This window comes from Podarcis gaigeae, assembly GCF_964106915.1.
Source record: "Podarcis gaigeae genome assembly, chromosome: 5".
Lineage (NCBI taxonomy): Eukaryota > Metazoa > Chordata > Lepidosauria > Squamata > Lacertidae > Podarcis > Podarcis gaigeae.
The window spans coordinates 5,433,059-5,721,416 of NC_139681.1; the positions used below are offsets into that span (position 1 = coordinate 5,433,059).

Consider the following 288,358-nt stretch of genomic DNA (forward strand, 5'->3'; position numbering starts at 1 on the left):
AGGGCATCCTGATCAAATTTGCAGATGACACCAAACTGGGAGGGGTGGCTAACACCCCAGAGGACAGGATCACACTTCAAAACGACCTTGACAGATTAGAGAACTGGGCCAAAACAAACAAGATGAATTTTAATAGGGAGAAATGTAAAGTATTGCACCTGGGCAAAAAAAAAATGAGAGGCACAAATACAAGATGGGTGACACCTGGCTTGAGAGCAGTACATGTGAAAAGGATCTAGGAGTCTTGGTTGACCACAAACTTGACATGAGCCAACAGTGTGACGCGGCAGCTAAAAAAGCCAATGCAATTCTGGGCTGCATCAATAGGAGTATTGCATCTAGATCAAGCGAAGTAATAGTGCCACTGTATTCTGCTCTGGTCAGACCTCACCTGGAGTACTGTGTCCAGTTCTGGGCACCACAGTTCAAGAAGGACACTGACAAACTGGAATGTGTCCAGAGGAGGGCAACCAAAATGGTCAAAGGCCTGGAAACGATGCCTTATGAAGAACGGCTAAGGGAGCTGGGCATGTTTAGCCTGGAGAAGAGGAGGTTAAGGGGTGATATGATAGCCATGTTCAAATATATCAAAGGATGTCACATAGAGGAGGGAGAAAGGTTGTTTTCTGCTGCTCCAGAGAAGCGGACACGGAGCAATGGATCCAAACTACAAGAAAGAAGATTGCACCTAAACATTAGGAAGAACTTCCTGACAGTAAGAGCTGTTTGACAGTGGAATTTGCTGCCAAGGAGTGTGGTGGAGTCTCCTTCTTTGGAGGTCTTTAAGCAGAGGCTTGACAACCATATGTCAGGAGTGCTCTGATGGTGTTTCCTGCTTGGCAGGGGGTTGGACTCGATGGCCCTTGTGGTCTCTTCCAACTCTATGATTCTATGATTCTATGATTCTATAAAGGCATAGGTTTCATCCTTACTAAGCAGAGCAATTTAGGAACTAGAGAAGGAAACAAATCTCTTCAGGTTCCCAACATCCCTTTGCCTTTTCCCCTTTCCATCTTGAACTGCCACTCTTCTAATTCCTTTCCCCTTCCTTTTCAATCTTCATGCTCCATCCAGTGTTGTGGGTTTTTGGGGGTTTTTGTTTTTTTAAAAATTGCATCAGTAAAAATTATGCTGCACCAGACCTGTTGCTTAGCATTCAGGAGACAGGTAATATATATATATATTATGACATGTTTCAGTAAGTTAGATGTTAGTTTTCTAAAACTTGGCTGCAAATTGCAGAAACATTACTGCCTTCTTTCTTGTTTGTTACTAAATTGAATTCATGCGACACATGAGAGGGAGAGAGAGAGGGAGAGGGAGAGGGAGAGGGAGAGGGAGAGGGAGAGAACACAGCATTATTTGAAGTGTATTTGCTTGGAAGCAAGTGCCAGTGGTGCAGTGGGCAGACAAGGCAGGGAAGCATAGAACCAGGATACCCAACCCATGAGCAAGAGTGATGATGTAATCTTTCAGAGTGCCGGGGAAACTGTCAAAGCCTCCTGGCTCTGGCAAGTGAGCATTGTGACAATAAATCTTGCTGCACCAGAGAGGTTTACAAAATTATGATGGAGGAGATCAGGGAATGAGAACAGTAGCCAAGCAGAGGCTAGGTACTCCTTTCTTTTTTCTTTGATGGGGTTCCATGCTGGCACCTTAAATGGTTAAAAATGTAAAGGACCCCTGACAGTTAAGTCCAGTTGGATAGCTAAGGTCTAATCCAGGGGTAGGCAACCTAAGGCCCGTGGGCCGGATGCTGCCCAATCGCCTTCTCAATCCGGCCGTGGATGGTCTGGGAATCAGCATGTTTTTACATGAGTAGAATGTGTCCTTTTATTTAAAGTGCATCTGTGGGTTATTTGTGGGGCCTGCCTGGTGTTTTTACATGAGTAGAATGTGTGCTTTTATTTAAAATGCACCTCTCAGTTATTTATGGGGCACAGGAATTTGTTCATCCCCCCCCCATATAGTGCGGCCCACCACATGGTCTGAGGGACGGTGGACTGGCCCATGGCTGAAAAAGGTTGCTGACCCCTGGTCTAATCCACTCATTAGTCTGGTCTTTTCATTTTCAGAGATCTAATCCTTCAAGCACATTGAGAAATAATCCATTGTGGTGGAAGGACTGGTGGTGTCACGGGAGAAACATAACCTTTTTCTGGTCTGCAGTTCTGGTCTGGTCCATTTTGTGGTGTGCAGTTGTACTTCTGCATCAATACAGAGCACAAACATCCTGAACTTTTGCAGGAATTCACACAGCGACCGTGGCTGAGTGATGAACAAGCCTGGAGGGCAAGATGCTTCTGCAAAGCAAGAACTTAATGTGTGTCTTCCTGACTCTTCTGTTGCTCTAGGGCAATTGGTGGAAATGGAAAGCTCTTTGTGCTAGAACTTTTCTGGCAGGCATGAGGCCGCTGAAGAAGGAAGTTGCTTTTATCTATTGTTTCCACTGTTATCAGGTGCAACTTGCCTGGTGGAGCAGAGTTGCAGTCACAGCCTCCTGGAAGCATCACTGGGACTGAACGGACGCACACCCTTGTGCAAATTAATTGAAACAAACAATGTAGTTTATTGTACAAAACTCACATATATGTACCGGTACATTAGTGATGGATATGACTTCTGCTATTTTCAAGCAGCATTTGAACACAGTTTGGCATGGAGTCTACTAGTTTCGAACAGTCACTGTTGATTTCCGGATCCCTGTACCAGACTTGAATCAGTGCCTGAATGAGCTTCTCCATAGTCGTACAGTGGTGCCTCGCAAGACGAAAAGAATCTGTTCTGAGAGTTTCTTCGTCTAGCGGTTTTTTCGTCTTGCGAAGCAAGCCCATTAGCGGCTTAGCGGATTAGCGCTATTAGCGGCTTAGCGGCTTTTAGCGGCTTAGCGGATAAGCGGCTTAGCGGCTTAGAAAAAGGGGGGGAAGGGGAAAAAAGTCGGGAAAACTCGCAAGACATTTTCGTCTTGCAAAGCAAGCCCATAGGGAAATTCGTCTTGTGAAGCACCTCCAAAACGGAAAACCCTTTCGTCTAGCGGGTTTTTCGTCTTGCGAGGCATTCGTCTTGCGGGGCACCACTGTACAGTCTAAAGCACGGAGGCAACTTTGCCTATAGCCCACAAATTCTCAATGGGGTTTAAATCCAGGGAATTCCCTGGCCAATCAAGTACCTGTATTTCCTGCTTTGTCATGAATTTCTTCACCACTTTCGATGCGTGACAGGGGGCTAGGTTGTGCTGCAATATCCCAGTACTGTCAGGATACCTCTTTTCCAGCTCTGGAATAACTTTTCCATAGAACCTCAATATCGGGCATAGGCAACCTCGGCCCTCCAGATGTTTTGGGACTACAATTCCCATCATCCCTGACCACTGGTCCTGTTAGCTAAGGACCATGGGAGTTGTAGTCCCAAAACATCTGGAAGGCCGAGCTTGCTTATGCCTGCTCAACATATTGCAGTGAGCGCATCATTCCTTCTATTTGCTGCAGGCTTCCAACACCATAATGATGCACTGACTTTTCGTGTTTGTTTTGAGTATAGGATTACGAGTAAGATAGAAAACATGCTTTGTTTCAATTAATTTGCACAAGGGTGTAGCAGCGAGACCACCAGATTGGCTCCACCAGTGTCCCCACACAGTCCCCTGGCCACCACCTGTCTCAGCCCCTGCAGCCCCAACCTCAGCTTCCCCTTCTCCTCCTGGATGCTGCAGTGCTGGTGTTCCTGTAGTTGCACCTCGCTGGGTGAGTTGCTTGTTTTATTTTCTACACTTGATTCATTGACTATTTAGGTGTTTGATCGTTTTTGTTTTTAAGGATTGTGTTGTTTTCTTTTTCTTTTATGATTTTTGGAAATGCCCCCAGCCATGGGATGAAATAATAAAGGAAGAGCTTCAGAGTACAGAAAGGGTTTGCCAAGTTGTTCAATTGGTTTTATTATAACACTTGAAAAATAACTGGAAACTGAATTGCTTTTTTCAGAAAACTAATTTGGGAATAGTAAAGGCAAAGGTAAAGGGACCCCTGACCATTAGGTCCAGTCGTGACCGACTCTGGGGTTGCGGCGCTCATCTCACTTTATTGGCCGAGGGAGCCGGCGTACAGCTTCCGAGTCATGTGGCCAGCATGACTAAGCCGCTTCTGGCGAACCAGAGCAGCGCACGGAAATGCTGTTTACCTTCCCGCTGGAGTGGTACCTATTTGTCTACTTGCACTTCGACGTGCTTTCGAACTACTAGGTTGGCAGGAGCAGGGACCGAGCAACGGGAGCTCACCCCGTCACGGGGATTCGAACCACTGACCTTCTGATCGGCAAGTCCTAGGCTCTGTGGTTTAATCCACAGCGCCACCCACGTCCCTTGGGAATAAGCAGCTTAAAGATAGCAAATCCTCCTGGTACATGGAAGGCTAAAGGACTGGCCCATCTCTGTCTTGTCCTCCCTAAGTGTGACTGCACACCGAGGAGCACTTGGCAGGGGCCGCAAAAGATCACTCTCTGCCTTCCTGGCTAGCCACCACTTCTCCCAATCTCTCTAATGGTGAGCTTTTGGGGAGTGAGGCTCATCATTTAGCAATGGCAATACAATGGTACCTCTAGTTACAAACTTAATTCATCCTGGAGGGCCATTCTTAACCTGAAACTGTTCTTAACTAGAGGCGTGCTTTCACTAGTGGGGCCTCTTGCTGCTGCTGCGCCGCCGGCACACGATTTCCATTTTCATCCTGGGGCAAAGTTCTCAACTCAAGGTAACTCTTCCAGGTTAGCGGAGTTTGTAGCCTGAAGCATTTGTAACCTGAGGTGTTTGTAACTTGAGGTACCACTGTAGTACAGCTCCTTTTCCCCCCAGATCCCCCCCCTTGTTATTGTGCAAGTGGCAGCAGTAGAAAATGTGCCCCAGAGCTGGTGTCAAATGGCCACTACAAAAATAAAATAAAAAGATAGCAATTATTCAGAGAAAAATATACCAAGTGGCTTTCTTTTCCAGAAGAATGAGGTAAAAAAATACTCTTTGTCTTCTGGGGCGGGGGGAGATCATCCTCATGTTGAGGACACTTTCCTCAACATGTCCAGTTGGATGAAAATTTATGGGAGGATGTGCAACAGTGTCTGTTAGCCTATTATCCGAACAGAATGTCAGTCCATGGGTTTCATGACGAGTCCACACACAATAAAAGGAAATGGAGAATTCTGACCATTTACTTCACATTTAATTAGCCTATAACAAAGAGAAGCAGGTATTAGACAGGAATGGTATTCAACATCTACATGGACTTCCATTTTATTTCAGTAAAAGTGTCTTAATTGGCAAACCCACATTGGCAGACTCTTTTTATTCCACACAGCCTGTTAGTCCATCGGATGAGTCTCTCTCAAAAGAGCAGAGATGTTGCTTGCCTAGAGCGTTCGCCATAATGCCTGCTCCACACCAGGTGGCCAGCCTCGTGGCTGTAGCGGTGAGCCAACGACACCAGAACCAATCTCACGGAACACCTGGCAGGATTGTCAAAATTGGTCTTCTGTAAAATGGGCAAAGCAACCCTAACCCCAGCTGGACAGCAGTAGGAGGGTGATGAAGTGCCATAGCCAGGGCCACATCTGCAATGTCACTGCTCATGCCAGCCAGGATGGAAGGCGGGTGGTGGGAGGAAAGTCTTAGCTCGGTCCAATGATGTCTAGTGATGGGTGGTGAGCTCAGGAACCTAGGCTGGCTCAGTCCCTCCCTGCAATGGGAATGATCCACTGGGGGGGGGGGTTCTTTCTGTGGGCTGCCACCCACACTTCCACCTGCCTGCACTTTCCATAGGGAGGGTGTTGAGGTCTGCATGAGAGGAGGGACACCACTCCAGCAATGAAGGTCAGAGCAGCTGTTTTGGACCTGCTGGAGGGAGACTAAATATTTGGAATGCAGCCTTAGAAAGACGGATCTTGCAGTGGGACTCCATTTATTAGCTAAGCCCCCACGCCAAGGTACAGCTTTCAGCCTGCATCTACTGTAAACGGTAAAGGTAAAGGGACCCCTGACCATTAGGTCCAGTCGTGAACGACTCTGGGGTTGCAGCGCTCATCTCACTTTATTGGCCGAGGGAGCCAGCGTACAGCTTCCGGGTCATGTGGCCAGCATGACTAAGCCGCTTCTGGCGAACCAGAGCAGCGCATGGAAATGCTGTTTACCTTCCCGCTGGAGTGGTACCTATTTGTCTACTTGCACTTTGACGTGCTTTCGAACTGCTAGGTTGGCAGGAGCAGGGACCGAGCAACAGGAGCTCACCCCGTCGTGGGGATTCGAACCGCCGACCTTCTGATCGGCAAGTCCTAGGCTCTGTGCTTTAATCCACAGCGCCACCCGCATCCCTTGGGAATAAGCAGCTTAAAGATAGCAAATCCTCCTGGTACATGGAAGGCTAAAGGACTGGCCCATCTCCGTCTTGTCCTCCCTAAGTGCGACTGCACACAGAGGAGAACTTGGCAGGGGCCTCAAAAGATCACACTCTGCATTCCTGGCTAGCCACCACTTCCCCAAATCTCTGTAATTGTGAGCTTTTGGGGAGTGAGGCTCATCATTTAGCAATGGCAATACAATGGTACCTCTAGAGATGAACTTAATTCGTTCTGGAGGTCCATTCTTAACCTGAAACTGTTCTTAACGAGAGGCGTGCTTTTGCTAATGGGGCCTCTTGCTGCTGCTGTGCTACTGGCACACGATTTCCATTCTCATCCTGGGGCATTAGGTCCAGTCATGGCTGACTCTGGGGTTGCAGCGCTCATCTCTCTTTACTGGCCGAGGGAGCCAGCGTACAGCTTCCGGGTCATGTGGCCAGCATGACTAAGCCGCTTCTGGCGAACCAGAGCAGCGCACGGAAATGCCGTTTACCTTCCCGCCAGAGTGGTACCTATTTATCTACTTGCACTTTGAGGTGCTTTCAAACTGCTAGGTTGGCAGGAGCAGGGACGGAGCAACGGGAGCTCACCCTGTCGGCATCTACTGTACCCGTCAGAAAATGTGCCTGCTTAGGACTGTCTCGGTGTATGAATAAGAAGATTAATTTAGAGCACTAGTGGACTTAAAAGGACTAATTATCCTGGAGTTACCTTGGAGGAAAGGATACTGCAAGTTTAAACAGCAGTTGGGGCAAATGAAAGCCGAATGGTGAGGGCAAAACCGATTTGGGATAGAAAATGACATCAAGAACATCTGAAACAATGTGAACATGTAGTTTTCGAGTGTCAACTGGAAATTGTCGAAAAAGAAAATAGAGAATATGAACCTTTCTATAGTTTTCCTGCAGTGCTAATAACCTTTTGCTTCATATTGAAATTTAGAATCTATATACTGCACAGAGCGGAATGTAGTGCTGTTTCATTGCCACAAGAGGGAGATTGCATTAGCTTTTGAGAGAGGATGCTTTGTTCCTTTGGTAGGTGGTTATACCGACCTCCCAGAGAGAGAGAGAGAAAACATCTGGCATAATCAAATGGTACTAATTGGCTGCAGTTCAGATGCAAATGGAATCAATCAGTCAAATGTAGGAATAAGTAGCAATTTTCTTCAGGCTTTTAACAATATTGATGGGCACCCTGTTCATCATTTCCAAATTAAGAAAATGCATTAGTGTGAGGTGGAGTGCCAAAACGAACCTGATTGTATTTGTGCCGCATCTTATGTGCCTAAGTGTGATCCAGGCTGAGTCCCCTGGATCAGAGAAAAAAGATGCAAGCCCTGTGCTGATGGGAGGCGGATTATGGCAAGCAAATCCTTTGTGGAAAGAAGCAAGGGGTGGAGGAAATGGATTCTTGTGTTAATCTGAATGTAATTTTAGTAAATTTGGAAAATTCCAAATTGGACGTGCTGGGCACACAGCACTTGGAACCTAAGAGGCCTTGGTCCATCCAGATCAGTACTGTTCACACTGATTGGCAGCAACCTTCTAGGATTTCAGAGAGGGAATGTCTCTTCCAACCCTCCCTGGAAATCAAACCGGGGACCTTCTGTGTTCAAAGCAGGTGCTGCACCTCTGAGTGGTGGCCCTTTGTCCTAGAAATACAATTCTTCCTGGTAAGTTATTCTCCCCAAAGCAGGACACTGGAGTCAGCCTTCAGAATTATTGGTAAACGGGACACAGAAATTGAACAAAGATATTTTGGGCACAGCTACAATTAGTCATGATTAACTGCCCTTGGCATCAAGTGGGACTTGAGTTAGCCACAACCAATTCCATTGCTTTCAATGAGATTGCTTGCTTTTGCTATATTGTACTCAGTGTCTCTCCCCCCCCCCACTTTATTTGTTTTTAGTCCTTTTATTTATGACCCATCATCATTTCTGTTCGCAGCCGTGGCTACTGTCACATACTCAAAATGGATTTCTGCAGCAATGAGCCCTAGAAACTGCTCTTCAGAAATGAAACCTGGAACCCGTGGGACACAGGGTATACGCCACGTGGAAAATTTGCAAGATGTTTGTGAAATCAAAACAAAACCATACATTGTTGCTTTGTGATGCTTTAGCATTTGTGTTCACTTAAATACCCCCAACAACACACTAGAATATACAGTACAAACATGGTCCATGCTTGATTAATTGGACTAAATGTTGAATACGATGATTGTCAGATTGTCCTTAAATGGAAAACTCATTGTGGAATGATTTAAGTAGACCAAAGAATTAAGCAGATTTGCTTTTTTAAAAATGCATCTAAACAGACATGAAGTGTATAACTTACTAAAAACACATTTCCCCCCCATTTCCAGTCTCAACGTTTCATATATATATATAAACCTGTATTCGTCACTAAATCCAAGAAGGATTTCCCTTTCCTTAGGTCCAAAAAAAAAAAAAAGCAAGCTTCCTTGAATCCGTGGAATTTCTTTTTCCCATCAAGAGTCAGCAGTGTGCCTGGGAACACGGTAATGGTCAGGTTTGGTGCGTGCCTTCTTCTCTTGCGGATTGGCATACTTCCACTTGGACGGAGACATCTTCAGCTTTTTCCTCTTCTTGTCCGTGCACCACACTTTCTCACAATACTCCTCCACTCTCTGGAAGTTGCTGTAGCCTATTAGCTGCAGGAACTCCTTGTACCAAGGCCTGGAGCCCTGGGCTATGCTGCTCTGTGCCGGGCAGGGCATTTTGTGTGATGCATCCTCCTCATAGTCTTTGTTGAACATGTCGTCCACACGCTCTTCTTCCACAACTTCTAGTGTGATTTTCCTTACTGTGTGAACAATGCTGTGTTCCACCGTCTGGCAGAAATACGTCCCAGCATCCATCCTGTGCAGCCTTAAGAACAAGAGGCCAAAGTCCACTTTGAGTACCCTTTCATCAGTCTTCACCTGAGGGTGGGCAACAAGGAAATGGTGTTATTCAGTGGAAATAAAGCAGTACAGTAATATCACATGGGTGTGTTTTTTAAAATAATATAATAATAATCAGGAGAAAGGAGGTAAAAAAGTATAAGGGGAATTAGAAACACTATGACAGGATAACAGAATTGTGGAGTTTCATTGGATTTCTGGGAAGGGTTTAGAAAGCTTATCAGGAGCAACTTGAGTGCAGAAGTTGGAGCAAACGGAAGCATAATTTGTGTGTGTTCATTTCAAACATCTTTGGGTTCAATGCAGTCAAAAACTAATCACCTTAAGGTACCACTCATTTTAATAAGAGAGATCAACTCTTTAACTGAAATCAATGATATTTGGGGTGGAAGTTGATGTGCTCGTGGGGGATCCATGTGTCAGAATAATTATCTATAAAAATATTATCTATAAAAACTGCAAGAGGTGCTTGATAACACAGCATGAATGGGTGAGATGCAGATCTTGGGTTTTCCTGGTGGATTACTAGGAAGAGTGCACAAGCTCATGGCTTGCTCCTCTGACCATGATGTGCATGGCCTGCCTACCCATGTCATGTGTGAACTGGTCCACAGAGGAGGGATTACATATCAAAGAAAACTGCATCATTCCCAAGTACCCTTCCCCATAATCTAAATAAACTGGTTATTTAAAGGCAGTATAAATATTTACAGAGCAACCTTTCCTTTTAATTTAAAAAGAAGAAGAAGAGTTTGGATTTGATATGCCGCTTTATCTCTACCCGAAGGAGTCTCAAAGCGGCTAACATTCTCCTTTCCCTTCCTCCCCCACAACAAACACTCTGAGGTGAGTGGGGATGAGAGACTTCAGAGAAGTGTGACTAGCCCAAGGTCACCCAGCAGCTGCATGTGGAGGGGCAGGGAAGCGAACCCGGTTCACCAGATTACGGGTCCACTGCTCTTAACCACTACACCACACTGGCTGCAGTAAGCGCAACAGAACGTTTCACAATATTGCACAATATTGTGATGATAAGGATGTGATGATGACTTCAAAATGCCATTAATACTGGAGGATGTGAAGTAGACTAGGGGGCCCCTGCAAGAGAGGTTACCCCCTTCCATTCAGTGAAAAAGTACCTCTTCCTTCCGTGCTTCGTGTGCTCTCTGTACAAACCAGATCACTTTGGCCTGCAAGGTCCTTGGTATACATTCAAGGAGAGTGCTGTTGTATTCTATTCCGTATACTAGTCGCTCTTCGGTCTTATCCAGGATGTCTCCTATAAAGAAAGAAAACACACACAAAAACCTGGTATGGTCCTTCACAAATACTCATTTGTCTTCACCAGGGCCAGCCCAAGCCATTTTGCCATCTGAGATGATAAAGATGGGCACCACCGCATCCCACAGGGCTGACAGCTGCTGCCCACTGCTGGCAGCAGAGAGAAAGGGCTTCAGCTCTTGTGAGGCTTCACCAAATCTCCTGGTCAGGCAGCTACTAGCAATGGAAGCTCAAGGGGCATGGCAGTGCCTGGCAAGGGACCCACTCTTTCTGGGAGACCTGCAGGGGCCTGGGTGGGCAGCAAGAGGCACTCTGTCTGCTGTCTCTCCCAATCTGCCGTCTGAGGCAGGTGGCTCAGGCTGGCACATGATAGGACTGGCCTTCACACTGAGCCCCCTCCAGACTTCTAGGAAAAACTTTAGCCTTCACTTTTCAATCACAAAATAACAAATAACTTCCATTATAGCGACTGGTGGCAATTAATTTATCAACATACGCCTTCCTTGATAAATTTATGATTGTACTGGTTCCCAAGATCATAGAAAGTGACCTTTTGTTTTAAAGAAAATGTTTGCAAATGGCTTTCCAATTAGAAGCAGCCTCTGCTGCTGAGCTTTTGATAAAAGTGCTAACAAAGCAGTGTCTAAAGCAGGGCTACTTTAGACAATATGTTTTTTATATAAGCATTGCATATGTCCGTATGACGTGAATGGCACTGCCTCTTTCCTGAAGGAAATGAGTAGTTCTGTGTCTGAGATACAGGATTTTACAGAATGTGCATGCCTAGCAGTACTGGCTTTTGCTTTTAGCCCCTCAAAGTGCTCCACAGAGCTACAATACCAGACTGAAATAAAGCACGACATTTGCATCAACAGGGCAGCGGGGCCAGGCCAAGCATGCAAATTTCATCCACTTCTGTCAAAAGGGGGAAAGGTTATTATCATTTCCCATGAAAGGAGATGCTCTATCTAGTAGAACAGAGATTCTTCAGTAGTCTATACTCATACCCCTTGATCCAGCTAAATGCTTGTAAACTGGACATTGCTTTCACATTCAGGAGTTAAATTAAGTCTGAATGGACCACTACTTAACAGCTTGGTGGGATCAAGTTTTCAGTGGCTGCTGCTGAGCAAATGATTTTGTTGTCCTGAGGCCAGAAATTAGTCATCTGCTGATCTTTATAAGTTGCATAAACTTGCCAAGAGAACTTGCAGCCCTTTGCAAAACACATGCCATGCTGAATAGAAGGCTCTTTGTGGACACAGTCCTCCTGTAGGCTGCATTTAGTGCCAGAACCATGAATGCCCACTCAATGTGCTTCTTGAAGAATAAGAGGCCAAAGCAATGTCTTTTGTCTCTATTTTATAATTTGCCTTTCTTCCATGATAAAAACTTCAGTTTTTCTTAGAATCATGAATCTGCCACATTGTAATCTGAAATTCTCTTGAGTATCTTACAACCCTATCTAAAATTCCAATGCATGGTTTTTTTACAGTTAGATATGACAGTGTGCTATATATTCTACTGCCAAATGTTCAGCAGCAAACTCTTCAGAGAATTGCATCAAAACCCTAAACAGTATGGAATTTCCTCACATCACTAGACAAATCTGAAAAATATTTGCGTTGTGAAATATTTCCCTTCCAAATTCTAATCTGCCCTACATGGAGTCATGATTCCATCAAAGCCTTCTCTGGCAAGGTATTTAGCAGGAGAAGGGAGGGTCAAGCTCTTTGGGTCTGGTCCACAAAGATGCCTGCTATCTAAATGGTGCACTTGGGAAAGGAATTAAAGAGGTCGGTAATTGAGAGTTCTATGCAGGTTCAAGGATATGAATGCATTATGCTTCTGGCCCATGCTAGCATTTGTTACTCTCCAGATTTATAGCTGCTTCATTGCAAATTCTCTTTGGAAACTTCATGTTAGGTCCTAGTACTCAAGATTAACAGAGGCAGAACCACTGGAGGCAAGGGCCAAGTCCAGTAGAAGATGGCTGCTACATAGAGGACAACCGGTAGCAAAGCTGACCAAACAGACAGATGTGAAAACTGGCAGCTAGAGAGAGCACCAGGTGCTTAGGGAGACTAGGCAGGTAGAGATTCTGAAACAGAGCGGCAGGCACCTGTTAGGCTTGACCTGGAAGGATTTATTGCCAGGCCAAGTTAGGAAGAACTAATGAGTTTATTTGTCTCTCATTTGCACTGAATGCTAAGCCAAAATTTGGCTTACTGAGAATGAGTAAAAGTGATTCTGGAGAGGAAATTGCAGCTGTTATGCTGCTCCCCAGTTCCTTTCTTGGTGTGCAGTGCTGAACTAAGCAATGATTTGGCTTAGGGCAGGGGCCACCAACGTCCGGCCCAAGACCCTCGTTTATCTGGTCCGTGGCGACCACTGCCCTCCTGCCCCCGCCACTGCCCGCTCTTACCAGTGCGCTGCGGCGCGGCGCAGGGACCCACTTCTGGGTCGGAGGAACACCAGAAATAGTTTGTACGCATGCGCAGGGCCCTCCTACACGTGCGCAAAAGCTATTTCTGGTGCTTCTCCACCCAGAAGTGCACCGGAAGTAGCGTGTGCACACATGTATGGGACATGCTCCCCGCCCTCCGGCCTGCCGCACGATCGTAACTGGAGACACCAGCCCGAGGCAAGAAAAGCTTGTCGACCCCTGGCTTAGTGTGTTGTCCAAACCTATGTTCATGGTTAAGCTTCCCCAGATAAATCACAAGACAAACCATTCTGGGAGCCCATGTCTACTCCTTCATGCTAAGCAAGTCATGGATTGAGTTAGCATTTTAACGCACACACAAAATGGCTGGTGAGCACTTAACATTAAGTCATCTCCAGGAGTTGATTTGCTCATTTGCATTAAACCATGCTTTCAGTGCAAATGAAGGCAATGACAGTCAGATTAACGCACTGGTTCCTCCTAACTTGGCTGGGCTAGAAATCTAGGGCTGCTATGCATCCCGGACATTACCAGGATTTCACATGCGGAATTGACGTCCTGGATCTTAACCAAGTCAATCGAAAAACCGATCTTTCTAAAATTGGGATCTTTCTAAAATAAGCTTTTGGGATGTCCTGGTTTTTACTTTTTGAAATATGGCAACCCTACAAAAACCATCCCAGTCTATAAATCCTACCATTGGCCAGGTGTCCATGTTCATGTTCCAGTAGCTCCTGACACAAACTTGCATAATTCATCAAGTCTAGCACTCAAAAGGTTTTTTATTGACAATTTAAGAATGTTTTCTTGGACCACTGAAAAAGCTACCTAAAGGCTTCATGTATCAAAGACCTTTGCCTAAGCAATAACCCAAACCAGATCTCCTTGGTTTATACATTTATATACAAACTTGTATTGGCAGATAGTCAGGTTGATGTACCTAAATTAATGAAATCATTGATTTAAGTTCTCTTAGGGTTCTTCTTGTAAAAGTATGCATTGCTAAGTTCCCTGTATTTCAAAGGTGGGGAATCTGTGGTCCCCATGCTGTTTCTGAACAACAAATCCCTTTGTCCCTGGCCATTGGCCATGCTAACTGTGCCAATGGGAGCTGGAGTCTAACAGCCTCCGGAGAGCCACAGGTCATCCATCCCTGATGCGCTGACTCACTAAAGCATTCTAACGCACAGCATGAGAATTACCAAGAAATTGCTGGCCAAAGCACTGCTGAGCTGCATTTCCATGACGGACATCTTGTCTGCGGAAACGTCTAGGGAAAAGTAAAAAAAAAAAAAAATATTGAAAAAAATACAACTTGTGAACAACCCTCAGAAGCCTTCCCCAATTCCTGTGGGAAATTCATATGTTTGTGTCATCTTGAGATCCTTTAACTGAAAACGCTCTTCTAGGGTCTGGAAGGAAAATGTCTAGTATTTTAGGGAAACCCGTAAGAGGTGCTTACGGAAATTTCATTTCCAGAATCCAGAGTGGCTACAAAAGGTCTCTAATCTCTGCTATGATTAAAGGACCACTCACCCAATCTTTGAGATCGGAGATCCAAACAGCATATAAATAAACAGGAAACTAGAATATTGGGAGAAGCCTAGGCCAGAACCTTTCTCCCTGACATCTAGTGTTATTTGTAGATAAATTAATTATCTATTATTAGGTGTGGAAGAAAATTTCATCATGCGAACACCCCTACCCCACAGCCTGAATGGTACAGCCTAGACATAGGTATATCATTGGGTTGAGAACTTGGCTTTAGGCTGCTTTGCCTCATGGGGGGGACCATCGCTCTCATGTTCAATGGGCTGCAGGCCCAGGAGTAGTGCCCCTCCTGTTTGCAGAGTGCCTGATATAGGTGTGCAGATTAAGGTCGTTTCCTTCTTAGTGGCTATTTGGTATGCAATATATCCTGCAGGAGCTAATGACCTCTAGGCGAACAGTGCTATCTAAGGGGTGCATCTCGCAGTTAGAGAAGCTTCTTGCATTTGTGGACTGCATCAAAGCTAATAGACTGAAAATGGCAATTGTAGGGTCTCCAGTCCCTACTGAAATTAAGGCTGAGTACATGTAACTCAGCTGGAGGCATTTTCTTCCTGTTACATTTCTTTCCGCCTTCTTCCCCTCTGTCTGTTGCCTACCTTCCCCCTGTGCTGCTAGACAGAAAGTTCAATTAGCAGTATATATGATTGCACCACACACACAGGCCTAATTTGCAATAAACATTGCTATCCAATCAAGGTGCACATGGTAGGGAACGATTCTTCATATTCCCCAGTCCAGATGGGGCAATGCACCCCCATCACTTCCATGTGGGACAGCCAAATTCTACTTGATTTAAGCACATGAAAAATCTAAAGTTATTCTGTTGGGAATATTTTCCTGAGTGATGTTCAGGAAACGGGACGACAAAGGCAGAACAGTTTTGGAGATTCCCACTTTGTCTTCTACATTTAAACAAAATAATGTGCCACTATTGGAAAAGAATATTTCTAAACTTTGTTCTGGCCAAAATATGAGCGTAATCAAAGTTTTCCTTCATGTCTTTTCATATCTCTACATAATAGTGAAAAACTCTCTGGAAGGGATTTTGTGGGTGGGTCAATCATGTGTTGTTATAATGATGTCATTTGATTGACAGGTGGCCAACCCCACCTTCTTTCTTTCTTCCTCTTTTTTGCTGTTGTTTCCATTGGTCTGAAGTGGAAAAGGAGTAGCAGAAAGGGTGTTTAAAGGGTGTTTTAGAGGGTTTTCCCCAGTTAGAAATTTTTGCTTATGCACATGGGGGCCTGAAATGTAACCCCCTGCATAAGTAGATATCTCCATGACTACACAGAAGATACATAGTGCTAGTTTGGTAACAGATGCCTTGAAGTCTGTCCCAAGGATTTGGGAATCATGTATTTTGTAGAAATGGAAATACAATTTATGCTTTTAGGAGGGTAACCAACCATCATGCTGGACTTGTGAGCTTCACAAGGGCATCTGCTTTGATGGCCTCAGTCTAGGAAGCGGTTTATCGATTTGAAAAACACAACACAAATTGGGTGTGCATGTGACCAATTATACATTGGTGTGCATTTTTGTGTGAACTGAAAACAACAGTGAATACCAATTGCTCTCTTTGGATTGATTTCCGTTCTTCACATGGGACCAATAGGCAAATATTGGACATTTCCTTTTCCATTGAAATTCCCAGACATTCTTATTGGCTTGGCACCATTGCTCTTGAGAAATGGGTTTATCTCCCTCCCCAGTTTTCCAGGCCTGTTTCAATCCTATCCACCTTCCCCCTTCTCCCATCAACTGCTTTTAAGTGGAGGTGGGGGTGTAAGAAAAAATAGGGAGGTCTGATCATGCTTCACACATCTATGACTCTTCAGATTTGAAAGTAGACTCAGATTTCTCTGAATCTGCTCTGAGCAGTCTCTTCCTAATATGTCTGCACCCAATCCATGAAGAATATCTGACTGTAAGTTTCTTTCTTCTACAGCCAGACGTACCTCATGGTTCAATGCCTGCAACTGTTGAAATGAATCAATGCACATTGTTGTTCTTTCTTTCTTTCTTTCTTTCTTTCTTTCTTTCTTTCTTTCTTTCTTTCTCACCCTTTAAACATTTATTATTCACTATTTTGTATCTCCTGAAATACATTCTAAAAACAAGTGAAAAGAAGTGCAGGGCATCTGACTGTAGAATAACAATCAAAATCAAATATCATTCTGCACATCACTGTACACTGATAAATTAATTTACATCTCTAAACACTATGGTAATAAACAACTGCCTGCGATGAGTTAATTCGGTTTCCTTGTACAATAAAGCCCCATCTGCACTATAAATTTAAAAGCAGTATCATACCATTGTAAGCAGCAATGGCTTCTCCCAAAGAATCCTGGGAACTGTAATTTGTTACGGGTGTTGAGAGTTGTTAGGAGACGCCTACTTCCTTCACAGGGCTGCAGTTCTAAGAGTGTACTGTACTGTAAAGTCGGTCCCTCTTCCCAGGTAACTATGAGAATTGTAAGGAAGCCATGGCTGTTTAAAGTGGTACGATTCTGTTTTAAATCTATAGTGCAGACAGGGTGGAGAGGGTAAATTTCAGGCTCATAGTACCGGAGGGACCTTGTAGGGCATCTACTCCGACCCCTTGCCTGATGCTGGGAATCGAGAGCTGGTGTATTTTTTAATGGATGGCTGCCCAAACTCTGCTAGAAGACCTTCAACAAGAGAGAGAACTGTCAAAGGCACTTCCTCATTCTGGAAGAAATGGAACCATCTCAGCCTGGTATGGAGAACCTATTGCAGAATGTGAATCTGCATGCAACAAAGAAGTCCCACCTCTTTGCCTGCGTTCCTGTTGGGTAGTATCTAGAACAAGAGATCCCATCCCAAGCACAGTAAGGATCCCTTGCGAGGCAGCAGTCAGCGCAGGCTGTTCCATACATGTCACACTGGTGGAACTTCAGTTGTGCAACGGCGGACTCAGACCCAACATAAATTTGTTGCTGTAAGGAAAGCACCAATATTAGGAGAATGATGGAAGGCTCCTTCTGTTGAGCCATAACAGCCAGTCCCCAGAGTTCTATAGCATGGTGGAAAAGGACCAAGAAACAAAGTCTGTTTAGGGGACCTGTTCTCCTTGAAGGAGCAACGACACCCTCAAAGTGTAACTTAGCTTTGGTGTGGGGAAACAATACAGTGCCTGCATACCCTCCAACATTTTTAAGGAAAGGCAGGACATTCTGGGATCAAATCAGAAGCTAGGATGGCTTCTGTAAATCCAGGACCATCCCTGGAAAATAGGAGCACTTGGAGGGTCTGGTGCCTGTGTTTCCCTAACTTAGGAGCTGGCTTTGGCCTCTCTCTAGGGCAGGGTGGGGCAGTTCAGGCTGACAGAACGGTGTCTTGCCTAAGCTCATCTTGGTCACCTGCACATCAGCATATCATCTTCAGACCCCCCCAGAGAGACTTCCATTTTGTGGCCATGCTAGAGTATGCTGGAACCACGAAATGCTTTGATACGATGCCATGATATATATATTAAGGGAGATAGACTACAGAGTCTGACCATTTTGCCTTAAAGCACTTAAACCCTCAGGTTTCTTCAGTGAGCCGTGCTACATTTATCAGTCTCTGTATTTTCATCAAGTTCCCATTTCTCTCATGAATCAGGATGGCTGCTTGCTAACTTTGCAGCTGATGTGGGACACAATATTTAAAACAGCTTAAGACAAGTGGGGGGTGGGGGGATACATATGAATATTTCATAGGGAAACAGTGCATGAGAATGTCTTGATATTCAAAATTCCAGCATCACTCCATGGAAACTCATTTTATATGGCATATTAAGTCACACCATGGTAGCAATGACATTTTATTATCAACACAGAGGCATCCTCCCTCTTTCTGAAGTGAGGGGAAAGGCGGCAACAGCAGCTGTAATGATCAATGCCAGTAAAAATATGATGCTGTGATCCTAATTTTATTTAATGAAATTATGCTGGCTTTTAAAATGTTTACATTTAGGATTGCCTCCTTAAGTACATTTTGGTTGGCCTAATAAAGATATTGCCCTAATATGGATTATTATTATTATTATTATTCATTGTGTTGTGGGCCAACATTGCGACCCTAACTTTTTATGTACCCCAACAATGCGGTGTGTTTATCTTCTGCATCCACACTTTGGAGATTCTCAACTTCTGTAGAGACATGGGTTTCTCCTGAGCATGCCAGCCTAGCACAAAGGCTGCTAAGGCGTTAAAATGAGACCAGAGCAGGGAATATTGAACTAATACTGCAATACAGACAATGAGGAGACGAGTACACACACAACTCCTTGCATCTCAGTCTGGGATTCTGAGTCTTTCTCTCCAGCTCTTTTCCAGACTGTTACCTCAATCTTGTGACAGGTAAACTTGTCTGGCTTACTGGTAATTTGTCCCATCTTTATCAGTTTTCTTCAACAGGTTTGCCGCCTCAATGAGAATGGGGCTATAGAGATCTCTGAAACATCTATAAGATAATAATCTTGCTTATCTAAGTTATTTTTGCTTCCAACGTCCTTTTACTTCCTTCAAAAATTCTTTTAGTCATTTCGCCAGAGCATGACTCTCAAATTTGCTCTGAATTTGCTCTGTATGAAACTCAGTGGGAATTCTAATTTATACATGGTATACATGATCACAGTCCTGAGTCATGTAGTCTTATATACAGAGCAACACTCACCCTTTTGGAAGAAATCTCCATGGATATAACAGGAGCTGGCACCTGAAAGTAAAGAATTTTCTTTGATTTAGGAAACAGACCACCTCTGTAGATAAAACACACACACACACACACACACACACACACACACACACACACAGTGATGTTGAGATAGATAGATAGAATGATTAACAAAATGTTTATTATTTATCTATTTATGAAGCTTCTGCATTCATCAGTAGCTCTGATAAAAATGAAAGGGTGCTGTTGCCAAGGCAGCAGTTACTGAGCTTCGAGGATGGAAAGGCTTCATTTGCTAAAGATAAGTGATGGTGGTACTGTTCTCCATTTGGCGTCAAATGTGTCCAGTGTGTACATTCAGAAGTCATCCCTCTTTGCTTACATCGTAGGACCAGTTGGCATCTCTGTTGCAGTTATTGGTAAGTCTGACAGGCTGTGGTTCTCAGAACTGAGGTTTTTGGCAACTGGTTGCTCCCTGTTTTTTGGACAAAATGGCAGATTTCTGGTTTCTGAAATGTGTGTGTAGGTCAGCAGTAGTCTTACCTACATAGTGGACATCACAGTAACATATATATTGCTTTAGTGATTAACCAATTCTGATGCATTTGTAACTACATTTTGACAGAGAATGAAAAGCACTCAAGTTATATACAGGTGCTCTACCAATGTTGCTGAATATTCTGTTCCGCAAAGTATAATAATAACCTGGACATCATCATCTCATTGTCTGGGAGACAGGGATTATGACGCATGGTGTAGAGACATGGATTTCTGAAGAAAGAAAACCAGAAGAGGAGAGCAACAAAACATTCAAAGGAGTGGTGAGGGTTGCCCTTGGGATTATTATCACCTGGTGAGAAACAAGGAGGCACAGGAACATGGAGGCCGTGCCATTGACAGCTTTCTCAGACTACCAGTGTCTTTCGCAGAATCAAAATTCTAATGATCTCAAGTAGGAGATGTGTTTGGCTAGTTACATGGCAGTTTTGTGTTGGAGCTCAGGCAGATACCATAATCAAAACCATATATTACAACAATACACTGCAGCTTGGTGTGCTTTTTCATCATCATCATCATCATCATCATCATCACAGAAGAAGAAGAAGAGTTTGGATTTGATATCCCGCTTTATCACTACCCGAAGGAGTCTCAAAGCGGCTAACATTCTCCTTTCCCTTCCTCCCCCACAACAAACACTCTGAGGTGAGTGGGGATGAGAGACTTCAGAGAAGTGTGACTGGCCCAAGGTCACCCAGCAGCTGCAGGTGGAGGAGCGGAGACGCGAACCCGGTTCCCCAGATTACGAGACTACCGCTCTTAACCACTACACCACACTGGCTCTCTATTATTATTATTAATATTATTATTATTACCGCCACCACCACCATCATCTCCAAGACAGTTGTTAAAGGCAATCCTAGAAGCTGCACTGGCTTTCCCCAATTCTTCCCCATACCCCCCAAACATTGCAAAATTCAGCAGTTTTCATAGTCACAGTCCATACACTCTACTAGGGAAAATGTCTTGGTTGGAATGATTTTCAGTTTTATACCGAAACACAGTCCAGTACAATGTTACCAGTGCAGATGATACAAAGGCTAATTTATAGGCTTTATGGCTGAAATTCTGTGCTCATTCAGGGCGCTTAAAACTTATTTACCCCAATGAGCTTTAAGTAGCCTCGTGTATGTGCAGGACTGCGGTCTCTGCGGTTTGGTGGATATGAAGTCAGACCGAAAATAATACCTTACTTTGAACACTTGCAGCTCTTCAAGAATCACTTCTTCCATCGATTCTGTGTCCTGGTTGTAAATTGTAATGACTTTCAGTACAATCCCATTATCTGCAGTTGAGTTTCAGAGAGAGAGAGAGAGAGAGAGAGAGAGAGAGAGAGAGAGAGATTGAGAACTCAGGACTGGTAACCATATTTATTTGTACACCAGTAAAGTACAAAATGCTTCCAAACAAATATGACCAAAAAAATTCTGAAGGGAAATAGAATATGATTTTTCACCCACTCTAAAATATGAAAATACAAATGGCCAGAGACACATGAAAAAGGCAAAGTTTTCTTCCTCCCATCTGTGAAGTAGATTTGGCTGAGAGAGAGAGGCCTAATATGACCCCAAAGGCTTCTGGCTGAGTGGAAATGGGACTTTCTCTTCCTACCCCAGCTCAGAAAAATCATTTGACAGCGCTGTAAGGTAGGTGAGTCATGAATATCCTACAAAAACAGACCCTCCAAGTGTCCCTATTTTCCAGGGACATCCCCGATTTACAGAAGCCATTCCATTTTCTGATTTGATCCCAGAATGTCCCACTTTTCCTTAGGACATCCCTCTTTTCACTGGAGAAATATTGGGGGTATGGAGGTATCCAACTCCCGAGCCATCTGAAGGGAAGTTTTTTAATGTTTAATGTTTTATTATGTTTTGTATATGTTGGAAGCCACCCAGAGTGGCAACCCAGTCAAATGGGTGGGGTATAAATAGTAAAGTTTCTCCTCCTCTTCTTCTTCTTCTTCTTCTTCTTCTTCTTCTTCTTCTTCTGGAATAGGTTGTTCCTATTATCATCAGAAAAATGTTGGAGGGTATGCAAAATGTGAGGTGGCAACTCTGCTACAGCCATGCAACTGAATTTGTGGCGAAACTGTGATGTGAACTGGTGACCTCCCTGACTGACCAGTAGCATTGATGGTAACAAAATGGCAATAGCATATAACAGGCTTGTATTATTATTATTATTATTATTATTATTATTATTATTATTATTATTATTATACTGACCTATACCCGGAGGTCTCAAGGTGCTTCACAGAATAAAATCAAAATATACAACCACAAAATACATAATCAAAATTGTAGGCCCGGCTCCAGGATTTTTTGACACAGGCAATTATCCCAAAAGTCTTAGGAACAATGTCACCAGAGTGGTTTGAAGATCACAGCTAAGGTCCCTTTACAAGAAAGGAGTTGTGGAAGACAGCAGAGTTCACCGCTTCTAAAAAACTTTTAGTTAGAAAACACAGCAATAAATCTTCAAACTGAGAAAATGGCCCCATTTAGAAGTCTCCTGCGGAAGGAGAGGCCTGAGGAGAAAAGAATTCTACCCCAGCAAAGAGAGGGCTGAGTTTTAAAGTAATTGGACACTAAAGTGATCTGACAAGCATTTAAACTATGTTACTCCCTCACAACTCACAGCATGCAAGTACTCAATAAATCGGAATCATGCCCAGAATTCATACTGCTCAACTTCCAACAATTTGTTCAAGTGCAGAGTGGAGAAGCCACATCTCAGCTAAATCGAGACCTCCAGAACATCTGGCATGAGGGACCCCAGGAGCCAAGGCTGGAGGAGGGCAGTGAAATGAGAAGCCAATTGCCCAATGGCCATGATGACGGAAGTGTGGCCCTGCCCGTCACAAGGAATGATATCTGAAGAATACTAGCCTAATTGCCGGGCAACGGACATGCATGCCCTAGTACAGGGGTGGTGAACATGTGGACCTCCTAAGTTGTGGGACTCAAATGGCCACTATCCCAAGGCAGCATGGCCAATGGCCAGGTAACACAGGAGTTATAGTACTACAAAATCTGGAGGGCCACAGGTTTGTGATTTTAAATCTCTCACCCAAGAGTACTTGCCCCCAACCTGGATCTTAGGCATCCAGGGAATTCTCTCTCTCTCTCTTTTTAAATATATCATATCTTTACCTTTAGCCAAAATACAAAAAAACCCAAGAAGTGAACATTGACTAGGGAGAAAGCATAGCGTGAGCATCAGCTGGGAGCCAGAAATTCAGGCCTGTAGGTAGCCAGGCCAAGGAAGACTGCTCAGAGTTCACCTAAGTTCATGGAAGCTGAGTTGGGGAAGAAAAGAAGGGGAAGTGGGTGCTTTTAACCCCTCCTCTTTCTTTTTCATTTACCTGTCCCAATAAATAAGACATCGTATTGCCCGTCTTCTGCTTCCACTCTGTCTACGACGATTTGTTTGAGGTTGTATTTCCCATCCGTCTTCACAAGAACTGGTCTCTTATGAACAGGCCTAACCGACTGATACATCAGTGGGTGACTCCTAGCAAAACGGATTGCTTCATCTGGATAGTCTTTGGTACTCATGTACAGACCTCCATTCACTTTGCTGGCACACTAGGAAACACAAAGTAGATTATAGTTATGATGCTGATAGCCATCCATGGAAAAACATGGAGCTAGTAAAAGGTGGATCCTGCGTTATTTTGTAAGATTAAGGCTGCCCCCGTATACACATTTACTAAGGTACAAGCATCACTGGTCAGATTGGGACTCACATGCACTGCACAGCATCCAGATTCTGGCTAGGATCAAATTATATCTTTTGCAATAAGCATTGCGGTTTGAGAAAAGACATGGAATAGATTCGATTTCTAGGTTTTTAAAAAAGGAGCAGATAGAAAGTTGCAGCTGTGAACTTGTGATCACTTTGGAAGTTGGATAATGCCAAAGCTGGGGGAAAAATGTAGAAAACAAAGCAGCTGCAGAACTTGAAGATTGAGGGATTTGTTCTGACCTGTGGAGAGCAGTGATGCATTTCAATGACTTTCCCTTGAAATGTAACTTCTCTAGCAGTCTGTCTCTCAAATGGCTTTCTAAACATCTCTTCTCCAAGAAGAGTACAATAGTTGATGGGACAGATTCAAAATAATATTGTTAAGAGTTGTGGTGCCAGGGTTTGTGGGTGCAAGGCTCCCTTAAATCCCTGGGCCTCATAGGTGTTAGAATTTAATGAATGCTTGGAGAGTTAAACTGGAGGTCAGACTCTGAATAGCTGGACTCAGCTACGTGTGTTCAGGAGATCGCCTGAGGGATGGGCCATTAACAAAGTAGAGATGGGTCATTGGCAAACTAAAGACACTGTGCCAGCTGGCAAATGGGTTGAACCCCTCCCTGAGCTCTGAGATGGTTCACAGAGACAAAGCAGAGTGGAGAGTTTAGGATTGCCATTGGGGATGATGTGGGCTGGAGGAAAATAGTTGCAGTCTGTAAAAATGTGGCAAGCTGGAGAGAGGCTGAGCCACATCTGGAGTCTTTTTGAATCCAAGGCTGCTGTGGCCATGGCAGAAGTGAGACACTCTTGGAGTTTAATGCTGGGAACCCCTCTATCCTAGGCTCAGGTATGTGTGCAAATAAACCATATATCATAAAGGCACCACAGTCTCCTCAGTGCCTCATTTCCAAAGGAACCTGAATCCTTAATAAGTGCTTGGAATCTCGCAGAGCTCGGAGATTGGGGTGCTGTGCAACAATAAATAATATCGGTCTGATAGGGGAAAAAAGTTAAGTGTTCCATTTCTTCAAACATGCAAATGCTGTTTTTTTTAAGAAAAAGAATCGGTCAGCAATATTTGATTCCAATCCCTAGCTTAATTTCCTTTGATTTACACCCATAGCTTTGCAAAAGACAGATGTGCTGAGTGAGCACCCCTCAGAGCTATAGCATATGCCAGTGTTTATATCCTCACCCTAAACATCTTATAAAATACAACCAGGGGGTAGGATTCAGCCCCAGCCATGCATGCCGACATTTTCTCCTGCAAGAGAGGGGTACTGCTATGGAACTCCTTTCTGCACATCAGGAAAGTAGAAGATTATATATCAGCAATTTGATGTTTGCTTCTAGAGCAGAGGAAGCTGTCGACCCACAGACACTGTTGGACTCCCATCTCCCATCAGCACCAGCCAGCAGGCTCAAGAGTTAGGGGCAAAAGGAGTTGCTGTCACAAGTTTAAGTTCATTAACTGTACTAAAATAGACATGTTTTTATCCTGAAAAGGAAGCTTTAAATTAGTCGATAGAAGTAGCTCCTTATAGAGTCTTCTGTTCAAAAGTTACCTTGTGCCCTTTAATTAGAGCCATTTAAGGTTTTTGCTAGAAATATTTCAGTAATCATTTATTTCCTACATGGCTGTTGAAAACAGTGTGGTTTTAAGAGATGGTTCAAGCCCAGCCACAGTAGCAAGCTCTCCCTATTTAAATTGGATTTTCAATCAATAAAGTGAAATAAAATACTCTTTATGTTTACTGGAAACATTCAGTCTCAACTTGCAGCAGGGGCTATAATTGACTCTAATGAACTCCTGCACTTGTCAAATGGGGCAGTGTTTATTTTCTTTTCCCTGGGTCTTGGCTATGCCCTGACGTATTTGCTCAGCCTCGGTTTTGAAGTGCATTTTCTAATCAGCCAGCAGTGGGATTTTCATCATAAAAGGCGTCGCATGTGGCTTTCAAGCAGGAGCTCGGACGTCTAGTTTCCCACATGCAGCTGCAAGCCAATGAAACAGAAATGCCAAATCCTGTCGAAAAGTTCCAGCTTGAGCAAGATTTGAGAATGTATTATTTAGATGGATTTAAAACAAAATGTTTGAAAAAAATATGTGCAAATCGCTTCAAGGCTAACTTAGGCCATCGGCACATTTTGGGCTGGGGTTTTATTATTCTTTGGGGTTGCTTTGTAGTGCTGTGTTTGAAGGCACCATGCTGGGCATTAAGCAATTAAGCCGACTGTTTAGAGAGACGCCAACAGCAACAGGAGAGGCTCTGCGAAGCTCTAGCAGGGATTTGCCTTAGAATGAATCAATGTTTAAGATCCAGTGCAGTGGTGTGCAGTTAGTGGACTAAGGGGGAACAGGCTAGTCCCCTAAATGTTCCCAGTAAATTATAGTATTAAAGTATCAAAGCCTGGTGCCTCCTTTGCAAAGCCCAGGAAGCTTCTGCCTGGCTTAGGGAAGCAGGCGCGAGGCTCCGGTGGGGTTCAAGAGCCCTCCCACCACCTCCCCAAAGCACCCCTGTCTTTGGGAAGGAGGCAGCAGGGATCCAGCATTCTGCAAGAAGCCTGCACCCTCCTCCCCAAAGCCTGGGAAGCTTCTGCCCGGTTTAGGGAAGGAGGCGCAATGCCCACACACATGATGTTGCTCCCCCACATCACCCTCACATCCTGGCACCTCCGGCCCTAACTGTTCCCCTACAAAAAAAATTATTGCACGCCACTGATCCAGTGGCACAAATACCATTTTTCCCTCTTCATTTGCACCAAGTCTCTGCTTACTCAAAGGAGAGGTGTTCTGACTGAGAGGCAGTTGCTGCAGTGGAATTTTAACTGCCAGAGGAACGCGGCCAAAATAAGTAAGTGAAGGAGTGTGCAGTCATCCTTTCCTAAGTCAAAGTATTTTATGTCCTGATCCCACTTCCAGGTTTGCAGCCAAGAATTCCCTTAACTACACCCAGTGTCATGATAGAAAGGGAGAGAGTCCCATGTAGATGTCCCCCACCCAGCCAAGCCCTAGTCACCCACAACATCTAGGAGATCTGACAGGCCCCTCCAAATGCCAGGTTAGAACAGAGGCATGGAAGAGTGTGGAGAGACCTCTGTTCTAGCTACATGCAGAGAAACTGGCTTCTGCTTATGGACCTTCCTTTCTGGGCCAGGGAAAGGGCATATCTCACCTAGGATCTCTGCCAGCGGGAGTCCCACTGATATGGAGCAGGTTTTGCCCCCTCCAGATGCAAGCTCCAAGTGCAATGAATGGCAGCCCTTTGTTCATATGGGGGAAAGCAAAGAGGGATGACTCACCTTGCAGCCAGTCATCTGGAGAGACTGGGGAATTATGTTAGAATGTTGTTTATTGATTATAGCTCGGTTTTTAATGCCATACTTCTGGACATTCTTATCAAAAAGCTGATGGAACTAGACCTTTCTTCTACCATCTGTGACAGGATTAAAGACTTTCTGAGGGATCGGACACAAACAGTGAGGATTGGGCCTGTTACATCTACCTCCCTGAAGCTCAGCACTGGCACCCCACAGGGATGTGTGCTGAGTCCCTACGTGTACTCATTGTATACATATGACTGTATTTCATCTGATCCATCCACTGAAATTATTAAGTTTGTAGATGATTCTACCACAATGGGTCTAAATACAGGTGGAGATGAATCAGCATACAGGGAGGAGCATCTACATGGTGCTTAGAGAATAACTTGCACCTAAATATTAGCAAGACAAAGGAGAAGGTGTCGGACTTTTGGAGGAAGAGAGGGGAACTAGCCCATTGTATATCGGGGGGTGGTGGTGGTTGTGTGGAGTTTCTTCCTTTAAATACCTGGGAATTTACCTCACTTGGAAAAACAATAGAACTCAGATGGTTAGGAAGGCCCAACAGAGACTCCATTTTCTTGCAAAAGAACAATGTTAAACAACAATTGATGACCTCCTTCTACTGGTCCACAATAGAAAGTGTCCTCTCATATTGTATCACAGTATGGTACATTGGCTTGACAGCCACGGACCGAAAGTCTTTACAGAGGGTGATGAACACAGCACATTATATAATGGGCTGTGCCCTGAGCCCGCTAGATGACATAGCAAGGGATCGTTGCCTTAGGAGAGCGAGAAAAATTCTCAGGGACAATTCACACCTTGGCCAGCACCTCTTTAATCTTCTACCCTCAGGCAGGAGATATAGAAGTATAATCAGTCGTACCAACAGGCTAAAAAACAGTTTCTATCTGTGGGCTGTTAGGCTGCTGAACGGAAAATAATATAGTGCAACTGACTTTCGGGGTTGGTGTGTTGTGCGACAAGCACACAGAGTGCAATGAGATTTAATGTTTTGGGGGGAGGGAGGCTCGGTTAATTTCATTGTACACAGGTTGTACATTGACAATAAAGGTATTATTATTATTGAAGTCAGAGGTATGTTTATGGGCCCTAAACCGACCAACTGCCCCGGCAACTCCAGTTCTTATCTACAAGATTTATCTGGTTTTTTTGTTTCAACGGTACTCTATTTTATGACATTTGGGGGATGGAGGGGAACCTCTCTCACTTACTGATCCAGGCCTTGGGTATGGCACTTTCCCTTCATACACAGACCAGTGGTATTCAGGTCCCTCTTTATGGGCATATGGTCCATTGAAAGCTGCCCGGATGCTAGCCATGTGATAGACACATATAGCATATCCTCGGAATATGTTGCTGCAAAACAAAAATCAAGAAAGACTCTGGTCACCTCATGTTCAGATTACTGCAATGCACTTTACATAGGACTTTCCTTGATGGCAGTGCAGTGTGTCACTAGAGGGCTGTGCAGGGTGTACCAACCATAACACTCCAATTGTCCAAGAATGTCATGGGCTGCTGATATGCTTCTGGACCCATTTATATGCTGACATATAAAGGTCTGAACAAATACTTGAAGTGGCGCCTCTTCCAGTATTTGTCAGCCTGGATGTTAAGTTCTGCAACAATCTCTCCAATTAGTGCTATCTCTTGGGACCTTCTCTGTGGCCGAGTCCCTTTCCCTGAAGATGCACCCAACATTTCAATGTTGAGTTTTCATTGCCAACTTGAGAGGTACTTATTCACCCAGGCCATTGGGATACTCTTGCACTTGGGCCTAGGTATTACTCTTGATTTGGTCTGCTGCTATCATGGTATTATGGGTAAAAAACCTGAAAAAAACGGGTTCTTGAATTGTATCGTATGTTACAAATGCAATCACAATGGTTGCATTTTTGTGCTTGTTTAATTGAAATATTGTGGTCCACCCTGTGATCAGTTGATGGACAGTGGATAAATAAATACTTTCTATTCTATGTCCAAGTCCCAGTCCACTATGTCGTTTGACACCTCAGAAAATATATCTAACCAGACCCTTTCATTTGCTAATATGGCATATGGTGTTTTCACATTCACCATAAAGCAGGTTCCTCAAAATGTATCCGTCTTCCATCTAGGGTAGCTACCTCATGATTGCTTACCTTGTAGTGTTGAAGAGTCCGAATATCACGGGGTTTTTGTTATCCCGAGTGTGGAGCAAAAAGACGTCCTCTGCAAAATGGAGGCATGATTCTGGTTAAGTAGGAATAAACCATTTATGGAAGAAAGTAGTCTTAGTGACTGCTTATGCAACCTAGCAAATGAATAGGTTTACATTCTTACTTCTGTCTCATCACCACTGACACACAGGGCCATTATGGATGTCATGGCAAATCACAATTGAACACAACCAGAACAAGGTTGTGCCATTTGTTTTCCCTCTTCTCTCCCGATATGAATGTGAGGACAAGTTGAGAAGGTTTCGCTTCTGTTTGTGCTCATCCACAGTTTAGCGCTACACCTGTTGTAGCAGGGCAACTTTACGATTGATGGTTTCAAACAAGCTGTAGTTAAGATTAGCCACAATTTCCTGGGTTTGGATGAAACGTCAAGGTGCACACTATGGCCAGGGTTCAAATCCCCACTCAGCCATGAAGCTCACTGGGTGACCTTGGGCCAGTCAACATCCCTCAGTCAGGCTGACGTACCTCACAGAGAGAAGTGCCAGTCACAGCACCTTGAGGAAAAGGTGGCATATAAGTGTAATATATAAATGTAATAAACCAAGTTATTTTTTAAAAAAAAAATAGAAGGAAAGAATCTGTTTTCCTCATGGCTGTGCCAGAGGAGGAAAGGGTTGGTGTGAAGAATAAAAGGCCAATGCAAATCTTGACTCATTCTTAACACAATAAACCATGTTTCATCATGATGCTCAAACTACTTCATAGGAACTTAGCATAAGCTTAGTGATACCAGTCACTTACGCACAGCTGTGAATCTGCATGAGTTTACAATGGGCTGTGCCTTCCACCTACGCAGAAGCAGGAAGCTCACCTAGCTCATCAAAATGTGTGTCGATTCCATTCATTCCTGGCACAGAGCAGATCAACCTGGTTTTGAGGAAAGTGGTCCATTTATTCACCAGCATCCGTTGTCCACCCATGTCATTCTGGAGAGGACGGAACAAGAGAAGACAAACACAGGGACAGGTTAGATGTGTTGTGTTCTCCTGCTATTGGAGGGGAAATTTTGGATCACAACTTTGCTGCTACGAGTAGATTTGACACTTCCAGTGTGTATGAAGACTTCATGGCTTTAACACCATGCCAGCATTTTTTCTTCCCTCACTTGCTTTGCATGTATCCAACATGATGAAGAGTTCTGGAGAATCTCAAAACCTGCTCAGTATTTTGTGATTTTTTGGTTGGTCCTAATAAAGATCTTTCCCTATAGCAGATTCCCCCCCTTTTTTTCTTATGTCCTACAGTGACCTCCTTTGCTTTTTATATAGCTTACATTATTACTCCAGAGTCTACATTTTATCTAAACTATCAAAGCACTCATTAAAAGCTATAGTTTGGTAAGAATTTTTCAATGAAAATCATGCCAATAACAAGTTTTAACTGCCTAGATATTATTAATCCCTTTCTGATTACTCAATTTTGGCACATCCGTGAAGCAAATATGCTAGCCAGTTATTAATCACCCTTAGCATTAGTTCAGTGAGATTAAGAAATAATGACCCTCACATTTGTTTATTTCAGACTCGAGTTACTTCATGGAACTCATTCTGAGGCAGATGGTCAGGGTGCTGTAATCCTAAAGTAAAAAATCTTGTATATAATGACTACAGTTACTAATTACCCTCCTTTCCTAAGGGTGCAAAGAAACATTTCCCTCTCTCCCCAGGGCTGAGCTATAAAATCATGCCTGTTCTGCAAATCTGCATTAAAAGCTGGCTATGAATGGCGCTGACTTGCCCTATTCTGTGACATGTCTTGTGATTTTTTTAATTTTAATTTTTAACGTTAATATAGTGTTGAATGAATGGTTGAGCTTCTAGACTGGCTATTTATTGAGCGTCCATGTTGATATGCTGACACAAAACCTGTGGGGAAGTTATTCACCCCCATCATCCAGCCTGGACACTGAGGTCCAGCGCCGAGGGCCTTCTGGTGGTTCCCTCACTGTGAGAAGTGAGGTTACAGGGAACCAGGCAGAGGGCCTTCTCGGTAGTGGCGCCTGCCCTGTGGAATGCCCTCCCAGCAGATGTCAAGGCAATAAACAACTATTTTACTTTTAAAAGACAACTGAAGGCGGCCCTGTTTAGGGAGGTTTTAAATGTCTAATGCTGTATTGTTTTTAATATTCAGTTGGAAGCCGCCCAGAGTGGCTGGAGAAACCCAGCCAGATGGGCAGGGTATAAATATATTATTATTATTATTATTATTATTATTATTATTATTATTATTCTGCTTATTGAATGTTCCCAATATGTTCATGCAGAGATTATACGACATTCCAACTAGTGGTTCGTATGCCAAACTTTCTGAGGGAATTTTCCCTCCTTGTTCTTATCTTTTTTTTTTTTTTTTGCAGTTAGAAAAATGACATTTATGAGATTCTGTGCATATTTACAAAGAGGTATTTCCCACTGTTTAACCAAACCTTCTTTTGCAATCCTACGGACATTCATTGAGAAGGAAGTATCATTCATTTGCAGTGGCACTTGCATTTGAGTAAACATGCGCAGGACAAGGCTGGGAAGCTGCAACCCCAAGCACATTTATGTAAAAGCAAGTTGCGCTGAAATAAATTGGACTCTCCACTAAGAAAACATGATTAAGATCAGGCGTGGTGGCGGGATCTCCAAAGCATGCAAAGCTCTTTTGGTTTCTTCTATTGGGCTTAATGCTGAGCTTTTGTAATTTTATTTTCCCTCAACAGAAGCTCTGAGTTAAATTTAGGAAAACACACACAAACACAAGATAAGGAGCAGACCAAAATTTTGCATGCGGCCTGCCACTCAAGTGACTGTTTTCTTTCCATACCCGTTTCTCTTGATCCCTTTTATGTTTCTCCTCAAGTTTTACTTTATGCCACTCAGTAGGGAATGAACTCTACAGATGCAGCTCATGGCTGAGCTATGCCAGAACCACAGTTAGGTGGGTGGTCACAACCATCTCCCACCCTGTCTGTGGACAAGGGGCTCTTTAATATGGAGCCAGGAAGAAAGTCAGAATTCAGTCTTGGATGTTCTTGTTTTTTTAAATACATATATTTTTTACTTTTAGCTTTCCCAAACCCAAAGCATCTAAACTCCAGGGCAAAAAGAAGGAACACACTGTAAGCAGAAGTTTTATCATAAAAGGTTTCTTACGGCACACATTCTTCCGACTCTGGAGTAGATGGCGTGAGCACCTGTCTCAGCCTCTAATGCTTTCTCAGTAAAGAAGAAGTACACCTTGTTATCTTCCCGGTCTTCATTGTCAGGAATCATGAAGGAGCTTACAAATTTTGGTTCTTTAAAAAAACCAAAGAAAAAGGGGGGGGGGAGAGAGAAGAGATACCAAAAAAGCAAAAGGAAAAAGGGATGAATCAAATTTATTTTAGAAAAACACTGGTAATCATGCATATATAAAAACATGTATAAGTAGAACCAGATAGCACACTTTTTATTCCAGATATTATGGACTGGCCCAAGGCAGACACGAGCACTGAGCTATCTATGGCTTGAGTTTTGGATTTGATATCCCACTTTATCATTACCTGAAGGAGTCTCAAAGCGGCTAGCATTCTCCTTTCCCTTCCTCCCCCACAACAAACACTCTGTGAGGTGAGTAGGGCTGAGAGACTTCAAAGAAGTGTGACTGGCCCAAGGTCACCCAGCAGCTGCATGTGGAGGAGCGGGGAATCGAACCCGGTTCCCCAGATTACGAGTCCACCACTTTTAACCACTACACCACACTGGCTCGCTTGGGGAGGGGGGGTTATAGGTCACAATCCAGGAACATTTTGAGATCCCGAAAACCAGAGTGCCTTCATTTCTAGTCTCTTGATGTGTATCATTAGGAACTAAATGGACAGACTCCGGATCACAGTTGGGAAAGGGAACAGGAAGTCTTCCCATTCAAGCTGACAGACCTGAGTTCGCACACTTGGAACTGAGCGAATTCAGGCACACGTCAGCAAGTCTTATTCAACATCTTTATCAACATCTTTATCAATGACTTGGGTGATGGACTCAAGGGCATCCTGATCAAATTTGCAGATGACACCAAACTGGGAGGGGTGGCTAACACCCCAGAGGACAGGATCACACTTCAAAATGACCTTGAAGATTAGAGAACTGGGCCAAAACAAACAAGATGAATTTTAACAGGGAGAAATGTAAAGTATTGCACTTGGGCAAAAAAAATGAGAGGCACAAATACAAGATGGGGGACACCTGGCTTGAGAGCAGTACATGTGAAAAGGATCTAGGAGTCTTGGTTGACCACAAACTTGACATGAGCCAACAGTGTGACGCGGCAGCTAAAAAAGCCAATGCAATTCTGGGCTGCATCAATAGGAGTATAGCATCTAGATCAAGGGAAGTAATAGTGCCACTGTATTCTGCTCTGGTCAGACCTCACCTGGAGTACTGTGTCCAGTTCTGGGCACCACAGTTCAAGAAGGACACTGACAAACTGGAACGTGTCCAGAGGAGGGCAACCAAAATGGTCAAAGGCCTGGAAACGATGCCTTATGAGGAACGGCTAAGGGAGCTGGGCATGTTTAGCCTGTAGAAGAGGAGGTTAAGGGGTGATATGATAGCCATGTTCAAATATATAAAAGGATGTCACATAGAGGAGGGAGAAAGGTTGTTTTCTGCTGCTCCAGAGAAGCGGACACGGAGCAATGGATCCAAACTACAAGAAAGAAGATTGCACCTAAACATTAGGAAGAACTTCCTGACAGTAAGAGCTGTTTGACAGTGGAATTTGCTGCCAAGGAGTGTGGTGGAGTCTCCTTCTTTGGAGGTCTTTAAGCAGAGGCTTGACAACCATATGTCAGGAGTGCTCTGATGGTGTTTCCTGCTTGGCAGGGGGTTGGACTCGATGGCCCTTGTGGTCTCTTCCAACTCTATGATTCTATGATTCTATGATTCTAAGTGTTTTATCTCAATGAAATAACAGGACTGCAGATCTAAGCTTGCCAAACTGCTGCAGGGCAACGCAGTCATTGCGCCGTCAACTGCGGTGATGAATTTGCAAGGGCTGCTTGAGGTTAATAATTTTAGAAGGAGTACAAATGATGTGGACTGGCCATAATGTGGCCTATACATCATACACAGGATGCTGGCACATTAGCATTGACCGTGCAGCTCATGATAGATTGCTATGGGGGGCCTTAAGTGGTGAGCAGGTAAGCCCACAAAGAGATTCTCTCTGCTTTTTGGAGCGAGATAAAGGCACCAGAAAGAGGGAAGCATTTACCAGCATCTTCCAAATTCCTGCTTAAATGTGGCCACAAAGTGGGGCACTGGGAGGTACTTCAAAAATGCACAAAGACACAAGTTTTAGTAATATTTGCATCTCCAAATGTATATGAAGAGAAAGAAATTAAAAACTTCGAGGGCAGGCCAAACAATTTCCCACTCAAATCACTCCAGACAAATTGTCAATTTCCACCCTACTCTAAATCACCCCAAATCTGTTCCTCTTCAATTCATTTACCCCCAGTTAATTTCCCAGTATATCCTGCTCTAAATCAATTAATTTCCCCTTCACTTACACCCATTCCATAACCCCCAAATCATCTGTAAAAGTAGTCTTACATTAATTCATTTCCTAAAATTAATATCCTATACACACCAAATTCAATTTATTACAAATTCATGAATGACCCAGAAGCACGTGGGACACTTCAGGAAATATTTTGGGGTCTCTACCTCATGGGTTTACTCTAGCAATACCTCTTGGTTCAGATCCTGGCTCACAGAGAGGGGAAGCCAAATTTCCTCTCCAATATACTGCTCTAATATTTGGAATGTGCCTTAGTCCTGAGGAAGATAGCCTTAAGTACAAACATACTTTTGCAATAGATATTTCTAGTAAATATGAATGGAACTGCAAAGCAATAACAACCAAGATCTCAAGGGGGACCAAAAGACAAACTTAAAAACTGTTTCATGCAAGTGAATGAACATATGGAGAATATCAGCTTTGAAAATATTTGTGTAGCTCCAACTTACATATCAATATTTTTTTTCTTACACACATACACAAAAAAAACCCCTAAGATCCTTTTCCAATCTTACTCTCTGGGGTTCATTTATTTTAATTTATATTAGCCTGAAACTTGGCATGCATTTGATACAACCATCTGTGGCTGTATACAAAACAGGAATCAGAGCTGTTGAGGCAGACTGATTTGCCACTGGGGGTGGGGGTGGGGAGAGCAAGACACTGTGTGAGAGGGATGTGCAGATTTGAAAGCATTTCGCCTCTTTTGTTGTCAAATTGGAACCATGTGACTTGGCCACGAGAAACCAAACACTGACGTTTACCCTTGGGATAGATCAGAATAACTCAACTCATCAAGGCTCTGTAGGGATGGTCCTTTGACAGTCATCATGGCCCTCAATCTACATGACGCTCACAACTCAAGCAAAAATTAAGAAACCCAAGGGTGTGAGTCTTCCAGAGCGCACATTCAACATAGCTTGGGGCAACAAGAGAGTCAAACAGCGACGCAGTTCACACACTCAGGTGCATGAGGACCTAAGTATGCATGGTAGGTGAGCTGTTTTGCCCGTCTTACTTCTCCCAAACCTGACGTGAGCAAAATCGAGTGTGGCGTTATGCACATCCATATACTAGATGTCTGACTTCCCCATCCCTTTTCGCGGGGGAAGGATCCAACAAATCATGTCTACAAATGTGCATCTCAAAGGTCCAGGGGGATGGGACATGCTGATTCTTTCTCTGTCTATGGAGTCCTCATCAGCTGACTGAGTGTGCAAATTCTGTTTCCTTTCTCTGTAGAATTAGCAGGGAACAATTTGGGTCTCTATGAACAATTGGTATTGCACAATTGGCCAAACACATGATATTTATGCTAACCTAAAGGACCCAATACTTTGGCCACCTCATGAGAAGAGAAGACTCCCTGGAAAAGACCCTGATGTTGGGAAAGTTTCAGGGCACAAGGAGAAGGGGACGACAAAGGACGAGATGGTTGGACAGTGTTCTTGAAGCTACAAACATGAGTCTGACCAAACTGCGGGAGGCAGTGGAAGACAGAAGTGCCTGGTGTGCTCTGGTCCATGGTGTCACGAAGAGTCGGACATGACTAAATGACTAAACAACAACAAAGGACCCAATGCACAACTTATAGCTGGACTCCCCAGTGCCCTCCCCAGTCTGGACTCTCAAGCAAAAGTACTGTTCCCCTGAGATCTTTTCAAGGGATCATAACTGATACTGCAAATTTTGACTGCTAAGGGGATTAGCAATGATTTGGAGAGAACCTTGCAGGGAGGATAAGGCTAGAACCTTGTGTTGCTGAAGCATCTGGGCAAAACACTATTGTTTATTTTTATGATTACTATTATTAAGCAATGAAGATTTCTTACGGACCCCTTGTACCTTTCAGCAGGCGCTCATCGTCTGGCTCAGTCCGGATGTGTGCCGCACGGCCCATTGTGCGGAAGATGGCAGCATCTCGCCCCCAGTAGTCACTGTAGAGCCCAGCGAACAACTCACCACCTGAAGGTCAGATGCATCCATGGTAAGTGGAGAGAGGGTTGCCACACTCACACGACATACATGTTACATCACAGGTGAGGCGTTTGACCAGTCCTGTGGACACAGATTTTCCTGGATCGTACCACATCAGGGTGCAGGTGAAGAGTTGCGTACTTCAGTGCTTCTCTACAGCCCTTCTAGAGGAGGTCTGGGGTAGAAGCAGGGCAGGGACAGGAGGGGAACATGACAAAATATAGCAGGGAGGTTTCAATCTAGACTTCTCCCTGGCATTCTGTTTTTCCATGTGCAGGGATGTTGATGTTGTTGTCAACGCCCAACTTGTAGACCCAAGCGTTACAGGAAAAGCTGTGCCCACGCAAATATGAAGCTGTCGTAAAAGCTTAAGGCAATTTACAGTAGCAGGGATAAAAGTCCCAATGTGTTTTATACATGATACAAACAGACATCAACAAGAAGTCAATGGATAACCTACACTTAAAGAAGTTGAGGTATTCCATCTTTTATCACTGATGTATCTTTTAAAAAAAACATTTTAAAACATGAATACAGTAAGTCTGCACTTTCCTTTCTCCCAAATCTCCTTGCCCCCACCATGCTGAGTGAGACCAGAATTTTTCCCCCTGCATTAAATTACTTGTATTCTACACTACGAGATCAAGATTCCACTCCAGAGTGAACTGCAAGGCACTGGCTGCCCAATGACATTTTCTGCCTCGCTTGTCTTTTTAAAAGGGGATTTCATAAGGTACTTGGCTTAACCCCTTTCTCAATGTGTCTTACATTTATTTGCCACAGGATGGCACCCAAGTACCACAAAAGAAGCAGGAGGAAGCCATCCTTTCAGAACTGGAAGAAAATTAGCCCTTTGACAGTCTAAATTAAACTGTGCAGATATTTTACTGCCCTCTGACAAAAAACTGATTACTTTCAACCTTTTTTTTTAAGCTATAAGCAAGCATATTTGACTAACTTTATTGTTACTGTTATGCTTTTTAATTATTGTCATTATCACTATTACTACTTTCCCTTTCTCTCAAGGATTTGCAATCTTTTAATTGCTGTCTGCAAATAAGTGTGGATCTGATTTCAGTGCAACTGATGCATTTGGAAGTAATGATGCTGCCATTCTTAATACTGTAATGACCCTAAATATTCTGCGGAAGTACAGCAGATACGGCAAACCCAGAAATCTTTCACTGGTGCTAGCCAACCCACGCGGAGATCAGCTTCGCACAGGAACAACACCTTACCAAGTAAAGTAAATAAGTCACAGCAGTTCTTGAGAAAAAGGAATCCTTACGTATTTGAGATGGCATGAAAACTGAAGTCTCCAAACACCTGAATAATCACTCCCAACTCCACAAGGTGCCTGGGCTTATGTAGCCAAAACAGTATGACAGCTCACCCTTGCAAAAGGGTGTTTGTGTGTGTGTGTCTGTGTGTCTCTGTGTGTGTTATCAGCATCCTTGGAAGAAGCATTTGTGTGTGTTTTTGTAAGCCTGCATGTTTGCGCTGAGGCTGCAGTTCAGCTTAGCATTACATGCAAACCAGTGGCGTAGCGTGGGGGGTGCAGGGGGGCCGGCCGCACTGGGCGCAACATCTGGGGGGGCGCGCTCACCGCCTCCGGAGTCGCCGAAGAGCCTCGGGCGCAGGCTGTAGCAGAGCCCCATGTCTCGCGGAACCGACGAGCTGTGTGCGCGTCCGGGCTGAAGGCGTCCGGCAGGCAGTGGCTCTCAGCGCTTGCCGCGGTCCCCGTGTGTCAGGGCCGCAGAGGGCGTGCCAGGCAGCCCCTCCTCACAGCCCCGCCGCTGCCGCTGCTGCAGCTGCTGGGCCATGTTGCATTTTCCTCGCCTCTCTGCCCTCCTCCTCCTCCGGGCAAGCGGCGTCGTTTGGGTGGCAGCGCCAGCGGCAAGTCGCCTCAGATCACCTGACACGGACCCGCCGCCGCCGCTGTGGCTACCTTACCGTAAATACCCCAGCCCAGGCAGCAGCAAGAAGAAGCTGGCAGCGGCGGCAGGTTAGGGGTTAGGGGGCGCAAATTACTTGCCTTGCCCCGGGTGCTGACAACCCACGCTACGCCGCTGATGCAAACTGTGTAGTGTACAACTTCCACAAGGAAATTTTCTACACATGTGTGATTTCCAGCCTTTCTCAGACTACAGACATCCTTGGCAGAATGAAGGTCATGCATGACTTACAAAGCAAATTCTTAAACTAAGTTTTAAATTCGTGAGGTAACTTTGATTTCCCAGAGGAAGTGCGTGTTGGTCGAGAGCCAAGGGCTTTACAGTTCATTACATGGAGGGTCTTCCCACTCTGCCCTGAGATAAGGGAAATTTGAGCATTCTTAGAGGCATTGTCACTTTGCACACTGGTGTTTATTTTCTTACTGGAGAGAACCTAAAGCCCTAGGATGGCTGCTTTGGGGCTTCCAGCACTGATTGCAGTCACATGCGAGAGAGAGCCTGTAGACCCACTTCAGTGTCAGATGCTGTTGCTAGATGCCGAAAAGACTCAGTTTAGGCATTTCACTACATAGCGTGTTCTTCTTCATGGAGAGCACGTGTTGCGGTGGGGTCTGCTGAGCCACCCCTCTGTTACCAGGCAGGGTCTCTAAAGATGGCCTGGGGCAGTGATTGGTTCATTGGGTTGCTGGGGTAAAAGTTATGTTGCAATATTGGTGGGAGGGGTAAAATGTTTAAATACTCTGCACGCAGCCTGGAGCTTTCTCTTTGCTGCGTGCAACGGATCACCCGCCCACCCGCCCTTGAGTAAGGGGTTGTTGCATTGACCTTGCTATGCCTGTCATAGGGTCATCTGCCATTGGGGCAGGGGCCTGGTAGGAATTTTGTCCATCTGGCTGATTGGCTGGGCCATTTGGTTTTTGCCTACTGCGTAGCAAATCGTCACAACTTGTAAGGTTGCGCTTAGGCATTGGTTATAAATTGGTGGAGGAGGGGTTAGGATAGGCTGGGCCTGCCCCTCCATGGTTGCTGTGGAAAGGGAATTCTGTTAAAGGAATCCTGGGGCTTGCCATCTTTTCGTCCAATCCCTGGAATGGGACTAGGGCCGGCAAGCCTTCGGGGAGCATGCGGATGAGAATTGAGGGTCTGTGACTCAGCTCCATTTCTCCCCGACTTGCTTTCCCCCGCACTGTCTTTCGGTGGTGCCCGGAAGTCAGTTCTGTCCCCAGGCAGGGGGACAGATAGTCTTAACCAATGCCTAAACAACCACTCACGGTTTTGTATTTAAATAAAGTTGTGGCCAAAATTATGCCAAAAACCTTAAACAAAAATTAAGTGTGCGTTGTGAGTTATTTGGGGGGTGGCTTGGGGACCTCGACACGCAAACATCTTGTCAGAAGCAAAGGGAGCAATCAAGCTAAAGTTAAGCACTTCAAATTCCCCACCAATTTCAGTGGGAGGTGCTGAAGCAAGCATTCTTATTCTTCTGCCGGAATCATAAATCTGGTGGGATCAAGTCCACAAAGCACTGCAATTTAATAAAAATTAAAAGGGGATATTGGTAGCATTTCAATTCCACAAATATACTTTGGATTGTATCTAACGTGTTCTTCCATTCATGGAATAGTTTTTTGACCCAGTGATGGTTTGAACAAGAATAGAGTTTGCAGTCAAATGTTAGATGTGCTATGTAAAAATAGATGTCGTTTCATAATTGCAAACTAAACTATCTGGATCTAAAACTGTAGAACAGGTAAGTCTTCTTTGTTAATAAACATGTGCAGAGGGGAATGGTCGCAGCTCAGTAATGGAGCATCTTTTTCGCTGCTGCATCTGCAGATACAGCTGGGGAAATTCCCTGTATGAAAACCTAGAAAGTGGCTGCCAGTCAGTGTAGGAAACAATAATGAACCAGGCAGAACAACACGTCCTATGTTATTGTGCATACAAAGCATGTTATTCATATCGTTCTTACTTATTTAAAATATTTATATCCTACCTTCTAGTCTAAATCCCTAAGTCAGGAAAATATACATATGGAAAGGGCACCTAAATGGGTATATTATTTTTAATATATAACTAATGACAAATAGAAGGATGGGGAAAACCACAGAACAAAACCAATGGAAATCATGCTTCAGTGTGAGGTAAAAGCTCTCTGGAGTTATTCCCCGCCCCCTCACAAAAATGTCCTGAAGAGTAAGGAAGTTTCACGTTGTTCAGGGCACTTATGTTGATTCTACATATCGGAAATGTGGCATCTGAATGTTATTGTGTGGTTATTGTGGCCTTTCAATTCTTGCAACTACTCTTCACCTGACCCATCACCAATGATGAAATACAAATGAATTGATTTTGTATTGTTATATACTGTCCGGGGTGGGGTGTGTGTATGTGTGTGTGCTTGTGTTTACTGGAGAATTTTATGGCCTGTACATACATAGAAATATAAAGAATGGTCCTCTCATTAGATCTCTGAATTGATCTAGCTGGGAGAGTTGACATCCCTGGTTTCACAGGGCCCTTCTCTGAACTGGTGCTACTCAGAGACATGGCACAAGCTGAGACCAAAGAAACCTAGGGGGTTCCTGGGATAAGGTGAGGTACAAGAGTTGTCCTGTTGCACGAGTTTGAACAGAATGAGAAGCTTCAGCATAAAGGTTATGCTCAGGGCTGCTTCACCAGCAGCGTGTGACATGTGCTGGCTCTGTCTCCTCCACCTAAGCATGGACCATTATCCAACACCAATATTTCCTTCTGCTGCTACTTGAGATCCTTTAGCTGGAACTGTCGGGGGTTGATCTGGGCACTTCTGCATAAAAAGCATTTGCACTGCTACCCAGTCATGGGGATAAGTCACATCTCAGTCTCAGCAGCAGAAAAGATCTGGGCTAGAAAAGAGGCAGATAACAGGGCTGCTACTACTGTGTGCTACATATCAAAAGCCACGCGCCTGAAGAAAATTATCCTTTCAAGAACTTCTGTGGTCTCTGTCAACCTGCCAATGAGATCTATTACCAAGTAGAGCTTTGCTTTATTGGAAACAGACAGGAGAATTCATTTGCTTTGGGTACTTAGGTCCAAAAGATTCTTTATGGAATTTATCTAACCATTTAACATTTTTATGTAGCATTATCTGCGGTTGAAGGTCTGTTCTGTTTCCTGATTGTAATTTACAACTTACTCTGAGTTTATTCAGAAATGAAATTGTTCCTTGCTGCCTCTTTCCTTAGTACCAGGTCAAGAGAAAGTAAGTTTTGAAGGTAATTTAAGAAAAAAACCCCTAAACAATGGGAAAAGGAGGAACTGAAATCCAACGCAAATTAATCACTTCACAGTTCAATCCTACGTGTGTATTCAAAAGGAAATCTCACTAAACCAAATGGGGCTTACTCCCAGGTAACAGTGCCACCTTGAAATCTTGTCTATTTCAACAGAAAAGGTAAGCAGCTTCCTCGGGTCTTAGGCATGCTTAGTTTTGGCTAGATTGTCCCTAGTATTTTTAACTAATGAACTGAAAATCACCAAAAATGGAGTATCGGGGATTGTCCTCTGCCATGTATCAATCTCTGTTGAAGTCATGATAAACAAACAGGATTTTAAGAACATAAAAACTGTATGTGATATTTTAAAATGCCAACATGTTATCACATCATTTTGGGGGGAAGGTGTGCCAAGAGGGTAAAGCTATAGTCCTGTCTACGTTTAACCCAATCCAGGTAGGAATAGGCTTCTGTTCTTAAATCACTTTTTGGTGTCTAGTCCATGTGCCCAAACAGTTATGGAGCTCTTTGCCCACTGAGATTAAGCTGGCACTGCCTGTCATATCTTTTAGGAGACCAGCTTGAAACTTGGTTCCTCCAGAAAGCCTTCATGGAGATGACCCACCCATATTACATAGCTGTGACTTTCTGTGAACATGCTGTTTCATTATGCTGTGTTGATTTGTTTGTTTGTTTTTGTATTGTATTAAAGTTTGTATTTTGTACACTTCATAGATATATACAGCATAAAAACTGAACAACCAAACAATAAAGTTTGCTAGCGCCTGGGGTGCCTGAACAGCACTTGGACAGTGATCATCAGCAAATCTATCCCATCATTTCCCAACAGGTAATTAACAAAGGCAAAACTGTCATCATGAACCATCAGTATTTCACTGAGCAAGATGGTAGTGCGCTGAAAATTCAGGCATGGGCTACTGATCTGCAAGATGATCTCTGGAATCAGGCCCAGGGTCAACAGGCTTATTGTGGATCTATGTCCCTACTCAAAATCAACACCTGTGCAAACCTTTCCTACCCGATTTTGTCCACTACAGCTGCCATAATCCTGGGCCATTGGCCGTGATGGCTGGAGCAGATCTGATTGCAGTCCTGATCTGTGATGGCATATATGGAGGGCATTATTTATTTATATGAATCTAATATACAGTGAATCAGAACTCAGTGGGCGGTATTGCTTTGAAGTTAAATTACTGTGCCTGAAAAGTTCCCTAATATTATGCAACCATTGCATGTCTACCTTTCAAACTGGCAAAAGAAAACAGAAGAACATTGGCTATATGGTTGATCTAGTGAAACAAAGAGAATTAAATGCAACATAAACGTAGGCACAGGTAGAACAGACACATAAAAGGCATGTAAAAGAATAGTGACAACACCTTAAAAGAGTTGGGAAAGAAAACTCAGAATGACATTTTATAACATACAACAAGCCATTACCAAATAAAGTGGAGATGAAGGAGGAATTGGGGTCAAATGGGCACCGTCCACGTCCCCTCTCCAGTCTGTGTGCTTCTAGATAAAACAGATGATCCTTTGAAAAGAAGAAGTACAGAAAGCATTATATAAAGTTCTGGTTTATACAAACTAAGCTGCAGCTACCTATGTACCAGTGCTACGGCTTAGGAACAACTAAATCACGAGCCCTTGTTCAAACACTTAGATGGCTGATGATACACTAGCCGCATGTTGAAATTGTACATCCAGGTACTTTTTCATACTGTGCTCATTATGAGAATTTCCCCCTGTATATTTGATTCATCTGATTGAATTGATTTATCCATGTGGAAACACAACTTTGGTACCCCCTCCCCATGTGAAAAGTGCTATAGAAATACTTTTATAAAATACCGGTAAGTAATACAGAAACTCATTCAAACAAGACTCAACGTAGGATACTTGTGAATGTAAGACACTCTCTTATTAATGTATGTCCACCTCTAGCACCATGAGTACCACAATCGTGGGTGCCTGGGGCCGTGGGTGCCATGTGGCATGCATGGCCCTAGCTCTGAAATTTGTGGGTGCTCAGCCCCTTCATGGGGAATTTTGTGGGTGATCGGGCATCCAGGGGTCCCAGGGAATTGGCACCTATGTCTAGCACAGTAGTGCATTCAACACAGTTATGCCTTGGACAATGATAGACCACTCCTTTATGCCAGCTTTTCTTCCTCCTCCTCCTTTTGGCCATCGTAAGTAAGTTATTAGGATACACGTGGCACTGTGGTCTAAACCACAGAGCCTAGGACTTGCCAATCAGAAGGTTGGCGATTTGAATCCCTGCGATGGGGTGAGCTCCTGTTGCTCGGTCCCAGCTCTTGCCAACCTAGCAGTTCAAAAGCATGTCAAAGTGCAAGTAGATAAATAGGTACCACTCCAGCGGGAAGGTAAATGGCGTTTCCGTGCGCTGCTCTGGTTCACCAGAAGCGACTTAGTCATGCTGGCCACATGACCTGGAAGCTGTCTGCAGACAAAATGTTGGCTCCCTTGGCCTATAGAGCAAAATGAGTGTTGCAACCCCAGAGTCATCCGCGATCGGACCTAACGGTCAGGGGTACCTTTACCTTTACCTTAAGTAAGATAATATTTTGTATCATGATTTATAAGCTGCTGTACATTCAGAAAATATACTTGAGCAGTGTTCAGAAATAGATTATAAAGCATAATCCAGCCAACAGAAAATCCACAGAAATAAAAAAGGCTGAGTGGTGAATGGTCAAGGATGATGGAAGTTCCCAGTCCAGCAAAATCTTCAGGTCTGCCCACCTCAGTCCAAAATACCATGCTTAGAAGCAAAGAATACTTATCCATCTTTTTTCAAACCTGGGTCTCCAGCTGTTGTTGGACTACAACTCCCATCATTCCTGACCACTGGTCCTGCTAGGGATGATGGAAGTTGTAGTCCAACAACAACTGGAGACCCAGGTTTGAGAAACACTAGCTTAACTGGATGGTGACAGGCTTGCCCCATGTTTGCCCATCGCTGGTAACGCAAGTGTCATAGTTGTCCATTTCTGAAACAGTACTTTGCGGATGTTTAACAGCCGTCAGCATCTGCATCCTGGTGATAGCGCACTTGTTCAAAGGAGAAAAACAACAACAGAAGACAAGTCCCTGTCCTGAGAAGCTTACAATCTAAACCGCCACAGAGAAGTAGATAAAAGAGGAAATGAAATGAAAAGCAGGGCTAAGTATGTACAAATGAAGCTATATATACACTCAGGTTCTGTTCTATGCAGTTCTATGCATGTTTACCTCAGTGCAGTAGGGGTTGGTGAGGAGGAGGAGTGCAATCCTGCACTCCTGCTAGTGCATTTGCACCATGCTGACCTTGTCTCCATCTTGCCCCTCCTTCTCCCACTAAGCCCTAGCAGTGCCTGTGACGAAAGGTCAGGTAAGAGCTGCTGCCTTGCCAATTACAACTGTATCAGAGTCAGTCCCCCACTGAGCTAAAGGAGACTTACATATTGAGTATATCTGCATAGGATTATTCTGTAGAGGGTCAAGCCAAAGCAGCAGTGGATCTTGGGGTCGGAAATTTCAGTGGCACCCTGTGAGACGCCAAAATCCGGCACCCCCTGCCTCTCACACTCCATTCTAAATCATAGCTGCATCTCTCCCAGTGTGGTGTAGTGGTTAAGAGCGGTAGACTTGTAATCTGGGGAACCGGGTTCGCTTCCCCGCTCCTCCACATGCAGCTGCTGTGTGACCTTGGGCTAGTCACACTTCTTTGAAGTCTCTCAGCCCCACTCACCTCACAGAGTGCTTGTTGTGGGGGAGGAAGGAAAAGGAGATTGTTAGCCACTTTGAGACTTCTTGGGAATATCAAATCCAAACTCTTCTTCTTCTTCCCAAGGTCCTGCGCCCAGAGCGACTGAACCAGTTGTGCTCCCCTAAACCCAACTCTGGCCAAAGTCTCATAGAAGAGGTGAATCTTGAAAAGCCATTTCAGGAAACGCTAGGTATATTTTTAAGCAAGATGACAACTAGGTGAAACTTTAAGTTGTGCCTTTTTCTTTTAATCTGCCATCACTCAACTCTCAGAACTAATACTGTATGCCCACAACTTTTGCACATTTAACCTGTGCGCATTCAGGTTTATGTACTTGGCAAAATATAAATAAATTTAAAAGGGGGTGACAAGTTTGGGGGACAGAGCAACCGGAGCTCACCCCGTTGTGGGGATTTGAACTGCTGACCTTATGATCGGCAAGCCCAAGAGGCTCAATGGTTTAGACCACAGCGCCACCCATATCCCATGACCCACCATTGCACGCAATGTGTTTTGGCTATACGGGATTTTAGCTTTAGGCACCATCCCCAGAATGTAACCCCATGTAAGTGGTCGGGTTACTGTGGTTCTATAGCTTTAGCAGTAGCTGTTTTATGTACAGTGTGCCTTAGTTGGATGCTGGTGGGGTTTTTTTACGGGGACAGCCCCCACAAATTATATATGGAAATATTGTTTATGTAAACTATAATTCCTTGAAATTATTAGCTGCTCAGGTATTACTCCATTAAAAGGAACAGCTTTAATCAATCTGGGAAGCAACCACTGGAAAAGAAAGAGTATTGATATCATATTATTTTTCTCTTTATGACAGCATGAAATTTTAAACCAGCAGACTTTAAGAGAATTAAGTGAAAATTAGTAGTTAGAAATGAAAAATGAATTTTATAGGGTGAAGACTGGGAATATTATACTTTTGTATTATTATACTGGAAATACATTTTGCAGAAAATAATCAATGGAAGACTAGCTGAATTATTTGAACCTTCTCCTGTTTGCTGAGAGTGTACACAAGCCCAAAATATCAGTCTCATAAATCAAAGCTATCCCAAGATGTGTGCTGGGGGGGGGGAGGGAGGGGGAACCTGGTTCTAATAACATCTCAGAATAAATCAAGGCAACATCTAAATCCAAGCTCAAACTTGCAAATCAATAAGCTGAATGGAAGAGCTAACAAAAACCAACAATGTATCCAAATGGAAAGACCTGTTGATGGCAATTTACACTCGTTGAAGCAACTACAACTACGCCAGAAGATTCTGCAGGAATATCCTGCAGCAGGAATGAAGCTAGATCGTGTTTGTTGCAAGAGCAAAGGCCCAGGTACATCCCTGCTTCTTCTCTCTTAACAACAGAAATGAACTGCTGGTCCTCGTCACCAGCACCTGTACAATACCTTTCAAGAGCAATTCAGGGAGCACCACACCCTGTCAAATCAGCAGCAAACTATGTACCTTTCTATACCTCCAGGGACGTGTCCAGAGGAGGGCAACCAAAATGGTCAAAGGCCTGGAAACGATGCCTTATGAGGAACGGCTAAGGGAGCTGGGCATGTTTAGCCTGGAGAAGAGGAGGTCAAGGGGTGATATGATAGCCATGTTCAAATATATCAAAGGATGTCACATAGAGGAGGGAGAAAGGTTGTTTTCTGCTGCTCCAGAGAAGCGGACACGGAGCAATGGTTCCAAACTACAAGAAAGAAGATTCCACCTAAACATTAGGAAGAACTTCCTGACAGTAAGAGCTGTTTGACAGTGGAATTTGCTGCCAAGGAGTGTGGTGGAGTCTCCTTCTTTGGAGGTCTTTAAGCAGAGGCTTGACAACCATATGTCAGGAGTGCTCTGATGGTGTTTCCTGCTTGGCAGGGGGTTGGACTCGATGGCCCTTGTGGTCTCTTCCAACTCTATGATTCTATGAATAGGGCAGTATAGAAATTCCATAATAATAAAACAACACAAAACTAGGAGGGTGCACTAATGAGCTTGTACTGGAGTGCCCTCCCTCACAACAGATCTTGGTATTTTGAGAAGCATTGATTCTCAGACTTCATCTGGATAGCTCAGTTGGTTAGGTCATGATGATGACAAACACCAAGGTTGCAGGTTCAATCCTCATATGGGACAGCTGGTTGTTTGAACACTTACTTTTAACTTGGCAATTAAGTTGTGCTATTTCTAAATTGCCGCTGGTTTTAAACATCACATTCTGCCTTCATCGTTTACAACAGTTCTGCTTAAGACTAAAAATTTGGGTTGATGAAACTGTTTTGAACAATTTTCACCGACATTAGGTTTTTACTCTTACCAAACTAAATCTTCTCCATTTATACGATAAACGAAAATTCTCTCTTGTGCGAAATGCTCGGTGTATTGGCTTAAGCCTAACAAGTAAATTAGACGGTGCTCGTACTGTCTTTTGTTATCTATGTTTGCACAGCTGCAGTTTCTGATTGAATAATGTGGTTTACATTCTTCAAGGTACCCTTCCACGTTAAGGTGGACCACAATTTATATTCCACTGAAACAGAGAGATGTGTTTTTTCAGTAAATCTTACCCGATTTGACAGAAACCAAAGCATATTCTTCATAAATGTTTGCAGATGCGCAGGATCGCTGGGGAAATGGTCTGCAAAATTTCAACGCTGACTTTTTTATTTTCCTGTAGAGTTTTTCCATCTCAACCTTTCAGGACATTGTGGCCTACAATGCTAGCTGCTCTGAAGTATCCAGCGCTAGTGTTTTTCATCCTGAATCGAGTGATTTGTGTGTGTCAAGTTCCACATGATGCTAATTTCAAAGGAAAACGGTTCCCTATTAATATTGGTTTCAAGGACCAGCACTGTAATTTTAGCCACTCTTTGCCATTTGTGAGAACAGTGCTGTAAAAGAAATGTCAGGAGAAAAACTGACACGCTACAGGATATGAGGTAGCACTTTCTTGCCATTAGTCATGTCTCTGTCTCTTTCCAATGACTAGGATAGAGTCATAGAGGAAAACACAGAAGAGGAACTAGAGATTATTCTGTCTCAGTGTAGCTGGGAAGGAAAAGATTTGATTTATGGCACCTATGACTTAAGAAACCTGAGAAGTATTCATTGGGCATTAACATTGCCATTTTAAAAATAAAATAAAATCACTACACTATTTGTTTCGTGAAGTCTTAGCTACTCTGTAACATAGCAACAGGGTATGACTCAATGACATCCAAAGGCAGCACTTGCCAAAAGATGATATACGATAAAGAGAAACCACGTCCCATTCAATGAGCTCTCATCTTAGGGCCAATGACATTATTTTGTTGTACGTAAGATTTTAAAGCTAATCCTTTCTATCGCATAAATGAGACAAATACATGTTTTCGATTTCTGACACACCCTTTGCCATAAGATCCCAGGACAGGTTACAATAGAAAAACACGATATTAAAATCAGTTAAAATGTATATCAGACAGGCATGAGCGTATGAGACTCAGGCTTTAACATCCAGCTCCTTTAATGCATTCGGACCAAGCATCTGCACCCACAATAACTTGGTTCGCGCCCTAATTTCCACAGATGTGAAAATGCATATAAATCAGTTTTGAAATAATCCTATAAACTCAACCCTTATGACAGGAACAACTCAGGGGGCTCCCCATAGCATAAGCTTCACTCTCCAAAGTTCTCTGAAACCCCAGAGATTCTTAAGGTTTTGAGCGGCTGATTCCCCCCGCCCCCAATTGATTTATAATGCATTCTTCTACTATTTACATACTTTACCATACTGTGATGGCTGCTTTAAGAAAAGCAGACAAGAAATAAAAAAGGCTCACTGGTCCAACCCAATAAGTGTGTTGTTACTTTCTTAACCGTATGTTTTTCCTTAGATCAATTGTGTTCATACAGTACATCTCCCCATCCTTTTATGAAGAGCTGGAACGTTCAGCTTAGTGAGGTCACCAAGTTAAGAGTTCAGTTTGGAGCCTGTGCTTGGATTTAAACAAAACACTAAATTTTCTGCTGATTTACTGACATGTCCTGTGGTTTTTCAGGTTTAAAAATACCGTGTACAAGTCAGAGTTCAACTGATATAGCCAACCTCAATAAAGCTTCTGTAGCTTGTATTTAATATCATTACTGCAGATGGAGGGGAAAGCTGGTAACTTTAGTTTCCCCCCTATACTTCAGAATATACAGTATTTACAACAGCATTCAAAAACATGGATGTATTTGTAAGCAATCTATGTTAAATAGTATATTGCCCTTTAATAGCAAAGCTTGAAAACACACATCAAGACAACGTGTATCTATTTCTTTGTAGTTTGTGAGAGAAGGAGGTCAGGACTGAATGTCAATTCCTTATCATGCAAAACCCCACTCCATTTCTCGTTACAGGTTTCACATCTGGTGAAATAAGCAATGTTAATATTAATGAGGAAATTATTATCCTAAGCTGGTCTTGATAGCTCTTCAAACACAGAAATACCCTCTGGCCCTGATCCTGCTCTGCATCCAGCTAGCTATTCTCTATCCACTCGGTCTGTGTCCATGCAAACTTCATTCTGTTTGCATTTCCCCTCTGCTCTTTTGAGACAACGGCCTTCATATTACAGCTAAAGACAATTTAGCAATGGCAAATAAGAGAAATAGTGGGGGCTCCGTGGAATTAGGAGTGTTGACACTGATCCACAATAGGGATGCTTCCAGTCACCTCCATGAAAATTGGAATATGCATTATTGATGTAGCTATAAATGAGAAAAGGGGGTGTTTCAAATCCCCCCCTCCCATATGAATGCTGCTGAGAAGCTCTTCTGTGTGCAAATTTTCCTGGCTGCATGGCTATCTCTCATTCCACCATCTTTTCCCCCCCACTGCGCTTGAGGCACTAGTGCAATGAAGAAGTATTTCTCACTTCTAACTTCTGCTAACTACAGCTCATGATGTACAGAGGCCACTTGCAAGGGACCCAGAAATTTACTGCACTAACTGTGGGATGTATCTGGACAAAGACATATGGAAAGAAGCTTTAAGAGAACTTCTGTGTGGAGTATGATCATGAGAAGAAATATATTGGGTGGTGTTCTTGTGTGAGCCGGCACTTGGGATTAAATATAACAAGCACAGCTGACCATAGATGTAAAAACTCGAGCAATGCACCTTCCTGTACCTCACACCACTTCAAGCGCAACTCACTTATACTTCACATCTCCTGCATCTAAGTAATGTTGATGTACTGTACCAGGTCAGCAGTTCAAAGTAATGCTACCCGATTGCCAAACCATAGACTGGTAACCCCACAAATTTATATACTCCCTGCCCACCCACCTCCTGCCCCCAGCTTGCTGCGCTCTTTCCCCTCTGTTCTCCACTGAAAGTTAACAATAGGGCAGTCTTTGTTTGTGAGTTCAAAAAGGCTCACATGCAAGTTTAAAGCAATACCAAATATCAAATATCCAGGCATCCTGTCCCCCCCCCCACTTATGTGGGGGTTACATTCTGGGGCCCTGTGTGCATAAGTGGAATTGCGTAAAGTGGGGAGCACCCCACTTTATAGGGAGAGCCCATGGGGGAAGGAGAGACAGAGGGGAAGAGAGACATGCAGCCTGGAAATTGCTTAGGGCCACTGCTTAGCCTGTCTTGAGCCTGCCTGCCTGTGGGGAGCCAGTGTGTGTGGTGGCAGCTGGCCACAGAGCGCGAGGGCTGAGAAGGGCAGAACTGGTGCCAGAATGGGGGAGCAGATGCAAGGTGGGGCAGTGGAGACTGGTCAATTGAGGGCCAATCTATTTATTTATTTCACAGCGACCTTCATAAGTGTGGGTGGGTGTGCCTGAATTAATAGAGAAACAGTTGCAAGAAGCATGAACCAACAGATGAAATAACCTTCAGCAAAATGTTAAATGTCTGGGCAAATGGGAAGGGTTATGCCTGGTGTCTGAAAGAAAACAATGTTGGTGCAACATAAGCCTCCTTGGGGAGTGTGCTCCATAGCCAACAAAGTTCTCTCTTGCTGTGCCCCACTTCAGACAAAGGTGGCACTAAGAGAAGGGCATTAATGCATGAATACAGAAAACAAGGAGGTTGATATGAACCGTGTTATGTCAAAGCTGGGTAATTAAGGCCAAAGGTATCAATGGAAAGTATGTGTAAATCTGGGCTGGACTGAATATTCAGTGACTTAAGAAACTGAAATTTCTGAAATTTCTAATCCAGAACCCGAAGTATCTGCAACAGACCTTGTATCTGGGTAAATACCGGACAGGAAATTTGTTTTTGTCCTACATTTTCACATTATGCTTTTAAAGAACTTTTGAAGGACTGATATTTCACATTATTAACATGCTTCATTGTATTATATCTGTTGTAAGTCACTTTGTGAACTTTTAATGTGAAGTGATGTAAATCAGATTAATCAAATCAAATATAAAATGGTCAGACTATTACACCATACATAGAAAGTTCTCAGTGAAATATTTGCTGAAAGAATATTCCTTATGCTATTGATTATGTGTGGACTTTCAAACAGGTGAGCATAGGGAGATCTCTGTGGTGTTTAGACACATTAAAAACTTTACTACTGATGGCATATTGTACCAAAGGGACACTGAACTTGAATTGTTTCAAACACACTGAAAATTTAAAATCAGTTAATATAAAGCTACATAGAATCATCTGTTCCTTTTCTAAAGAGCATGTTGAAAGTTAATACATTGCAGCCATTTCCTCTAAGATCTGTTTTTAATCTTCTTTACTATTGAAATTTATTGAATAACAATAGTGCTAGGTCATGAAATCTTTATTATTAAAGATAAACAGCAAAAGAGAGATAATAAATCATAACCTAAAGTATGATTTTGCAGTCTATATTTTTGTTACACATAAATGATATAGACAATATATGGAACTGTAAAGTAAAAACATACTGGAAAATCTGGAGTGAAGTCGGGTTTCTCCTTCTTGTTGTAAGTTTAAAAATTTGGGATTCCTATCAAAATAGCCACCCTGATTGCTGTGATCAAGAAATGCCAGTTTGATTTAATGCATACTGAGCCCACAAATCCATGCATGTATCAGTTCTCTCCCTCCCCTCTCTTTTCTCCCAGTTGTACTTTTCTCCGCTTATTTGTCCGTTTTGTAACACAAGAAATCTTTAATAAAACCTAATTTTTGAAAAAATGCATTGGTTAGCTTACTGCTTGGAGAGCCAACTGCACAGTTAGGGATTCAAAATGGTAACCATGTCAACAAAACAGCGATTGAAAATTGCCCAAACTTTTCTTTGCATGGGTGTATAGTTCACTTTAATGATGGTAATGACGATGCTGTGAGCCACAGCAGTAGCTGACTTCTCATGCTCCATTCTAATTCATAGTTCTGGCATCCCCTGTGGTGTCCCCAAGTCTCAGCGCCTAGTGTGACCAAACCAGTTGCGCGCTCCTAAATCTGCCTCTGGCCATGGATAACTAACCTGTGGCTCCCAAGACGTTTCTGGACTACAGCTCTCATCATTCCTGACCACTGGCCATGCAGGGCAAGGCTGATAGGCTTTGGAGAACCACAGCTTTCCCACCCTTGCTGTAAGACCTATTTTTCTTGCTTTTGTTGAACACCAGGAGCTCCCCCATCCCCTGTTCCATCACCACTTTGTGAAGATACCACAGTTCAAAATGCACTCTGCCTAGCTAAACCATACATTGCAAATGAAAACAATGAAGACTCATGTAGCACCGTAAAGATTAAACAATGTATTACAGCATAAGCTCTGCGGAATAGAAACTTAAAAGCTAGTTTGTTCCTTGCTTCTGCCAGGTTCCACCAGGCCAGACTTCTAACATAATCCACCAGCTTCTACCCTCCCAGATTCTGTCCTGCTAGAATCTGCAAGCATGAGCTTAGAGATTCTTCCAGGCTCAACCCCTGATTCAGTTTGACCCCACCCAGATTGCCTATCTTTGGAAAAGAAAGACTTGCCACCTGCAGTTTCATGGAAGATGCAAACACTTGCTTAGTACAGCAGGAAAGCAAGAAAAGAAAACAAGATTTGGTTACTGGAAATTGTAGAGCTTATCAGAAGAACAAACAAGCAAAAAACCCCAAAAAACTAATGGAAAGTATAGCAATTTTTCAAGCCTATGAATATTTAAGATGTAATTAGCATTCTAGATGAATGACTGAGTGAAAATGAGGAGAATGAAAAGATGGCACACCGAGGGGGATGACCTTTTTGAGATAGGGAAAAAGGAGAAGTGAAGAGTCTCTTGATAAAAACCATTAATTAATTTGGGATACTTCCGGAACAATTCTCAAATATTATTAAATACAGATTATTTAGTGTTTATTCCGGTTACCTAGTACTTTACAGCACAGCCAGCTCATGAATATCAGCAGGAGTCATCACAAGCTGAAAGATTAATTGTCAAATGGAGCTAGCAGAATGAAACCCGAAGACAGGTCCAAAATCAACTTATTTACTTATTTTCTCACATTTGCAGCAATTTGTCAGTCACTGGAAGAATATGAAGGATCACTTGAAGATGTCAAATTACATTTGGACTGCTTTTTTTTTTTAAGACATCATCATTAACCTGAAGCTCAAAGTGCCATGTTAATGAATCTAGAAAAAATATTTGTCGGTCAACAAATATTCATTTGTCCCGCAGAACTTCCATGCATCTTGACAAAGAGAAGCAAAAGTGGGGAGAGCGCTGTTTGTCTTTAAGGAGTGGAGGATCACAGACATTCAATAAATGAGTAGCCAGGCCCAGGGGACGGACATGAAAATGAGCAAGGGGCCTGGGCAAAGGAAGCTTTCCTTCTGGAGGCTTATTTCCATTTTTCAACTTTGAGCAACTCTCCTATCAGTGTTTTGTCCACTTGCAACCTTCTGCACTGCAGAATTCAAAGGAATAGAAGTGTTCCATCCCATCTCATCAGCAATGTGTTCAAAGAAATGACTCCATTCAAAGAACTTGCAAAAGTGGAAGAACGTGGACAGCTGCCTCATGGTTTGTGCCCTATGCAGAATTACCAGGAAATAACTCCCAATGATCCCAGTGGGTCTTATTTCTGAGTCAACACAGTTGGGATCAGGCTATAACGGTGCCTACACATGTCACAATCACTCTTGAATCGAGCTGCTGCCAAACGTTTGAAGCAGGCCCTACCAATGGAGACATTTTCTTATTGGGTTGTTTTATCCTGCTTTCTCCTCAGAGGCTCAAGCACTCTGTGCAGCAGTTCAGAGCTTCTTCCAAGTACACTTGGCTGTCAGGTTGCAACAGTTCAGGGTTAGCAGGGTTTCACTATGAAGCAAATCCCAGGCTTTGTGAGTGAACCATTTTAAGAATGAGCTGTAGAAGAAACACACGGAACACGGTGATTCTGAATGTAGGCAAAGCCTAGGGAACCAACCCTTGTTGTAAAAGACATCAATTTAGGTGTAAAGGACATCAATTTAGGTGGGAATGATGAAGGTTTGCTTATGATATTTCTCCACATTCTTTCCTAATGGCCTGTCGTGAATACCCACCCAAACCTCATTGATTCACTTGAGAGCCGTGATTGTACAAATATTTATTTTTGTTATTCGAAGCTATCTTTTTTGACCTATCATATTGCAATCCAAACCAAGGCAGCTCAGTGCAATTATTTCTCCTGGATCCGTTTCCTTATGACCTCACCTCCGCGGCCCAACGTGCAGGGGCTTAGGGAGGCAGAACATCTGGTTTTGCTGATCAAACAGGAGTCAGCCCTTCACTAGATGAAGAGTGTGACAAATTCTTACCCTGAGCGTATTGAGCCAGACACACTGCTTATGTGTGCCAGAGTATGTCATTGTCTGGTCAAGAAGCCAACCATCCAGAAAGCCACCAATTAGGGCTGTTTATCAAGCAAATCCAGTTATATAATCAAATATGCAGTGCTAGTTACTATTGAAATTGTTTGCTTGCTGTGCTCTGCCCTTCAATCCACTGTTTATGTGAACTCATTTAGGAAGCTTTGAAATTATGGCATGATTTCATGCACTTAACGTGGTTCTGCATGAAGCGGCCTTGCAAGAACAGTAATTTGTAAACTGCACTCCTGTACCAAAACACCACGAGGAAAAGGGCTTGCCATCCTAAATCTGGGAGGAATCCCAATGAATGCAATAGACTTCTGAGTGGGCAAGTTTAGGATTGTGCCGCAAATAAAGCAAATCAATTAAACAGGCAAAGTCCAAAGTATCTTTGCACACATTCTTGCCCTGCCCACACTTCTTGTCAATCAGCCTGCCCTGGGGCAGAATCTATGCAGTGGGTGTGATTTGTCATTCACAGTCACCTGATGCAAAGATGTAGCAGGACTTCTTGCTGCTCTGGGCTAGCCTTCATCCAGCAGACACTGTTAACAGGAGTTATTGTGAAAACCCCTAAATTCCTCCATTTTAGTATGGTTTCAGTGCAAACAGCTTCATGCCCATGGATCAAGACATGCTCCCACCACCCATCAGCTGATAGGCAGTAGAAGCATGCCTTGCACCAGCAAGCCATGTGTTGCCACACCAGGTAAAGGTAAAAGACCCCTGGGTGGTTAAGTCCAGTCAAATGTGACTATGGGGTCATAGGCTGAGGGAGCCGATGTTTGTCCACAGACAGTTTTCTGGGTCATGTGGCCAGCTTGACTAAACTGCTACTGGCACATGGAGGACCGCGAGGAGTGCCAGAGCGCACGGAAACACCATTTATGTTCCCCACACAGTGGTACCTATTCATCTACTTGCACTTTTTGGTGTCCTTTTGAACTGCTCGGTTGGCAGGAGCTGGGACAGAGCAACGGGAGCTCACCCCGTCATGAGAATTTGAACCGCCGACCTTCCGATCAGCAAGCCCAAGAGGCTCAGTGGTTTAGACCACAGCGCCACCTGTGTCCCATGTTGCCACATCAGCAGATGACCCATATCATCATATAGGTAAAGTGTTGGGCAGGTGGGCATGGTATTTGAGGAATAGCTCGCATACCATATGAGCTGAATATGACTTGTGGGCCAGAAACCCCTCTCCACCCTAATGCCTATGTTTCAACATGACCAGAAATCTCACCTTAAGGGTTCTAGAAGCAGGCTGCCACTGCCCCAAAGGAACAAGCAATCCTTGATTTTTCAACCTAATAAAATATGTCTATCCATTCTTTCCCGTGACGCCCCCAGACTTAGGTGGAATAACCTGAGGATGGCTAAAGGGTACCTACGTGATTTGCTAAATATCCCTTTTTTCCAGATAGATCTTATATCTGTAGTACCCCTAAATGCCACGCCCTGGCCAAGGAAATTTATGCTCTCCTTCCAGTCTGCAAGGGTCCCACATCTTCTTGCAAGACAAAAAGACCAGCTGGCAGCCTGGGAGATTGTAACAACAAGAGTCTTTAAGGACACGAGTGTCAAACCTCTTTTTGCCAACTTCTTAACCGACAATGAATGCTCGTTACCTCCTTCTGTTCCAATAATAAAGGAAAAAACACCTAGCCGGGTACCCCCTGTTCCACCTGCGACCCCAAGTGCCCATCTAGTTACGCTGAGGGATGATCCAATTGCAAGCGGAGATTGGAATATCCCTGAAGAGAGAAATCTTATCTCCTCTTATGGAAAACTCCCTTCAGAAGAACAGCAGGCTATTCTCGACAGATTGGATCTACTCAAACAAAGACTCCTATCGCTAGGGGACCCCTTTATGCCGACGAGAGAGGAGAGCAGGCGCTCCACGTCCCACAAGGCGTCTCCATCAAATGCCTTGATAAGCTTTCAACCTGCTACTTTGTTACCCCCTACTGATCTGAATCAGCAGTCACCTGTTGACCAACAGCACCATTCTACCGTGGAGGAAGTCGATAAACTCAACACTCCCGTCTCTGACCTTATGTCCAATCAAAATATGGAAGTTGAAGAATCCTTTGCTTCAATGCCAGAGCTAGAATCTACCCTGTCTGAAGATCACCAGGAAATGATTATGCATGCACCATCCCCACGCTCACGTCCTTCTATACATCTGCGTGATAATTCTTCTCCTTCTGCGCAACAACTACAAGTGATGGCTGGAACACCTCTTAGCGCTACCCTGGTTAAGACTGACAACTCTGATGGATCTACTAGTATAGCCCATCAAAGACCTACTACTACTCACCTCAATGAACAGCATTCGACCTCACCAACTTTGCCTAATTCTTCCTCCCCGGCAAAGCCCTCCCTGCCTGTTAATGTTACCAAATCATGGATTCGACCAACACAGAAGAAGACCTTATCCGCACAAACTAAAATTACTGATTTCTTTATGGGTCCTCCTCCTATCTCCAAGAACCTATTAAACAACTCAAAGTGACAATTACCGGGACAGCACAAGGATCTGACATTATCAATACTTAGCTGGAACATTGCTGGTTGGAGAACCAAGAAATCAGATCCCGAATTCAGGAAGTATATAAATTCATTTAATATCATTCTATTCCAAGAAACATGGGATGAGGAAGAGATTACCATAGACGGCTTTGATCTTCTAACACTTCCGGCCTCCCCTTCCTTGAAAGGTGGTCGCCCCAAAGGGGGTCTTTTGATTGGGATCTCACTCCAACTTCACGCCAAATTCACTCTGGTACGGGCTTCCCCGCCTTTTGCTCTATCTGGACTGATCGCAGAAGGGAAGTCCTCATTACTAATTACTAATGCCTATCTCCCCCCTGAAGGCTCTGCACCTGATCTTGATTGGAGATGGGAATCATTTGAAAATCACCTATTGTCATGTCATACCAAATGCCCTAACTCGTACTCCTTAATTGGGGGAGACTTTAATGCTCGTATTGCCACAAACTGGGACCTACTAACCAAGTCCAAACGGTGGACTCCCCCATGCTTGGACAACTTTGACTTGGAACATGCCAGAATTAGAACTTCAAAGGACAACAGAGTAAACAAAGCAGGAGTGACCCTTTACCAAATGGCCATTCGCCTGAATCTAGTCTTCTTGAACGGCACCTTCCCCCCCGACATACCGGGGGAGTTCACTCACCTGGGACTAGCATCTAACAGTGTTATCGATTACTTCTTGATCTCTGCAAATTTGGCCGTTAATGTACTTTCCTTCCAAGTTGAAAACCAACATTTCAGTGATCACCTTCCAATAGTGACCACTTTGTCATTGTTCCGGTGCCAGAAGGACTATAAACACTCAGTCCTTCTGGAAACCGCATCATCGACCAAAATAAGAGGGATCAAATGGTCGGAGGCTGTGGCCCAAAAATACCAGGAATTTTTTCATAGGGAAATCATTGCCTATCTACCTCAAGTAACTACTGATTTACAAGACTTCAATTCGGTTTTGAAACTTTTTAACCTTCTTATAACAAACCTTACCACTTTTTTTACATCACCTCCTCAAAAGGCGAAAGTGGCGCATTGCAGTACTGGGGCCCCTTGGTTTAACACCTCTTGCAAACAAGCAAGATCCCTTCTTCATTCTATTTATAATGAATACAAAAACTCTAATGCCCAGGCTCTACCACCCTCCTATTTACAAGCCAAAAGAGCATACAAACAGACTTTAAAGCTGGCCAAACGCGAATGGTACCAAAAGCGTTGGCGAGCCTTGATTGCGGCCTCTAGATCCCGCAGACCACAGGAATTTTGGGCTCTGATAAACAAAAGAGGAAGGAAGTACCCACTGGCGATTATCCCTGCGCCCACATGGGAACAATTCTTGAGTAAATATTTCTCTTTGGCAGAGGAATCCAATTCATCCACGGAATTCCGAGCCGACCATCTACCTTTGTGGCCCTCTACCGACCCAGAGCTGATAATGGACTTGATACTAGATCTGAAAACGGGCAAAGCCCCTGGGCCGGATCTAGTCCCTGCTGAGGCTATTGTTGCGCAACCGAGGTGGTGGGCTGAAATTCTGGCCAAAGTCTTTGATGCAATTAATTCTACGGGGCTTATCCCTAGGTCATGGAAGGAGGCCGTGATCGTACCAGTCCATAAAAAGGGTCCCCCTGCTGACCCAGAGAACTACCGGAACATCAGCCTTTTGTCTATCATCGGGAAAATCTATGCAAAATTTTTGCTGTCTAAGCTGTCCCATTGGGCATACGACTCAAATTTGATTGGCCATGAGCAAGCGGGCTTTAGGAACAATTATTCGACCACGGACCATATGGTAATTATGTATCATCTTGCCAGAAAATATTCTGCCCCGAGTCGGGGGCGCCTATGTGTCGCTTTCATAGACTTAAAGGCCGCCTTCGACAGTATCCCAAGAAACTGTCTATGGAAGAAATTAGAGAGATGGGGCATAGATAGAAGGCTGTTATGGCTTATAACCCAATTACACCACGGGTCGTCGGCTAGAGTGAGACTCACACCGGCGGGAAACCTATCCAATGAGGTCCCAATAAATAGAGGAGTGCGCCAAGGCTGCATTTTGGCCCCACTCCTCTTCAACTTGTTTATTAGCGACATGAAGCTCTTTCTGAGTGAGTCTCAAGCCAACATTCATGCCCCCCGCCTAGCTGATTTTCGCTGCCCTCTGCTCCTATATGCTGACGATGCAGCGATCCTTTCCTACACTAGAGTCGGTTTATGCAGAGCTCTAAAGATTTTTGCGGCTTATTGCAAACTCAACCATCTGACAATTAATCATGGAAAATCTAAAGTACTGGTCTTTACCAGGTCTCGGAAAACTTACAGCTGGAAGTTAGATGGAGTCCAATTAGAACAGGTTTTCAAATTTAAATACCTGGGAGTCTTTTTTCACTACAACCTAAGCTGGAAGCCACAGATACAGTATTTACTGAACAAAGGGAAAACAATACTTTACACTCTACTCCAATTTTTTGCGGTCGATGGAGCCTCCCACATCCCTTCTGCATTGAAGGTGTACCACGCAAAAGTGGTTTCCACCCTCTGTTATGCTGCCCCACTCTGGGCCCCAGGGTCCAATTTAACATCGCTGGGGACATTGCAGAATCAGTTTCTCCGTCGCCTCCTGAAACTCCCTATGTGTGTGAGCAATGCAGCCATACATCTGGAGCTAAGGACTGCATCATTGGAGACTGTCATCTGGAAGCGAGTCTTTGGCTACTGGCTGTCCAGCTGGCATAGGCTTCCCGACCATTACCTCTTTCAGTGCCTCTGGCGGGATGACTTTGTTAATCCGTGGGTTGGAAAAATCCATGCCAAACTTCTGAGCATCGGAATTTCCCCAGCAGACTCCTTAAAGATGAACCTACGCTCAGCCAAAAGCCTTATCGAGCAAAGATTAGCAGACATTGAAAATCAACACAACCTCTCCAGGGGTGGGGGTGTCTGCTCCCCCAGGTATCATGGAATAACCCCACCACTTGGCCTTCCATCATATATGTCATCTCTTTCATCTGTACCACACCGACTTGCATTTATTCGTGCAAGGTTCAATGTTTTTCCATCGAACCTGCTGAGCCACAGATTTTCCAAGGGTTTGGTGTCTCCGCTATGCGAGTGTGACGGGAAAACAGTTGAATCTCTTCCACATATAATGTTCAACTGTCCCTTACATAGCATAGCCAGGACTAAATTCCTGGGTCCTGCTTTACTGCGCTTGGTTGGCAGGCCTGTTGAGTCACATGCTGCACTGCTTTTGCAGGATACAGATCCTTCTGTAACTCTGCAGGTGGCGAGATTCCTGAATGCGGTTATCTCACACACAAAAACCACCAAAAAACAACATCAACAACAAAAACTAATCGGACAGTTATGATGAGAGTGCATGACGGATCTCGTCTCCAGTTCTCCTTTTTCTGTGAACCGTCCCTTGGATTTTTCCGGGCCCCAAGCTGTTATTTGTCACTGCTCAATGACCCACCCTTGCATCGTGGTGTTCCCCTTCTGTTGTTAGATGTATTGGTTTTTATGTTTCTGTGCTTTTAGGTTTGTACATATTTTATGGGCTAATAGCCGTAAATAAATAAATTTGAATTTGAATGCCTATGTTTGAAACACAGAGACATGAAGGCAGCAGTGGGGTTCCTCTGATTAACCCTTCCTGAATTTGCCAGGGACTGAACCCAGTATCTTTCGCACGCTAAGCATATGCTCTGCCACAAAGGGAAGAAAAGTATCTCAGCTATTAGAAGACACAGAGCCTATAATGATAAGGTAGCACCGTGACAATGATATGCAGTGACATTTAGGTCAGACCGATGGATTATGCATCAGCCACCAATTCAAAATGAAATTTTAATTTACCTTTTCCCAATTCAGGAAGAAGGCAGGGACCATAACAGCACGGATCCACTCAAGTATTCTGTTAAATTTGGAGTACATTATTTATCTTTTCATTTTGACAGAAGCATCAGATCTCTATGCTGTAACACTATGCAGTAAATCCCAGAATGGATTTGAGGTCCTGATGATCAAGAACAGCAGCAGAGCACATGCTCAGCGAAAGGACTTTGCATGCTGACTGTTCCAGGTTCAGTCTCTGGCGGCTCTTGCTGATAAGGTTCTGGAAGTAGGTAATCGTAAGAGCTTCTACCAGACAGAGTAGATGACACTATGCCAGACAAATAGTCTGACCCTTATACAATATGAAAATTTGAATTCTGAGGTTGCGTTGAAACTTGCCCATTGTTCCTTTGGCTCTCTTATGAATCAGCGAGGCCACAGAATGTAGGTGTGATCAGGCAGAAAATAATTTATTGCTCATGAGGACAATCTTACATCAAGAGTACTGAAGAACAGAGTGGGTGATTAACAACCACAATGTGCACCTCTTACCGAGCATCACGTCACGTGGCTCTGGGCTTATGATGGAACTCAAAACAATCCATATGCAGGGAGGCTTCCCTTGTGCAAATCTTGCACCTTTTTTTTGCCTTGGTGCTTGAATCACACGTGCAGATGTATATACATAGACTTCAGGTCCCTTTCTACTTGTGTTGTGCACAAGAGTAGAGCAGAAAGAAAATGCATGAACCTAAATCTTATCCCCCCTCCTCACGGCAAGCTGGGGTTAAGTGTGGACCACAAACTATAAGCCCACTCTGCTTCTTCTGGTTTTGGTGTAGTTAGATAAAGGTCTAAATGCTCTTTGGACGATGTACCTAAAGGCTGAGTGATTTCACACATCTGGCGTGACCACCTGAGGGAAAGAACAGGCAGTGGGTCATATGGTACCAGGAAAGGCTGTGACTAGACTTTTCAAAAAAAACCCCAATAATGCATTTTTACCCCCAGTTCTCATTTCACACTGGCAGGATGTGCACAGAGAAGTGTATAACAAGACAAAGCCATGGCTTCTCCAGCTATCCACACATCCTATGTCTCATACAAAGACTCCTTCAAAACAATGAGACCTGACTTTCTCTGCAGTAGTTTGCTCAAGAAGTATTAATAAGTGCCTTCATTACAAAGGTCAACTACTCTAGTTTTAAAGAACCAGCTGAGTCAATAGTTCTCTTTTTCTTTACTTATTGCTACAGTTTTGATAATACAGCTTTTGTCAAAAGGGCCTCAATCTCCATTGTCAGAAGAAGCAAATCAAGCACAGGGTAGGAATAAGGAGAGAAATTTGGTTCAATTTGCATTTATGAAGCCATGGAATTGGAGTTCACAGATGAACTTGACCTGGGTCAAATTCAGCTCTGCAACATGGACTTCAGAATCCTGGGAGTGGGAAATGAATGAATGCAATAGCCCTTCTTTAGGTGTTCCCTTCAACCACAGAACTTCCTAATCTGCTCTTTACCAGTGGCTGCTGGTCACTCACTACTTTGTTTTGCAAGGACAGGCGGAGACCCCCCAAACCCCAGGCGACCCCTGGGAGGAATAATGACACCTGACAACGTGTTATGGGATTAAAATTGGCCACAACTTTATTAAATTCTCAGATGTAGGAAGACCTTGGCTTAGGCATTGGGCATTTATCCCTCCCAGTCCCCAGCCGGGGATCTGGGAAACATCAGGGTTATCCAAAGTATGTGGGGATTGGGCTGACTCTGGAGAATATCTGTTCAAGCAGAGAGTCTGCCCCCCCCCCATTTCACCGCATCGTGGGAGAGAGCACTGACAACCCATTGGCGTATGGCCAGCGCCTCCCCTCAAAGCAACCCCTTTAACGAGTAACCCTGGGTTCGCCGCTGCAGGGGGGGGCATGGGTCACCACTTCATGCCCCCCCCCCAATTGAGGGAAGATAGACTAAAGGATTCCTCCCAAGGCCTACAAACCACCAAAGTTGTGACGTTTTGCTACGGGGAAGAAGAAACCTGCCAATGCAGGGGAATTCCTTCCCGGTCCCTCAACGGCGACCATCTAGGACCGCAACAGCACCTGCATAGCTGTAAAGAAGGTTAAACTGCAAAAGAAGGCATAAACTGAGGGAGGGCAGGGTGAGGGAAGTTCAGGAGCAACAGGACCAACAGGTAAATTACACCCTCTATTGTGCGTGTGGGCGGTCCTAACTCTTCCTGGCCAGCTCCCTTGGCAATGCCCCCCCCCCCCGCCAGGATTGGCTAATTGACGAGGCCAGGTGGGAACCTATAGGTATCCAACTCGGGGGGCAGCGAAGCCAGCTACCTTGCCGGGGGTCTAGTAGTCTCCGGGGGGCTGCGCGCGACCACGCAAAAGCCGCGCCACAGTTAATGCGGGGAGTGGTCATTATACTGTATTATTTAACCACTTTACCTCATCAGTTAAAAAAAACAACAACCCTTCTCTCATTACACCAATTTAGGTAAATACTTCATGCCTTGGGTGAAGTCTGCCTCATATAAGCTCACGCCCCAGAACATTTGTTCATCTTTGAAGGTGCCACAGGACTTAGAAACGGCTCTCCTTTTCTTTCAGCTGGTGGATTCACGCAAGCGTTTTATAACTTACCATGAGGTGAAACACATTTTTCAATACTTTTGTCACATGGCCTCACGGTTGACTAATATCACTAATCCTATATAACAGATGTCTTATTAATATAACAATATCCATTTATCCACATTTCCTTTACTTGTCAGATGTGCGGAGTGGGGAGCCATAACATAAATTTTGGTTATGGAGACTATTAATAAAAAGCATTTCAACTTGTCAGTTTTAAATGCCTGGTGTTTTTTTTTTTTTAATAAAAAAACACAACACCAATACATGCATGTCCAGGGACATTCCATAGGCCACATTTAGATCCTGTGACAGCTGTATAAGTTTATATCCCAGTTCCCTTGTGATAGGTGTAGCGCTTTTCCTAGGTGCCTATAACTACTGAAAGAATTAAGGGAATCTATTTGCAGGCTGCATGAGAAGGACAAAGAGCAGAAACAATGAACTGAAATCTGTGAATTCAAACAATGCACTGGAGCTCAACAGATAATAAATGGCAGGTAAAAAAAGTGCAGTTGGAAATGCTGGGCTCAGGTAGATTTACACCCTAATCCTAACCTTGTTTGTGTCAAATTAAGAGCTAAAACAGGTGAGCAGAAGCCCCTTATTGTTTCATGGCAGCGGAAAAATCAAATACAAAACAAACGAGTCAGAGAAAGGGTTCTAGATTAGCATGCACCCCAGAATGCTATTTTGGGGGAAGGGGGAGGATCAAAATGTTTGTGCATTTCTTTTCATCATGCGGGGCTCAAACTCATCCACTACAGCTCTAAGGCTTTAGTCCTAAGGACAGTTACTTATGAGCAAGCTACTCTGAAATCAATGAGATGTACTGTGCATTCCTAACCACAGCCACTCAAAATCAAGTCCTATTGAATTCCTTGTGGCGTACTGCCTACTGATATCAGTGGGATGCACGTTCAAGTCTACATAGGGAGAATTGCAGCTTTAGCATTCTGTTTGTTTTTTTAAAAAAACAAATGAAGAAAAAGCCCAGTGGCTTGAAAGGCTAGGGATACGGTGGGAATCAAACATCCCAGTACAATCCAGACAGAATTAACAACCACAGCAATCAGAACAACCATTGCCTTCCGTGGAGCACTTCTGAGTCTTCAAAATGCTTCACGGACATGAGCTTGCTATAATCCTTACACAACAGCTACCTAGGTTAGTATAACCTATAGTATATATAGGTTAGTGAGCATAACTCCCATGTATGTACAGTGGTACCTCAGGTTAAGTACTTAATTCGTTCCAGAGGTCCGTTCTTAACCTGAAACTGTTCTTAACCTGAAGCACCACTTTAGCTAATGGGGCCTCCTGTTGCTGCCGCGCCGCTGGAGCACAATTACTGTTCTCATCCCAAAGCAAAGTTCTTAACCTGAAGCACTATTTCTGGGTTAGCGGAGTCTGTAACCTGAAGCGTATGTAACCTGAAGCGTATGTAACCTGAGGTACCACTGTACTGGGGAATGAGGCTGTGTGTCTGAGTTCATGAGTTCGTGGAGGAGGTGAAATTTGAACTGCTGTCTTCCCGATTCTGAGCTCAGCCTCTTAGCTACATCCCTCCTCATTTTATGCATTTTTCATTTTAATTGATTGATTGATGAGGAAATACATGGAAGCTCACAAAACAGCTAACAGAACCAAGAATGAGAAACAGGCCTGCAAGAATTCACTGAGTAATTAATTACAGAGCATTTAGTCAATGCTGAAGCGGAACAAACCATTGGCAGCCTTTTCTACTGGACGCATTATTTATTTCGAAAATCATTTATAGGCTGCCTCTAGGGGACGTAACCCACCCAAGGCAACTCACAATATCATAGAAGTAGAGTGACTACAAATAATTAAAAACAAAAAAACACCAATCAATCAATCTGACGTTTTGTTTGGTTGCAACCTTTCCAAAGTTAAAACCATGCTCAGGCGGCTTACAACATATAAGAGATTGCATATTTACAAACATAAAAAGTAGTCATAAACAATAAAATCATCAAAAAGTGCACAACCAAATCAAACAATTTCCACGTAAACTAACAAAAATGATAAAGTGAATAGGCAGCACACTAACATAACAACTAACATTTTTAGATAGATTGTAAAATAGCTCTCTGTGGGTGGGAACCTATTTAACAAATGGCAATCCAAGAAAAGGGGTGTGTGTGCAAAGCGTGTTCTCCATTAAATGAGAGCGCGTGCTGCGGTGTGGGCCGCCAGGCCAGCCCTGTGTTGCCAGGCAGGTTAATGGCTATTGACTGGTGCATCGAGTGGCTGAGCGGGTTGCTGTGGCAAATTGCATGTAGCAAATTGGTGGGTGGGACCATAGTCTTTAAATACCGGGGCACTCTGGGTTTTGCTTTCTCTTTTGCAGGGTGCATTGGATCACCCACCCACCCGCCCTGGTGTTGACCTTGCTTTGCCTGTCATGGGGTCGCCTGCCTTGGTGCAGGGGCCTAGTAGGAATTTTGCCATTTGGCTGATTGGCTGGTGCCACTTGGTTTTTGCCTACTACTTAGCAATTTGTCACAACTTGTAAGGTTGCGGTTAGGCATTGGTTATAAAAAGCTGGTGGTGGAGGGGTCAGGATAGGCTGTGCCTCCCCTTCCAATGGCACTGGAGGGAATTCCGTTAAAGGAATCCTGGGGCTTGCCACGATTTCGTCCAATCCCTGTCATGGGACCAGGGCCGGCAAGCTTTGGGGAGCTGGTTGGGTGAGCGGTGAGGGACCGACGCTCAGCTCAACTGATCCCCAACATTGACTTTCCCTTCTACTGGCTTCCGATTGGCGTTCGGAATGTCAGTTCTGTCCCAGGCATGGGGACAGATAGTCAGAACCAATGTCTAAACAACCACTCACAGATTTTGTATTTTAATAAAGTTGTGGCAAAAATAGTGCCTTAAACTAAAATTACGTGTGATGTGTGAATTATTTTGAGGGGTGGCTTGGGGACCTACACACACAATGGCTGGTTTGAAATGGGTGGGTGGTGGGGAGGCAGATTCTAGTTATTTTTTATTATCTATATAGTTCATCTGAACAGGGTTGGAGGAAGAGGGACTATTTAGCTACGTATCTAGGCTCTTGGCTCTTGATAGATGTATCTTGAAGCAACAACAAAGGCCACATACGCTGATATACATATCAGCAAAACAAAAAATGCAGCCTAAGAATACAAATATACAAAGTGCATTGCTGTACTAGGGTGATTGTGAACATTCCTTCACAAAACCAATAGTATATCCATTGACATGTATGGTCTTCAGAGGTTTTTGCTTCCCTATAGCCTGTTTGACAAACAAGACTAAGGTAACAGCTCCAGCTGGCAGGCCTTAAATTGAGAATGCAAGGTATATTACTGCTATAGCGAGAACATTTACTCAGGCTGAGCATGCATAAACATGGATGTCATTCCTATAGTAATGTCTCTGACTGAAACCACACTTTCAAAACAAGTGTAACATTTGATGAAAAATATATGTGATTTGTATACAGTATTTTTACACCAATGTAAATATCGCTCACGAATTCTGCTCCAAGCAATTAGGAGGAGATTTTCAATATCCTAGGAAACAGCAGATCCTATTCAATTCATCCAAATCTTTCCCTAGGAAATCATTCAGCAATACTTTTTTCTGTTGGGAATTATGGCTAGAATTTATATGTACACACTCTTTGATTGATAGTTTATAATAAAATGCAAACTATTCTGGCAAACATTCTGATATGTTTGGATAAAAACTGTAAATGGAAAGGACAGTCTTTGTAACTGCATATATTTTCTAAGCTTCTTTGCTGTGTCTGTAGGGATGTCAGTTGCTGTTTACCCCTAAGCTGCTAGGCTCTCTCTGCTCCAGCTGAAAGTTCATGCAATAAAAATACATTAAATCAAATCTAATGCTGCTTTCTGAACATTATACCCTTTTCTATTTTCTTATTGGGAGAGTATGAATGATACAACACAACTAATCACACTCATGTAAGAATCATGGTGGTCTTGTGACCATCACACTTGGCTCTGGAATTAGAAAGGCAGCTTAGAGAGCCAATAGGTCTGGCTGTCTTGGTCTTCACAACTAGCTTTCCTTCTCCACAGACGCATTCTGACCAGAATGCAGGGCTCCTTAGTAATAATGGTCCTATCTCTCTTTGGTACCACGTTGGCTGTCATAGTATGTATCACTTTCCCCAAAGGCTTCGTCAATGAAGCAATTCAATGAAGCTGGGAGCTTAGGAGCTGTAGACCTTTCAAGGCTCATGGCCTTGTCTTCCTCTCCTTCTAAGCAGCTTCACCTACAACTAGCTGGGTCCTTCAGCAGTGGCTCTGAAGCTCCTGTCTAGCTCACCATCTGTGGTTCTGCAGCCTTCGGGGAAAGGGTGGTTTCCGAGAGCCGATAAAGAATCCATGCAGCTGGTGTGGGGACCTTCAGTCCCAAGACAGCAGCCACAGAGACCCGAAGGAAGATTGTACAAAGTTTCCCCACTCCCATACTCACAGAGGACTTCTTTGGGCTAATTGTGCAGAGTGTTTCTTACCTCTGACTGATGGCCAACTCGGATAAAGGCACAGACGGGATCAAAAGCTCCTGTCCCACAGGCCAGCAGGTGTGTTCGGTTGAATCGGTGCAGGGCACGGATGTAATTTGCGCACTCTTCCTAAGAGGAGAGATAAGAACTGCAATTAAGTAGGCCTCGTTTAAAAGCAATCCTTCTGTCTCTTGAGGTGACATCATGAAGACTGCACTTTGAACAAATTTCTTCTATCCATCTGGCATACGGATGTGCTTTCCAAATCTAAATGGAAGTTCCCTTTCCACAGAGAAGGGTGAGTTGGCAGGACTCTGGAGCCTCAGACTCAGGGAATCCGGAAGAGGAGCCTGCGAGAGGAGGGGGGCAGCCAAATTGGGAGGTGATGGAGGCAGGGAAGAACATCTGGTGCATCAGAGGCAGAGTCTGATGGATGTGAGAGAAGAACTAATAGTAAGAAATCACATTCCTTTCAACAAGCCAAGCAGAAAAGGGGCCTAGGCCTTCTTTCCATATTCTAATGCTAATATTATATACTGCTTCTTGGAAACTCCGAGAACGAAGGTGACAACACATGACTATACTCAGTCCTACTCAAAAGCATGTCCCTTTGGGGCTTACTTCTAGAAGATAACTGTGTATAAGATCACAGCCTAAACCCCCCAAACATCAGGCCAAACCTGGAGGCCTAGCAACTTTTAAATAGGACAAGACACCCTTGCAAAACCCCCCCTTTCTAACCTATTGTAAGGGGTCTCATTTTTCTTTGCAAAGGTGTTGTGGCCGGCCAGGTATCTGACTGCCTCTAGGTTTTGCAGTTCCAAGCAGACTCCAAAACCAAGTCCTGGTGGGAGAGTCCTCAAAGCTGAGCTATGTTTGGCTTGACAGCTCACAAGTTGTCCAGGCCTGCTATCAAAGGATGCAGTAGTGCTAAATCACTACTAAACAAGTGATTTAGAAAAGCGCGAAAACGTCTGCTAAATGTCAGGACTGAAGCAAGTTATAAGCAAGGTGCATCGAAATCAACATGTTTTGAGTTATGCATTTTGAAAATTTTTTGAAGGGGATGTTTTTATTTTTTCTGAAACAGATATGAGATAAAAAGCTTAGGAAGTCAAAAGAAGAAGTTATTTTAAATGGCAGAGAGAAAGTGACTTCAGTATTTAATATTTTTATAAGCTATCCATGGTAAAATCTTACGCTCTTGAAAACTATAACCTTAAAGATGGTTTCATGTGCAGCCTTCTGAACTGATGGGCCTCAATGTCACATTAAAATAACAGAAGAACTCTTTACATACACCTAGGAGACTCCCTCAGTCAGTGCTATAACCTTTATGGAATATGCTGTTGGGCTAATCTGTGATCTGATCAGCTGTTACACCAGGTATCAAAGAGCTGTCCCGGGTGAGGTGCTGGCTGCTTATCTCTTGTACCCACCAGGGCTGCTAGAACAATGTGGCCTATGTTGCAGGTGGTCAGCTTTTTTTATAACATGCGGATAACAGGAATACACCTGTGTGCCTCTCCTGCTCTAAGAGCTGTTCGACAGTGGAATTTGCTGCCAAGGAGTGTGGTGGAGTCTCCTTCTTTGGAGGTCTTTAAGCAGAGGCTTGACAACCATATGTCAGGAGTGCTCTGATGGTGTTTCCTGCTTGGCAGGGGGTTGGACTCGATGGCCCTTGTGGTCTCTTCCAACTCTATGATTCTATGATTCTAAGGTGGTCAGTTCAGGGCTTAAGCCTCATTTCTATGATCTCGAAGGAAAGGAATAACATATAAACCAGAATGAAGGCAGGGTCAAGCGCTCCCTCTCCCCTCCAACATTTCTCTGATGAAAATAAGGACATCCCATTCCATAATGATAATATTACTATTTATACCCCACACATTTTACTGGGTTGCCCAGTGGCTTCCAACATACATAAAAACATAATTAAACATTTTAAAAAACCCTTCACTATTCAGGATTGCCTTCAGGCAGCTCAGGGGTCAGATAACTCCATACCCTCCAACATTTCTCCAATGAAGATAGGGTCGTCCTTCAGAAAAGCGGGACATTCAGATATCAAATCAGAAACAGGAACGGCTTCTCTAAATCAGGGACATCCCTGGAAAATAGGGGCACTTGGAGGGTCTGCAACTGGGGGCTGTGCCCTCATGTTCATGTAAAGGTAAAGGTAAAGGTACCCCTGCCCGTATGGGCCAATCTTGACAGACTCTGGGGTTGTGCGCCCATCTCACTCAAGAGGCCAGGGGCCAGCGCTGTCCGGAGACACTTCTGGGTCACGTGGCCAGCGTGACATTGCTGCTCTGGCGAGCCAGAGCCGCACACGGAAACGCCGTTTACCTTCCCGCTGGTAAGCGGTCCCTATTTATCTACTTGCACCCGGAGGTGCTTTCGAACTGCTAGGTTGGCAGGCGCTGGGACCGAGCAGCGGGAGCGCACCCCGCCGCAGGGATTCGAACCGCCGACCTTTCGATCGGCAAGTCCTAGGCGCTGAGGCTTTAACCCACAGCGCCGCCTGCGTCCCTAATGTTCATGAGTGGATGCCAAAGGAGGCAAACATCTTCAACCCTGTTTGAGTGCCATGTAAAATGGGGGCCCTGTGCATGTGGGGGAGAGAGGGGTCTTGCATAAAGAGGGGTTCCCTCCCTTCAGTAAATAGGAATATTCCAGTTAATACATACAGCATATCTTCCTTTGATTGTGCATTCCTCCACCTGCAGGGATGTAGTAGGCCAATGAATCTGTAATAAAATGAGTTATTTAATAATCTGGATAAAGGAGCTGTAATTCTTATCTTTCCTTGTATGGAGCAGCCTCAACAACAACAACAACAACAACAACAAATCTTTATTATAGTCGTGGACCAGCATAAGGAGGGAGGGCTACAATAATTTAAAATCATTTAAAATCTTTTTTAAAAACCACTTGTTTTTTAAAAAACTAAACTAAACTAAAAGGTGTTAAAACAGAATATATACATAAGAATCCATAAGAATCCAAAAGAGGCTAAGAAAGTCTAAAAGAAGGGTTAGGAACATCAGACAAGGGTGAAAGAATGCAAAAGGATAGTATATATAAGACCACAGCTATCAGTCTACAGAGCACTCCAGTATGAGTGCTCATCACATCCAGCCTGTGGCACAGGTTATCATCTGACAAATATTGAATGCTGCTGTGCAGAATCTGGCAATGTTGTATGATGTAGCAGGATTGGTATCTGAAACCAGCAGGGAGGTATAGAATTGTCCTGTGAGCGCTGGGAATTTATGCAGTGATGGTAAAATGAAGCTATAATTCTCAGTTTATACTAATCCAACCTCTTGCTCATCTTTCCTTGTATGGAGCAGCCTCTGTTCTTGACTAAGCAGAATGAAAGTGAAAATTTATCGGAAGAAACTGAGGTTATGTGAAAGGCAGTACGAATTCAGACATTTACAGAAGTTCATGGATACTTGAGGAAGAAATGATTTTGGATGGGTTGGCCTACACAATAGGCAAAATGAGGCTTAAATTTTTTTAAAAGATTTTTCAAAATGCAATAAAAAACAAATCTAAGCCTAAAAATAATTAAAAAAGCAAAAAAGGAGGAGGAGACAGGACAGGTCTTCTCTCACAAGTATATCTCAACTTTTGTCCCAAACATAAAAAGGTGAGTCCTATCAGCAGGTAACAAAGAGATACGAAACAGAGAAAGATAAGAAGAAAAAAGAAATAGGAATAGATGGAAAGAAATAAAAATACACAGAACTTCCAGCTATCTGTCTGTCAATTGTATATATGTGCAGGATTTCTTCAAAATATTTAAAATGTTCACTCCAAAATAATATCCAGTTGTTCTTCCTTCTGCTAGATGTTGTTTTTCCCATCTTCAGTTTTTGAGGAGGAGGGCGTTATATTATTTTGCCAGCTGGTATTTTTTGTTTATTGTTTTTATGATACTTAAGCCTCCTCAAAAATGGTCTTTGATGGGGTGGGAATCAATATATCATGTAAATAGACACATAAACAGATAAATAATCTAGCCTCCATACAATTGTCCAGTAAGTCAATTCATTCCAGGGCATTCCCAATGGACAGCCAAAATCCAAACCATTATCTATTTCTGACTGAGTTTTAAACAGTTTATGTTTGAAAAGCAGGATGAAGTTCAAGAACGTGGAAACTTGCAACTTCTCACCAGCAGATTATGGAGCCAACTAAAGGGTATTATCATGCATAAATCCATCTTTCACCCGAATAAAGTAACTTGGCCAACATCCTTTTTGCACATATGCACAGACAGCACATGAGTGGATTTATAGCCTTTGCACAATGCATTGTCTCTCCTTGATTGCAAGTGTTTAATTGCTGAATATTTTCCACACAGATAATGTAAGCTATGTTTGCACAGTACATAAAGCCAAAAACTAATTGATTGTAAATGGTGGCCTTTAGCCCTCCATGTGTGATTTTCCTAGGTATTATATACTGTTGGAGAATTCCTCATGATGACTACATCCTTAACTTGGTATTGGGTGCTTGCCAAGATGACAACCTTTTGGCAAACTGGCAATCCCTATCGCTCAGTGATTACTCCAGAGCATTTGAGCTGGAATGATATTATACTAGCACACATTTTGTTGGCCTTTGTGTGTGACTTTTTTTGTTCAAACAGAGTTATTCAATAACTGTCATGACCATGAGTCAGCGTCTGAAGCATTTTGTAAATTTCAACACGAGCAATTTTTCTTTATCCATCACATTTATTTCACCTTTGAAATACACAAAGCATGCAAGGAATTTATGCTGGAGGGGGAAGCTGAAATGATAGCAGGAAGTAGCTTTGAAACATGTCTTCTGTTAGACGAGGCATAGGCAACCTCGGCCCTCCAGATGTTTTGGGACTACAATACCCATGATCCCTAGCTAACAGGACCAGTGATCAGGGGTGATGGGAATTGTAGTCCCAAAACATCTGGAGGGCCGAGGTTGCCTATGCCTATGTTAGACCATACACTGGAGATCAGTACTAGAAATGAGTGACCTAAAATTATCCCACTTATTTTTTTTAAGGTGTACACTACTGACAGAGGTGTGGTGGCTATCCAGTGCTTTGCATAGTCATCTGTGTTTATTCAGTGCCATAAATCACTGGCCCTTGGGGAATGGCTCCATTCCCCCTGAGGCCTAGAGTAGCTAAGAATTGCAGAGAATTTGGTGGACAAGGCTTTTTGTGGATGGGACAGCTGTGTCCTGCTCCTTGGGAGACATTTCCCCTGCTGTCATAGAGAATGGGGTTCTTGGATAAGGATGATCCCCACAAGTTGGGGGATAAGCAGTTATCCTCTTGGGTCAAAGACAGACCTCTAGAGGTGGGAGAATTTTGATAGTGGGCAATTTGAAAGTTAGGGATGTAGTTGGGTGTGTGATGGGCAGGCAGACCATATGGTCACTTACCTGCCTGGCACAAAGATTGTGGATGTGTCTAGAAAGTATGGCGAATAGTGTTGGGGAGGAGTGAGTGGCCATGGTGCGTGTTGGCACCAATGACATGAGAAAATGTAGTCAGGCATGCTATGATTTAAGAGAGAACGTAATGAAGATGCAGTATAGATGGTACCTGACCCCAGTCAGATTGGCCAAAATGTATAAAAACTGTAGTGATGTTTGCTGGAGATGCAATAACGGGGCAGGCACCTTCTTACACATATGGTGGGAGTGCAAAGAGATAGTAGGATTTTGGGATAATATTTATAACAAACTGAAAAAGATGTTTAGATTTTCATTTGAAAAAAAGCCTTTCTTTTGGGGATCATGACAGAAGAAATTAAAAAACAAAACAAAACAGTCAGACCAATATTTATGTATGTGACCATGGCAGCAAGGATACTATTCACCAAAAAATTGAAAAGTAGCAGTGTCCCCACAAAAACAGACTGGTTATCTAAAATGAGGGAATACTTTCATATTGCTAACGGGGAGAATTAGAGGAAAGATGGTACAAAAAGTTAATAAGGAATGGACTATCTTTAAGAAATACCTTAAAATCTATGTGGAGAAAGTAGAACTCCTGACAGATATTGATTGAATCCAGAAAAAGAATAGAATGAAATTAGAGTGGAGATGGAGGAAGAGATTAAAGAAATAAGGAAATGTGTTTAAGCTAAAAGGAAAAATAAACTAGTGCAATGAGAATGGTTGGAAGTCAAGTCACTACGTGGGTGTTCATGCGGGGTAGGTTTATAGGTATGTATAGTATAGTTTTGTGTAGGTACGTTTTATGTTTAGGAGAGTAAGTTATTGTATTGTATAGTGTCGTATTGTATTGTGTGTGTCTTATAGTAGATCTCAATAAATAAATAATAATGATTAAAAAAAGAAAATGTAGTCAGGTTCCATGTCCTGCTCTTGAATATATCAGATAGTACAGTGCAAAAAGAAAATGTGGGGTAATTAATAAAATAATTTACTGAATCCCTAGATCCAAAGTGAGGGGCTAAACACACTCCCCGGCAAGAGAGCCCCCAGCAGAGTTTAAAATCACTGAATAATGCAGCACAGTGAAGCATGGGATTAGTAGGCTGTTAGACCTTTTCAATATCCTGTTCTAGTCTCAGTTACAGATAGGTAGCCGTGTTGGTCTGCCATAGTCAAAACAAAAAAAATTTCCTTCCAGTAGCACCTTAAAGACTAAGTTAGTTCTTGGTATGAGCTTTCGTGTGCATGCACACTTCTTCAGATCCTTCCAGTAGCACCTTAAAGACCAACTAAGTTAGTTCTTGGTATGAGCTTTTGTGTGCATGCACACTTCTTCAGATCCTTCCAGTAGCACCTTAAAGACCAACTAAGTTAGTTCTTGGTATGAGCCATTTTTCACCTATTCTTATCTCATTATACATGACAAAGCCATTTTTCACCTATTCTTATCTCATTATACATGTCAAAGCCATTTTTCACCTTCCCACCCCTTGCTTTTTCCTGTAAGACCTATTGCAGTCGTTAAGAGTCGTCAACAGGCTCATCACAGCTATCTGCCAATCACCCATTCCCACCACCCTTCTGAGTAATACCCCTCCCCACCTTCTCACTATATAGAAGGGTCTGGAAACTTCTGTTTCAGTGTATCTGAAGAAGTGTGCATGCACACGAAAGCTCATACCAAGAACTAACTTGGTCTTTAAGGTGCTACTGGAAGGAATTTTTTTTTGTTCTGTTCTAGTCTGTTTTCAGCACTTCCCCTCTCTACCTCTCTTGCAAAGAACAGACCACACCATTAGTAAGTTTACATGCTTTACTTACAAACTCCAAAGATCAGATTCATATGTTATTCCATGCAGCATCAAAAGCACAGGCAGAAATATTGGGATACAATAGTCCTATCTTGTAGTAAGCAAGCTCAGGCACATCTTATCTCAATGAGCTTACATGGTGATAGATCGTGAAATAGAAGGAAACTTAAATTCGTTTCAGGGGAGTCTAGGAATACAGTTCTATGATCTTAATCCCTTCATGCATTAACTAGCCCTAAGTTTGGTAGTTATATTTGACTGCAATTTTCCACAAAAACCTACTGGGGATGCAGTTTTTCCCAGTGTGTTATCTGGGACTCAGCTACACAGCTGCAAATAAAGCGTTTTAAATGTGTTGAAAAGTGCAATATACAAATGTGACACTAGATGGAGACAGTGAGCTATGCAAAACTTTTTTTAAAAAAAAGGATAAATATCTATATCCCATTTCAGATATATGTACTTAATATAACAAGGGACGTGGGTGGCGCTGTGGTCTAAACCACTGAGCCTCATGGGCTTGCTGATCGGAAGGTCGGCAGTTCGAATCCCTGTGACGGGGTGAGCTCCCATTGCTCGGTCCCTGCTCCTGCCAACCTAGCAGTTTGAAAGCACATCAAAGTGCAAGTAGATAAGTACTGCTCCGGCGGGAAGGTAAACGGCGTTTCCGTGCGCTGCTCTGGTTCGCCAGAAGCGGCTTAGTCATGCTGGCACATGACCCGGAAGCTGTACGCCGGCTCCCTCGGCCAATAAAGTGAGATGAGTGCCGCAACCCCAGAGTCAGTCACGACTGGACCTAATTGTCAGGGGTCCCTTTACCTTTACCTTTACTTAATATAACATAAATGTAACCAGGTTGAGCATAAAAAAAGAACAGCTATGCAAATGAGACATATACAGTAGTACAAAATCCCACCTAGCCTCTCTGTAGCCTCAGAAGAAGCCCTCATCTTATTTGAAAGGAATATTATTTGAACCCCTGACAGCTTGGCATATTGTAGGTAGCTGATTGAGCGGTGAAGTGAATGGAGTCTCGTACAACCCAGCTTAAATGTGATAGCTCCTGAATCTTCCTGAGCTCCTTAGATGATAGAGAGGGGAAAATATGGGGATTAATAGTAGAACTTTTTTGTACATGTGTTTTTTTTAACACACACATGGACCCGGACACACAAACAAGCAACTCACAAGTGCGAATCTATTTTGTTGTTGTTGTTTAGTCGTGTCCAACTCTTCGTGACCCCATGGAACAGAGCACGCCAGGCACTCCTGTCTTCCACTGCCTCCTGCAGTTTGGTCAGACTCATGTTTGTAGCTTCGAGAACACTGTCCAACCATCTTGTCCTCTGTCGTCCCCTTCACCTTGTGCCCTAAATCTTTCCCAACATCAGGGTCTTTTCCAGGGAGTCTTCTCTTCTCATGAGGTGGCCAAAGTATTGGAGCCTCAGCTTCAGGATCTGTCCTTCCAGTGAGCACTCAGGGCTGATTTCCTTCAGAATGGATGCATTTGATCTTCTTGCAGTCCATGGGACTCTCAAGAGTCTCCTCCAGCACCATAATTCAAAAGCATCAATTCTTCGGCGATCAGCCTTCTTTATGGTCCAGCTCTCAATTCCATACATCACCACTGGGAAAACCATGGCTTTAACTATATGGACCTTTGTTGGCAAGGTGATGTCTCTGCTTTTTAAGATGCTGTCTAGGTTTGCCATCGCCTTTCTCCCAAGGAGCAGGCGTCTTTTAATTTCGTGACTGCTGTCACCATCTGCAGTGATCATGGAGCCCAAGAAAGTAAGATCTCTCACTGCCTCCATTTCTTCCCCTTCTATTTGCCAGGAGGTGATGGGCCCAGTGGCCATGATCTTCGTTTTTTTGATGTTGAGCTTCAGCCCATATTTTGCGCTCTTCTCTTTCACCCTCATTAATAGGTTAATAATAGGTTCTTTAATTCCTCCTCACTTTCTGCCATCAAGGTTGTGTCGTCTGCATATCTGAGGTTGTTGATATTTCTTCCAGCGATCTTAATTCCAGCTTGGGATTCATCCAGCCCCGCCTTTCGCATGATGAATTCTGCATATAAGTTAAATAAGCAGGGAGACAATATACAGCCTTGCCGTACTCCTTTCCCAATTTTGAACCAGTCAGTTGTTCCATATCCAGTTCTAACTGTAGCTTCTTGTCCCACATAGAGATTTCTCAGGAGACAGATGAGGTGATCAGGCACTCCCATTTCTTTAAGAACTTGCCATAGTTTGCTGTGATCGACACAGAAAATCTACTTAATTTATTTTAAATGTGTTTCTTGAACCAAGTGACCTTTGGGGACCTGAAGAAATAGCCATAAAGTAAAGAGCCCAGAGAGAGTGACCACCTTACATTCTTTGCCCATTAAGTTATTTTCAAGTTATGGCCTCATAAAAATCCAAGTGCATTTTACATCCACCCAAGTTTTTATTGCTTCATCCTTGGAGATTCCTAAACCATTCCTTCTTGCTGAAATTTCTAAGATATCATTCAATTGTTTAATGAGAGAGCGAACACATCTGTGATGAACATGTTTCCTTTCTGTTTTTGAAAAAATATTTGTTAATCAGACTCACCCATCAGGTTGAAGCCAAGCCGGTTAAATAAAACCTCGGTTCATAGCCACTCTTGCAGAGCACAGCACAGCAATCTGACCAAATCCAATACAATCCCTTTTCATGGGACTGAAGATAAAAAGAGATTTATTCAGACTGTGCACCATTACAGTAATTAAAGTATTTCTGTTAGTTTTGCTGACTTTAGTCTTTAGAGGGGGAAAGTAGACAGGATTATTTACCTGTTCTCATACATTATTATTCCTCACTATAAAGGTAAAGGTAAAGGTACCCCTGCCCGTACGGGCCAGTCTTGCCAGACTCTGGGGTTGTGCGCCCATCTCACTCAAGAGGCCAGGGGCCAGCGCTGTCCGAAGACACTTCCGGGTCACGTGGCCAGCGTGACATCGCTGCTCTGGCGAGCCAGAGCTGCACACGGAAATGCCGTTTACCTTCCCGCTAGAAAGCGGTCCCTATTTATCTACTTGCACCTGACGGTGCTTTCGAACTGCTAGGTTGGCAGGCGCTGGGACTGAGCAACGGGAGCGCACCCCGCCGTGGGGATTCGAACCGCCGACCTTTCGATCGGCAAGCCCTAGGCGCTGAGGCATTTACCCACAGCGCCACCCGCGTCCCATTCCTCACTATATCAGATTGTAATTGTGGGTTACATCCAAAACTATTTCTACTCAGAGTAGACACACTGGAATTAATGACCATTATTTACTTGGGTCCATTAATTTCAATAGGTCTACTCTGTGTGTAATTTAGTTGGAGTCAACCCATTGTTCCCATTCTTCTGCCTTTAATAATAAGAAAACAAATCATGGCAGAAACATTACAATGAATAAGCTGGGCCCCACTTCCCAAAATTGACTATTTTCCTGGAAAATAGTCACAGAAATGCCATTCAATTTTTCTGCTGAAGACTGGGACTGAACATTTTAGGAGGACTCCAACTCAGCCCTAATTTTTTAATCTTAGTACTTCTTTCTTTCTGTAATTGGGAATGAAAGAGAAAATATAAAAAATGGCATTTCCTTCCAATAACAAGTGATAGTTTTTGTTCATGAAACTGCAAGTTGTTTGACACACAAAAAGGCAGCTGTGGTGAATTTGCTGCAAACTGAAAAGCTGCTATTTGGACGGGTTTAATCAAGATTTCAGTTAAGAGGCAGATGACCAATCAACTAATCAGAACACAACCCCTAGTGGGAATCTGAGAATTAAGGTAGAATTATTACATGCAAACATTTCATGTACATACTGTAAACTGCTCTGTGATTATCCTATGCTATAGGTCTCAGGTCTGCTGCAGAGCCTGTCCAACACATCGCTCATTCATAATATGACCTATTTTCTTTCTTTTGCACATTGGATAACTCAGGAGAGAAATTTAAAAAGAGATAAATAAGGAATGCAACACCTCTGCCCCACCCTTTCAACTGCTAATGTTTAAATAATTATTTAGGGGACATGGGCTCAGCAAGAAAGATCTGGCTATGTTTAGAATGATGCTGCATAATGTTCCCTGATACCAAGATGAAGGATTCCTTTGGAATGCAGATAGAGATAATTGATAAGAATAATGATCTGTTGCGAGCTTGACGGAAGTGTACAATAGATGAGCCTTCCCGCTTTGGCTCATCTTCCTTTTTCTTTTTCTTTTTCTTTTTCTTTTTTTTCTATTTTTCTTTTTTCTTTTCTTTTTTCTTTTCCTTAGTTGCTTATGTTCTGTGTCATGTACTTTGATATTTTTTTGTAGTTTTTAAAGTTTTTTCTCTCATTACTATTAAGGAATTTTCCTTTGTAATTTTGGTTGTAATTTTGGTTGTACCTGTAATTTATATGTACCTGTTTAAAGCAAAATCAAAGTTTTAGAAAAACACCTGCTAATGGTCTGCTTGCTTCCACTGTGGTTCATGTGTGCATTTGTAAATAAAACATTTTTTAAGATACTGTAAGACTCCAGTTGTCTCTCATCCCAAGGAAACTAAAACTTGCAATGCTGCTTCTCGACAGCATAATACAGTAATATAGACTATTTTCCTCTAAACATCTCCCTCCTTTCACATTTTTTTTTTGCATAGTGTTTCACAAATACTTATTATTTGGCTGTCTTGCACTGAAGCCTCTAGGCAAAACAATGAGCTATGCAGGAAGTGAAGCAATAGTTATGAATCTGAAGAATCTGTTCAAACGGAATAAATATTCCTCCTGCAAACAGACATTGAATAGTCAATGTGTCATTTCATAGGATACAGACTGGGTCTTAATAGCTGAAAAACACATTACTTTCTAAATGCCTTTGCATCCTCTTGCAATCCAGGATCCGTATGCTATCAGTGAACATAATCAGATGGAAATAATAGCTTGCCTTACAGTAAATCTTCCCTATTCTTGTCTGGAGGATTTCTGATGGTACTTCTTATAGAGATTGCTTTCCTATTGAGATAAACGTATATGGACACCTCTTGAGGGTTTGCGCTCCCTGCTTATCACCCTGAAATTACCATATTTTTCACTCTATAACACGCACCCGACCATAACATGCACGTAGTTTTTAGAGGAGGAAAATCCGCAGGCATGCCACCCGTAGGCATTCCCTCCATAACACGCACAGACATTTCCCCTTACTTTTTAGGAGGAAAAAAGTGAGTGTTATGGTGCAAAAAATACGGTATATACCATGGTAATCAGATAAAACTGCTTCTTTAGATGTGCTGTAGATGCTTTGAATTGTTGCAGATGAAAGTGGTCAGGCTTTAAAAAAAGATAATTCACAAAATAGGTGGATTCCCCACTGCTGGCATGTAAGTGGTGTAACATTTGTCATTTCCCAAGCTGAGCTAAAAGTCACAGGCAAGAGATGGCAGTAGAGCTTCTGAAGTCTCCAACAAGCTGGAAGATGCCCATCCAATTTTCAAGTGGTGGTAGAAAGGTGAAAGATGTCAAATGAAAGCAAAACCTCAGATCTTTGAGGTTTCATGTCAAATGGCATGTAACTTTTGTTATTTTTGTTACATCTCTACCAATCTCTAGGTAAGGTAAAGGGACCCCTGACCATTAGGTCCAGTCGTGACTGACTCTGGGGTTGCGACGCTCATCTCGCTTTTTTGGCCGAGGGAGCCGGCGTACAGCTTCCAGGTCATGTGGCCAGCATGACTAAGCCACTTCTGGCGAACCAGAGCAGCACACAGAAACACCGTTTACCTTCTTGCCGGAGTGGTACCTATTTATCTACTTGCACTTTGATGTGCTTTTGAACTGCTAGGTTGGCAGGAGCAGGGACCGAGCAACAGGAGCTCACCCCGTTGCGGGGATTTTAACCGCTGACCTTCTGATCGGCAAGTCCTAGGCTCTGTGGTTTGACCCACAGCGCCACCCACGTCCCACTCTCTACCTGCAGCACAAAGCAATCCTTCCTTCCTTAAGCTTGCACAAACATTTGTGGCTTAAAACGCAGGCAGGTCATTCTTTCTCTTAGTTTTGATTGAAGCTGGCTTGGGGCGGATATGTATCAAAACATGGCAGGATAGATAGAGGATAGATACAGATAGTGGCCAACATCATACATAACTGCTTTATAAATCAGCAGTGGGAACCACGAATGCAGAGTGAATGGGAGCATGTACACAACTGAATTTAGTGGCAACTTTATCTACTAAGAGACAGAGCAACAGAGAGGCAAGAGACTGCACAAATGAACCCACGAGAAACTGTGCACTCAAAGTAAATGCAAGAAGTGAATGCCAAAAAAAGAGAAAAATTACGTACAGTCCCTTTCAGTTACCCCACTTATGTGTTACATTCAAGGTAAGATCTCGGCACATGAGGAAATTAATAATAATAATAATAATAATAATAATTTTTAAATTTATACCCCTTCCTTCCCCATTCAAAAACTGGGCTCAGGGTGGCTAACAACAAATTTAAAATACTTTAAAACACTTAATTATAAAAGCAGCATAAAATACGGTATAAAAACACGAATAACAATAAAATTCAAAAATCAAAAATCAGTTAGATAATCCCCAGGGCTAGCTGGTTGAATTGGTCCGACTTGGGCCAGTGAGGAGGCCAGTGGAGAATTAGCTATGGGATCTCAGAGCGGGTGCTGTTCATAAAAGGGGAGGGGGAGGGAAGAGAAGGGAAATAAAAGATCAGGCTGAATTCAAATTAAAGGCCAGGCGGAATAGCTCTGTCTTACAGGCCCGGCGGAAGGAGGTTAAATCCTAAAGGGCCCTAGTCTCATGGGACAGAGCATTCCACCTACTGAAAAGGCCCTGGCCCTGGTGGAGGATAGTCTGACTTCCTTAGGGCCTGGGACCTCTAAACTATGGTTATTCATGGACCTTAATGTCCTCTGTGGGGCATACCAGGAGAGGCAGTCCCGTAGATACGAGGACCCTAAGCCACAAAGGGCTTTAAAGTGAAGGAGTGAGGACCAAGGGTCCACCTGGGTCCACTTTGGAGAGCCAGACTGAAGCCATTTTATAAGGAGCAAGCTAAAAGCTAAAAGCTAAAAACTACTTCTCTCCTCTGCTTGCACAAAGCATTTTTGTAAACGCAGCAAGTGTGGTCAGAGCACTTCACTCCTGCAAAGCTAGCTGTGGACCCAATTCCAGTAAAAGGAAGCTCTAGCCCACCACAAAGTTCTAAAAGCAGACTTAAGCCGAGCAACTGCTAAAACCACAAACACAGGTGGGGGTCAAGTGGTTTTTAGGAGGAATTGTGAGTAGCTATCTTTACATGCATGCGGTCAATGTGGTTTTCCTAGGAATTAGTAAGAAGATCAAATAGTTTATAAGCTCGCAGCACCACCTAGTGGAGAGTGCAGCTTGGAACCGAAAAGCCACCATCAATTTTTTAATTGGTTGAGCTTCAATGAATATACATAAAGGGGAATGTTTAAGGGGCTGAATTTTTGCTTTGCCTAAGGGTATAAAAACTGTCTGCCCCTGGTGTTCGGGGGCATTCTCTCATTTTGGCTGAATGCACCCCTTTGCTTTGCTTGTCTGACAAATAAACCAAAGTCAATAAAACTTCTTTTAAAGATATTGCTGCCTGGATTTTTCCATTCTGGTCTGGATTCTGAAGTCTCTAACAAAAGGTCTGGACCACAAAGGGCTTTAAAGGTCAATTATCCAGCATAAGGCCTCATTGAAGTGGACATTTTGGAATGAGCTTGCTCAAATGGTGCTCCCAGAGTATTGTGCTCCTTGTATTCCATTTGGTAAGCCAGCCTCCACAAAAGAAAGAAAGAGAGAGAGACATTATATAAGACATTATAAAGAATGTCTTGCTATTACTGTAGCATATATAGTTACTGTACCTCTCTGTAATTTTCACTGACTCGGTCTAAGCTGAGAGAATATACCAGGTTCTTTCCTCCCACAAAGAGCCGGTCTTGATATTCATCCAGAAGCATTACATGAAGGCCGAGGTATCCAGATGGACTATGGAAGACTGATGTTCTGTTCAAATCCCAGAGCTCTGAAACACAACCAAAGTGTACATTATAAGTGCTGAAAAGCCTTACACTCATATTCCCTTGGGAAATTAGGAAAATGGTTCCGGGACAGTCAGATCTTCCTAAGCTTTTAACTTTATGGAATACCTGGGGTTTCATTTTTGAATTCCCTGAACCTTAAAGGAAGGCTGAGTGAAGAGCTTTCCAATTCAATATTGCTTCTCAATACATCACTCGTACACTCACACAATAAGGAGAGTCTTCTTTTTTCAAGAAAGATATCTTTAGAAAAAACCAGAAAGGTTAGCTTAAATCAATTGAAAGTCCTCTTTCATCCTTCTACTTGCCAGAGATATACAACTGTATTGTCCTGACATAAATCGTCTAATGCCTAACAAGTTTATACCCGGATAGCTAGATTTTGTACACAATTATATGCTGACACTTACTACAGGACTAACAATATAGATTTGTAGATTATATATCCTAAATTAAATTCTTCTCAAAAAACACACACCCTACAACCACCAAAGATGCCATAATAAAGGTATTACAAGATACTGCAAGCCATGCCCATGTCTCCAAGAGGTGTAACCATTGCTGTGATATCTTTGGTGACTATTATTCAAAAATATGCATTCTAGTCTTATGGTTATGTCTTGAACGTGTCAACCTCATGTTGGCAAGGATGAAAAAGCAAGGCCATTTTTTTTGCAGCCTTAGAAAATGATCAAAACAATTTCTACCTCAGAACCATTGCCATAAACATGTAGACTGCTTCTGCTGTTTGATATTGTTTTGATTGATGTATTTTATGCATAGTACTTTCATTTGATATTTATTTTGCATTAGCCTTTGGGCCAAAAGGTATATAAATATATGTGGTGACTAAAAATACACTACCACACCATCAAGTCTGATGTCTGATGGAGCAAAGGTTGGAGCTTAGAAGCACACAATTTCAAATATAGAAAGAAAGATCTCAAGTGATGGGTGATGGTGTAGATAATGTCATTATACAGTTTGGTCACTAAGAGGTACTAAACTTTAGCTATACCTGGGTTCTGTCATAGATGTACTATTGCTGTTCTTAGTTAAGAGAAACCCTGGCCTGCTTCCTAACGTGTGTGTTTTTGAAGCCTTCCAAGTCAGTGACACTTGGCCCAGCTCAACCTAACATAAGATTGTTTTCCAGTCTACTCTTACCTCTCGAGTAAGCTTACACTTGTGCACTAGGGACAGGAGAACATTAGCTGGAGGTGAGAAAAGCTTGCAGGAGAAAGGAGACGCTTCATCAGCCTCATCTTTAAGATATGAATGTTCTGGAAATACTCAAGAGTTAAGGATTTTAGTTTCCTTCTGAATATCTTTGGGGAAAGAACTAAGATCTCAGGTGAGAAACCTTCTAGAAGGAAGGGAGAAAGCTAGTTTCCACAGGACCCATCTTGAGGCTTACCCCCCATTCAAAAATTTGAACCAAGTGGCTTTTGAACTTTGGCTAAAAGAATAATACTAGATAAAATAAAAAGGAGAATTACTGGATTCCTGGGTTCAGGTTTGTGGTAAGTACTGTTGGGTGAGAGAGCCCTAGCAGAGACTTTTCAGTCCTGTTCTCATGCGACCAGACACAATATGCCGTGCATAAATATTTACAATATTCAGCTTTCCTTAGTACATTTTTTACGGAATCTTAGTACATTTTGATGTTCATTTTTCAATAGCACCAATTCATCACAAGCAAAAAGGATCTCATGGCCAATACTTTGCACTGAAAGTAAAACAGGTTCTCAACTGAAACACATGAGGGGAAAACAATTTTTTTCTCCCAGTTTGATTCGATGTGTATCTAAGCAGATACAGGTTACTCTTACTCTTGCAAGTAAGTGTGAAAACTGACAACATATTTCATTTTAATAATGAGCACTCACACTATACATTGTATAGTGCGGGATCGCTCATGGTGCTACAGTTTCCAGGGAGCTTACTGGCAACAGAGGCTGGCTTGCCTCTCAGTGTTAGTTTCAGAGTTTCACGCCCAGCCTCATTAATCAAGTTTCTTGCTGGGAGGTGGGGCCAGCCCCATTTATAAATAGGGGGTGGAGCTGACAATAGTCAGGCAGTTGGCTCTGGAGATTTACCCTCCCTCCCCTCCCTTTGTTTAATGTTTTATTGTTTGCAGGTTAACTTTTCTCTTCCTGTTTAGTGGGCGCTGCTACGGTCTTTGACTGGTTGCTGTTGAAGGACTGGGAAGACATTTTCCTGCATTGGCAGGTTTTGTCTTCCCCATAGCAATTCGTCACAACTTGGGCGGTTATGGCCTTGGGTGGAATCCTTTAGTTTTTTTCTTCCCTATATGGCGGGGGGGGCGTGAACTGGTGACTCACCCCCCTGTGGCGGCGATTCCAGGGTCCCCCTCTTAAAGCGGTTATATATATGGGTGTCACTGGCCATACACTGAAAGACTGTCAGTCAACTACCCTGCGTGTGGGGATATGGGCTGGGCTGCCTGCTACACCTACGTCTCGCAAAGCACCCCCACATCCCATTTACCCTGATGAGCCCCAGTTCCCCCCGGCTGGGGGGCTGGGAGGGATACACGCCCAAGGCCTAAGCCAAGGTCTTCCTACATTCAGAAGTTCAATAAAGTTGTGGCCTAATTTTAATTCCATATAATGTTGTCAGAGTCTTTATTCCTTCCTTATGATCCCTGGGGACTGGAGCTGTCGCCGCCTGGTCACGCAATGGGAAGCTTTATAGAAAGGTGACTGAAGTTAGCACCAAAATGAAAAAAAAAAATTCTCTTAGAACAGTGAATCATATGACCCCCGATAGTTTTTCAGCGGAAGGCACCTCAGTCATTATCTATTGTACACCTAGTTGATATTCCGGTCAGAGCTGTGAAGATATTTCTGACAGACAGGTGAAATATTTTACAGAGTATATCGTTTGCACAAGCAGACCTACTTCTCACATTCTCTAACCTATTGTAAAATCTTCCTCAATCTCAAGTAATTATATGGAGCATTCTTCAAGAAAGATGCCTTCCAGATGTGGGGTACAGGTGAGTGGCATTTTGAACTCATCAATATGCAAGAGACCCCTTTCATGATTTCTTTATGGAGCAACGGTCCACGTTACCATATGTCCCAAGCAATAATATCCCAGACTGTATAATGTAATAATCTACAAAGTTCATGTAATGTGAGCAGACCATCTAACGGGCATCTCGTGTCTTCAACTATCAATTTAGGAAAGGGCTGTCAAATGGATTTCCTGCCATTCTTAAACCTGGGAATATTTGTCAGGATGTTGGCAGGCTACCAAGACATTTAATTTGTCTACGTTTCTTGGTACCTGCTGGAGTAGAGAATGCAAAAAAACGCCTTTTAAAAAAATGATAGACATAGTCAGGTGTGGGGGGAAGACAGAAAGACTTCTTGTTTGGAGGGGGAGCAAAATTAGATGACAACCCAACCCCCTGGCCAGTGGTTGCAAGGCCTGATGGATAACTGCTGTCTACACAGCCCTGCTGCTCATGCCACCCAGGGGGGTGGGGCGGGGTGTATGTGGAAGGGACAGTACAATGTCTCTTTGTAGATTTTACCAAAAAGTGGAAATGGACCAGATACCTCAAGCAATCTCGTCCGCGGGCATGCAGAATTGTTCAAAGTTGTGCTTTATTTTAAAGCATTCCCATGCCATAAACTGGAGGTGCAAAAGCGAATTGTAATTCATAAAGACAAGTCAACATCTGAAGTTAAATAGAGTGATTATTGTTCTTAGAGCAGGTTAAGTGTTTCATGAAGTCCAGAAATTTATCCTCACACTTTAAAAAAGAAAAGAAAAGATTGGACACTTTTTTTTTTTTTACTGGAGCCATCCTGAAGACAAGCAAGACAGAGTGGTTTACATTTCCCCTTCTCAGTTGGATCTGGTTGCTATTACTGCACAGAACCCAAAAGGCTGTAAAAACTCGAGACACATCTACACTGTAAAATTGGTTACAGCCTGTCTAGATTTTTAAGCGGCTCTGTATGACTGAAATTATTTTCCTAATTTTTCCTCTGTCATCTCCTATAAGAACTTGGTTTATGCTCTTTTGTGAACACATATCAAATTCAGCTAGTGTCATTGAAACTGATCTGTTTTTAGATCTTAACAATGGAAATATAAAACATAACAAACCTGCCAAGATCTATGGCAGGAGTCTTTTTATAATCCTACTGAAACCAAAGTTCATGATCACAAAGAATTATGGTGTTTGCTTCCCCTCCCAGGTTTCCACTGGGAGATTGGAGTTTCCATCAAAGGGGGTGGGGCAGAAACTCCACATATGAACATTAAGCAACTTGTATAGCTTCAGATTTTACAATTTAGCCTTAGGAACAGGTTCCTCTCCAAACAAATAAATGAGCACCCTTTCAAATAAACTAATTCAATAACAAACTGGTAATTATAATCTAATAAAATCCCTAATCTAATACTGAAACAAACAAGTTCTCTAGTATCCTTTTTCAATCGTCCTTCAGATTTTTTTGGAAGAGAACAGCATTAAAATGTTAACCATTTTATTGGTGGTCTCTTCTCAAAAAACAAACTTGAAAGAGACATTTAAAAAAAAGGGAGTGAGGGTGGGCATAAAGTTTACTGTTTGGGAGGGTTCTTTTGCATTTTAGAATATCTATATCTATCTCTATCTATCTATCTATCTATCTATCTATCTATCTATCTATCTATCTATCTATCTATATCTATCTATCTATCTATCTAATCTATCATCTATCTATCTATCTATCTATCTATCTATCTATCTATCATCTATCTATCATCTATCATCTATCTATCTATCTATCTATCTATCTATCTATCTATCATCTATCTATCTATCTATCTATCTATCTATCTATCTATCATCTATCTATCTATCTATCTATCTATCTATCTATCTATCTATCTATCTATCTATCTCTATCTATCATCTATCTATCTATCTATCTATCTATCTATCTATCTATCTATCTATCATCTATCTATCTATCTATCTATCTATCTATCTAATCTATCATCTATCTATCATCTATCTATCATCTATCATCTATATACCAGAGGCTTACAACTCATAATCTCCACACAGATGAAAGGTTGAAGATTTTGAGACTAGATAATAGAGATTCCCATTGTTCTGCCAAATCAAAATTCCTATTGACATCAATATGTGATAGACAATCTCACTGTCAGCAACGTACTTGATGTCAACTGTACAACTGGGTCAGATTTATGGGGGTTAGACTGTGTCACACTAATAATTCAGAGAAGCAAATTTCCAAGAATTGTCTAAACTGGAACATGTGATGTTCCCTTACGCCAAGTCAGACAGGTGACCCCCCACCCAGATCCAGTATTATTTCCTCTAACTGGGAGTAGCTCTTCAGGGTCTTGGGCTGAGGAACCTCCTAGCCCTGCTATCTAAGATCCTTTAAATTAAGGTGAAAAGTGAGCCTGAGACCTTCCTCATTGCAAAGTCACATGCTGTGCCACTGAGTTATAGCCTCCCCACCGAGGGATCACAACATTATGGAGAAGGGGATATGATATACCTGTAAAACCAGCCAGCAACACTGCCACACTAATCTTGGAAATGATTAAGAGAACACTTCTTTGTACACTATCTCAGTGGCGTAGCGTGGGGGGTGCAGGGGGGGCCGGCCGCACCGGGCGCAACATGGGCGGGGGGCGCGCTCGCACTAGCAGCTCTCTGCCCCTACTAAAATCCACGGTTCCAGTTCATCACAGCTATCTGCCAATCACCCATTCCCACCACCCTTCTGAGTAATACCCCTCCCCACCTTCTCACTATATAGAAGGGTCTGGTGACTTCTGTTTCAGTGTATCAGAAGAAGTGTGCATGCACACAAAAGCTCATACCAAGGATTAACTTAGTTGGTCTTTAAGTTGCTACTGGAAGGAATTTTTTTATTTTTTATTTTTATTTTTTTAAAAAAATCCACGGGTTAGGGAGCCCGCGCTCGCTCAGCTTGGCGAGGAGGTCGTGGAAGGGGGAGAGCAAAGCCTTCTGTCACGGGCCAAAAAAGGAGAGGAAGCCGGGCGGGTGGGCTGGCTGGCTGGCGGGGGTCTGGCTGCGCCTGCTGCTGCTGTTGCCACTGCTGCCGGGCTTTGACAGCTTGGCGAAGCGAGGGAGAGGAGCTTTATGGTAATTGCGGCTCTCTCTCCACTGGCCTTCTGGGTAGTGAGCCGAGCCGAGCAGGGAGTCTGGCGAGGGGGCGGGAAGAGATTTTCCCCCTTTTTTCCACCTCGCCTGGTCAAAAAGGAGGGCGGAGTCTCCTCAGGGCGCCCTCAGGCAGGGCAGGGCAAGGCAAGCAGAGCGAGGAGGAGAGAGAGGGAAAGGGGGGGGGAAGCAGCCAGGAAACGCCGCGGTGTGGAGGGGGAATCAATTAAGGAGAGAAAGCGAAAAGCCTTGGAGAAAGGGAAAAAAGGAAAGAAAAGAGGCAGCTCCGGAAGAGTGCGGGGGAAAGAGAAGCCTCGCTGCTGCTGCTGCTTGGGAGAGTAAATTACTGTACTTGCCTTGCCCCAGGTTAGGGGGCGCAAATTACTTGCCTTGCCCCGGGTGCTGACAACCCACGCTACGCCGCTGCACTATCTGAACATCATGGTCAACTTAAGCAGGATGCCTTCCTTGGTGGCTGCTCCACAGTGACCTGCCTTCGTAGAATAGGGCAGTACCTCTACAGAAAAGTTCAATGCCAAGAGCTTTTAGCCCCATCACAGTTCTGGGTCATATGTATCAGCTAATCACATGAACTGACTCCAATGAATACTTTGAAGTAATGCCCGAGAAATAAATTCATACAAGCAAGCCACCATTTGTCTAGTCATGAACATTCAGACAGCAGCATATTCTGTCTTCCTGACATTTCCTTACGTGGTGTTTTACACAACATAAAAGTGTCTTTTGAAAATCTAGTGGAATCATTTAGTGATCATTTCCATGTTAATTGCTTCCAGAAAAACAAAATGCAATCCTGTTAACCAGGAGCTTTAATTTAAAAACCAACACCTGGTCCAGAGCTGTGATATAACAGACACTGTACACCAATGTTTGCTTGTATTGTCATGGTCTACTGTTCTAGTTGTATGTTAAAAACAATCATAATAAAGAAACCTTTTTTTGGGAAAATGGTTTATATTTTTCTCTGATCAACCACTTATTCTCCAAAAGCTTTCACCAGAGTCAATGCCTCTCATTAGTCCTTGAGTTCTTGGTGATTTATTAATACACAGTGAGTAAACTATTTTGTTTTATTTTTATTTTGCTTTAAACAAATACAAATAAATATAAACAACCAAAAATACAAAAGAAAAATCCTTGATAATAATAATAATCGAAAAGGCTAAAAAACTACAAAAAATATCAAAGTACATGGCATAGAACATAAGCCATTATGGGAAAGAAAAAAGAAAAAAGAAAGAGGAAAGAAGAAGGAGAAGGAAGAAAAAAAAAGGGGGGGAAATGAGTTAGAACACAAGAAGGTCACAACAGATCATTATTCTTATCAATTCTATCTGCATTCCATAGAATCCCTCACCTTGGTATCAGGGAACATCAGGGAAATGAGTAAACTATTTTGAACATCATCAAAACCTCTCTGAGTCTTGAATGGGAAAATTTGGGAGAGGGGGGAATTTGGGGAAATGAGTGAATGCTTCAGCAACCTTTAGACCAGGCATAGGCAAACTTGGCCCTCCAGATGTTTTGGGACTGCAGTTCCCATAATCCCTGACCACTGGTCCTGTTAGCTAGGAATGATGGGAGTTGTAGTCCCAAAACATCTGGCGGGCCGAGTTTGCCTATGCCTGCTTTAGACCCCAAAACCTGAAGGTCACTTTGGGGGAACTTAGGTACTGCTTTGCAAACTAGCACACCTATCTCATTGCCCCCTGTTCAACATGTAGATTGTAAAATGAATAGGCATTCAATACTTCAATGAGAGTCTCCAATACTTTTCCTGTCAAAAGGTCACGGAAACTTTTAAGCAGTCCGGAATGTGGAACGATACAATGCTTTTTCTATCTGGCAGCAGTGTGGTTACGAATATTTTATAATGCACATCAAATTTAAATCATTTTAGTAGTTGAAATCATGGATCATTATGTTTTAGAAAGCACACGTGGTTCAAATAAAGCACCGTATTTCTTCTGATCAGTCACAGACAGACAGGTCCTTGGGGATGCTGGTTTATTAAGGTGTACCAGTCACTGCACGCTCATTACCAGTTGAGACAGAGTGGAATTCTTCCTACAGTGTTTTGACAGAAAAGGTATCTGCTGCCTTCATTTAAAATGAAGATGCCGAATTTGAAGAGGTGGGGGCAGGGAGGGTTAGTCTTTGGAATGATGTTTAAATTGAATTTCCTTTGAAATAATGGATAGAAGCAATCTATCCCTGGAGAGTTACACTGGGCGTTCAGTCCACAGGCTAACATGGCATGTGACTGGCAGCTCATGTAAAGCTATCTTGATCCCAAAACATCTAAAGGAATAACAACACAAAAGCAGCATTGTACTGACAAGGAAAAGGAGGGGGCAGAGATGGTAATGGAACAGCAACAAAAAAGGACATTTCCCCTCCCATAGAAACCCATAAATTTCAAGTTGTGCCATTAAAACTGGGGATGGGGGGAAAATATGGCATATCTGTTGAAGAATGCAAAGTGACAAATTGAGTCCAGAATCAGAAAATATAAACTGTTAATAAATGATCTGTAAAAAGAAAGTTCTCATCGCTACTAGGATCAATCCATCCCATGTGGAGCAGCAGGATCTTGGACTGATACAGTTTTCAATAACAGTACAGGGGCAGCGTCTTTCAGTTGGCGTTAACAACTGGAAAGGCGCCACTCATTCCAATGTGCAGGGATTTACTGATTTGCACGGGATAAGGCCACATGTTTCCTATCTCATGCAGCCTGTGAAACGTGACAGTTGATACAAATTGCTGTATTGTGTACTGTCCCAATTGTGTACTGTCCCAATAAGCGCCTTCTTTGCACGTTCAGGGCTTCTGCAGAGCATCAGCAGGAATTCTAGATGCACACAAGCATACCATCATTAGCAAAATAATCCAGCTAAATCAGATTGTGAATTTTCACAAGTCTGATTTATTAGCACGTTATTTGCAACCCCCCCTCCAGAGTCCTACTTTATTGTGATGCACTTCCACAGGAATTTGGGCTCCAGAGTGACTGCTGTGCCTATAGAGGAAAACTGATGAATAGTACCAATCAGCTGCAGCTTACTGAGAATCTTAGCTTTTTGTTCCGTTCTGTCCCCCCCCCCTTTTAAAGCAAGTTTCTGTGGCAGCTGAAATCTCAAAAGCTAAAGAAGAGGCTGAACCAGTTTTCCAGTGGTTTGCGATGATTATTTGGAATCCTTGCCCTTCTCATGTTCAGCACAATGGGAGTAGGGAAAGCATACAAGTTTTTATAATTTATACAGGCTGTATAATTTGGCTGCTCTTGACAGAAAATCTGGATTGACCAAGTGCAATATTCTGTTTTAACAGTGAGTATGTACAGCCCATTAAGTGGGTATATAATGTTTCATAATATGTTCAGTACATCTGAGATTTTACCACCAGCAAAATTACCATAATCCACATTGCGGATGCTGAGAGTGGCTTACCTAAGATTCCCCTGTGAGTTCATAGCAGAGGCAAGATTTGACCTTGATCCATATATTCTCTGCGCTGAACCACCCCCATTTATTTGATTTATGAAAAGTAAGATACAGGCAGTGGCGTAGCGTGGGTTGTCAGCACCTGGGGCAAGGCAAGTAATTTGCACCCCCTAACCCGTGGATTTGTGCCCCCTAAGCCGTGGATTTGCGCCCCTTAACCCTAACCCCCAGATGTTGCGCCTGGTGCGGCGGCCCCCCACTGGATACAGGCACTCACACGCATGCATCATCCCACTGAAAGCTTCTACATAGCTCTTTTGAAGCTGAAGGCACTGGAAGCTCTAAATATATGCTGGTTATGAATACATCCCCTTCCTGGGCAAAGTTCTTGAGAGGGTGGCTGCCAACCAGATCCAGGGAGTTTGGCTGAGGCTGTTTTGGGGGATCCATTTCATTCAGTTTGGGCACCTCTGAAACCACCTTGGGCGACCTGTGCTTGTCCGGAGAGAGAAGGGGGAGTGTGAACCTGTTGATCCTCCTTGATCTCTTGGCAGCTTTCAGTATCATCAATCAGGATATCCTTTTGCAGAAGTTGGGGAGCAAGCCCCACTTCTACTACTGTGGGCAAGAAACCCATAAAAGAAATGGAGTGGCCCTCATAGTCAACAAAAGAGTGGTGAAAGCTGTACTGGGATGCAATCTCAAAAATGATAGAATGATCTCGATACGAATCCAAGGCAGACCTTTTAACATCACAGTAATCCAAGTTTATGCACCAACTACTTGTGCTGAAGAAACTGAAATTGACCAATTCTATGAAGACTTACAAGACCTTATAGAAGTGACACCAAAGAAGGATGTTCTTCTCATTATAGGGGATTGGAATGCTAAAGTAGGGAGTCAAGAGATAAAAGGAACAACTGGCAAGTTTGGCCTTGGAGATCAAAACGAAGCAGGGCAAAGGCTAATAGAGTTCTGTCAAGAGAACAAGCTGGTCATCACAAACACGCTTTTCCAACAACACAAGAGACGACTCTACACATGGACATCACCAGATGGGCAGCATCGAAATCAGATTGATTATATTCTCTGCAGCCAAAGATGGAGAAGCTCTATACAGTCAGCAAAAACAAGACCTGGAGCTGACTGTGGCTCAGATCATCAGCTTCTTATAGCAAAATTCAACCTTAAACTGAAGAAAGTAGGAAAAACCACTGGGCCGGTAAGATACAATCTAAGTCAAATCCCTTATGAATACACAGTGGAAGTGAGGAACAGGTTTAAGGATTTAGATTTGGTGGACAGAATGCCTGAAGAACTATGGATGGAGGCTCGTAACATTATACAGGAGGCAGCAACGAAAACCATCCCAATGAAAAGGAAATGCAAGAAAGCAAAGTGGCTGTCCAATGAGGCCTTACAAATAGCGGGGGAGAGAAGGCAAGCAAAATGCGAGGGAGATGGTGAAAGATACAGGAAATTGAATGCAGATTTCCAAAGAATAGCAAGGAGAGACAAGAAGACCTTCTTAAACGAGCAATGCAAAGAAATAGAGGAAAGCAATAGAATGGGAAGAACCAGAGATCTGTTCAAGAAAATTGGAGATATGAAAGGAACATTTCGTACAAAGATTTCCACAATAAAGGACAAAAGTGGAAAGGACCTAACAGAAGCAGAAGACATCAAGAAGAGGTGGCAAGAATACACAGAGGAATTATACCAGAAAGAAATGGATGTCTCGTATACCCCAGGTAGTGTGGTTGCTGACCTTGAGCCAGACATCCTGGAAAGTGAAGTCAAATGGGCCTTAGAAAGTACTGCAAATAACAAGGCCAGTGGAAGTGATGGCATTCCAGCTGAACTATTTAAAATTTTAAAAGATGATGCTGTTAAGGTGCTACACTCAATATGCCAGCAAGTTTGGAAAACTCAGCAGTGGCCAGAGGATTGGAGAAGATCAGTCTACATCCCAATCCCAAAGAAGGGCAGTGCCAAAGAATGCTCCAACTACCGCACAATTGCACTCATTTCACACGCTAGCAAGGTTATGCTTAAAATTCTACAAGGAAGGCTCAAGCAGTATGTGGACCGAGAACTCCCAGAAGTGCAAGCTGGATTTAGAAGAGGCAGAGGAACCAGAGACCAAATTGCAAACATGCGCTGGATTATGGAGAAAGCTAGAGAGTTCCAGAAAGACATCTACTTCTGCTTCATTGACTATGCAAAAGCTTTTGACTGTGTCGACCACGGCAAACTATGGCAAGTTCTTAAAGAAATGGGAGTGCCAGATCACCTCATCTGTCGCCTGAGAAATCTCTATGTGGGACAAGAAGCTACAGTTAGAACTGGATATGGAACAACTGATTGGTTCAAAATTGGGAAAGGAGTACGACAAGGCTGTATTTTGTCTCCCTGCTTATTTAACTTATATGCAGAATTCATCATGCGAAATGCTGGGCTGGATGAATCCCTAGCCGGAATTAAGATTGCCGGAAGAAATATCAACAACCTCAGATATGCAGATGACACAACCTTGATGGCAGAAAGTGAGGAGGAATTAAAGAACCTTTTAATGAGGGGGAAAGAGGAGAGTGCAAAATATGACCTGAAGCTCAACATCAAAAAAACGAAGATCATGGCCACTGGTCCCATCACCTCCTGGCAAATAGAAGGGGAAGAAATGGAGGTAGTGAGAGATTTTACTTTCTTGGGCTCAATGATCACTGCAGATGGTGACAGCAGCCACGAAATTAAAAGACGCCTGCTTCTTGGGAGAAGGGCAATGACAGGCCTAGACAGCATCTTGAGAAGTAGAGACATCACCTTGCCAACAAAGGTTCGTATAGTTAAAGCTATGGTTTTCCCAGTAGTGATGTATGGAAGTGAGAGCTGGACCATAAAGAAGGCTGATCGCCGAAGAATTGATGCTTTTGAATTATGGTGCTGGAGGAGACTCTTGAGAGTCCCATGGACTGCAAGAAGATCAAACCTCTCCATACTGAAGGAAATCAACCCTGAGTGCTCACTGGAAGGACAGATTGTGAAGCTGAGGCTCCAGTACTTTGGCCACCTCATGAGAAGAGAAGACTCCCTGGAGAAGACCCTGATGTTGGGAAAGATGGAGGGCACAAGGAGAAGGGGACGGCAGAGGACGAGATGGTTGGATAGTGTTTTCGAGGTTACCAGCATGAGTTTGAGCAAACTGCGGGAGGCAGTGGAGGACAGAGGTGCCTGGCGTTCTCTGGTCCATGGGGTCACGAAGAGTCGGACACGACTAAACGACTAAACAACAACAACAACAGATTGAAGGAAATTGGCCTCAACTCAAAACAAAATCACCTTCATTCATTTCAAACTCCACACATCTTGAATACCTGCCTCATCCCGTGTGTGTGTGTAGAGTTTCAAAGACTCCAGCATTTAAAGTCTGGAAGTCACTGCTTTTCTGTTAGATTTAGATTTCTTCCTTCTCAACTTTAATAACAGAATTGTTAAGCATGACTCATTATGTTTTTTAACCACTTGCATAGCTGAATAGTCTCGCCTATAAGATCACATTATAATTTAACTTAAGTAAGGATTGGAAGAAACATACTTTGAAATTATGGCTCTGAAGGAATGTCTGAGGCAGTGTGTGGGGCCTTCCGCAATAAGTACACTCACGCCCAAAACAAAATTTAGTGATATATTGTAGTATTGTTAAGGATTGAGGTTAAACAATCTAAAACAATGATGCTAGTCAGATTGCCGTATATTGTGCTGGAAGATAAACTATAGACTGACTTAGTACAAGGCAGCTTCCTGTGCCTTTCTGGACCACAGGTTGAGGAGTCTGCTATGGGAACAATGGTCCTGTAGGAAAACTTGAGTTCCTGGCAGTCTGCCCAGAGGACGGCCATCTTCTAGAATGGGCCTTGTCTACAGCGGTGGAATGCTCTCACCAGGGAGGCTCGCCTGGCACCTTCACTACAAATCTTTAGGCGCCAGGTGAAAACTTTCCCCTTTGGCCTTTAGCTAACTATGGCCTTTTAGAAGTGGGTGGGATGTTTTTAATGTATTCTCTTTCCTCTTAGTTTTAATGTATCTCTGTGGTCTTGTTAGTTATTTGGTTGGTTGGTTGATTGGATGTAAGTTTCTTTGGGTTGCAAGATAAAGCCAATAGCAAATTTAATTAACAACAACAACATCATCATGTTAGTCTACATGGAGCCCAAATTCTATAGTCACAGTACAACAGATTTCACAAGGGAGACCCGATAGACACACAACCCAACGGGACTATTTGCTATTATATTTACATACTGTCCTCTTGCGACACATCAGGTGGTGTACAGCAACATGAAAAACAATTAAGAGCAGTACAGAACAATCATTAAATAACTTGACTACTCCAGAAAATTTTATACCGTTGCATAGGCCCGTCAGCTTATGTAATAGGTGTGCACTGCCTTGATGTGGATAAAAGTATGATAAATGAAATGATACATTCACTGGGCAATACAGCTGTGGTCTCTGTAGTCGCCATAAGCAACTGCAATGCATCACAGATGCTAACCTTTCAGAAACTAGGGTGGAATCTATATTAAAAAATGCTGTGAAAAGGCTTTTTTTAAAAAAACAAACAAACAAAAACATTTTGAAAAATACATTGAATTTTGCATAGCTCACTGTCTCCATCTAGTGTCACATTTGTATATTGTACTTTACAACATATTTAAAAAGTTTTATTGCAGGTGTGTAGCTGAGTCCTAGGTATGGAAAAAACCTAATTATAGAGTCAGCATTGCCCAAGCTCAAGGCTGCTTAAGAAAACAAACACGGAATGTTTTAGCTTCCATCACTGGGTTTTAGCTGGAAGTTGTTTGAGGCTGGTTTCCTTTGTGTTTCCTATCAGAGTTTAGATCTTTTAAGTACTTCATGCATCCGTTCATCTAGTTCACACATAGCGAAGTGCACAAAGCAGGGAGCTCTGCCACTTCTGCTTTTTTGTGGACAGAAGCTTTGCAATAGAAGTACATTGATTAATATAGAGCACATTTAGTTAGCAGGGACAAGAGAACGTTTGTAGCACCCTTGACAGCTAAACCTCCTGGGCAGAGGCTCTTGCTGTCTTCCTTCCTGCTGGGCATCCCAAATATATTGTTTGCCTTTCCTTTGGACCACTCCAGCGAGGCTGGGGTGTCTGTGTCTTCTTGTCAGGGCAGCCCTGGACCTCCAGACACAGTGCCCAGGCTTGCAATCTGGGAAGGTAGAAGAAGAAGAAGAAGAGTTTGGATTTGATATCCCGCCTTTCACTCCCCTTCAGGAGTCTCAAAGTGGCTAGCATTCTCCTTTCCCTTCCTCCCCCACAACAAACACTCTGTGAGGTGAGTGGGGCTGAGAGACTTCAAAGAAGTGTGACTGGCCCAAGGTCACCCAGCAGCTGCATGTGGAGGAGCGGAGATGCGAACCTGGTTCCCCAGATTACGAGACTACCGCTCTTAACCACTACACCACACAAGGTCACTTCAGCAGTGGCGGAGCTTCATGCTCTGGCACCTAGGGGCAGAAGGCAGGCAGGAGCGGGGCTGGCACACGTCCTGGGGGTGAGATGCACTGCCCACAGGGGCGTGGCGCAAATCCTGGGGGCGTGGTGCCCAGCATGAGCGGGGGGGAGCTGCGATGGCACCCCACTGGGATCGCGCTGCTGGGGGCAGTGCACTCCCCCCCCACTCCTCCTCCACCAGTGCTCTTCAGTCCTTTGTAATGCAGTGGTTTGACTCCACCGGGGGAGGCACTCTCTGTTGTCTCTCAAGACAGATGGGTGCCAACCACAACAATGAGGGCCAGCCACAGGATTGAACAATTTATGAAATTTATCTTTACAACAACTCTCTGTGGTAGGTTAGGCTCACAGAGAGCTGCATGACTGAGTGGGGATTTGAAGCTGGATCTCTCCAGCCCTCATCCAATGCACAGTCAGCATAGGAAGAAAACACTGCAGTCCTGTGCCATCTGATTCCAGTAGTTTTCAAAGTTGCATGGAATATAGCTATCACTAGAAGTGGACATCGGGAAACCTGACTGGTTCGGTCGCTCTGGGTCCGGAGCCTCAGGGACAGGGGCGGAGCAAGGTGGGGGCAGTGGGGCGTCGCCCCAGGTGTCATCTCCGAGGAGAGTAACATTCGGCGTGCTGCTCGCCTGCAACTCCCACCTACCCAGAGCTGACGGCTGCCTTTCCGCATTCCCCCTTCGTTTTGACAGCCCTGCACTCCCTGGCTGCTGGAGGAGGCACGCAGGGAGAGGACGGGAAGGAGGCATCCAAACAAACAAGAGGCGGGTGGAGGGAAGGAGGGAAGCTCCCTCAACTCAGGACCCAAACTCTATAATCCCCAAAAAGCTCAACAACCTTTGTCAACCCTTCCTTGAAAAAAGCTCAAAAACTCCTGGCAATGACAACAGGTAGATCACAGCCAGTCTTTTTATACTGTGAGTAGATCGCAGTCTCTTGGGAATCCAACTAGATTTCAATGTGGGAGGCGGTGACAAGAAATGCTCAGGGATACCACATCTATGATGTTGAATGGAAGACGAGAGGCTCTCTGTGTGCCAAATGTTGACGTCACAGAGGGTGCCACTGAAATTTGAGATGCAAAGGTCCGCCATTGTTACTGCATTTTTAAAACAATGTAAGCGATAGCCCCAAGCATAACCAAACACTAGATCCCAAATTTGCACTGGCATGGGACTTCCGGGTTAGCACCATCGGCAATGGCGGAATTCCTCTGATCCAGAGGAACCCGCTCCGCGAAAATTGGGTCTTGCCGCCGTGGCGAAGGCGGAGACCCTTTAAAAATCCCAGGCAGAGGAAGCCTGGGAACGTGGGATTCGGCTGACACCAGGAGCATGCAAGGAAACCCCTTTTTCGGGGACCTAAAGCGACGTGGGGTGAGCGGCGCGGTGTTTTAAATCGACCGCTATTTTTACGGAGTGAAGCCGCACAGCCGTTGCTGGAAAGCGCTGACTTTTTCCTGGGGACAATTGGACTCTAAACAAGTACCCATGAGTAGAACGGAAAATTGGGCTAAGAAACACTTTAATTTGGCACTCAGCGGGAAGGTTCTAAACAGGAAGTCCGCCTTCCGCTTTTGTAAATAGTCTGAAGCAAAAATCGTGCAAGCCAAAGTCCAGAAAGTTGCACATAAAGGTTTTAAATTCCTCCTGTTTTGATCATCTAAACCCCTCTTGGAAGCAGGAGTAAAGAGGGGAAATTTGATTGTTCAAGCCTGCAGGAGAGAGAGTAAAGAAAGATAAATTTCCACCGTCTCAGACCTGGGAACGGGGTGTCAGAGACAGAGATTTTTGGTGAAGTTCATTAACTGTGAATGGAACATCTTTTGACAGTTAGTTGAAGAAGAGAAACAAATTGATTCCAATGTTGCCTTTTGCATTTAAAAGAAACAAAAAATCCGAAAAATGAAAGTAATTTTTCTTTGTTGGATCTGCTCTTAAAAGATGGATACAAATAGAAATTGCCTCCTCTAGAGGGAGCTTGTTAAATTGTTGCTGGAGTCGTTCTGGGGATTTTACAGCTGTGGAGATTAGGATTGTGGGACCAGACTGTGACCTTGAACAAAAATGTGTTTGGAAGAAGTTTTGGTGCTTGCTTTTTGCAAGACAAGTGCTTTGTTGGAGCAGATGCATGAGAAGATGGATTTGATGTCTGTTGCAGTCAGAAACTTTGGACAAACAGTGAATATGTATACAGAAATCATCCATGTGCCAACTCAAGAACCTGATTTGACAGAGCAAGTGCAAATGCAGAACATAAGGGAGGAGGTTGCTGTTGAACCTCAAGTAATAAAAATGGAGAAGCCCGAGGCCCTACAGGAGCATAAGTCGTTGTTGTTGAAGGTTGAATCTGGAGTGGGCCAGGGGGGGTCTGGAGTTGTGGGGCCCCTTAAGTTTGGAGGGACTTTGAAACATGCTTTTAAATATTTTCTGGACTACACTGTTGACTGTGGGGAATGGGACTGTGGGGAATGGGCCGATCTGCTGAGGAGAGATGGAGATATTTTTGAGTTGGAACATCCCCGAGACCTACTCCTCAATGCGAAAGGAAAGAAATTAAGAAAGAGATCTACAAAAGACAAGGTAAAGTGCAAGTACAAACAAGAAGAAGACCTGCAGAAGGGACATGGAAAAGACTTAAGAGCCTCGGATATAAGATTACCAGGTTGATGGACTAGATGGAATGGACAGTAAGGACTGACATAACCCGAGACCAGGAAGAAGAGATGCTGGAGGAAGATTGGAAGAAAACTTTTAAAAATCTATTTTGGGAATTAGTGTAAAATTAATGAGTATTAGGAAAAATGTTGGAATGAAAATATTTGGCTTTAGCAGAAATGTTATAAGGAATTATGTATAAATAGATATTAAGTTTTAAGTCTTAAGGTATTTTTGGGAAGATAAGGTTAAAATAAACTAAGGTAAATTGAATGACAGAATATAGTGAAAGATGGAAAGGATTTGTTGAGTTAATTAATAGGTTAGACTGTTAAGACAAACTATTTTAAAAAATTTGAGAAGGATGGAAAGAATTTGCTGAAATAAATAATTAAACTAGAATACAAAAAGGGAGGTGTGAGGAGGTCGATGAAACAAGTTCATGAAAGATAAAGATATGGAATATTGTGTTTTTATTGTTATTGTTGTATTGATTTTTATGTTTTTTTTCTTTTCCCCCCTTTTTAAGTATTGTTATATATGCTTTGAAAATTTTCTTTTGTTGTTGTTGCTTTCTTTTTTTCCTTTCTTTGTAATTTTTGAAACTTCTAATAAATATCATTTTAAAAAAACCAAAACAAATTTGCACTGGCATGATGCAGCACTCCACTGTCATGGTCCAGTTCACGGGCGAGCGAAGTCCCGGCTGGGAACGTCGGGACTGGGGGAGCAGGAACGGGAGTCCAGAAGCCAGGAGTCAGAAAGCCAAAAAAGTCCAAGGGTCAGAGACACGGGAGTCCAGAAGCCAAGGGTCCAAGGATCAAGAGGCAAGGAGTCAAACACAGCAAGGCATGGAACATGTTGCTGTGGCAAAGAGCCGAAGGGAAAATGCTGACCTTATATCCCTTCCCGGCTCTGACCACTAGGTGCTGTGAGTGTTATGTACTGAAGTTCTCACCCTGGGCCATCAGGGGGATACTGTAGATAGTTATGCAAATAAGGGATTGAAAGTGACGTTCAGTGATTGGATAGTTTTAGAAAGTTGTTACAGTAACGTTGTACTGGAGCTCTATATAAGCAGGCTGACTGAGCCCTTCAGCTCAGTTCTGTCCTGGCCTGTGAATAAACGAGAGCTGTTTGAAGAATCGCTGTGTCGTCTGATATGTTCACCCACAACTTAACAGTGAGTTACCAATCGGCTTCACCTGTGTGGCTGCGCCTTGCCTCTTCAGAACAAACTTAGAAAGGCCCCAGTCCTGCAGAGTCCTATTGGTCCCAGGGCCTGGCTCCTGCACGCACACCTGACATCCACAACTTAAGACCGCCACATAGAAAGATCTAAAGTGGCTGCTTCCATGTGGCAACCACAAGATTAGCCTGCCTTTATCTTGTTATGGAACAAATAGTTGCAATTCTGAATTAAAGTGGTGCACAGGAGCGTGGCCTTGCATTTGCGATGTTTTATTCTAATGCCTGTTTCTCCAGAGCAGAATTTATGTAGGTGCCGTCAAGACCTCCAGAGGCTCAGAGGGGTCTGGCGAGGTTGTTTCCTTATGTAATCTCCATGATATCATTCACACTCTGCGATGGATTTCTTTGATGGCTTACAGGGAATTGGTTGTGGGTCAGTGGCTGGAGTAGAGACCATTGGGACAATATAATCATGAATGGCAAGAAGACTAAACGGACACCATTGCATAACTCATCTCCTCTGCCAGTTCAAACAAAGATCAGAAGGGGAAGGCACCACACCCCATCAAAATGTGTATGTTTTAATTATAACGTATGCATGTAGCAAAACATTCAATGCAGCTGGTGCCAGCTGTTTTATAATGTGAAACTATTTTAGTGGAAGAGGCCGTTTGCCATCACAAACAGTGCTGGAGGAGTGGGCAGAAAAACCCATGTTGCCAAATTAACACATAAAATAGCAACCCAAACAAAAGCAGACTTATATTTTTCATAAGAATTTAGGCTGGGTGTGAGCAACTGCTGATAATTTTAATTTGGCTTGGAAATAGAGAAATGGCAGCCTTTAGAAAATGCTACTATTGTATACTCTGGACTTAAAATAATTTTCTTTTTCTTTTTTTATAGTAAAGTACCCTATGTTCTGAACAAAATGCTGTGTTATGCCATTTAAATACACTATTGCAATTAAGCCATTTTCCTTATATTTTCTGGATTCAAAGAATTTTTCTGCTGCTGTTAGTCATAAACCTGGGGGCAAACTGAACGTTATGTTTAAATCCTTGAGGCCTTCTTATTTATATTTTCCATGGCGGTTTCAGGAAGAGGGAATTTTAAGCACGGAATAAGTGGGTGGGGAAACAGTTAAATACCTGCCTTGCAAGTGACAGGGTCAGGAATGCCTATCACTGTTTTTCACATTCAATAGCAAATTGTGGTCAACTTTGCAGCCACACAGGAGGGATGTGGGTGGCGCTGTGAGTTAAACCACGGAGCCTAGGACTTGCCGATCAGAAGGTCAGCGGTTCGAATCCCTGCAACGGGGTGAGCTCCCGTTGCTTGGTACCAGCTCCTGCCAACCTAGCAGTTCGAAAGCACATCAAAGTGCAAGTAGATAAATAGGTACCACTCCAGCGGGAACGTAAACAACGTTTCCGTTTGCTCCTCTGGTTCACCAGGAATGGCTTAGTCATGCTGGCCACATGACCCGGAAGGTGTACGCTGGCTCCCTTGGCCATTAAAGTGAGATGAGAGCCGCAACCCCAGAGTCAGTTATGACTGGACCTAATGGTCAGGGGTCCCTTTACCTTTACCTTGCAGCCACACAAAATTTTCTTTCTTCTTTTTCAGTTCTCTAATTTGCTTGATATTCTTCGTGCCCACACATTTTTCACATGGTCACTATGAAATTTAATGGGGGCTAAAGTAAGACAGCATGTTTCCTTTCTTTTTTAAAAAAATATGTTAGAAATGAGTAGTATTTTTCCCCTCACCAGAAAAAGGCCCTTTAGGGAAATCCCCCAAATTAGCAGCCACTGTGGTTATCTCAAGAAAACTGCCAGGTCTCCCCGGTTGGCATGTGATGCCGTTTCAGGTAAGTCCTGGACACCTGCCCCACACCTGATGTCATCTATGTGTTCTTCTTCTTTGGCGATCACTCATACCTGAGTAAGATTGTCTTCCACAAACACGGTATTAACAGTGAGCCTGCGAAGTCCCACATACCAGGGAGCAGGGATGGAAGAGAAATCCAACTCAGGAAACATTTAAAGTGAAATTTATCAAATCTGCACTATACAAAGCAATATAAGCTGCGAAGCACAGCTATCATTTGAAATTTTCGCTTATCCGAATTTTTGTATGCAATTCTCCAACCAATGTTTGCGCGAAAAGAATACATTAGAGAAAAATATGCATAAAAATGAAGGCGTTAGCGAAAATAACCTTAAGAGGTGCATATGGGGAAGCAGCTTGCAACAATGTGTACATTTGTCAAAAATGCAGATAGACATGAGTTTATTGGGAGAAATCCATGCCAAAATATTGAGGGATTTCCATGATGACTTAAATAAATAAATAAATAATGAATTGCTGTAGAATGTAGAGAACTGAATTTGAGATTGGAAAGACAAGAAAGTAAGAGAACCAGAACTGGCAGCTCCATTCACCCCTGCTGATACATATAAAAGGTACCCCTGCCCGTACGGGCCAGTCGTGTCCGACTCTAGGGTTGTGCACTCATCCCACTTAAGAGGCCGGGGGCCAGCGCTATCCGAAGACACTTCCGGGTCACGTGGCCAGCATGACGTAGCTGCTCTGTCGAGCCGGCACCAGCACAGCACATGGAAACGCCGTTTACCTTCCCGCTATAAAGCGGTACCTATTTATCTACTTGCACTTAGGGGTGCTTTCGAACTGCTAGGTGGGCAGGAGCTGGGACCGAAAGACGGGAGCTCACCCCGCCACGGGGATTCGAACCGCCGACCATGCGATCGGCAAGTCCTCGGCGCTGAGGTTTTACCCACAGCGCCACCCGCGTGCCCCGCTGATAAGTATAGGCCTGGAATAAATTTTGAAGACCTTCTCTCTTAGTTTTTTTTTTATAATAATTTTTATTAAGGTTTTCCAAATTAAAACAAATCAAAACAAATTAAATCCAATCTATAAACTTTTTGCCAATAACTAGGACTTCCCCTCCCTACCCCCTCTTGTGTTCCAAATCTTCCAAATAAGCAATTAAATTCAACAAGTTCTTATCCCCAAATTACACTCTTCATCAATAACCCAATTTATCCAAATTCCCATCCCCTAAGATCGATCTATACCCTTCCACGAGTTTCCCCCTTTCAAACATAGTACAGATGGAAATAAGATAAATATGAATAGTAATTTTACAGCCTTTGGATTCCAATTTTCCCTCCCCTCTTTCCCCTTTGCGTTTCACCTATCCCTCCACTTCTAATATCTTCCTGGAGTTCCCACATTACACTATGTCCCTCAGGTTCTTTGCCAGTCTTTAATTACGGATGTCCAATCCTAGAAGGAGTCTATCAAATAAGGGCCCATTTCTTCTATCCAGGTTTTTATATCCAGGAGTAAAAACTCCAATTTTGTATCCATAAGCTTGTCAAACCTGAATATCCCAAATGTTCCCCCAGTTCTGTCCAGTTCTTGTTATTTCCTTGTTCTTGTCAATCATTCTCCTCCTTTTTATTTCTCTGTTCTCCCACAGAAATGTTCTTTTTCCAAAAGTTTCTAGTGTCTCTGCAGAGGCTTGTTATTCATGGAGCAAAGCATTGCATCATGTTCCTTTCATTTTCCAACAAATAGTTCCATTGTTTCCTGTAGTGTGTAGACCTCTGTAGACAAAATAATGTTCCATTCCTGCAGTTTCCCAGGAGATTAAAAGTTCCATTCAACTGTTCAAGTTTCCTGTGAAAAACACATGCAATATCCCTCGGCTCCTCTAGGTGGATTGCAGTAACAAAGTTCCCTTCCAGAATCACATCCACCAGACCAAGTAGCTTGTTGACCGATATTTAAAACAGTTTATATTCAATTTATAACAAATATAACCGGCAAAGTCCTCATAACAAAATCTCTATTTTAATCTTCCTTTTTGACAGCTCTTTGACAGCTGTCAAAACCTCCATCGCTTTTCTCCAGGCAGTTTCACAAATCGCTCCAGGGATTCCGGGGGGGGGGGGTTGCTTTTTTAAAACAATTCCACTTTTCTCCTCCAGCTCGATCTTATAATTTTCCCTCGCGAAGTTGCTGATTCGGCAAGATAAGGTTACACTCGATCTTAGTTGTCCAGTCCTTTGTTTTGGCTCTTCTACAATTTAGGGGTGGGCTGACTTCCTTTTTTCCGCCTCCCCCGTTCGCTCCGAATTTTAAAAATTTATCCCCTTTTTTTAGTCCATATTCCAATTACTCACGGGTTCTTCTTTAGAGCCGAATTTTCAATAGAAGAAGTCAGCGCTCTCCGCCGGATGGCATGCGGCTGCGCTCGGCAGGGATAGCAGAGAACTCAAAGCACCACGCTTCTCCCCGGCACCCGATCCGTAGCCTTTAAAAAGGCTCCTTCACGAGTCGGGAGAGCGCTAACGGTGCCAGCCGAGTCTCCATGTCCACGGCCTCCTCTGGCCGTGGTTTTTAAGGGTCCCCGCATCGCCGGTGCGGTAGGACCCAGCCCCTGCCAAGCCGGCTCCCTCCGGAGCTCGGAGGGAGCCCGCCATTCGGCGATGGCGCCGACCCGGAAGTCGAAGACCTTCTCTCTTAGGAACAGCCATCCCTCTTTTCTTCTTTTCGAATTTCCCACATTCTATACTGGGAAATATTTCAGTGATAGACATTTATGTGCGTACTCTGTATATACTATGCTGCTTATGCCTCTTGAAATACTGGGTTCTAAGTGAATTCCATTAAAGACATGCAAGAAATTTACTTTATTTAAATATTTACTTTATTCTCACTACTCTATCCAGTTTAAATTGTTTTAACCAAGTGTTGCGTGCGTGGGAGGGGAGAGGCGAGGGGAAGAAGAGAACAGAGTTCTTGCACCTTTAACTGTAAAATAGCAGGGGAATGTCAGCCGGTTTGGCCTGGCATGCCAATTTACATTCCCTCTCAGAAGCTGGACTATAAACATTCTGACCACTTTCTTCTCCAGGGGCTTCAAGTCATTTTAATGCAACCAGTTGGGCCAGAAGCGGACTGCACATTCCAGTATAGACTGAAAAATGTTTTGTGAGTCTTTATATTTAACAAAAGGTAAAGGTAAAGGTACCCCTGCCCGTACGGGCCAGTCTTGACAGACTCTGGGGTTGTGCGCCCATCTCACTCAAGAGGCCAGGGGCCAGCGCTGTCCGGAGACGCTTCCGGGTCACGTGGCCAGCGTGACATCGCTGCTCTGGCGAGCCAGAGCCGCACACGGAAACGCCGTTTACCTTCCCGCTGGTAAGCGGTCCCTATTTATCTACTTGCACCCGGAGGTGCTTTCGAACTGCTAGGTTGGCAGGCGCTGGGACCGAGCAGCGGGAGCGCACCCCGCCGCAGGGATTCGAACCGCCGACCTTTCGATCGGCAAGTCCTAGGCGCTGAGGCTTTAACCCACAGCGCCACCTGCGTCCCTACATATTTAACAAAACCCACCCTTTAATGGAAATTCAAATTGCTCCCCCACCTGGAAGTGAGAGCATTAAAACTCTGCTCCTGCAATGACATCCAAACAAGCAGATGCTTCAGAACTCCTCCGAGAATCCCAGTGGATTTGCATGGGAGTATGCAAAATGTCAGAAAGCTTCTTTTGGGGAGGTGGGGGGGGCAGAAAAGGATACCTGTGAACAATTTCATGCCCACTTGCTTTCTGGGTAGCTAGCTTTAGTAATATGAAAGAAAACATTGCACATATGTAAATTGTGTCTTTCATCTCTCTTATTTAAATTTAATGTTTGCATTGTCGAAAGGATGTAGAGCAGGCATGTCCAAAGCCCATTTCGAGGGCCTAATCCAGCCCACTGGTCGATTTAATCCGGCCCCCGTGACAGTATATGTCTTGGGGTTGTTGTTGTTTAGTCATTTAGTCGTGTCCGACTCTTCATGACCCCATGGACCAGAGCATGCCAGGCACTCCTGTCTTCCACTGCCTCCCGCAGTTTGGTCAAACTCATGCTGGTAGCTTCGAGAACACTATCCAACCATCTCGTCCTCTGTCGTTCTCTTCTCCTTGTGTCCTCCATCTTTCCCAACATCAGGTTCTTTTCCAGGGAGTCTTCTCTTCTCATGAGGTGGCCAAATTATTGGAGCCTCAGCTTCAGGATCTGTCCTTCCAGTGAGCACTCAGGGCTGATTTCCTTCAGAATGGATAGGTTGGATCTTCTTGCAGTCCATGGGACTCTCAAGAGTCTTCTCCAGCACCAATGTCCTGGGTAAAATCCTTTTAAAAAGCTCAACAACTTTGGTAGGCCCTCACGCATGTTCACTTCATCAAATCTGGCCCTCTTTGAAAAAAGTTTGGGCACCCCTGATAGAGTAACTGATCCCTTTCTAGACTTAACAAACACCAAAGCCCAAAATGCAGGTTCTGGGATGTTCTCCAGCCAACGGCGGTCCCTGGGGTTGGGTGCAGCCGGTCTTTATATATGGTGGGTAGACTAGAGTGAAGTCTGCTCCACTCCGTTCTGCTCCCAAGCTCTGCCTACTTACCCAATATGCAAATAGTCAGCCAGCAGAAAAGCCGGCCAATCAGAGCGGCTGACCCGGGAATTCCCCAACTGCCAGCTGCCCAATCCCAGCTTTGCTCCCAGCGAAGTGAAAGCGCCACAATGGGTTGCAACAGCCGTCCACCCCATTAGCTGGGGAAGCAGCCATTGTGCGGCGATATCTGAAGCACCTCATGAAGCTCTCTGTCAGGGCCCCTAACATTCTCATGCCCACATAATTTGTTTGACACCCCCATAATTCTTCCTAATTTCCTCCAGGAGTGTAGAGCAGAGCCATTTATCTGCTACTGGATGCTGGAACGTTACTTGTCATCAAGCCTTTGGATTTCAGATGCACAGCAAGTTTGCTTTTCTCTGTAGAAATCACAATGCCATATGTATGTCAGCTCAAAAGGCAGGAGCGCGTTCTACAGAGGAAGCCACATTGTTAATGCCTTTATTTTAGTTGAATAATAGGACCCAGCACTGCACCTCCTGTAACTTGTGGAATGTAGAATTGTTTTCCCAGCAGAGAGTGGGAGAGAAAGATATCAAGGTTGACTGGATGTGGGGTGCAATAATGGAGTCTTTTGGAAGTAGGAAACCTATTGGTTGAGAAGGCAAAGTCCTGGGGTGAACAGACAAGAAAAATGATGACTGATATGAAGTATGATGAACTCCCCCTGAACATAAATGAAATAAGAATGGTCATCAAAGCATTGCTGTGCCCTTCAGCTGTGAGGTAATATGAAAGTGCAAAGATGAATACACTTAAGACTGTATCTCATTAATCACACATATCTTAAGAGTGGCACCACTCCTTTTGCTTTTCATTTATACATTTGCATGGCGAGGTACAGCTGATGGGCTCCTACACATTTTTGCAAGGTAGCCAATGTGTCGGAGCTTGACAAATGAGTTCCCCCCACTCCAAAGCTCAAATTATGTTATTTCTATACAACGTTGACTAATGTAGGAAACCAAAGTAAGATAAATTATTTCAAAAATCGAAAATGATTTTGGGCATTCTTGGGAAGCAGAAGAGGAAAGGAGACATTCCACAACACCGGATAAATGAGGCTGTGCCACTTCTATGCTGCCAAATTCTATTTCTATATATTTAAGGTATCTCTGCATGCCATCCTGCAGGCACAAAACCTCAGGATGGCCCACAATTTCTAGATGTTCTAAGTGCATCTCAACGTTTCCAGGTGGTTTTAATTAATTTTTACTTTAAATTGTGTTGTGCTAACGTTGTGACATTTGCTACCCTGGGCTCCTTTGAGAGGAAGTGAGAGGGGTGGAGAGATAGAAATAAGACTTTTCAATTCAAATGCAACCAAGTTATTAAATGATTACGAAAACACAAAATAATAGCACTTTCCAAATTCATCCAAAAAAAAAAGGAACTCAGAGAGCCGAATCCTTTTTTGAAATGCATTCCCATTTGATCCAAACCAATTAATTTAATTTATAATGTAGGAGAGAATAAAACTGTTTCAGCCCGGGAACGAAGGAATTACAACGCGGGCACCAGCCAGAGGGGTTACCAGGATGGCAGGGGGTTTTGTGGGTTCACAATGTGGAATGCCATGTGCCCTGATTTCAATGCCACTCTGCTCCGCTATCGCTGGTGGAGGAAGAGGAGTACGGGGGGAGCGCACTGCCCTTGGCAGTGTGATCCCGGTGGGGTGCCATTGTGGCTGCCCCCTGCCCGTGCTGGGTGCCACACCCCCGCCGGAGGCATGCCACATCCCCAGGATGCGTGTCACGCCCCTGCGGGCAGCGCACCACACCCCCGGGATGCACGCCCCACCCCCATCTGCTCTCCTCCTCCCCGGTGCCGGAGCATGAAGCTCTGCCATTGCCTGCTATACCTTGGTACACGACCGTGACATGGCTCCTGAGAGACCACATTCATGCTGCTTCCCCTCCCCACTGGCCCTTCTTGGGCACTATACAATCTTACTTTCCTAAGAAGAGAAGAAGAAGAGTTTGGATTTGATATCCCGCCTTTCACTCCCCTTAAGGAGTCTCAAAGCGGCTAACATTCTCCTTTCCCTTCCTCCCCAACAAACACTCTGTGAGGTGAGTGGGGCTGAGAGACTTCAAAGATGTGTGACTGGCCCAAGCTCACCCAGCAGCTGCAGGTGGAGGAGCGGAGACGCGAACCCGGTTCCCCAGATTACGAGTCTACCACTCTTAACCACTACACCACACTGGCTACACTGTACAAAGCCCTTAACAACTTGGGCCCTAAGTATTTGAAGCAGTCCCCTTCCTGTGTGCTAAGATTGTCTTGGGAGGCCTTGCTCACAGGGCCACTACCAGATGAGGTTTGTTGAGTGGTGGCACATTTGAAAGGACATAGGATCAACCCAAGGCCTGGTTGAAGAGGAATGTTTTTGCCTTGCATCTAGAGATGTTTATGAAGGTGCCAGGTGAGTCTCCCTGGGGAGAGCATTCCACGAGCTGGGAGCCACTGCAGAAAAGGCCCGTTCTCATGTTGACACCCTCTTGTGGAGGTGGCACATGAAGAAGGACCTCCAATGTCAACTGCAGGGTCCAGGTCCAACGTTGCTGACTGAGTGGTATTTACACTGGTGTTTCTAAACATTAATACTATGCTACCGTTCACTTATTAAAGCTATTTGTTATTTTATGTTTTGTTTTTTACTGCTACCTATACTTAGGGTTGGACGAGGGTGGCGCTGTGGGTTAAACCACAGAGCCTAGGGCTTGCCGATCAGAAAGTCGGTGGTTCGAATCCCTGAGACGGGGTGAGCTCCCGTCGCCCCTGCCAATCTAGCAGTTCGAAAGCACATCAAAGTTCAAGTAGATAAATAGGTACCGCTCTGGCGGGAAGGTAAACGGCATTTCCGTGGGCTGCTCTGGTTCACCAGAAGTGGCTTAGTCATGCTGGCCACATGACCCGGAAGCTGTCTGCGGACAAACGCTGGCTCCTTCGGCATATAGAGAAAGATGAGCGCCACCACCCCAGAATTGTCCGCGACTGAACCTAACAGTCAGGGGTACCTTTACCTTTACCTATACTTAGGGTTGCCATACGTCTGGAATTTCCTGGGCATAGCCAGGATTTGGCCGTTGGAAGCAGTGTCCAGGCGGAAAAAAATGTCCCGGAAAATCCAGACGTATGGCAACCCATGTCAGAAGTGTAGATTTTGGTGAATTTCCTTAAAAATAACTCAATAGGTTATGGTGGTTTCTTTGTTTTTTTGAGATTTTGCAAAAAAAATCAACAGCTTTGGGCAAAACTGATTTCTCCTACCTCCCCACACTACAGTTCTGGAATCAACAGTGGGAATAACACCCTGATTATTTATATACATTTAAAATTGTATTTCAAATTGTGGCCCCAATCCTTGCAGTCCAAGTGGATGTGTTTACTTGATAGCAAGTGACACTTGAGTTCAGCGCACCTTAACTCTCAAGTGTCTCAGTTCTCTTTATTGCAATTACCAATTTCCTTTCATGTGGTAACAAAAATAAGTATCATGAGTGAAAATCATGTGAACCGCTGCCCCATGTTGCAGTCTGCCCCATGCTTTGCCTTTCCTGGCATACATGTGTTCACGTTTAAACTCAGAAAGAAGCAAACTGAAAATGATCACGTCTAACGACGTGACAAGAATTCTTGGACGGTATATTATTCCTACCCCAGAGACGACTTTATAAACACAAGCAATTCTGTGATTCAAATGGGGAGAATGTAGGCATTGCATGTGGGCACTCCCCACAGTATCATTTCTAGCAAGGAATCAGCCAGAAGCTAAGAAAATATCTCTAGGAGTTAAAGACATTAAATACGAAGATAGGAAGAAAAACAAACAGAGGATCTAACGCCTCTGCTCAATTGCATGTATTAAAACACATCTCATAGCCTAGATAAATATATGAACAGGATTCCCTGCTGTTTATGTCTAACCATTGTTTGCACGAATATGTGATATATCAGCAGGACCTCTGCTCCTTCTCTATTTAGTTATGCTCAAAAGGGCAAACTCACTCTGTTATGGTTTAGAGACCTGCTGATTGCACATGGAAGATTTTGAAATATGTGTTTTTCAGGAAAAAAATAATATTTTCTACTATTACTACAGAACAGATATTCTCCTTTGTTTTTCTTACTGCTGAAGGTGTTTCCGTAAGGGAGGGGGCTCTTTGCTCTGCTGCCTACCTGCTCCTGTTACTAAGTGCTTCTGCTAAAGTTATATTTTTTGAGGTTGTAGATCTGTTTCTATACTGTACTATAGCAATATACCCTCCAAGTGCCCTGATATTCCAGGGACAGTCCTGGAATTACAGAAGCCATCATTGTTACTGATTTGGTCCCGGAATGTCCTGGTTTTCCTTTTTCCTTCCCTTCCCGCCTCAGGCAACAATTAAAATTTGCTCTTGTTGCTGTGTGTAGGTGGGTAGGCAGGTGCAAACATGGAGTCCTGTTTCTACTGAAAATAAAATCCCTGCACCAAATGAAGGAAATGGTGAAGCTGGTGTACAAAGCTCTTCCTACACTTTTGAAGAGAAAGGTCACCACTCCACTTTAAATTCTTTAATTGCAGTGCTTCAGCAGCCAGTGACATAGTGTGAGTGGGCCGCAGGAGCGGTTTTTCCGGGCGCAAAATTGTTAGGGGGGCACAATATTTCAATAGCTGGTGCTGTCTCAATACAGCTGCATGCTTCCATCACTGGGCTCCGTTGAAAACGGCTTCTCCATGCAACCCAGGAAGCGACCTCTCCAGACAACGGAACAACTCTTCTTTTCATTTCTCTGTAGCTGCGATCTCTTGGGTGATGCGGACGCCATTAGGCAGTTGAATGAACACATGTACTCCTTTTCCTTCCCACCCACCCCAGGGGCTGGCAACCCATGCTATGCCACTGACAGCAAGCAGCCATTTTGTTTAAGGAAACTCATGGAGTGTTTATTCCTTTCCTGTAACTTTGAGTATTGAGCCTTGTTACTGGGTAAAGAGTGGGCAGCCTCACACTGCAAGGTGACAGATGTATGTGATGTTTGTGTGCAGCCAGATCAAATGCAGGAGAAGCTTCTTGATGTAGAAGAGGACCTCCATATATTCTTCTGAGAAATGTTGCAGGGTAAAGTGAAGGTAAAGGGACCCCTGACCATTAGGTCCAGTCGTGACTGACTCTGGGGTTGCAGCGCTCATCTTGCTTTATTGGCCGAGGGAGCCGGCGTACAGCTTCCGGGTCATGTGGCCAGCATGAATAAGCCACTTCTGGCAAACCAGAGGAGCAAACGGAAACGTTGTTTATGTTCCCGCTGGAGTGGTACCTATTTATCTACTTGCACTTTGATGTGCTTTCGAACTGCTAGGTTGGCAGGAGCAGGGACCAAGCAACGGGAGCTCACCCCATCACAGGGATTTGAACCACCGACCTTCCGATCGGCAAGTCCTAGGCTCTGTGGTTTAACCCACAGCGCCACCCGTGTCCCATGTTGCAGGGTAGCGTTGCCATATTTCAAAAATGCCTGGAAACTTTTTTTGTGGGGGAAACCACCAAAATTGTTGTGCTTCAATTCCATCTTTGATTCATGTCTTGGAAAATGGCAGCCCTATTGGAGGGCATGTACCAATGCACATACCCTGAAAATCTCGGCAAGGATCTAACCCTCATGACTGCAAAAATATGCAATTCTTAAGGTAAAATCTTTATTTTTTATTTTTGCTTTGGATAAAAGAATCATATTAGTCCACTGCCATAGGTATTAAAGATAGTTCTCCATCTTTCCCAACATCAGGGTCTTTTCCAGGGAGTCTTTTCTTTTCATGAGGTGGCCAAAGTACTAGAGCCTCAGCTTCATGATCTGTCCTTCCAGTGAGCACTCAGGGCTGATTTCTTTAAGAATGGATGCGTTTGATCTTCTTGCAGTCCATGGGACTCTCAAGAGTCTCCTCCAGCACCATAATTCAAAAGCATCAATTCTTCGGCAATCAGCCTTCTTTATGGTCCAGCTCTCACTTCCATACATCACTACTGGGAAACCATAGCTTTAACTATACGGACCTTTGTTGGCAAGGTGATGTCTCTGCTTTTTAAGATGCTGTATAGGTTTGCCATCACCTTTCTCCCAAGGAGCAGGCGTCTTTTAATTTCGTGATTGCTGTCACCATCTGCTGTGATCATGGAGCCCAAGAAAGTAAAATCTCTCACTGCCTCCATTTCTTCCCCTTCTATTTGCCAGGAGGTGATGCGCCCAGTGGCCATGATCTTCGTTTTCTTGATGTTGAGCTTCAGACCATATTTTGTGCTCTCCTCTTTCACCCACATTAAAAGTTTCTTATGGGCCTAGCCATACCCCATAAATGCCGTATACCCCAGCCACACCCCAAGCAGAGACTTGGTCAGCATTCATCTGAAGGGAGTGGGAACTCTGGTTAATTAAAGTCCTTGTCCCCATTTCCGAAAAGCCTGCACATGCAGAAGGCTCAAACTGATCTTCTCGTGTGTCAGCTGGGACATTGCCTCTGAGGCACATATACCTGCAGGCACTTTCACACACCTGGTACCCAAGGACACCAAACACTCTCACACACCTGGTACCCAAGGAAACCAAACAGCCAAACAGAGCTTTGATCTAAACTAGCAAAACTACAGGCTATTTTGAATATCTGAAAACCATTACCTGGTAAACCAGTCTCTCCACTGCAAAAGTTAAAAAGGGAACTGCCTGGCGATAACCTCATTTTAGCCGCATGGATTTGCGAACAATGAGGGCTTAGAGCAAAGGAGGGGAGCACCGGAGAAGTTAACTGGAATTACTTAGCACTTGAGAAAACACTCCTATTTCATTTCCATCTGCTGGGGTGACAAAATTACGCTGGGAATATAGTTGCTCCTGGGAAATTCAGAGTTCATAAATCTAAAGTCTTTAGTGCTCCGTGCTTCTAATATAATCTGCTGTCATTACGTAGTGCTTTCACATTTCAGAAGGCAGCCGGAGTTAATGTAACCGTATACATTAATCTAATGCTAATGCAGAATTATAGGCATAGGCTGCCTCTCGATACCAGAAAACCTTCGGCATCTGAATATATCGGTCTCCCAAGCACATGATTCATAGCACTTCACGCAGCAGCCCTGACACGAGGCTGCCAGGGGCCCAGCCAAGTTCGGCCGCTCATTGCTGCACAGCAAGCCCCCTCGCTGCGAGTCACGGAGGCCGTCCGTGCTGCAGTTTGTTTGCATTGCCTTGAGCAATGTGCACGGGGGGACTTGCCTGTGTTTTAATGTCAGAAGGCAACTCAGGGAATGACTTTAATGTTGAATGGCCTCCTAGAGAGAGAGGGAGAGAGACTGGCCCCTGGCACCTATGGGTTTGAATTTTTTTTTTTTTTAATGCAAGCCAGACACTATACCCTGGGTTTTATTACACTGTAGCATAGCAAAGATAAAAGATTTGGAGGGAGGTTTTGTAGAGGAAAAGAGGGACATGTGTGAACAGGAGCTGGTTAAGTCCTCTGTGCCCCCCCCATACAAAATAAGCTGCAATGGGTGGAGTAAGAACAGGGTCAGGAACATAAAGAAATGAAGCCAATGTACTCCAAATCGTGTCCTCCCTAAAAGAGGGCACGTGTTGCGGTGAGACCTGGAGACTGACCTCTTGGTTGTGGGTGGCTGTATTGGACCCCTTAAAGGTTTGGCGGTCGAAGCAGAAGGCTTTTTATCACAGGACAAGAAAACAGCCCTTGACAACTTAACTGGCAGAAAAAGATTTTTTTCAAAAAATCCCTAAGCCACGGGGTCACAATTTCATCAAAAATCTGATTTTCGGCAATCCACTCAAAAATGGTGCCAAACGGTTGCAAATGCTCCCCTAAGATGTTTCACAGTTGAAACAGAAGGCTTTTTATCACAGGACAAGAAAACAGCCCTCGAGAACATCACCGGCAGAAAAAGATTTTTTTGAAAAAATCCCTAAACCCCGGGATCACAATTTCATCAAAAATATGACTTTCGGCAATCCACTCAAAAATGGTGCCAAACGGTTGCAAATGCTCCCCTGAGATGTTTGTGGGTCGAAACAGAAGGCTTTTTATCACAGGACAAGAAAACAGCCCTCTACAACTTCACCAGCAGAAAAAGATTTTTTTGAAAAAATCCCTAAGCCCCGGGGTCACAATTTCATCAAAAATCTGACTTTCGGCAATCCATTCAAAAATGGTGCCAAACGGTTGCAAATGCTCCCCTGAGCTGTTTGTGGGTCGAAACAGAAGGCTTTTTATCACAGGACAAGAAAACAGCCCTCTACAACTTCAGCGGCAGAAAAAGATTTTTTTGAAAAAATCCCTAAGCCCCGGGGTCACAATTTCATCAAAAATCTGACTTTCGGCAATCCACTCAAAAATGGTGCCAAGCGGTTGCAAATTCTCCCATGAGAGGTTTGGGGGTTGAAACAGACGGCTTTTTATCAGAGGACAAGAAATCAGCCCTCGACAACTTCACCGGCAGAAAAAGATTTTTTGGAAACAATCCCTAAGCCCAGGGTTCACAATTTCATCAAAAATCTGATTTTCGGCAATCCACTCAAAAATGGTGCCAAACGGTTGCAAATGATCCCCTGAGATGTTTCACAGTTGAAACAGAAGGCTTTTTATCACAGGACAAGAAAAGAGCCCTCGACAACTTCACCAGTAGAAAAAGATTTTTTTGAAAAAATCCCTAAGCCCCGGGGTCACAATTTCATCAAAAATCTGACTTTCGGCAATCCACTCAAAAATGGTGCCAAGCGGTCGCAAATGCTCCCCTGAGATGTTTCACAGTTGAAACAGAAGGCTTTTTATCACAGGACAAGAAAACAGCCCTCGACAACTTCACCAGTAGAAAAAGATTTTTTTGAAAAAATCCCTAAGCCCCGGGGTCACAATTTCATCCAAAATCTGACTTTCCGGAATTCACTCAAAAATGGTGCCAAACGGTTGCAAATGCTCCCCTTAAAGGTTTGGCGTTCGAACCAGAAGGCTTTTTATCACAGGACAAGAAAACAGCCCTTGACAACTTCACCGGCAGAAAAAGATTTTTTTGAAAAAACCCCTAAGCCCCGGGGTCACAATTTCATAAAAAATATGATTTTTTGGCAATCCACTCAAAAATGGTGCCAAACGGTTACAAATGCTCCCCTGAAAGGTTTGGGGGTCGAAACAGAAGGCTTTTTATCACAGGACAAGAAAACAGCCCTCGACAACTTCACCAGCAGAAAAAGATTTTTTTGAAAAAATCCCTAAGCCCCGGGGTCACAATTTCATCCAAAATCTGACTTTCGGCAATCCACTTAAAAATGGTGCCAAACGGTTGCAAATGCTCCACTGAGATGTTTGGCGGTCGAACCAGAAGGCTTTTTATCAGAGGACAAGAAATCAGCCCTCAACAACTTCACCGGCAGAAAAAGACTTTTTTTTGAAACAATCCCTAAGCCCCGGGTTCACAATTTCATCAAAAATCTGACTTTCGGCAATCCACTCAAAAATGGTGCCAAACGGTTGCAAATGCTCCACTGAGATGTTTGGCGGTCGAACCAGAAGGCTTTTTATCACAGGACAAGAAATCAGCCCTCAACAACTTAACTGGCAGAAAAAGATTTTTTTTTGAAAAATTCCCTAAGCCCCGGGGTCACAATTTCATCAAAAATCTGACTTTCTGCAATCCACTCAAAAATGGTGCCAAACGGTTGCAAATGCTCCCCTGAAAGGTTTGGCAATCGAAACAGAAGGCTTTCTTTAAGGAGTGAGGTCTCTGGGTCTGAACTCGCAACTTCCTTTTTCCAAAACTGATCAGCCAGATGCTTCTGCAGGGTAGGAGAGGGGTGGGACGGCATCCTGCGTCACACCAAGGGATGTAGCCTAGCTAAGAAGATGCAGTTCTGCCCTCCAGCAACCTTGCTGCTGCTTGAAGCGGCTCCCTCTTGCAGTGCTTACATCATGGGACCAGAGTATCTCATGTGCAGGTGTGGACTAGGCTGGCTGCTGGGGGTCTTTCCCAAAGGCCACTGTCTGTGGGAAGACAACTGGCAAGATCCATCAACAAACCCCACCCAGCAGCAAGCAAGCATCACTATCATGGTGCCGACTCAGGAGGAATTGCCAGGATGACCAATGCCCACCCCACAGCCAACTCATTCTCATTCTAATGTCAGGGCCAGTCCCTTCCAGGGAGGAATCGTAAAAGTACAGCTTGTCTCTGGAATAATGGGTTTCCTTAATATCATACAGAGATGATACAAATCATGTTTAGCCATATTTAGGCGTTACCTTGTTCAGTATCCGAAACAAAAGATGTTTAAAAGACCTTCTTTAAAAAAATATACCTTCCTAATGATATCCTTGTGTCCATCAGTACCTCGTGTCTGTGTTTCCTCTGCTGTCAAATTGTACTTAAAAATAATAAAGCCTCTAATACGAATTGAAATTAACCCCAGATGGCTTTCTGCAGCTAGTTAACATTAACAGCCTTCCTCACTTTATTTAACACCCATTTTTTAAAGGCAGGATTTCATTGGCCCAGCTAAATAACCCTGATAACCGTACACTTTGTCAAAGGGAAAATGAGCCCAGGCTCGTAAGTGCAGCGGTTTGCACAATCAGCTGCATTTGGCAGGTTGAGGCCACGTCATCAGGTTTTGGTTTTCAAGAGCAGTCATCTTTTGAGCTATTTCTGAATACGTTGCATGGGGAATGCTTTTATTTAAAGGAACAGAGTAGCTATTTTTCCATTCAGGTAGATGGCTCCGTGGAACCAAGGGCTGGGCTAGGTTATTGCTTCACTTAAAATGATATCTAAATACAATCGCACAAAGTAATCATCGTCCAAAGAGAATTTGTAAGCAGTCTCTAGAGAAGACTGTGCAGATAAAGATGAATAAAATGGCCAGATCCAGCTAAGTAAATTGCTAGAACACTTTGTACCTGTTGTAGGGTCGTTTTATGCTGATATATTACATACTCTAATGTCCTTCTTTAAAGTTTCTTAAGGAAGGCAGTTTATTTTTTCTGCCCTACATTGTGGGATCTTAAATCATGGTACTCAAACTGCAGGGTCATAAAATATATCTCTCTCTTTCTTACTTACTGTTAATGTTGTTAAAAGATACTATCAAATTGTTTGATGGATTAAGTAAGGCAAAAAGAAACAAAAACGAAATGCGCAAACCACATGCACTCAGCCATAACATACTGCCGCGTACATAGTTCATAGCTTGGAGAAGCACAAGGATTTTGTTCTAATTTACATGCCTAGCGAATGGGAGAATAATTCTTCAGCTATGCAGTAATCTTTCAGCTAATAAAACACATCCTAACAGGTCTGAAAACAAAATCAGGTATCTACAGAGGACATATTTTAATTTAATTAAGCAGTTTCAAAAATGCAAGTTTGGTTTCATAGAACAAAAACAGACAGAAATATTTACTTTGAACACACAGCATTTCTTATTGACCTTAGATTGCATCTAATTAGAAACAATACATGCAGTGCATAACTTTCCATTGCTGTTGTTAAAAAACACTACGAAGCAGGTGCAGTCGATACAGCAAGTTTCCAAGCCCAGCTCTGTCCTGCAATGGAGGGGAATGACAGGTGGTCTCAGGAAGGATGGTCAGGGGCATAGGAGCCAACTTCTAGGGGCCAAGGTCCCTTTGCCCCCCACTAAAATATTTCAGGGGGCTGTCTCCCCAAAGTTGATGGGCATTGCTGTTCAAATGGTGTGTATGCTCTGGGTCATGTGATCCATTACACAGGGCGGGGCTTACCTGCTTGCCCCCAATATTTTATCCAAGTTGGCATCCCTGGTCAGGAGGCTACATGTGCCACCTAAGGAGGCTGTCTCACTTTGCCTAGTGGTAGGACCAGCCCTGCTATGGTCATAAATATAAATTTGATAATACAAATTTGCTTGACAAAACAGTCAGAGGAACCACTGAGGTTTCAGGTGGTCAGAGAGTGGGGCCTCAGTGCCTTTGGGTAGTTCATTGACTTTACCTTTGAAGCAGAATATATTATGCAAAACAAGCAAAATTATTTAAATTGCTTGTTTTGCACTGGACACACCATTTAGTTTCTTCCTGGCACAGAATCTGTGGCACAGAATATTTACTGCCCTGCCTGCCTAGCACATCTGTGTCTTGGAATTTTCCTCCAAAGGACTTGGAAGTTTTCTTTCCTTTCCTTTTCTCCAAGGATCTCATGGCATCCATGGTTGTCCCCTACAACAGCCCTGTGAGGTAGGTTAGGCTGAGAGGCAGTGGTCGGCCCAAGGTCATTCAGCGAGCTTCATGGCCAAGGGGATTTGAACCCTGGTCTCACAGGTCCTAGTCTGACACTAGGGCTCACCCCAGACATTTTGATACCTGAGGCAAACCACAAAATGGGAAGAAGGAAGCATCAGGAGCAAGGAAGGAATAAGGATCTACATTGGGGAGGGACGATCTACATGGGGGGGGGGGAACAGGAGGGTGGAAAACAACCTCACCCAATGTGAAGTGGGAATCAAAGGCTGTCATGGGGGGGAGCTTACACTACAACATTTCTCCAATGAAAATAAAAAGGTAAAGGGACCCCTGACCATTAGGTCCAGTTGTGGACAACTCCGAGGTTTTGTGCTCATCTCGCTGTATAGGCTGAGGGAGCCAGGGTTTGTCCTCAGACAGCTTCCGGGTCATGTGGCCAGCATGACTAAGCCACTTCTGGCAAACCAGAGCAGTGCACTGAAACGCCGTTTACCTTCCCACCGGAGTGGTACCTATTTATCTACTTGCACTTTGATGTGCTTTTGAACTGCTAGGTTGGCAGGAGCACGGACCGAGCAACGGGAGCTCACCCCGTCGCGGGGATTTGAACCACTGACCTTCCGATCGGCAAGCCCTAGGCTCTGTGGTTTACAGCACAGCGCCACCTGTGTCCCACTCTATTCAATAGTAGTAGTAATAGTAGTAGTAGTAGTAGTAGTAGTAATACTATTTGTACCCCACCCATCTGATTGAGTTGTCCAAGCCATAATAGAACATTAAACATTAAAAAACTTCCCTATGTAGGGCTGCCTTCAGATCTCTCCTGAAGGTTGTATCGTTCCTTATCTCCTTGGCTCCGGGGTCATATACCTTCCAACATTTCTCCGATGAAAATAGGGATGTCTTAAGGAAAAGTGGGATATTCCAGGATCAAATCAGAAACCAGGACGGCTTCTGTAAATCCAGGACTGTCCCTGGGAAATAGGGCCACTTGGAGGGGCGGGGGCTCTCAATCATGTAGCGTGGGTCGACCAGCCCTGTCGGGCACTCTTACCACGACACCAACAAACCTGTGATATAGGTGGAGCTGAGAGCAAGCACACAGAAGAGGCCCAAGGTCAGCCAAGGAGCAGGAATCAAAACTCCGATTTCCACGCAGCTTTTAGCTGTCCCAGTCCCTTGCAGTGGCTTTGCGATCACTTAGGCATCCGTTTGGAAGATGTTTTGCTTCAGGGCGTTCCACAAATCTTGCTGACAAGTTTGAAGCAACTCTTCTAACACAACGCCTTTATTACTATTGCCAAGAAGCTTTAAAAAGAAGTCCTGTGCGCTTCATTCCATCCCTCCAAAAAGTCTCACTTTCATACACTATTTTTCAAAAATGTACTCAGGAGGGAATCGTTTTCCTTATTCCAGAGCTGCTTGGAAATCAGGACAGACACAGGACGCTTTAAGAACTTAGGAGGATGATAATAAACCCTATTATATATTTTTTTAACTGTGGATCACCCGAATAGGCATTGACTAGTCTGTTTTATGTCAGGCGATTATCCAACAAATTAGTCATTAATTGCTGTTGAAAATCAATTTGCTGGAATAATGGCTTAAATGTATTGCCTAGTGGTTTGTCACAAAGGATATGCAGCAAAAGAGCCAAGAACGCCAGAATTTCACGTTGCAATTCAGAAGTTGTGTCTGGGCTGCCAATCATTTTTTAACCACCAGGGCACTTTCTCCACACCCCCAGCGGTAGGAAACTCTGTCAACATTTTCACAAGAGCAAAATAATTGAATTAACGACAAACTCCCAACATTATTCCTTTTCAGGCACACTGAAGAGAAACAGAATTACACTTCTGAGAAATGCCGAAATGCTTTAAGACAGGATCAATTAGGCGTCATAAAAGCAGGCTGACCCCGCTAGCTGCCTTCCAAGCACGGCTAGATCTCAAGGCGGCATTATCAGAAGCAGCTGCACATGCGAACATGGCTTACTGGAGAAAGAAAGCACTGAAGCCAGGAAGAGCGTCAACCCCATGGACTTTGGTAGATCAATATTATTGTAATTTTGCTCCTAGATTTTCAGAGCCCTCCACTCTCAGGCTTCATGCAGCGTAAGCACTGAAATATTTGACTTCAGCAGAAAAGTGGAATGAGCTCCTTTGGAAGACTGAAAAGGCTGGTTTTCCCGTGAGAGGGCAGTTACGTCTAAGGAATGACACGTTGAATGTTCCTCAGTTTGATTTCTAATAGAGGTCTAAGTTCCACCACTGTCCAAGTTCATACATTTTAGAGATAGAAAACATATTATTTGCCACTCATAAATAATGCTAGATAGGGTACATAGCATTTTAGATAATTTTTTTTAGCAGATTCTGCCATGAGTTTACAATCCAAAGCTAAAACAGGTTAAGTAGGAGAAGAAAGCAGCAAGAGAAGGAAGTTCTCCTAGGAATCAACATCCAAAAATTCAGGTATGACAGTTAATACAGTCTAAAATTCTTCCTTCAAGGATTAGCAGCTGGGAGCCCTTGAGACAAATCCAAGCCCCCAGAGGGTTGAATCAGGACTGCTGTAATTGTGCCGGAGGACTTGCTGTCCTGCCATTTGCACAGTGGACTTCTTGGGGGTCAGAATATTTGGTGTGATAGATATTTTGACCCTGCAGTTCCATACATGCATTCGCTGGGCCTGCGCCGAATGAAGATGCTGTACATTTCTGGTGTGCCTGCAGGCCCCATCCCCTGATATCTTCAAGTTCAGCCATAGTGCAATATATATATATATATATATATATGCAGGTTTTGGTGTCCTCGGGTGTCTTCCCGTGTAAAAGTTGGGGTGTCTAGGCGACGTTTCGACGAGGTCTCACTCGTCATCTTCAGGCTGGTGCTTTCGGCTTCTTGTTACTGGAACAGAGCGGGATCTCAATGTTTGAGTTCCTATAAATACTGTAGAGGGGGTGTGGTGTCTAGCCTCCAATGTTCTGGGCAGAGAGGAAGTTCCCAGGCTAGTGTGCCTTTTCTTCTTTTGTTCCTTAATTACTTGAGAGATACCTTGAGTGATTTCTTGAGTGATATCCTGAGTACCACTTAGGTGGGTCATTAGGTGTGGATTAGTTGCTAAAGTCTTTGTGTCTTGACCTCTTGAACTTTGTGAAGAGTTTTCCTGAGAAGATGCCCTCCCCCACAAAAACTGACACCAGATCCAGAGGCACACAGAACGCCAACACCAATCAACCACACCAGACCCAAACCCAGACCCTCTCCACAGATGAATTACTGACACCATCCAGTAGCCAATCCATGGTGGCACCTCCGGATGCTGCACCCCCCTGCAATCCCTACACAGATCTGGCTGACACAAGCCACAAAACCACAGCTCGCCCCTATACACGAAGCCAAGCCAAAGCACAACTAAGTGCAATACAGCCATCTTCTCAGGAAAACTCTTCACAAAGTTCAAGAGGTCAAGACACAAAGACTTTAGCAACTAATCCACACCTAATGACCCACCTAAGTGGTACTCAGGATATCACTCAAGAAATCACTCAAGGTATCTCTCAAGTAATTAAGGAACAAAAGAAGAAAAGGCACACTAGCCTGGGAACTTCCTCTCTGCCCAGAACATTGGAGGCTAGACACCACACCCCCTCTACAGTATTTATAGGAACTCAAACATTGAGATCCCGCTCTGTTCCAGTAACAAGAAGCCGAAAGCACCAGCCTGAAGATGACGAGTGAGACCTCGTCGAAACGTCGCCTAGACACCCCAACTTTTACACGGGAAGACACCCGAGGACACCAAAACCTGCATATATATATATATATATATATATTAAAAGGCTCCATGTATAAATGTGGTTTTCTCTTGCATGGTAGAGCAATGGAATGGATCACTTTTGTCCTTATGCTGAACACGTGTGTCAGGGGTTCAGGGAGAGAGGCGCAGGTGGGGGAGGAGACAGAGAGCGAGGGGGAAGGATCCCAGGATGAAGAGGAAGAGGATGACAATGACCCGAGGTTGTCCATGAGTCCGTCCAGTGAATCGGAGGACTCCCAAAGAGGAGCCCCCCTGGTCAGGCCAAGGGGAGCTAGAGGGGGAAGCAGTCAGGAGCAGGGGAACGAAGGGGGAACTCCCAGTGGGAGTTGGAAATCGGGACCGGCTTCTCCGCCGGAACGGAGTGAAGGGGGTGGAGTTACCAGTGTGTCAGAAGCAGCAGAACAGGGAGCAGAGGGGGGAAGGAGATCAGCGCAAGACGTCCTGCCGGAAGGGGCGGAGAGTAGTACCGAGAGCAGTGTAACTGTCAAAAGGAAGGTCAGAAGCAACGTACGCGCGCCAAGTTCAAATGTGGAGGCGCGCGGAAGTGAGGAGAGTCCTGGGGAGGAGCCTGGTCCCAAAGCGCGAAGGAGGGGGGAGCAGGCGTCAGAGGATTCAGCCTCTGGGGAGTCCCGGAGGGAGAGAACACAGGGGAGCAGAAAGACCCTGCGGAAAAGAAAGGAGAGGAAGAGGTGGTCCAGCACAAGCCTCTTGAACTGGTGTAGAGGCGGGACTGACTCAGAGGGGACTTCAGCGGTCTAAGGGTAACAGACGTAGAGCCACGGAGCTCGGATGTAAAACCAAGAATGTTCTTCAATAAAAGCTTTTGTATATAACCCGGACTGGACTTTGGTCTCTTGTGAGCTGGGACCTCGGGTGGCTCTGACAACGTGCATTTGGGAAAACCAGAGACAGCATGTGGAATCAGCATGGACATTGGGGAAATGGATGCATATCTGGTATCAGAGCGCTTCAGATACGCTGTGACTTTGGAAACAATGCTCTCAATGGACTTCAGAATATCATTTTAATCACCAATGTGTTTCCTTATTGGGTTTCCTTTTTTGGGGGGGGGAGAATCTTCTATGGGCTTTATTTAATTTTTAAGATTGCTATTGGTTTTAATTTTCTGTTGTTTTATTACATCATTGTAAGCCAGCTGGTGAGCATGTTTGCTTATTAAAAAACAGGGTGAAAATATATGAAAGCAAGAACCATCGGGTCCTGCAGTTCTTTGAACACAGAATACAGCAGTCCAGCCCCACTAGTCATTGATGGCTTCTGAGGAAAAGAAAATAGTTCACTTTCTTTAAGCATCCTGGTAAATATTCTACCATTTTAAACTGGAATGATGGGGTCATTTTTATATACCAACAGTGGATTTGGATAAGAGTTTGGCTAAGTGAAAATATTATTGACTTTCAGCCAAACCCTGTGAATTTTCACTTGATAGTGGGCCAACTGTGTGGAATGAGGTAAATGTGTTCAGGATTGTAGCCTGTATTTATGAAATGCTTTGCCCAAAATAAGATTCCTTTTCAGGCTCACCAAAAACACAATTACGACACCAAAAAACTAATCACATTTTTAATCCTTATACAGTATCAAACAATTGATTTTATGCAAGTTGAAAGCTCATTTTGCCTTTTAAAAGCTGATTGGCCCCTCGTCACAGCTACAAAGTTTCTGATCTACAGCTTAAAAAAATGTAGCTGCTTGATCACAATGACCTTGATGTTGTGGGGTGGGGAGGGGAGGTAAAATATTGGCAGAACCATTTTTCCCCTGCCACCACCTGAAATATAATTTACCCCCAAATTAATTTAAAATAAAAAAAATTGAGACCAGAATGGGGTTGAAAGGGTGCTGTGGTGCTGAAACAAAATGATTGGGCTTTTTTTGTTCTACCTGCAAGTTTTTTCCATGGAACATGTTGGCACCTGCCTCTCTCTCTGCCAGAGGCAACGGCGCAATCTGAAGCAGGAAGGTGCATATGAGCACACCGTATTTCACCTGCCTGATCCCTTTGATGAGAACATCACACAGCGATGAAGTCTGTTCACTAGGGAGAAAATGATATACATTGGAACAAGGTTGCGCAGCATTTCTGGAAATAACATGCTAAATACGAATGGATATTTCCCCACAGTGATGGTCAGGAAGGGGACTATATAATGTGATTATATAATAGGAGTGGGGTGGTACTTTTATAAAGCCCAAAACTTTCTGTGGAAATTCCGAGTGCAAAATTTGAAATTCATGGGACGTTATACTTGAAAACCTAAGTGTTTCAGTCCTACTGGCATCTGATTTTTTTAAAAAAATATGACAGGTGTCAAATATGAAGCCATGAAAGCAGTCAGCTAGCCAATAATACTGGGACTCTGTCGGGAAACAACAAAGGTTGTGACATGATTGAAGCCAAGCAAGTGTAAGAAGAACTGCCAGGAGGAAGGCAGACTGAATTGCAAGCAGCGACCTCCTATTATATGGTCTCCAAAAAATCAAAGAAAAGTTCTTTCCCAAGGGAGAGGGAAAATGCCACAGGTTTCTCCTTAGTTAATTAGGCATTATTAGTTTATTCATTTATTCAGCCTGCTATTACAAATGTCATGCTAGGAAAGCAAGGGAGGAACTAAGAAGTAGAAGACTCACAGACTGTCAGGTTTAGCACTTCTTTCACACAAGACATGGGACGCTGGCAGTTATTCTAGTTGAGGTTTATTTAGCAGTCCGAGCTTCCACAACTCATTCCTCACTGTCGGAGTCAGTTGACTCAACTGACTTCTGGCCCCTCCCAAGGCCAGATATATGCCATATCCTCCTCCTTCTCCTGCTGGTCTTCCTTTGTTCTATTTGCTTGCTCTGCCTCCTACTTCTTGGAGACTCAGGTAGCCAATTCCTCCTCCTCTGGAGCTGAATCCAACCCCTGCCTACCAGCTGCCTCCTGCCTCCTGCCTCCTGCATCTTACAGGCAGCATTCCAGACCGACAAATCGTGTCCTCCCTAAAAGAGGGCACGTGTTGCGGTGAGACCTGGAGACTGACCTCTTGGTTGTGGGTGGGTATATTGGACAGCCACAACACCCGATTGGTAAGTCCCTCGTTGCTGGGTTGAATCTGGCCAATGGGATGCAGTCTTAATGGGTCAAGGGACCTATATATACCTATGCACATGACCCAGAGCTTCCTCTTTCGGCTTGTGCATCGGAACACCCGCCCACCTCTCCCTATATTTAGGGCATTTTGCAATTGACCTTGCTATGCCGTCATGTGTCATCTGTCATTTGGACAGGGGCACGGCAGGAATTTTCCCCACTTGGCTGATTGGCTGTTGCCATTTTGGATTCGCGTAGCAAATCGTCACAACTTGTAAGGCTGTGGATAGGCAGTTCAGGTGATAGGGATGGGAGCAAGTCTTGCCATCCCTCTGATGGTGTTTCCTGCTTGGCAGGGGGTTGGACTCGATGGCCCTTGTGGTCTCTTCCAACTCTATGATTCTATGATTCTATGTGAAGGGTATTCCATTAAAGGAATCCAGGGACCCAACTTGGTTTGGCCAACCCCCGAAAAAGGGTTGTGCATCTGGGGAGTGAACAGAGTCTGTTCCCGGGCTTTTCACCTACCTCAGGTGTTCACCCTTGGCTGACCTATGATGGAGCTCTGGATCAGTGCTGCCTACAAGAGTGCAGGGAGCTAGTCGAACAGAGCCTATGCAACCACTCACTTTTCTTAATCAATAAAGTTGTGGCCTAAATTATGCCAAAAACCAAAACTAAAATTTGAGTCAAATGTGTCTCTATTTAGGGGGGAGGTCTCTGGGTCTGAACACGCAAGGGCTTCTCTCACTTTCGTGGTGTGAAAGAATCAAGTTCCTGTTTTCCTTTTTCCTCTGCCTCTTCCTCCCCCTCTGCAGACTCTTCTCTTCCGGCCATGTCTCTGACACAGACTAATGCTGAAAAGAGCATCCCAGCCCATTGTCCACTTTTCCATATATCTTTGGCACCTGCTGTGTATGGAAAGGCAGGGAAATGCCTGTGGTAACATCAGGGAAAGTTGTGGTACATGCTAACAGGTGGCAACAAGGGAAATTTGAATTGGGGATGCATTTCAGGTACCAGCTCTGTGCTTCTGTGGACAGGCTGCTGCTAAGCTGCATTGCCTATTCTACCAGCACCCCATGACATGACTTGACCAAGTGGAGCACCTGCTTGTGAGCAAGTCTGTTTTGCTCCTTTGGACCACCCCCAATGTTTTGCACAGAGCAACAGAGCATCCCTCCTTGAGAGTCCTCTTGAGCTTGCAAGAAGCAGGCTTGGTTCAGGCACCCCATGCTGCGCTTCGGAGGCCCCTGGAAGGAGGAAGCGAGAAGTTGGCCTCCCCCTCTAGCATCCCAGAGAACACAGGAGATAGAGGAGAAGCTGGACATTAGCACAAATAATTTGTGGACCTCTAATCATTTGCTTTGGTTTATAAATATATCAATGAGAAAAGCTCTGTTTGAAAATTATTGACATTGTTGTTCATTTATACACCTCTTTTCAGTCCTAGGCCCCCTTAAGCAGTGAACCATATATTATTGCCACAAATAATATTTTAAAAGTACAATAATTCATTCATACAAACATAAATATTCCCCATTTCCATTTCTCCCTTTTTCTCTTCTTCCTCCTCCATCCCCTGCTCTATCTTATATACCCCATTTTAATTACTATTATTACTATTAGTTTTATTTCAACACACCTTTCTCAATCAGTTTCCTTTGTGTGTGTCTCTATATTTGAATATACTAATATAATTACTAATGGATGGGGTAAAGTAATTAAGTGTGTAATCACACCCAATGAAATATGCTTGCTGTATTTCTCTCTATTTACTTGCACCCCCCCTTTAAAAAAGCAGTGATGAGACACATGACAGTACAAAAGCATTTATCTGAGCTTTTTTTTAATAAAAAGAAAGTAGAATAAAAATAAAAGGTGCAATAATTCACTCGGCAATATAAGATAGCAAATCACAACATTGGGGGAGCAAGTATAACTGAAGACCTTTCTGAGCTCAAGAATTAAAGTGTGCTCTGACCAACCTTATATCTACCATCCTTAGGAGATAGAAACTTAAACAGACAAGATACGCTAAATAAAATTTACCCCAGTTAGAGGAATTTAATGATGCTGTCACATCTAACAATGCAGGGGATCAAGACAATCTGCTCATAAAACAAACTTTTTTAAAAAATGGAATCAGATCAAGTATTAAAAGTTGCCCTAAGGAGAGATAATCCAGTTGCTCTCTAGGTAAGTACAATTCCACAAAAGCCTAAGCTAAGAAGGGTGAAGTCTTTGCCCCTGTGCCAACACAACAGAAATGAAACGGCAGCAATACCCCAGTGGTGGCAGTCATCCCAAAAAAATCAGTGCTGATTGGCATTCTGGATAGATGTCAACAAAGAATTAATCCTTTTTAAAAGGATTATCATGAAGAAATCAAGAGAGGCAAGAGATTTCTGAATCCTTTACAAAAACTCATTAATCAAAACGATGGCACAAAATACTTTTTGAAATTACACACCCATTCAGCACAAGAGCGGGCAGCAAGTAGAGCCAAAATCCTGTTTTCCAAAATTAGGTCAACAGGAATATGAAAATAAATTTCAAGAGTAGCAGAGCAGGATAAGAAGTTTAGGATAAGAAAAGATCTTTGGCTTTTAAAAAATGGCAGCTATTGATCCTTTAAAATCTTATTTATAATATTTCTAAATGCATTTTAACAACCTTCACATACCTCTCAAAGTATCTTGTCCTTATTTTGCAATTCCACATCCTCTAACCTCTCTAATAAACCCTTATTAGGCCGTCCTCAAAGCAGTAGATGGGGAACATTTCGTTTCCAGATTTATTATCAAGAGCATATGAATTTTCTGATGAAGACGACTCATGCAGAATGACCTTTTGCCTCTTTCACCCAGTTCTGAGATTGATGCCCAAGATTTAAACTCCCAAAAGGACTGACCCTGCCTCTCAGAATTCCTAAGAGCAAAGGTCTGAGAAACCTTTAATAGCTTATGGAAGAAGCAGCAGATGTCAAAGTCTTGGTTGGAAACAGAATTGCTGGATTAAATAGCAATAGTTTATTTTATGTTATATGGTGTCCAGCCTAGTGGCAAACATGCAAATGCCTTGTTCCATTTTCTTCCTGTAAACTTTGGATTATTATTATTATTTTTAAGCAGTACCGCAACTTTAAAAACAAAAGGGTCTCAAGCTGCAGTCCTAACTCCACTTACCTGGCAAGCCCCTCTGAATTCCATAGGATTCGCTTCATAGGATAGGGATGTGATTTAAGAATATGGGTTATGGGTTGGATAGGAGACTTAATAAAGGTGTCCTCAGTCCATATGACTGGGGGAAAGAAAAGAGACTGGATCTAGGTTCAAGAGGAAATAACGAACAATTTACAAGAATATTACTTTCAGGTACAATCCCAAATACACAATGGAGAGTAAGCTCCTTTGAACTGGGAGGAACAAACTTCTGAGTAAACATGCTGAGAACTGTACTCAGTAGTCCCACATGTTATGGGGTGGACCCAGTGCTTTTTTCTGGGGGGACGCTGGGCTATGCAAATCCCTAAGCATTCTGTGAATCTAAGTTTGGCCACATTGAGGGGCAGTATTTCAATATAAGTAGGAAAATGAGAGTACCCCTAAATATTTTTTTAGGGAAAAAAGCACTGGGTGGACCCACAAAGCTGCCCTCTTGGAACTGGTGTCACTGCTGTTTACCTGAATGGGGCCGGGGTGAGGCAGGGCTGGACCAGCCCTTTCCAGTATCATCATGTCCTCACAGGCACAAAGTCCCTACTGCTTTGCAGGTTTGCAATTAAATCGGAAGTGAGTGACATTTAAATTAATGGGATACAGTGGTACCTTGGTTTACAACCATAATCCATTACGGAGGTCAGTTTGTAAACCAAAACAGGTTGTAACCCAAGGTGCGCTTTCGCCAAAGCGTGTTCTCACTAAAGGAGAGTACATGTTGCGGATGGGGCCGGCCAAAGCACCCTGTGGTAAACAGGCAGGTTGGAATTAAGGGGCCTGACGTTGGTTGGTGGTTGGTGTTGCTGGGGCAAACTTGATGTGGCCAATTTAGGGGTGGGATCAGAGGATATTTAAGCAGGGTCCACAGCAAGCTACTTTCTCTTTCGCTGTGGACATCGGATCACCCACCCGCCCTCCCTTGTTGGGGCTTGCGCTTTGACCTTGCTATGCCTGTCATGGGGTCGTCCGCATTGGTGCGGGGGCCTGGTAGGAATTTTTCCATTTGGCTGATTAGTGTGTGCCTTTTGGTTTTTGCCTACTGAGTAGCAAATCGTCACAACTTGTAAGGTTGCGGTTAGGCATTGGTTTATGGTTTGGTTGGTGGAGGGGTATGGATTGGCTGTGCCTGCCCCTCCAATGCTGCTGCTGCACGGGAATTCCGTTAAAGGAATTCAGGGGCTTACCATCCTTTCGTCCAAACCCCTGGAATCGGGTTTGGGCCGTGTAAGCCCCTAGGAGCATGCGGGGAGAAGCTGAGGGTCTGTGCCGCAGCTCCAGTTATCCCTGATCTTGTTCCTCCACACTGGCTTTCGCTGGAATCTGGGAGTCAGTGCTATCCCCAAGGCGAGGAGGGGGGGCAGATAGTCATAACCAATGCCTAAGCAACCACTCACAATTTGTATGTTAATAAAGTTGTGGCCAAAATTATGCCAAAAACCCTTAAACAAAATTCATGTGTGATGTGTGAGTTATTGGGGAAGGGTGTTTTGGGGGAGCTCAGCACACAATGAGGGCTCCAAAAAAAATTGGTCCGTAATCCAAAAAAAATGGGTTGTAATCTCCAAAAAGGTTGCAAACTGGGACAGGCACTTTGATGTGTTTGTAATCCAAAACGTATGCAAACCAAGATGTATGCAAACTAAGTTACCACTGTATTAGCACAACCCACAAAATGCTGTGTTGGTTGGCTTCACTTCCAAATAATTGTGTATATGAATAGGAGTATTGGGTGTGTGTTTTTTGCCATTGCTGGAACAAAGTTTTAAAAAGCTTTTTGATCAACGCATCACTGTCTAAGCACATCACAGAGTTACATCAAAGGTAGCTTAAAGGCAAGAAAAATAATATATACCTAGCCCACTGTTGGCTAAATTCCAGTAGCGGTGGAAATTCACCTTTATAAAACAACAAAGGCTTGCTAGTAGGGGCCAGTCAGGTTATAAAGCTTCTCTCTTCAAATACTACAAGTCAATATTTCTCAAAAAGAAATGCAGCATGTAATGTATTATTCTGTTAATTCTCCTCCGTTCTCGCAACAGCTTTAGCTTTCCATTCTTGGAACGACACACAGCACAGCTGACAACTGGGATTTTCCTCAAGAGCCCTCTAAAGCACAAGCAGAACTTCCTGGCAGATCACTTTCCTAGCCTGTAACACAGTTTGCTGAGTAAATGTGAGTATGCAAGAACCCCATGTAAGAGATGCAGATAGCAGAAAGCCATTATCAAAAGTCCCAGCATGGTGCTACTCTTTGCTTATATGCGGCACATCAAACCTCCTCTCTTGTCAGATTCTTATTTTTCAAAGCAAGCATTTTGAGAATGGAAGTTGTTGACTCAATGAACTTTGACATAGGGAAATACAATGAATTTTTCATCAACAACTATTTCATATATCTGCCTTATTCTTTCCCATGGCTTGATTTTTCTGATTTTATTGAAAACACTGATTCCCTTCCCACTGCCGGGACTAAGAACACAACCTCCTTTGAACTTTGTGGCTTGCAAAGGAAGACTCAGAAGCATGCTCTAGGTGCACTCCCAATTCTTCCTTCCCTCTGGCTTGAATAAAAGCTGTGTCTGCAAAGAGAGATTTTAACACTCTAGCCCTGGCTTGAATTCAAGGTAAATTACTTATTTTCAAGTCATGGCTGTGGCTACAGAGGAAGTCCTAGTACAGTATTTGAAGGGCACTCCCAGTCCTTCCTTTCTATCTGTAGCTCAGTGCTTCTTAAATTGGGTGTCTTCTTCTGTCTCTGCAGAGTGAAAGAGAAAGACACCCAATTCAAAATCTGCCAGTATTCACCAGCCACTGGTGTAATTTGGCCCTGTGGGTCATGTGACACTAGGTGATGGACAGGTGGGAAGGTCTGGGGACAAACCATGCTGTGACCAAATGGGGATCCTGGCAGGTCTACCTGGGCCTGAGATTCTCCATGACTGTCTTAAACTGCAAACCATTGTTTTAAAATGTTAACTGCCTTGAGTGCTTTGGAAGGAACAAAACACACAAAGACAGTTATTAAAACATTCATTGTCCTCATCACACATGCCCAGGAGATGAAGAGTGTGGCCTGAATATTTCCTTCTGCTGTGCTTGTTTGTAGAGCATATGAACACAGCAAGACCTACCAGTGAATCCAGAATCCACCGGAGTGGAAACTAATAGTTTTCCCCAGTAATGCGGCTAAAACATGAGGGTAGGCAGTGCTGAGAAGAGTCAAATCAAGCTGATCCTGTAAAATAAAGTAATTAAAGAGGCTGTATTTTCCCCATCAAATGTCAGATTAATCTGCCATATATTTTATTGTGTACAAGATGGGCTCACTGTAGTTCAGGTTGACTTTTAAACCTCCAGTTTAATCCCTAACTTTGCAACACAAGGAAAAGGAGATTTGGGACAAGAATGAGTTATCATGCAAAAATGCTAAGATGATTATACAGTCAAAGTATACCACGGCGTACACCTGGATATATCCTGAGATCCAAATACAGGGCGCTTCAGCTGTAGATTGAAAGCTTATGCTTGTTGGTAATTTCTGACAGTAAACCAGCTCGTCAGCATTTATCCCCTGCTTTCAGAAGACACATTTGCTATTTATAATTTTGCCTTTCATACCTGCTTGCTTGACAAAGAGCAGCCTGCAGACATCACTGCTCATTGCATTTCTCAGTGTCAGGATATTTCTGATTCCTGTATTGTTAAATCCAGAGATGAGCTAGAAGAGCCAGAAATTTTTAAACCTATAGATGCGTTCAGTTCCCAGTGATACACGACTCATCTTTGTCACAGCTGCAGACTGAATATTTGACAACAGGCAGACTCTGACAGCCCCCACAGATGCTCCCATCTTCCTCTTGAATTGGAAACTTTTGATCTGGCCCCGTTCAAATCTTTCTACTTCCACTCTCCCTACCATTCAAGTTGACCATTCACTCAACTGGAAGACGCTCGCTCATTAGTCAGAAAAGGTCCATACGCACAAGCTGGATTAACTTTATTACACAACCCTGTTTTAAAAATAGGTAGAAAGACCTTTATGTGGAAGCTTTTGACGCCTTTCCAGGTTATGGGTTTGGACCAACATTTGAATAGGGTGGGAAAATTCAAAGTGTTCCATGCATTGCTAAACACAAGTAAGTGGTAGTTTCTAGAACTTAAACCTATTGAGTGGTAGTCAACTCACAGCACACCCATTGAACTTAATGGATGACTAAGTTAGGCCCATTAACTTTAATGGGCTACTCTGAGTAAAAGTTGAATGCCACCAATTTTCGCCCACTGTATGCGTATCATCGGTACCCTCAGGGCACTTGAAAGATCTGCCCAGCTTACCTGGCCTGCCAAAGCCAGCAGTCAGCTTATATAAGTGGTTCTCATATAGATTTAAGATGGATATATCATACCTCCATGAGGAGTGGAATAGGCAGTTGGAATGTCCTGTTCAACTTAAGCGCTTCTCCATCGCAGTCTCATCTACCTCTTTTGACCTTTTGTTACAACAAAAGCTGATATTCTGCAGAGGTAAAAGGTAAAGGACCCCTGACAGTTAAGTCCAGTTGCGAATGACTCTGGGGTTGCGGTGCTCATCTTGCTTTACTAGCCGAGGGAGCCGGTGTTTGCCTGCAGACAGTTTTTCCGGGTCATGGGGCCAGCATGAATAAGCCACTTCTGGTGAAACCAGAGCAGTGCACAGAAACACTGTTTAGCTTCCCACCAGAGGGGGACTTTGACTTGCTTTCAAACTGCTAGGTTGGCAGGAGCAGGGACCGAGCAATGGGAGCTCATCCCATCATGGGGATTTGAACCACCGACCTTCTGATCGGCAAGCCCTAGACTCTGTGGTTTAGACCGCATCACCACTGTATTCTCCAGAGGCTCCATGATAAATGGTTAGCTCTGTCCCTCAGGCAACGTGGAGCAGAAATTAGACCTCTTGTCCACATGATGTGAAACTGCCTCATTGTAGGCCAGTTTGGGGTAAAGTCATTTCAGAGACATACACGCTTTGTTGAATTACATTCCTGTTATTTTGAGTTTACTACTAGGCCATGAACTAAGCACTGGGCACATGTACACCAGGATCAACCATCAATACTGTACTTCAACATGGAAGGAGAAGTCATCACCTTCCACAAAGCAATGAATTAACTATTTGCGTGGACAGGTGGAGTCCCCCAGATCCCGAGCGGCCCCCCGTCATGTGGAATAACAACTCAAGACAACGTGCTATGGGATTAAATTGGCCACAACTTTATTAAATTTCAAATGTGGGTAGACCTTGGCTCAGGCATTGGGCGTTCTCCCTCCCCAGTCCCCAGCCGGGGACCTAGGGAGCATCAGGGTTATCCAGTGTGTGCGTGGGGGGGATGCGCCGGCTCTGGAGAACATATGTTCAAGCAGAGATAGCTGCCCCCGTTACGCCACCGCCGCAGGGGAGAGCAATGACGACCTCTTGGTGTATGGTCAAAGCCTCCCTTCAAAAACCCCTTTAACGGGGAACCCTGGTATCACCGCTGCAAAGAGGAAGATAGACTAAAGGATTCCACCCAAGGCCTGATACTGCCAAAGTTGTGATGTTTTGCTATGGGAAAGGCAAAACCTGCCAATGCAGGGGAATTCCTTTCCAGCCCTTTAACAGCGACCTTGACGTTTCCAGCCCTTTAACAGCGACCTTGACGCATACCTGTGAAGAAATGTTAACCTGCAGAGTGAAGAAAAGTTAACCTGCAAAACAAGATATTAACTGAGGGTGGGTAGGGTGGAAAAAGCTCTGGAGCCAAGTGAGGATTCCCAGGTAAGATCCTCCCTCTATTGTGTGGGCAGGTAGTCCCTCTCCTACCTGGCCTGGTCTCCTTGGCAACACTTCCCCCAGGTGGGATTGGACAACTGACTGAGGTAGGCGGAGACCTCCGGGTATCCCACCTGAGGGAAGGCGAAGCCAAGCCTATTGAAATATACTCGGAGTCGCAAAGTGATTTCATGCTCTTTATTCAGCTCATAGTGGTGAGGAGGAATGAATGAAAGTCCCCTCAAAGTATCTGCCTTATATACATTATTTACACAATGGGCTGCACATGATTGGCTAATTTCGGAATTGTACTGTAAACCAATCAGGTTGTGGATTCACTTCAATCTGGAGCATGATTGGGTGGTTCCTGCCAACCAATCATACTGCTGCATTGTTCTAGGACCAATCAGACTGCTGCATTCTGAATCCTATTGTTCTAGGACCAATCAGACTGCTGCAGTTTGGATCCTATTCGACTCAGTACATAACACCCCTCCCCTCTAAGTTCCAGTCCTGCCCGGGAGGTCGCATTCATAGTCCTCAAGGTACGCTGGTGGCCTACGTGTGCGTTGCGGCCTGGGGTGTTCCCTGGTCCGGGGTTCAGGTTCTGGCTCGTGTTCCAAGGATGCTGGCTGTGATGGGGCTGTTTGGTCTGGCGCCACCGGCTCGCTCAGTCGTGGTTCTGGTTCCGGTGTCCTTTCGGCGTCCCGGGACCTCTCTGTATTTACTGGTTCTGCCTCTCCTGCTGGCCCCTGCTGCTCTATGGGCCTCACTGCCCCACTGTTCCCCTGGGACTCCTCTGACCTGTCCTCCTCCTCCTGGTTTTCTCCCGGGAATCGTCGCCGTATCTGGTCACAGTGGCGGCGTCAGCATTGCCCCCCATCCGTTAGCACCTCGTACGACACGGGGCCAGTGACCCTGGTGACTGTGGCAGGTACCCATGCAGGGCCTGCCCCAAAATTCTTTGCGTACACTGGGTCCTGGGCCTCGAAGGTCCGGGGGTTCCCGCCTTCCCCCACCACTACCTCATCCTGAGCTCTATCGGGGTGAAGGCGGTCCAATCTGATTGCAAGGCGCCGACCCATTAGTAGTTCAGCGGGGCTCCGGCCAGTCGTTGAGCTGGGGGTGCTGTGCTGTGCTAGAAGGAATGTGGCAAGGCGGTACTCCCAATCCCCTTGCGTCATGCGGCGAAGGGTGTCCTTGGTGGTCCGCACCATGCGTTCTGCTTGGCCATTGGTGGCAGGGTGGAATGGCGCCGAACGGATGTGGCGGATGGCGTTCTGCGCTGTGAAGGTTTGGAATTCTCCTGACGTAAATGCAGTCCCGTTGTCTGAGACGAGAGTGTCAGGGAGCCCGTGCGTTGCAAACAGCCTGCGTAGTACCCGGATGGCTGCGGATGTAGAAGTGGACGGTACCAGTGCGACTTCCAGCCATTTGGTGTAGGAGTCCACCACTATGAAGAATGTTTTCCCCTGAAAGGGGCCAGCGAAGTCCACATGCAGGCGTGACCATGGTGCTCGGGCGGACTCCCAGGACTGGACTGGGGCCCTTGGGGGATCTGGGCGGGATTCTTGGCAGGCCTGGCAGTGTTTGACCCAGGCCTCTATCTCTCCGTCAATCCCCGGCCACCACACATAACTCCTGGCAAGGGCCTTCATTCTTACTACCCCTGGGTGTGTCTCGTGTAGGGCTGTGAGGACCCTTTTGCGGAGGGGCTGGGGAACAACGACCCTGCTTCCCCATAACAGGCACCCCTTGTGGGCCGACAGTTCATGTTTGCGGGTTGTGTAGCTGGCGAATTCTGGCCCGGGGCTGCTGCTGGGCCATCCCCTCCACACCCAGTCCAGGACCCGGGAGATGACCCTATCTTTCTTGGAATGGTGTGCAACTTCTTGTGCCTGAATGGGGCGGTCAGGAAGCAGCTCCAGGCTCATAACCTCTTGTGCAGGTGCCGGGTCGGGGCCTGTTTCTGGTAGTGGTAGCCTGCTGAGGGCGTCCGCATGGCCCATCGCCTTCCCAGGGCGGTGAATCAGTGCATACTGGTAGCTGGCAAGGAAAATTGACCACCTGAGGACACGAGGAGACAGCACTTGGGGGGTCTGCTTTTCGGGGGCAAACAAGCCAAGCAACGGTTTGTGGTCAGTCACCACGGTGAAGGGCCGCCCGTACAAGAAATCATGGAATTTTTTTACTCCCTTCACGATTGCCAGGCCCTCCTTGTCGATTTGTGAGTAGTTCCGCTCGGTTGCGTTGAGTGTCTGGGAAAAGTATGCCACCGGTACCTCTCTTCCATCTGGGAGTTGGTGTCCCAGGACAGCGCCAATGCCATAGGGTGAGGCGTCGCATGCTAGCACCACCGGCAGCCTCTCGTCGAAGTGTGCCAAGACCGAGTTTGAGACAAGCAAGTCCTTGACTGCCTGGAATGCGGCCTCCTGGCGCTGGCCCCACACCCAAGGGGCCCGCTTGTCCAGGAGTCTGTGTAGGGGCTCCGCTACCGCCGCCTTGTGGGGAAGGAAGGAATGGTAAAAGTTCAATAGTCCCAAGAAGGCCTGAAGTTCAGTCTTGTTTTTGGGCGCTGGGGCATCACAAATGGCCCGTACCTTGTCCCCAGTCGGGTGGACCCCTTCTGCGTCCACCATGAATCCCAGAAAGTCCACCTGGGGCACTCCTAGTAGACATTTTTCCCGCTTTACCTTGAGACCCGCTGTCTGGAAACGGTGCAGAACGGTGCGGAGGCGGTCCTCAAACTCCTCTGGTGTGGGCCCGGCAATCAACACATCATCGAAGAAGGGGGTGACGCCAGGAATCCCTTTAAGGAGAGAGTCCATTAGATTCTGGAATATGCCTGGTGCCACGCTGACACCGAATTGCAGCCGCTTTACCCTGAATGCTCCTCTGTGCGTCACAATCGTCTGTGCCTCTGCTGTTGCCTCATCTACTGGCAGCTGTTGATATGCTTGGGCCAAGTCCAGCTTGCCAAAAATTTTCGACCCAGCCAGGGTGGCAAGGACATGGCTGACCACTGGCACTGGGTATGCATGGGCCGTGAGGGCCTTGTTTATGGTACATTTGTAGTCTGCGCAGATGCGGACTGAACCATTAGGCTTGACAGGTGTGACGATTGGGGTTTCCCAGGGGGCATTAGGTACCGGTTCCAGCACTCCTTGCTCCACGAGCCGGTCCAATTCCTCGTCTATACGGGGTTTCAGAGCGAACGGGACCCGGCGGGCCTTGAGCCTGACCGGTCGTACTGCGGGGTCAAGCTGTAGAGCAATGGGGGGGCCCGTATACTGTCCCAATTTCCCATCGAAAACCCCCGGAAATTCCTTGCATATGGCGTCCACGTCCACTTGTAAGCTAGTGTGGTTCACCCCGGTGACAGCTAGCCCCAGTGGTCCAAACCATGCCAATCCCAGTAAGCTAATGTAGGGGCCCTTGACCACAAGCAAGTCCAGTTGCCGCGTCCGCCCTCGGTATTGCACCCTGAAGGTCCCCACCCCCATTGTGGGGACCTTACGTTTCTGGAAGTCCCGGAGGGTGAATGGGGCCGGCCTGAGTTTGGGACCCCCAGTAGGACACAGTTTCCTTAAGGTCCTTGCCGAGATTATGGATAGAGTTGAACCCGTGTCAAGCTCCATGCGGCATGGGGCCCCCTCTATCTGTACCTCTACATAAATTTTCTCTATGTTGGGGTGGGGCAACTGGTATACCTGGAAGTCCGTGAGCTCCGTCGAGTTGCCTTGGTGCGTTGGGCCCCGGGACCTGGGGCTCTTGGACTGGTCGTCTGATGCCTGGCGTCGGGTGGGCCGAGCCCGACACACCCGGGCGATGTGTCCCGATTTTCTGCACTGTCTGCACTCTGCATTGCGGAAACGTCAGGTCCTCCTCTCATGACTTTCTCCACAGCTTGCGCAGTTCCCTCCTTCTCGTCGAGGCAGCTGTGGTATGTGGGCTGCTTGAGTGCGCTGCTGTACTCGGTGCACCTCCTCCCTGTCAGATCCTGAGTCGTCGGTGAGGTCTTCATGGTGGACCCTCGGTTGGGACGGCTGGCTCGACCGTGCCTCTTGTGTCGACCTCTCGGCAGCTTCCGTTGCCAGGGCCTCCTCCAGAGCGACCTGGAACGTTAGGTTCTTCTTAGCGTAGAGGCGTCGTTGCAGCCTCTCATCCCTCAGGCCACCGACGAGGCGGTCACGAATCATGTTCTCCAGCTCTGAGAAGTTGCAGAACCGGGCGGCTTGGCGGAGAGAGGTCACAAACCCAGTTATGGTTTCCCCAGGGGCTTGCCGCTTTGCGTAGAAGGCATTTCGACGAGCCACCACTGAGGGCTGTAGCGAAAAGTGCCCCTTCAGCTGTTCCATTATTGTTTTGTATGGAACAGTAGCCACGTCTTCAGGCGCAAGGAGAGCCCGGGCGATTTCAAATGTCTCCTCTCCGCAGACGCTGAAGAATATTGCCCTCTTCTTGGCGTCTTCATCATCGGTGACCCCTTTGGCTTCTAGGAGGAAGGTGAAACAGGAGGCGTACGCTTCCCAGTCTCCAGATGCTGGGTTGAACGGCGAGAAGCTGCTGTCAGTTGCCATTCTGAGTTCCTTGTGTCCCGGAGCTGAAGCCTGGATACACGGTGCGAGGCAGCGGTGCGGCAGGTGGCGGTGCTGCGGTGCTGTGTGTGGCAGTCAGCTCAGCGGGATCCCATCCTCGTCGCCAGTGAAATATACTCGGAGTCGCAAAGTGATTTCATGCTCTTTATTCAGCTCATAGTGGTGAGGAGGAATGAATGAAAGTCCCCTCAAAGTATCTGCCTTATATACATTATTTACACAATGGGCTGCACATGATTGGCTAATTCCGGAATTGTACTGTAAACCAATCAGGTTGTGGATTCACTTCAATCTGGAGCATGATTGGGTGGTTCCTGCCAACCAATCATACTGCTGCATTGTTCTAGGACCAATCAGACTGCTGCATTCTGAATCCTATTGTTCTAGGACCAATCAGACTGCTGCAGTTTGGATCCTATTCGACTCAGTACATAACACCTATGCTGATGGAGCCGCTCCAGATCCAGGGGCTGCACGCATCCATGCAAAGGGCGAGCCCGTTTTTATGCAGGGAGCGGTCATTGCAGTCTGTGTCCTCATTTGAACCTGCAATGCATCAACAGAAGCGCAGCAAAGAAAACAGATTGTTTGGTTGAGACTTACGTATCATAGTATGTGCCCAGTATATTTGCATTTCCAATTTCTAAGGTTAGATAATCTTAACCTATGTCCCCGTTCTCTATTTTAACTTCTGTGTGTTTGTTTTGTTTTAATGTTACTTCGTCTTGTTCAAAAATTGCAATAAAAAACTTTGGTTAAAAAAAGAAAACACTATTCCCCGCCAACGTATGAACAGCGTCAGGAAGGAAAGGCTAATGCTGTATCTATAAAAAGAATTCTGTGCTGGAGAATTCACTAGGCACCTTTAGTCTTAGCAGCTACTTATTCTGCACTTGCCTTTAGGCTAGTCCTGGAGGTAAAATAATTTAGATGGAATTACCCAGTGTTGCCCTTGAAACAAAAAAAAAAACCCACCTCAGGCAAAGGGAAAGTTAGTTTTAAATAACGTGAGTTGTGCTTGCATGAAATCCGTCATTAGTATGAGTAACACACCAAATCCATTAACACGGCTTTAAGAGTGAGAAAGTTGTTATCACAAAACCTCAGGGGGAATCCAGGACTGCTGAACTAATTCACTTTCTGGAACATCCAAACTGGTGCTGATGCTGCTATTTCACTTGCCTCTCTTTTACAAATAATTTAAAAAAAATCAAAATGGAGAGTGTTCTACTGGATTCTGCATTCACCTCCTTCAGAAAAATATTCTTCGGCTGCAGTGATTTATGGTGTACAAAAATAATGAACACAAGTTAGAACTTATTCTATTAAGCTCGCTGAGTGATGTAATTTCAATATCCAAGGGGTGATATGATGAGTAATGGGTGGAGAATCAAAAAATATCCCATGGTCCAAAACCATGTGGGTTTCTATCTTGTAAATATTTCAGTGTTTGTTCTGACCACAGGCCAACTTGAGTTTGTTAATCTTTCTTTTTTTAAAAAAGCCTCATATTGGCTTAACCACAAGTTCCTCCCAAACTCAAAGTGCAGCGAGCTTTGTGGCTGCCTCCCCATGGCATTGGTTCTCCTGCAGTTGGCCAATCTCAGAAGAGCTCTGTGGACACCCTAAGCCCACAGTGCAGTACACATCAACACCATCAAACGCTAGACTCCTTCCAATACTATTTCACATTACAACATAACTGGACACAAGCAATGCTTGTGATGCATATATCAGGCATAGGCAAACTTGGCCCTCCAGATGTTCTGGGACTACAACTCCCATCATCCCTGACCACTGGTCCTGCTAGCTAGGGATGATGGGTAGTCTGGTAGTTGTTCTTGTCTTTGACATCTGGTGGAAGGGTGTTCCACAGGGCGGGTGCCACTACCGAGAAGGCCCTCTGCCTGGTTCCCTGTAACTTGGCTTCTCGCAGTGAGGGAACCGCCAGAAGGCCCTCAGCACTGGACCTCAGTGTCTGGGCAGAATGATGGGGGTGGAGACGCTCCTTCAGGTATACTGGACCGAGGCCATTTAGGTCTTTGAAGGTCAGCACCAACACTTTGAATTGCGCTCAGAAACCTACTGGGAGCCAATGTAGGTCTTTCAAGACCAGTGTTATGTGGTCTCAGCGGCCACTCCCAGTCACCAGTCTAGCTACCGCATTCTGGATTAGTTGTAGTTTTCAGGTCACCTTCAAAGGTAGCCCCACATAGAGCGCATTGTGGTATTCCAAGTGAGAGATAACTAGAGCATGCACCACTCTGGTGAGACAGTATGTGGGCAGGGAGGGTCTCAGCCTGCGTACCAGATGGAGCTGATAGACAGCTGCCCTGGATACAGAATTGACCTGCGCCTCCATGGACAGCTGCGAGTCCAAAATGACTCCCAGGCTGAGCACCTGGTCCTTCAGGGGCACAATTACCTCATTCAGGAGCAGGGAGTCCTCCACACCCACCCGCCCCCTCTCCCCCAAGAACAGTACTTCTGTCTTGTCTGGATTCAACCTCAATCCATTAGCCACCATCCATCCTCCAACCGCCTCCAGGCACTCACACAGGACCTTCACGCCTTCACTGGTTCCGATTTAAAAGAGAGGTAGAGCTGGGTATCATCCGCATTCCACCCAGTGCACCAGACTGATTCTGTTATTTAAAAGGTGCAGTTTTAATGTATATTTTGCACTTAGGAGTCAGGCAGATTTTGTAGGAGCCAGCTTGGAAGAAGGAGAGACCAAGTACCAGTCACAGGAGAAATCCTGTTCTTGCTGGTATGCTCTGGTCTCCCCCCCCCGCCCTCCCAGCCCAGGTGCTTCCCTGTAGTGCTTAATTTCAGAGCTGTCAGGGATGAAGCTGACCTGTAAATCACAGTCTCTTTTTCCAGTCACTGGCTTCTGGATGCAGTTAGGCACTCAGAAGGTAAGAGGAGGAAATGTGCAGCCTCCCCCACAGCAGCAAACTGAAGGAAGAAACCTGTTCCCTATACTGTGCAGCAACCCATGTGCCAGGGTCAACGTTTAGCTGTCTGGGTTTCGCATCCCAGATTTTTATTCATTTATTTGCAAAGCAACATAAGCGAAGTACAGGGCAAAATCCTGGCATGCTAGCTTTCTGTGTGCAGGGATGTTCTTAACTGGGCAAGAATCCTAGCACAATCCTATAACTATTGGGAGTAAAGCCAGTGTGTGTCGACTGGCTTTCTATGCAAAATAAAAGAAGGTAACTTTCTACAAGGCCCAATGTCTTTGGATCAGACCAAGGTTTCTTTAAAATAAGTTTTCAAAATGAGATGTGCTGTACAAACACTGAACTCTGAATGTGCTTATTTGGATTAGCGTGGTTTCTTCAAAAGAATCTCCCGGCCACTTATGCTGTGCCAACTTGTGTTTACTGAATTTTTTTTTCTTAGCGCCTTTCTTCTTTTCATATTTCTCCCTTATCATTTGTATACAGACCATCCTTATGTTTATTAGATGTATATACACAATAGGAAAAGTGGAATGGAATGATTTATACAGTATTTACAACATAAGTCCTTTCCAGACACTGTTTAAACATACATGGCGTGGGGGGGTGGGGTGGGGCAATTATCTGCTCTACCCAGAACTGTAACGCCAGTTTGAAGGTCAGGATGGAACCCACATAGGTGGAACCGTTCACATGTAGGACGCTCTCGCAAGCAATAAGGAAACTTGCTTTTTAGGATTTCAAATCGCACGGAGAGAGGCCTATAAGTATATAGGTGCTATTCTGACATTCAAATGAATATCTGCATAATAGGGGTGGAACCTACACTGTAGCTCTGCTCCACAGACATAGCTTCAGCGTCACTCCACAGATTATGCCTCAAGGAAATGGTTAAACTGTTCTCCTGAAGCGAGGGTAGCCCCAGTCTTCTTTGCACTCCCATCTTTCTCCCCCCCCCCCACATTTTAAATACTTTATTGAAATTCATAGGTAACATACCCAATATACCAAGATGAAAACAATCATGTACTAATAATCTTACATATGTTTACATAAATTAAATTTATGTGATCTCTTTTTTCCTATCTTTTTAGTAGCATAGAATAGATTTCCTATCATTTCCCGATGCATATAATCTTTCTGGTGATAATAATAATAATAATAATAATAATAATAATAATAATAATAATAATAATAATATATTATTTATACCCCGCCCATCTGGCTGGGCTTCCCCAGCCACTCTGGGCGGCTTCCAAAAAAATATTAAAATACTGTAATACATCAAACATTAAAAGCTTCCCTAAACAGGGCTGCCTTCAGATGTCTTCTAAAAGTCTGGTAGTTGTTGTTCTCTTTGACATCTGATGAATGTACTTACCATTATTACCTTACTCTTTCTGTATTTTCTAATACTTTATTATAACAATTTGTACCTTTTTGCAAGTTTCTTAACAGTTTGTTTAAACATAGGTCATTCAAACACTGTCATAGATATTGTACTACTGTTATTATTCTGTAAATATCTCTTATACTTATTCCATTTGCACTTTGCTTTGCACTCCCCTCTCAATGCTGCAAGCACATTTTTAAACCCGCTGCAAGAGATCCACAGTTAGAGACATCTTGTTTGACCTTAAACGATTGTGCTGAAACCAAGCCCCACCAAAACTAGCAAGGATTGCCCCTCTCAAGAGTCTTCAAGCTAAAAGCTCGCTGTCCCAAATCCTCCAGCACTTCCATAACACGAGTCTTCAAATACTTGCTTGAGTACCTAAGAGCCAAAATCTCACCACAAGATCCGCAGCTAAATTAATCTTAAAGTACTTGGTGCTTGAACGTCCTGGCACTAAATCAGCTGAAGTTCAAGCAATCCAGCCTAATGGGGTTATGGGTGGGTTGTTAAGTAACCAACTGCTGCGCACTAAAAATAGAAAAAAGGACCTTTTGGTGTTTGCAGACAATAAAGCCACTAAGTGATAGTAAATGTTCTGGCTCTGTGTTTCTAAGGGATGGCATCTTTTTCATTACCATCTAGGTGATCAAATGTAGCTTGAAGTAGCTGTAGGGGAACTTGGGTCCTATGGATGTTGCTGAACCAAAACCAACATCCTCTCTGGCCACTGGCCTTGCTTGCTCATGGGAGCTGTAGCATAGCTGAATCTACAGGACCAGCAGTTCCCTACACGTCCCTATTGAAGGAACTCTGAATGGGTTATATAGATGAATCTCATTTTGCTCCCATAACAATCCTGTGAGGGAGTTTCAGCTGGGAGATAATGACTAGATTTAAGTTATAATGAGTGAGGAGTTGTGAATGCAGATCTACTCCGGAGCTTCACAACTACACTGGTGCGGTAGATTAGGCTGGGATTGAACTGTCTAATTCAGGCATAGGCAAACTCAGTCCTCCAGATGTTTTGGGACTACAACTCCCATGATCCCTAGCTAACAGGACCAGTGGTCAGGGATGATGGGAATTGTAGTCCCAAAACATCTGGAGGGCCAAGTTTGCCTATGCCTGGTCTAATTCAACCTTTTCAGACCCAGGACTCACATTTAAGCCAAACGTGCATTTGGGGACCCCTTTCTTAATCTTTTACCATATTCTTGCATAGTGGGACTGCTCCTGTTGTGACCCACCTTGGAGCAGGCCAAGACCCACCAGCTGAAGACCCATGGTCTGAGGCCATGCAGAGAGCTGTATAAAATAGGTTGCCTCCACCCTGTTCTCATCTTAGGCCTGTGGTCCTTCTGCGGAGCTGCGCTGTTGTGCTTAAACAGCGTGAATGGGAAAGTGTTAAACCGGAGATGGAAAGCACTAATGCTATTTAAATATTTCAGTATTTCCGTAGCTGCAAGGTAAGTAGCCACTTCAGAGGGAAGGGGAGAAAGCTATTTTAAGTGGAGCTGCTTGAGTGTTTGAATGAAGTACCAGGTGTTGATCACACATTCTTTCATTTAAAAATATAATTACAAAGATTGTTTGTTTTGATGTCCTGACCGAAGCTCAACCAATTCAGAAGCCCAACCAATTCAGGTCCTGTTTTTATTGTGTGAATTTATTTCAGACGCCTTTTATTTTTATTTTAATAAACGATATCCTTTAATTGGCATTAATGTGCGCAGGCTGGCTAGAGGCAGAGACATATCCCAATTTCCCCATCTTTAAGTGTGATCAGTTTGTCAAATATAATGAGAAAAAGAAGGGGAATAAAGCGCTTTCTTTTGTAACTGAGCTGCCCTGCATGTGTTGCATTGTTTATGCCTTCCCAATGGTCAGACCCATTTGGATTATGGATACGCTGCCTGCCGTACATGATGAAACCGATCCCTCAAGATGCAAACAAATAGCCTGCTATATGAGCCGCTTGGATGTGGGACAGATGAGACATTTCAAACTAATCCTTAGTGAAATGAAGAATATAGTCCCCCCATTTAATTAGTAGGCCAGGACGTTGGTGGGCTTTTACTTTGTGGAAAGCAGAAACACCAGGGAGCTCTCATTCCTGAATACCCCATAGGGAACAGCAATTGTTACTTATGCACCCGCCTTCAGCACCCTGCCAGCTTCTCACAGCAGAAGACTTGATGAGAAAATTGAAAGTATGGAACCTGCTGCTCACCAGGGATGTGGTTTTTCTGGCGGTGGGGGGGGGGAAGAGTCCCCATTACAAAACTGTGAGGCGGGAGGTGGGCTGATAGTTAAAAGCTGAGTACTTTCTCTCTCATAACAGACTACAAAGCCCATTCACCCAAGATTTCTTAAACAATAATGGCATGGCACTTCATCAGTTTGCTGAAAGGTCCCTACGAGGTTGAAGGAAAAGGCTTTGGGAAACTAAAATGACGGAATCATAGCTCCCTTAAAAATACAAAGACCTTTGAAAACGTTGGTGTCTGCAGCATACCTTGCCCTAAAATAAAGAAATTCTGGGGCAAGGTGCTAAATAAACCAGAAACAGTCACAGGATATATGCCTCCAATGGATCTACTAGTTATGCTTTTAGGGGATATTAATGATTTAGTTCCAACAATCAGGTTCTAAGAAATAAATGGTTATTAATGTATTAACTGCTAAATAACTGGAGAAATGTGGGATGTAATCCACTGAGAGCAGTCAAGTATAACATTCTTTGTAATGCTAGAGTAGACATGCGAGGGAATGTTTGGTCCGGCCAGTTGAAACTTCCTGTTCCTCCTGACTGGAACATCCTTTCTTTTGCATGTGATAGAAGGTGGGTGTGACCTAACCTGTCCAGGTAACAAAAGGATGAGTCATATAGCACACCTCTCTCTCTCTCTCTCTCTCTGCCTCCAAGGCGCATGATACAGCCATCACTGCCCTGTGGCAGCTGTAGCAACCAACACATCCCTTGGAGGCGGGATCTGCTGTCCCGGTGGATCCTGCTACCTGAGTCGGTCACTTCACCTTGCCTCATGGATGCGCCGGCCCTGACTCCCACACTGCAAGATTGGATAATGTTGTGTGGGGCATAATAAATACGATTAAATTGACTGATCTAGGTTTAGAGAGGGCAGACAGTCTTATGACTGTTTCATGGGGTGTACTTAGAACATACTGGAGTAATGCAGTACAGGAAAATGTTGAGGCATGTAATTTGGGTTGTATCCAGTGGCAGTTCCATTGATGTTAACGGGTATGACTAACTTTGGTTCATTGATTTCAATGGGTCTACTCTGGATACCCTTCATTTCCAGAGGAGCACTGTTAGCCATCCCCCATGTTTATTTTATTTATTTTTTACAATTTTATGTCACCTTCCAAAGAGCTCAAAGTGGTGCACATCCTCCCCGTTGCTCTTCCTCCGCCCCATTTTATCCACATAACAAACCTGTGAGGCACGTTAGGCTAAGAGATGGTGACTAGCTCAAGGTCCCCTAATGAGGGGGGATTGAGTGGGGATTCAAACCCTGTCCTCCCAGGTCACAGTCCAACACTCTAACCACTAGGCCACACAGAGACCTAACTGGCGTCAGCAGGAAGTTGGGCATTTAGTGTCCCTGGTCCCACGCTGTTGAACCCTCTTCCAGCAGAGATTTAGCAGGTAGCTTTGCTTGTGTTTTTCAGGCATCTGAAGTTGTTTGGATTCTTCTTGAGTAGCCAGTCATTTTAACAACTGCCCTGTGCTGCTTTTAATGGGTTTTTATATTGCTGCACACTGTCCTGATATTTTATGCAAAGACACTATATAAATACTTCCATTAATAAATAAATAAAAGATCAGTAATATAATTTATTTTGGGGCATAACTCAGTATATACAGAGAGAATAATTGTATTTTGCATGTTGTGAAACAGGATCACAATTTTTTAAAAAAGTTCCACATCAGATTTTGACAGATTGAGAAGGTTCAGTCCAAAACTCAGCAAGCTCTATTCAATACGTCCCTAAATCAAGCCTCTGTGGGTCAGTTTACATGGAGGGAGGCTCTCACATGCCTCTGGCGCAGGACCCACACCCATCCTATTCTTTCGGCGGCACCAGTTCCAGGAGCCTGCATGAAATCATGAAGTGGAGGCCACACAGAGAATGTGCAACACCACTCTTTTAATCGGAAACATTTTACAGAAGGAACATACCGTCCAGCAGGCTGCTGCTTCTACTGCAGAACGGAAAGTAACCAGCACTCACAGCTGAGAGCTGGCTGGTCTGGTCCTCACAGGACAAGCCAGGAAGACAGATACACCCCATATTAGCTTGTCCCAGCCTAGGGCCCTTCAGACGTTCTTGGGCTCCAAACTCCCAGCAGCCCCAGGCAGTGTTGCCAACAGTAAGGAATGATCAGAGCTGTTGTCCAAAACATCCGGAGGGCACCAGGTTGGGGAAGAATACCTTGCATTGACTTCTTATTCTCATCTGCCTTTGATGGACAAGCTTTTAAACTGCAGTTGCTCCATGTTTTACACCACACAACTGTTGGTTGGCTTCTACTGGACTACTGTTCAAATCTGAACTAGAACCTGTTTTATATGCTGGTGTGTTAAGCTTAAATTTGTAGGTCTTTGTTGTATTTTCAAAGTGCTTGTGTTGATTCTTAGCTACCCTGGAAAGACTTTTTCCTCTAGAAAGCGGCATAATAAATAGATAAATAGGACTAGGTTTGCTGCTCTGATGCAGGAGGGCCACACCAGTAGGACATTGGCTACATGAAAGGCATCCGAAAAGGATTACATTCTTTGGCTATATGGCCTAGACAGATATAAATCTCCAGCAGACTCCAGCCTAATAGACCAAAACAGCCTGGAGAACATCAGTAACTATGACAACTTCTTCCTAAAGCTGAAGGCCAACACATCAGGCACCTATTTCCACGATTGCTTGCGAACAAACCAAGGCATGCAGATTTAGATAAGAACAACTGGCTTCTGTCTGGGGTAGAGTTCTGCAGGCAGTCTGAGAGGGGAGTCAGAAAGCAGGAAGCCTTGCAGCTACTAAAGAGTAGCTCACTGTTAAGAAACACCTCATGCAACCATTTGATAAGAAGGCGGAGGAAATCTACTAGCTAGCTGGTGTCATCTGACCCCTGTTGAAACAGTAGCTGCAAGACTCATTTTAGTTATCTGCAGTGATGGCCCTGAAGCAGTCTAGCAGTACCCTCTTGTAGAGCTAAGGGTCATCTAATTCAACCCCCTGCAAGGCAGGAATCTCAACTAGATCTTACCAGACTGATGGGCATCAGAGCTCTGCTTGAAAACCTCAGTGGAAGGATTTGTGCTGCATGTGAGCCCCACTTCCAGAGCAGCTGTTGGGAGCTCCTCCTCTTCCTGGCTCCTCCTCTATGGCCACATCCTTACCTGCCCCCATGACATCACATATGTTGTCAGGAGTGGGGCAGGTGGCATGGCTGGGGGGAATAGCCTCACAGACCAAAGTGGGATCTGTGCTGGGAACATGGGCTGAAGGTATCCCACCCCTGGCACAGAGAATAAAGCACTTGTGCCCAAACCTTTAAACAGAGATTCTTGGCATCCAAGTATCTAAGAAGGAGTGCTCTCCTTACAGGACCGCCTCTCCTGGTATGTCCCGCAGAGGACCCTAAGGTCCATGAATAATAATAGCTTAAAGGTCCCAGGCCCTAAGGAAGCCAGACTATCCTCCACCAGGGCCAGGGCTTTTTCAGTGATGGCTCCGACCTGGTGGAATGCTCTGTCCCACAAGACTAGGGCCCTGCAGGACTTGATCTCCTTCCGCAGGGCCTGTAAGACAGAGCTATTCTGCCTGGCCTTCAATTTGAATTAGCCTGATCCTCTATTCCCTTTTCCCTTTCCTCTTCTATGAAGAAACCCTTTCTGGGACCCCACATTTAAATTCTTCCCTGGTCTCCTTGCTGGCCCTAGTAGGACCAACTTGGCCAGTTAGCCCTGGTGATCATTTGATGTCTACTGACTGGGTTTGTTCCCCCCCCCCCAAAAAAAAATGCCCCTGAATTTTAGAATTTTATTGATATTGATGCTGCATTTTATGTAGTGTTTTATGCTGTTTTATGCTGTTTCTAAGTTGCATTTTAACCAATATTTTATATTTGCTGTTAGCCTCCCTGAGCCCGGTTTTTAAACTTGGAAGGGTGGGGTATAAAAAAAAAAATATTATTTATTATTATTATTAAGAGGAGTAACAGCAGAGCCCTTGGGTTTAGGTGCCTTTTATGTGGATATAAAGTGAATTTCCAAACACCACTAGTGTTCACAAAGAGCAGGACTCAATGAGAGCCATGACAAACCTCTTTCAGAGCAGCAGGAAGGCTCTATCTCTGCGTCTGGCTAATAGAGGAGGATAAATGGGTGTCAGATGGGAACAGTTAGTGCCTTGGGACCCTGGGATGATTTCCTTGAACGGACAACGACAAGGCTCTTTTTATAAGAGGCTTTAAGATGTTCTGGCAGCTAGAACAGCTAATGGGGGTGATATCCTGAGATTCCCCGGGTTTAAAACCTTTGGGTGAATTAAACATGGGCATGAGCGCAGGGCTCGGAGATCAGGAGAAGAAACCCTGGCAATGGGGATTGCGCAGGAGCATCTGTGACAGGTGTGGTGAAAGCAAAAGCTGTTCTCCAGGTGGGGTGGAGCTCCTACGCTAGATACTCAGCAGGTAAGCCACTGCTGGTCACGGGGATGGGGAGGAGGAGGGCAGAAGAAGAGAGTAGGTCAGTGCGCTGCAAATGCACTGGCAGGAGCATAGGACAGGCTGCCTCCCCACAGCCTCAGTCCTTGCCTTCCTCCTGGTAAGCAAGAGAGACCCACCAGCCGGAAAACTAGTCCAATGAACTGAGTGAAAGGATAACCAACCGCGCGGGGGGGGGGGGTTAACAAAGAAGACCATGCCAAATGAAAATTCAGAAATCATGTCTGTTAAGTTGTGGGTGAACATATCAGATGACACAGCGATTCTTGTTTATTCACAGGCCAGGACAGAACTGAACTGAAGGATTCAGTCAGCCTGCTTATATAGAGCTCCAGTACAACGTTACTGTAACAACCTTCTAAAACTATCCAATCACTGAACGTCACTTTCGATCCCTTATTTGCATAACTATCTACAGTATCCCCCTGCTGGCCCAGGGTAGGAACTTCAGTACATAACAATGTCCATGTTAAACGGCTTTAAAGTGCTGTGTATAAACCATTTGGACTGGAGCTGGGATGGAATGAGTTTATCCGCGCCTCCATATTTAACTCTTGCTGTGTCTCCAAGGGAGGGAGAAGGGAAATGGGACCCCAAGGCTTCTGCTCTGAAATGTTGCTTCTTTCAATCTGAGAGCTGCCCTATTGGTGTTGACCAGGGGCAGGGCCTTTTCCGTGGCCGTTCCCTGTTTGTGGAATGCCGTTTCTGGTATGGGGCATCTGGTGACCTCATGACTTTCCGGAGGTATTGGAAAATATGTGATGCCTGCAAGGCACTGTTTTTGGCATTCCAGAGATCACTGTTTTTAACTGAAACTTTTTAGATAAAAAGGGAGCAAGCTTTATTGTGGGTGTGTTTGCTTCTTTGGGAGCAGGGCCGGATTTAGGTTTGATGAGGCCCTGAGCTACTGAAGGTAATGGGGCCCTTTATATGTCCAGCTGTCCTTTGTCAACAACAAATTGTTGCTGTTTTTGTTGTTGTTGTTGAATACATGTATATGGTAATTTATGGACCTAATAGGTATCTAAAGTCACTTGCACATAACAAAATATGTATTTTATCAAAGTAATTGTTGAACTTAAATACAATGAAGAAGTATATTAATAGTGAAATACAATGAAGAAGTATATTAATAGTGAAATAATTATTAAGTTCTAACTTAAAATGATTTTTTTATTCATAACAAACTTAATAATGCAAACACATTGGCATTTGGCAATAACAAAAGTTTCTTTAGAAATGAGCAATGATATTTTAGGGAGCAGGCTAGCAGGCGGGGCCCATGACTTACATCATAGGAGCCTACACAACACAAAACACTGTTGCTGTATGTAGGTTTTATTTTATTTGTTTTTTATCTTATATTTTGGAAATGTAGATCCAGTTCTTTTTTCCTTTCAATTTTTTGAGGGCACCCAAGAGAGTGGGGTGCTAAGCTATAGCACTTTTCGGGAGGAACTTTTCATTGAATGAATGAAATCCACCTAGTGGATTGAAAGCTCTTGGTGCTGGTAGTGAGGTTCTGCCTGCAATTGTGGGGATGGAAAGCCCTGACTGGTTAATGGCCTCAAACCTCTGCTTGAAAACAGCTTTAAAACTACATTTTGGCTAAGCTGGAGAAACAGATGCGACTTCCAGATGGTTCTTCATTTGCTCAAAATATGGTCCTTGTCCTGCACTTCCAAGTGCAATTATCTCATCACCTTTCTTACTGCAAAAAGCCCAACAAGAAAAGCGACATGAAATTGTACTGGAGGGCAGTGTTGCAATCTCCACATGAACACAGACACTTGGATTTTCACATGTTTTTATTCCAGTTACAGGATTATTATTCCCTTTTTCCATTTAAAATCATTTGTATATCACTTAATATTAAAAAATAATAATAATTAAGTGGTGCATCTCAGAGCTTTTTTGGTGTCACAGTTATATCTCCTGTCCCCCCCCCATGCCCGTGTGTGTGTGTGTGTGTGTGTGTGTATATGCTACGGTCAATGGAAGCTTCAGTTATCTTCAGAACTATAATCAACAAAAGCTTATGCCACAACCAAACAAAACTCTGTTAGTCTTCAAAGTGCCATAAGACCCTTTTAAAAAAAATTGAAAACAAAAAAAAATGGAGGAGGGGAGTTTACAACAACTAGAAGTACCGGTAATTTAAATGCTGTATAGGAAATGCAAGTTCTGTATATTCAAAAAGGGAGACAGAGAGAAAGAGAGAGCTGCCAAACTTATACAGCCTGAACTGTGACAGAAGGTATGAAAAAATAATTGACACTTCTACAAAAATAAGAAGAAAATGGTTGAAAGGTGTGCGGCCATGTTTGTTAGGGTAGGTATTTCCATCTTGAGGAGTTGACAATTCCCTGTTCCCCAGATCTCATATAAGAGCCATTCTCATGCAGTACAGCTAGCAAATAACAATTGGCTCAGGGAAACTTTGCATTTCCCAATTTGGAAGCGTTTCAGCAATATAAATCTCCTTTATCTCTGTCTGAATGAATTCTTTTTGTCATGGCTCAGCTGATTGGCCCAGCTGATTCCAGCTTTTAAAGCAATGTGACAAGGGGAAATGCAAGCAGATCGCTGTCATTTCTCTCTCTCCTCTTCATCCCCAGAATTGCTGGGAGGTGGGAGATATGTGCAGGACAGGGATCCGGAATGGCTGTTTTTTAAATAATTGAAAGCTGGCACATGGCAGTGAAAACTGAGGTGAAAAGTAGAGTCCTGATTGAGCCACGAAGGATGTTTGGACTGTGAACAGATGAAAATTGGTCTGGGATATTTACATGAACTGAAACACGGGAGAAGCAAATCATGAAAAAAGAAACAAAACCGCACCATGCAATTTAAACTCAAACCAGCCTTCGTCATCCTGGTGCCCTCCAGGTGCCCTGTTCTGTAACTTCTTTCAGTCCCAGCCAGCACAGTCCTGGGTGGTGTGGGTGACAGCTAAGGAGCACCAGGTTGATGGAAACTGTCCTCCACCCTCCCACCCTGGTCCTACAGCTTGCTGGCATTGATTTAAGCAAATTCCAGGCAATGTTGCAAGTACACCCATGCCCTACTGCTATGCTTTTATTTCGGTGAACAGTTGCCTGCAATCCTCTGTCCACTTCCCTGAGAGAAAGTAGGTTGGAACTCCTCTCTTAAGTGAAAACAAACCATGGAGTTATTACTAAGCAACCAGTAGAGGTGGGGTCTTGCCTTTTTATTATTTTACAGACTTGAGAAAACACAACTGAACAAAAAATTACGTATTTTTCGCTCTATAACACGCACCCGACCATAACACGCACGTAGTTTTTAGAGGAAGAAAATCCATAGGCATGCCACCCGTAGGCATTTCCTCCATAACACGCACAGACAATTCCCCTTACTTTCTAGGAGGAAAAAAGTGAGTGTTATGGTGCAAAAAATACAGTAAGTTTGCATCCCTGACAAGGTATGACTTAAGTGTGGTTACTTACACAGCCCTATGTTTTTTAATTGAATCCTAGAAGCATAGAATGGGAAGGGACTGTCAGGAGGTCCTACACACAAGTAGGTGTCCAGCAGAGACACATGCCCGACTGGCATGTTCTCTCCCTCCTGGTCGTTCGGGAGCTTCAAAAGCTTATAAGAAGTGGCTGCAACACGGGGGATGAATCCTAACAGGGACTCCGTGCAACACAGGAAACTTTTGCCCAATGTGAACTGAGAAGTGAGTACAGGATGGAAATCTCCTAGATGCTGCCCTTGTGACCTCCTGGATGTCCCACCGGGTCTAGATTCCACCTGCCTCCATTGTTCCAGTTGCAGGAGTAAAAAAAAGGGTAAAGGGACCCCTGACCATTAGGTCCAATCATGACCGACTCTGGGGTTATCTCGCTCTATAGGCTGAGGGAGCCGGCGTTTGTCTGCAGACAGTTTCCGGGTCATGTGGCCAGCATGACTAAGCCGCTTCTGGTGAACCAGAGCAGCACATGGAAACGCCCTTTACCTTCCCGCCGGAACGGTCCCTCTTTATCTACTTGCACTTTGACGTGCTTTCGAACTGCTAGGTTGGCAGGAACAGGGAACGAGCAACGGGAGCTCACCCCATCGCGGGGATTCGAACCGCCAACCTTTTGATCAGCAAGTCCTAGGCTCTGTGGTTTAACCTACAGCGCCACCCGCATCCCTCTTCCAGTTGCAGGAAGAGGCTACTAAAAGAGCCTGGAGCCGGATCTTCTGGAAACAGCTCTCATGATGCTCATAAAGTAGACTTAGGAATCTCAACTCTTAATGAAGGGAGTCCCATTCATTCGTTGCATAGGGTAAGAGCCTTTTCTTTCCATTACACAAGAACAGAGAATCAATTATAGGGAAATGCACCAAAAACAAAACAACAGCTGCACCACTTGGTATGGTTCCCAGTGCTTTATCTTCATTGCCTTACACTATTTCCTAAACGAATTACATGGAAATAAAACCTACGGATTTCAGAAGGGTCCTACCGCCATATAAGTACATGCCTAAACCCTGGCATATGGATTAGCAGAGTATCACAGATCCACGGGACACTGGTTTTCCAGATAGGTAGGTCCAAAACTGATAAGGAAGTGAGAGCTGGACCATAAAGAAGGCAGATCGCTGAAGAATTGATGCTTTTGAATTATGGTGCTGGAGGAGACTCTTGAGAGTCCCATGGACTGCAAGAAGAACAAACCGATCCATTCTTAAGGAAATCAGCCCTGAGTGCTCACTGGAAGGACTGATCGTGAAGCTGAGGCTCCAATAATTTGGCCACCTCATGAGAAGAGAAGACTCCCTGGAAAAGAACCTGATGTTGGGAAAGATGGAGGGCACAAGGAGAAGAGAACGACAGAGGACGAGATGGTTGGATAGTGTCTTCGAAGCTACAAACATGAGTCTGACCAAACTGCGGGAGGCAGTGGAAGACAGGAGTGCCTGGTGTGCTCTGGTCCAGGGGGTCACGAAGAGTCGGACACGACTAAACGACTAAACAACAACAACAACAACAAAACTGATAAAGTGAAACGTACTTGAAAGGTGCCCTACTTACTGAAGCAGTCTGTTCTGCTTGGTGGTGAGGTGGGGGGTTAAAATGCGCTTAAGATTCCACAAAGTAGGTCCTATGAAATTTACTTAAGTTTTTAAGTGAAACAAAAGAGAAGACCTCAAAGGTGCACTGCAAATATTTTATTTAGCTCAATGCATTTTAGAGTCAGTTATTCTCCTTTAGGGGCACATATTAACCAAGGCAAATTTTCTACATTGTTGTATGCCCCCAAGTTTCCAAGCGGTCTCCCCCTCCCCTTGGCTTCCTTAATGGCTCATTACCTTTGCTTTGTTTCCTTAATGGCTCATCTGCCAGGCGATTAGCTCATGAGGAAGCTGACCTGGCTTATATTTTAACGCTAGCTGGGTCCAGGGTTTCCGCGAGGCTTGATTAAATTCTGACACTTATTGGGTCCTGGCATTTAGAAGTGTGTCACACCCACAAAATCATAGCAATATAGTTTCAGAGTACGCTGACCTTAGTTTGAGATAGTAAAGAAGACTGGTTTAACACGGGGGTGAGGAACCTCGATTCCAGGGGCCGAATGTCTATCTGCCCTTGACAATCTCCCCACATGCACCTGCTCCCCAGGCCACGCTCCCTCTTCCCAGACCATGAGCTTCACCAGCCTTGCTTGCCCTAATCCTTGATTATTTTTGCCTGTCTGGACTGTCTCATTGAACCCAATAATGCTTCTTGCATCCCTGGATGGAGAGGGGTGTATGAGCATGTGTAGAAAGCATCCCATTGCACAACGGTAAAGTTTGCCTTGGTTGCTCCAGCCACTTTTCCTTTTGGCCCCACCTACTGCTGGCATGCACCCCCCCACCCCCTGCTGAAGATTGTCCGGAAGGGAATGTGGTCCTCGGGCTCAAAAGCATCCCTAAAGGTAAAGGTAAAGGTACCCCTGCCCGTACGGGCCAGTCTTGCCAGACTCTGGGGTTGGTGCGCCCATCTCACTCAAGAGGCCAGGGGCCAGCGCTGTCCGGAGACACTTCCGGGTCACGTGGCCAGCGTGACATCGCTGCTCTGGCCAGAGCCAGAGCCGCACACGGAAACGCCGTTTACCTTCCCGCTAGTAAGCGGTCCCTATTTATCTACTTGCACCCAGGGGTGCTTTCGAACTGCTAGGTTGGCAGGCGCTGGGACCGAACGACGGGAGCGCACCCCGCTGCAGGGATTCGAACCGCCGACCTTTCGATCGGCAAGCCCTAGGCGCTGAGGCTTTTACCCACAGCGCCACCTACTCCTGGTTTAATTCAGGGCCCTTTCTCTTTTTCTTCATAGGCTTCTAAATCCTCCAAAATCAGGAGTAAGAAATCTGAAACCCCGAATACACCATTAACAAAGACTGTGATCACTGTGGGCAGGTCTCGGTGACAAACTTATAAATCCTGCTTTATGCCAGTTTAATGACCTTCCTCCAGCATTCTCACTTAGTGCAGGGAACTGTCTGTCAAAGCTCCGTGGAAAGAAGGGATGGCAGTTGAACCATCCAGAGGGGCTGGGAGCTGGAGGCACTGTTATACAGTGGTTCCGCTCCTTCCTCCTGGGCCGTGTTCAGAAAGTGGTGGTGAGGGATGAGTGTTCAGACCCCTGGGCTCTCACTTGTGGGGTGCCTCAAGGGTTCCATCCTCTCCCCCATGCTTTTCAACATCTACATGAAGCCGCTGGGAGAGATCATCAGGGGGTTTGGGCTGGGTGTTCATCAATATGCGGATGATACCCAGCTCTACCTCTCTTTCAAAACGGAACCAGTGAAGGCAGTGAAGATCCTGTGTGAGTGTCTGGAGGCGGTTGGAAGATGGATGGTGGCTAACAGATTGAGGTTGAATTCTGACAAGACAGAAGTACTGTTTTTGGGGGACAGGAGGCGGGCAGGTGTAGAGGACTCCCTGGTCCTGAATGGGGTAAATGTGCCCCTGAAGGACCAGGTGCGCAGCCTGGGAGTCATTCTGGACTCACAGCTGTCCATGGAGGCACAGGTCATTTCTGTTTCCAGTGCAGCTGTTTATCAGCTCCATCTGGTACGCAGGCTGAGACCCTACCTGCCCGCGGACTGTCTCGCAAGAGTGGTGCATGCTCTGGTTATCTCTCGCTTGGACTACTGCAATGTGCTCTATGTGGGGCTACCTTTGAAGGTGACCTGGAAACTACAACTAGACTGGTGATTGGGAGTGGCCGCCAAGACCACATGACATCGGTCTTGAAAGACCTACATTGGCTCCCAGTACATTTCCGAGCACAATTCAAAGTGTTGGTGCTGACCTTTAAAGTCCTAAATGGCCTCAGTCCAGTATACCTGAAGGAGCGTCTCCACCCCCATTGTTCTACCCAGACACTGAGGTCCAGTGCCGAGGGCCTTTTGGCGGTTCCATCACTGTGAGAAGCCAAGTTACAGGGAGCCAGGCAGAGGGCCTTCTTGATAGTGGCACCCACCCTGTGGAACGCCCTCCCACCAGATGTCAAAGAGAACAACTACCAGACTTTTAGAAGACATCTGAAGGCAGCCCTGTTTAGGGAAGCTTGATGGATTACTGTATTTTAATAATTTGTTGGAAGCCGCCCAGTGTGGCTGGGGAAACCCAGCCAGATGGGTGGGGTATAAATAAATTATTATTATTATTATTATTATTATTATTATTATTATTATTATTATTCCAGTTTAAGAAGCCTCCAATTTTTTCCTTCATCCAAATCTTTTCTCTCCATAGTGCTTCATGGCCAAAAGTAAAACAGGGTATGTGACAGGGTTTATCTGTGTTTGTTTAGGCTTTAGGTGGTAAGGATAGGCAGATCATTCCATTTCTTTATTCTCCATTTTCCCAGTCTTAAATTCAGTTCTCCGTATTTCTGCATCACTCTGAATTTTTTTTAAAACAGTTGTCATAAAAACTCACCAGCATTTTGGTGCAAATTTATCATACACGTTTTGTGTGTAATTTATCTTTATATGCACTTTTTTGCATGTGTTTTTCCCCAATACAAGGCATTACTGTATTTCCACTAATATATGCACATTTTCATGCATCCTTTCCACCAATGAGCACTTTTTAAAGCATTATTCAGTTGAAGAACTGTCACAAAATTTGGGAAGGTGTGCATTTTGAATGAAAGCTGTGTTTTAGTTTACATATTGTTTTGGTAGGTGGGGATTAGGCAGGTCTGCATTAAAAATCGAACGGGATCAAATTTCTACCCATCCTTTATTTGCTGGGCAGATTTTAAAGCTGAACTTTGAACTTGACTCAAAGGGACAGGGTGGCCCCAAAAAGTAAAATACATTTTCAAAAAAGTTCTTAACCCAATAGTGTTCTGTGCAACTGGAATGGAGTTGCTTGTTGCAATTTAAATAATGTGCTAGTAATTAATGGCAACAGATATGGGCGCCTTTATTGAAGAGCTGCTTGAAAACAAAAGTTATTTCAGCCCTTACAAATGAAATAATTTTAGTGGACACTGGGTGTTTCCTGGGTGTTTGCCTCTGTGTGGACACGGGTGGCACTGTGGTTTAAATCACAGAGCCTAGGACTTGCTGATCAGAAGGTTGGCGGTTCAAATCCCCGCGACGGGGTGAGCTCCTGTTCCTCAGTCCCTGCTCCTGTAAACCTAGCAGTTCGAAAGCACATCAAAGTGCAAGTAGATAAATAGGTACCGCTCCGGTGGGAAGGTAAATGGTGTTTCCATGCGCTGCTCTGGTTCGGCAGAAGCGGCTTAGTCATGCTGGCCACATGACCTGGAAGCTGTACGCTGGCTCCCTCGGCCAATAAAGTGAGATGAGAGCTGCAACCCCAGAGTCAGCCATGACTGGACCTAATGGTCACGGTCCCTTTACCTTTACCTAAAGGAATCTTAACCCAAAATGACTGTTTTAGCTTTGGAGTTGTTAAATTTCCCTTGCTTACCTTGTAGTCTCCCTCAATATTTAGCCTGGGTTTATATAAATAATGAACAGGCCCTTGTCAAAGCAGGAAAAAAGAAATCTCAGGATATAAATCCCAAGGCAGAGAATTAAAGCATAGTAGTATGCTTGTCCTATTAGAGAAATAAGATACTGAGCGAAAGTGGTGCCACGAGTGATGAAAAAAGCAACAAAAACTAATAAATGCAGAATAGTGGGTGGCTAGTTCCTTGGATATAAATTTAGCATATACTTCATCGTCTGGTGTGGGCTTGAGAAAGACGATCTTCACGCCTCCATGGTAGCTACTTCCAAAAAACACCGTAGGCAGAGCAAATAAGAAGTCTTGCCCGTAGCACATGGAGCAAAGTACTAAAGAATCAGATAGCAATATTTGGTGGACTATGTGATGGCTAAGCATGCGATGTTAAATCAGCATCATGTGCTGTTTAATCAGCTGCTCACAATAGTCAATGTAGAAGGCATGACATCAGTGTAAGGTGATCTTGGGAGTGGGGGCCATGGGTGTCCATTTGGGTGGTATCCACAGAGTGTGAATATAATAATAATAATAATAATAATAATAATAATAATAATAATAATAGAATGCTTCGAACATTCCAAATGGAAACTGTAAAGAAGAACTGCACATTGCCAGTAAATTTACAAGTCCAGATGTGCAGCTAAAACCCTTTTGTATTTAGAGCTGAAGAGAAACCAGAGACCTCGTTTCATCAGAGGCCACCTCATTCACCTCCAAACGGAGCCCCCCAAAATCTCACTTGGATTCTCAAAACGGCTGCAAGGAGACAAAGCTACAACACCAAATGTCACATCAAGTCCAAAATACTGTTGGGAGTTTAGCCAGGGAATGCAAGAAAGAACCTAGGAAGTTTCTGCACAACAAAATCCTCCTTTATGCTTTGAAATGGAGTAGCTTATATTAGTGGTTAATCCCACAGCATGGTAAACAGCAGAAGATCTGAATCATCCAACTTTGGTCAGACAAGATGTGCCGCTTATTCCATGTTCAGTGAGATTCCAAGGCTTTGCCCATGTGGCAAATGTGCCAGGGACATTGCTCTAAAAAAGCTCCCTTTGCGAGAGTCATGACTCCAGGCTTATTTGTGGGTAAAGCAGGGTCTATGTTGTGGATGAAGCTGGAGCTGAGTGGCAAATGCAAAACCAAGTATCTTTCCAGGATGTCTAACGAAGTCAGCCCAAGTTTCTGCCAGTACAGGAGAACCTCTACTTACAACTACCCTTACTTGCAGACATTCCAAGTTGCGACCACAGCAAACCCAGAAGTAACTGACAGATTTGCCTCTGTTCATGCATGTGCAGGAGCTGCGATCACCGTTCACGCCTGCGTGGAAGCAGCAATTGCCATTCGTGCATGTGCAGAAGCAGGCAATCGCCGCCCGCACCTGCACACAATGGCTCCTCTCCCAGCGACCCATTTTGCCATAAGGACAGGTCTCTGGAACGGATTGTGGTCATGAGTTCCACTGTAGTGGCGTTCCTTTTTATGCATCCTGACTGCAGAAAGCCCTCGCTCATTAAATTTCACCTCCCTTTTTTGAGGGTTGTAAAGTGGGTGACCAGGGCATCATATGGTCCAGTTGCATCAAGTACCGTTTTAGCACAATTCAAAGTGTTGGTGCTGACCTTTAAAGCCCTAAACGGCCTCGGCCCAGTATACCTGAAGGAGCTTCTCCACCCCCATTGTTTGCCCGGACACTGAGATCTAGCTCTGAGGGCCTTCTGGTGGTTCCCTCACTGCGAGAAGCCAAGTTACAGGGAACCAAGCAGAGGGCCTTCTCGGTAGTGGCGTCCGCCCTGGGGAATGCCCTCCCACCAGATGTCAAAGAGAAAAACAACTAACAGACTTTTAGAAGACATCTGAAGGCAGCCCTGTTTAGGGAAGCTTTTAATGTTTAATAGGTTATTGAATTTTAGTGTTCTGTTGGAAGCTGCCCAGAGTGGCTGGGGAAACCCAGCCAGATGGGTGGGGTATAAATAAATTATGTTGTTGTTGTTGTTGTTGTTGTTGTTGTTGTTGTTGTTGTGAATCGCCCTGGCATCTGCTGATGAAAGGCGGTATACAAATTTAATAAATGATCATGATCATGATAGTGAGTTCACACAAAGCAGAGCATCACTGCTGGCGGCCTATGAATCAGGGAATGGGAGAGCAGCTGCCCTCCCAAAGTGCAATTTCACTTTGAGAGCTAAGCTCACCTCAATGCATTGTACACATGAAGAGGGCTTCACGTGATGTTGGGGCATTGGGTGGCCCTGATAGCCCCTGTCTCATCCATGCATAGACCTCCATGTGCAAAGGCTCCACATAAGCTGGAGCTCATGCAGGTCTCTGGGCACAGGCTCCCCTGCTGCAGTTGTCCACCTTCATGTGTGGATGCTGTTAGGTGATGCTGGAGACACCTGTGGCAGCAGGTGTGAGACCAGGGACACAGCCTCACTGCCACCTCGAGATGCAAAGGTTTCCCTTCATGAGCGCTACATGTGAAGGGGGCACCAGTCATGGTGCAAGGAAAAAACCAAAACTGTTCAGTGGCTAAAAAGAAACCATGCAGTTTGAGCTGTCCTTTCTTTTCCATGCTGCCAGATACACAAACACACTTGTCCAAAAAACCCCAAACAGCTTAAATGGGATTTGATTCTACACCTTTGCAGAATATTGGTGGTGGTTCCTTTGAAGTTCTTGTAAATGGAAAGTGTGATGTAAGATGAAAAAGAGATAAGAGGAAAGACTTTTTAAACAAATACCACGTGAATTTCTCACTGAAAGAAGATCCTGAAACTAACACCATGTCTTATAAGCTTTTGGGCTTTTGAAATCTGTCTAGCCCCTTTAGAGCACCGCAACAGTCTAAACCAGCTGTTTCAATGCCTGATAAATAAGAGAGGCAATTTTATGTTCTTTTACTCTTGCTTAATCCACCCACCCACACTGTAACATCCAGCTTAATTATAAATGACAGCAGCATGTAAAGTCTAGAGTACTGAGTAACAATTGTTTCTGAACTGCAAAGGCATCATAAAATTAAGCAAACTTCTCTCCCTTTTCCAATTATAACAAGTTGTATCTAATGTTAGTCATATTCAGAATAAATCCACTGAAATTAATAGCCACAACTAACCATAGAATCATAGAACTGTGAAGTTGGAAGGGACCCCCCCAAGGGTCATCTAGTCCAATCTCCGGCAATGTAGGGATCTCTTTTTTTTTTTTTTGGAAAATTCTTTTTATTGCTTCCTTCCATAAAGGAAATAGAGACTAAAACACAGATAAACAAAAAAGAATTTTACACAGACAAATAACAATAAAAAATAATAAAAAGGAAAATAAAAATAACAAAGAAGATACACAAAATTATAATTTTCACATCAGCAAAATTACCTAATCTTCCCTTTCGAGGCTTCCTTTAGCTTGCCCGAAAATCATTCAAAGTAATAATTTGGGTTACACATTTCTTAGCATATATTGTCATTGTACCTTTCTCTATCTCCTATTTTCTTTACACAATAACTCCTAGTCTATCACAGTGCATCTCTGAATCGCTTTAGCGTTGTTTTTCCCTCACTGATAGATTCCAGATAGTCTACGTACTTTCCCCAATCCTTGATGAACTTTTGGTCTCTTATATACCTAACTTTTCCTGTAAGTTTATCCAATTCCGCGTAGTCTAGCAGCTTTGATCTCCACTCCTCCACCGTTGGTGTTTCCTGCTGTTTCCACATCTGGGCTAGCACTACCCTTGCAGCTGTGACTGCATAGTATACTAATTTACAGTCTTCTTTTTTTATCTCGTGGCCTAGTATCCCTAATAGGAAAATTTCTGATTTCTTTGTGAACGTATATTTTAGGATCTTCTTTAGTTCAATGTAGATTTTTTCCCAAAACTGTTTTACTTTTCCACACTCCCACCACATGTGGTAAAAGGAGCCCTCTTTGTCCTTGCATTTCCAACACTTATTGTCCACCTTATACATTTTCGATAGTTTCATAGGTGTTAAGTACCACCTATAGAACATCTTCATGACATTTTCCTTTATCATTATACACGCCGTAAAATTTAATCCATCCTTCCAAAGTTTTCCCCAGTCCTCAAATAGTATACTATGTCCTACATCCTTTGCCCAGCGGATCATCACGGATTTGACTTCCTCGTCTCCCAAGTTCCAATCTAACAGTATTCTATACATTTTAGATATAATTTTCTCTTCATTATTTATAATCTCCGTCTGATATTTGGACTCTTTCTCTGCATAGCCTCTTTCTTTAATATCTTTTCTGAACATCTGACTCACCTGAAGATGGTGTAGCCAATCATAAACATGGTCCTTCACTTGTTCGTATGGTCTAACCTTCCATTTCCCATCTTCTTTAGTTAATAACTGACTGTATGTTGCCCAATTACTTCTCATATTAATAGTCTTTACACTCATTACTTCTGGGGGTGAAAGCCAGTGTGGTGTTTTCGGTTCCAACAAATTTTTATATTTTCCCCATATTTCAATTAATGGCCCTCTAAAAATATGATTTTCAAATCCCTTATGTACTTTTCTTTTGTTCTGCCATAAATAGGCGTGCCAGCCGAATCTATTATCGAAGCCCTCCAAATCGAGAAGCTCCCTATTCACTAACTTTACCCAATCTCTTATCCAACAGAGGCAAACTGCCTCATAATATAATTTCACATCCGGCAGCGCAAAACCCCCCCTTTCTTTTATATCCGTTAATAATTTGAACTGAATCCTAGGTTTTTTTCCCCTGCCAGATGTATCTTGAGAGCACTCTTTGCCACTCTTTAAAGATTCGGCTCCCCTTAATTATAGGAATAGTCTGGAATAAGAACATCAGCCGTGGAAGGACATTCATCTTAATTGTATTAATCCTTCCCCAGAATGACAGTTTCAGGACTCCCCATATTTCCAAATCCTTTCTTATTTCCCTCCACACCGGCTCATAATTATTTTTGAATAAATCTATATTTTTAGGTGTTAGCCAAATACCAAGATATTTCACTTTTTTAACCACCTCTATTTGCGATTGGAGTTGAATTATTTCTGTTGTCTTTAAGTCTACATTTTTACCTATCATTTTCGTTTTCATCTTATTTAATTTGAACCCTGCTACCTCCCCAAACTGGTCTAATTCCTTTAATATTTCTTCTATTGCAATTGTTGGTTCTTCTGTCATTATTACTACGTCATCCGCGAAGGCTCTAATCTTGTATACATTCTGTCCAATTAACACTCCTTTTATTTTTTGATTTTGTCTTATAGAGTTTAGAAGAACTTCTAAAACTGTTATAAACAAAAGTGGGGAGAGTGGACAACCCTGTCTTGTTCCTTTTTGTATCTTTATCTCTTCTGTCACAATGTTATTAATGATCAGTTTAGCTTTCTGGTCTGTATATATAGCTTTTACCCCGTTAAAAAAGTCGTTTCCCACGTCCATATATTCTAGATTTTTCAGCATGAAGTCCCATATCACATTGTCGAATGCCTTCTCGGCATCCACAAACATCATTATAACTTGTTTATCAATCCTGACAGATAGGTATTCTAACATATTGACTATATTTCTTATGTTATCTCTCAACTGCCGACCTGGCAGGAATCCCGCTTGGTCCCTATGAATAATTTCTGATAGCAACCTCTTCAACCTTTTTGCAAGGATCCCTGCAAATATTTTATAGTCTGTATTTAGCAGTGAGATTGGTCTAAAATTTCTAACTTGGGTTGGATCTGCGTCCTGTTTGGGGGCAATGCAGGGATCTCAGCTAGATCATACATGGTAGATGGCTACCCAACCTCTGTTTAAAAATCTCCAAGGAAGGAGAGTCCACCACCTCCTGAGGGAGACCATTCCACCATCTAACAGCTCTTACTTTCAGAAAGTTATTTCTGATGTTGAGTTTGAATCACTTTTCTTATAACTTGAAGCCATGGGTTTGAGTCCCACCCTCCAGAGGAGAAGAAAACAAGCTTGCTCCATCTTCCATGTGACAGCCCTTGGGATATTTGAAGATGGCTATCATATTTCCTTTCAGTGTCCTCTTTTCCTGGCTAAACATACCCAGCTCCTTCAACTGTTCCTCATAAGGCTTCCCAGACCCTTAATCATCTTGGTTGCCCTCTTCTGCACACATTCCAGCTTGTCAACATGCTTCTTAAATTGTGCTGCCCAGAATTGGACACAGTATTCCAGGTGTGGTCTGACCAAGGCAGAATAGAGTGGGACTATTGCTTCCCTTGATCCGGACACTAGACTTCTGTTGATGCAGCCAAGAAGAGCATTGGCTTTTTTGCTGCTGCATCACACCATTGACTTATGTTGTCGTCTACTAAGACCCCTAGATCCTTTTCACATGTACCCGCTACAACCAGTCAACCAGCTACAAATCCGCCTAACAGTTACCTCATTCAACCCACATTTTACTAGCTTCCTTGAAAGAATATCATGGGGGAATTTGTCAAAAAACCTTGCTGAAATCAAGATACACTACCTTCACAGCATTCTCCTGATCCACCAATCTTGTAACACTATAAAAAAAGGAACGAAAGGAGATAGGTCTGGCATGACTCATTTTTGAGAAACCCATGCTAGGTCTTAGTAATAACAGCATCCTTTTCTAAGTGCTCACATTTTAATTATCTGTTCTAGGACCATTCCTGGTATTGACAATAAGCTAACTGGTTGGTAGTAGTTACATTGATCTTCATTTTCCCCCTGTTCAAAAATGGGGAAAACATTTGCCTGCTTCCAGTCCTTAGGGACCTCATCTGTTCTCCAAAAATTCTCAAACATCATAGACAGAGGCTGTGAGATTACACCCGCAAGCTCCTTTAGTACCCTTGGGTACAACTCATCAGCCCCTGGATTTGAGTTCATTTGAAGTAGATAGGTGTTCATGGGACGCGGGTGGCACTGTGGGTTAAACCACAGAGCCTAGGGCTTGGCAATCAGAAGGTCGGTGGTTCGAATCCCCGCAATGGGGTGAGTTCCCGTTGCTCGGTCCCTGCTCCTGTCAACCTAGCAGTTCGAAAGCATGTCAAAGTGCAAGTAGATAAATAGGTACCATTCTGGCGGGAAGGTAAACGGCGTTTCTGTGTGCTGCTCTGGTTCGCCAGAAGCGACTTAGTCATGCTGGCCACATGACCCAGAAGCTGTATGCCATCTCCCTTGGCCAATAAAGCAAGATGAGTGCCGCAACCCCAGAGTCGGTCACGACTGGACCTAATGGTCAGGGGTCCCTTTACTTTTAGCTACGTGTTCCCTTACCACCTCTCTTCCTAGACTGGACTGCAGCATCCTTCTTACTTATTCTATTATCACCAAGGTTGGGCAGTGCTTCCCTTTTGTGTTTTTCTCAGTAGAGGAGGCGTTTCCTCTGAACTTCCCTATTGTTTTTACATTACAGTTGTACCTTGGAAGTCAAACAGAATCCATTCCAGAAATTCGTTTGACTTCCAAAATGTTCGGAAACCAAGACACGGCTTCCGATTGGCTGCAGGAAGCTCCTGCAGCCAATCGGAACCCACAGAACTCGCATCAGACGTTCGGGTTCCGAAAAACGTTTGCAAACCGGAACACTCACTTCCGGGTTTGCGGCATTCAGGAGCCAAAATGTTCGACTTGCAAGGTTTTCGACTTCCAAGGTATGACTGTACAGGAAGAAAAAGATTTTCAAGAGTTCCTGTGTTAAACATCAAACAGGGATGACTTGGCTGATCTCTACCACATATGTAACCTAGCTAATGGATTCTATTTTTTAAATGGTACTCCTAAAAGATAAATAATAGTTTGCATTCACCCTATCGAGCAGCAAAAGTGAGAGAAAGAATATGGCCTGCAGACTAGCACTTATTGATTGGGTCACATGGCTAATTGCTTTGCTGGCCAAGTTGCAAGCAAGTATCAGAACTACCCAGCATTAGCAGGAGGAACCACAAACAGAACTGAAAACAAGGTGGAATCTAGACATATATAAATAACGCTGTGGAAATGCTTTTTAATTTTTTAATATATATATATATATATATATATATATATATATATATATATATATATTGAATTTGCCATAAGCTCACCATTGCCATCTAGTGTCACATTTGAATAATGCACTTAAAACACACTTAAAATGTTATATTTGCAAGAGAATAACAACCATGAGAGCCAAGTGTTTGCTCTGGACATTTGAAGTGTCAAAGCTTGTAGGATTAAATGTGGCCATGCTCAAGAAACTGAACACAAACCAAGTCTTAGATTGTAGGTATTGTGGTTGCTATGTGCACGGTGGCAAGTAATGTCATTATGAATGTTATGCGTGTGTATCGCCCAGAGTTCTTATCATGCACTTTTTTTTAACCATATGCTGAATACCTACAACAAACAACAAATAAAGCTGATTATTACCCTAGTTCCAGGATGTACCCAGGCTCTGGATGTATCCCAGTCCCTTTTGATAACGGTGATGTGGACAGCTCCCAGTCAAGCTGGTCATTGCTGTTTGCTCTGACAGTGCCGGTAACCATCTGTTTTGAGACAGAAGGGGTTGAATTTCACCTTCTGCCCCCCCCAATGGATTGCTGCTACTGTAAAAGGTGTAGCAAAAATGATCTTGTTCTACAGGTAAGCATGCCAGCTACTTAATCTCAGGCCAAATATCTTTTTAAAATAAACAGCCATGATGTTTTTCAAGAAGTACAGCAAGTGAGAATAGTAATAAATTGAACAAAGCCACTAGCAAACTAACTCCTGTTAATATGGTACAGTTGTCGGCTGCAGGCTTGTCACTCCGGAAGGCTAAAAAAGGGGGATCATGACTTTATAGATTGTAGCTCTTCTGCTTTGTTTCTTGACTCATCAGTAAATAAATTATACCCCTCGGTCTCATGAGCAGCTACAAGTCAAATGATTTACAGCTGCTTCTCTCTATTTTCGTAAGCCTGCTAAATAAATCTGTTGCACATTACAAGGAACAATTCATATCCCGCATCCTTATAAAACAAATTTAGAACCATTAAGAAGCTTCCCATTTGACTTCCAATAGAAGTTTAATTGCATCACAGTTTGAAGCCAATAGGCCTTTAGATAAAAAATAAATAAACAGAAGAGAGGGGAGTTTGGCGCAGATGCCAACCTGCAGAGGGACTTGGGATTCTATACGCCTTTCTTCCCAATATTAGTTCACTGGCTTGCAGAACTGCCACATTTAACCGCTTGCCAAAAATAATCATTACCATATGAAAGGGTTTCATTTAAGTCCCTTCTCAATCTATTAGTAAATATTCATTTTGCCAGGAATCTGGAAACAGGCAAAATGATAAAGTTCAGATGATGCACTCACAGGACCATACGGCTTGAAAAATGTTGCTTCTTCCGTGTTGATGAAACTTTCAAAAAATGTGAGCAATGCGATTTCGTAAGGATCACACACTTACTGTGAAATTTCTTTTCCTCAACAGCTGCCGCTTTACTGTAGCCCGTGAGTCCAGAGAGGACCATATATCTGCCCTATCTCAGGGCATTGGCATATGACCAAACATCATACACTGCAGCCAACAGGAAGGGAGTTTAGTAAGATGCTGAGCAAATAATTCTTAACAAAAATGCCATTCAGTGAATTATCCTGACTTCCTGATGAAGATTGCAATTTCCAGCCTACTTATGGTTTTGAGGATCACTCTTCATGCTATGCTAAGTTTGGATTGGCTGCAGACATCAGAGTATATCTCTGCCTCAAACGGGGGCATATTACACTATGGACTTAGCTGTCAAAAACTCACAGGAAGAAACATAAGTTATGGAACTATGTTGGCCTACAAACCAGTTACAATACATCTGGGTCCTTAGATGACTCACAGCACACAGAAATGTCTACCTGTGTGGCATGCAGCCACCAAAACTGATCAAAAGAAAGGAGAGTGGTTTGATGTTTCAGTTTGACAACTGACAACTTGCCCTCCTACATTACCCCTAAGGCCCAGATCCATAAGTGAAAAGCCCAGCTATAACATGCAAGGGACATGTGCCCAATGAGGGGCTTGGGCTACAAACCTATGTGCACATATATTTATGGGCACCTGCAAGGAGCATCCAGAATGTTAAAGCTAGTTTTCCTCAGGCTGTTGCACGTTAGGGCTGGGTGTATATCAATATATTGTCCAAAACTGGTTTGAAGTCCACATTGTGATATCAGTTTCATAATTTTTGACCTGGCTATGTATCACGAAACATGATGTGTATGCTATGCAAAAATCAAGATGCAGGAAAAACTGTGAGGCCAGCTGGTGTCTCTATAGAGCTCCATCTTTATTTAGCACATCATTGATATATCAGTATTGTTATTATTATTTATTCAACTTATACATCAGTATATACATCAGTATATCACAATGTTGATCTGGTGATATATTGAAAAATAGACATTTCCCAGCCCTAGTGCATGTATTCTGTCAATACCAGAGAGACATTTGACAGTCCAACACTTTCTTTTGTTTCTGTGTTTTACAAATAACCACCTAAGTGTGTAGTTGTGGACGGACCGCTTGCTTGCTTAGTTTCACTGTATCTGCAAGGATTTGTAACTAGCCAATGGTTAAGGATGTTCCCTGAAAAACAAGGAGATGCACAAAGCTTTGACTTAAGGTATTCACTCTCCAGAATGAAACTATGCAGATGCTTGGCTGGCATTTGTTGCCATCTGGGTGACCTCGGAAACTATCTAGAGGCAAGAAACCCAAGGGCAAAAGGAATGTCTCCGGCAAACAGGAGAGTGCTTAAGCATTCCTTCTCTCCTCTTGCGGCCAAAGCTGTTTGCATCTAAGAAGTGATCGACTCAGGGCAAATACAGTTATCAGAACTGAACTTGACAGTGGACATGAAGACTGAAGAAGCGTTTTCTGAAAAGCAGTTCCTGTGTTTCTTTAAGAAGGCAAAAACAGGATCCTAAAAGTATAGGATAGGAGACTCTGAGATGGTTCACACTTATTTGTACATGGACACACAGAACGTAACCCTGTTTTTCCCTTGCTTCCTCAGTCCTGGGTGTGACCCAGTACCAGCTGCTCGCTGAATATTTTCAATCCCAAAGCAGGGAACAGTAAAAGAAAGTAATAAATGTATTCGGGGGGAGGGAGGGGATAACAAAACACAAAAATTCAGAAATCATAAAATCAGGTCCAATAAATAACAATGACTTAGCAGCTGCATCATAAGGCAAATGAAGCTAAACCACAGTGAAGACGACAATTAGAAAACAGATGTGAGAAGAACCTCTCAAGCAAGTCTCTCCTCCTACAACCCATTCCTTAGGCTCTTTCCACCACACTGCCTCTGGAACATGGCAACAAAATGTGCAGCATCCCACATTCAATGAAGCCGCCAGTCGTACATTGTGGCCTGACTAATTACCCAAGTTCCAAGTACCGTATTTTTCGCCCTATAGGACGCACTTTCTCCCCTCCAAAAATGAAGGGGAAATCTGGGTGCGTCCTATGGGGAGAATGCAGGCTTTCGCTGAAGCTTGGAGAGTGAGAGGGGTCCGTGCGCCCGGCACTTCGGGAACATATCCACAGCCTAGGCAGCCCTGTGGGAGTTCCCGCAGGGCTTTCTAGGCTGCGGATAGCAGCTTGTTTCCCGGAGCGCCGGGTGCACTGAAAGCAGAGTGCCCGGCGCTTCGGGAACGTATCCACAGCCTACCGCCCAGCACGAGAAGCGCCCTGAAGCAGAGCGCCCCTTGCGCCGGGCAGACATCCGCAGCGTGGGGAGCCCTGCGGGGAACTCCTCGCTGCAGATAGCAGCCTGCCGCCCGGTGCGACAGGCGCCCTGAAGCAGAGCGTCCCTCACGCCGGACAGACATCCGCAGCATGGGGAGCCCTGCAGGAGTTCCCCGCAGGACTCCCCACACTGCAGATAGCAGCCTGCCGCCCAGTGGGCAGGGTGCGCTGAAGCAGAGCACCCCGCGCACCATGCAGACATCGGCCAGCCCCACTAGCTCGGGGGACAGCAGGGAGGCGCAGCGCTGCCATCCTGCTGTTCCTCGACCTGGTTCAGTTTCCCCAACCTGGTTTTGGGGGGGAAATAAAGGGAATTTCCCCCCTTTATTTCCCCCCCAAAAAAAACTAGGTGTGTCCTATGGGACAGAGCGTCCTATGGGACGAAAAATACGATAGGTTAAAAAATAATTTTAAAAAGGGGTGGGCCTCTTAAGGGTTGGATTCCACTTGATGAGTCACAAATGATGGAAGCCTTTTTTGAAGCACCAGGGGTTGTGACACCAGGTGCCATGGAGATGCGCCCAGCTAATTTTTTTCTTGGGATGATTTGACTAATAAGTTTCAATGTACACTGGCAGTGATCCTAACTTCCTCCTCCTCCTCCTCCTCCTCCTCCTCCTCCTCCTCCTCCTCTTCTTCCTTTCCCCATCATTTGTGTTCTTCTGCACCTGTACTTCACTTGAGGGACATGGTGGGACTGACCTAGGGAAAGGCTGCCATACGCCTGGTTTTCCCCAGAGATTACCTGGATTTCAAAGGCGGAACTGATATTCAGAGGGAATTTCCAAAAGGCAGAACTTTGTCCTGGATCTTAGACAAGTCGATAGAAAAATCAACAACTTTCAGGTTTTCCTTTAAAAACTCAACAATTTTCAGGGTGTCCCTGTTTTTACTTTTTGAAATATGTCAACCCTAAAGGTGGGTGAGATAGCTGGCCCTGTGTCACAGGTACATTTCTACATTTCTAAACTGTGGCCCACAGACTACATGTTGCCCAAAGGGCACTTTCAGGTGGTCTCCCAGATGAAAGTAGATGAAAATGCCAAGGTGATTAATGTTGATGCACTTCTACATCTCAAGCAGTTCTGCTGAATGCATGCAGTGATGAAAAAGGGGGAACAATAGAAGGCTTGCTGTGCTGTGTCACTATTCTTTTAACTTTGTCACTATTATTTCAGTAATGCTTGCTCACCAACTAGCCAAGCTTCCCTCCCTTGCAATGCTTCACCTTCTCCTGTCCCTTAATTTAGGCGTGTTTTGAACTGTCATGACTATTTGCTCTGGTGCTCATTTGATTGAATATCTGTGAGCAGGATCTGGGTGGACACAACACTGATGGTTTAGGTTATTGGCATAATTTTTGCCACAACTTTATTGATTACAGATTGTGAGTGGTTTGCTTAGGCATTGGTTCTGACTAACTGCACCTACACCCTGGCAGGGCAGCACTGACACCTGGACTCTGGCAGAGGTCAACAAGGGTAAACATTTTGGGGGAGCATTGGTCCGGGAACATGACTCAGGCTCACCCCAAATGCTCCCAGGGGCTCTGGCGTGGCCCTAACCCCTGGAAGGGGACCAGACAAAAGCAAGGCGAGACCCTGGATTCCTTTAACGGAATGCCCTAGCATTGGAGGGGTGGGCACAGCCTATCCACATCCCCTCCACCAACATTGAACCAATGCCTAATAGCCAAACCTTACAAAGTTGTGACTTGGGTGAAACCCAAGTGACACCAGTCAATCAGCCAAATGGGAAAATTCATAGCGGCCCCCCTGTCCCAAAAACAGACGACCCATGATGGCATAGCAAGGTCATAGCAAGACCCTAAATATAGGGAGGGTGGGCAGGTGATCCGATGCATGAGGTGAAAAAAAGGAAGCTCAATGCAATGTGCAGCAGTATATATGGGTCCCTCGGTTAATGCATGAAACGATCCCAAGGGCCAGATTTACCCCAGCAACCGAGGGACCACCAATCGGGTTGTTGTGTCTATCCAATCGCTCCCACCCACACACCAGTGATGTCAGACTTCATGATCTCACCGCAACGCGTGCTCTCTGGGAGGAGGACACATTTTGTGAACAAGGCAGTGGCCATCCTGAACCTGTGAACTGACTTCTGTCTCTCTTAGCCCCAGTCTCCCCAGAAACTTACCTTGGAGCAGGTGGAAGGAAGAGATGGGTGCTGCAGAGCAACTTTTCCCATGACAGATGCACCACCACTTTCTGCCTTCTCCAACATATTTCTGGGAAGCCTGAGGGCTCTCCCCATGTTTGACTGGAGACTTCTGGGATGCTTTTATTCCATCTTCTGTATCATTTCCTATACTTTGTGGAGGTTCACAAAGAAGAAGCAAACCATAACGGTGGTCCCCCGTACAACAAAACTTTAGGAATTGATGGACTAGATGGTCTTTTGGTCTCACTATTTTGTGATACAAAGCTCCCCATCTGTTTTTGAACAGGAAACTCCATTTCATGCCTCATCAGCCCTGGAATGTTCAGTGCCATTCCATCTCAACAGCTTGTCTAGGGCCTAGTTCATACATGCTAAAATCCCCCAGGCTGCCATCCTTGGTAGGAACAAATATACGAGCAGTCTGACTACGCAGCAGGTAAAAGAAATGTGCCACTGGCCTCATGCAGGGTGCTCCTGGCAAACTCAGTGGCCCATTTGTCTCGTATGCTCCTTCTTCCATGTTCCTGTGGCTGCAAAACTGCCCCCCATGGAGGATTTCAGTGGACTGGACATATGGCCACCAGCTAAACTGGAAAAGAGCTTCGAAAATGAACAAATGTTTCAAATGGACTGAAGTGGTTTTTTATCCTTTCCCTCTCCCGGGGAAGCATGTTTCTTAAAAAAAGACGAGGGATTCCTAATTAGTGCTGACTGCACACTGTCGTTTCATCATCTTGGTCTGGCAGCATGAAGAGAACCAGAACACCAGATTTAATAATGCTAAGTATTCCCAACTGCAACGTTTTACAGTACTCGTTGACCCAAGGTTCCTCAGGAAGGCTGAAAACAGATGTGTGTTGCTGCACAGCATACAGTAAATCACCTCGAGAATATTAATGCGACATTAAGTAAAACTTTTGTTTCTAGCGGAGCCCTGACTTGCACCATAAAGTTTCCAACAGATGGTGTTGTCACTTTGAAAGCAGAGAGATAAGAGAACAGAAACAGCCACATCCAGCCCATTCATGTTTGGTAACTTCAAGTGACACTCAGTTCTTCTCCAATATAAAGAACAAAAGCTGAAAACAGCCTGAGGAGTGAAGTCGACGCAGCTTGCCGTCTTCTTCATGCCAAGCAACTTCAAACCCTTCCAAGTCCTGCTGCACAAAATCCACAGAAGCTTTTGTTGACAAAGATGCAGTTATGAGAGGAGCTGAGGGAGATCTAAAGCATACAAAGCCCAGCTCAGCTTCAGATAAACGAGGAGACAACAATCCTGAACATAGCTACCATGAATCTGATGGCCACTTTGCATGTTACCAAATCAATTGCTTTAACTTACTCACGGAATACAAGAAATCCTTTCAAGGGTCCATACAGCCCAGCATTCTGTTCCCAACAGTGGGAAGTCAATGCCTCATCAGGCCCATGAGCCAGGCATGAAGAGGGCTGACCCCAGCACCTGCTATTCCAAGGTGCAGAGTCTGCGCAAGTGAAGGTTGCTTCAGAAACAGAGGCAGCCTGAACATCACGGCTGACAGCTATGATTTGTTGTTGTTGTTTACTAGTGTCCGACTCTTCATGACCCCATGGACCAGAGCATGCCAGGCACTCCTGTCTTCCACTGCCTCCCGCAGTTTGGTCAAACTCATGCTGGTAGCTTCGAGAACACTATCCAAATGATTAGAACCATCCAAAATGTACTTTTTCCTTTTAAAGGGCCATCTAAGCCTTTTCCACAGCTTCTGGCAAAATAATAGTGATAATTAATGTTATTCCATATGTGAAGAAGCACTGCAGTTGTTCGCCTCGCTCCCCAGTTCTCTTGAGTAGAGCAATTCTAGAGGAAAACTAAGGATGCGTCCAAACAAATACAAGGGATTATTTGCTTTTTTGTAAATATAACCGACCTTTCAAGAAAGCATCTCCACAAGGCAGCCTACAATGATAAATCACAACAATACGGCAATACAGGCAATTCTGAACTTACGCAGGGCATTGTGCATAAAGCCAAAACCGTATATAGTCAAAACACATTGGGGTCCAGAGTGGGTGGGATTGCCTGTCTTTTTTCCCAGAGGTCCCCGCTGCCTTTCCTTTTCTTAAAAAAATTGTCAAGTGTTTAAAGCTGCATGCACACAAGCTAAATGTGCATAAGTTGCAAGTTATCTGTACATAATAATAACAAATCATTTTCCTCAAATTTTGAGCAGTTGCTGCAAATCTGGCCAATCTAACAAATCGTGCCGTCCTCCCAGAGAGCACGTGTTGTGGTGGTATCATCAGGACTGACCTCACTGCTTGTGTGGGTGGGACGATTGGATAGCCACAACAACCCAGTTGGTGGTCCCTCGGTTGCTGGGGTAAATCTGGCCATTGGGATCATTTCATGCATTAACCAAGAGACCTCTATATACTGCTGCACATTGCATTGAGCTTCCTCTTTTTCACTTCACACATCGGATCACCCACCCACCTTCCCTATATTTAGGGTTCATTATGACCTTGCTATGCCATTGTGGGTCGTCTGTTTTGGGACAGGGGCCCAGTAGGAATTTTCCCACTTGGTGGATTGGCTGGTGCCATTTGGGTTTCGCCTGCCACGTAGCAAATTGTCACAGCTTTGTAAGGTTTGGCGGTTAGGCATTGGCTCAAGGTGGAGTAGAGGGGAGGTTGTCACACCTGCCCCTCCCAATGCACGAAAGGGTATTCCATTAAAGGAATCCAGGGGTTCGCCTTGCTTTAGTCCGATCCCCTTTCAGGGCTTAGGGCCACGCCAGAGCCCCTGGTAGCATTTGGCGTGAGTTTGAGACTGTGCCTGGTCCAATGCTCCCCCACGATGTTTACCTGTACTGACCTTTGCCAGAGTCCAGGTGTCAGTGCTGCCCTGCTGAGGTCAGGTGCAGCTAGTCAGGAACCGATGCCTAAGCAAACCACTCACGATCTGTAATCAATAAAGATGTGGCCAAAATTATGCCAATAACCTTAAACTAAATTCTGTGTCAATTGTGTCTTTATGTATTGGGGGAGATCTTGGGATCTTAATATGCAAAAATCATGCAATCGGAATATAATTTTGAGCTTGATCAACCACATCAATTTTTGTCTGACTGTGTTATATATGGACTAAGTTACAAAACAGAGTGGAAGTAAACAGTGCTTAGTACAATTGCATTCTTAGAGGACTCAAGAATGTCACAGACAGCTTGCTGTGTAGCCTTTCCCAAACGCATATAAATTCTGATTATCATTCCTGTTTGTATTCACACTCCATATAAGCTCTCGCCATAATACAATTCTCACCTTTCCAAACACTATGAGCAGCCTACTTTTGTGTGTGTGTGTGTGTGTCTGTTTCCTGTGCTTTCCATGTTTGTTTCTCAAGTCTATATCTGCAGGCAGAGAAGAAGGCGTGTAAACGGATATAGTACAGCTTAATATAAATGTGCAATTGTCTCTGTGGGCCATGTGAATAATTGCAATTTGGAAGACTTATCAGCGACAGGCTAGACCACCAGAGTAGAATTAGATCCATGACATTAGGCTACCAAAGAATAAGATGATGCTGAGGCCATTTTATGTAGCTTCTAGGATCTTGTTACAAGCCTAAGAATTCCAACACTTACATTTCTCACAAAGTCAAAAGGAAACAAGTATGTGTTTTAAAATGTTTTAAACACGTTTTCATTTAAATGCTATTGTCTTGCCATTTTGGTTTTGGCTGCCCTGGGCTCCTTTAAGAGGAACAGCAGGATATAAATTGAATTTACAACAATAACTGCAATTATCCCATGATATGTGAAGTTGCTGTGACCAGTCCTGCGTCATAGACACAGATGTTGTTTTCTCACAGCATTGAAATGCTCATGATTTTGTCCTTTACATGTAGGTCTCACTGAGGCCCTTTGGGTAACTCAGAAGAAGGAGACCCAATTGGCCATTGTTAGCTCCAGGTACTAGGGGTGGAAGAACAAATCTCTCACACATGTGTGTGTCCCACCTCCACCCAGCATTGGGATCTGTGAGAAGGAAAACATGGGTACGAGGTGCCCCTCAAGGGGTTAAAATAGAATTTGCCATACTTGGTGTTATGTACTGAAGTTCTTGCCATGGGCCAGCAGGGGGATACTGTAGATATTTATGCAAATGAAGGATCGAAAGTGGCATTCAGTGATTGGATAGTTTTAGAAAGTTGTTACAGTGACGTTGTACTTGAGCCCTATATAAGCAGGCTGACTGAACCCTTCAGTTCAGTTCTGTTCTGACCTGTGAATAAACAAGAGCTATTTGAAGAATCGCTGTGTCGTCTGATATGTTCACCCACAATTTAACACTTGGCAACATGCTTTGGGGCTATTCCATGGTGAGTGCTTAAAGTTTAAATAACCAGGCCTCAATAGTAAAGTAGGAAAGGGTAGGGTGAGGAAGTTGAATACTTAAAGCCACACTTTCAAGACAGAGTTGTGCAAATCGCAGGCTAATTGTTGGCCAGCTGCAACAAATAAATGATTTCGCCATCCAGATTAGGCTGCTGAATTGAAGAAAGCAAAGTAGGGCAGGACTTTTGTGTGAACTGTGAACTCAGGTACTGAAAACAAATTCCTAGGCTCAGAATGTGATCAGAGGCACCCTGTAGTTTAATTCTATGCCGTTTGTACCTGACTCAGCTTGGTAGATGTTGGGGTACTAGTAGAAAGAAAAGAAAAGAAAAAGATGGCCCAACAAGCCTCAAGTTTGCCCACCCTTTTGTGTACCCAGTCAACATTTAAGGTACAAAAGAGATTAGAAAGGCAATTTGTCTCCCTAGTCTTGGCATTTGTGCAGAACATTATGCAAAGTCTTAACTTTTCATTATGCATGTAATACACAATAAGTTGCTGTTCAGCTTGCTATAGATTTTCAAGTTGGCCCTTATCCCTTGCTGTGGAAGATGACCATTCTTGCTCTCTAGCAACCATAAGATGCAATTCTCCTCCACCAAAGCTTTCTTCGGGTGTTGGCTGCATGAAGAGGGTCAGGGTCCTAAAAGAGGCTTTGAGTTCATGTGTCCAACCCCGAAGTCACACAGCTGCCCCTGTGGCCCTGTTGGGCATAACTTCTCAAGCAAGGAGCCTGCTCATAGGTGGAAGCTCTTCTTGTGATTTAGAATCCTGGGCAACTATAGACCTTTTCATGCATTACCAATAAGCGTTATGTCATCATGTGGTGGGGCAGCAAGGACAAGCATGGTAGTTCATCACTGGAGTCATTTTGGACTCACAGCTGTCCATGGAGGCACAGGTCAAATCTGTATCCAGGGCAGCTGTTTACCAGCTCCATCTGGTACATAGGCTGAGACCCTATCTGCCTGCAGACTGTCTCACCAGAGTGGTACATGCTCTGGTTATCTCCCGCTTGGACTACTGCAATGCACTCTACGTGGGGCTACCTTTGAAGGCGACCTGGAAACTACAACTAATCCAGAATGCGGCAGCTAGACTGGTGACTGGGAGCGGCTGCCGAGACTATATAACACCGGTCTTGAAAGACCTACATTGGCTCCCAGTACGTTTCCGAGCACAATTCAAAGTGTTGGCGCTGACCTTTAAAGCCCTAAACGGCCTCGGTCCAGTATATCTGAAGGAGCGTCTCCTCCCCCATCGTTCTGCCCGGACACTGAGGTCCAGCTCCGAGGGCCTTCTGGCGGTTCCCTCACTGCGAGAGGCCAACTTACAGGGAACCAGGCAGAGGGCCTTCTCGGTAGTGGCGCCCGCCCTGTGGAACACCCTCCCATCAGATGTCAAAGTGATAAACATCTATCTGACATTCAGAAGACATCTGAAGGCAGCCCTGTTCAGGGAAGTTTTTAATATGTGACATTTTAGTGTATCTTTTATCTTTGTTGGAAGCCACCCAGAGTGGCTGGGGAAACCCAGCCAGATGGGCGGGGTACAAATAATAAATTATTATTATTATTATTATTATTATTATTATTATTATTATTATTATTATTACTGTTCTCACCGTCCCCCAACATTTGGAGGGTTAGCTTATGGAATGGGAAGCCTGTTGTACTTACAGCAATTCCCCATGTATTTTAGAACCCTGATCCTTTCCCAAAGATCCCCCTAAAACATCTGAGCATCTTCCATGGGCACAGGATGCTCTCAGTTCAGAAGATCACCCTAAATGGTTTGGAGGATGAGGACAACAGCTATGAGTGGAGAGAGGAGCTAGTATGCTAATCCCCATTGCCTCTCCCACGATAACTTAACACTTACTGGCACAGACTATCTTCCTCAAAAATAATGCTCAACACAACAGGAATGGGAGGAGATGTGTGGCTTGGGGACAGGGCTAATCCCCTTTTACCATGCTTGCACATGACGAATTCCTGAAGACGACTCAAGTGCTTTTCTTATCCTTTTCTTTCTTTCTTTCTTTCTTTCTTTCTTTCTTTCTTTCTTTCTTTCTTTCTTTCTTTCTTGCAAAATAAGTTTACTAAATATTTTCTTGGTTTACAAAATTCCGTCCATTATCTCTTTTTTCTAACCTAGAAAAGGCAGCAACCACAATATATGAGTCAAAGTTAGTACGGTACTGAAACCTGACATCCCAATTCCTCAAATTTCCCCTCTCCCCCCAAAAAGAGGCCTCTGTGTTTCTTCCTTGTTCTCAGAGCACTTCAGAATTTCTTCCTAATTTCAGTGTGTATGGGGTAGATAGTACCATATCATTGTGAGATGGGTGAGGGTGACTTGTGTGGTTTTATTTCCATTAAATATTTTCCCAGCACCCTGCAGCCTCCCTGACTGCCTTCCCCATGAGAGAAGTTACCAGACAATGTCTTCGCCTGTTTTGTACCCAAAGTACGGGGACCTGGTGAGCTGGCTACCAAGGGCCTGAGACTGGTATTTGTTAAGTTGTGGGTGAACATATCAGACGACACAGCGATTCTTCAAACAGCTCTTGTTTATTCACAGGCCCAGAACAGAACTGAGCTGAAGGGTTCAGCCAACCTGCTTATATAGAGCTCAACTACAATGCAACAGTAACAACTTTCTGTAGCTATCCTATCACTGAACGTCACTTTCAATTCCTTATTTGCATATGTGGACCTGAGTGAAAACTATCTACAGTATCCCCCTGCTGGCCCAGGGTGAGAACTTCAGTACATAACAGTATTCTTACTTGTCTTGTTTTTTAAGGGAAGCCCTTAATTCCATCTTAAAGTAAAAACCCCACCCATGAGAATTTCACTAAAACGTTCAACTGCAGTTTCTTTTGTAAGATGCTTCTGAATCACGAATGGCTTCATGAAAACATGCACCAGGCACCAATTATACCGTTCTTCTCAACAGGTTTTTGCATGTCAGTTTATCACCAAAAGCAATTACGAGGGAAAGTCATGGCAAAATAGAAGATAAAGATGTTTGCAAAAATGCTAATATTTACAATGCATTCTCAAGAGTTCAGAACGTGACTAGCAAGTTGCCGAGTGATAAGTGGGCTCTTTCTTCCCTGAGTCTTAATGTTAGTCATTCTACACAAGCAAAACAGATGGAAAGCAGTTGTTTAAGAAGTTACACCTCACAAATGTACATAACTACCTAACACTTCATAATACTGCAAGTGTAACAAATCACTGGCCATCAACAAGACAATAAAAGACCAATCGATGAAGGAAACAACTTATTACTTCAGAGTGGAAGGTATTATTTATGCCTGTCTCTCTTACACACTTCATTTTATTGCTTTCTGCAGTAACGTTTCTGGAAAGCCTGTTCAGCCATCTAACTAGTTAAGCATTTATCTCCAGGAGTATTTGAGTAACGTAGACTGAAGTGAACATTAAACACATTTTGGATGGGTGAAATATTTTAGCATTCGAATTTCACAAAAAGCGAGCTTAAGTCATCTGAATCCCAACTATGCGTACTTCATGCCGTGTCTGGAAACAAGTACAGAATTTGCCTTTTCCCAATAATCCAAGCTTCCATTCAAAAACAAGAGCCTGCCCTCAGGCTTCTCACAGAGAGACGGGCAGTTTGCACAATCCAATTAGTGCATTGCGAATGGTTTGACCTGTGGCAGAATCACTGTAATTTTTCTCTTAACCTTCCAGTACAATTTTTTTGGGTGTGTGTTAATGTCATAGTACAGATTTCTAACACCTGGGGAAGCGAATAGCCATTTAGGCAGTTTTGTATAGAGTTTAAGGCTGGGTCACACCAATCTGCTGATTCTAAACAACATGGTTTGGGATTGAGGCTTGATCTCTATGTTAGCATGTAGTACACAACAGTGCTTTGTGCGCAACACAGTCCCGATGTGTAGTGTGGCTCATTGCCATAGGCAAATCTAGAAAGTGGCCCAATAAGTCCTGAGCCCTGGACTCTTCATAGGAGGAGGAGGAACTTGCCTGGAACCTCAGGGGAGAATATAGAATCATAGAATCATAGAGTTGGAAGAGACCACAAGGGCCATCGAGTCCAACCCCCTGCCAAGCAGGAAACACCATCAGAGCACTCCTGACATATGGTTGTCAAGCCTCTGCTTAAAGACATCCAAAGAAGGAGACTCCACCACACTCCTTGGCAGCAAATTCCACTGTCAAACAGCTCTTACTGTCAGGAAGTTCTTCCTAATGTTTAGGTGCAATCTTCTTTCTTGTATGAACCCCTGGGGCAAGACCCAGTGGTGGAGCTTCATGCCCCGGCACTGGGGGTGGGGAGTGGAGAGCAGGCAGGGGCAGGGCTGGCGGGCGTCCTGGGGGCGTGGCACACTGCCTGGGGGCGTGGCACCCAGCCCGGGGGGGGGGCAACCATGATGGCTCCCCACTGGGATCACGCTGCCAGGGATGGTGCGCCCCCTCCCCACACTCCTCTTCCTCCCCACTGGCAAGACCACCTTCTGAGTTAAGCACCCCTTTCCCTTAGCCTTCTTGGTCTGTGCTTCCAGTTGAGATAAGTCAACCGTTGGAAGGGTAGACTTGCTGGGCTCTTACAAAACCTAGTACCAGCCTACCACATGTCATGGGTGCTTTAGTTGAGATTCCTGCACTGCCACCATAGGGTTGGACCAGATGACCCTCGGTGTCCCTTCCCACCCTATAATTCTATGATCCTATTATTACTCTTATAGGGCATATCCACACTGATTCTGCACATCACACTGTGGTTTCTCTTCAGATTGCAGAAATCACCTTTTACCAATTCTGCACATCACATGATAAAGAAAGCACTGGGTGATGAGAGGGTTGGTGCTTGGTTTTGTTTAAAATAATAACTCTCCATTAAGCTTGGCCACATCATAAGAACTCTGCATGCACTCATTAATGTCAATCACTGAGTGCTAACACGAACGTTACATTTTAGGCACACAGTGGGATTAATTACAACAAAATGGCAACTTGCTGCAAAGCTTAGACTGTCTTTGCTGAAAAGGTTGTGGTGCAATCTCCACATCTTTATGTTTTTGTGCCCTTGGTACTCACAGCAACATCCTCTGGACTATACAGTTCAGACGGGAGACAATCATGCACACATGTTTGAATAGAACCAGGAGCATTTGCCCATTGTTCTTGTGGTTCTTTGGATTGGGAGAACGGCAATTGCTGTTCCCAGGGTACAAGCAAGTCTGCTGCTTCGAATTGCTTGGGCCTCCCCTCCCCATTGCTCTGACCACCACAACCCAAGTTGCAGCCGCTTACTCATGATAAGTAGCTTGCTCTATATGCTTTTGTAAAACGCACATGGAAAATGGACCTTTAACCTGACAAATTCTCATCATATTGAAGAATGCATTGGGATGAATGGCAGCTGACTCAAGTACAAGCAATACCTAGGAAAGATCTTTTTTCATGTAAAAGAATTGCCAGAGTTATGATGTGCTGCTACTGATTCCCAGCAATACTTGAAGAAAAACATAGTGAAATGCACTATTCATTTCAACCATCGGGAAAACATTTATGCTAGCAAGTGAATGCAGAAGCACTAATACCAATAGCAACCTAGCAGGAAGCCAGCCCAAACTGTCAACCAATGTACTGCTGTGCAGAAGTACAAAAAGAGGTTTATTTATTTCAGACAGTAACACACGCACCTCAGACACAAAACCGCACACAGTCGGTCTAAAGTTATGTCCACTTTATGGGAATTGACTGTTGTACATTGTGATAGTTGCAGGACTGTATTATGTGTGGATGTCAATTTGAGATCAATGGGGTTTTACGCAACCGTCTGATTGCCGCAATTATTTCCAGCGAGGACAATTGTTTGGTTAATAGTTGCTAGGATAATTTGAAATCCCTGTAACCAGAGATTTTTTCAGATATATTTTTTAAAATGTTTATGGAGGGAATGGGGAGAATCAATCAAGCCATTTCCTTTCAGTGAGGACAATCGATGACTACTTGTTTGTTCAAACGATGAGACATTACTTTTACCTCTGGGCCAGAATGAAACTCAGGTAGGACAGTATAAATGCACATGGCAGGAATGTTCCACCAGCACTGCAAGCACATTGATTGGTGCCGATGTTTAGATCCAGACAAATCACAAACCTATTTTCTTATGGGGTGCCCCATACAACTGTGCTTCAGAGAGCTTTGTGGGGATGTGCTATGTAAACCATAGTCAGCCGTGTGTGATTTTATTAATCATGTAATTCTATCAATGTTTAATTGTTTTTTAATTTTTTAATATATGTGTTTAGCTGTTTTTATTTTTATATGAGCTATGTTGAGTCCCATCAATGGAAAAGTTGAGGTACAAACAAACAAACAAACAAACAACAAAATCAAACCTAATCTAGAGTATTGGTTGAGCAAAACACTCTGATAAATTAGAATAGTCAACTTTCTTGTTCATTCCATCTTTCTGTTTTCTCCTTGCAGTTAGCAGTTTGTATCACTCTACGAAGCATAATTGCAACTCAAGCATGCATACTGAAGATCAGTTCGCAGTTTCCTCTTGGCAACCTGTCGTTCACCTGTCACCACAACTAGAATCAAACTGGTCAATGGAGTTTCCTCCTTCCACTCTCTTTAGAGGGCATGCCTAGTGTCTAAATGGGGGTTCTAACTCACAATAGTGAGTAGAGAACCAGGGAATGGTGAACAATTACTCTGGTTCATATATGGCTGTAAGCAGTCCACTGGATATGTTTCAGATGCTAGTGAGGTTGTTAAGTGAGGTGGCCATATAATATTAAGCTACTTATCAGTATCATCCCCGTGTAAAGCACATTACTCAGCCTCAATAATGACAAAAATATTACGCATTTTAAACATTCCAACTGGTGATCAGAAAGAAGAAATCTGAGAAACACTTTAAGATTAATGCAGCCGTTTTCTAATGTCTGAAGTCTAACCAGTTAAATAGTTCTATTGCCTATAGTTTGGTTTGAGAAAAGTACTTGCCAAGCTGGGTGCCCTCCAGATGTCTGGACTACAACTCCCATCAACCCCAACCAGCACAGCTGCTGGGATTTGTAGTCGAAACCATCTGGAAGGCACAAGCTTACTCAGAAGCAAGAAGCACTGAATGACATGAGGTTTATTCCCAAGAACGTGAACACAGGTGTGGAGCCTTAACAGCCAGGCTCCCCCCCCCCCCATGCGTACTCAGAAGCAAGCCCCACACAGTTCAATGGGGCTTAGCTCCCAAGTAAATGTTTGCACCCTCTCTTGGGGGTAAGCCCCCCCTGAACAAAGTGGAAAACATGCCTGTATACATATGCAGAGATGTGGCTTCACAGCTGCAGCACTATTTCCATTAACTTGGTAATAAGCCCAACTGAACACAATGACATTTCCTTACACATGAATAGGATGAGGCTCAATGTAGATTTGGTATTTGGACATGGAAGCACCATCTGTTGCAACCATTGTAGTGCAAGTCAGGGTGCAGGCATGTTTACCCAGAGGTATGGGGGCGGGGGCCCTTGCTCCTGGTTTATAACTTTTCGACCTATGCTGGCTCTGCAATGAACTAGGCAAATGCTCAGCCCTGCCCCTACTCCCTAGAAGCCACAGGTGAGCCTCTCTGTCAAAGCAGCTTTTCACCAAATCCCGTCAGGAGCAAATGAGAGTCTCACTCCCTGGGTTGCTGCAGGCATTATGCAGAGACGAAATATTAGCAGATGCGCGGTTTTAAACTCTGGGATTTGGGAAAATGAGGTGCTTTCTTTCTGACACTCTTGCCTTCACTAAACCTGGAGAGTTGAGAAACAGTTCAGAAAGGCACAAATATTTTCTAGTCAAGTAACATTTGACTTTGGGCTATATATTTAAGCTGGAAGCAGACTGCTATTGGCAGTCAGTCAGCTTAATTACAGTGTGATGACACTTGTTCGTTTGGAAGATGATTCATCTGGCGGCTTAGGAATCCAGCCCACCCCCACTCTGCCAAATACTCAGCCTAGATCCAAAAAGAGAGATTCAATTTAGCCTGCTAATTCTCAATGGGGACCAGTCCTTCAATGGCAGGGCAATATATAGACCAATTTGGGGTGGCCTAATGGTTATTTTGGGGAGCACGGAAGTGCAAAGTTGAGCTGCTTGCTTGGGCTGGTTCTGCCTGAATCAGGACGCAGCTTCACAATACAGAGAAGTCTCAGTACATCCCTCCCTGAACTTTATATTTTTAAGGGGCAAACTCCTAGAATTCAGACATCTCCACTTTGCACGGTAATTGAACATATTCCAGGCAGTGGCGTAGCGTGGGTTGTCAGCACCCGGGGCAAGGCAAGTAATTTGTGCCCCCTAACCTGTGGATTTGTGCCCCCTAACCCTAACCCCCAGATGTTGCGCCCAGTGCGGCCGGCCCCCCCTGCACCCCCCACGCTACACCACTGATTCCAGGTGTCTGATGCTGGCTGTGTTAGCCTTGTTCACCAGCTCATCTTAAAGAGACAGCAGCATCGCAGCATCTAGACTTGCTCACACTTGCTGAGGGTGAACGTGAATGACAGAGTTTCACTCTCTGCTGTCTGCATCTTCAAGACACACAAGCTCCTGGCTGGTTCAGTACAACGCAGGTGCACGTGTTTGCCAAGAGTGGAAACGAAGCTGTCCTGTGAAGGCAAATCTTTAAAAAACGCATCAGAAACGCCTGGGAGAAAATGGCACTTACGGGTGGTGGCACAATTCCATGCCAGTGAGGGCATTTTTTTAATTTTTTTAAAAAGGCATTTCACACAAAAAGACAGAAGTTGCCTTACCTTTATGTGACAGGCGTAACCTTGGCTGGCTTGTGTCTGTCGTGTGGCACGGACTCCAGAAGTCTAGGAAAACACTAGACAGTGCCAAAATGAAGAGGTCTGTAGCTGCCATGCTGTCCCAGAACAATGAGGGTGTTCTTTGTTTTAATGGGTTAATAAATCGATAATAGCAAAGCTCAGAAGTTCCGCTTTTCACTCCGAAGAGTACTTAGATCTTTCCCAGCCCAGCTTCCCCGTGGAGCATTTCATGGGAAATCCTTCAGGAGAAGAAATTCAGGGATCTCCAGAGAAACAGTCATTTTCTTCTTCCTCTTCTGGCCAATATCATGAAAGAAAGGAAGAATGAGGAAGAAAAGAAGGCGCCCTCCCCTAAGACGGTGGTTTCTGCACAAGCCAGGCGTCAAGTGGGCTGCGTTGTTGCGTCTTGTTGGGCTCGGTGGCAGCAAACTCTGCGACTCGAGGCCAGGAAGAGGCTGCGATTTTCGCTCGCTCCGAGGCAATTCCTTCAGAGGCGAGGAGGTGCGTGCGCGCCAGCGGGTGCTGGAGGAGAGAAGCAGCCCTCTTCGGTCCTCTCCAGAACTCAGCCCCTTGCTCGGACTTGCCAAGCAACTCCTTCCTCCCCCCCCCCCCAATCCGCAGCTCACCTCCACTCCCTCCCTGTCTCCCTCTCCCTCTTTCCTTTGGCTAATTGGAACCGAGAAGGGCTCTCGCAGTTGTCGGATCCACCCCCAAGCAGGGATGCAGCTTGCTTCCCTGCAGTCACTGGCAAAGTTCAGGGCGATTTGGCGAGGTGCCGGCGCGGGGAGCGGCTTCTTCGAAGGAGCATCTCCGGCCACGTGCAGATGGGCGCCCCCGGTCCTCCCGGGAACAGGGGCTGAATGACCAGGGACGAGGTCCACGTTTCTCTCTTCCCCGCCCCACCACCCTTTGGGGAAATGCAGCAGGGAGCATGTTCCTAAAGCCCGGTTTGAGCCACCACGCGCCGAAAGCAAGCGATGCTGCCGGATTCCCGGTTCGAGTTCTGTATCTGGAGAGCCAGACGCACAGACAGATAATTAGACGGGCTGTCAAGCCATTAAATAATTGTCCCCCGGTGCGCGCTAATCAATTAAATGGGAATGAATTTGCATTTTGCATATTACAAAGATATCCGCAGAGGAATCTTTCTTTTCTAACACATTAAAGGGAAATAGGAAGGTAACCATTTACTGCACTCAAAGATCGAAACATCTTTTTGCTTTCAGTCCATATTGCAGTAACGTAGCAGAGCCTAAATACTCTTAAAGAAACACATTTAACTTATAGTCCCGTTGCATAAAAGAAACTGCAGGATACAATTCTATACATAGCTACCTGGGAGTAAGTCCAGCTGTACTCAATGGGGCTTACTTTTGAATAGAAATGCTGCCTAAAGCAATTAATGGTATGGATAAATTTATTTGTGTGTGTGTGTCAAAGAGAGGGGGGGACGACACACAAAGGGATCAAATTTACTTGGAAGTTAAGTCCCATTCATTTAAACGGGATTTCCTTCCAAGGTTATTTCCAGACTCCAATGCAAAGAAAACATTTCTTCTGCAGAATTGAAATACTGTACAGTGGTACCTCAGGTTACATACGCTTCAGGTTACAGACTCCGCTAACCCAAAAATAGTACCTCAGGTTAAGAACTTTGCTTCAGGATGAGAACAGAAATTGTGCGGCGGCAGCGGGAGGCCCCATTAGCTATGTGGCATCTCAGGTTAAGAACAGTTTCAGGTTAAGAACAGACCTCCAGAATGAATTAAGTTCTTAACCCGAGGTACCACTGTGGGCCGTTTGCAGCCATATCCAATGGTGTTTCAAATATATGAAACTTCATGTGTGTGTGTGTGTGTGTGTGTGTGTGTGTGTGGTGCCTTGGAATGTAACCCCCACATAAACCTAATATGACAGCAGCTGTTGCACTTAGCTAGCTAGGAGACACTGAAGAGGCACAAGCCCAAGGCATGGCATCTGTGAATGAGACCTTGCCTACTTAGCATTATCATCATCAAACCCTTTATTGGCATCACATACAAACATCAAAAACAAATCAATACAGAATTACCACTTCCCCAGTGGCACAAAACATTTACTAAAAGAAAGGAGGCAGAGCAGTCTATCGTCACATCTCTAGGTCTCCAGGGAGATCAGACGTCTTCAGTGTATTTCGACGACAAAAAAACCAAATAGAGATATTTAGCCACTAACTTGGTGATCATTCCCCAGTAATAGAAAATGCATGACCTCCAACTCTGGTTTCCATTTGGGGATACAGAGTTGATCTAGAAATTGCTGATGGAGATCAGCATATAGTTTACAGTTATGAACCATGTGTGTAAGGCTTTCCACCAGGTGGTCTTCACATGGGCAAGTTCTTTCTCCTTCCGCCCTGCCTGAGAACCTTCCCCAAAGGAGGTTTAGCATTATGGGTAGAAATACCATATTTTGTCCTCCCCATGACACTTTCCCCAAGTGCAGGATTTCACTTTCATTTATACTTGGAAGAAATACAGGGTTACACTCAAAGACGAAATGGTGGTAGGAACTCAACTAAGCCCTGGTGGCTTCCAGTTCCACAGGGAGAGGATCTGGCTCCCCCCGCCTTTCCCCCTTTCAATAATGCCCCAGATTAAAGCTGCATAATTCAGTCATGGGAGCTGGCTAGGTTCCCAAGATGCAGCCACCTAGTTGAATTTTGCTGGCAATGTGACACCAGCATGCGATGATGGATCCTGGGCTTTTCAGAGTTTGATAAATGTAGAGTATGGCTTTGTTCACACTCCCATTTACTGCGCACTCTGTGTTTCCAGTGTGGGGGTTTTAATATATGTTAATAGGACGTTATCCAAAATGCATGTGTGTGTAGGATAAAGACACCCCCGCCCTGTCAGTGCTCCTCCCCCCCCCCCTCCGGCGTGAACACAGAAATGAATGAAGCCTTGCTAATGTGAAAAGCTGGGGGAAAGAGCTATGAAATACATGGAGAAAAGCTTCACTGCATTCTGGGGTGGGTGGGTGTGAACACACCCATAGTGTCTCTCTCTCTCTCTCTCTCTCTCTCTCTCTCTCTCTCTCTCTCTGAAATGTCTTCCTTCTTTTTTTTAAAAAAATGATCCTGTTTTCCCAGCTGAAATGCAACGGTGCGGCAGAGGTCAGCATTCATTCAGGTCATATGGATATATCCAGGCTGGATGGAAAAGATAGAGCAATTTTGAAAACACACACACACCCTTGTGATGCTGAGGACTCCAGGAGCATGCGTGTGCATAGGGAGACTGAAGGAAAAGTTTGAGTTCCACCTCTCCAGTTTCCCTTGTGTGACTGACATCAAATTTCCCTCAAATCCCCTTCAAGAACCTCCTTCAAGCAGCTGTTGTTCAGATTTATGGCCTTCTAATTGCCGCTTTCATGACTGCCCAGTTCTCTTGGAAGGACAATTAATTCTGGATCCCTTTGCTAATCTATCCCACTTCCTGCAGGAGACTTCTGCTTCCCACAGTGCTAGGAACAATTTTGCTGCTCACCTGAATGGTTTTCATTGTTATGGTATTCAGTCCTTCCAACCTCCTTGTTCGATTTCAGATGTATACTTTGCAACAAAAGACAATGCAAAAGAGCTGGGTAACTTAAAGGGTTGTGACAGAGCACAGGTTTTGGAAAGTCCCAGATTCGATTGCTTGCATTTCTAGCTCCCTGTGTGAAATTTTGGAGATCCCCTGCCAGTCAACAGAGATGGGTAGGCCTGCTTCCTTTGGGGTTAATCTTTTGGAGGCCCCACATTGGTGCTGATGCCAGGCAGGAGTCAAAAGTTGGTTGTCCACTCCTAACCTCCAGAGCAAAGGAAAACAAGCTGGCCTCCTCCTCTATGTGACAGCCCTTGAGATATTGAAAGATGGCTATCATATCTCCTCTCAGTCTCCTCTTTTCTGGGCCATTTCAGCAGATCTCAACAGAAGGCCTTGGTAGGAAATGTACATGTGGACCCATGTGATAAGTCTTTCTCATGTTACCCCTGTTTTGCCCCTCAACCCCTTCAGTGTGGCATTATGTATGGCCCTGGTGGAGCTTGCAGTGAGAGGGGGTGATGTCCTCAAAGGCATAGATTCCTTCATGTGGAAGAAGTTAAAGGAACGTCTCGGGTAAGTGTGGTGTGCTGTAAAACCTTGCTTATGATAAAGTGTACAAGACGGTATAGAAGCTGTACTGCGCTGGGAGTCTTCCATAGCCAAGGCCAAGACAACTCCCGTGTTTGCAGTAGCAAAACCCAAGCTATGGCTCAAAGGAGCATCTCTATTAAATGTTAACAGACTCAGGTGTTTCCAGCAACTGGAATCGATAGCGATGACTTCATGCTTGGAAAAAGATCAAAGATTCTTCCTGAAGAACGATGGAAACATGGGACTCAGGTTCGGTGTGGAACATTCTGCTGCAGGCCCTGCTGTTGTAGCGGTCCTTTTTTTCAGAGAACTAGAAAATGAGGCAGGAAATATTGTGAAGCTCAGAGGTGCTTTTGTATACAGATGCAGAGCAAATAAGTAGCATTGTCTTCTAGCCCAGGGGTGGGGGCTCTCAGTTTCCGGCAGCCAAATACCTCTCAGTGTGGCCTTTGGGACTCTCCCCAGGACACCCCACTCAGTGGCCCTGCTTCACTCCTTCCTTGAGTGTTTTTGCCTGGCTCAAATGTGTCCTTGAAGTCTGATCATTGCTCATTGGAAAACAGAGAGGGGTTTATGAGCTTGCATAGAAACTAGCCTATTGTACAAAGGTTTTTTTAGGGATGATTCCATTGCCTTTTTCTTTTCTTTTTAGCCACTTGGAGGTTGTTGGTGTTGTTTTAAAATCACGCTGTATATATGTTTTATAAAACAAATAACGAAATAAAATAAAATTCACATTTGTTGCTCCATCCACTCTTGGCTCTGGCACCACCCATTCAAATGTGGCCCCTGGAAGGAATGCAGCGCCTGGGGTGAAAAAGGTTGCCCAGGCCTGTTCTAGTCTATACAAAATGAGAGAACAAGTTATACACAACTGATACAGATATTGAAACAATGATTGTTAATGGTTTCCTTTGAAACTGAAAACAAAATAGCATGCTAGTAGTCCTCATGGTTACAAGGAGAGATCTGAAAAGTTGATAAATATATATATATGGTTTTTTGGTCTTCACTGTCATTAGCAAGGAAAGAGTGGTTTCTACTTCTCTATTTCGGAGTTTCAAAACATGACAGACATGTCCTTGTGATGATGATGCATTTCTGGTCCAGCCTTCAGGATTGAACAGGCAGCCCACTTTTGAATGGACATTTTGCATATTAACAAAAAAAAACTTTATTCGATACATGACTCCATCATTAAGGTAGGGTATCATTCTTTTTTATTTTGTTTCCCTGCAATGCTATAAATATTTATTGAACCAGAATAAGCACCATTATAATTTAACTACAGATTGCCCGATTCAATGTTCATTCTGCTCTCATGTCTTCTAAGATTATCCCTGGGAAAGGGGGGGGGGGCTTTTAACACTAAACATCCCTCCCAGATTTGCCATGCAGATAGATTGAGGAGGCACATGTACACTGAAATGTAAATTCAACGACATGATATAAAGCATGATGCTGAACAACAAGACATTATAATAAATTATCTGTGTCAAGTCTATAAAACAAAATGAAGTTTTGTTGTGAAGCCCCCAAGCCTGGGACTTGGTCAATGTATGTCCTTACCGTATTTTAAAAACTAGTCTACAGCCTGTTATAAACACAGAACCTCCTGTCAGTCCTTGGAGCTGGGAATCCCCTTTCCTGCCCTTGGGAACAGAAAGGGGAACATTTTAAAAAAGCATATTGTTCACCTTCGATGGCTTAAACCTTACCCTCCAAATGCACAAGGGCATTTTAAAGAGCCATGCCGTCCAATGTTGAGGGCTCTGATTCTTTCTGGAGCGTAGTTTCCAGAAAGTGGACCTGGAAGTCTCATGGCTCCGTTTTGTCTCTCATGCTTTTTTTGTGCCAAGGAAATAACCTGTTCAGGAATAGCTCCTCCAAAATGGAATGCTCTCTGCAGAGAAGTTTGCCTGGCCCCTTCTCTGGTAGCTATTGGTACCAGGAGGGGACAGCTCTTCTTTCCCCAGACTTCCTGATCCACTTTTAAAAAACATTTTCTAGATCTGCTGATTTTATTTTATACGGGTTTTTTAAAATTGTAATTTTTTAAAATTGTATTTTAGTTGTTTTATCTAAGATGCTATGATATTTACAGCAGTACTTTATCAAGTTTCCTGTCAATAGTGTTTACATAATCTAGCACTAAATCTGTTAGCAGATGCGGCAGTAAATAATATACAGGCTTCTACACACAAATACCATTCATTTTTGAGAAACGACAGTGGTGGGGAAAGTTTGCCAAACCCATAAAACAAAAACAAAATGAAACAAAAAATATTAATGGCTGCAGGGCAAGAAGGTAGCTAAACTCCTGTGCTCTGGAACTAGCTCCCCCCCCCCCCCCGCAATTGTTTGCCCAGCTGACCCCTATTTTAGAAAGCCAATTTTCCCACCTCTATCTTACAGCATGCCCTCTTTCTTCCATTTACTCTAGAGCATCTAGGGCACAGGAGTTGAGCTTTCCCAGTAAGTACTGTTGGTATAAAGTGTCCCCCTTGGGCAAAGGCATTCCCCAGCTATTTGGCTTCCATCTCATGGCTTTGTGGAATTTGCTCCGTCAGTTTCTAAGTGCAACATCCGAAGTACATCAAGGGCTCCTTCTCTAAATCTAGTTGACATCAGTTGCTGAACCATGATCTTCCGGAGTTCTTTGTTTTTGGCCAAATTCCACACACCCCCCAGCCCCGTAATGGGAAGAGTTTTTCAAAGGTGGATGCCTTTGGTCAGGATCTAGTTTTCTGTCTAACGGTTTTTAATAAACCTCAAGCTTTCAGTTCAAGTTGCCAAAAATGCATTTTTGAGGTACCGTTTCCATGTTGTTCTTGGTTTCTTCTTGACAAACAAGCTGTGACAATCCATCGTGTTCTTTTTCTAAGATGGATTTTATTGCTTGTCTGGGTGTGGATAGTTATCCTGAAACCTCTGTGTATCTGATTTTAATTTATTTTCCGTGGCGGGGAGGGATGCAGAAACTATTGCACAAAGGGCTGGGCATAGAAGCTCTTGCGCAAGAAAAGCAGAGAGAGAAAACAGAATGCATAACAGAATGCCACAATCTGTCAGCACTGATTTACTTCCAGTGAGACATGTGTTCGAATGCACATTCCTCTCCACAACTAGAGAAACTAGTGACAGCTAATGCTGTCCTGCTGCTATGATGTGCACACATTTGAACACCTGTTAAAGGAGGACAGTCCCTTTCTGCTTTAATAATAAAGGTGCTGCGCCTGCCCTTTTTTATTGTCACTGTAGACAGATACATGCTCATTTCCGATTGAGAGAAATTAATATTTAGCTGTCTGCAAAGCCATGACAATTCTAAAAAATGAAGCTTATAATTGGCTTTCTGCCATAACAAGGAAGGTTTGCATACACAGCACCTTTTGGGGACGGTTGTTTTGTTTTTATGGTATAACGTATTTATATTAATATTTTAAAATATTATGTCACTTGGTAACAAGCTACTAACAAGTCTAATAAGTAATGTTAGTAAAGTTTACTTTGTTTCGCAAATCTTTGTCTTGTTTTTTTTTAGGGGGGTAGTTTTTAAATAGCACTATCTTTTAAAATATTTTGACATGCCTATTGCTATTTAGGTATACCTTTTTAAGCACTCTAATTTATGTTGTTTGGTCCCTTTGTACATCACTGAGACAGGGACACGACAGACGCCCCATCCCCAAATATGTCAAATATACTTGATTAGCTTCTTAATAGCAAATCCTGATCCTACAGTATTTTATATCCAACCCTGAGGTCATTTTTAACATGGCTATTTTGTTAAATGCAACTTAAATGATAAATAATAAACCGTTTTAATCACAAATTAGTTTCAGGCTTGAAACCAGTTTTAGGCATCTAAAGTTTCATTTGAGAGATCTGAAAATCAGTTCTACTTTTGACATCCTAATGTCAAAATTGCAAGAAATTATAAATTATGAGTATATTAATTACATTGGGGATCATATTTGCCATAACCATGGATGAACAATGATCCAGGCAGATTTTAGACAGGCAACATTGTTCAGCTGTGGGAATATTTTGCTGCTCATTTCTTGGTGTGTGAACTATGCTTTACATCACATGTCATTTGAATTGTTTTTGGGAATTTCAGGGGGACTGTTTTATTCTGTTACATTTTATGCATTCTTATCCCCCACCTTGGGGCAATTTTTATTAGGTAAGGCAGTGTATAAATATTTTTAAACAAACAAACACATAAAGAGTTGCTTCATTTTTGCAAATGCTATGGCCATAACCCCAAATACATAATACAAAAATTCCATTGTAATATATGGGGGGGGGGAGTGCAATTTTGTGCACACTTGAATCCTCTTGAAATGAATGAGGCTTCCTTCCTAGGAAAGAGAAATAGAATTGGGCTATAAAAGACAGCTCATATTTTGCAAGAGCCAGTTCAAATGCTCATTTAACTCTTTGCATAAATAATCTGCACATGCAATCATGCTGGATGCACCAGAGATTCCAGAGCAACTTGTGTGTGTTGTGATTTTTTTAAAATTTTGAAGCTCCCCTCTCCTTTTCTCAGAGACACTCTGCAGGTTGGTTTTCTCATCCATGTAGTTCTCTGGGATGATTGTGATTCAAATAACAAATGCACAGGAAAACAGTACTCTGGGCACACTGTGGAATCTATTAATTCAAGAAATGTATTTAGCTATCGATGCTTCATGGTGCAATTGATGCATACAAACCCATGACTTATGCCAGTTTTCATTTATCCTTAAATAGTGCAAATAATGGTTTTTAACTTAGTAAAGGTAAAGGCAAAGGACCCCTGACAGTAAAGTCCAGTCGCGAACGACTCTGGGGTTGCGGCGCTCATCTCACTTTACTGGCCGAGGGAGCTGATGCTTGTCCGCAGACAGTTTTTCCGGGTCATGTGGCCAGCATAACTAAGCTGCTTCTGGTGAACCAGAGCAGCGCACGGAAACGTTGTTTACCTTCCCGCTGGAGCGGTACCTATTTATCTACTCGCACTTTGATGTGCTTTCGAACTGCTAGGTTGGCAGGAGCAGGGACTGAGCAACGGGAGCTCACCCCGTCACAGGGATTCGAACCACCAAGCTTCCGATCGGCAAGCCCAAGGCTCAGTGGCTTACACCACAGTGCCACCCATGTCCCTTTCAACCTAGTAAAGGTAAAGGTAAAGGTACCCCTCCCTGTATGGGCCAGTCGTGTCCGACTCTAGGGTTGCGCACTCATCTCGCTCAAGAGGCCGGGAGCCGGCACCGTCTGAAGACACTTCCGGGTCACGTGGCCAGTGTGATGAAGCTGCAGCTGGCGAGCCAGCACCAGCGCCGCACACGGAAACGTCGTTTACCTTCCCACTATAAAGCGGTACCTATTTATCTACTTGCACTTAGGGGTGCTTTCGAACTGCTAGGTGGGCAGGAGCTGGGACTGAACGACGGGAGCTCACCCCGCCGCGGGGATTCGAACCGCCGACCTTACGATCAGCAAGTCCTAGGCACAGAGGTTTTACCCACAGTGCCACCCGTGTCCCTAGTAGCAAGGGATAAATAACAGTAGGAGGAAAAGCTAGCAAAGGAAACCACAGCTAATAAAGTAGTCATCACTAATCTGTTGTCACTAGTATTGGGCTCACATATCTACTAAAATTGACAAAAGCAGAAAAAATATTATTTTGTTTATTGAAGTAGTGAAGGTTCTGAAAGATCACAAAACTTGTGAATGTGGTCACTACCAGTTTGTGTGAAGGCAGAGGACTGTGCGTGATACCATGTTTAATCCTTGAATGCATATTTGTACTGGTTTCTCTACTGTCAGGGTTCAAAACATGTTTTATTCAGGAGTTGGAGATAAACTCTTACACTGTCAAGAGACCTGGGTTCTGTAATAAAGAATAAAGATACCCGAGTTTTGACTATTGATCTCAGACGGATTGTGTCTCTTTGGTATTTGGACACTGGGCTCAGAGACTTACTGGTAACCAACATTTCCATCTTAAGTTAACTCAGTACAAACAATAAATATAAGCAGTTTACTTCAGATTCATCATTTTTTCCAGCTGCAGTCCCAAATGTCTAACTCAGACAAGTTACCAATGGAAAATCCTAAAGATCTAACTGTATTTGTCATTCATTATGGCTGGATTAAAAACATTTGCCAGAACAATGAGGACATGGTGCATTTCCTTCCAAACAGAACATCTTGTGAGAGCATAACTCACTGGTTCTTTTTCTGCATCGCTTGAGAGCGAGAGTCTGTCTCTCTTGGGTGATCATTCTACCAGAAACACTTTTGCTGATCATTGTTATTATTGTTACATTTTACACTTGACATCAGCCGCTGGATGTATATTTACTTGGGCAGACTTGCAACTACTACTTTAAAAAAAAAAATCCAGTGGTTGGAGAGGCTTGCTTTAGTGGCAATCCAACCACTTCATCTGCTAGCAGGAGGATATATGACAAGACATCAAACAGCATGTGAGTAATCCTTTAAATTATGACCTTGTGAAGATGCAGAAGTAGCAGTACCTCTTGTTTCAGCTGCTAGATAGTTGAACACTCCTATCTTCGGGGAATTGGTTGGCACCCTGCAGAGAACATTCACATCATTAGCAGGAATGGATGAGCAAGGCAATGCTCCCTATCTTCAAAACGTTCCACAAATCACTGCAAGGAAATCCATCCAAAAAGGGAGGACAGGCACTGTGGTTTCAGACGCTGTACTTTAGAATCAAAATTAAAATCCATTGTCAGAATGCTGTAATTCTTAGGATTTAAATAAAGATACAGGGCTCAAGTGCTATTTGTTGAGTCAGCAAGAAAGCAAGTAGACGCAAATCTTGTGGAAATAATTACACGTTTGTCAATAGTGCAATGGAATGCAAAGTGACCGTTCTAGTTAGGCCATTGGTGTGTTGCAGTGTGAAAGTACTTACTGCTGTCTTGTATCTCAAAGTTTGATTGGCCAATCTGGATGGTTGGAAGGTGGGGGGGGGGGCATGACTTTCTAGAGGTGCCGAAGACAACTTTTAAGGCACCAGAAAGTATAGTTGCATTTTTTGACAAAGCAATAAGACATCTGGTGTTTTGAAAGCGACCCATAAAATAGGAGATTACCGTATTTTTTGCTGTATAAGACTCACTTTTCCCTTCCTAAAAAGTAAGGGGAAATGTGTGTGCGTCTTATGGAGCGAATGCAGGCTGCGCAGCTATCCCAGAAGTCAGAACAGCAAGAGGGATTGCTGCTTTCGCTGCGCAGCGATCCCTCTTGCTGTTCTGGCTTCTGAGATTCAGAATATTTTTTTTCTTGTTTTCCTCCTCCAAAAACTAGGTGCGTCTTTTGGTCTGGTGCGTCTTATAGAGTGAAAAATACGGTAAATTGTACTATGCCTTGAACCTGTAGCATAACCAATGTCAGAAAATAGATGTCAGACGTTGACATAAAATGCACAGCTTATCTGGGGGGAAACTAGTCAGGTCAGCAGAGGTGTATTCCCTGATAAATATTTCACAATCTGGGGATCACGTATGTGTGCTGTTGCTCAGATTTGACATTCTGCACAATTCTGCAGCCTGCTTGTTCGCCAGGGCAAGACAGTTTGAGCATATATTTGCAATCCTGGTCCTACAAAGCACCAAATGGCTCAGGACTGCAATACTCCAAGGACTGCCTTTTCCAATATGAACCAGCTCAGACCCTACAGTCATCTTCTGGGGCCCTTCACAAGAGGAGGCAACATGAGAACCGGCCTTTTCTGTGTTGGCTCCCTGCTTGTGGAATGCTCTCCCCGGGGAAACTCGCCTGGCACCTTCATTCCATATCTCTAGACACCAGGCAAAACCACCCCTCTTCTCCCAGGCCTTTGACTAACTAAACCATCCATGGCCTTTTAAACTGGGGTGGAGGTACTTCTTTTGTTGGTTGTTATATTCAGGTAGGTAGCCGTGTTGGCCTGATGCTGTCAGGGAAAAATAAATAAATTGTCCAGAAGCACCTTAGAGATCAACTAAGTTTGTTCTGGGTATAAGCTTTCGTGTGCATGCACACTTCTTCAGATACTTCTTTCCACACAAAAGCTTATTCCCAGAACAAACATAGTTGGTCTCTAAGGTGCTACTGGACGATTTTAAAATTTTTTTATTTGGTTACTATGTTGTGTATTTTTGTGTTTTTATGTTGTAAACTGCCCTGTGATCCTCAGATGAAGGGCGGTATAGAAATTTAATAAATATTTATCATCATCATCAGTGCTATATGAAAATGGAGGAAGTAGCAGAGCTGGAGTGAAGGGCAAGGGACACTAAGGGAGAGGGAAATAGCAGCTGGAATTGCAAGAATTCCAAAACTCAAAAATCCAAATCTAAATTATGCCCAGTGCATGTTATTCTGTTCCAAAATAGACTTCTATGTTTCATAATAGCTGAGTGGCAGGATTTGGCAGGTGAGATATCTACAATCACACTGAGATCTCTGCAATGAGATACACACCCCTCAAGGGCCGAATAAGTTGCAACATGCAGTTTTGCGCTGCCACAGGGCAGTGTGTGTGTGTGTGTGTGTGTGTGTGTGTGTATGTGACAGGGAGCCCCACCTAGTCACTGTCAGCTGTTTGGAACAGTTTCTTTATAAAAAACCTATTTTTTTTGTGTGTGGGGGGACCACTACTTTTGTTCAGTCATTATTCTGCAGGCAATTTTCTGACTCACAAGCTTGTGTTTGGACTGAAGTGGTCTTTTCCCTCCAAACACCAAAAGAGGGCATGACTAAAGCGGAGAATTGCAGACTGCCATTTGCTATGGCTTGGCTGCCCCTAACACAAAACACATGCCCATTCCCTGAAACAGAGAGGTAACAGTAGGTAACAGCAGAAAAGTGGACAAAATACAGCTGCCTTGGGGATACCCTGATTTACATGTCAATAAGTGGTTTGACTTCACTGCAAAAATTTATTACTCCAAATAACTACCATAACAACTACCATGATAAACTTCTAAAAGGAGGGCTTATTCACTAGATGCTAATCTACTGCTGTCGTGAAATTAGGCCAGTTGGACAAATTATTCATGCCTTTTTTTATTAGCTAAACAGGCAGGAGGAAATTCTATTACAATGTGTTCAACTCTTCGTTGTATTTGTAGAGTTTGCTTTTACAATTGGTTGGAGAGGAAAGGAAAACGAACAACTTCCAAAGTCCCAAGGTCCAAAGTTGATGAATTTTTTGCAAGTCCGTCTCTAGGAAAGAGTCTCCGTTCCCTTAACAGTGAGCACTACCAGCCCAGGAAAGACTTTGCCATCAAGACTTTAGAGGGTGTTTGTGGTGGGCGTGTCCAAAAGCACAACAAATATGACTAGAAACATTTACATAATTTTTTTAAAAAAATCATTACAAATTGCATACAGCTCACTCCAATACTTGTTTTAGTCATACTATTCAAAGGGACAAATAAGGACATGAAATATAAAGAACTACCGGTACTTACCTTCCTGGTTCTTGCTGCATGTTCATCCTTAACCCAACACTGGAACATGTCCAATTTCAAAATCGGGACACTTGGAAGGTATGTATTGCTTTCAAAGTGGTGTGGCATATATCTTGGGTGGCCTACATTGTGTGTATTGTGATTTTTTAAAAAAATTTGAAGCTCCCCTCTCCTTTTCTCAGAGACACTCTGCAGGTTGGTTTTCTCATCCATGTAGTTCTCTGGGATGATGGTGATTCAAATAACAAATGCACAGGAGAACAGTACTCTGGGCACACTGTGGAATCTATTAATTCAAGAAATGTATTTAGCTATCGATGCTTCATGGTGCAATTGATGCATACAACCAATGACTTGTGCCAGTTTTCATTTATCCTTAAATAGTGCAAATAATGGTTTTCAACTTAGTAAAGGTAAAGGACCCCTGACAGTTAAGTCCAGTCACAAACGACTCTGGGGTTGCGGCACTCATCTCACTTTACTGGCCGAGTAAGCCGACGTTTGTCCGCAGACAGTTTTTCCGGGTCATGTGGCCAGCATAACTAAGCCGCTTCTGGTGAACCAGAGCAGCACATGGAAACGTTGTTTACCTTCCCACCAGAGTGCTACCTATTTATCTACTTGCACTTTGATGTGCTTTCGAACCGCTAGGTTGGCAGGAGCTGGGACCGAGCAATGGGAGCTCACCCCATCACAGGCATTCGAACCGCCGACCTTCCAGTCGGCAAGCCCTAGGCTCTGTGTTATAGAAATGTTTAAATACAGTGGTGCCTCGCAAGACGAAATTAATTCGTTCCGCGAGTCTCTTTGTCTTGTGTTTTTTCGTCTTGCGAAGCACGGCTATTAGCAGCTTAGCGGCTTAGAAAAAGGGGGGGGAGGGAAAAAACTTGCAAGACTCGCAAGACGTTTTCGTCTTGCGAAGCAAGCCCATAGGGAAATTTGTCTTGCGAAGCGCCTCGAAAAACAGAAAACCCTTTCGTCTAGCGGGTTTTTTGTCTTGCGAGGCATTCGTCTTGCGGGGCACCACTGTATATAACTAATGAGCAGATTCACAGGGTAACCTGATAATGCTTCCAGGTTCCTAATACCAGCTGTTTTGGACAAGCTGGGACTTTTTTCCGTAAATGAAATCTTCTTAGGTGGGTTGGTGAACAGGCTCCCCTCCCTGCAGCCATTAGCTTCCTAGAGGAATCTGACCCCACTTAGCAGCACAATTAAGAACCGTTGAGAAAGTTTTAAATCTCCCTTCCCCCATCTTTGTGTGAATTTAATAAGAATATGCTGAACTGGCAGCCTCAGGGGATAAAACTTTGGCAGTTGCTTTCAGAAGAGCCTCACCGGAAGAACATGTAAGGCTTTTATCTCTCGCCCTGTCTTAACTCCTCACCTCAAATGGGCTGGAGTGCAATTCATTTTTCAGGGCTCATCCATTTTGTGGCTTTCCTGGTATGGCTATCAAGGATCGGTTGCATTTTCCCATCACTTAATTGTTCAAATGATTTGGAACCGTGACTCAACTTGTTTCTGAGAGGGAACCGAAATTGCAGTAAACAACCTTTCAACCGTCCAAGGAGGCATTATTAATATTATGTACAGGTTCTCTTCTGTATACCTGTAACATTACTAATGTCTCGTCATTTGAGATATCAATCATTCACTCCCACAAAACACACACAGAAAGAGAATTAATTAAAACTATTTCTGTTACACAAGGGCTGGGGGAACCTGTGACCCCCCAGATGTTGTGGAACCCCAGCAACATCTGAGGTGCCTCATGTTTCTCACCCCTCCTTGTACACTAACCATATTTCTGCTTGCATCTTACTTGAAATACTTATTTTATTTGGACTGGAGAGAATTGCACAAGGTGGTTGAGGGCAAGGGGAAGCCCAGAACCACCAAGTTATCAACAGGTGGGAGTTGTCAGTTTAATTTGGGGCCAAAATGGATTTTGCAGCCATGGATCGATAAGGCACCAGATCTTTAAGAGGCCCCTCTGGCTATTTTTGAGGCCTGATCCTGGAACTCCTCTCCAGCTATCAGACACACTCTCCATCTCAGGCTGTGCACACATTACCATGTCCTCTGGCTCCCACTGCTAGCTTTGTACTCCATTACCCACAGTGCAGAGCTATCCAGTTTCTGGAGAAATGCTGCTGTTTGCTGTGTTATCCCTTATACCAGCTTTCAATCCAAAAGGAAAATTTAAGCCACATTCACATTGCAGTGTGTATATTTGAGACAGTCCCTGCACCTGCTTTGATGGCAGTGCATGCACTGGTCATACTGCTAGACCAGTTAAGTGTATTAATTAAGAGATCTATATGAATGATAGTCATCAATGCAACTGGTGATGCTTCAGTGGTACTGAACCTGTGACCCTCCATATGTTGTTGAAGTCCAGCTTTCATCAGCGTGGTGCACGATCAAAGGTGATGGGAACAGGAGAGTCACCCTGGCTCAGAGAAAACTGTCTAACAGGGCCACGGGATCCCACCTCCTGGCTTATGGGAACTGAAACACCAGTGGCGCCAGGAGGAAATGGCTATAAGGCTGCCATCCTACACCGGGCAGTTGGACTGAACTCAGTGGGGCTTACTTCTGAGCAGGGCTGGATTTAGGTTTGATGAGGCCCTGAGCTACTGAAGGTAATGGGGCCCTTTATATGTCTAGCTGTCCTTTGTCAACAACAAATTATAGCTGTTTTTTGTGTTGACTATATGCTATATGAGGGATGCGGGTGGTGCTGTGGGTAAAAGCCTCAGCGCCTAGGACTTGCCGATCGAAAGGTCGGCGGTTCGAATCCCCGCGGTGGGGTGCGCTCCTGTCGCTCGGTCCCAGCACCTGCCAACCTAGCAGTTCGAAAGCACCCCCGGGTGCAAGTAGATAAATAGCGACCGCATACTAGTGGGAAGGTAAACGGCGTTTCGTGTGCTGCGCTGGCTTGCCAGATGCAGCTTGTCACGCTGGCCACGTGACCCGGAAGTGTCTGAGGACAGCGCTGGCTCCCGGCCTATAGAGTGAGATGAGCGCACAACCCTAGAGTCTGGCAAGACTGGCCCGTACGGGCAGGGGTACCTTTACCTTATATGCTATATGGTAATTTATGGACTTACATGTTGCCATGCAATGCAACCAGTCCATGCAGAATGTAGGCACCCTATATATAGAAATGAGCAAACCAGTGATATTTTAGGGAGCAGGCTAGCAGGCAGGGCCCATTACTTACATCATAGGAGCCTACACAACACAAAACACTGTTGCTGTATGTAGGTTTTATTTTATTTGTTTATATCCTATATTTTGGAAATGTACATCCAGTTTTTTCCCTTTGAATTTTTTTGGGGCACCCAAGAGAGTGGGGCCCTAAGCTATAGCTTGTTTAGTTTATATGTAATTCCGGCACTGCTTCTGAGTAGATATGTAGGAGCACATTGTAAGATGTCTTTCACTGGGAGACTAAGAGAGCTATTAACACAGAAGTTCAGCTCAAGTATCTTTCTTCAGACTCAACTGCAGCTTTTAGAAGTCACTATTTTCTTTAATTCTCTGTGATGAATCTAACAACACCTTCCCAAGCAAAGAGTCTCCAGTTTTCAGTGAGGAGACTCTCATCTCTTGGTTATTTAATAATAATAAAAAATCTATATTCAGAAAGCCATAATAATTGGTTTGTGTCAGTACTAGCTGTTTCGCCTACTCTCTGTTAGAACAAACTCTCGTTGAGATAAATGCTGAATGTTATAAAGCTAATATCCAGCTTGGATAGCTCAGTTGGTTAGAGCATGGTGCAATGATAATGCTATGGCTGCAGATTTGATCCTTGAATGGGACAGCTGCATATTTCTGCATTGCAGAGGGTTGGACTGGATGATCCTCAGGACCCCTTCCAACTCTGCAATTATTCTATGATTCTATGTTTTGGGAAGAACCACCAGAAATAGAGGGACGCGGGTGGCGCTGTGGGTAAAACCTCAGTGCCTAGGGCTTGCCGATCGCATGGTCGGCGGTTCGAATCCCTGTGGCGGGGTGAGCTCCCGTCATTCGGTCCCAGCTCCTGCCCACCTAGCAGTTCGAAAGCACACTTAAGTGCAAGTAGATAAATAGGTACCACTTTATAGCAGGAAGGTAAACGGTGTTTCTGTGTGCTGCGCTGGTGCTGGCTCGCCAGAGCAGCTTCGTCACACTGGCCACGTGACCCGGAAGTGTCCCCGGACAGCGCTGGCCCCCGGCCTCTTAAGTGAGATGGGTGCACAACCCCAGAGTCGGACATGACTGGCCCGTACGGGCAGGGGTACCTTTACCTTTACCACAAATAGAATGAGGGTGTTATAAATGAGAGCTAGTATTTGAATAAATTCATGATGACTAAAATCTGGAAAAAGATAATAATACAGTTTAAATGTGATACTGTTACTTGTAAGTGCAATGAAAACTATGTGATGTTTAAAATAATATTTGGAATGATCTGGCCAAAATTAAACCTTTTAATTCTCATTTCTTTCTGTAAGAATTCAGCACAAGCTTAAGAATGCAATCCTATGCACACTTAAGAGTAAGTCCCTTGGAACCTAGAGAGCAAGCACTTTTAGGATTGTGATGCACCTGTTTCAAATCATTGGAACTTTAACAGTTACATTCAGAAGTTCAATGAGCTTCTCAATACATTGAGTTCAATGAGTCTTACTCCAAGGATCACACTGTAAATTATTCAATTTTGGCAGGATTATGATAATTTAAATGTGAAAAAATGCAACCCACATTTAATCATGGTTCAACTTTCTTATGCTGGAAGGGATTGGGCCACATCTGCCTTCTATTCAAACTTGAATTCAAATGACCAAAATACAAATAGGCATTCTAGACATTCCAGTAAAAGTCAAAGAAGCAAATGCCAGCACAAGTTTGCAATATAACTTTAGCCTCACTCAAATTCAGAACTTAAAGCCCTTTGGAGTGGTATATTTAAGCCTGACTTTCATCCAAATTCAAAGTTAAATTTGTGCACACCCCACTTTGTATGAATCTGCTTTACACAGAACTCTGGAATTTTTTCCTAACTCCAGAGTCTAATGTTAAAAAAACAAAAACTATTTGTACCAAATGTCTCAGTTGAAATGTAAATGGAAAAAGAAAGTGCAAGGTAAGCTTATCCTATGAAAACATCACAGGAACCTAAATATTAACTTTTTAATATAGAATTAGAATAGTGGTCCGCCACTTTAAGAGAGGGCAAAATTATTACCTGCTGTTTCATTATTAAAAAGTAGAAATTGATGAAAAAAAGGTGGGGTGGACTCACACTCCCTAAAAGCTTTTATTGCCACCCTAAGGTTTGTTGTCAAGAAATAAAACCCATTATTTAGATGGAATTTGCTTCTAAGTGAATCTGGTTGGGATTGTGATCCCTTACAGTTTATGAAATCTTCCTGACTGCTTGGAATTCCCTCTTGCCATAGGAGTGTCGGCAAAGCGTGTTCTCACTAAAAGGAGAGCACGGGTTGCGGATGGGGCCATACAAGGCACCCCCATGATTACTAGGCAAGTTAGGATCAAAGGTTGTTTTGATTGGTGGATCTTGTTACTGGGGTAAATTTGACGTTGCAAATTTAGGGGTGGGATCAGTGGCTATTTAAGCAAGGTCCACAGCTTTCTCTTTCTCTTTTGCTGTGGACACCGGATCTCCCGCCCGCCCTCCCTTGTTTGGGCTTCGCTTGACCTTGCTATGCCTGTCATGGGGTCGTTCGCATTGGTGCGGGGGCCTGGTAGGAATTTTTCCTTTTGGCTGATTAGTGTGTGCCAATTGGGTTTTGCCTACTGCGTAGCAAATCGTCACAACTTGTAAGGTTGGTGGTTAGGCATTGGTTAAAATTGGTTGGTGGAGGGGTATGGATTGGCTGTGCCTGCCCCTCCAATGCTGCTGCTGCACGGGTATTCCGTTAAAGGAATTCTGGAGCTTACCATCCCCTTCGTCCAAACCCTTGGTGCAGGGTGCGGACCGCGTAAGTTCCAAGGAGCATGCGGGGATTAGCTGAGGGTCTGTGTCGCAGCTCCACTTGTCCCTGATCTTGTTCCTCCGCACTGACTACGGAGTCAGTGCTGTCCCCCAAGGCGGGGGGGACAGCTAGTCATAACCAATGCCTAAGCAACCACTCACAATTTGTATGATAATAAAGTTGTGGCCAAAATTATGCCAAAAACCTTAAACAAAAATAATGTGTAATGTGTGAGTTATTGGGGTTGGGGTGTCTTGGGGACCTCAGCACGCAAATGGCTGATTATAAGCCATTCCACTGTATGTATCTGGATGATCAACAATGGTGAATTTTCTTGTAAGGCCCCAAGAGAATACTCTGCTTCAGACCTAACACTAAGCTATGAATTTTGGGCTCATATTCTTCTGCCCTTCACTTTTCCTCTCTGGCACAGCTGCGAGGAGGAGAGCAAAAACCATCAATTCCATTTTCAGTTAAAGGCCGTTTAGTTATTATATGTGAAACCTAAATGGTGCTTAAACTATGAGTTATTGAAACGACACAGCTTTATAAACCACAGTTAGAATTTGGTTTCTTTAAGTTAAGACTAACCACAGTTTGTTTGGACTCAGACATCACACTAAACAGCAGTTAATTTAAAATTACTCCTGATCGCCTCTTCACAGCTATGTCGGATGGCGCAGGAGGAAGGTTTGACCAAATGTGTGATATTGAAACACACATTCTTTCGGCTGTGCAATGGAACTTTCCCCTCTGAATCCTCTCCTCGCACATCCAGCCCCCCCCCCCCCAAATCTGCTCTGGAGGGTTGGGAGAAACCCCACTGCAAATTTAGGGAAAGGAGGCTTGCAGTGAGAGGAGAGGGGGTGGGGCGAGGCGTTCCACTGTGCAAGAAAAGTCCTTTCACTAGTAGGACTGTTTAGTTGAGATTTGAAATTACTGCTAATGGATCTAAAGTACTGGATTAGAGTTTTAATAATAAGTCTAAAAACCCACAAGTTATCTTCCGACACCCATGACATCAAATGGTAAAACAGAACTACCAGTCAAGTAGAAAATGAAACAGTCAAATGAGAACTTGCAAGATTTTTCTGTGGGGTTACCTGTAGGCTGGTGTGAAAAGAACTACCTGAGAAATATCTACCATATTACTCATAGTTAAAGCACCAGTTACTTGGGTTCTCAAAGGTGGCCTTTGGAAACGTTAACTATCATTGGGTAGAAAGCAGACAGAAAAAAGCCTGCACTTATATGAATGTAGGGAAAATGTGAAAAATAAGGGATGGCTGAATAGGCAGCTATGAAAGAAGTTCCAAAAATAGACCATTCTTGTTTAGGAACTAGCACTAATTATGGGACCAAATCACAGTGCTGGCAGGAATTCTGGATAATTTCCACAGTGAGAAAGTTGAAAACACCACTTTACAGAGCCGTCAGTAAATTTCCACATGAACCGTCAAGATTTGCAATTCTTTCCCAGGGCACGCCATAAACCAGAATTCTCCCTCCCCTCCCTGGTTTTGCACACTGACAAGTTTTAGATCTCACACAGAGCTGAGGTTTCTGGTCTACAGATGTTTTTCTTAAGATGAATGTGACATTATAACCCCCGATTTTACTATGTTATTGGAATTATACTATAAAATAATTATAGGGCATTCTATGGAATATTTAATAATTTTTAGCTTTGCACATAAAAAGGAGCAGTGTGTTCTGAATTCAGGAGATTGAATTTCTCTTTTTAATTTGGAAAATGAACCCACAATTCATATCGCTTGTCTCCAAAATATCTTACTACCGGAAGCTTCAGTGCAGAATTGCTGCAGCAAAGCCCTTGCCATTGTCGACCTTCCAGTCACACCGTCCCGTGAACATGCAAATAGTTATGCCAGTAGGTCCCTTGGAAAAGCCAGTGCTCCTCACACATTGTTCTGTTGGGTATGTTCCACTGGGTGACTGAGCACAGGGTGCAGTGAGCAGTCAAGCTCATCCACAGGGAATTCTGGAAACAGGATACTCGCTTGATTCTGTAAGTCATGGCCTTTAAGGTGGAATGTCACATGGGTGCAAATTTGTGGTTTTTTTAAAAGATATTTATTGAAGTTTCAAAAATTATATAAAAACAAAACAATAATACAAACAAAACACAAACAAAAAACAAGTATAATTTCAATCCCTTATTTTCTTATAACTTACTTCCCCGACCTCCTCATACCTCCCCTTTCTGTATTCCAGTTTCTAATTATTAGTTCAGCAAATCCTCTCCCTTAATTTTCATTTAATTTTTCGCCTTTCTTTTCTTTTTACTTAATCATTACAGCTGAAAACCACTTAATTTCTAAACCAACGTCATTCTAACGTTCATTAATTTTGCAATGTTTCCTAAGATAATCCTTAAATTTCTTCCAATCTTCTTCCGCCGTCTCTCTTCCCTGGTCTCGGATTCTGCCAGTCATTTCTGCCAGTCCCATATAGTCTATCACCTTCATCTGCCATTCTTCCAAGGTGGGTAGATCTTGTGTCTTCCAATACTTTGCGATGAGTATTCTTGCTGCTGTTGTAGCATACATAAAGAATGTTCTATCCTTCTTTGGCACCAATTGGCCGACCATGCCCAGGAGAAAGGCCTCTGGTTTCTTCAGGAAGGTATATTTAAATACCTTTTTCATTTCATTATATATCATTTCCCAGAAAGCCTTAATCCTTGGGCACGTCCACCAGAGGTGAAAGAATGTACCTTCAGTCTCTTTACATTTCCAGCATTTATTATCAGGCAAGTGGTAAATTTTTGCAAGCTTGACTGGGGTCATGTACCACCTATAAATCATTTTCATAATATTTTCTTTTAAGGCATTACATGCCGTAAATTTAATACCGGTGGTCCACAACTGTTCCCAGTCAGCAAACATAATGTTATGAGCAATATCTTGTGCCCACTTGATCATAGCTGATTTAACTGTTTCACATGGGTGCAAATTTGTTGGGGTCTGTCAGTGTGCAGTTGTGGGACTCCAGGACACTTTCTCCTCTTTGCCTGCTCTGCAATCTTGCTTGGTTCTGCTGCATCAGTAGCGGTGCTGTCAGGGTAGAGGTCCAGGGCCCCACTCTGCAGAATTAGCAGAAGCCCACCCCCAATGCTGCAGGGCTGGCTTACCAGATCAAAAGACCATTATGCCCAGAATCGAAGCCAATGTATACATTAATGGCTCAAAACACAGCATGGTTATTTCCCTCTGCTGTATTTCAAGTCACACTTTTACATTGCTGTACACTTGTGTGTTGAGGTCCCCAAGCCACCCCCCAAATAACTCACAACGCACACTTAATTTTTGTTTAAGGTTTTTGGCATAATTTTGGCCACAACTTTATTTAAATACAAAACCGTGAGTTTAGGCATTGGTTAAGACTATCCGTCCCCCCGCCTGGGGACAGGACAGAACTGACTTCTGGGCACCACCGAAAGACAGTGCGGGGGAAAGCAAGTCGGGGAGAAATGGAGCTGAGTCACAGACCCTCAATTCTCATCCGCATGCTTCCCGAAGGCTTGCCGGCCCTAGTCCCATTCCAGGGATTGGACGAAAAGATGGCAAGCCCCAGGATTCCTTTAACAGAATTCCCTTTCCGCAGCAACCATGGAGGGGCAGGCCCAGCCTATCCTAACCCCTCCTCCACCAATTTATAACCAATGCCTAACTGCAACCTTACAAGTTGTGACGATTTGCTACGCAGTAGGCAAAAACCAAATGGCCCAGCCAGTCAGCCAGATGGACAAAATTCCTACCAAGCCCCTGCCCCAACGGCAGACGACCCCATGACAGGCATAGCAAGGTCAATGCAACAACCCCTTACTCAAGGGCGGGTGGGCGGGTGATCCATTGCACGCAGCAAAGAGAAAGCTCCAGGCTGCGTGCAGAGTATTTAAACATTTTACCCTTCCCACCAAAATTGCAACATAACTTTTACCCCAGCAACCCAGTGAACCAATCACTGCCCCAGGCCATCTTTAGAGACCCTGCCTGGTAACAGAGGGGGGGCTCAGCAGACCCCACCGCAACACGTGCTCCATGAAGGAGAACACGCTTTGCGGGGCTGAGGATATCTCCACCCAATGCCCATTGCGCAATTTGTTTTCCTGCGCTGCACTCCAATTCACTAAAGCTGTCCTCTGTGCCTTTGCAATGGCTGTCTCAAATGTTGCCACCTCAGCTTAACTGTGAATTACGTTTTCGACTTGAATGGAAGCTGGTTTGAAGGAAAGCGCACAGTATCTCTCAAGCGACTGCAGGATATATATGGGATTTGGCTAATGTCATTTGTTCTTGGTGGAAATGCACTAGAGCCAGAGTAAATAGAAATGTGCAAATAGCCTATAATTACCTAAACCACACCGTGAACCATCAGTAGTGAATATTAAGCCAAGCAGCAGTGGTATCAAATTGTTATAACAGGGTGTGATCGGAAGGAACATAATACAGTTCAGCTTCTGGAAAATGGCAGATCTGTCCCTATAAGCTGTGTGATAGGAGACTGTCTGCAAACCATATGCAAGCTGCTCTGGTATTCTGGAAGAACACATAAATAAATTCATCAGTAACTATGTTCCATTGAATTGACCACTGGCAGTCTGCACTTTGGGCTACCACAGAGCCTAGTCACTACATTACAGTGTAAGAATCACACTGGTGTTTAGACTGAGAATCATCCCAGTGACACAAAGCTTATTCAAACTTAGCAGTGGTTCTGTGCAGTGTTCCCCTGGCTTCTCTGTACTTATTGTTTTACATTGTGGTGCATGTTACAGCTGTACTGGTGTGCAGAACGAGGCAAGCTGTAATTTAGAAGCCTTTCAAGTGGATTCAGTTCTGGGCTGTGCCGCATGAAAACATTTACGAAGGACAACCAGAGTAGAATAGAGGTCCAATGTATGACAAAGCGTGTTCTCCTTCATGGAGCACGTGTTGCGGTGGGGTCTGCTGAGCCACCCCTCTGTTACCAGGCAGGGTCTCTAAAGATGGCCTGGGGCAGTGATTGGTTCACTGGGTTGCTGGGGTAAAAGTTATGTTGCAATTTTGGTGGGAGGGGTAAAAGGTTTAAATACTCTGCAGGCAGCCTGGAGCTTTCTCTTTGCTGCGTGCAACGGATCACCCGCCCACCCGCCCTTGAGTAAGGGGTTGTTGCATTGACCTTGCTATGCCTGTCATGGGGTCGTCTGCCGTTGGGGCAGGGGCCTGGTAGGAATTTTGTCCCTCTGGCTGATTGGCTGGGCCATTTGGTTTTTGCCTACTGCGTAGCAAATCGTCACAACTTGTAAGGTTGCGGTTAGGCATTGGTTATAAATTGGTGGAGGAGGGGTTAGGATAGGCTGGGCCTGCCCCTCCATGGTTGCTGCGGAAAGGGAATTCTGTTAAAGGAATCCTGGGGCTTGCCATCTTTTCGTCCAATCCCTGGAATGGGACTAGGGCCGGCAAGCCTTCGGGGATCATGCGGATGAGAATTGAGGGTCTGTGACTCAGCTCCATTTCTCCCCGACTTGCTTTCCCCAGCACTGTCTTTTGGTGGTGCCCGGAAGTCAGTTCTGTCCCCAGGCGGGGGGACAGATAGTCTTAACCAATGCCTAAACAACCACTCACGGTTTTGTATTTAAATAAAGTTGTGGCCAAAATTATGCCAAAAACCTTAAACAAAAATTAAGTGTGCGTTGTGAGTTATTTGGGGGGTGGCTTGGGGACCTCGACACACAAAAAGGATAATCCAAGCTGAAAAATAAGCTTTTACCACTAAAGAAGAGATCTAAGGGCAAGGGTTCTTTTTGGCTAACTGTGTGGGAAGGGGAGGTTAAAAGAGCTGTAAGGGGTTTAACAAACTGGGGTGGGGGGAGCTGATGAGGTCTAAGGTTGGTGAATGAAGTCAGCAGAGGTGCAGCCCCTAGTCTCTCTCTCTCTCTCTCCCTCTCTCTCCCTCTGGACTTGACTTTGGTTTTTCAAATTTCAGCGGCGCCCTGTGTGAAGCCACAATTGGCACCTCTTGCCTTCCATTTTACTCAATTCACTGCAATGTAATTAAGTTGCCTTGCAGCATCCCATAACCCAGGTGCCCAATGTGGCAGAACCGGTCCCACTGCCCTAAATCAGACGGCAGCCATCTTTTCCTGCTGTTCAGCTGAGCCTAGAAGCAAAACGCCTTCTCAGCGTTATAGCCAAATCACTAATTGAACCAACCTTCATTTTAAAAAGTGTTTGTTTAGATGTTGACATGCGCATCCAATTCATATTATTTTCTTCTCTTACACAACAGAACCAAAAGAAAGGCAAATCATGATCACCTCTCGGTCAACACCATTTGAAAGAAGATCAGAATAAGCATACTAGAACAGGAACCCTGCTTTCTTCCATTAGTGACTGGCTGTCACCGTGATGGGAGCACAAGAGTTATTACTTGGTTAATGTTTTCATCCCCTCAAGCCTAACTGAGATCAGGCTCTGACCTTATTTCCTGAAGGTTTGGCAAAGATTTTGAAGGCTAGCCCGTTGTTCGGCTGGATGTGCCAGGTCTCCCTCCTACTGCTTCCTAGCTGGCAGGAGATGTTAAATTAATTAATCATGCTCAAGGAATGACCTTTATTATTATTATTATTTATCTTGCTGACTCTACTCCAGCACAAGATCAGATTCCTACACAGAGGGCAGCGCTGCTGATCAGAGGGCACAAGCGGAAGAAAAAAGGGGAGAACACACAGCAGAATTTTAAACCTTATAACCTGTGTTGACATCTGATGCCTTGATACAATTTAGAAGAGAGAAAATCAAATTTTGCCACCTTGACTGAGGTTAGGTATTAGTCCCTCATTCAAAATTGGGGTCACTCAGGCAGCTTGCAGATAGAGGCAGTTTTTCCGTGTAGAAGGATAACCAAGCAGATTTAAAAACCATCAGAGTGAGGACACTAAGAGACTCCAGAGACAACTTGAAACTGAATAGAATGGTGAGCTCTTACTAATTAAAATCCCCACCCTCTGGAATACACTGCTATAACATTATCCTATTTATCTTTGTATCACTTGTGATGATGCCAGTTCGCTTTCAATTCAGACTTATCTGGCTGGTTCACAGATGACTGCAGCATTAAGCCTCTCACAGTTGAGCCTTCAAACTAACTTCACTGAAAAGCATCATAGCTGTCATGCTCTGAGGTGTTTGGCCAGTGGTGGTTCATTTGCACTGCGAAGCAAACAGCCCACAAGTCATGTCGCCAGAGCAACCACATTCTACATACACTGTTCTTCCCTCTGGGTTGGCAACTAGGGGGGGCGGCTGGTACTTCTCAGGGTGGACAACTTTAGTCCAGGGTCTTCCAGTTCTTGATCCCAATGACCAAGTCATTAACTTATTAACTCCTTAGAGTTTCCATCGCTGATAATTCTGGCAGGATAAAGTGGCAAAAAATAGATGGAAAGAAAACACATATGGAGACAAGCTTTCTTGTGACAATTTTGTTTCAATTCCACTGCTGTGGAATTCTTTATCTATCGACCGTTCCTAAAAGGCTGTGACGTATCTGGTCAGCATCACTGTTATATTAGACATAGATGAGTTACAGCGTTTCTGCAAAACAGGAGAACATAGCAAGCCCTGTTTCAGTGTTTGTCTTCTGGATTAAATCAACAGAAACGCGAGGGATGAGCATATTGAGGTCTGCCTTTACCTTGTTATTCTGAGTTGGAAGGTGACTGACTGTGGTGGGGGACCTGCTGTGATGTACAATATAAAACCCTAGAAAAGCAGGGTATCTTCAACTTTTGCAGACCCAGGACCCACTTTTAACCCAAATATACATTTGGGGACTCATTTATTAACGTTTTACCATATATTTACATTGTGGTAGTGCTCCTGTTGTGGACTAACCTTGGACAACCCACCAGTTGAGTTGACTCAAAGAGTCAATGCAGATTTTACTGCAGCTGACTACCCACGACAAATGCTGCTATATGAATGGTCTACTTCTGTGAGCAGAGTTGATGCCAGAAGATGGGAAATGACTGCTCCCCTTTGGTGAAATCATAGAGTGGAAGGGGCATTCTGAGAGTATGTTTGCAGCAGTTTTATGACCCCAGAGCTGGACATCTCTCATGTAACCTAGCTGAAAACAGCCGAATGACCTATCTGTGCTGACTTCTCCTTCCATTCCCTTATGTTTGCTCAGTGTCCAGCACAAAGGCCTCTCACCTCCAGTCTGAAACTACAGTAGAAAAGCAAACAATAGGGACAAGAACATAAATTATAGCAGCTGGTTCTTTTCATCTGCATCCATAGAATTCAGTACAAACAGCTAGAGTCAAGATGTTCATTGGGATCAGGAGAAAATGTTCTAAAATGAAAGGAGGCTAAAATGAAAAGAAAAGGCCAGGACCTATAAATAACAAATATGAAGAGCCTATTCATTTACTGTTCTATAAATCTATTAGAAAAAGTATGCCTTCAGTCAAGAGAAGGAATCCTGTTATTATTGCAGGCAAGAAAGTGTTCCTTTTGTTTATTTTTTACATAATCTTAACTCTTTCTCTATTTTTAGCAATTGATTCCTGTTTTTCAGTGTGTGCGTCCCCCCATTGTTCCTACCTTAAAAGCCATTTGATTAAATGAATTTCTCCATCACCATCCAACAATGGAATTGATTTAGGATATTCATGCAAGAGGAGGAAAAAATGATAGGAGAATATTCAGAGAAGAAACAACAGATGGTGTCCTATGCAGTTGAGAAAGACAGAGTCAGTAATCTCAGATATGAATCTTAAGATTCTACTCTGTCATTTTTGGTTTGCCACACAACACCAATTTTCATAAATTTTAAACAAAAACACACAATATGTATCATGTTTGGGGTTTGACAATAATGATTTCCATATTTTGCCTCCAGGATATCCAGTCAGTCTGCCACACTCTAAGTTTCCAATTATTATCTGCAGGCTATGGATTAAGACAATAATTTTCTGGGTTAGTCGTCTATCACCTTACAATCTGGTCTTCTTCCATTCCTTAAAGGAGAGAAGCCCCTGGAGTCTGTGAGAGTCTGAAATGGCTCTAAACATTGTGAGGCAGCAGTTTTTGAGAGACTTCAGTATGGAAATGATAAAGAGACCATTGCCTCTTATTGACCGGGGCTCATTTCTTTTGTTCCATTGTTGTCTTAATTGAAAGCAAAACACATTTACCAGAGCTGACAGTAGATTTAATGTGCAGAACCACAGGCAATATTGCCTTCATCAGATTGCCTGCAACAAAAGACTTCCATCTGCCTCTAGCCAGCCAATGCTATACAGATGACAGGAGGTGCAGCTTAACTGTAATGTTTGCAGGTTGGCCAAGAAACCTTAGTTTCCTTCAGACTTTTGCTACATTCGGGTGAGATTCAATCACATGTCAGCAAATCTGGTTCCCTTTGTGTTCTTCTGCTTTTTTGTGTAGTTTTCCTGCCTGCCTGCCTCTCCATCCTGCCTGAAGTCCTACCTCCTGGCAGCCATGGATTGCTCTAGGCCAGGGATGTCCAACAGGTTGACCATGATCTACTGGGAGATCCCTGGGAAGTTTTTGTAGACTGTGGTTAATTGCTGGGTCCCTTTTCTTAATTGCTGGGTCCCTTTTCTTAGCTGGGTCCCTTTTCTTAGCGCCCCCTCGCCCTGCTTTTCTCATCCCTAAAAAAAGCTCAACAACTTTGACCTGAACCCCCTAAAATTGCCAGTTTCTAGTTCTGTAAGTAGATCACAGTCTCTTGGAAGCTGGCCACCCCTGCTCTAGCCAATCCAACTAAACTCACAGTGATCCATGGCTGGGTGGATGTGATTCGTCCAAACCGTCAGCCCCTCTGAACATGCCTGACTTTGCTCAGGCCTCAGCCCAAACCGGAGCACAGCCCTAGTCAGTAGAGCATGAGACTCTTAAACTCAGGGTCGTGGGTTTGAACCCCACATTGGGCTCCTCCCTTGCAAGGGATTTGGACCAGATGACCCTTGTCATCTCTTCCAACTCTACAATTCTATTCAACTTGGGTAACATTGTTCAACAGGCTATGAACAGCAATATCATGCAGCCCAGCTTATCAACAAGGATGTCCCATTTCCCTAAAGGGAAAAAATGGAAATATACCACATACATAGATTCAATAAATCCAAATTACTGCATTTGCTTATATGGGGTTTATGTTCTCTAACTACCTTTGAACCCTTAATTGCTCAAATATCTCTGGTTTCTAAAAGCTTGGTATCAAATAGGCTCCTCTCAGGGTTTTAGGACCTCCTGGGACGGTGACCTTAAATGCCAGATTGATTGACATAAATGGGATCTCATTTGGGTAAATTCTCCATTAAAACTATTATCTCCTAGGATTTAAGAATCAGCTCTAAAAATGATACTTAGGTGGTATTTGGTGCACTTTTCCAAAATCAATACAAATCTCTCTCCACTTTGCTGTCAAGGCTGTAATACTATTGGACATTATATGTATATGCGGTGGAAAAGCTTTATATAGTTTTTGGATAAAGGTTTTTATCATTATCTCTCAAATCATAGATCAGTCACTAACAGAAGATCCAATCTTGGCCTTGCTTTCAATAGAAAGCAATAGAAATGCCAGAGAATCTCATAAGATGCTGGTCTTTCTATTACTAGCAGTAGCAAGATGCCAATAGCTAGTCAATGGGAATCTTGCTCACCTCCCTTGATTGATTATTGGTTTCATAGAGTCTGGGATATAGGTTTTTTTGAGCGCCTCACATATTAAAGAAAAGTAACTAGGGCTATTTGGTCTGAAGTTTTGATATACATTAATATGACGGAACATAGGACCCCAATGATCCATTTAAGTTTGTGGAGAGGATATAGCTTAGAAGGTTTAAATAAAATGATTTCTTGATGGATTGTGATTGTGATTTGTATCACACAAATTAATGTATGGTATTATTTTCCCTTTTCTTCCCCTCCCTCTAGTTTTCCTTTCCCACTTTTCTATCAGCATGTTTGATGTTGTTTGTAGTTTAAAAAATTAATACAGTGGACCCCTCCAAAAAAGAAATGATATCATTGTAGACTTTGTCAAATGTTTTGCTGAAAATGCAGGTGCACTAAGCCTAGGATATCAATCTGAGTAGACAAAAGAAACTGGAGTGTAAGTGGGACTTATTTCCAAATAAAAGTGGGCAGCATTGAGCCAGAAGCATTATGGCTCATGACACCATAGGAACTTCCATCCTGTAAAATTAACCTTCTTGTCAGAGGGTAGAGGAGAGCCATTAAAAACAGCTCAGCCTGTGCCTGAATAACTTCACATTTTCTAGGTTTTCTGTCCTTTATGATGCATTGCCCAGTAAATGCTAAAAGAAAAAAATAAGTGCTTGAAATACATACCACTACTAAAATTCTTTTCACTTCCAATCAAAGCTTATTATAATGCCAAGCTGTTACACCCCTTCCCAGCCCGACAGTTAACAAGTAGTTTCACTTTTAAGCCTTGATACAAAGCTAAGCATTTGATATTCCGCCAAACTCCAGTTCTCAATCAACTGGTGAAGTTCAAAGAACTTTCATTTTGGAGTTGAATACAGAGCCTGGCTCAATGGAGCAAAATGTTGATTATGGAATCCCTTTGTTTATGCCAATTAGCACCTGTCAGTAAATACAGGGGCAGATGGTGAAGCTGCTTTCTTTTTGTCATTGTGGTTTTAAAGAAATTTCCTTTGCTATGCACGTGCAGAAGTAGCCAAAATAAAAAGGCATGGCAATAACAAAGTTCACAGAAGCAAAGGCAGCATTTCAATCTGACTAATGCCACCGACTTAGAAGTGATCTCCGCCTAAGATCTGTGAGCCTCACTTCGTGTCTAACCTGCTTAGAATTGAGGTGTCTGTTGTTCTTAGTAGTAGCATATGCACAACAGCAATATACCGTATTTTTTGCACCATAACACTCACTTTTTTCCTCCTAGAAAGTAAGGGGAAATGTCTGTGCGTGTTATGGAGCGAATGCCGGCGGGGGGGGGGGGGATCTGCTGCAGTCAGAGGATCCATGGTTCCCCTTCCTTCCCTCCTCCGTGGCTCGCTTTGAAACAGCAAAGCGGGAGAAGAGCTGCTGAGTGGGGAGGAGAGAGGGACAGAGAGCCTGCTTGCTTTAAAGGAGCAAAGCGGGAGAGGAGCCTCCTCTCACTTGCCACATTACTTTCTATATTAATGTAATTTATAATATAATCTTTATTGATAGTGTTAAAGCAACAGTGAATGTTGCACAGAGCAGATTTGCTCTGCCACCTATCAAACATTTCCCAAAACCACACTCCAAGAAATCATGCTTCCATGTTATGGCATCCATCTTACCTTTTCACTTTTGCTTGGAAGAAAAAGCCAGTGGTTGTTGTTGTTGTTGTTTAGTCGTTTAGTCATGTCCGACTCTTCGTGACCCCCTGGACCAGAGCACGCCAGGCCCTCCTGTCTTCCACTGCCTCCTGCAGTTTGGTCAAACTCATGCTGGTAGCTTCAAGAACACTGTTCAACCATCTCGTCCTCTGTCGTCCCCTTCTCCTTGTGCCCTCCATCTTTCCCAACATCAGGGTCTTTTCCAGGGAGTCTTCTCTTCTCATGAAGTGGCCAAAATATTGGAGTCTCAGCTTCAGGATCTGTCCTTCCAGTGAGCACTCAGGGCTGATTTCCTTAAGAATAGTTAGGGATAACTACGGTAAATCCAGTTGAAGTCAGTGGAATTTACTTAGCCATGACAAAATCCTATCCCATTCAGGGCCAGCATCACCGCTGGCAACCTTGGATTTCTGCCTGGAACCCACAGCAGGGACAGCCTCACCACGAGGCTGACGGAGGCAGCCACGTCGAACGGTGGAATCCCCAGCCCCGCCTGCCCCTGCCATTGCCGCTGAGAAATGAGGAGATGTGCCTTTTTCTCACAGAACTCTTGTAACACCTCATCAGTGCTGCTACTTCTCCTCACGTTGGCCATGCTTGGGTGGTTGTTCTGCCTGCCTGTCTCGGAGAAGCAAGAAGAAGTGGCAGTGAGATCTTGCAGACCTCACCGGAAGCTGCAGCTTGTAAGCAAGGCTTCAGCCAGGGTGGGGATGGCAACACCTTCTTGTTTTGCTTCAGGCTGCAAAATGAAATGAGCTGCCTGACTAGCAGGACCCACTGGCTGCCCTTTTACATTACTCTGGAGCAATGTTATGTCAGGCTTTCTAAGGAAGCATGGGAATTTCAACTTTCTAACTTACAGGTGTTCACTGCTGCCATCACTGACCTATGAGGGGCTCCCTTTAAACCTGGATCCAGCCAAGAACACTTGCAGCTTCAATGGAACCTGGTGCCAACTGCTTTCTGTTGGATTGAGCCCAGCTTCTCCTGTGATTTTTAAGACTGAAGAATTAAGAAAACTCTGAAAAGAGTTCCTCTCTATTGTCAACTCAATATGAAAGCCAATACTTTGAATTTACATAAAATTCAGGATATGCTGTGGTCTAATTAAGTTGAAAATAAAACTGCCACCAGTGAACTACTACTACTACTACTACTACTACTATTATTATTATTATTATTATTATTATTATTATTATTATTTTACAGAGTGGTTTTATCCTCTGAGAGTTTTATAAAGCTTTCAGAAACAATGCTGGTGCGGCACGTGATGGAGCAGATCTGCCGGGCTCTCTTCCCAATACCAGCCCCACAGCTTAGGAACAACCTTAGGAATAATTCTTGAGAAAACCAAGAAGCTTAATGCCCTCCTTTGTGTGTTGAGACCTTCCCCCTATATAAATACACACTTGACTCAAATTTTAGTTTTGGTTTTTGGCAGAATTTAGGCCACAACTTTATTGATTACAGAAAGTGAGTGGTTGCATAGGCTCTGGTTCGACTGGCTCCATACACCCTTGCAGGTAGCGCTAACCCAGAGCTCTATCATAGGTCAGCCAAGGGTGAACACCTGAAGTAGGTGAAAAGCCCGGGAACAGACTCTGTTCACTCCCCCCGATGCTCCCCTGGACTCAGGCATGGGCACAACCCCCTTTTGGGGGTTGACCAAACCAAGTTGAGTCCCTGGATTCCTGTAACAGAATACCCTTCACATAGGGATGGCAAGACCGTTCTCCCATCCCTATCACCTGAACCAGTGCCTATCCGCAACCTTACCAGTTGTGACAATTTGCTACGTGGCAGGCGAAACCCAAATGGCAACAGCCAATCAGCCAAGTGGGGAAATTCCTGCCGTGCCCCTGTCCCAATGACAGACGACACACGACGGCATAGCAAGGTCAATCGCAAAATGTCCTAAATATAGGGAGAGGTGGGCGGGTGTTCCGATGCACATGCCAAAAGAAGAAGCTCTGGGTCACGTGCATGGGTATATATAGGTCCCTCGATCCGTTTAGACTGCACCCCACTGGCCAGATTAAACCCAGCAACGAGGGACCTACCAATCGGGTGTTGTGGCTGTCCAATGGACCCACCCACAACCAGGAGGTCAGTCTCCAGGTCTCACCACAACACATGCCCTCTTTTAGGAAGGACACGATTTATCTTATTTGTGTTGATGGTTCCATACATTCATATAAAAGTGAATCCCAGGTTTGCATTGAGGGTGCTTTGTGGTTTGTTGGATTGTAGTTGATGGAATTTATTCAAAAGTGCAAATTCACACGAGTGTTTAATTATTTTGCAAAGAGTTAAAAACACAGATCATTACAAATGCTGAGTTGAAGCCATATTCTATGCTAGATTGATTAGTTTACTGTGCCAGATCCAACTCCCACTGCCTCTTATAATTATGAAAAAGAAGGGCCACGTGATATTGCCAAGTCATGCATGTTTACATCATCTCCATCTCCGACTGAGAAAAAAAAGACTTTCCAGACTGCTTTGCCTAGAAAGATCAAAGGACCTTCTACAACAATTGGAGAAGGCAGTTGAGGCTTACATATTTTTGAAAAGTAATTGCGATGGAACCATGCCATGCAAAATAGTGCACAAAAAACTGAGGGCATCAAAGTCATGTGTAAGTCATGTCTCCTGGACATTATTCTGATCAATTTGGATTTTTTATCTTATTCTGGTCAAAGTCTTAGGAGGATATTGCATGTTTCAACCACAGGCGAAAAATACTAGTAAAAATTGGTGATTTAAAGGTCTTAAGATCCCATGTATTTGGATTTTCCCCCCTTTCTTACTGTGAAAATGGGTGCCAGAGTTAAACCTGAGATGTTGAATAGTATCCTGAATGTACACACCAAATTTCATTATGGCATCTTAGACATCAAGGCATATCTCATATTTCTTCCCCCAACTTCCCTGTGAAAATGGTTGCCCAGTTAAGGTGATGTTCAGATTTGAAACATTAAATTCAAGTGCACACCACTCCCTGAGGTTATATGCCCCTTTGCATTCCAATATCCTGGTTTTAAAGACAGATATGCCATTAAAATCTACTTTCCATTTTTCCTCCTGACCTTGAAAATGTATAAAGGTGTATGGCTGATATATGAACTTCAAAGAAAATGGTGGCTTCAGTAGAAATACCATCTATCTGCATGTTCAAAGTAGTTATCACATTACGGTATGTTGAAATCCTTTTTTTTTTTAATTAACAGCTGCAACAGAAAAGTTGTTATAAGAGTTCGATAAGTACGCAAATACTAATTGTTATTCCACACTTAGGTTTACTGATGAAAAGGGAAAGGAATGCAGATGGAAAGAGATTTATGGGAGTTTGATGAGTGTTTTCTTCGACAAATCCAAAACACTTTATAAACCAGTCTCTCTTTTTGAGGGCCCTGGCCTGTTACAATGAAGCAATTATAGGTTTATTTTCTCAAAATATTTGATTGGCGGCATGTTGGATGGAAGGTGTTATTTTTAAAATGAGTTACTATTACACCTTCTTTGGAACCACAAATCAAATAAAGCTCATAGAGCGCAGTTATAGTCAGAAATTGACACTATTAGACAAATGTCCTGTCTAGTCCAGCATCTCATTTCTAATAGTGCTCAACCAACTAGGAAGTCCACAGCATGGAGGTCTTGCTTACTGGGTGAGTTGCTTGTTTTTAATTTATCAGATCATCTTTTGTCACCAGCATTTGGCTCAGTTCTTTCCGGGAAAATACAAAAAAAAAAAGGTTCTAGATTAAGATATAATAATAATAATAATAATAATAATAATAATAATAATAATATATATCCAATAACTGCTCCAGATTCAAATAATTTGAACAGCACCTCAGCAGTCTCCATATCATGGCAGTCCTCTCACAAACTTTGCTCTCTGTCATCCAGTTGATACCCTGGGCTGGGTTCCTGCTTTGGAAATACAGTACTAAAAGGAATTATCTTCACCTCGCCTTTCTTCCTAAAGAGTTTTTATCCTCTTTGCAGAATTCATTTATGAACTGCTGAGGGTAAATCATGTTGCTACCTTAGCACTGGCGGAGGAAGGGGGTGCGGGGTGTGTGGTTTGCTCTGGGTGTCATCCCTGAGGGGGGATGCCATTGCTGTGCCGCCTCTCTGGGACGCTTGCCGCTGGCGGCGCTGCCCCTGTGCTCGCCACCCCACCAGAGCAGCTAGCTCCACCTCTGTACCTTAGCAGTGTACGGATCATTACCAAGATGGCTCCTTCCAGTTCCACTGAGATAAGGTTGAAAGGCTGGAGCATTATGAGCCCTTTTATGGCTACTTCCTCTGCCAGCCCTGGCTTCCCAGGAGCTTAGACCATGGTCAGTGGCGTCTCCCAGGTGACCTTTAGGCTTCCCAGCCCTTCTCAGTATCATGGGAAGACTGCATCACTTCCCAAGCAGCAGAGGCAACAGCAGAGATGGGCTTTCATTCACCCAAGCCGTAAAGAGGAAAGAATATCCTGTATTCTCCACGGTGCATTTATTCAGGCATTTATGTATGCTTATTAACATACTACAAAAATATGTCAGGCATACAAATATAATAAAAGAGAAATTCCTTGGTCGATAGCTATTAGCCAATGGGGATACCTATTCATCCTGGGGGAAACAAGATTTATGTTGACTTGCCTGGTTCTAATAAGACATAATGAGTAGAATATATGAAAGGCCTACTGTAGTCCTTTTGCCAAGTGGAAAATGGTAACTCTAAAATACTAATTCAAATGTTACCATAACTTGCAAGCATTTGAGAATCCAAACCGACGACACCCAGAGGGACCAGCAGTCTCCTTCTGATATCCTGCTTGCATAAATGTTGCCTTCGTAGGTATTGCTAGGAAAATATATTCCCCAAATGAGTAAAACCTATGCAATTTTTATTCAAGTCCTTACCTGTAAGGTGGGGGCACAAAGTTGACTTCTATGGCTGGCAGCTGCGATGGATACTCTGGCCCTGCCAATCTAACAGGACATGAAAGAATGTCTAAAATGATACTACTTGTTCCCAAGAGCACCTCAATATATTGAAAAATTCAAGAGAAAAGTCATTGTCTAAAACTTATCTTGGAACTGAAGTATCGTGCGGGCCCAACAGAGTTTTCTACTTAGCAATTTCCCCCACTCATCTTCCATATGAGAAACAAACATGTTGTTTTTGTATATCCTTTCTTGAAATTACTTATGATCAGGACTTTGATTCAAAATGGCAGGTGCTTGGGGTTGTGTTTCATTAATGAGGCCCCTTGAGTTTTCTTGAAACGCTACAAAATTGGTCCTGATTCATTAAACACCTCCTGATCCCCACTGGCCAGAGAGATGGCTTAGTTTAATCACTGAACCTATGTATGTAGGATCTCAAGTTCTACAGGGCTTTGTACACCAATACCTGCACCTTCAACCCAGCCTGGAAGCTCATTGGCAGCAAGTGCAAATCTTTCAGCAGTAGTATTTTTCGCTCCATAAGACGCACCTAGTTTTTAGAGGAGGAAAACAAGAAAAAATATATATTCTGAATCAAATGTTGTACAGTGGTACCTCTGGTTAAAAACTTAATTCGTTCTGGAGGTCCATTCTTAACCTGAAACTGTTCTTAACCTGAGGTACCGCTTAAGTAATGGGGCCTCCCGCTGCCGCTGCCGTGTGATTTCTGTTCTCAACCTGAAGCAAAGTTCTTAACCCGAGGTACTATTTCTGGGTTAGCAGAGTCTGTAATCTGAAGTGTCTGTAACCTGAAGTGTCTATAATCAGAGGTACCACTGTACTAAACTATTTAATAAACTACCGGTATATCAGAATAATATTTCAACCATGTAAAGTGAACAGCAGTCAACAGTGGCCTGAAGAACCATAATCACTGTCATTAACAAATAAAGAGAGACTTTATCCCCTAGTAAGGGGGGCAGGCAATGGAAATATATGAGCTTCCCACATTGAGTCCCTTAGATCTAAGGACTGTATGGTTTGGCGCTACACAATTATTTTAATAAAGCCAAAAGAAGTGAGACTTTCTTCCTTTTTGTTCATTGCAGAGAGCTCTGGGGGCTTTCATATGAGGGAGGAATGAGGGAGAAATCTGATTCAATTCCCATTTAAAGTCAAACCTACCTAATTCACACCTTCATACACAACACAAGGACCAAACCACAGATGCCCTTCAAATTTCACACTTCTGCAAAGGAAGGCACTACTGTCCCGGCCAGACCAGTGGCAGAGGGAGGGTCTTGCATGCTGGCACATCGCCTGTGGGGACGTGGGACATCGCCCACATGAGCATCATCCCAAGGTGGTGGCATGCATGCGCCCTCCCATCCCAATGGGGCGGCCAAGCGCAGGGGCGGAGGGATTACACTGCTCCTGCTGTGCTTGCTTTACACTCGTGTAAGCGGCTCCTGTCCCACCTTGTTGCTTTAAAGCAAGCCGAGGAGGAGGGAGAGATGGGAGCCATGGCTCCCGTCCGTCCCTCCTCCCCACAGTATTCACTGCATAAGACACACAGACATTTCCCCTTACTTTTTAGGAGGAAAAAAGTGTGTATTATGGAGCAAAAAATACAGTATATGACAGCGATATTCTGCCTCAGGGAGCAGGTAGGCCTCCACATTTAGCAGTAGCTTCAGCTTCCAGGTGAGCCTCAATGGCAACAAAGGGCGTATTGTAGTAATAAAATGTAGAGATTGCCGCCAGTGCATTGACAACAGAAGTCAGCCTATCTTGAGCCAAAAATTGCCGTAGCTGTCTTGCTAACAGAAGCTGGTAAAAGGTACTCCTAGACACTGAGGTCATGTTCAAGAAGGCATCAGATAATGCGCTAATAAACAAAACTTAATAGTGTGTTGTGGGGCACACGGCTTTGTCCATGGACAGGGAAAGAGAATGGCCACGTGACCCACTTAACACAATCCTCTGCATTGGAATACAGAACTTTAAAAATATTGACACCCCTCTCTGAATCTGCCACATTCACAGCTCCATTAAATGAAATCTCAGAAACTAACAAATGATTGTAAGTTCACCATGTGTTAAGACGTTGCCATCCATTATGGAGCCACTGTTGTGTCCCTGAGCTCCAGGGGGTGGACATTGACCCAAACCAATTTCTGCTCCTTTTCTGTCCCGCTCCACTCTGCGAAGGGATTTGCAAAATGCAAACGCCCCACAAATCAAGCGCACTTGACAGCAGGGAGTTGTGATTTACAAGCCACTGTGACTGCACAAAGGCAGAGAAGCTGCGTCAGTGACAGATCCTGATGCACTCCTGGCACATTTTTCTCCTGTCGTCAAAAGTGGTTTATTAGGTGTAATCTTAATCTCTTCAAAAAGTCAGTGCCCTAAATATGGCTTGCAGCAACACCGTGTTAATAATAATGAATAGTGACAGCTAATTGGCAAGCCACTCGATTCTTGGACTTTACAGTCAAAGAATGAGGCCATTTACCTGAATGAGGCCAAACTTTTGCAAATTTCCGTTGCTGCTGCTGAAAATCAAAATGGCCTAAAGAAACCCTGCTTACTTTGGGGCAGCTGCTGGGGCTCCAGCCCAATGGTGGTGGTGTTCATCTTGGCCCCCCCTGCCCTCTGCCCACGATCAGCACTTGGTCTATAAGGTGGGGTCACAGCAGGGCCAGAAAGGGCTGGAGCTGAGCTATGGCGTTCTAGAGCAGGAATAAGGGGGTCGGCAGCAACAGAGTTGTGTGTTCCTGAACTCAAAAGGGAGCTGTTAATAGAGGTGGGTTTAGGGGAGTGCAACCAGTTCACCCACACTGGGTGCCAATTTGATAGGTGCTCCAGGGGGTCTGCAACAATAACTTAGACTGGAAGGTGAGAGGGTGCCAAATTTTGTCAATGCAGAGGGCACCGCTGACATTTGAAAAGTCCACAGTTCCACTTGTTCCATGCCTAGAAAACATGGGTCTGAGCAATCTTCATATTGCCCTGCTCCTTTCCCAGAGAAGGCCTGCTCCTGACTGCCAAATAGGAGCAAACATCAAACCAGAGAAAGCCCCAATTGCTGTTTGCTCCGATAGAGCGCTAAAGAGCGGTCCCCCCCCCCCCCCGAGGGAAAGCACAGGGAAAAGAGGAAGGATGGACGATCGTTTACATAGTCATCCCCATCTCTTCTGGTGATGAGGGGCATTTCTCAGGGGCATTTCCCAACAGAAACAGGCCATTTGGCACAGAAATAACCCAATGCCATGTGCCACACCTCATTGATATACATATTTTACATGATGCATATCGAAGATTAACTAACATATTCAGACTTTAAAGCAAGTATGAAAGAAGTGAACAGAAGCACGGCCTTGGATTCCTTCCTCTCACGCCTTGCCAAGAAGGTCAGTGTGGGGAGACAGACAGGAAACCCGTCCCACACCTGGTTATATTGTGCCTCTGGAAAGTGAAATTCCTCTGTCTGCTATTAAAACCTGCAGGTATAAATGTCAGCTCACGTGGGTGGCTGTAGGAAACCAGCTGTGTTTTTCCGATTTTAGGTTGGGAGGTAGCGATTAAGGAATTACAAGGCGAACAGTATTCTAGAACGTGGAACTCAACAAAGAACTATGGTGTGTTGCCATGGTAACCAGCTGGCATGGCCCTGTGCCCCATGGAAAACATTTTGCATCACAGAAAAGCAGGAAAGATGAGAGTCTTCCTAGTGACAGTGATGGTCTTTGTAGCTGATTCTGAAAACAGCCAAGTTTTCTCCATTGATTTTTTTTTTTTAGTTCCTCCAGACTGGACTACCAGGATAGATAGAAGGATAAGTTAGCTGATATAATCACAGTCAGTTTGCATATTATAAAAAGCAGGGAATGCAAACATTCACAAGTCCTTGTTCTGGTTTCCAGAACTCCTTGCAACAAACAAGCAAAACTACTTTGAAATATTAGTGAGTACCTCAAGAGAAGCGGGTCACAAAGTCAAGAACACAGAGCTGTATGCAGTTTGGAAAACCCTTGCATTGAGAATGCTAATGTGTGACAGTAGTTTAACTTCCAAAACTGGGCAGGACATAACCTGGCCATGTGTCAGGGCTGGCTCACCTGTGAGACAGCTGAGGCTACAACTTCAGGCAGCAGGATTCACAGGGGCAACAGATCCTGATGTAGATCTTCCTCTGCCCAGCCCCTGTTCCTGTTGCAGATCTTCTCCCACCCCTTCTTCCCTGGTTCAAAGGGAGCACCATTTTGTGCTTCGCCTTAGGGGCCAAAATGTCTTGGGCCAGCCCTGTTATGTGTCCTATCTCACAGAGAACCGTCCTCTGTTTGAAGGGCATTTTGGAGTACAGTCCTCTGTCTGAAGGCCTGCTCAGTCCTCTTCTGTCTAGGGATCAAGAACCATGAGAGGAGAGGGCTAGAGGGGCCTTGAAGTTGCTCATCAACACTTGGACAGCAGACTGTGAAGGCACCCAAGTCCCCTGGCCAGACTTTTCCACTATGGAAGAAGAAGAGTTTGGATTTGATATCCCGCCTTTCACTCCCTTTAAGGAGTCTCAAAGCGGCTAACATTCTCCTTTCCCTTCCTCCTCCACAACAAACACTCTGTGAGGTGAGTGGGGCTGAGAGACTTCAGAGAAGTGTGACTAGCCCAAGGTCACCCAGCAACTGCATGTGAAGGAGTGGAGACGCGAACCCAGTTCCCCAGATTACAAGACTACCGCATGGAGAGAGGCATTCTATTTCTATTTAAATTAGAGTAATTGTTTCACAGCTATACCTATAAATCAGCAATCACAAATGCCAATGGGTCCATTTTGGGTGATGCATTTCTTCTTTTTGGATGACTTGTAAGTGACTAGCCTTGCAAGACACCCTCAGTGGGCCCCCTCAGTGAGTCTACCCACTCGCTGGCTCTGTTGCTCCTCTGCCTCACCATCTGCTTCCCAGAGGGAGACTGTGAGTAAGAAGGCAGTGCCAGGCGCTCCCTCTCACACCCACAGTTGTTTGGTTGTTCATACTCATTGGGTAGAACAGGAGGCAGGCAAACAGGAAGGTTATGATCGTGAAGAAAAGGAACAGCCCCAAGGTGCTCTTGTCAGCCATCCCCTCCACCTGCTATGGTGTGGGGGCCGGACCATGCCGACCCCCAGCACTGGCCAGGATACTGGGGTATGGGTCGGAGGATGCAAAGTTCATGCATGGCATTGGCCAGGTTAGTTGGACCCCATTGTGTTAACAGTGAGTGTACCCTACAACAAAGGAACCTCCCAGTGAAGATCAGTAGTTCGAATCTGTGGGACGGGGTGAGCTTCCGTTGCTCTGTCCCAGTTTCTCCCCAGTTCGAAAGCACGCCAGTGCAAGTAGATAAATAGATGCCGCTGTAGTGGGAAGGCAAACGGTGTTCTGTTGCACCAGAAGCGGTTTAGTCATGCTGGCCACGTGATCCGGAAAACCGTCTGTGGACAAACGCCGGCTCCCTCGGCCTGAAAACAAGGTGAGCACCACAACCCCATAGTCGCCTTTGATTGGACTTAGCCATCCAGGGGTCCTTTACCTTTACTTTTTACTCACAACAGCTGATTTTCCATTTGAAGGACCCCCTGATAAGCTTCCAGGAGTCCCCCAGATTCACACGTGAAAACCACTAGTGCAGAATAGGCTTCCCAGTTGCGTATCTTGCAAGATAGTGAATATAATTTAATAATGATCACTACTGTATTGACTAAGTCTACTGAAATACGATAGGGATTTGGGAAACTCTTTCCAAAGCTGCAGCTCACCAAAGGAAGGCTTCAGCTTAGGCAACTTAAAAACAAAATGCTACTGGACCATAAATGGTAATTCCAGGACTCCCTCTCTTTTAATATCCTTTTAAAGATGAAAAGGGGTTTTGCTAATCAGTCTGAAGTCTCACAAGCAGCGTATGGGTTGAGTAACATCTGCAGGCTCACAAATTTATGAGGTGGCGTTATGGATATAATTTTTGTTCTGGCACACAAGGTGCTGAAATAATATATTTCAAAATGAAACACATTGGTGAAATAATACATTCAGCAACCACAGAATAAGGAAAAATACAAGGCACATCAAGAGCTGAATTTATACAAAGTACACAGACCTATGCAGCTGGAGAGATGCTCTTCTCCAGCATGTCCCTGACCTTTTAAAAGTCATGACCACTTGGAACACAGTATTGGGGAATAGTTGTAGCCATGAATGCATGCAAAAACGATTCTCTTTTTTCCCTGGGAAAAAACCACCAGTGTCTACATGTTGTGGAGGTCAGAAATCAAAATCAAAATTACAGTTCCTAACGTTGCATTACAATGTTTATTCTTTCTCTAAATTTTGATGAAACCCAGAAAGAAAACAATCCAGTTGACTGCTTGAAGTCACTAATTACTTGGGGTTTTTTACCTGGTTTTGTTAGGTATTAGAAGTCAAATTCAAAAAGTTTAACTTCAGCATAGCAAATACTTTACACATACTTTCTTCTGGGGCACTGGCTACTCCTCCCAGTTTGGTGTCTCTGTGCATCCCCTTAATTCCTTCCTCCAAGTCCTTTATCTATGGGCACTCTTTGGCTTCGATCAGCTACAAATCCACCTAACAGTTACGTAGTCCAGCCCACATTTTACCAGCTTCTCCACAAGAATATCATAGGGGACTTTTCAAAATACTTAAATAAAGATTCACTACATCCAAAGTATTCCCCGTTACACCAATTTTATAACTTTATCAAAAGAAAAAAGAAAAAAGAAATGAGATTTGTTTGGCATGATTTGTTTTTGAGAAACCCATGCTGGCATCCCCAGGCATCCCCAAACTCGGCCCTCCAGATGTTTTGGGACTACAGTTCCCATCATCCCAGACCACTGGTCCTGTTAGCTAGGGATAATGAGAGTTGTAGTCCCAAAACATCTGGAGGGCCGAGTTTGGGATGCCTGGTCTTAGTAATCACAGCATCCTTTTCTAAGTAGTCACAGACCAACTGTTGAATTATCTGTTCTAGAACCTTCTTAAATTAGCTGTCTTAAAGTCCAGAGCGCATGTCTGACTACAGTCAGTTTTCTCTTGCCTCTGTATCATGAAACCCAGAAGGACATGGTTACTTCCTCCCAAGTTTCCAAGTACTTCCACTTTGTCAATCAGTTCTTCCCTGCTAGTGAGGACCAGGTCCAATGTAGATGATGCCCTTGTTGTTTCTTCCACCTTCTGGAATTTGTGAGACCTTACGTTTTTGGCGGACTTTGAGTTCCAACAGATATCAGGGAAGCTGAAGACTCCCATGACTACTATATCTCTCCTTTTCGAATGTTTGGTAATCTGTTCTAGGAAGGCATCATCCAAGTCTTCAGTCTGGCTTGGTGGTCTATAGTAGACACCCATAGTAAGGTCAGTATTGTTGCTCTCTCCTACAGTTTTTACCCATACACCCTCAATCTGCCTTCCATGCTCCAGATCATGGATGATGATGATGATAACAATATTTGTTTGTTTGTTTGTTTGTTTGTTTGTTTATAGCCTTCCCATTTGGCTGGGTTTCCCAAGCCACTCTGGGAGGCTTCCAGCAAAATATTAAAATACAATAATTCATCAAATATTAAAAGCTTCCCTAAACAGGGCTGCCTTCAGATGTCTTTTAGAAGTCAGAAAGTTGTTTATTTCTTTGACATCTGGTGGGTGGGCATTCCACAGGGCAGGCACCACTACTGAGAAGGCCCTCTGCCTGGTTCCCTGTAACTTCACTTCTTGCAGTGAGGGAACCGCCAGAAGGCCCTCTGCGCTGGACCTCAGTGTCCGGGCTGAACGATGGGGGTGGAGACGCTCCTTCAGGTATACTGGACCTCTTCACAAGTGTTCACATCCTTTACATATAATGCTGCTACTCCTCCCTTCCTGTTATATCCCTCAATTTCTACATTCCAATTCAGTTCTGTGCGCCAAATGGGGATTTGATATTTTGTTCCTCAAAAGAGCAGCCTTCCATTCCATATAGGTTGAGAGGAATTTCAAAAGTACCCGGTAGGTTGCAATATGGCATGAGGTTCTGATACTCCAGGGGGAAATATCAGAAATTCTGGGCATCCTTCAAGTGTGCTTTTTGGATCCTGGCCATGGTAAATACATTGAGAGTTGAGATGTATTAAGAAAATAGTGAAAGGGGGGGGGGGAGATGTGATCTGCTGCAGTCACCCAGACCTCCAGCCACCACACCCTCTCCCCAGAATGCCTCTGGGCCCAAATATATTCTTTTCAGCAATGGAAAGGAGAAAGGTGGGGAAGCTGAAGGCCAATGTCTATCCAGATGGTAGCTCAAAAAAAGCAGAGCAGTGTTTTGTTACTTCTTCAGCTCCTCTCGGCCCCTGTTTCTATATCTATGTTCCTTATACATTTCTGTTAATAAGAACATAAGCAAAGCTCCAATGAACCAGACCAAAGGCCCACTTGGTCCTGTATCCTGTTCTCTCAGGAGCCAACTAGAAGCAAAGCCCATAAGCAGAGCACGGGTGCAAGAGCAGCCTCCCCACTCTGGAAGCCTAGTAACTAGAACCCATGCCAAATGGTAAAGCGTGTTCTCCTTCATGGAGAGACATGTTGCGGTGGGGTCTGACAGGCCACCCCCTCAGTAGCAATGCTGGGTGGGGTCCTTTAGATGGCCATTGGCAGTGATTGTGCTGTTTGGGTTACTGGGCTAATTTTGATGTTGCCAATTTGTGGGATGGACCAAAGGTTTTATACGCAGGGCATGAGGCACTGAGCGTTCGCTTTTGCTGCGTGCACCGGCTCACCCGCCCACCCTCCCTAATTTAGGGCTCTTGCGTTGACTTTGCTATTCATGGGGTCATCTGCTTTTGGGGCGGGGGCCTGGTAGGAATTTTGTCCATTTGGCTGATTGGTTGGTGCCATTTGGTTTTTGCCTACTGCATAGCAAATCGTCACAACTTGTAAGATTGTGATTAGGCATTGGTTAATTTTTGGTTGGTGGAGGAGTGTGGATTGGCAGTGCCTGCCCCTCCAATACTGCTGCTGCAAGGGAATTCCATTAAAGGAATCCAGGGGCTCGCCATGCTTTTGTCCGAATCCCTGGTGTGGGGCTTGGGCTGTGCAAGCCTCTGGGAGCATGCAGGGAGAGGTGAGGGCCTGGGTCTCCATTTTCTCCCCAATATTGTTTTCCCTTACTTCCGCTGGAATCCGAAAGTCAGTTCTGTCTCTGGACGGGGACAGATAGTCGGAAGCAACCACTCACATTTATGTGTTTTAATAAAGTTGTGGCCAAAATTATGCCAGAAACCTTAAACAAAAATTCTGTGTGAATTGTGATTTTTTGGGGGGTGGCTTGGGGACCTCGACACGCAAACCCACCACTCCCTGACTCCACTCCAAGCCACTTCACTTTTTGACCCTTATTCTTGAAAAATGTTTCAGTTGATGGACACCTTTGCACCTAGTTAAGATATCAAAAGGCATTAAGTTTCAAGAAGATGGATTTCAATTAATTACTGTAGGTAAGGGAACGTTGTGATTTTAAAAGTTTTAAGCCTCTGAGTTCTGCTTTCACAGTTTTCGTAGCCACATTGTTAAATGCTTATTAACCTTGCCTACATCTCCAGTTCTGTTATATAAGTCAGCAGAGGACTAACTGGTGGTTACTGTGGGGAATCACACAGTTCTCTGGCTTTTAAAATCCTCATCGTAACATTGCATTGAAATTTTAATAGCATACACTCTGAAGCTGTAATGTTGTTATTACTTTATGACTACTGTGTTATACATTCAGTGCAAGTAAGTTTATACAGCCAAATGGTTACCAGAGCACTAAATGGAATAGGAAAAACAGCAAAGGCAAGCAGCAATAGGTCTGAATATATGTAGGAATGTGTAGGAATGGGGGGCACACACAGACAACACTTAATTAGTGACCTATGATAACTTGACAGTTATTATAATTACCAGAAAGTAATAACTCCTAACATCAGCAGGATTTAATTTCAACTAAATCTGAGAGCCTATGTGAGCACAAATGGATGCACAAATATTTCTATTTCCAGTCTGTACTGTTTTCTCATTCACAAATCTGCTCCATGCCGTTTGTGAATTATTATTATTATTATTATTTAGATCCAAATTTAAATCCATATTTAAAAGTATTTTCTCTCAAAATGCACTTTCTGAAATGCATTTTTGATATGTTTTATGAGCACCAGAACATTTAGGAAGTGACAAAACCACGAAGTTCCAATCAGTACATCAATTTAGCAGGGAAGTTTCTACTGTACTGAAAGTCACAAAGATTCTTCAAGTTTATGAATAGATGCTAACAGTTACTACATTTTGCTATATGTTTGCAATGGATGTGTGGCAAAACTCTTCCCACCTGGTGTTACATCAGGGGTCGGCAAAGTTTTTGTGGCTTGGGCCAATTCATGGTCCAACAAACACCTCAGTGGGCCGGAGAGCGCGCATACATGTGCAAACACTATTTCTGGCACTCCTTCCAGCGTGGAGGAGGCGTGCACAGCTTCCCATTGGCTGCAGGAACTTCCTGCAGCCAATGGGAAGCCGACCAGCATCGCAGAGGCAGTCCCTGCTCTGCTCCATGCCGGTTTAGTGCAGCACACGGGAGCTGACTGAGTGGGCAGTGGGGGTCCCCAAGCGGGTGGTGGGGGTCCATGGACTGGTTAAAGACCCCCATGGGCCTCTTGTGGCCCATGGGCCTTAGGTTGCCGACCCCTGTGTTACATACTATAGACTAAAGTACTTACACACACATTGCAATAAGTTATGGCTTCATCAGCAGTCATTAAAAATCCATGCAAAGTCACACACCAAAAATTGTGCCAAAGGAAGAGTGAAGTAATTGGTTAGAATGTTCCAAAGTGTGACAAGGTTTGTGTAGAAACAGAGTGGATGGAGAAAGCCACTAAAAGCAGTATATACTTTTGGCCAGCCCCACAATTTGGATTTAAGCCTAAATCTGGAACTTGGAGTTCTGAAACCCTTGTTTCATGTGTGTGGGTATACACACGAAGAGAAAGAGACTAACAGCAGAGCATTGGCAGGTAGGTTGAGGCGGCTTAACCTTTCCCTACCCATTAATGGGTTGCAGCTCAATAGCAGAGCATCTGTTTTGCAAGCAGAAGACCCCCAGATTCAATCCCCAGCACCTCCAGGTCAGATTGGGAAAGGTTGCCTGTCTGAAAGCATGGAGAACTTTTGCCAGCCAGTGTACAGAATACTGACTATTGGTATCTCCTGCTGTGTGGGGCTTTCTTTCCTTCTGATGCACACATATTCTCCCCGAACACTTTAAACTGATTTTGCCCCACTTGAACTCTGGCACATGAAGTTAGCACAAAGAGGCAAGAATTACGGAGTGAGAAAGGTGTCAAGACCTATTGCTGTGATCAACTCTTTCCTCCCTTCAAGTTCTAAATGCCCAAACCAACAAAGTTGTGCTTGCTGAAATAATATGTATTTCTAGCAGACAATAATGGAAAAACACACAACAGACTTGCCCAAATTCATACATTCTGGTTTCACTATCTTATCACTTATTTGGCTATTTTTAAAACTATTTTTAAAATAATGATAATGTCCAATGCTATGATTTTATTCCCACAGTTCAACCCATACTATATCCAAATTTCAAATTGTGAAAATAGGTACATAAAGAATTATATATAAACTCATTATGTGAGTAAAACAGGAGGATTTTAAAGATTTCTTGTGCATTCTATGTAACAAGAATTGAATGGACCTTCAAATTGCTTTGAAACGTCTAAAGATCTTTAAAACCTCCCACACAGCTCCCTCTGCTGTTGTAATTAGTTTTAATCTGCCAGGGAAAAAGCTGAACGTACCTATTTACTAAAACCAATTTTGAAAGTTTCCTCATTTGACTGTGTAAGCCTGTTCAAAATAATCCAGTTGTGCAAGGTTGTAGGTTCAGAGTGAAAGCAGATTAATTTTTGGTTGAAAGTTTTGTGCTGAAACAAAACTTGAGTGACATAAATGACTTTAATGGTCTAAAGACCATTGTGAATTCACATTAGTATCATCGAAATTAGCCTACCTTTGAATAAACGTAGGCAGGAAGAGCTGTGTTAGTCAGCTGTATCTCGTCCAAGAATCATAGAATCATAGAATCATAGAGTTGGAAGAGACCACAAGGGCCATCGAGTCCAACCCCCTGCCAAACAGGAAACACCATCAGAGCACTCCTGACATATGGTTGTCAAGCCTCTGCTTAAAGACCTCCAAAGAAGGAGACTCCACCACACTCCTTGGCAGCAAATTCCACTGTCGAACAGCTCTTACTGTCAGGAAGTTCTTCCTAATGTTTAGGTGGAATCTTCTTGTAGTTTGGAACCATTGCTCCGTGTCCGCTTCTCTGGAGCAGCAGAAAACAACCTTTCTCCCTCCTCTCTGTGACATCCTTTTATATATTTGAACATGGCTATCATATCACCCCTTAACCTCCTCTTCTCCAGGCTAAACATGCCCAGCTCCCTTAGCCGTTCCTCATAAGGCATCGTTTCCAGGCCTTTGACCATTTTGGTTGCCCTCCTCTGGACACGTTCCAGTTTGTCAGTGTCCTTCTTGAACTGTGGTGCCCAGAACTGGACACAGTACTCCAGGTGAGGTCTGACCAGAGCAGAATACAGTGGCACTATTACTTCCCTTGATCTAGATGCTATACTCCTATTGATGCAGCCCAGAATTGCATTGGCTTTTTTAGCTGCCGCGTCACACTGTTGGCTCATGTCAAGTTTGTGGTCAACCAAGACTCCTAGTTCCTTTTCACATGTACTGCTCTCAAACCAGGTGTCACCCATCTTGTATTTGTGCCTCTCATTTTTTTTGCCCAAGTGCAATACTTTACATTTCTCCCTGTTAAAATTCATCTTGTTTGTTTTGGCCCAGTTCTCTAATCTGTCAAGGTCGTTTTGAAGTGTGATCCTGTCCTCTGGGGTGTTAGCCACCCCTCCCAGTTTGGTGTCATCTGCAAATTTGATCAGGATGCCCTTGAGTCCATCATCCAAGTCGTTGATAAAGATGTTGAATAAGACCGGGCCCAAGACAGAACCCTGTGGCACCCCACTATTCACTCTTCTCCAGGATGAAGAGGAACCATTGATGAGCACCCTTTCGGTTCGGTCAGTCAGCCAGTTACAAATCCACTGAGTGGTAGCATAGTCAAGTCCACATTTTACCAGCTTCTTTACAAGAATATCATGGGGCACCTTGTCAAATGCCTTGCTGAAATCAAAGTAGGCTACATCCAACCAACTGTCATCTTGTGAAGAAGTTTCTTAGATAATGATCTTGAAAGTTTGAGAGCACCACTACTTACGCTTCCTGTCAGGGAAGAAATATGGATGATGGGATCATAATTGTGTTCTATAATTTATTGTAATTAGAGAGTGGATACAATTAACTTCCATTTATTTGAACCAGGTATCTTGTTGTTTTAATGTAAGGCACAAGGAAAGAATGATAAATGCCTGATTATCAGTGGCAGTTCCCCTACTTTAATCCAAACACTTGAAACAGGAAACATTTAAAGTAAATCAGAATAATTTACAAGAATAAAATCAACCTAAAATACTGAATAAGAGATAGGCATTTCTTCATATTTGTATTTATTAATTTATTACTTGCAATTTACATCTGTGTCAAGGCAATTTACAGATGTATAATAAACATAGCTAAAATAGTCTTGAAAACAGCTAAAAAACCCCCTGAAGATTGGTTTAAAAGCAATGAAACATGAACATCTAAGACAGAAACCAGCCAGAAAAGCTTGTTGAAGCAAATAGGTCTTCAGTTGATTTTGGAAAATACAGAAATTGAGTTTGTGTCATATCTGTAGACATACCTGTGACCACAGGGCAAAGCCATCCAGCCCCTCTGATTCTCTCTGATCCACCAGGTGGGTTTGAGTGGTTTGAGTGGGGATGTCCCTCTGTCCAGGCCTGCCCAGCTTCATCAGCTTCTGCCATTGTGGAAGCTTGACGGTCAGCAAGTAAGCACCTCTGGCAAAGTGTGCCCACCAAAATAATGGGTGGAAGCTACGGCCAGCAGCATCCCCATTGACAGTAACTAGTGGCAACTCCTAAAACAGGATGGGGCCAGCAGAGGATAATAATAATAATAATAATAATAATAATAATAATAATAATTGTTGTTGTTGTTGTTGTTGTTTAGTCGTTTAGTCGTGTCCGACTCTTCGTGACCCCCTGGACCAGAGCCCGCCAGGCACTCCTGTCTTCCACTGCCTCCCGCAGTTTGGTCAAACTCATGCTGGTAGCTTCGAGAACACCATCCAACCATCTCGTCCTCCGTCGTCCCCTTCTCCTTGTGCCCTCCATCTTTCCCAACATCAGGGTCTTTTCCAGGGACTCTTCTCTTCTCATCAGGTGGCCAAAGTATTGGAGCCTCAGCTTCACGATCTGTCCTTCCAGTGAGCACTCAGGGCTGATTTCCTTAAGAATGGATAGGTTTGATCTTCTTGCAGTCCATGGGACTCTCAAGAGTCTCCTCCAGCACCAGAATTCAAAAGCATCAATTCTTCGGCGATCAGCCTTCTTTATGGTCCAGCTTTCACTTCCATACATCACTACTGGGAAAACCATAGCTTTTAATATACAGACCTTTGTTGGCAAGGTGATGTCTCTACTTTTTAAGATGCTGTCTAGGTTTGTCATTGCTTTTCTCCCAAGAAGCAGGCGTCTTTTAATTTCGCGGCTGCTGTCACCATCTGCAGTGATCATGGAGCCCAAGAAAGTAAAATCTCTCACTACCTCCATTTCTTCCCCTTCTATTTGCCAGGAGGTGATGGGACCAGTGGCCATGATCTTAGTTTTTTTGATGTTGAGCTTCAGACCATATTTTGTGCTCTGCTCTTTCCCCCTCAATAAAAGGTTCTTTAATTCCTCCTCCCTTTCTGCCATCAAGGTTGTGTCATCTGCATATCTGAGGTTGTTGATATTTCTTCCAGCAATCTTAATTCCGGCTAGGGATTCATCCAGCCCAGCCTTTCGCATGATGAATTCTGCATATAAGTTAAATAAGCTGGGAGACAATATACAGCCTTGTCGTAATAATAATAATAATAATAATAATAATAATAATAATAATAATAATAATAATTTATTATTTATATCTTGCCCATCTGACTTTCCCCAGGCACTCTGGGCAGCATCCAACAAGGTATTAAAATACAGTGATGCATCAAACATTAAAAGCTTCCCTAAACAGGGCTGCCTTCAGATATTTTCTAAAAGTCTGGTAGTTGTTCTTCTCTTTGACATCTGGTGAGATCCCTTGGAATCATAGAACTGTAGAGTTGGAACGGACCTCAAGGGTCCAGCCCACTGCAATCTCTCTCTCTTTTTTTTAAATGATATTTATTCAAAGTTTCCAGAATATATAAATACAATAAAGAACAAAAAAATACAACAGAAAAAAGAATAAGAAAAAAGAAAAAAGAAAAAAGAAAAATTCACATCCCTTATTACATCTTTTCATTTGCCTGTTTCTTGGACCTCCTCACACCTCCCTTTTTGTATTCTAACTTAATTCGTTGTTTCAGCAAATTCTTCCCATATTTCTCAATTTTTATTTAAATAATTTGTCTTAACAACCTATCTCATTAATTAATTCAACATATCCTTTCCATCTTTTACCATATTCTGTTATTCAATTTGCCTTAATTTATTTAACCTTCTCTTACCTTAAAAACCTTAAGATTCAAAGTTTAAACCATATTTATACATAACTCCTTAAATCCTTTCTACTAAAGCCAATTAGTTCCTTTCCAGCATTTTCCCTGATATTTCATTAATATTACACTAATTCCAGAAAATAAAAAAAAGAAAAATTTCCCCTAATTATTATCCAACGTCCCTTCTTCCTGGTTTCGGGTTATGTCAGTCCTTTCTATACATTCCATCCAGTCCATCAATCTGGTGATCTTATATCCGAGGCCCTTAAGTCTCTTCTATGCCCCTTCTGCAGGTTTTCTTGTTCTTGTTTGTAGTTGCACTCTTCCTTTTTGGAATACAACGATGATGACAGGGAGTGGGACTGTGGGGAATGGGCGGGCTTGATGAAGGAAAATTGAGATTATTACCGGTTGGAATCCCTTGGAGACCCACTCCCCAAGGAGAAAGGGAAGAAATTAAGAAAGAAACCAACAAAAGACAGCCCACTGCAATCTCAACTAAAGCATCCATGACAGATGGCCGTGCAACCTCTGCTTAAAAACCTCCAAGGAAGGAGAGTCCACCACCTCCCGAGGGAATCGGTTCCACTGTCAAACAACTCTCACCATCAGAAAGGTCCTTCTGATGTTGAGTCGTAATCTCCTTTCTTGTAACTTCAAGCCATTGGTTCAGGTCCTTGCAAGAGATTGCAGCCAGCCTTATCCAGGCCTCTTTGTTGCCTGAGAGCTGGTGTGGCAAAGGGGCATTTATCCTGATCCCACCCTCTACCCTGGCCAGTGCTCATGCCTGGTGTGTGTGTATTGTTTTGGCTGCGGCCCTCCATCAAGGCCTGCCACTGCCGATTGGATTGGACCTGTACTCATGTTTACCAAGGGTTATGTTTAATGAGGTCATTCCATTGGGATAAATGAATATGACTAAGTTAAGCCCATTGATTTCAATAGGTATACTCTGAGTATGATTTGGTCAGATACATTTAAAACACCTGGGACTGTATCTTGCTTTAGGAGTCATTCCTACACAAACAGTCAAACTGCTTAATCCCACTGAAGTCAATGGGATTTAAGCACCCCAAATGTTTCCAGCATTGCAGCTGCTCCTTAATCTCCTTTAGCTTTTCAGAAACAGAATTTGAATATTTAAATTCCAAAAGCTTACATTATCAAGACAACAACTTCTATTTCCTTTTTGAGTGGAAATAGGATGAATAGCAAGGGATTTTTTTTTATCACTGAAAAATAGATGCTCATCTTGGTGACTTGTAGGCACAACAACTTTATTATTGTGTTGAATGAGGCTGTAGCTGTCTAATCACAGACAGCAATTGAATGAAATTCTTGAAGAAAAACTGATTCCACCCAGGTCTGTTCCCTCTATCCCCCCAGCTCCACTTCTGAGCCAAAGTAGCCGTTCCCCTCTTGGAGGGAGTTGCGCTCGCTGCCAAGGAGAAGATAAGTTCAATAAGCAATGGAATTGCATCAAAAAGGAGCTGCTTGCCAGGGCAAACAATAAACTACTTGAAAACACATTACTATAATGGTGAGTTGGCAAGGAATCTCGCATGTTCTCTCTGTTAAGTGATTTCTTTATTCTTATAACAACAGCTCAAATATGATTGAAAACAGAAACTAATTGAGAAGCAGATATGTAATGAAACACCAAAAATAACAATTACCCCCTTGGTAAGGAGTAGCAGGGATGGAAAGCTTTACATCTCCCCTACATACAAGAAGAGATTAAAATACACTGCTGCAATTGTCACAAATTTCTCTTCTGTAACATTGTTTTAAACTGTGTGTGTGTGTAAAATATGTTAGAAACCCATTTCAAACCACTTCGATGGGACAGTAACAGAGGATAAGCTGAAAATATTACATTTGCAGATGACCTGGTATTAACATTACAGGAGCCAGTCTCTAGTACTAAAAGAGTGCTAGAATTAATTTCTGACTTTGGTCGGGTGGCGGGATTCAAGCTGAACAAGCAAAAAACTAAGGTTTTAGCAAAAAATTTGACAACTACAGAAACAGATGAGTTCCTGAAAGAAACAGAATTAAATGTGGTTAAAAAAGTAAAATACCTAGGGGTGTATCTGACCTCCAAAAATTTGAATTTGTTTAAAGACAACTACGAGAAATGTTGGTCAGAAATCAAAAGAGATTTGGAAACGTGGTCAAGATTGAAACTTTCCTTGTTGGGCCGAATAGCAGCTATAAAGATGAATGTATTGCCAAAAATGTTATTTTTGTTTCAGGCCCTAGAGATCGTGGACAAGGTGGAATGTTTTGGAAAGTGGCAGAAGGACATTTCTAAGTTTGTTTGGCAGGGCAAAAAGCCCCGAATAAAGTTTAAAATATTAACTGATGCGAAAGAAAGAGGGGGATTTGCCCTGCCAGACTTGAGGTTATATTATGAATCTGCAGCCTTCTGCTGGTTGAAAGATTGGATTTTACTGGAAAACACTGATGTCCTAGATCTGGAAGGGTTTGACAATGCTTTTGGGTGGCATGCATATTTGTGGTATGACAAGGTTAAAGTGCACAAATTGTTTAAAAACCACATTGTTAGGAGAGCAATTTTAATGGTCTGGACAAAATATAAAGACTTATTGGAGAGTAAGACTCCGAGGTGGCTCTCACCGGTGGAGGCCAAGGCACGTAAGAGACCTAACATGGAGGCCAATTGGCCTAAATATGGGGAAATAATTGAAAAGATTGGAGACAATTGGAGGTTGCAGAGCTTGGAAAAATTAAAAAACAAGGTGCGAGATTGGTTGCATTATGCACAAATTCAAGAAGTTTTTAAAGTAGACAAGAAGGTTGGATTCCAGGTGGAAAAATCGAAACTAGAGACAGAACTGTTAGAACCAAAAAGTAAACTACTTTCGAGAATGTATAACCTGCTGCTTAAATGGAATACTCAGGATGAGACAGTCAAATCCGCCATGATAAAGTGGGCGCAGGATTTGGGGCATAACATTATGTTTGAAGACTGGGAAAGGTTATGGAACACCGGAATGAAATTTACGGCATGTAGTGCCTTGAAGGAAAACATTATGAAAATGATATACCGGTGGTACATGACCCCAGTCAAGCTTGCTAAGATATATCACCTGTCTGATAATAAATGTTGAAAATGTAAAGAGGCGGAAGGGACATTCTTTCACCTCTGGTGGACCTGCCCGAAAGTGAAGGCCTTTTGGGAGATGATTCATAATCAACTAAAAAAGGTACTTAGATTTACCTTACCTAAGAAACCAGAGGCCTTCCTCCTGGGCATGGTGGACCAGAGAGTGCTTAAGAAGGACAGAACTTTTTTTATGTACGCTACTACAGCAGCAAGGATCCTGACTGCAAAGCATTGGAAGACACAAGATTTACCCACACTGGAGGAATGGCACACGCAGTTGATGGACTACATGGAACTGGCCGAAATGACTGGCAGAATCCGAGACTTGGGAGAAGAAACAATCGAGGAGGACTGGAAAAAATTTAAGGACTATCTGGAAAAACACTATAAGCTGTATGAATGTTAAAAAATGCACCTTTTAGGAAACTCTAGCTTCAGTAATGTTAAACTAAAGAAATGGAAATTAAGGCACAAGAAGTCTGGGATAGAATAATGAAATAACTTTATTGTGTTTAAATGAAAATGTACATGATTTGGGTTATAACACATTTGAAATTGGGTAACATGATAAAACGAAGGATACAACAAGTAATGAAATAAGTTAACAAATTGCTGATGTTATGTATCACAGAGAATGCAGGGTTGGGAGGATGTGGGGAAGTCCAGTAGATTTGGAAAAAAGAACAAGAAAATTTGTAACTTCTCTACTTTACTCTTATAATATGTTCTTTATTCTTTTTTCTGTATTTTACAAACTCAATAAAAAATATTATAAAAAAAAAATAAGCTGAAAATATTACATATGGTATGTGAAATAAATTTCGTAGAAGCAATAATATATACAGAGTAACAGTCAACAACAACAACAATAACCCATCTGGCTGGGTTTCTTCAGCCACTCAAATACATTACAGTGGTACCTCTAGTTACGAACTTAATTTGTTCTGGAGGTCTGTTCTTAACTTGAAACTGTTCTTAACGAGAGGCGTGCTTTCGCTAATGGGGCCTCTTGCTGCCTCTGCGCCACCGGCACACGATTTCCAGTCTCATCCTGGGGCAAAGTTCTCAACTCAAAGTAACTCTTCCAGGTTAGCGGAGTTTGTAACCTGAGGCGTTTGTAACTTGAGGTACCACTGTATCTTACCAACATGAACACTGTGAGGTAAATCGTTATTATTAGCCACAGGCAGCCGATGAGGGCTGGATCAGCAACGATAATGATTTTTATAGCCACTTGCTGAGCTGTTGGCTGCAGCAATGTTGGAACTTACTGTAAGTTCCCGATGTACAATAACGATTCTGATCCATAAACCATGGAAGAAGAGTTTGGATTTGATATCCCGCTTTATCACTACCCGAAGGAGTCTCAAAGCAGCTAACAATCTCTTTTCCCTTCCTCCCCCACAACAAACACTCTCTGAGGTGAGTGGGGCAGAGAGACTTCAAAGAAGTGTGACTGGCCCAAGGTCACCCAGCAGCTGCATGTGGAGGAACGGAGACACGAACCTGGTTCACCAGATAACGAGTCCACCACTCTTAACCGCTACACCACACTGGCTCTGTAATTCTGGAATGAATTGTGTACCCTGGTTTCATATCCAGGTGTGGAAGGAGCCCTCCATAACACATGTTCCTAAATCTTCTCTAGAGAGTTGTGGGAACCCCCTAAGAGATTGTGATGGGGGGCAGAGATGGTTTTGTCGCACTAGGAGATATCTTTGTGCTGATGGGACAATCTGCATAGCGCTAGATTGAATACAACCCACAGTTTCCCAGGTTAGAATTCACAGGAAACTGTGTGTGGTTTATATATATATATATATACATTTTCTGAAGCTGCATGCATGAAATGAGGAAAGAAGGAGAGGAACAAAGAAGGAGCTCATAGGCACATGGTTTGTTCTGGGCCAATAAACAATGTTTATCAGATCAGGATTGTTATTTACATCTGAATCAGACCAAAATCCAAAATGTAGTACTAGAGTATATTTTTCAGTGATCATAGGTCACATCAAATTAATATACAGGCAAAATAAATTTTAAAATAGATGGTGGCATAGATTGAATAAATAAATAGCGAAACTAGTTCCACACTTCCATGCTGACTCTTTCTGAAGTAACAGCTCCCATTCCTGCCACATGACAAATGGAAACAGAGAGGGCTTCAAAAAGCAGCTTGTAATAATGCCACTTAAAGAAAATAAGTATTATTTTGTAGAAAAACAACTTCCAAATCCCTGGGCATGCCCAATGTTGCTCCTTGGAACCTAGCCATGATTTATAAAAATAAGATAGTGATTTATAAAAAAAAAAGATAACAATGTTTTTTCTATCTATAACAGCAATAAAAAATAGACTTTTTTTTGAGAACAACTGTTAATGTTGCTTCCTTTTATTCACTAGTCTTTTCCTAAGGATTGATGCTTTGTTTCCACATGGTGTTGGCAGCAGAAATACCCAGCTGACTCCAAGATCAATACCTCCTCCAAAGTCTAAATGATTATAATCTAGGTAAGCATAGAGACCTATCTAGAGCTGCCCTTAATTCTCCCCTTCCCCAAATGTCACGACATGCAATGAAAATGGTAGAGGGTGGATAGTTTCAAAGGAAGGAAGCAGTTGTAGGAAAGAAAAAACTCTGCCCTTGCTAACCATTCATAAATATCACTGGTGTGGGAAGACACAAGATCTACCCACCTTGGAAGAATGGCAGATGAAGGTGATGGACTATATGGAACTGGCGGAAATGACTGGCAGAATCCGAGACCAGGGAGAAGAGTTGGTGGAAGAAGATTGGAAGAAATTTAAAGACTGTTTGCAGAAATATTGTAAAATTAATGAATGTTAAAATGATGTTGGATTGAAACGAAATGGCTTTAGCAACAAGGTTAAAAAGAGTATGAAAAAATGGATTGATAATCAGATGAAAATACGAAGCTATAATATGTTAAGATATAGAATTAAGATAAAAACAATGAGGGAAAGGATTTGCTGAATCAACCATGTGAACTGGAATACAAAAATGGGAGGTGTGAGGAGGTCAGGAAACAAGTAAACAAAATATAAGACATGAAAAGATTGATTTCTTTTTAATTGTTTTTCTTTATTTTTCATGTATTTTGTATTTTTTCTTTGTATTTTTGTACCTTTTTTGTTATCCTTATTTTTTCTTTCTTTATTCTGTAACTTCGTTTTTTTTGTAAAACTTCAATAAATATCATTATTAAAAAAATAATAAATATCACTAGTGTGGGAGGTGGCACTGCACATTATAAACATAAGCATGATCATCAAAAGGTTCTGAGACATCAAAGAAACATTACAGAAGAGAACACAGATGAACAACTCAATACACACCAAGATATTGCATGTACACTCAGTGCTAATATCAAAGGCTGCTTGATGACCCGCACAGTTGCTTATAGTCTTCTCAGCAAGAGGATGGTGTGTGTGGTCTAATATATTGAGGGCATGGTGGCAGTTGCAGCTTGTGGAGGTTTCAAGAAGCATGATGAAAAGATGCCTGGGCTTGTGGCGGAGCAGGCGATCAGCATGGATTCTTCAATGCTTGGTACAAAGAACAGAGAGCACATTGCAGCACACCAAAAGGGGAACCTGAGTTGGTCCTTTTGCAAATTGCACTCGAAGGCCCTTCTCTACTCTATCAGCTTGTGCCGAAATCTTTTTAAAATCCTTGATATTTCAGCGTAGGTATGTAAGTAATTAAGGGACGCTGGTGGCGCTGTGGTCTAAACCACTGAGTCTTGGGCTTGCCAATCAAAAGGTGGGCAGTTTGAATCCCCGTGACAGGGTGAGCTCCTATTGTTTGGTCCCAGCTCCTGCCAACCTAGCAATTTGAAAGCACGCCAAAAAGTGCCAGTAGATTAATAGGTACTGCTCCAGCAGGAAGGTAAATGGCGTTTCCGTGCGCTGCTCTGGTGTTGGTGCTCCATTGCACCAGAACCAGCTTAGTCAAACTGGCCACATGACCTGGAAAAACTGTCTCCAGACAAACACTGGCTCCCTCAGCCAGTAAAGCGAGATGAGCACAGCAACCCCAGAGTTGTTCGCAACTGGACTTAACTGTCAGGGGTCCTTTACCTTTACCTATGTAAGAAATTTAGACAACCATTTAAAATTAAATTAAAAACAATGAAACTTGGTTCCACGGCACCGAATCCCTAAAGGATTCTTATCTTTCATTTTGTGAGAAAGAAGATAGGAAGAGTTTATGGCACAGTAAAAAAGAAAAAAGAAAAAAGTGAAAGGGGAAATCTTCTCATCATTCATATTTTGAGTTTAATTAGCTGCTAAATGTGCAGCTTGTCATTACCTGCTGCATCAACATGCATTAGGAACCACCATTAAATAGCTTTTCATTTGTTTAACTGCAGCTCTGTGAGGGTTGGGAATTAATGTATTTCTGAGATTTGCTTCATAAAACTGTCAAAGGACAGTTTAAATGTTACACCTGCTGGAAGGCTAGATATTATCTGCATACCTGTAATGGGAGTGTTTCTCAAGTTGGTCTAACCCATTTAGACTGCAGTCACATACATACATACATACATACAGGTGTTGAAACAATGAGATTTACTCTTGAGTAGATACACAAAGGGCAGCACTGCCGTTTACAAGTTGGTTGGCTAAGATCAATGGATGCTGGAGGCAAAACAACATGGTGGACACGATGTATTTCACAATCTTGGCTCTCTTACAATACACTTGGCTGCTTTTTTTGAATATTGCATTTCTGTTTTATGAATGGCTTATGATCCCCATGATCCCATACACAGCATGCAACCGCAGAGAAGAGGTTGAGAGCAGCAGTGGGGCACAGGTGAACTGCAGTTCCCATAAGCCGTGACCATGGAGCAAGCTTCCTTGCTGGGGCTGATGGGAGATTTGAATCCATCAAAATCTAGAGGGTCACAGGTTTCCCATCCCTGGATTAGAGTGAACCGTGTGGTGAGCAGCCACGTTGGGAATCATCCCAACAGCTCTTTCCCAACACCTGCAATTGACAGAGGTGACTGCTGACTCCCTGTGTACAAGGCCTGTTTACTCTAGTCTCTATGGATCTATATATACAACCAAGTGCAGAGATTTGAAAATGTGAACTGCAGTAAAAGAACCAATACCAACATTGTCTAACATATATGGTCTCTCTGGATAAGCGCATGAGCGGGGGGAGTTATTTCAAGTTAGCCTTGATTGTTTTTTCACCAGTGTCCATTCATGCTTTCATACCAATGTTCATTCACATTTTGAGAAGGAAGAGAAACATTCTAGGTTTCCTCCCCCCTAAACACTTCTCTTTTATCTCCATAAATGGCCTAAGGGTTAAGCCACTTTTTCATGCTCATTGCACTGCAAACAAATTATAAAGCTGAAAAGCTGTGTTGTCCTCCTCTCCCATTATGCTGCCCTTTGCTTTGGAGTTGTTTATTTCTGGTGTTATCTTTCATTGTTTGTGTACTATTGTGAGCTTGCTTTAACCTTTCAGACCTTCATTGACTTAGAAAGGAAGGAGGTAGCAAGGGGCTGACCTTTCTGCAGATCTTGGATTTGAAAACAAACAAAGTTTGTATTAGCATGCGAGTTAATGAGAAAGGAAATAATTGCAGTATTTCAAAATGGGCTTAACAGAATGTAGACAACTAAATGAGTTACCATTCAAGAATGCCATTTTAATAAGAGGTTGCATATCAGACTGTTTGATTATTTACAGGAGTCATCGTTTTGGTTTGAGAACAGGAAAACGGAAATGAGCAAGGGTTACATTATAATTCAGGGTGTGCTTACAGTAGCAGAAGGATTTTGAGAACTTTTGGAATTTCTCCATCATTGGACCAATCTCAGAAGTGAGCGACACAATATCCAGTGACACAGTCCTGTCGCATGGTCACAAATTTTTGTAACTTTACACAAAGTATGTACCTTTCCCCAATGCACTTCCTGGTGTACAAAGGCCACATGGGAACACTCTCCTCCCCTTCTTAGATGAGGGCAGGATATTGCAGTACTTCTGCCAGCCGGGCCTGCCTTGAGTACACAGCGTTACCAGTGTTTGCCCATTATTTATGTGTTTCTCCATTCATATCTCACTTATTTATTAATTAGAAATCTCACCTTCCCCCCCAAGCAGCTTACATATATAAGCACACTGCCAACATGTGTGGGAATGTTCAGGGATGCAGGAGAGGATATATTGTTTGATTATATTCTTTCCAACTTGTGTTAACAAGTTCCACAATTTAGCACTCCCCTTTTTAAACTTACACAGCGGATGCGTTTGCTCAGGCTCACTAAAGCCTCTATAATAAGTTTTAAAGGTAATTTCCCATTTAGTCCCTCATAAAAAGATAAGACACAACACAGTCTTCTATAAAAGTATAAAAAGAGTTTACTCACACATTCTATTTACAATTGGATCCCAGAAGGCAGACTTAGCTGAGAAAAGTAATATACCTGAAAACTATCCCATAAGAAGACAGTTCCCTTGTCCTCTCTTGGCTGGAAGCCAAGAGAGCATCTTAGGCTAAGCAGATGTTGCTTCTTCAACGAATGTGGTCAGAGAGAGAGAGAGAGAGATGGTGGCCTGTCCTATGCTTTTGTTACCTGCACAGGTGAGGCCACGCCCACCTCTAGTCACATGCAGAGGAAGTCTGTCCCAGCGTAGGAGAAACAGGAAGTTCCGACTGGCTGGTCCAGACATCCCCTTTTATGTCTACTCTAGGGATGTTGTACTTGACTGCTCTTGTGTTTCACATCCCACAACATGTCAATGAACTTCTAGGTCAAGTGGGTGGCACCTGCTACTAAAATACAACGCCCAGTCTGCCACAGATATTTATTGAACATATGGAATCCACCCTGAATGAAGGAGGGAGGGCTCGCCCATGCTTCTGCTTGTCCATGCTTTCTAGGAATGGGTCTAAAAAGTTTTTCATTTGTCTCCCTTCTTTCCCTGGGAAAACCTGCTCTTTACTGCTGAATTGGAACAAATGACAATTTGGGTTTTCTGCAGGTTGCTGTTTGCTCTGATTCAGCAGCAAAGAGCAGGTTTTCATGGGGGAAGCACTGGGCAGGATGGAGCGCTCAGACATAGTGCTTTAAAGCACTGACCTGAGCCTAGAAATATGGCTGGATGGGTCCTGTATAGGAACAAATGTCAATTCACAGAAAAACTGATTGGTATTTGTTCTAATTCAACGGTAAGCAGCAAGGGAGGTGGTGGAAGAAGCAGAAGTGTGGTTGAGCCCTGAAAAGAGCATGTTATGGATGAGACGACCATATGTGACCCCAATATTTCAAATGCTAGCTGGTCCTGATAAGAGCGTCATATTCTTTTTTTTAAAGGTTTTTTTTTAAAAAAAAAAAATAAACTAAAATACCACACAGACTATCAATGACTCGTGTACTGCAATTTGCATTCTGTGAAGGTCTTCAGACTGTTAACAATCAGCTCTTTCATTTTACACCCCCCCCCCATTTTTAAGCAGCTGACAAAACCTTTGCATAATTGAAGAACCATTTTCACTTGTCCTTCATTATCCTTCAGGGAAAACTAATTTCTCCTTCGGCAGCAGCATGTTCACTGGCCTGAACAGCATCTTGACTGTTCAATCAATACTTTTCTTTTCTCTACTTAGTCTATCCCTTTATGTTCATCAGAGCACTAAGCAGCACACGTCTTACCTGGCAGGCAGATGTTTGCAGTAAATCCATGAAACATTGTCATGAAAAAGTAGCCTCTGGAGCATTTCTCCCTTCCGTTTCAAATATCAATACTTTCAAAACACAGCAAAGAGCATATTTCATTCTCATTCTTATTAACCACTTTTGAACTGCTGTAAGAAGGTTTAAACAGAAAATTGACAGGATAGCAGAAGCAGTTGCTAGTTATGCTAACAAAGTTTAGTGCCCAATTGCAGGAAGCACATCTGAAGAAGTGGGCATGCACACGAAAGCTTATACCAATAACAAACTTAGTTGGTCTCTAAGGGACGTGGGTGGCGCTGTGGGTTAAACCACAGAGCCTTAGACTTGCTGATCAGAAGGTCTGTGGCTTGAATCCCCATAACAAGGTGAGCTCCCATTTCTCGGTCCCTGTTCCTGCCAACCTAGCAGTTCGAAAGCACGTCAAAGTGCAAGTAGATAAATAGGTACCGCTCCAGCGGGAAGGTAAACGGCGTTTCTGTGTGCTTAGTCATGCTGGCCACATGACCTGGAAGCTGTACGCTGGCTCCCTCAGCCAATAAAGCGAGATGAGCGCCGCAACCCTAGAGTCTTCTGCAACTGGACCTAATGTTCAGGGGTCCCTTTACCTTTACCTTAAGGTGCTACTGGAAAGAATTTTGTAATAATGTTAACTCTGATCAACTCAAAAATAACTTTGGATCCCCAATGAAGGAGAGGGCAGAAGAGCATAAGAAAGAGCCTGCTGGATCAGGCCACGCATCTAGTCCAGCATCCTGTTATCACAGTGGCCAAACCGATGCCCATGGGAACCAGCAAGCAGGATCTGAGTGGAAGAGCCCCCTCCCTGCTTGTGCTTCCCAGCAACTGAGATTCAGAAGCACTGTTTCCTCCCAACTGTGGAGGCAGAGTGGAGCCATCCTGGCTGGTAGCCAATGACACCCCTCTTCTCCATGCATTGGTCTAGTCCTCTTTTAAAGCCACCCAAGTTGGTGGCCATCACTGCTGTAGTATCATTATTTCACTCTATTGCTTTAAGTCAGGGGTGAGGAACTTTTTCAGTGGGAGGGACATATTCCCTTTGGGGCACGCTTCCAAGGGTCACCTGTCATGTGGGATGTGAAACACAAGAGCAGTCAAGTACAACATTCCTAGAGTGAACATGTTTACACATGGAGAGGAATGTTTGTCCAGCCAGCAGGTATACTTCCTGTTTCCTTCTGGGCTGGGACAGACTTCCTTTGCATGTGACTAGAGGTAGGCGTGGCCTCACCTGTCAGGTAACGACAAAAGCACAGGGCAGGGCAGCCATCTCTCACTCTTTTGACTACATGCATTGAAGAAGCAACATCTGCTTAGCCAAAGAGGACAAAAGGACTGTCTTCTTATGAGATAGTTTCCAGGTCTATGTTACTTTTCTAAACTAAGTCTGCCTTCTGGGATCCTATTGTGAACAGAATGATATGTGAGTAAACTATTTTTATACTTTTATAGAAGACTGGGTGGTGTCTTATCTTTTATAAGGGAATAAGGGGGAAATAACAGGTCAGTTATTATAGAGGCTTTAGTGAGCCTGAGCAAACAAATCCACTGCAAGTTTAAAAAGGGGAATGTTACTCTGCTAAATTGTGAACTTGTTAACACAAGTTGGAAAGGCTATTATCAGACAATATATCCTCTCCTGCATCCCTGAACATTCCCACATGTCAGTGAGCCAGAGGCAGAATTGTTGAGCAGAACAAGGAGTGGGAAACCCAGCCAGATGGGCGTGGTATAAATATCATCATCATTGTAAAATAGGGGAGTTTCTCCATACACTTGTGTGCCCCTCTCTGCCCTCCATTCAGGCAAGGAAGAAACAATATCAGAGTTCAAGGACACATGCCAGTCAGGCAAAACATCCAGGGAATAACCAGAAGATCTCAAGCTGGTCCCCAAGAGTTCAGGTGGCCCCCAAGGTACCCTGGCCCTCAGCTGTTCAGGGCTTTGTAGATAAATAGAAGGAACTTGAACCTTTCTCCAGCTCTGGCCTGGAGACAGTCAATGGTTGAGACAGTCAGGCATGAAGGACTGCATTTGTCCCCCACCCCCACCCCATCCCATAGTACTAATTATGATATGAAGTTGGATGAAGGAAACCATTGTGTTTTATAGGTACACACAATGCACATTACTTCTGAGACCTCTCAGTGTTTTCCCTAAAATCATGTTAAGCACATTAGTCAGTATTAAGAACTTGTTTTGAAGGTTTACTAAATGGGACATGCTGGAAGAATATGATCGCAGGGTGCTTTTAAAGCACATTGCCTTCATGCATCTCTAACCAAAACATATCTCTGTAGCTTTCATTAGTTCAGAGGGAGCCTTTAAAGATGAAATAGCATTGCCTTGTTTCTCTGTGAAATGCGGTTTAAGAGTTGCAAGCATGTTAATATTGTAAAATGACCTCCATCGGGATTTGGCCATCTCAGTGCTTAAGTCCTCATTCCAGAAACAATCAAATAATATAGCAAGGGAGGGATTTTGCTGGGATTCACCATGGAAATAAGCGATGGAGAAAACAGCGTGGTGGGGAAAAAATGGAAACAAAGCATTCTGATAAAGAATGAACCTGAATTCTGTATTTTCTATGGTACACTTTTGGGGGATAATTATTTTACCATTTTTATAATGCTGCAATACTCAATCAACAATGCTATGAATAAATAAAAAACAATAATCACTTATTTACAAATAAAAAAATTATGGAAACAAACAATAGCTCACTATCCAACAAGAAACCCAGAGCAGAAATAAAAGAGGGAAATGCAAAACCTGTGCTTTCAGTTCCAGAGAGCCAAGCCCATTCATTTCAAAGGGTCTACTCAAAGTATAGCATAACTGGATAGAGCCCTGTTAGGCTGGGAATGTAGAACTGGCAAAGAGAATTCAGAATCACTTTGGCTTTTTCATTCTACCCACTGGAAGTGTTTACTTTCTGTTATGTGAGTTCTATTCTTACAACACACAGTTTTACCCCATTTATTGAAAGTGCTTGGGAAACAACAGAGCCTCTGTGCCAAATCAGGAACTGTTTGATCAGGCGAGAGGGTCTTCAGAAATTGCTAAATGCTTGGCCACTAAGTGTTTGCTTGGTTGAACTGAAATACTACATACACCCATTAAAATGTTAGCACACTACATTTTTACTCCCCCCCCCCCCAATAATTATACAATAAACCTATGGAACATGAAGACTGATTGAATGGGGGGTGCATATAGAGTGGCATTTTGATGCCAATAATGTTGCATGAATGCTGCCTCCCACCAAAAAGACAAATAAAAATGCTTGGATGAAGAGCACAGATCCCACAATAAACACTGAAAATGTTTTGGTTTTTTTAGTTTTAACCCCCCCCAAGTGTTTCTCCACCCCAGCTTTACTCAAGCACAAGAAGAAGGCAGAAGCACTGAAAGCGGGGGGCTGACTATTTCATACTTCTCCCTCTTCTGTCCCTCAGTTGCCTCATGTGAGAAAGTTAAAGGATGCCTAGAGGCAAAGCCCTCAGGTATTCCATACTGCCTTCCCACAATGTGTTTCACTTTGCACTCAGCATGAAGTTCCAGTTTCTATATGGTAATTTCAAAGAGATATTTCATTAGCAAAATCGCATATCTGGCACAGTTCTAAATAACAACCACAAGAGTGGTAAAAGACACACAATTGTAAGCAACGATGTATTGATAATAAAAATGTTTATAATAAAGTAGAAAAATAGGTTACAGCTGCAAAGTGATTATATAGGAGTGCTCTAAGCAGCTGACAAAGCAGATTATGTATGGGAATATATGGCAGCCTCCTATAAAGTCTAGGGTACCCACCCATTATCTGCAGTGCATAGTTGTAAGATGCTGTTAGTACCCAACAGAGCATATTCCAGGTTAGGTAAAATCCTCTGCTGAAACTTGCTGCTGTCACTAAAAACGTTACGAGTTTACTGCAATTCCATAAAAGCAACCTTGGACTCCATTTCCCCAACACTGGTATCAAGTTTATTGTGATAACAACTAAATGAAGAAGCTTCTGCAAGTGCATAATAAAAAACTAAGCAGCAAGTTAAGTCCAGTCTTAAATGCGGAATACATAAATTACTTCCTAGTGAGATCAAAAATAAGTTATATTGATGTCTCTGACCATGCGTATATAACCACAAAGTCAATGACAAACAGATGCTGTGTCAAGACAGATTATAAGCAAGTCAACGTGGTCTCAAATAAAAACCAAGTTACTGCGTAAGGTAATAAGAGCCAAATAATGACTAGAAAATTCTATATGCATTGTCTGGGAACTGTAATTTACTTGCTGGCTTATTCTGAAATTAGAAAGATACTCGCATTACATAAAACAGCAAAAGAAAATACTTACCACGTAAAACTCAACTCAGAAATTGGACTCCAAAGTATAAAATGATGAGCCAACCTTCCACACTCCTAGGTATAACAGCAATTCCCAAAAGGTGTGCTTGGACATGCTAAAAGTGATATGGGATGTACACTGATTAAAAATGCCCCTGAGCCCACAATACCCCCACACAGCTGAGGCTCTCTGCTGCATCTCTGCATGATTTACAGCCCGACCCTTGCCCCCTTCCATTAAGCTTCCATGGCAGGTAGGTAATTCTGCTACCTCTCCGTAGCACTGACTGGATACAAAGAAATACCTGCCTTCAGTTGGTTTCATGCCCATTGCTGTTACAAAGGACTCAAGAGATTACGGTTCTCTGAGGTTAGATAACAAGATTTAGCCTCCAAAGCTCGAATCAATTCCCACAAGAAATATGGATGCCAGAAGACCATGGAAGACGGTTGCAGCTGCTGAAGCGAGTGGAAGGGGAGGAAGGACAAGATGGCACCTTCTGAAAATCCTAGGCGGAAGGATCAGAAAGAGAAGCAAGACAGTGGGGCTGCCTCTGTTGGCCTGACTGGGGCCAGCTGCTGTTTGGTGCCTCTCCCTAGCAATGCCTTTTTGCAACAATTCTCCGTAGCTCCATCAGAGGGAGATATGTCAGCAAGAGCGACTTCATTGGCCAGCAGGCCAGACCAAGTGCTATTTGGCTCCTCCCCTCCCCTCCCCATTGGTGGTTGAAGAAAGCAGCAGGGATCCAAGAAACCTTGAGAAGTCAAAGGGCAGGGTAAAAACACACTAAAAACAAATAATAATTAATAAATACTCTTACAAATCCCTTATATGTATAGAAAATAGGGCACACTTCATTCAGCTTGGCCTGGGGGAGCAGTTGAACGGACACAACTGAGAAGCGTTGCATTTGGATTGGCTTTGTGGTAATATGAAAGTCATTCCTGTATTCATTTCACCACTGAATGCATCAATTTGAGCGTCAATGCGGAGAGGAGCACGTTATCAAAAGTCAGAATCAATGTGTTACATCCAGGGCCAGAAGAGAAGGCTTTCTATGCATACAGAGCACAATTGGGTGGCATTGTGAAAGAAGACTGAAGAACAGAAAGCATTTTCACTGTCTTTAAGATGTGAAGATAAAATGATTGTGTGCTTCAGAATACCTTCCTACTACTGCATCTGCAGCACTCGCAGTAGTTTTTGCTGTTTTGAAAATATGTTGACCTTAGCATCTTCTGACATTTTCCTCATGCATATGAGTAAAATGATTTTGAAACATACAGGGGAACCAGTATCCTGAGGAGAATCTGATTTTTGACTTTCAGAAGCAGCACACTTAACAAATTCCAGTTTAAGGATTCAGGTGGAGAATCAGAACATTTCTCTTTCAGAACTCCTGGACATAGCATTCCCTCCCCCCCACACTAGCCAACATAATGCACATGAACTTCTTGGTTCCACTTTAATTTATTTGTGGTAGTATATTATTCCATTTTTCCATCATTACACTGGATAGTTCTATCTATATTTGTGGCTCCTTCCTTGATTGCTGGCCCATGGATCTGAAGCGCAGGTGGCCAAGCTGAGGTGCACATGGGGCCCAAACCATGAACAGACTGTCTGCCATGCGTGTCCCATGCTGTGCTATTGCCGGTTCCTCAGTACAAAAGACCAGAAGCCAAACCACACCATGAAGTGAGGGGAAGACGATGCATCTACTGGACTACACATTATCGGGCACTAAGGCTTGTTCACACACGGCACTGAACATAGGTACATGCACAAGAGCTTGTTGGAAAGAGTGTACACTTGCTGACAGACACAACTCAACTATTCTGTACAAAGGTACACAGACTATACACTCACTGAAAAACTATATGAACCATGTGAATGTACACAGGTGCACAGATTATAAAGTAGTCGAATGTAATGTGTGAACACCATTTTGGTATTGGCAAAAAGAATTGGCATCAGTGATCCATAAATTATTTGGATATGATGCAAATAAACACCCAGGAATTTCTTCTGTGGTACATTTTCTTTCCAGTTGAGTTTGAAGATATAGGTATGAATATAGGAGAGTTGACATCCTTTTGAAATCAATGAATTGCATCCAGCTACGTTTTGTCATTTCTCTTCCTGTTTAAATCTCTATAATAACTGTTAGCAAAAGAGGTTTTGTTTTAGAAATAGCTATTCAAGCATTTCAGAGTGAAAGGCAATGGTGGAGGACTCTTAACTGCTCATAATATGGCAGGAAGAAAGAAAGCTTGTGCAAATGGAATGCAATGGCTTTTTCAAACAGGGGTTTGAAGTGATTTAAATATGATCCATGAATTACCTTCAGAATGGATTAGCTTCTGACCTTTACCTTTTGTGACATTCCAAACATCTGACCTTGAAGTGTATAACTGGAAATTCTCCAGCTCATGTAGTTCTCAAAACATTCAATTATTCTGCATTGATGCCATTAAAAATGCCTACACTGACTTTCCGTAGCCTTTTAATGGGAAATTGATAAGAAAGGCACCAATTCAGAAGTATGTTCTGGAGGCTTAGTATGAAAATGGTGTTTAGTTTGTACAAAGGTTTTCCATTTGGATGATAGACAAAGGCCAAGGATTATCCACAATGACGAATAACCAGCTACACCCCCAATAATAACCCATACCAGAAAAATATGACTGAATTAATTCCAAATAACATTTTTCACACTGCGTAGAGTTGAGACTTTTCTTTTCACTTGCGCCAGGCCAAATGTCTAAACACAGAGGGAAGACAGCACCAAAACAGTTCCCATGAGTCCTGTGAAAAAGAGCCCTGAGTCCAACTGATTTCACAAACAGTTGGGGAGCATGTCATTACAGAAGACAATCCTGAGAAGCAGTCATCGTCAAGTGGTTTTGACTCAGGGTCCATCTTTAATCATAACATACATTCTATTTATTTTTTAATGTGCATGTTCATGTCCATGTTTTTGCCTCCAAAGTGGCCAGATTTTGTGGGCTAAGAAAGCAAAATAGTAGAAAGAAAACCTCAAGAGAAGAGGAGAAATAATAACCTCAGCCCTGGTTAGCTGTAAAATCAGATAAGAGCAGTGCTTTTTTCTGGGGAATGCAGGGGGACGCATACCCCATAACATTTCATGAATCTAAGTATGGCTTCATTGAGGGGCAGGATTTCAATATGAATAGGAAAATGAGAGTACCCCTAAACATTTTTTTTTTAGAAAGAAAGAGAGTGGAGCAGTATGCTTCTATGATTTATAGCGAGTCTTCAAATGGTCCCCATCTTCTGAAAAATTAAAGTGAAATGTCTCCTAAGTTTGAATTTAGTCAGAATTATTCGTATGTATATATGTCAGGAGACAGGAGGCAGAAAGAGACGTACCAGCCAATAAAATTGCTGATTCAGAAAAGCTGCTTTGATCTGAGATGTCAAATTAGTTAAGGATCTCTTGACCAGAAGCTACGGCCTAATCCCCTGTCAAGCCGCCTTATCCCATTCTGGCCATTTTATAAACTTGTTCACACCCAAGCGATAAAGCATGCCTCTCCAACCAGGTCCAAGAGGATATCAATGCAGATCTTGACACTGAAGAGCAGACAAATTGAAATGAGGATTAGTGGGAGCCAGAGGTGTTGCCAAAACTCGGGTCTAGTGATGCGACCTCTGCATTTGTTTGCTTAACCTCTCCCGACTTCAAAGGAAATAATAACAGGGGAGGATATGGCACAAAAAAGGCAAGGGACTTCAGCTACTGCGCTGTCCTTCCTTCAATGGACGGGAAACGTCTCCCCATTATGCTTCACTTATTTCATTCCAGCTGTGCCCTTGTCTTGTCACATTCCCTGAAGAGATGGTCGCTTTAGCAAGTGTAACTAAATGGGGCAATTTGTTAGTTTCTTTGTTGACGATTGCCCTCTTTTCCATGAAAACTGGAATTCCTGACATTCCCCCCCCCAGGTGCAATTGTAAATCTTCAGTGGGGCATTAAAATTTACCATGGAAACCATGTTTTAGGATTTGAGGGGTCCCTGTCAGAGAAGATTGATAGCCCTCTTTAAGCAGCATGGAGAAGATGGCACAGATTGAAGTATTGCAGAGTCCTTTGCCCAGACATCTAACAGGAACAAGCCAAACACCGTAATGCCCCATAGGGTTGAATACACGTAATAAGCCTAGGTAAGACCAAAGGGACGGCAAATAGCATGTGGTATTTGAAGGTTTCACCTCATCACTGCAACTACTGTTACTGTTGTTGCTCCCAGGACTTTGGCAAGAGCCACCATGCTCAGATGCCCTCTGAAGCCAACTCTGAGCCATATTAGAAGGCCTCAACACAAACATTCTTCCCAAAGCAAGGTTCAGCTGCAATGCACTAAGCAAGCATATTTATTTTAGCGATATATTCTTTGGTCAGTTTCCCCCATCTTTTCCCCTAAAAGACACAATAAAGTACTGATAAAAGTACAGCGGTTTGGATCCTGACATCCTTTGAGAGGCCTTCCAATCATGGGACTCGCCCATTGACAGAAGGAGGGGGAACCCTGGAGTCCCTTTGTGCCCCTGAAAATCTGTTCTGGGGGCAAGAGGCCTCCCAGAACAATGTGGGAGATGGAGCAGAGGAAAAAGGGATTGGTTAAAAATTAACCCCCCTCTCATGCCACTGCTTATATGAGCTGGAGCCTTCGCTGGATTGAGTTTTTGGAAGAGTAGCCAATATATCTTCTCATATATATATATATATATATATATGCAGGTTTTGGTGTCCTCGGGTGTCTTCCCGTGTAAAAGTTGGGGTGTCTAGGCGACGTTTCGACGAGGTCTCACTCGTCATCTTCAGGCTGGTGCTTTCGGCTTCTTGTTACTGGAACAGAGCGGGATCTCAATGTTTGAGTTCCTATAAATACTGTAGAGGGGGTGTGGTGTCTAGCCTCCAATGTTCTGGGCAGAGAGGAAGTTCCCAGGCTAGTGTGCCTTTTCTTCTTTTGTTCCTTAATTACTTGAGAGATACCTTGAGTGATTTCTTGAGTGATATCCTGAGTACCACTTAGGTGGGTCATTAGGTGTGGATTAGTTGCTAAAGTCTTTGTGTCTTGACCTCTTGAACTTTGTGAAGAGTTTTCCTGAGAAGATGGCTGTATTGCACTTAGTTGTGCTTTGGCTTGGCTTCGTGTATAGGGGCGAGCTGTGGTTTTGTGGCTTGTGTCAGCCAGATCTGTGTAGGGATTGCAGGGGGGTGCAGCATCCGGAGGTGCCACCATGGATTGGCTACTGGATGGTGTCAGTAATTCATCTGTGGAGAGGGTCTGGGTTTGGGTCTGGTGTGGTTGATTGGTGTTGGCGTTCTGTGTGCCTCTGGATCTGGTGTCAGTTTTTGTGGGGAGGGCTAATTTCCAGATGTCTGGCAAGCGGGATGTGTCGTCACGCTTGTTCATGTTGTGAGGGTGTTTCTCTATCTCGATGGCTTCCATGATTATTCTCTTGTGGTGATGTTCCGTGTTAAAGAGCAATTTGGAATCTGCAAAATTAATTTCGTGTCCTGTTTCTTTCATGTGTTGGAAAAGAGAGGAAGTTTTTTCTTCTTTTTTGACGGCATTCTTGTGTTCTGCGATACGTGCATTTATTCGTCTGTTTGTTTGTCCAATGTACGTGGCTGGGCAGACTTTGCAGGGTATTTCATAGATCCCTTGGTTTTCCAACTGGATTTTATCCTTGGGGTTTCTGAGGATATTGGCTATTTTTTGGTTGGTGCAAAAGGCTGTTTTGATATTGTGTTTATGGAGGATTTTGCTAATTTTATCTGTAGTGCCCTTGATATAAGGAAGGAGGGCCATGCCATTGTTTTCTTCTGTGTCTTGGTTTTTGGGGGGTGTTTCCTTTTGGATTAGCTTCGTAATCCTGTTTTGCTGGTATCCATTGGCAATTAACACATTTGAGAGATTCTGTAACTCAGTTGTCAAGTGGTCTTTGTCAGCCAGGCGTTTGGTTCTGGAGATGAGAGTCTTGGCTACGGAGTTTATTTGTGCAGGGTGGTGGTGTGATTGTGCATGTAAGTAGCGGTTGGTGTGTGTTTTTTTCTGGTAGATAGTGTGTCCTAGGGAGCCATCAGGTTTTTTGTAGATTAGGACGTCAAGGAAGGGAAGTTGGTTGTTGGCTTCTATTTCCATAGTGAATTGTATTTTGGGGTGTAAGTTGTTGAGATGTGTGAGGAACACTTTGAAACCAATGCTTTAGACAAGTCAGAACACAAACCCAAACTTTGGCTCAGATATGTTGACGACACCTTTGTAATTTGGCCACACGGGAAGGAAAAACTGGATAGCTTCCTCACACATCTCAACAACTTACACCCCAAAATACAATTCACTATGGAAATAGAAGCCAACAACCAACTTCCCTTCCTTGACGTCCTAATCTACAAAAAACCTGATGGCTCCCTAGGACACACTATCTACCAGAAAAAAACACACACCAACCGCTACTTACATGCACAATCACACCACCACCCTGCACAAATAAACTCCGTAGCCAAGACTCTCATCTCCAGAACCAAACGCCTGGCTGACAAAGACCACTTGACAACTGAGTTACAGAATCTCTCAAATGTGTTAATTGCCAATGGATACCAGCAAAACAGGATTACGAAGCTAATCCAAAAGGAAACACCCCCCAAAAACCAAGACACAGAAGAAAACAATGGCATGGCCCTCCTTCCTTATATCAAGGGCACTACAGATAAAATTAGCAAAATCCTCCATAAACACAATATCAAAACAGCCTTTTGCACCAACCAAAAAATAGCCAATATCCTCAGAAACCCCAAGGATAAAATCCAGTTGGAAAACCAAGGGATCTATGAAATACCCTGCAAAGTCTGCCCAGCCACGTACATTGGACAAACAAACAGACGAATAAATGCACGTATCGCAGAACACAAGAATGCCGTCAAAAAAGAAGAAAAAACTTCCTCTCTTTTCCAACACATGAAAGAAACAGGACACGAAATTAATTTTGCAGATTCCAAATTGCTCTTTAACACGGAACATCACCACAAGAGAATAATCATGGAAGCCATCGAGATAGAGAAACACCCTCACAACATGAACAAGCGTGACGACACATCCCGCTTGCCAGACATCTGGAAATTAGCCCTCCCCACAAAAACTGACACCAGATCCAGAGGCACACAGAACGCCAACACCAATCAACCACACCAGACCCAAACCCAGACCCTCTCCACAGATGAATTACTGACACCATCCAGTAGCCAATCCATGGTGGCACCTCCGGATGCTGCACCCCCCTGCAATCCCTACACAGATCTGGCTGACACAAGCCACAAAACCACAGCTCGCCCCTATACACGAAGCCAAGCCAAAGCACAACTAAGTGCAATACAGCCATCTTCTCAGGAAAACTCTTCACAAAGTTCAAGAGGTCAAGACACAAAGACTTTAGCAACTAATCCACACCTAATGACCCACCTAAGTGGTACTCAGGATATCACTCAAGAAATCACTCAAGGTATCTCTCAAGTAATTAAGGAACAAAAGAAGAAAAGGCACACTAGCCTGGGAACTTCCTCTCTGCCCAGAACATTGGAGGCTAGACACCACACCCCCTCTACAGTATTTATAGGAACTCAAACATTGAGATCCCGCTCTGTTCCAGTAACAAGAAGCCGAAAGCACCAGCCTGAAGATGACGAGTGAGACCTCGTCGAAACGTCGCCTAGACACCCCAACTTTTACACGGGAAGACACCCGAGGACACCAAAACCTGCATATATATATATATGTGTGTGTGTGTGTGTGTGTGTGTGTGTGTGTGTAAGGCTGTCATTTGCACAAGGCAGCTGTTTATCAGCTCCATCTGGTATGCAGGCTGAGACCCTACCTACCCACAGACTGTCTCGCCGGAGTGGTGCATGCTCTGGTTATCTCTTGGACTACTGCAATATGCTCTATGTCGGGCTACCTTTGAAGGTGACCCAGAAAATACAACTAATCCAGAATGCGGCAGCTAGACTGGTGACTGGGAACAGCCACCAAGCATATAACACTGGTCTTGAAAGACCTACACTGGCTCCCAGTATGTCTCCGAGCACAATTCAAAGTGTTGATGCTGACCTTTAAAGCCCTAAATGGCCTCGGTCCAGTATACCTGAAGGAGTGTCTCCACCTCCATCGTTCTGCCTGGACACTGAGGTCCAGCACCGAGGGCCTTCTGGCAGTTGCCTCTCTGCGAGAAGCCAAGTTACAGGGAACCAGGCAGAGGGCCTTCTCGGTAGTGGCGCCCGCCCTGTGGAATGCCCTCCCACCAGATGTCAAAGAGAAAAATAACTACCAAACTTTTAGAAGACATCTGAAGGCAGCCCTGTTTAGGGAAGCTTTTTCATGTTTAATAGGTTATTTTATTTTAGTGTTTTATTGGAAGCCACCCAGAGTGGCTGGGGAAACCCAGCCAGATGGGCGGGGTATAAATAATAAATTATTATAATTATAAGTGGGAATGGAGTGGGAATAGAAATGGGTGAGGGTGGTGTGCAAGGGAGAGTTCATAAAAGGATGGAGAAGGGAGAAGAAAAAGCAGAAGCAAAGGTAAAATGGAGGTGAAAGGGGGTTGCAGAAAAGGAAGGACTGGGGGGATTGGGAATAGGGGACTCAGCTACATTAGTAAAAAAACAAAAATAAACCCGTTATAAATGTGACAACAGATGGTGCTGTAGAGCTGAAATTGGAACTGAATGAAATTTTTCATTGTGTGCTTTAAAATGAATTTTTCCCCCAGATCATTTTCAGAGCAGTCTATCTATCTATCTATCTATCTATCTATCTATCTATCTATCTATCATCTATCTATCTATCTATCTATCATCTATCTATCTATCTATCTATCTATCTATCTATCTATCTATCTATATCTATCTATCTCTATCTATCTATCTATCTATCTATCTATCTATCTATCTATCTATATCTATATCTATCTATCTATCATCTATCTGTGTAGATGCAGACAGGGTTGAAGATGAAAGCAGGGGCATGAAAAGGTCAGAGGAATAGTGGGGAGTGGCTTCACAGTTGGGCATGAGTAGTTGCAATCTGTGGGGGCTGGAAGGGGCAGACGTTTACAATGGGGGTGGCCTGTGTGCAAGGGTGTTGCACAAAAGGCAGGCATGGAGGAGTGTGCATGTGCCTGAAGGTGAAACCAGGGGTGCAAAGCAGCACCACGGGACAGGAGGAAGAAGAGGCTTCAGATATGGGGTTGGGAGGGTGAAGAGTGAGTTTAGTAGTTGCATGGAGTGATAAAGAGGGTAAATGGGGGGTGGCAGGGTGGTGATGAGCGGAGCAAGCAGGGGGGCAGCCCCACGGCTATATAATAAAAATGCAATTCCGTACAGCTCCCGACATCCTCTTCTGGATAATTTATATTGTTCATTTCCCCCGTATTTTGTTACAAATGCAACTTTTTTCAGAGCAAGTCATTCAGCTGGCTTGCCCTTAAGTTACTCCCACTTAAGCCATGCGGAGTTAAAACTCTATAAATTATATGGATTTCCTGTCTCTCTAATATAATTAATGACCATTTATGAAACTGTGGGAAATTGTTCTCATTTCTTTCTTCTACTGCTAAAACGATTCATTCAGATGTTTTAGGGATTAATAGAGCCTGTTACTGGTTCATTTTAAAAGCAGATGGGGGGGGGGGAAGCTTTCCATTGTTTCTTGTTCTTGATGTTGTTTATTAAATGTGAAATAAAGGTAAAGGTAAAGGTACCCCTGCCCGTACGGGCCAGTCTTGACAGACTCTGGGGTTGTGCGCCCATCTCACTCAAGAGGCCAGGGGCCAGCGCTGTCCGGAGACACTTCCGGGTCACGTGGCCAGCGTGACATCGCTGCTCTGGCGAGCCAGAGCCGCACACGGAAACGCCGTTTACCTTCCCGCTGGTAAGCGGTCCCTATTTATCTACTTGCACCCGGAGGTGCTTTTGAACTGCTAGGTTGGCAGGCGCTGGGACCGAGCAGCGGGAGCGCACCCCGCCGCAGGGATTCGAACCGCCGACCTTTCGATCGGCAAGTCCTAGGTGCTGAGGCTTTAACCCACAGCGCCACCTGCGTCCCTTAAATGTGAAATAGCTGTGTGTTAAGTACAATTTTGCTTTCTGGTCTCTACATTGCTTTTGGAATAGTCAAATGTAATTCCATCTGCCTCTGGAGTCACTGAGAAATCGTGTTGCAAGTAAGCCTATAACAGGTGGGACACGCCAGCTTTATATAAGAATTTAAACTTGAACCAAACATTATGCCATTTATGAAAAAAAAAAAGTTTGGGTTTAATACAGCAATTGCTGGTGTTCTACATTATATCCTGTCCAGTCATGATTCTGTCCAGTCAAGAAAACCATTTGGAATATTCAAACTGATCCGCACAGAAATGATGTATCTTAAATATTTTTTTCTGTAATTATGCTGCAGTAAAACAATAATATTAGAAACTTTGGAGTATTCAAAACACTTTTCTCAGTAATCCTTCTAATGACCCTATATTGTCTAGTATTAATGCTAGGGGTTTATGGGGTGTATGGGGGACACATCTTGCTCCTTCTGGGGTAGTTTGTCTGCCTTTGGTCCCCACCCTACACTCAACTCTCACCTGAGGGTCATAGAAGGTGTCACCATATGACAGCAGCCACAATCCCGGGATCAGCTTTGACTGGACACTAAACTAGGTGAGGGTAGCTGATGGGTCTCAAACCCTTGGTGAGTTAGGGACTTCTCCTGCATGTGAAGACAGGCTCCAGTGGATTGAGCGGATGAGACCAAGAGTGGGTCCAACAGTCAAGAAAGTGGTTTCTGCACATGCTGTAGAGGGAAGTGAGGGGCAAGATGGGGCTTGTCCACCTGGGAATGTAGCCCATCTAGGGGAAGGAAAACTCTGATCCTAAACTTCCACTGCCCTGAAGTATATCTTTAGGAGATGAAAAGCACTGATGGCCAAACCTGGCCCTCCAGGTGTTTTTGGGACTACAACTCCCATCATCCCTAGCTAACAGGACCAGTGGTCAGGGATGATGGGAACTGTAGTCCCAAAACATCTGGAGGGCCAAGTTTGGCCATCACTGGGCTAAGGAGGGGCTAAGGAGTAAACTTTACATAAATCCGGAGCAAAGTCCCTAAGGCGGCTGGATGGCACCTTGTACATTCCTTCTGGCAATTCCTGCAGCCAAGCTGGTTTAAAATACCTTGTTCTGCTTTCCTTTGGACTACATCAAGAGCGAGGGGGGGGGTCTTGTTACCTGGGCAGCCCAGGACTTCCATGCACATTGCCCAGGCTTGCACCCCAGGGAGGTCAATTCATTTTTTAAAAAATAATAATATTTATTCAGATTTTCAGAAATACAAAAAATAAAAACAAAAACATACAAAACCCCCCAAAAATAACAACAAAATAGAAAAAAAGAATAAAAAAACATAGATAACAGAAAAAATACAAATTCAAATTACATCCTCTCATTAACTTGTTTCTTGGACCTCCTCACACCTCCCTTTTTGTATTCTAATTTATTCACTATTTCAGCAGATTCTTCCCATACTTCTCAATTTTTATTTAAATAATTTATCTTAACAACCTGTCTCAAATTACCGTTAATTTCTTTAACCTTATCTTACCTTCAAAACCATAGAATTTCAAAATTTAAACCATATTTATACTTAACTCCTTCAAACCTTTCTACTAAAGGCAATTAATTCCTTTCCAGCACAATCTGATATTTCATTAGTATTACACTAATTCCAAAAATAAAAAAGATATATAAAAAGAAATTCTCGTCTAATTTTATCCAACGTCCCTTCTTCCTGGTTTCGGGTTATGTCAGTCCTTTCTACCCATCCCAGGGAGGTCACTTCAGTGCTGTTAATGCAGCAGAACAATGCAGGAGGCAGCAGTTAGAAACTACTGCTCTCTGCAGCCCCAGCAGGCGCTGTGCTGCTGCTAACACAGAGGTTTGTCTTCATCCCCGGAGGTGCACTCCGTTGTCTTATGAGGCAGACAAATATCAACAGTACCTAGTGTGATTAGCATCTTCTTATGTAGCCAGCTTAAGAAATAATTCACAGAGCAATCCTATGCATCTGAGGCTCCCTGAGTTGAATGGGAGTTACTCCTACGTAGGCAGACATAGGACTGCGGCTTCAGCCATTCTTTTCATTTTGTGCATTGTCTCCAATGCTACAAAAATGTTAATTTTTATTTAATTAGCAAGGAATGAGCAGGTGTATGACAGCTGACGTGCCAATGGAAGAACTTAGCCATGACTTGAGTTATGTCCCATGGATTTTACTGGAAACTCAGTGCAACTAATTTAGTCTGAATCCAACACTTTCAATCCAGTTATTGGCAAGCAAACTATATTGTGCATGAGAGTAAAGAAAAGAAAAGCTAATCAGAGAGTTTCAGAAAGAGCTGCAGACATGGCAAAACCTAAATAACTGGCTTTACTCATTCTCCAAAAGACTGAGGGTTGTTGTTTTTTTTCATTGAGAGAAAACAGCTGTTCCTTCAAAATGATTTAATCATGTTGGCAGTGCCACTCTGTACATGTTAAACCAAAATATGCCATTTCGCATTTTTATAGTTGAGGAAGGGCAATTAAGAAGAGATCACTAGAATAAGATGTAACAGGATAAGTTTAGCAAATGCAGTTAATATATCTACAGCATCTTCCCTCTGCAAACTGCTTCAGAATTTAACCATCCCAGCAATTATTATGTTCCTCTGCTCTGTTTACAATAAAGATACAGCACAGTTTAGATGTCACCTGCTTTGTCCATCTCTGAGAATATGCCTTGCATTAATTGCATTCATTCTGTGCTCCTGGGATCTTCTGAGTTGGGCCATGAACAGACAAATGAGGTCTAGTCGGCCTGAGATAATTCTGCTGGCTAAAAAGACATCATCTTAAAAAGTAGAGACATCACCTTGCCAACAAAGGTCCATATAGTAAAAGCTATGGTTTTCCCAGTAGTGATGTATGGAAGTGAGAGCTGGACCATAAAGAAGGCTGATCGCCAAAGAATGGATGCTTTTGAATTATGGTGCTGGAAGAGACTCTTGAGAGTCCCATGGACTGCAAGAAGATCAAACCTATCCATTCTTAAGGAAATCAGCCCTGAGTGCTCACGGAAGGACAGATCGTGAAGCTGAAGCTCCAATACTTTGGCCACCTCATGAGAAGAGAAGACTCCCTGGAAAAGACCCTGATGTTGGGGAAGATGGAGGACACAAGGAGAAGGGGACGACAGACGAGATGGTGGGACAGTGTTCTTGAAGCTACCAGCATGAGTTTCACCAAACTGTGGGAGGCAGTGGAAGCCAGGAGTGCCTGGCATGCTCTGGTCCATGGGGTCATGAAGAGTCGGACATGACTAAACGACTAAACAACAACAACAACAACAAAAACAGGCATCTGCTTAAAGTGCCACCAGATATGCAAATGGAATTGCCACTAGCAAATATAGGAATAGTCCTGTCAGATTCCAGAATAAAATCAGTCTGTGGGGCAGAAACATCAACATGCTTACTGTGACCTTAAAAAAAACAAAACGTAAAGGACCCTTGACAGTTAAGTCGAGTAGCAAACGACTCTGGCGTTGCGATGCTCATCTCGCTTTACCGGCCGAGGGAGCCGACGTTTGTCCGCAGACAGTTTTTATGGGTCATGTGGCCAGCATGACTAAGCCACTTCTGGCGAAACCAGAGCAGCACACGGAAACGCCGTTTACCTTCCCACCAGAGTGGTACCTATTTATCTACTTGCACTTTGACGTGCTTTCGAACTGCTAGGTTGGCAGGAGCTGGGACCGAACAACAGGAGCTCACCCTGTCGTGGGGATTCGAACTGCTGACCTTCTGATCAGCAAGCCCTAGGCTCAGTGATTTAGACCACAGTGCCACCCGCTGTCCCTGTGACCTTAGCGTAACAGAAAATCAATGTTGTGATGATTAAATTGTTGTTGTGAGACAATGGAGTGTGCCTCTGGGGTGAATTCAAACTGCGGGAGAATCACAGCACCTGCTGGGGCTGCAGAGACCAGAAATTTGTAACTGCTGCCTCCTGCATTGTTTTGCTGCATTAGCCTGATGTCCCATGGGCACAAGCCTGGGCAGTGTGTATAGAGGTCCTGGGCTGCCCAGACGACAAGGCCTCTCTGATGTGGTCCATAGGATATTAGACGTTTGGCACCAGCTTGGCTGCAGGAGTTGCCAGGAGGCGTACAAGACCATCCAACTGTCTTAGGGACTCCACTCTGGATTTGTGTAGGGCAGGGTTCCTCAACCTGGGTCCTCCAGATGTTTTTGGCCTACAACTCCCATGATCCCTAGCTAGCAGGACCAGTGGTCAGGGATGATGGGAACCGTAGTTTCCAAACATCTGGAAGGCCCAGGTTGAGGAAGACTTGTGTAGCCTTTTCCTCCTGAGCTTTTTCTTCTCCTGAAGTTGTCTGGCAAGTCAGCAAGTGCAGATGTTTCCCCTCTACAGCACATGCTGTAGTTGCTTTCTTGCCCCATTGCTGGTCTCATCTGCTCAATCTGTCTTTGCATACATGGAAACTCCCTAACTCACTGAGTGTTTGAAACCCATTGACTCCCCTCACCTGGTTTGGCTGGCCAGTCAAAGCTGTTAGCTGGGGTGTGGCTGCTGTCACACATTGACAGCTTCTAGGAACCACCTGTGAGAGCTGAGTGCAAGATAGGGACCCAAGGTGGACAAACTACCCCAGAAGGAGCATGTAGTACCCCCCACCAAAGGTACTACCCCTCCCCTAACCCTCAATACACCCCTATGATTAAATATAGATCTGGAAAACAAGTCATTAAAACTTAATGGGCACCAGAGTCCCCAATGGCACAATCCTCGCCATGCCTACTCAGAGTCAACCTTACTGAGATCAGTGAAGTACTCCCAGGAAACTGGTCATACGCTTGCAGCCTTGATGTCTTACACAGCAAATGCAGTTACCTTAAAAGGGTTTATTTGTGAATACGCAGCAAGCAGCAATATTCACAAAGCTGCATTGGGAATAGCCATAGGTTAGCCTGTCATAGGTGTCTTTCATTACCTGGGTTGTCATATCTACATTTCCTAGGGTCCAGCTTGAGATTTAGGCTCTGGTTAGGGCTAGTGTTAGGATTATTTTGACGGCAGAAAATCATTCCCCGTCAGCCCTTAAATAACAATCAGGGCACCTGCTGAAATCTCAAGGGCCAAAGAAACTGAGGATGTTTCTCTGGTCAAATTGAAAGTGCCCTTTTCCAGATGTCCCGGTACATATCTTTGTTATTCAGGCAAGGACTTTGACAGCATTCCTTTTCTCCCACCACCCTACCATCTTATATACTGGATGTTAAGTCCAGTCAAAGGCGACTATGGGGTGTGGTGCTCATCTTGCTTCAGGCTAAGGGAGTCGGCATTTATCTGCAGACAGCTTTTCCGGGTCATGTAGCCAGCATGACTAAATCACTACTGGTGCAACAGGACACTGTGACGAGTGCCAGAGTGCATGGAAATGCCATTTACTTTCCCTATTTGTTTACCTGCACTGGTGTGCTTTTGAACTGCTAAGTTGGCAGAAGCTGGGACAGAGCAAGGGCAGCTCACCCCGTCCCGTGGATTCGAACCATTGACCTTCCAGTCGGCAAGCCCAAGAGGCTTGGTGGTTTAGACCACAGCACATCCCCTCTTTTACCTTATATACTGGTGCACTATACCAAGCTGGCTTTTAAGACAAAACACAGAGTTGATTTTCTCTTCCCCACCTTACACAAGAGTATGGAGACACTTTGCAAATTAGAGAACTGGGTCTGCACTAATGGGATCTCCAAAAAGTGGGCTGCAATTGTCTTTGTGCTGTGGAATAACAAATGATGCACGTATCTGAAAGGAACCGAGAAGTGGAAGGCAAAGAACAAGCAGGATGGAAAGAGCTGATAGCAGAGAAATGAATTTGTGTGGAGTGTTTGGAAAGGAAAGGAAAGGGGGGAGATTAACCTGGAAGGAGATAGGGAGTCGCTGGAACAGAGGCAAAGCCTTGCATCTATATTTCATATGAGCAGCAGGGAGGCTAGACAGGAGAGAAACTGCACAGGCTAGGTAATAATATTAGAGTAGAACTGGAATTTTATCTGAGCTCTCCTCCCAGCCCTAGCTCGATTCCTTTGATCTTTATCATTTGGAAAAACTCCCCTTTTGTCAGAACTAATAGAAGCTCTGGTACCATTGAAGTGACATTCCATTCCAGCTTTGATTATTAAAACTGACTGTCCTCTGCTTGGCCTGAGCATCTCTCTCTCTCTCTCTCTCTCTCCCTCTCTCCCTCTCTCTCTCTCTCTCTCTCTCTCCTCTCTCTCTCTCTCTCTCTCTCTCTCTCTCTCTCTCTCCTCTCTCTGGAAATGCAAAGCATTCTCCCACAGGAAAGAAATACATTTTTATTCCTGTGACTTCTGTTGTGCTTCTGGGGTTTCTTTCTTGCACAGCTTGATCTTCTCCCAAAGTTGCCTAAAGAAAAGCCCATTTCCCCCTCTTGCTTACATGAAGGTTCAAGCATGTTGCCAGATCTCATGAAATGACTTTGCATTTCACGCTATTTGCCATTTTTCCTACACACAAACCCCTCCTATACTCACGAGACTCAAGCAGTTTAATTTGAAAAGTGAGCATGATTCAACCAAAGTTAAGGTTGCAATATTTTGGAATAATTTTAATGAACTTAGCTGGATTATTTTGAATAAGCAAAGGATCAGGTTGCTCACTGATTTCAATGGTGTGTAAACCTCTCCCATCAGTGTATGTGGCTTACATTCTCCTAGACCAATAATTAAGCTTAGAATAAGTTTAACATTACAAAACACAGGGTGGGGGTGGGGATCGGATACCTCCGGCCAGTTGTTTTGGGTAGAGTTATGATTAAGAGCAGGACACGGGTGGCGCTGTGGGTTAAACCACAGAGCCTAGGAACTGCCAGTCAGAAGGTCGGCAGTTCGAATCCCCGTGATGGGGTGAGCGCCCGTTGCTCAGTGCCTGCTCCTGCCAACCTAGCAGTTCTAAAACATGTCAAAGTGCAAGTAGATAAATAGGTACCACTCTGGCGGAAAGGTAAACAGTGTTTCTGTGTGTTGCTCTGGTTCGCCAGAAGCGGCTTAGTCATGCTGGCCACATGACCTGGAAGCTGTACGCCAATAAACCCCAGAGTCAGCCACGACTGGACCTAATGGTCAGGGGTCCTTTTACCCTTACCTTATGATTAAAAGCCAGGAGAAAATGGTCAGAAACCCTGGGAAATTAATAATGAGCATATTAATCACTGATATTTTTTGTTTTGAAAAGGAAGGCAAAGCTGATAAGCAACTTTCATCACCCATATCAAAGGACATAGTACTGGTCACATTATTTCAAAGGTTCATCATTATTTAATATATATGTGCTGCCTCTCCAGATGCCTGGTGATTTACAATACTAAAAGAAAACATGAAGCAATTTAAAACCGCCAAGAAATCCATACCCAAAAAGTGAGCCAGGCAATTTTACACAGCACTGACAATAGAAGCCAGCCATGTCATTCAAAGCATCAGCTCAAATCATATGCCAATCTATTAAAATGAATAGGCTTCAGGGATGCATATTGATGCATGACCTTCAGGAGACAATTCCATAGCAGAAAAGGGCCTGTTTAGTCCTTCATCACAATGATTCTTAGGAAGGCCAATGCAAGAAATCTTCACACACAAAGGCATTCAATAGGCATCCACAATATCAACTACAAATTTTTCACCTCTGCTTCAGCCAAATTTATTGCTAGCTCTGATGAACCATTCCTGAATCTTGACGGCATTGGAATGCTGTTGTATTAAGACTTGATAATTAAGCCAACAGATAGAAGGGGCAGTCTCTTTAAATTTGCTGTCTAAAGATCGTTAGGCACAAATTATCCATGGAGTTTTCTAGAGGTCGCATCTATGTGTCAGTGTAGGGGTCTGAAAACAAAGACTTGCGGGAGTATAGATTGTGACTAGCAAAGGAACCAACTAAATTTATCGAAGTTATTGGCAAGTTGCAACCTGGAGAAAACTGTCAGATTATGGTGTCATTAAGAAAGAATGAGTTTGAAGACTACCAGTTTTCATTCCTGTGGGTCCTTCCGATTTCTCACCTGCTCAACTTGCATTATTTAAAAACAGACAGGCAATTAGAAAAACACTACAAGTCTCCCTTACACTTTCCTCCTAGCACTGAAACTTCCTTTTGCAAACACCATTAGAGCTCTTCGTTGCTCTGGGACCCACACAGAAAATGTCCACTAACATTCCTCACTGTTAGTTTTGTATACAGCGGGGGCTTTTTCTTTGAAGACATTTGCAGATAAGATTACCTTTAGGGGTCATTTAAGTGCTCATTTTCCAAACCAGAGGCCTCTTACTCAGGTGTAGTTGTGATGACGTCCAAATTAAAGTGCAGCAGGATCAATGTGTGCTTCCCTGACTGCAGCAAAACATACACTTAATTATGGTGCACATTTTCTAATTAACTTCAGTTAAACTCTTGCCCTCTTAACCAAGGGGATACGATCAAAACAACAGAGTCACGGAAGGTTTAGAGCATTGATGGAGAATGCATGACCCTCCAGATGTTGATGAACTCCCGTCAGCCCCAGCCAAAATGGCTAATGATGGTGTGTCCTGGACTGGTTGGACACAGAAGAATGGTGGGAGGAACCAGCTGGGGAGCCCCCAAGGGAAGAAAGCTCAGAGCATAGGGAGTGTTGGTGGTGGGATGATGGGAGGAGGAGGTCAGAGGAAGAAGACTGGGAGGGGGGTGAGGTGTTTGAAGCTGAAGAGGCGACAGGACTTAGTGAGCTGGGAAAGTCAGTGGCAGAGAGAAGCCTAGGATCAAAGGAAGAAGCTGAAGCTGGTGAGTGGGAGGAGGGTGGCCAAGAGGCAGAGATGAGTCCGACTTGTGATGAGGCATGAGTGTGTCCCCCTCCTGCTGCAACAAGCTCCCCATCCCACTTCTCTCCCAGAGTCAGGAGAGGCATGAAAAGTGCGGAGCAGCGGCAGGCTGCATGCAGACACAGTCTCTGATTGCTTGGAATAAGCCTTGGAGAGGAGGGGACGGCTGTGGGGAGGCAAGGCATTTCAGTCTCGGTAACTGGTTCATGGGTCTACTGGGCATGAGTTGTTGTGATCTTTAGGCCTGACACTCAGCCAAGTCTGTGAAGGCCGTGTTTATGCTAAGAAATACGTAACTCCAACTTGCACAGTGTGATTTATTGCCAACTTGCTCTTTTACATGGTGGAAGTTGCAGGTCAACAATCCTTGGAGAGCCCTTCATTCCCCATCCCTGACTTAAGGAAACAGCAGTGGGGAATCTAAAGAAGCTGTCTCTTCCAAATAAGAACTGAACAGGAGATACAACAAGAGAGCTAGTGTGGGGTAGTGGTTGAGAGCGGTGGACTCGTAGATGGGCTTACCTCCAAATATTATAAGATATTGAAAGACTACTTGATACACCCACTAATGGAGGTTTGCAATGAGATTATGGAGGGGAAGAAAGCACCGGAAACGTGGAAAGAAGCCTTCATCACATTGATACCTAAATCAGAATTGGAAAAGACACAACTTAAGAATTACTGCCCCATTTCCCTTCTAAATGTGGATTACAAAATTTTTGCAGACATTTTAGCTAACAGACTCAAAAAGGTTTTAAGCGAAGTGATCCATAAAGATCAGGCAGGCTTTCTCCCAGGAAGACATTTGTTTGCTAACACAAGGAACATTATTGACATTTTGGAACTTCTGCAAACAAATATTAATACAAGAGCAGTGTTAATATTTATAGATGCGGAGAAGGCCTTTGACAACATTTATTGGAAGTTTATGAAGAAAAATCTGGAAGGGATGGGAGTGGGACGGGGATTTGAAAATGGGATAGACGCAATATACTCGGAACAAAAGGCTAAACTGATAGTTAACAATGTGGTGACAGAAGAGTTTAAAATTGAAAAAGGAACACGACAAGGTTGCCCCATTTCCCCTTTGTTATTCATTTCGGTCCTGGAGGTGCTCTTGAATATGATTAGAGGGGACCAGTTGGTGGAAGGAATTCAGGTTGGAGCGAAACAGTACAAACTTAAGGCTTTCGCAGATGACCTAGTTTTGACCCTACAGGAGCCAGAACCTAGTACGAAAAGGGCATTACAATTGATTCAAGACTTTGGTCGGGTGGCGGGTTTTAAATTAAACAAACAAAAAACCAAGGTATTGGGAAAAAAATTGACAGTTTCAGAGTCAGAAAGGTTTCAGAAGGAGACAGAGTTAAACGTGGTTAAAAAAGTAAAATATCTAGGGGTGAACATAACAGCAAAAAATCTGAGTTTATTCAAGGACAATTATGAAAAGTGCTGGTCAGAAATTAAGAGAGATTTAGAAAGTTGGTCAAGACTGAAACTTTCCTTGTTGGGCCGAATTGCTGCTATAAAAATGAATGTATTGCCAAGGATGCTGTTTCTTTTTCAGACTTTACAGATTGTGGATAAAATGGAGTGTTTCGGGAGGTGGCAAAGAGATATTTCTAAATTTGTCTGGCAGGGCAAAAAGCCCAGAATTAAGTTCAAAATATTAACTGATGCTAAAGAAAGAGGGGGGTTTGCCCTGCCAGACTTAAGGTTGTATTATGAATCAGCAGCTTTTTGCTGGCTGAAAGACTGGCTGCTTCTTGAAAACACTGATGTTTTAGATTTGGAAGGATTTAACAATGCTTTTGGATGGCATGCATATCTGTGGTATGACAAGGTGAAGATTCACAAGAATTTCAAGAACCATATTGTAAGGAAAGCAGTGTTTAATGTCTGGACAAAATATAAAGACTTATTAGAAAACCAGACCCCAAGGTGGCTATCACCTATGGAAGCTAAGGCTGTGAAAAGACCCAATATGGAGGTCGAATGGCCGAAATATTGGGAAATACTAGAAAGAGATGGAGATAATTGGAGATTGCAGAGTTTGGAGAAACTAAAAGATAAAGTGCGAGATTGGTTACACTACGCTCAGATTAAAGAGGCTTTTAAATTGGATAAAAAGCTAGGATTCCAGGTGGAAAAATCGAAATTGGAAACAGAACTGTTAGAACCTAAGACTAAATTACTTTCAAGAATGTATAACTTGTTGCTGAGGTGGAATACACAGGATGAAACGGTTAAATCAGCTATGATAAAGTGGGCACAGGATATTGGGTATAATATCATGTTTGCTGACTGGGAAAAGTTATGGACCACCGGTATGAAGTTTACGACATGTAATGCCTTGAAAGAAAACATTATGAAAATGATGTATAGGTGGTACATGACCCCAGTCAAACTAGCAAAAATATATCACCTGTCAGATAATAAGTGTTGGAAATGTAAGGAAACTGAAGGAACGTTCTTTCACCTCTGGTGGACTTGCCCCAGGGTTAAGGCCTTCTGGGAAATGATATATAACGAGCTGAAAAAGGTATTTAAGTATACCTTCCCTAAGAAACCAGAGGCCCTCCTTTTGGGCATTGTTGGCCAGAGGGTGTTAAAGAATGATCGAACATTATTTATGTATGCAACAACAGCAACAAGGATACTTGTCGCTAAATATTGGAAAACTCAAGATTTGCCCACGCTGGAAGAATGGCAGATGCAACTGATGGACTACATGGAGCTAGCAGAAATGACTGGCAGAATCCGAGACCTGGGAGAGGAAGCGGTGGAAGAGGACTGGAAGAAATTTAAGGACTACTTACAAAAACACTGTAAATTATATGAGTGCTAAGAAGGATGAGAGATTTGAAAATAACAGGGCACCATAAAGTTAGGTGAAAAGATTATGAGAATGAGTGAATTTTATGAGAAAAATAAATTTTGAATAAATATCATGTTAAAATTAGGTATTTAAGACCTAGACAAAAATATTCAAAGTTAGGGACAAAATATTGGAAATGTGTACAATAAGAATGGAAACAAGGTGATAAGTTGCTGATTAAATTTTTATAAATTTGGAAAGTAGGAGCGAGAGACGTGAGGAAGTCCAAAAATGAAGAGAAGATGGTTAAATTTTATGTTTGTTTCTTTTCTGTTTGTTTTCTGTCTATTCTGTTCTTTCTTTCTATTGTATTAACAAAATTCTTAATAATTAAAAAAAAAGAGAGAGAGCGGTGGACTCGTAATCTGGTGAACCGGGTTCACTTCCCTGCTCCTCCACATGCAGCTGCTGGATGATCTTGGGATAGTCACATTTCTCTGAAGACTTTCAGCCCCACTCACCTCACAGAGTGTTTGTTGTGGGGGAGGAATGGAAAGGAGATTGTTAGCCACTTTGAGACTCCTTAAAGGTAAAGGGACCCCTGACCATTAGGTCCAGTCGTGGCCGACTCTGGGGTTGCGGCGCTCATCTCGCTTTATTGGCCGAGGGAGCCGGTGTACAGCTTCCGGGTCATGTGGCCAGCATGACTAAGCCGCTTCTGGCGAACCAGAGCAGCGCACGGAAACGCCGTTTACCTTCCTGCTGGAGTGGCACCTATTGATCTACTTGCACTTTGACGTGCTTTCGAACTGCTAGGTTGGCAGGAGCAGGGACCGAGCAATGGGAGTTCACCCCGTCACGGGGATTCGAACCACCAACCTTCTGATCGGCAAATCCTAGACACTGTGGTTTAACCCACAGCGCCACCCGCGTCCCACTTGAGACTCCTTAGGGTAGTGATAAAATGGGATCCAAACTCCAAATCCAAACTCTTCTTCTACAAACTCCTGATTCCACTCAGATAAAACTAAGTCCAGTGGCACCTATCATCTAAAGTAGATAATGGTGCTGTCCATTTGTGTTGCTAGAAATGCTATCTGAGATTTCCCAATGCTGGTGGAAACTGCACAGACTGAGTGGGTTCCAGATTTAAAGAGTTGAGGTTATTTTCTGAATTCCTTTCTTATAGATATTAAAATACAGATTTGTATATGTTCTGCTTGGAACCACTTCTAATTAAGATGCAGGTGTAACAAGCATAGGAGCTGCACATAGGGGCATGACTTTAGTTCAGCTTTGCAAGTAAATACACTAAAATTAGTAGCTCACAAATATCTGCATTAGTCATTTGGGCCTAATATTTAAAAGAATAAGCTCATAAAGCTCCCCTGCCTTGTTGCTTGTAGACATTTCTTCCTTGCCACAGGTAAGTGGCTAAGTACAAATTTGTTTCAGTTGCTGCTGATAATTTTTACATAAATGTAATTGCGTGTTGAGGTCCCCAATCCACCCCCCAAAATAACTCACAACGGACACGTAATTTTTGTTTAAGATTTTTGGCATGATTTTGGCCACAACTTTATTAAAATACAAACTGTGAGTGGTTGTTTAGGCATTGGTTAAGACTATCTGTCCCCCCGCCTGGGGACAGAACTGACTTCCAGGCACCACCGAAAGACAGTGCGGGGGAAAGCAAGTCGGGGAAGAACTGGAGCTGAGACACAGACCCTCAACTCTCACCCGCCTGCTCCCCGAAGGCTTGCCGGCCCTAGTCCCATTCCAGGGATTGGACGAAAAGATGGCAAGCCCCAGGATTCCTTTAACGGAATTCCCTTTCCGCAGCAACCATGGAGGAGCAGGCCCAGCCTATCCTAACCCCTCCTCCACCAGATTTATAACCAATGCCTAACCGCAACCTTACAAGTTGTGACGATTTGCTACACAGTAGGCAAAAACCACCCAGCCAGCCAATTTGCCAGGTGGAAAAATTCCTACCAGGCCCCTGCTCAAAGGCAGACGACCCCATGACAGGCATAGCAAGGTCAACGCAACAACTCCTTATTCTAGGGCGGGTGGGCGGGTGATCCGTTGCACGCAGCAAAAGAGAAAGTACAAGGCTGCGTGCAGAGTATTTAAACCTTTTACCCCTCCCACCAAAATTGCAACATAACTTTTGCCCCAGCAACTCGGCAATCCAATCAATGCCCCCTGGCCATCTTGGAGAACTTACCCAGCAACAAAGGGGTGGCTCAGTAGACCCCACCGCAACACGTGCTCTCCCTGAAGGAGAACACACTTTCATATAAATTAATGCCTGTGGGCAGGTGTATATTACCAGCTTTGTATACCAATTGGCAATTTCACTGGTGTCCAGAGGTCATAACATATTTAGGGATTTGGGCCCCTAAAGAAATTTTCTAGATGATTAAAATAAATTAAAACAGGTTGAAAAACAGAAAACTCCAGTGATTGGCACTACTCAAATATAGGATTTTGGGTAACCTTAACTCACTAAAGAAGAATATCCTGCCACAAATAATATATGTGCCACATGGTATTTCTCTAAATATTCCCCAAGCATGTTTTCAAAATATTAATGTGCTATTCTGAAGTTTCTTTGGGGCAATTCTCACCTTTCTTATCACTTAAAAGAATACAATTGCCTACACTGGAAGGAGGATTTAATTTACCAGACATTAGCGTTAGTGAGGTTTTTTGAAGGGTGGGAGGGAATAGGCTGAATGCCTAGACCCTTCTAATTCCTAGATCCAAAGAACTCCAGGAATCCCCAAAACACAGACGAAAACCACTGTGCTGGAAAATTGTTCTGGCTATTGGTAACATATATCACAGCTCATTTCTAGACCTCCCCCTCTCCTGAGTGGAATTCAAACTTAATCTGTCTTTGAACAGTACCAATTAAAACCAACACTCATCTCAAGACATGACTTTCTATTGCATCTTTGTCCACACATGTAATATGGAGAAAATTAAAAAGAACCCAAATATTATTTACCCATTGAGTGTTAAACCATATCCTGTCATTACAACTTGTTGTTTGAAAAGGATGTTCCAACCATCTGATTACATTTGCCAGTTACCTTGCTCTGTAATCTTAAACTTTAGAAAGTAGATCATGCAATTAAACCAAATTTGATGCAGACATTAAAGTCAGAGTCTTGCCATCATACACATGATATGGCAAGCTCTCGTCCAAAAGTGGCAGGTTGCGTATTCACACTTTGCATGGAACCCTAACGTGACAGGCAAGTATAAAGTTCTCAAAAATAGTAAGAGTTCATAACCTCTGCTTTTTGCAAGCTAAATGCTTCCTTGCAAAAGTGTCACAAGATTGTTTACCTCTCCCAGTGTTCTTCTTCTTCTTGGGGTACTCAAGGGTATGCAGTACCAGAACCCTTTTTTTAAAAAAAAAATGTTAAAGGTTACTTACTGTAACAACTTCATGGTGAGTACCAGAACATTTTTTCTATATTGAAAAGCACTGATCGCATCCTTCTTGTTGACGTGTTTCTTCAAGCTACAGTTGAAGGCATGGCATGAGCCACGGTGCCATTCAACACCAGAAGCTGGAAGTCCCCCTTCTAAGGTCTTTCCAAAGTTTCCCACTTCCTCTAGCATAGAAAGAGACTACATGTCTGGTAAGTTAAAAATGGTTTACTTACAAACTCTTCAAAGGTCAGATTCATGTGCTTTTCCATACAACAGCAAGAAAAGACAGGCAGTACAACTTAGTTTCAAAAATGATAAGAGTTTCTAAAATACTTGTGTAGAAACACAAAAATGGCTTGCTAAAGCCATGTGGTCTAAGCTTGGAGGATTCAGCTTACACATTCTTACTGGTCAGTTAACATGGTGAAAGAGAGAGAGAGAGAGAGAAAAACAAAGGTTTGGGCAATGCAGCTTACACTATGGTCTTAACCCTTTCATGCATTAATTAGAGTTAAACATGTTGGTTATAATAACAATTATATGAGGCTGATTTACATCACATATTATTGTTGTTGTTATTATTATTATTATTATTATTAATCATAATCATAATCATAATAATACAGTGGTACCTCAGGTTACAGACGCTTCAGGTTACAAACCCTGCTAACCCAGAAATAGTACCTCGGGTTAAGGGTTAAGGACTTTGCTTCAGGATGAGAACAGAAATCCTGCTCCGGCGGCACGGCAGCAGCAGGAGGCCCCATTAGCTAAAGTGGTACCTCAGGTTAAAAATAGTTTCAGGTTAAGAACAGACCTCCAGAACGAATTAAGTTCTTAACCCGAGGTACCACTGTATTATTATTATTATTATTATTATTATTATTATTATTATTATTGAGTTTAAATACTGCCATATACCTGGAGGTTTCAGGGTGATTCACAGAACAAAATCAAAATTTAAAACCACAAATACTGTGGGGACTATGCAGAAAAAAAAGAAGCACTCAGACTTTTTTGATTCTAGACTAAAATATCATGTGTACACAGCCCTAGCTAAAATCTATAATCCCACATTTGACAATTGCAACGTTATATCCAGTGAAAGAGACAAGTAGTGAGGGAAATAATATTGCATTCCTCTCCTTTTGATAATTCTTCACTCACAAACTAGGATGTCAGATAAGACTTCTCCCCAGAAATGTCAGATATGTTTGATTTTGATATTCAAGTCATCTTGGTTTGGAGGAAAAGACTAAAGATCTACAACAGTGCTGACTTCCCCTTGACTAACTACAAATGAAAGGTACCCAAATTCTGCCTTAAGCAAAAGCAGTTTTTCTTATCTGGCAAAAAAGACATCACGTCATAAAATTTTTGCATTGGGAAGTCAAGAAAAGTTGCTTTTTTTCCTTGTGGTTCATAGTATAATAAACAAGTGTGGTGAGTGACGTATCTAGATCAGAGATCATCCTATCCTGGTTTAAACCACATGGGCAGGAATTTTCAGCCCCTTGGAAGTTGTTTCCGGAATACAATTCAAAATGTAGAAATGACCAGACTTCAATTTGCACTGATACCACCATGTTTCAAAACTGGGAATCTTAATGTCTTAATGATCTGAACTTCCAAGATGAGGCTGATGACCCAGACAATTTCATTGGATTCCAAATGTACAAATAAGATATCCTTATTTATTTATTTATTTATTCATTCATTTATTTTATTAAATTTGTATACCGCTCTTCATCCAAAGATCACAGGGTGGTTCACAGCATAGAAAGACAAAATGAGAACACAAAATACATGATGAAAAAAAACCAATAACCGCTGCTCCCACAAACACAGTGTGTGTGTGTGTGTGTGTGTGTGTGTGTGTGTGTATGTATGTTTTAGGTTTTGCTCCTGAGTGGAAGCATCCATCTCCATCAAATCATACACCATAAGGGAGCCTCCAGTGGGAACTGCAGGTGGGTCTCCAGGTGGAATTCTGCATCTGCATTAACAGCACATGCTGAAGAAAACGTCCACACAAAAACACGCACACACTTCTTTGCTGAGAACGGGAGCTCTTATGTTCAGCGCTTTTCTGGAGAACTTACTAAAGGAAAAGCCCTTCTCCCACTGGCAATTTTAGTGCTTTGGAGCAACTGCTTAAACTTCTTGCCAGTAATTAAAGCCGGCAGTTAGTACAGGGGAAAGATGCGGAGGGGAAAACAGAAATGGTCACCTGTTGGGAATAGAAACCGATGACTGCTGCCCATTAAACAAATCTGTTGAGCAGTCCATTAAGTGGGTCCCTTTAGCGCTGCTTTAGGGGTTTTTTTTTTCTTCCCAACGATGGAGAAATGCAACAGCCTTCAAAAGTTACACTGGGAAAGGGAATTTGACAGAAGCTTGGGAAACTGCCTCTCTGAATTAACAGACCTACCTACAGAAAGCAGGCAAAGGAAGAGGAAAGACACACTTTGAGGCACCTCACAAGCTCCAACATATGTACTAAAATAATTAGGCTAGATTGTCACCCTTTGGCCTTAATTTATTTATTTTTTGAGAAACCCACCACCTCCTCCCACTGTAAAATGAAAGCCATCGGTGATGAACAACCTAACCTTGCACATTCCCGAGCTTTTTATTCTATCTATTCTCCCTTCAGTTTTCCTGCAAAGGCCTGCCAGAAAGACATTCTCAGACATGTACCCATATCATGCCTACTGTCCAGAATTTCGTGATCACAAAATGGCAAGCACCACCCCATCTCCAAGCTGTGAGGACCTTCAGACGACAATAATAATATAATAATAATTTATTATTTATACCCTGCCCATCTGGCTGGGTTTCCCCAGCCATTCTGGGCGGCTTCCAACAAAATATTAAAATACAGTAATGCATCAAACATTAAAAGCTTCCCTAAACAGGGCTGCCTTCAGATGTCTTCTAAAAGTCTGGTAATTGTTGTTCTCTTTGACATCTGGTGGGAGGGCGTTCCACAGGGCGGGCGCCACTACTGAGAAGGCCCTCTGCCTGGTTCCCTGTAGATTTGCTTCTCGCAGTAAGGGAGCCGCCAGAAGGCCCTCGGAGCTGGACCTCAGTGTCCGGGCTGAATGATGAGGGTGGAGACGCTCCTTCAGGTATACTGGGCCGAGGCCGTTTAGGGCTTTAAAGGTCAGCACCAACACTTTGAATTGTGCTTGGAAACATACTGGGAGCCAATGTAGGTCTTTCAAGACCGGTGTTATATGGTCTCGGCGGCCGCTCCCAGTTACCAGTCTAGCTGCCGCATTCTGGATTAATTGTGTTCGGAAACGTACTGGGAGCCAATGTAGGTCTTTCAAGACAACAGCCGATGTCCACATTTCGGTTGCACTGAACACAGCAGAACTTTTGAAACTAACGAGACAAAAACCATGCATAGTGCTACATGTCAAGCTCCATTACAGCAGAGGCAGATTTAAGGGAGCCCAACTGGTTCGGTCAGCCTGGGCGTGGCACCTGTGATGTAGAATGTAAAGCGAGAGGCAGGGGGTGTCAAATGTTGACGTTGCGCAGGGTGCTGCTGAAATCACAGCAGAAGCGATGGAAATGGGTAAAACGAAGGAAAAGAGAGTGACCAGGCTTTGTCGAAGAGCTTGAGAATTACATGAACTTCCATCATTTTTTTTTCTTTTCCTAGCACCCTGCCCATGCTCACAACCATAGGCAAGCTATGTTCTTACCTAGCCACATGGCAGGTTGGATTATTTTAGCTTTATAGGTGGGGACCTGGCTTTCTTTGGCAATGATCTGTGGCTGGGGAAGAGAGGTCAGGTCAGTAAAATGGTAGGACTGGAAAAGGGCAGAAACTGGTAAGTGAAAAGATGAAGGAGCAAAGGGGACTGTCCTGTGTCAACTCTTTATACTGGAACAGACTTGCAGTGTGCTTTGAAGAAAAAGGAAAAGTACCTTCAGTTGGGATGGATTTGGAGGATAGGATAGGATATATTATTTATTAATTATCCTTCTTTATTCAGTTGAATAAGATTAACATCTAGTTTAACAGAGTTAAACATGTGCTGTTCTTTGCAGAATTAACACAGAAACAAAGCTGTGTAGCTTTCTATAATTATCTAGGATGCTTCAGGCAGACTGAATTTTCCCCTTCATTCAACCCTCTGAACAGAAGTCTGTAATGCCAGAGATAAAAATATTGTTTACTTATATAACGTTGCAAAAAAAAAAGAAGCAGTAAAATAAGTCAGAGAAAATATGCTTCACAATTACAAAATACATGGTTGAGATTTGAATCTGGTGTCTGTGCTCAACATAGCACAGACTTGCATCCTTTTTCTATAGCTGCCTGAAGAAAAAGTGGATGTTCTCTGAGCAGGAAGGCAGCAGGAAGGATTATTTTCCTATAGTTCTCTTTCCACATTGTGCAAATACAAGGATGCACCTTCTAGGAATTTACAAGGAACGCCATGTGTCTTAATTCTTGGCTCAGCTAGAAAACATGGAATTTTATATTTTAATCGGAGCATCATTTCCCCAAACCTTCTTCTATGACTGGCCTCTCTACAGTGTGAATAAATTATACTGCCAGCATTTATATACGTAACACTTTAGTGTGTTCAGAAGACTTGGCATACCTTGTTCCACATATTGCACCCCAAGCCACCCCAATAAAACACAATTCACACAGAATTTTTGTTTAAGGTTTTTGGCATAATTTTGGCCACAGCTTTATTAAAATACAAAAAAATGTGAGTGGTTGCTTAGGCATTGGTTGCGGCTATCTGTCCCTGCCCGAGGACAGACTGACATTCGCACGCCTGCGAAAGTCAGAAAGGGAAAACATTTTGGGGAGAAAGATGGAGCTGGGTACCATGCCCTCACCTCACCCCAAATGCAACCAGGAGCTCATTGCTATGGCCTGAGCCCCATTGACAGAGTGGACAAGCAATAGTTAGCCCCCAATTCCTTTAACGGAATCCCTTGCAGCAGCAGCAGCAGCAGCAGCAGCAGCATTGGAGGGGCAGGCACAGCCAATCCATGCCCCTCCACCAACCAATTCATAAAACCAATGCCTAACC

The 288,358-nt window shown here is 43.7% G+C and overlaps 2 protein-coding genes across 3 annotated transcripts; both read right to left on the reverse strand.

The window, feature by feature from the left end:
• Positions 1-5,185: 5,185 nt before the first annotated feature.
• Positions 5,186-191,029, reverse strand: SEMA3E (semaphorin 3E). Of its 2 annotated transcripts, none has more exons than XM_083738743.1 (18): positions 190,023-191,029; positions 84,263-84,423; positions 71,762-71,821; positions 69,081-69,200; positions 43,349-43,442; positions 36,532-36,660; positions 32,289-32,431; positions 29,963-30,077; positions 29,071-29,140; positions 28,141-28,285; positions 23,199-23,421; positions 21,025-21,116; positions 19,274-19,315; positions 17,384-17,550; positions 14,239-14,306; positions 10,449-10,588; positions 6,891-9,327; positions 5,186-6,190 (listed from the first exon to the last, which is right to left on the reverse strand). In XM_083738743.1, exons 1-17 carry the CDS (start codon positions 190,132-190,134, stop codon positions 8,875-8,877), a joined length of 2,334 nt encoding a protein of 777 aa, XP_083594869.1. In that variant the 5' UTR covers positions 190,135-191,029; the 3' UTR covers positions 5,186-6,190; positions 6,891-8,874. The 2 variants fall into 2 exon arrangements, with proteins under 2 accessions (XP_083594869.1, XP_083594870.1); XM_083738744.1 differs by having other exon boundaries at positions 36,541-36,660; positions 190,023-191,028.
• A 34,331-nt stretch (positions 191,030-225,360) lies between these two features.
• LOC310844477 (uncharacterized protein) lies at positions 225,361-234,340 on the reverse strand (the record flags this gene model as incomplete). The annotated part of the gene is made up of 5 exons (XM_083738589.1): positions 225,361-225,811; positions 227,007-227,067; positions 229,625-229,827; positions 230,485-230,644; positions 234,163-234,340. 5 exons carry the CDS (start codon positions 234,338-234,340, stop codon positions 225,781-225,783), a joined length of 633 nt encoding a protein of 210 aa, XP_083594715.1. The 3' UTR covers positions 225,361-225,780.
• Between the last annotated feature and the right edge of the window lie 54,018 nt (positions 234,341-288,358).

Excerpts from the sequence above, each read along its gene's own strand:
- SEMA3E (XM_083738743.1), bottom strand. The coding sequence starts at position 190,134 with ATGGCAGCTACAGACCTCTTCATTTTGGCACTGTCTAGTGTTTTCCTA. Across the intron at positions 23,422-28,140 it reads CATACCCAAGGCCTGGATCA|TGTGCCAGCAAAGTGAATGG; the intron begins GTAAGTGAGAGA and ends TGTGTTTCCTAG. Across the intron at positions 17,551-19,273 it reads TGGAGATTTCTTCCAAAAGG|CAACAAATTTATGTTGGGTC; the intron begins GTGAGTGTTGCT and ends CTTTCCTTACAG.